At 59.2% G+C, this 203,077-nt stretch overlaps 2 protein-coding genes and 1 pseudogene across 13 annotated transcripts; 2 read left to right on the top strand and 1 right to left on the bottom strand.

Moving 5' to 3' along the window:
* The first annotated feature begins 5,327 nt into the window (after positions 1-5,327).
* SREBF1 (sterol regulatory element binding transcription factor 1) lies at positions 5,328-26,094 on the top strand. Of its 8 annotated transcripts, XM_087440292.1 has the most exons (20): positions 5,679-5,963; positions 18,262-18,443; positions 18,540-18,693; positions 19,124-19,311; positions 19,398-19,535; positions 19,617-19,838; positions 20,505-20,619; positions 20,834-21,048; positions 21,281-21,491; positions 21,617-21,795; positions 22,077-22,338; positions 22,414-22,580; positions 22,784-22,952; positions 23,462-23,570; positions 23,864-23,973; positions 24,088-24,220; positions 24,395-24,560; positions 24,984-25,184; positions 25,282-25,393; positions 25,777-26,093. In XM_087440292.1, exons 1-20 carry the CDS (start codon positions 5,873-5,875, stop codon positions 26,004-26,006), a joined length of 3,354 nt encoding a protein of 1,117 aa, XP_087296418.1. In that variant the 5' UTR covers positions 5,679-5,872; the 3' UTR covers positions 26,007-26,093. The 8 variants fall into 8 exon arrangements, with proteins under 8 accessions (XP_087296416.1, XP_087296413.1, XP_087296415.1 ...); XM_087440290.1 differs by lacking the exon at positions 5,679-5,963 and adding an exon at positions 5,328-5,347 and having other exon boundaries at positions 18,262-18,693; XM_087440287.1 differs by having other exon boundaries at positions 5,677-5,963; positions 18,262-18,693; positions 19,124-19,305; positions 25,777-26,094.
* Positions 26,095-28,135: 2,041 nt separating this feature from the next.
* Positions 28,136-148,125, bottom strand: RAI1 (retinoic acid induced 1). Of its 5 annotated transcripts, none has more exons than XM_087440282.1 (7): positions 147,672-148,125; positions 118,114-118,352; positions 107,999-108,137; positions 37,951-43,480; positions 33,365-33,458; positions 28,993-29,042; positions 28,136-28,591 (listed from the first exon to the last, which is right to left on the bottom strand). In XM_087440282.1, the coding sequence occupies exons 4-7, from the start codon at positions 43,462-43,464 to the stop codon at positions 28,577-28,579; spliced, it is 5,673 nt and encodes a 1,890-aa protein (XP_087296408.1). In that variant the 5' UTR covers positions 43,465-43,480; positions 107,999-108,137; positions 118,114-118,352; positions 147,672-148,125; the 3' UTR covers positions 28,136-28,576. The 5 variants fall into 5 exon arrangements, with proteins under 5 accessions (XP_087296408.1, XP_087296410.1, XP_014645272.2 ...); XM_087440284.1 differs by lacking the exon at positions 118,114-118,352 and adding an exon at positions 80,149-80,310; XM_014789786.2 differs by lacking the exon at positions 118,114-118,352.
* Positions 108,619-112,151, top strand: LOC147914856 (uncharacterized; annotated as a pseudogene).
* Positions 148,126-203,077: the final 54,952 nt, after the last annotated feature.

Below are 203,077 nucleotides of genomic sequence, written 5' to 3'. Positions count from 1 at the left end.
GCCTCTGAAGTGTGGGAGACCCCCAACCCCCAGTCCCTGTGAATAGAAAACGTGGACCCTGAGCCCATTCCATGCCCCCAGCCCTGTGTGAGGCACTCTGGGTGCCGAAAGAGGCCTGAACTCCGTTCCTACCCTGGGGACCGTGGGTTGACCCTGAGACACCACCATGGACTTGCCAGGACAGCTGGTCCACTGTGCTGTCAGTCCCTGTTCATGAGAGTGTGCTGTGAGCCAGGTTGGTGCCGGAGGGGAGGGGCTTCTGGGGTCCTGCCCTCGGGGAGCTCAAAGCCTGGGTCAGTTCCCAGAATCAAGGACACTGCAGCCAGGGAGCACTGGAGCCCTCTTCCGGAGCCTGCAGTGTGGGGTGGCTCTGGGGGAGCAGCCAAGGCCTAGAGTACTCAAGCTGCAAGCCAGCCACAGGGGAAGGGGAGGGTAGTCACAAAACTCTGACCCAACTGACCAACCTCCTGGGAGGGACCTTGAGATCCCTGGTGGGCACTTGCCAAGATGTATTTCCCCAATACATTAACAGGTATTCCTAAAAAGGATGGGTTCTGTGGATAAAGAAGTTTGGGAAATGGTGGAGTAAAATTAAGCAATGTCAGGACCTCTTTGTCTGAGATAAGGGTAGTTTGTGGCCCAAACTCCTCATTTAGAGATGGCATATTAGAACTTTTTTGATTGTGGCGGAAAGAGGTTTGATTCAATCAAAAGAGGAATTTCTTGGCTTATGTAACTGAAAGATTCAGGTAGTTCACCTTCAGGCATAGCTGGATCCAGGTGCTTAGGGATTTAGTCAGGAATCTGCCTCTCTCTATGTCTTGGCTCTCCTTCCCCTAGGTTGGCTCTTCCACATGGCTGACTGAAAGCTGCCTGTAGCTCTAGGCTGACATCCTGCTAGCAGAGAGAGGGTGCCTCTTCCCCAGTAGTTCCAGCAGAAGTCCCAGAACCCACCCTGAAAAACCAGACTGTTAGCAGAGGGAGGATGAAATCTGAGGAGGCACAAACAACAGAGGGTCACTGCAGTGTGGATGGAGAGGGCCAGAAATGGGAGTGACACACCTAGGGGCACAGACTTGGGCAGAGACAACCTTCTGGACTCCTCTTTCAGTGCTCCCTCCTCAGCCCTCGGCTGCCTCCCTTCATTGGAGCCCTGAGAAGAGCTGCTTTCCAGCTGTAGTTTCCCTCCCCAGAGATCTGAGAGGGGGCAGTGTGGGAGCACTGTGGGTCCTGCCATGGCTGCTGGTCCCCCCGCCTGCTAGTCCCCCACCGAAGTACCTGAGGAGGAGACAGTCTTTCCAACCCACCTCTTTTCCAAGAAAAGGGTCTCTTTTGGGTCCTGAGCATCCAAGGGTGGGCAAAACCAGAGGTCTTAAATAGGCATGAGTCACCCAGTAATTCCAGTTTTTTTCAGAGGAGCCCCTGCCAGTTCTTGCTGGGTGACCCTCAGCATCTCAGGAAGCAACATCTCTGCTCAGCTCTAGAGAGTCAGTGGGACGCTTCCAGACTGAGTGGACTCCTCCCTCTGTGCCGTCTCCTCCCACCCCATGCCTGCCCGAAGAGCACCCTACCCCAGGGTGCAGGCTTCACCGCAGGTCCCTGACAAGTCACTGCAGCTCTGGTCTTGACTCTCCTGATTTGTAAGATGGGGTCACGAGTGGTAACCCCTGTGCCCACAGGGCCTTTTTATTACCCTCATTGATGAGTGACAAGGTCCAGGGGTGGTGCACAGGGGCTGATGGAGCCTGGGGCAGCTCACAGCCCCGGCTCCAGGGGCCTCAGTTGTTGAGTCCAGTGTTGCTCGACAGTTCCATTTTTCAAGAGAAGCCAGAACTCCAGCCTTCAGGTGAAACCTTCTACATTTGACAATTAATTCAAAATCAGAACCCACGTAGAGTTGGATTTAGCCTGTGGGGGCCAGATGATGCCTGGGGTCCCCATTCACTCTCCCTGCCACCAACTCAACCCCCCCATTCTGTGACTCCCCTTCGATCTACACTTGGCCTCACCCCAGTAGCCGGTTACCCCCAGGGGACAAATGCTCCCCTGTGAGCCTCACCCTCACTGTGCAACAGACTTTGGGGTTGAACTAGCTTTTTGTGGAGGGTCTGTTAGTGACTCATGATGACCCTGGAAGTGTCCACCGTGAGTGAGCCTCCCGTAGCAAAGTGGACCCAGAGAGGCTCAGAGAGGGCTAGAAATAACTTGCCCAGCACACAGCAGAGGCCAACCTGGAATATACAGGGTCATCTAGGACCAGAAGCATCCACATCAATGGCTGTCTAGTTCCATTACGTCCAGATGGAGAAATGGGGTGGGGAGGGGAACCCAAGGCTCCCAGCCAGCTCTGTGCTGCCTAGGCCGCTCAGCCATAACCTGGGCAGGTCCCAGCTGAGCTACTGCAGAAATGAAGGATAAACGGGGGCAGGCAGGGGGGCGGGGGTGGGCCTGGGGTCAAGCCCAGCCTTCTTGCCCAGTGCCGGCAGCCCTGGCAACTTTCGTGCCCGCCCCTCCACCCACCCCTGAGCTGGGCATAGAGGACATGGCACAACGAGCGGCCTTGGCAGAGGCCCTGCCCGCGCTGGACACCTGCCCCAAACGGCTCGGAACCCACAGAAGATGCCTCTCAGTCTCTAGGACGCCCAGGGAAGGAAGAGGGGCAGACGCGAACCCCTATCTCACAGTTGGCAAAACCGAGATCGGCAGAGGCTGGTCTGGGCGACCTGGGCCGAGCCCCGGCGCTGGCGCTGGCGCATCTCGGTCCCGACAGCCGGGGCGCCGGGGGCGCGGGCGGGGGCGGGGCCGTCCCGGGTCAGCCGCGCCCGGGTGTCCGGGACGCACACCTGGCGGCAGTCCCAGCCAGGTGTCTGGCCTGGAGGCCCGGCGGAGAGAGCAGGCCCAACTGGCCGCAGGGGCCCGGACCCTGCCAGCCCGCACGCGGCCCCTCCCCGCCCCCACGCCGGGCGAGCGGGCGCGGCGCCCGTGACCCGGGGCCCGGCTCCCGGGAGCTTCGCGCTGACGCCGCGTCACCCCACTCGCGGCCCGGCGCCCATTGGCTGCGCCCCGGCCCGCGGGGGCGGGGCCCGTCTGGCTCGGCGCCCCAACTCCCCCGGGTGCCCGGCCGCTGCCCGGCAGGCGGGCTGGGGGGCCAGCCCCGCTCCTCAGGCTGCCCGACCCTGACAGGACCAGGAGCGAGTCGCTTCACCCCCCCGTGCCTCGGTTTCCTCATCTGTCAAGTGGGAACGACAACAGGCGGTCCTCCCAGGACTGTTGGGAGGGACAAATGGTTAATGCGGGTGAGCGCTCAGTGGCTGTAGCCAGCGCGGACACAGGCGGCAGCATCGCTCTCGGCCGCTGGGACTCCCGCCCCTTCTAGGCACCCCAGGACAGAGGGCCACCACCACGGCCTGTGCCCCCAGCTCAGATCTCCCCAGCCAAGAGGGGCCTGAGGGGCTTGTTTGGGGGTCTCGGGATCTTTGAGGGGGAGGAGCCAAGAGAAACAGGTTTCCGTGAAGAACCATGGCCCCCAGCCTGGCTTTCCCCACCCTCGCCTTGAGGATTGCCCTGGGAATCTCAGACTGTGGAGCAAAGTTTTGTCTCTGGTGGCAAAGATTTAAAGCACCCTCACCCCCGACAATGCCCCATGGGGGCCTTCAGCCAGGCTGGAGTTCCAGCTGGCCTTTCCAGTTTGGACTACAGGTCTCCTGTTGACCTTGCCATACCCTCATTCCCCTAATCCCTGCAGTTATGGAGTGCATATTTATTGAGCCATGCTCTTTATATATGTGTAAATCATTTAAAGAACAGTGAGGCAGGTCTGCTGTGACAATGACTTCAACATACCTCACCTGCCTCTGCAGAGTGACCACAGGAAGGGTTATTCCCATTTAACAGATCCAATAGCTGAGACTGAGAACGGTGAAGTAAGTGGTTCCATGTCACAGAGCAAGTAGGAGGAAAAGCAAGACCAGCTTCCTGACTTGGCAGAAAGTGGACCTGAGGGTTCACTCAGCTCCCGGCCTCCCCTCACTCCTCTCCCTCGGAAGGGCTGCCGGAATGTTTGGAGAAGTCACCAGATTCCCAAGGCCTCCTGGGTGCCTGGCTACTACTTGGGCTGGTGGGCCTGGGGAGGGGGTGCAGGATGGAGGGGGCTGAGAAGCCAGACCCCTCTGTGTTCCCCAGCAGAAGTTCATCTGGAGGGGCCAGGCCCTGGGTAGATCCCTGAGAGGGCCACTTCACGGGGAGATGTGGTTTGGAGACCCCCACAGCTTCCGGCTGCCCTGTTCTGGGTAATTTTCCACAGCAGCTACCTCCAGGAGGGGAACAAAGAGAGCTGCGTGTCCAGGCTGAGCCCCAGGGACTTGGGCTTCCAAGGCCTCTCTTGGCCCGGGCACCCCCCTTCTAAAGTGCGCCACTAATTTTACTCCCTCAGAGGGCGTGGCCAGACAGGCTATATCTGCAGTCCCAGCAAGGCATATTCCGGATGGCCTGACTCACTGAGGCTGGGGGCTAGGAGGGCCTGGCGGTCCAGACCTGTGATAAGTCTCCTTGGCTGCCTTCCACCAAGGGTGACTTCCTCTGCCTGCATACCTCCAGGGACAGGGAGCTCACTGCCTTACCGCTTTCGGATACCTGTATGTTAGTTCTGGTTTATCTCAATCTACCTCATTCGGACCCCTCCCCTGCCACCTAGCTTTGTCCCCAATCCACAGGTCCCGGGGTTTGGTCTCCAGCAGTCTCCCCAGCCAAGCTGCCTCCTCTGACCCGACCCCAGCCTGTCATGATCCAGGGCAACCTGGCTCAGGTCTAAAGCACAGTCCGCCTCTTCGTGCCCCCACCCCACTGCTCCAGGGACAGCACCAGGCTTGGAGTCAGAGAGCCCGGGGCCCACCCATGTGGCTGTCCCTGAGGTGCTGTGCGAGCTTGGACAGGCTTCTCCAGGTCTTCCTGTCCTCCTGGGTACTGAGGCCAGCCTACCTCCAGGGACTGGACTGGCCCACTGGCCCCCAAGTCCCTCTGCCGTCCCCACAGCTGGATCTGGGAGGAAACCAGATTAAGTCTGGACGGGAAATTCCAGCCTCTGCCAGGCTGCCCTCGGACACCTCCTCCTCAGGAGGCCAGTCTGATCTGAGGAGACTGAGCAGGGGCGGGCTGATCTCACAGCCCAGCCTCCTTCCATGTCATCACTACCGTCCTAGCCAGGCTGACAGGCATCCTGAAGCCCCAGTTACAGCGAGGTAACTGAGGCCGAGTGGCGATGCAATTGGCCCGAAGCCACACAGCAGGTCTTAGAGCTGTAACTTGGACGGATCTGTCCTGTTCTGAAGAGCCAGATCCAGGAAGTGAGGTTTGTCGGGACACCTCCGCCCCAAGTCCGGAGACCTCGGGGACGGGCTCAGTCCTGGGGCTTCCACTCAGCCCCCTTGCTTGGTGCGGGGGAAACCGAGGCCCAGGGAGGGGCCGTGGCTGCCCGAGCTCCCGCAGCAGTCGGCCACAGGCTGCCCTGCTAGGGGCCGGATCAAATGAACGACTGGAGGGCACTCTGCTGGGGTTGGGTTTGCGGGGCAGACCCGCGAGCGGTCCCAGCTCTCTCCAGGTGGGGCGGGCCGTCCCCCGGGGGCGGGGCCTCCCGCGCCGTGCCCCGCCCCGCCCCGCCCCGCCGGCCCTGCGGAGCCGCCGCCGGGGAACCCAGTTTCCGAGCAACTTTTCGTGGGCGCCGGGCCATCAGTGAGGCCAGGGCGGGCCTCGAGCGCGCGGAGCGGCGGCGGCAGCGGGCCGGGGCGGGGGCCCACGGAGCAGCGCTCCCTGCGAAAGTCTGTGCGCGGCGGCGGGCCGGCGGGCCGGCGGGCCGCCCGGAGGAGGCGACTGCGCCATGGACGAGCCGCCCTTCAGCGAGGCGGCCCTGGAGCAGGCGCTGGCCGAGCCGTGCGAGCTGGACGCGGCGCTGCTGACCGACATCGAAGGTGCGTCGGGGTCGGCGGGGCTCCGCACGAGGGGGCACACGGGCGGCGCGGGCCTTTGTCTCCCGGGCGGGCGTGCGGGGCGCGGGCTCCGTGCCGTGTGCCGTGCGCCCCGGGCCGTGTGCGGGGCGTCCCCGCGCCTCGGGGCAGCGCGCTGCGGACCTCGCTGTCCAGTCCGCGGCGCCCCGCCGTCTCGGGCCGCGCGGCGCGCCGGCTCCCGGGGGTCTCGGGCTGGGGCACGTGCGCCTCTGGGCGTCCCGGGCTCCGCGCGGCCACCGAGTCCTCAGCCCGGCGGCGGCCGTGGCGGGAGCTGGGGACCCGGGCGTCGCCGAGGCCCCGCCCCTGCTCCGCCGTGACGTCAGCGCGGGGTTACTCGCGGTCGTTCCCTCCGGCCCCAGAGTTCAGCTCGACGCAGGAGCTCTGGCGCATGCGCGCGACGAGTCCTCTCGCTGCTGGCCCCGGGGTCCGGTTCTCCCAGTCGGAGAAGAGCTTCGCTTCGGCTCACGTTTATTGAGCATCTGCCGAACATCAGGCCTCGTCCTGGGCGCTGGGGTTCACAGTCCGGCCCGAGCTCCCCCTTTTCTTGGGAGCACAAAGATCACCAAGGAAACCCACAGACGGATATTAGTTGCACCTTGGGATGGAGCAGGGGTGGGGCGAGACCTCTGCGCAGACTTGTGGGCTGAGAACTGAGTTAGCCCGACCAGCAGGGAAGGATATTCTTCCAGGCCGAGGGCACGGCGCGGGCAAAGACCCTGAGTTGGAGGAGTTAGAGGGGCGCACAGGAGGTGAGGTTGGGAAGGTGGGCCAAGAGAGGACCCCTGGTTGGCCGGGAAGAGGACTGGAGCGGGGCCGCGGCTCGGGCTCGCTCACATTTTTGAAGCATCACTCTGGTTGTTATACAGAGAGGGGGTTTGGGGACGATGGTGCGGCAGGGACCAGTTAGGAGGCTGTTGCCCCACTTTGTAGACAGGGCAAATCGAAGCCCCCCAGCAAATTGCCCTCCATGGGTGCTATGCAGTTTCAGAAACACTGGCTGAGTTGCACTTGATGGGAAAACTGAGGCCAAGAGCACAGAACTCAAACTTCACACAACCTGAATGGATATGTCCATGGAGCCTGTGGCCACCCTGGGTTAGGCAAAACAGGCACATCGTAGCCACCCCCTCCTGCCCTACTGCAGCCTTGCAGAGTAGCCCAGCTGGCTGCCAGCCCGGGCCTTATCAGCTCACCTTCCCCTGGGGCCGAGCTAGGGGAGGGCTCGAGAGGAGAGATTCTGATTGTGGGGCTTTTCCAAAACAGCCTTCCCCATCACTGCACTCTGGAGTGATGACCCCCAAAACCCCAGGCCCTGGGGAGGTCCCAGCCTGACTCAACAAAGGGTTCTGCAAGCACTGGGCCCAGTGGGTGCAGCCCGAGAGGTGCCAGGACCAAGCAATGAGGAGATGGGCTTTGAGTCAGGACTTGACTCTGGAGACTGTGCTCACCCTCTGAGCCTCAGTTTCCCCCTCTGGATGCAAATGCTTCCCTTCCCCGGGGAACTGGGACAGTCACATCAGAGTAGGTGTATCCGGGCCACGGGTCTGGCACAGCGCTGTCTCATGGACTCCTTTATAGAAACATTACCTCCCGAGGCCCAGAGGCCAGGCTTGGGCAGCCCTTGGGGATGGGGGCACTTGGAGAGCAGACCTGGCCCCAGCTCTGGTCTGTGAGGGAAAGGGGACGACAGGGGCGTCTCGCTGGGGTGGGCATGAAGTTTGCCCACTGCAGCAGAGGATTTCTCAGTTTTTATCCAGACTTTCTGTTCTTTTCCCCAATTACACAACTAATCTCTTTACATTGTAGAAAAATTAGAAAGTGCAAGTGAGGAAAAAGAAGAAAATAAAATCTTCCTTAAACCCACCGCCCAGAGATCGGCTCTGTTAACTATGGGGGGATTATTTCCTGTGTGTGTGTATGTACATTTTTTTTGGAATGGTTGCACACTCTGCATCCACTTTTTAAATAAAACTTGTTGAGGTGTAATTTACCCACCATAAGGTGTATAATTCAATGCGTTTTAGGAAAATTACCAAGTCATGTGACGATCACCAGTTGTCGAGCATTTTCATCACCCCGATAAGATCCCCCATGCCTGTGTACAGCTGTTCCCTGGCCACCGCAGCCCCAGGCCACTTCTCCATATGTCTATAAATTAGAACAGGGTCTGTTGGCGCATGGCGGATTGCAGCCTGTTCTGTTCTGTGTCCACAGCCAGACAGCACTCAGGTTCCCTGGTTTATCCTCTCGGTCTCCATGGACTGCCATCTAGGTTGTTTGTGCTCAGAGACTGTGTGCAATGGACACCCCGGAGCCAATCTTGGCCTGGACGGAGCCTCGTTTAGCTCCATGAATGGAGGCTCTGGGAGGGGAACTGCTGGTCAGAGGCCAGGCCTGCTTTTGAGGCATCATCTTGCCCGTGGAGCTGGGCAGGTTCTGGAAGTTCGAGAGAGAGGTTACTGGGAGGTAGGAAGGGCAGGGCCCCTGAAAGGAGTGAGGGTTGAGAGGTGGGCCGGGCAGGCTGTGAGTGTCAGGCTGGGGAGCTGGGGGCTGTGGGGAGTCTGGGGGGTCAGAGCAGGGCTGTGCCATGCTGGGGTTGTGTGTCAGGAGTTCCCGCTGACAGCCATGGTGGAGGGTCATAGCACGAATAGGGAACACTGAGCACTTACTGTATGCCAGGCACTGTGCTGACCACTGAGTCCTCCCAACAACCCCGAGTGGGGAGACTTATGATCTTCATCTTACAGATGAGTGCCTTAAGGCACAGAGAGGTTAAGTGACTTGTGCAAGGTCACACAGGCAGAACATGGCTGAGCCAGGATTCAAACCAAGGCTGTGGGCTCCAGAGCCCATGCTCTTAACTGCTTGGCTCCTAAGAGTGGGGGTGGGGCAAGGGGCAATGGAGCAGGGAACCCAGGAGGCTGCTCCATGTGGGGCTACGCTGGGTGTCTGGGAGTGGGTCATAGAGAGGTCAGAGGCCATGTGGCCTCCTCCCCCTCCCAGCCCAGAGCAGCCTTTGAGTCATGAGACTGAGGACTGGCACCAGGGAGCCAGCCCAGGGCCTGGAGCCCCACCCGGCCCTGCCGCCCGCCTCAGCCAAACCCTCTGTCATGTGAACAGCTGGCTTTTGGGGGGAGCTGCCCCCATGAGTCCCTGGTTCTGTGGGTGAAGGCATTCCCTGGCTGCCGTGCGCTGTGACCTCTAACGAACTCCATCCCCCCCGGGCCTCCTTGTCTTGCTCTGTGCTCTGGGGCCCCCGGCAGCTGTGGGCTGAGGGGCCGTGAACACAGTCCTATACATGGGTTGGGATTATTGTTAAGCTCACGCGGTCTTCACTTCCCCTCTGGTTAATTCATCAGTTCTTGCACATGCTTTTAAGTGCAGGAGGGGCGAATGGAGAAGGAGTTTGGTCGGGGCCTCCACATCTCGCAGCGGGGGCGGGCCTGGCTGAGTGGCCGCCCTGGGCTCTGGAGGCACAGCTGTCCCCCTCTACCTGGATACCTGCGGGTTCGCTCTCCGTCTGTCATACCCCAGGTGTCTGCTGAGCTGGGGCAGCCTTCCTGACTCTCGCCTCCCCTCTCCTCACCCCACCTCACCCTGGGCACTGCTTTCTTGGTGCTCTCCCAGCCCTGGGGTCCCTCCCAAGGTGCCTAAATCAACCATGGGGGGCCTTGCCTCCTGAGTTCTGTGCGCTTGGCTGTTTTCTGGGTCCAGGCCTGGAGGAGAGGACACATTGGGGGCCACTCTGCCACCCCGCTCCTCTCCCCACGGTATCTCATGCCCGGCTCTCTCCCTGCTCCCACCAAGCGCAGGCCCTCCTTAGGAAACACAGCTTGAGACTGCTTCCTGCCCAGCTCCCAGCGCATAGCTCTTCAGTTCCCAAGCCACCGTGGCTCCCCAGTGCCCCTGGTCTCTGCATGGCATTCCAGACCTGCAAGGTTTGCCAAACCTCCCCTCCTGTGATGTTTCCCCCTCAGGCACCTCCATGCCCCGGACACACTCTGCCCTGGGTGGTGTCCCTCCTCTCTCCCTCCCGTGTCCAGAGCCCCTCGGGGTAGAGCCTGAGAGTCCTCTCGCATCGGTCGTGTTCCCCTTCCCATCCCTTTTTCTGCCTCTTGGTATCCAGCGTGCCCAACCTAGGGCAGCAGAAAGCAGAGTGTCCTCCCAGTGTGGCCGTGAATTGCTGTTTTTCCTAGGGAAGGTACCTTGCCCTCTCTGAACTTCAGGGGCCTCCCCTGGAAAGCAGGAGATGGAGACTGTAAGATTTGCTGCCCTGGAGCCCCCATGGGTTCCAGCCCTAATGCCTCTGAGGGGACAGGGTTAGGGGGATGGAGAGCAGTGTGCTGGGAGTGGGTCCAGGGAGGCAGGCAGGCAGGCGGCTGGGAGTTACCTCCTGCCCGATGGTCACCTCACTGGGCACAAACATGCCGAGTGACCAGGTCAGCCCCAGGCAGGGGTCACTGCCAGACAGAGGCCTGGGATCTAGACTTTGCCCCAACGACAGGTGCAGCCCAAGTGGGAATGGCTGCACTGGCTGGAGAAGTCTCTGGCCTTGTCTCCTGCCTCCTGTGGATGTGCCCTTTGACCCTGGGCCTGACTGGGACCGCTCACTTGTGAGACCCACGGCCCACGCAGCGCCACAGAGAGGGTTGTGTCAGGGCAGGGGGGAGCCTTAGAAACGGACTGGGGGCCTCCTGGGAAGGGGGGGGGGGTCTCTGAGGCTGGCTGCAGGTGTATGGTTCCGCTGCTGGGTGTGGGACGTGGTGAGAGGCGGGGCAGGTTTGGGGTCCATCCCGCCTGGGAGAGTTTGTGGCCTGGAGAGGCCCACCCTGACCTGGAGCCCTGCTCAAGCCCCGCCCCAAGATGACCTGCCTGCGATCTCCCATGGAGCCTGTCCCCCCATCACACCCCGGGCTGCCCCTCCATTCTCCCTGCAGCTGGAAGGCCGAGCCCAGGGGTCTTCAGATTCAGCCCTTGTTGTGTGACCATGGACATGCGGCTTAGCCTCATGCGTGTCCTGGGAGTAGTCACAGAACCAGCTTCCTGGCATCGTGGGCATCAGATGAGCTCCTTTAGGTCAAGGGCTGAAGCAGTACATGGCACATAGCAGGCCCTCGACCAGTGCCAGTTAGTATCATCGTTTACCTGACACCTAGTATGTTTAGCTAAACAAATGTTAGCAGCAATTACATAAGGAGCCTGTGTTGAAAGTTTCTAGGATGTTCTAGGCTCTGGTTCCAATTCTGAGCGTCCACCATGTGGTGATTCTGGGTCTCTGCATGGGAGACGAGGTGGGGCTGGGCAAGGCCAATGGGGAGCCCCTCGGCCCTGCCCCCACTTCTCCCCTGGGGAGCAAGCACCCTGTCCTTAGCTACCAAAGAGATAAAGAGACTGGGGCTGGAGGGAACCTTAGAAATGCCATGGCACCTCCTCGCCCCGTGTGCAGATGAGGAGCGGAGGCCTCGAGACCCTGTCTCACCGCAGCCCCCTGTGGCCCAGCCTGTGTCGTCCTGGCCCAGTGCAGCTGAGGAGGGTTGAGGAGCTGGGGGCCTGTGGGGCGCAGGTGGGGGGCAGGCCCAGCAGGGCTTGCTTCCCAGGCAGAACCTGCTGAAGAAGCGCAGTTTCCAGCTGTGGAGGAGGGCCAGGGAGCAGCAGTGTTCCTGAGCCTCTGGTGACAGTCGATGCTTCACTGCACGGAAGACCTCAAGGCAGCCTCGTAGATGCAGAGGAAAGCCCCTGTGAGGTTCCCGTCACACAGCTCTGGGGACTAAGGAAAGCAACCGAAAGTAAATAAAAACAATGAACCCAGTGCTGGTGACGCTATGAGGAAATGGGACACACGGCTGGGAGGTTATAAGGGGTTTACCTTTTCCAGAGAGCACCCTGGCGGCTCTAAAACAGCACGCTGCCTTTGAACCAACACACTTACTTCAGGTTTAAAACAGGCTGCAGGGAAGCAACCCCAAAGGGGGTGATAGATGTGATTTCTATAAAGAAATGCACAGCACTTCTATTTAGACTGGGAACAATGCTCAGCAGCAGGGTCTATGCCCCAGATTGCCATGTATCAGGCCCATGGGTTGTTCTTCAGCTGCAGAATGATAAGTGTTAGCCCGAGCCCACACCCAGGACAAGATGTCTGAACTGGGGCTGACCAGCAGCTGGTTTAATGTCCATCTTACAGGTCATGTTCAGCGTCACTCAGTCCATGTAATTGGAAGCTGGCATGTGGAGTGGCACAGATGAGGGAAGAATCTGAGAAGGTGACACCAGAGCAAGTTTTGAAGGAGGAATAGGAGTTTGCCAGGTGGACAAAAGAAAGTGGGAAGGGCATTCCTGGCTGAGGGAACAGCCTGGGCAAATGCCTGGTAGCCTTAAATAGCTAAAGAGTGATGTGTTCAGAAGGCAGACAAGGAAACTAGGCATGGCGAGGGCTCAGGCAGTGGGACTCAGACGGCTGGAGACTGGGACTGGGTGGTGGCTGGCCGTCCATACACCCTGACCTGGTCCCGTCTGTGCTCGGCCCCGTGCTGAGTGATGCTGCCGTCGCAGAGCTGGTCCAGGCCTTGGCCCTGCCTTGAGGGGCTCCTAGCTGAGGCCTGGCCTCTAAGGGTGGTTAGGAAGGCTTCTGAGCGGAGGCAGTGCTGGAGCGGAGCCTTGCAGAGCTCGTGCGGCCTCCTCTCCATTCCTGCGCTCTATGCTCACTTCCCGACCAGCACGCGGGGGCAGAGCCAGGCGTGAGTGCGGGCGCTCTCCCGTCCCTGGGAGGCCGCGCTGATGAGTGTGGGCTCTGGTTGGCGTCCCAGATTCTCCAGTTGGCAGCTGTGGGACCTCGGGCACGTGGCCTCCCTCTGAGCCTGAGTTTCCTCATCTGTCTAGAGGGCCCATGTGCAGGTGCACCTGGGGCTCCAGCCACGGGCCCATCCTGTTCCAGGAAGAGCCGGCACACACCTGCACCCTTGGGCAGCCCCGCGTGCACAAAGGGCAGCCTGTCCCCTATTGCATACATGACTGGCTGAGGACACGAACCTGCCGACCTGAGTCCTGGGAAGGATGGAGGAGGCGCTGGTGGGGCAGCAGCTGGGTGAGCCCCCTGTCCCGCCCTGCGCCCTCCATCGAGCAGGCAGAGGTGGAATGCTCCAGGGGTCCCGTGAGCCAGATTCCACATCCTCCTGTGTGGTGGCGCTGCTTTACGTCATTGACTGTTCTCACAATCGTGCAGCCTTTGTGATCTGCATTGCCTGGGACAGTTTGCAGGTCTGTTTCCTGCCCATTCCCTGGAGAATTGGTGTCCTTGGCTCGGGTGGCAGACAAACCTGGGTTGGAATCCCAGCTCCTTGGTTGTCTCCCTGCCCTCCATCCCCCCTTTCCTCCCTCTGCTGCAGCCACACTGGCCTCCTCGCTGTCTCAACGTCACACCAAGCTCGCTCCCACCTCAGGGCCTTTGCACTTGCTGTTCCTTCTGCCCAGGATGTTCTTCCTTCTTCCTGGCCCACTCCTTCATTTCATTCAGGCCTCTACTCAGATGTCACCTCCTCAGAGAATCCTGCCCTGACCACCTCACCTGCAGTGGCCCCTCACACTCTCTTTACACTGCCTCAGTTTCTTCATGGTGCTCACCACCTCCTGCACCCACATTCCTCCACGTATTTGCAAACCGTTGGTCTCCCTCACTGGAACATAAGCTCCATGAGGGAAGGTCTTTGTGCTGTGTCCCTGTACCCCGCCGTGCCTGGCACCAGCCTGACACACAGTAGGCACTTAGGAAAGGGCAATAGATATTGTCAGAGAAGCAGATCTGGGCTTCATGGACCAGGCCTTGTGGGGGAGGTGGTGAGCTCCCTGTCCTGGGATACATGCAAACAGAGTTTGTTTGGCGTTCAAGGCCTCACGCAGGTTGGATGGGCTGTAGGCTCTGTGATGGTCAGCGCTGGGCCCTGCAAGTTTGTGGTGTAGGGTCCTCCCAGGATTTCCATCACGGCCTCACAGAGGAAACAGGCCGGAGAATAAGAGGCTGCCCCACATCTGCCTTCAGAGGGAGGTTTGAAGGTAGAGCCAGAGAGGTGGGGGGAGGGAGTCAGGTTTCCTGTTGGATCCTGATAGAATGGGGGGGGGGAGGAAGAGGAGGCAGCTAGGCTGGGAGTGGGGGCGGGGAGGGTGACAGATGCAGGGCTGGGAGATGGGCCCACCGACGCCTGGAGTCTGCACACTCTTCCTCCTGTGTGCAGAGTGCGCGCAGGAGCCACAGCGCCCTGAGTCTGCCTTCGTGCTCGCTCGAGGATGGCCCATGACTTGGGAGCCGCGGCCAGCCTTTGGGACCTGCCGTCCTGCTCCCAGGGCCGGGGCTGGAGTGGGGCAGGAGGGGAGCTTCCTTGAATTGTGCACCCTGGAGGCCTCTCTGGCCTCACCCGAGTCCCTGCCCTGTTAACTCTCTGTAGAAACAGTCTCCATCAAATGGTTATGGAGCTCAACGCGCTACCTGGTGTTCCAGTTCTCGACCATCCCAGTTGCTGCAGAGGGAACAAGGTTTGCTGAGACCTTGCTGAGTGGGGGGTGCTTCCCACGCCTGCTCTCCCAGAATCCCTCCCTCTGGACACCAGGGGTAGAGGCTCAGAGAGGGGGAGTGACCGGCTAGGGACTGCACAGCAAGTGGGGGGCAGAGGGAAGGTCCGTCCGCTTGGCCATATCTCTTGGGTGGCTGCGGGGCTGGCTCCAGAATTCCCACCCCCAGGCTTAGCCCTGGCACCCAGCCTCTGCGGAAATCGCCGGCGGATCCTGCCCCCCAGGGGAGAGAGATGGGAGGCTGGGCAGGCCATGAGTTCAGGGGATGGCTGGCCGGGTGCCCCTGGGTGCCGCGTGGCCCTCAGGCCCTCTTTCTCTCCAAGGCCAGCCCTCCCCTCGGAAGCCTTTCCTGACCCCTGCTAACCATCAGGGGGTCAGTGAGTGACTGTCCTCTCCCTCTTACTCCTCAGTCTGGATGGGATGGGGGCAGGGCACAAAGACATGAGAAATGGAGAAAGAGGCAAGAAAATACAGGGAAGGAGAGAAGAATGGGGCACGAAGGGGAGGGCCCAGGCTCGACCCCTCGGGGGTGGCTGGCCTGGCCCCTGTCAGCCCTGCCGCATCCTGGGCTCAGGGCCAGGGGCACAGCAAAGACGGAACGGAGCTGTGATGGTCTGCTTCTGCAAGACGTCCTGGAACCCAGGGCTCAGTGTCCTCCCTGTCTTGAGTTACTCAGGTGACGTCAGGACCTTCCCAACTGCAATGTGTCGTTTTGTTTTTTAGGGGTAAGGGAGAGTGAGCACCCACAGGCTGAGAAGCGAGGGAGGTGGAGGTGCGAGAGGAGAATGCTGTTGCCCTTGGCACCCCCACAGGGCCGTGGACAGACCTGGTAACAGGGGAACTGGATGTGAGTCAGGGAGATGAGGCCGAGTCTACTGGTTTAGACTCCTGGAGAGGGAGAGCGATAGGGGCCAGGAGGGACTCCAGCCCCCAACACTGCTCAGTCGCCCTGCCTGCCTGCCCAGGTTTGGCCCCCCGCCAAGGCTGCAGGAGACTGGGAGCAGGAGGAGGGGGCTGATGCCACAGGTGGAGGCTGGGTTGGGCCTTGCTGGTGGTCGGTCTGCTTAGCCACAAAAGCCTGAGCTGGCAACCTGGGCTGCTGGCCAGGCTCTGTTCATCTGTGTGTGTCCAACTTGGACCTTACACAGAAGGGGAGAGAGGCCTAGGCACCCCCTCAAAAGACCCCAGAGCCTGTCACCCTAGGGCTGACACCCTTGCCTTCCTGACCTCTGTCCCAAGGATGGGGTGGCATCTTGGCCTTCCAGGAGCCTACAGTGAATATGTGAGTCAGGCTTCACCTGCTGACTGCTGGGAGGCTGAGAGACCTCGGGGGGCAGGGCAGATTTCACTGACCCCCCTCCTGCCCTCATCTCTGCCCAGGCCCCTCTGCAAAGGGACATCTGTGCTGGGAGTCAGGTATTACCTGGATGTGTCATTTGGGGTAGGGGTTTCCCTTCCTCCTCTGGGCCTCCGTTTCCTGGCAGTGACCTGTTATCAGGGGTCCACGGAGTGGGGGGTGGCCCCATGCTGGGGCTGCCCCAGGAGGAGGAGCTCCCCGCACGCACCACCAGGCAGCCCTTGGCCTTAATTAGACGCTTCTTGGTACCGAGCGCCGCACCCGTTATCTCCTTTACTTCTTCCATTCGATGCGAGGGAGACGTGACTGACCCGTTTTCTAGAGGAGTAAACTGAGGCTTAGCGGGGTCGAGACCTGTCAGGGTGTCAGCGAGCCAGTGGTTTCCAACTCAGAGCTCCGGGGTGCTGGGGCATCCCTACCCCGGTCCTTGCCGGAAGGGTGACGGAGGTGGGGGAGCGGCATGTGACCGCCAGTAACCCCGGCGGAGGTCGGCGCCCAGCGGGTTCCCGCCGGCGCCCGCGAGTAACCCCAGCCCCGTTCAGCGCCGCGGGGGAAACCCGAGCCCGCGCCGCCGTCGGGGGCGGGGCCGGGGCGGGGCGCTGGAGGCGGCGGCGCGGCCGCTGATTGGCCGCGCGCGCTCACCCCATGCCCGTCCGCGGCCAGGGGGCGGGGCGGGGGCGGGGCCTCGGGCGGGGCCTCGGGCGGGGCGGGGCGGGCGGCCGCGGGCTTTAAAGCGCGGCCGGGGCCGGACAGGTGGAGTCGGCGCGGAGACCGGCGGGCCGGCTGGCGGGTCCCGGGGGGCGGCGGGCGCGGAGCCATGGATTGCACGTTCGAAGGTACTTTTTGGAGGACCCCGCCCTTTTATTACAGAGCCTCCATCTCCGCGGCGGGTCGTCGTCCCCGTCCCCTCCGAGGGAGGGTGTGTGCGGCGGCTGCGGAACCCCCATGGGAAAGAGCCAGTTCCCCAGGAGACGCGCGCCGGTTCCCGGCTCTCGGGGCGCCGGGGGACCACCCCCAGCCCCGTTAGTCCCCCCACCCCAGCGTTTGCAGGGAGAGGGTGGCTTTCCCCGTCCTCTGCTCCCCTCCGGGCAGCGCAGGAGGAAGCAGGGGGCGGGGGACCTGCCGTGGAAACCCGGGCTGCAGTCCCGGAGTCAGTCGTGTTCCTCTCAGGGTCTTAGTTTCGCCGTCTGTCAAAGGGGCTCATGAGGACGAGCGTGAGATAGGAGATCCTGCACGTGACCGTACTTTCTGCCTTTTGATCTGCATAAACCTGGAGGCCACAAAACCTTCGCCTCTGAGGACCCAGGGAGGCTGCACCTGGTGCCCCGTCTTGCTCTCTGGGAGGCTGTAGGCAGGTCCCCTCCCGCAGTCACTTCCTGCCTGGCACCTGGCAGTAGGAAGGAGTCGGGCAATATTGAGTTCCCACTCTGCCAGCTGCCTGCCCAGCAAAGCCTCGAGGCAGCCCTGCCCAAACGGGTTGAATCTGTTTTGTTGTACAGATGAGGAAACTGAGGCCCAGTAAGAGAAAGGGGGCTATTGGCCCAGCGCCCCACCTCAGTCCGTGGTGGGCAGGGCTGGGAGCTCAGGCTGGAGGTCTTGGGGCCACTCGGGGCTCCCAGGGTTGTGCTCATGGGTCCTGCAGAGCACTTTGACCCAGTGGGTGTTGCCAGTGGGTTAGAGGGCCCAGGCTGACCCCGCCAGGCTGCTAGTTGCCAGCTGGGGGAGAGGGCCTGTGGCCAGGCTGGGGCTCCAGTGAGGAGTGTGAGCCGGTCTGTACAGGGAGGAAGGAGCAGGGCAGACAGCAGGGGTTTTTATAGAGGGGAAACTGAAGCCCTGAGAGGCCAGGTCCCAAGGTGGCTTGGCTGCAGACAGGGTCTGGGCTTATACCCAGGACATGCAGACACTGGTTGGCACACACGTGGCCAGCAGCTGGCCCAACATGTGGCTCTGTCCCAAGCCTTGGTATGTTCCACGGAGGAATGGGTTGGTGATGGCAGCTCTGAGGTTGGCAGTCTTGGGCCCAAGGCCCAGTTCTGCTTCAGCCTAGGTGTGGGGTGGGTTCATGGGCCTCGTGGAGCCCTGGCCCACGTGGCACCGACCTTGTCCAGTCGTTGCAGGGGCTGATTGATGTATGTGAAGCACCAGGCCTTGCTCCAGATGTCACAGGTGCCCAAAAAGTGGCTGTGTGTCCAGGAGCATGGGCTCACGTGGTGGCTTTCTGTTTCCATAGCATTGCTCACACGTGGACTGTTGTGTGGATGAGGGGCGTGCAAATGTGTGATGCCCTGTACGGGGCCAGCCCATGTCTGACTGTCGCTCACACGGCCTCTTCTCCTTCCCTAGACATGCTTCAGCTCATCAACAACCAGGACAGCGACTTCCCAGGCCTGTTTGACCCCCCCTATGCCGGGGGCAGAGGAGGAGGCACAGACCCTGCCAGTCCCGATGTCAGCTCCCCGGGCAGCGTGTCCCCACCTCCTGCCACGATGAGCTCCCCACTTGAAGGCTTCCTGGGGGGGCCCAAGGTGACACCCCCACCCTTGTCCCCTGCCCCGCCTGCACCCACCCCATTGAAGATGTACCCATCTATGCCTGCCTTCTCCCCCGGGCCTGGTATCAAGGAGGAGCCAGTGCCGCTGACTGTCCTACAGCCCGCCACTCCGCAGCCCCTGCCAGCGGGCCTCCTGCCCCAGAGCTTTCCAGCCCCGGCCCCACCACAGTTCAGCTCTGCCCCTGTGCTGAGCTATCGCAGCCCCTCTGGAGGCTTCTCTACAGGTAAGGGGGCTTGTGGAGGGAGGGGGACAGCAGGAGCACAGGGAGAAGGGTCTCCTGTAGTCTAGCACAGGGAGAAGGGTCTCCTGTAGTCTTAGGAGAGGAATTCGCAGGCTTTAGAAGTCGAGTCTCCGCTCTGCTGCCGGAGACGCCTCCAGTACTCCAGTACTTGCGTTCTTGTTGTTCTGGGGCTGTGCATTGCCACCCGCTCTGCCGGGGCGTGCACATCAGTGCTGCCCTTCCGGAGACACATGCCTGCCTGGAAGGCTCGCACATTTGCATCAGGGCCCCGGGTGGCGCCTGTCGAGAGGGGAAACTGAGGCTACAAGAGGTAGTGACTCATCCAAGGTCACAGGGTGATAGGGACCTGAGGGGTGAGTTGAAAGTGGGTTAGGGCAGCCTGTGCCCGCAGCCGCAGCCTTTATCTCTGCAGGGACTCCTCCAGGGAGCACCCCACAGCCGCTGCCTGGCCTGCCGCTGGCTTCCCTGCCAGGGGTCGCGCCCGTCTCCTTGCAAACCCAGGTCCAGAGTGCGGCTCCCCAGCAGCTGTTGACGGCCACAGCCACCCCCACGGTGGCCCCTGGAACAACCACTGTGACCTCGCAGATCCAGCAGGTCCCGGTGAGGGGGTCTGGTCAGGCGTCAGGGAGGTGGCAGCCCCTGGCCCAGACTCAGAGCTCATGGCCGAGACCTCTCCCCCACCCCAGGTCCTGCTGCAGCCCCACTTCATCAAGGCGGACTCCCTGCTCCTCACCACCATGAAAACCGACTTGGGGGCCACCGTGAAGGCGGCGGGTCTCAGCTCACTGGCCCCTGGCACAGCCGTGCAGACAGGGCCCTTGCAGGTGAGTGGCATGGGCAGGGTGGAAGGGTGTGGGGGCTGCACATATGCATGACTGCCTGGTAACCCGCGTCTGGCCCTGCAGACCCTGGTGAGTGGTGGAACCATCCTGGCGACAGTGCCGCTAGTAGTGGACCCTGACAAGCTGCCCATCAACCGGCTGGCGGCCTGTGGCAAGGCCCCTGGCTTGGCCCAGAGCCGTGGTGAGAAGCGCACAGCCCACAATGCCATCGAGAAGCGCTACCGCTCCTCCATCAACGACAAGATCGTTGAGCTCAAGGACCTGGTGGTGGGCACCGAGGCGAAGGTGCGGGCAAAGGCATGGACTGGGTGACCCTGCAGAGGGAGGCAACTGGAAGGAAGAGAAAGATTGGGGCTGAGCCTGGCCAGACAGGCCCTTGGGCTGCAGCCGACCTGGCCCTGACCAGTGTCGTTTATTCTGCTCAAGTTCATCATAGCTGAACTTTTATTCTGCTCAGCTGTGTGCCGGGGCTCTTCTCGGCACTGGGGAGACTGCAGTGACAGACAAAATCCTGGAGCTGACGTTCTAGTGGGGGGACAGTAAGCAGGATAAATAAGTGTTGGACTACGCCAGATGGTGATGAGTGCCACGGAGGAAAATAAGGCAGGAAGAGGGATGGTGAGAGTTGCAAATCTGAGTCAGGTGGCCAGGGAAAGCCTCACAAAGGTGATATACACAAGCAAAGACCTGAAGGAGGGAGGGAGTGAGGCACAAAGCGGGTAATAATAATAGCAGTTAGGGAGACTCCATTGTATGCATTTTACATATTAATCCTTATGCCCTGCTGGGAGGTAGGTTCTACTAGGGGAGGAGCATTCCATGTAGAAGGAACAGCAAGTGCAAAGGCCCTGAGGCAGCTGTGTTGCAAAGTAGCCCTGCCCGCCTTGCTTAGGTGCCCACTTGCCAGGCCTGACCAGCCACCTGCGCTGTCTCCCTCCTACCCCCCCGCAGCTGAATAAATCTGCTGTCTTGCGCAAGGCCATCGACTACATCCGCTTCCTACAACAGAGCAACCAGAAACTCAAGCAGGAGAACTTGAGTCTGCGCACTGCTGCCCACAAAAGCAGTGAGTTCTGGCTCCTAGTGCCCAGGGTTCTGACCCGGCCTCCAGCCCTGCTTAAACTTTGACCCTACAAGCGCCCTTAGCCCCTCCTTTGGCCCTAACCTGGCCCTCAGAGGCTAGGTGAACCCCCACTTCCCCATCCCCCAGGGCCCTAAGCTGTTCTGGGTGGATGGGGTTTCTAGCCTTCAGCCCAGCCCTGCTCCTTTCCGGCCGACAGAATCCCTGAAGGACCTGGTGTCAGCCTGTGGCAGTGGAGGAAACACGGACACGCCCGGGGAGGGCATGAAGCCTGAGGTGGTGGACACGCTCAGCCCGCCACCCTCAGATGCCGGCTCGCCCTCCCAGAGCAGCCCCTTGTCTCTTGGCAGCAGGAGCAGTGGCGGCAGCGGCAGTGACTCGGAGCCCGACAGCCCAGGCTTCGAGGATGGCCAGGTTGGGCCCTGCAGTGTTGCCCCCTTCCTGTCGCCTGGTGATGCCCTCTGAGCCCCAGGCTGGGTTAGGAAGAGGCCCTAGTATAGCCTACCTCCCACTTTATAGACAGGAAAACTGAGGCCTGGAGCCTGTGGGGTCCCATGGTGAGGTGGGCAGAGTGCTGATCTCTCCTTCCCTGAGCCGTGCTCCCTGGGTCACCCGCTCTGTCCTCACCCCCTGCCCACCCCACCAGGTGAAGCCAGAGCAGCTGCCGTCCCCCCACAGCCGGGCCATGCTGGACCGCTCCCGCCTGGCCCTCTGCGCACTCGTCTTTCTCTGCCTCTCCTGTAACCCCTTGGCCTCTCTGCTGGGCAGCTGGGGTCTCCCTGGCACCTCCGATGCCACCAGCATCAACCATGGTCCTGGGCGCAACATGTTGGGCACTGAGGGCAGAGGTAGGACAGGTCAGCATGGGCATCTTTGGGAGAGAGGTGGGAAGGGGGACACTTGGGTGTAGACCCTAGGCCTGTGGGCTTGCGGCTCTGGATTTCCCGGGAGCCGTGCCCCCAGCCCTTCTCTCTGCCCCCAGATGGCCCTGGCTGGGCCCCGTGGCTGCTGCCCCCCCTGATCTGGCTGACAAACGGGCTGCTGGTGTTAGCCTCCTTAGCGCTGCTCTTCGTCTACGGAGAACCTGTCACGCGGCCCCACTCAGGCCCCGCCGTGCGCTTCTGGAGGCATCGCAAGCAGGCCGACCTGGACCTGGCCCGGGTGAGGGACCGGACCCTGGGGGTTGGGGCAGCGGGCAGGGCAGGGACCCGGGCAGCAGCCCTCTTCCCTGCCCCTGGGCACAACGTCAGTCTGCCCTGTCCTCCCCACTCTTGTTTACCCCTCAGACCCCTGCTGACCCCTGGGGGCCCAGCCCAGCACTGCTGAGAGACACTGAGGGCATGGTGGGGAGCCCGAGGTGAAGGGATCTTCAGAGCCAGAGGGTGTTGTGTGTTAGGGATGCTCTGACCCCACTTTTTCACTCGGCAAACCCTCATCCCCAGGGGGACTTTGCCCAGGCTACCCAGCAGCTGTGGCTGGCCCTGCGGGCGCTGGGCCGGCCCCTGCCCACCTCCCACCTGGACCTGGCCTGTAGCCTGCTCTGGAACTTCATCCGCCACCTGCTGCAGCGTCTCTGGGTGGGCCGCTGGCTGGCGGGCCGGGCAGGGGGCCTACAAGGGGACTGCGCTCTGCAGGCAGACGCCCGCGCCAGCGCCCGGGAGGCAGCCCTGGTCTACCACAGGCTGCACCAGCTGCACACCATGGGTATGTCGGCGAGGGCGGGCCCGAGGGGCTCCCGCTGTCCCGCTCCGCCGCAGCCTCACGCCGCCTGTCTTCCAGGGAAGTACCCCGGCGGGCACCTCACTGCCGCCAACCTGGCGCTGAGTGCCCTGAACCTGGTGGAGTGCGCGGGGGACACCGTGTCCGTGGCCACGCTGGCTGAGATCTATGTGGCCGCCGCTCTGAGGGTCAAGACCAGTCTCCCGCGGGCCTTGCATTTTCTGACAGTGAGTGGGCAGTGGGCTGGTGGGAGCAGGGCTGGGGGCTTGTCTTTGCAGCTCTGCCCAATGGCTCCCTGGACGAGGGGCTGCACAGGAGGCGGCGGCTGGTCATGGGGTGGGCTCCGGGCCCAGCTGGGGGCTCAGCCCAGGGGCTGGGTTTGCCCCCTTGCCTGGGTCCAGTGTGACAGCCCAGCTCCGCTCCCCCACAGCGCTTCTTCCTGAGCAGTGCCCGCCAGGCCTGCCTGGCACAGAGCGGCTCAGTGCCTCCTGCCATGCAGTGGCTCTGCCACCCTGTGGGCCACCGTTTCTTCGTGGATGGGGACTGGGCCGTGTGCAGTGCCCCGCGGGAGAGCCTGTACAGCTTGACCGGGAACCCAGGTGCTCTCTCCCCTCTGTGCCCGTCCCCTGTCCCCAGCCTCATTCTTCGTCCCCCATTCCCATTCCTCATCCTCTTTCCTATCCCGTGTCTTGCTTCTGCGTCTCTGGATGTCCCTGCGCGCCCTGGTCTGTTCCCTGTCGTCTGTTGTTGCTGTGGGGCTGCAGGAACAGGAAGGCCTGGCTGGGTCTCTGTCTCAGGTGGGGCTCTTCAGAAGCAAACAGAGACGGACTTGGGGGCAGGTGGTGGATTTGGGAGGTGACTCCAGGCAGCATCATTGTGCAGTGAGGAGGTCAGACAGGGAAAGGACAGAGCTGAGAAGGGTGTGTTCCCGAGTAGATGACACTGTCCAAGGTAGGTTATCCTCTCCAAGGGCATTTAGGGTGTCTGTCCACCAACTTTCACCTGTCCCAAAAACAAGCCCACCTGTGTGCCCAGCAGAGAGCCCTTGGTGTGGAGAGGAGGAGTGGGGCCCCTTCTCGCCACTCCACTCACTCGCCCCTCCCCACAGTGGACCCCCTGGCCCAGGTGACACAGTTATTCCGCGAACATCTCTTGGAGCGAGCGCTGAATTGTGTGGCCCAGCCCAGCCCCAGCCCTGGATCAGCTGATGGGGACAGGTGAGTGCCCCACGAGGCAGGAGCCCTCCACAGTGGAGTCTGGAAATCACTGTGTCCAGGGACCTGTGTGGGACCCAGGCCAGAGCCGGGCTACTGTCAGCTGGCTGTGTGGCCTCAGGTGCATCTGATACTCTCTGGTCTCAGTTTCCCACCAGCCTGGCAGGAGCAGACAGTGGTCCTTTGTAGAGCCGAGGTCAGGCTGTGCTCTGGTGGGGGGGTGAGGAGGGCCGGTGCCCCCATGACTTTCGGGGCCCCTGCCACCTGTCCTGACAGCCAGTCCTCTCCTGCCACAGGGAATTCTCAGACGCCCTCGGGTATCTGCAGCTGCTGAACAGCTGTTCTGATGCTGCCGGGGCTCCAGCCTGCAGCTTCTCCATCAGCTCCAGCATGGCCGCCACCACTGGTGAGCCCCGAGGCCCCCCGTGACTCCCTGCTCAGCCCCAGCTCCGCATCAGCTCAGCCTCAAGTGCAGTGCAGCTGAGTTTCAGGGAGCACCCCCCCCCCCCCCACCTTGCAGGCATAGACCCGGTGGCCAAATGGTGGGCCTCGCTGACGGCCGTGGTGACCCACTGGCTGCGGCAGGATGAGGAGGCGGCTGCACGCCTGTACCCACTGGTGGAGCACCTGCCCCGTGCCCTGCAGGAGTCTGAGTGAGTGCGAGCCAGGTTCTCCAGCCCCAGCACCCCGCTGACTCCCGGTCTTTGTTCCGTGCAGTTGGGGTTGCCGCCCTTTCTTCCCTGTGCAGCCAGAACCGGGGCAGTGGGGAGGTTGGTGAGGGCCTGTGGCCTGCTCTGACCATCACTCCTCTGCCCTGGTCCCAACAGGAGACCCCTGCCCAGGGCAGCTCTGCACTCCTTCAAGGCTGCCAGGGCCCTGCTGGGCCGTGGGAAGGCAGACTCTGGCCCGGCCAGCCTGGCCCTCTGTGAGAAGGCCAGTGGGTACCTGCAGGACAGCCTGGCTGCCACACCAGCAGGCAACTCCATTGACAAGGTGAGGGGGGGGCCAGGGGCCTGGCAGGTCTGGGGGTCACAGCCGTTCCACTCCCTGGATGTTCCCCCTTGGGCCGTGGAACACTGTGGAGTTAGCCCGACAGCAGAGGACTGGGGCCCAGCCGGCCTTGCTTTCTGGCAGAGGCTTGGGTCCAGGGGAGAATGGCTGATCCCTCCGGCCTCAGGAGGAGGGGTGGGTGAGCAGTGTTGCAGGGCCCTCTGGAGGCTGCTCTGGTGGCAGGTGGCAGGTGTGGGGGCCTGGAGAGGCGGGCGGCCCCGCGGTGCATTGCTGTTGCATTGCACGTGTGTGAGGCGGGTGCAGTGCCTCGGCAGTGCAGCCCGGAGCCGGCCCCTGGCACCACGGGCCCCCACCCTTCCTCTGCCACAGCTGGAGCCCCCCATGACCCCTGCCCACCATCTCCAGGCTATGCAGCTGCTCCTGTGTGACCTGCTCCTTGTGGCACGCACGAGCCTGTGGCGCCGGCAGCAGCCGCCTGCACCAGCCCAGGCCTCGCAGGGCCCAGGCAGTGGGGCCCAGGCCTCTGCCCTCGAGCTGCATGGTTTCCAACGGGACCTGAGTGGCCTGAGGCGTCTGGCGCAGAGCTTCCGGCCTGCCATGCGGAGGGTGAGTACCCACCAGCCCCTCACCTCTCGATGGGGACAGGAGGCAGCAGGTGCAAGGAGAGAGTGGGGGCCTGGCCTGAACGCCCGCTCTTGCCCAGGTGTTCCTCCATGAAGCCACTGCCCGGCTGATGGCAGGGGCCAGCCCCACGCGGACACACCAGCTCCTGGACCGCAGTCTGAGGAGGAGGGCAGGCCCCTGCGGCAAAGGAGGTGAGAGGGGGCTGCCCTTGTAGGGGGCGGTGGCTGGCCCATCCTCCTCCCGCGGGTGGGAAGGGCCCAGACAGGGCGTGAGAGATGCTGAGGGCCACTGTGTGTGTGAGCAACAGGCCGGGGGGCTTGGGGTTGTTACCTGATGGAGAGACTTTACCTGAGAAACGCGCGGGGGGCCACTGTCCTTTGTGGGATGGGCGACTGCACCCGCGGGACCCCCGGTCTGTGTGCTAAGGCACAGGCCCTGGGGAGGGCTCCGAGGCCCCACGTGCGCTGGAGCCTGGAGGCGGGCAGGACCGGCCCCAGCTCCGCCCCGCGCCACCCCCCTGCCCCCGCAATCTACCCCCCACCCCGCACGCCCCCCTGACTCGGCGTGTGCGCAGGCGCGGCGGCGGAGCTGGAGCCCCGGCCCACGCGGCGCGAGCACGCCGAGGCCCTGCTGCTGGCGTCCTGCTACCTGCCGCCCGGCTTCCTGTCGGCGCCCGGGCAGCGCGTGGGCATGCTGGCCGAGGCGGCGCGCACGCTCGAGAAGCTCGGCGACCGCCGGCTGCTGCACGACTGCCAGCAGATGCTCCTGCGCCTGGGCGGCGGGACCACCGTCACCTCCAGCTAGACCCCGGTGCCGTCCGGCCTGGGGCTCGGCTGGAGCCTCGACGGCCGAAGGCCGCGTCGGAGCTCCCGGTGTGCCCGGGTTACCCGCGGACTCCACTGCCTCGGGGGCGTGGGGGGCGGTGGGAGACCCTCGGGGACTTTGCCTCTTGACCTGGGAGGCGGGAAGGGGCGCGGTCCCACCGCCCGCGGAGCGGCGGCCAGGATGGTGCTGACCTCTGGTGGCCGCTCGGGGGGGTTGCAGGGGCCGGGCCCTGCTCCGCCGGCGCCCCTGGCTTTTTGCCTCTCCTGTCCAGAGGGAAGAGAGGGGTCCATTTCACTGAGCTGAGGGGGCCCGACTTGGCTTTCCCGGCCGGCAAGGGGGCCATGCCCCAAAGCGCCTCTCTCCCTTCTGGGGAGATCTGTGCATAGTGTAGATCAGAGTGTGCCAGCCTCCTGCCCTCCGAGGCTCAAGTGTTACTTTACCTTTTGCAAACTTTATTTTCATAGTTTGAGAAGTTTTTGTACAGAGAATAAAAAATAAAATTATTTATAATCTGGGTTCTGTTCCTTTGGAGAGGAGGGTGGGCGCTTCAGCTGAAGTGTATCCCTCCCGGAGGAGGGCCTTTGGGCTTGTCTCCCTCACCCGCCATAAGCGATGAAACTCCCCCTTCCGATGTCATGGGAGGCCTAGGGATCTCGACCTGACCTGGAGCCCACTGACCTCTGGGCCACTCGTTTGAGCTATATCAACCCCTAACTCATTATGGTCTCAGCTGTCCTTTCTTGCCTCGCGGCTTCTATGCCTATCAGGTCCCAGGATGACATGGCAGGACAAATCAGTGTCCTCAAGGATCTGCTGTGACAGGAGGGGCTACAACCTGGAGTCCCTTCACATCTGGAGTGTCTGTCTCCATCTATCCTCCTCTGAGAAAGCCTGTACCCCCCTACCCCCCATCAGCCCTGAGACCGCGGTGTGTGTGTGTGTGTGTGTGTGTGTGTGTGTGGATGGAGCAGCAGGGGCTTGCTCCCTGTTCTGCAGTAATGGCCAGAAGCCCTGACTGACTCCCCATTTGTGTCCCCCTCCATCCCTACCCCTCACCTCAAGCCTGGCCCCCTCTCGGCAGAATCGGGTCAGAACCCACAGGCTGCAGACTTCCAAAACAATCGTCGTCTCTTTATTGACTTTTTTTCTGAATGCAATGACTGTTTTTACTCTTAAGGAAAATAAACATCTTTTAGAAACAGCTCGATACACACAATCTTCAGTGTGAAGCAATATACTAATAAGAACACTAGTCGTCTTAACATTTACAGTCTTCATATATATTATATATATGTATCTGTATACATATATATACACTATGTAACCAGGCCAGATATAATACACACGTTTACCATTTTACAGTCATATGTACAGGAAGTTGCTACGGCGGCCCCGTTCTGGGGGCTGCGTCAGGCCTATCGAAGCGTGGACAGAGCTGAGGACACGGACGGACAGGCAGACGGACGGGCGGGGACTGGCCTGGGCCGGTGGTGGCCGCGTGGGGCAGGGGCATCACCATAGCCCCATTCCCAGAAAGGGCCCCGTGCTGAGGGGCGCACGGCGGCGACACACGGGAGAAGCGAGCATGTTCCCAACATATATACATTCTATGTAACATATATATAGAGGGGTACACAGGTTTGTACAGGAATCTAGCGCTGTCTCTGCTCCCGTGCCAAGTGGGCACTGCAGTCCCTGGAGACGGGCGGTCGTGCAGAGGGACGATCACGCGTCCGCTGGAGGTGCCCTCTGGTCGCGACTCCTTTCCTTTTGCGCTCCTAGGCTGGGTCCCAGGGGTGGCTGGAGGACTGAAAACCGGACGGACAGAAGCCAAAGGAGGGGGGGGCATTCCGCCCACACCCGGGGCGCCCGCATCCCCTGAGCATGGGCCCCGGACTCCCCCAACCGCACGCAAGTTTTGGCAAAGGCTGGGTGGGAAGGGCGCTTGGACGCGTTCCCAACGGCCTGTTCCCAAGCCCCCAGCCCCTCCCCCGTCGGCCTAGCCCTCTGCAGAAGGGCTTCGGCTCCCTGCACCCCCACCCCCCGCTTCGTTCAAGGAGCCGGGAGCCGCCCCCGGCCTCTTCCAGGGCTCTTCGGACCCACCCCCCCTCCCGGGCGCCCAGCTGCTTGCCACGACCGTCAGGGCCGCGGCAGCACCCAGGCGGAATGTGTGCCACGTCGTCCTGGAACTTCCAGGGGAGACGCGTGTCCCTGGCCAGGCTAAAGGTGTCTCCCGCGCCCGCTGGAGCCTGAGCGCCCCAAGGAGTCTGGCGGCTCCGCGGGCCCCCTCCCCAAGCCTGGCCCGGGGGATGCGAGCAAGAGCGCCCCGTGTCGTCCGGTTCCGGGAGCAAGCGGCTCCGGAATGTGTTTTCTTCTCAACCCGGGACCGCAAGTTTCAGGCCCAGGCGGCCAGATCCAAGATCCGGGTTCCGGATCAAGGATCGGCTCTGGACCCGCGCGGGCAGCAGCTCAAAGGCCCGGGGGCTGAGCAGGCGGCTCCCCTCCTTCGGCGGCGGGCGGGCAGGCGACTTCTCCGGCCTCGGGGTGGATTACAACGGCAGCCTCTGCAGAAGCGAGAGCGCCCGCGGGTGACGGACGGTCGCGGACGAGGGCGCGGGCCGCTCCTCCCCACCCCGGGCCCTCCCCGCGGCGCCGCGCGAGCTGGGGGCTCTGCGAGAGGCGGCCGGCCCGTGGCTTTTCCTTCTTTTAGCCCCCCGCCGGCCTCCCTCTGCCCCCTCCCCGGGATGGCCTCCCTCCGGAGCTGCCCGGTTCAGACTGCGGGCTTTAGACGGGCTGTGCCGGCCCCCCGCGCCCGCCGAGCCAACGGGCCAGGCCGCGCGATGGGCGGGTGGGAGCCGGCGGCCCTGGGGCGCGCTGCGGGGGTCGGCGGGGCGCGGCAGGGCGTAGCGAGAGAGGGCCCCTCCCCAGCCCGGACGCCCTCCAGGGAAGGCTTAGGGTCACCTACCTTATGTTTGGGACATTTCAAAGAAAAGTTTTCTTCGATGAATACACAACCTGTGACCAAAAATAAGTTGGGGTGATTAGGACAGCTGCTGGAGTCTTCTAGGGGCCAGAGGGGTGGGGCCCCACTGCCCACCAGGCCGAGGCTGCAGGGGTCTCTTTCAAAGTCAGTCAGACCCTGCTGGAAATCCTCCAGAACTGAAACGCCGTCCTGGTTGACCTGGCCCTCCGCCTCCATGCGCCCTCCAGCCTGGCTGGCCTGTCCCCACTGTTCTCATGTCACCTCCTCGCCTGGAACTCCTGGTCACTCGGAGGCTTTCCCTGGCTCCCTGGCTGTAGCAGACCCCGCACTCCCCAGCCTCTCTCCCTTCCCCTGCCTGGCCACACTGGTCACCACCTCGCAGTGGTCAAGATGTGGACTACTTGCTCACGGTCTCTGGCCCCCTGGAAGGTGAGCTTGGGGCACAGCCTCGCCTCCTTCCCTGGCAAAGCCCCTAGAAGAAGGGCCTGACACCCCACAGGTGCTCAGTGAACGCACGCTGGCAGACTGGGCGCTGCAGTCACAGGGCTGCATTCAAGCCTCAGCGACTCCTCTGAGCCTCAGTCTCCACATCCGTAGAACGGGCACGATGCTGCCTGCTGTGTGTCATCGTGGGGATGAAGGAGCGTGTCTATAAACCACGCGCGCAGCGTGCACTCAGGACACAGGGCTTGTTCCCCTGGGGGCCTAGAGTGGGAGGCAGATCCCAGCGCAGGGCCGGGGGCGGAAGGGACTGAGATCCCGGGTCTAAGCAAATCCCCTCTGAGTGCCCCGGGCACCGCCCCGCTGGAGGAGCAGAGATGGCCGAGCATGACCAGTTCTTGATGCCCCAGGGCCCAGGGTGTGCTGACGTCTCCGAGAGTCACCACTCCCCTGCCCACCACCACCTAGGGAGACCCTGATTTGCTCCCCCCCGCCCCGGAATCCCCACCCCCAGCCCCTGGTGCCCTTCTGGGCTCATCCTCCTCCCTCTCATGCCTCACCGGCCACTGTGCTGAACAAACCCCAAACCCACAGACAAGGGGGCCTCTCTTCCCCGCACCCCCCTCCTGCTCACGCCGTGGCCGCCACTGGTGGCTCTGTGCTGTGGCACCATGACAGCATGGCGGCTGGCAGGCAGGGCAGGAGGTGGGGACAGATCTTCAGCCCCGAAAGCAGGGCAGGGAAGGCTCCCGGCCTCTCTGAGGCTGTCTCCTCTTTTTTCTGCCCAAACCCGGCCGGAAGCTGCAGGGCCTCAGACCTGACAACTCCCACGAGTTCCCACACTTCAGGGCCAGAGGGGCTTCAGTAGTTTCCCCCCTTTCCTACGCTCAGCAAGCAGGCCACGGTTCCGGGACTGCGCTTACACTTTCCAAAGGGCACTGGGCTAAATCCCCAGGCCTGCTGCACACGTGGTGCCCCCACCCCACCCCACTGCAGGCCCCACAGTCAAGGGCTTGGGTCTCCAGAAGCAAAGGATAGGAAGTCGCCACTTCCAAAACCAGCTCGCTCAGTAACCCACCAGCATGCACACTGGGCAGGGGAACCACCCGGAAGAGCCGGGTCATCAATTCTGGCCCCTCTCTCGGTGTCTGCACCTGGGCAACCTGGGACCCTCGCTGACAAGGTGGCCCTGGGGCCTGAGCGTGGAAGGGCTCTGACAGGATGCCATGGTGTGCTGGCCTCTGCCAGCCTTTCCGAGTCACTGCTTAGCCCCACCTTGGTGCTCCTTAATGGGCTGAGTGGAGGGCAGGGTCAGTGGGCCAGGGCGACAGGGAAGGGCAGAGGAGGGCAGCCCTGCTGTCCTGTGGTCTGAGAGCGTGACCCAGACACGTGGAGAGCCCCACAGACCCGCCCTGTGGCAGACCTGGGGATCAGACAGGTGCAAGGTGCTGACAGAGGCCCCCAGCTCGTGCCCTCAGTTCCCTCTCACTCCCAGCCCTCCTGGCTGGCCGGGGGCTGGACGCGGGCCTTGCCTTGGCCAGCAGGATGCAGCAGAAGGGGTGGTGCGGTCCTGAGCTTCGCCTACTGGAGGAGAGACCACACGGAGCAGAGAGGCACTGGCCCACCTGGGGCCCTAGCTCACCCTGCCTCAGGGGACCCAAGTGCTGACCACAGCCGCCTGGGTGGGCTCCGCAGAGACCAGCCACGCGCAGCCGGATCAGCAGACCCTGCTGGTCGACCTGTGTCCTCGTGAGGAAGAAGGAAGGACTGGTGTTTCGGCCACGACGCTGGGCCGGGAGGGGCCGTTAGCTAAGCAGCAGCAGCTCACACACTACGGCACAGCCCCGCTCTGCCTCAGACCTGCCCCCACGGGGAAGCTGGCCCGTCAGGCTCCACGCCGCCCCTCCCTCACCCCCCACACCAGGGCCCGGCCTTCCTGCGCCAGCAGTCTCCACATACACGGCTCTCTGCCCCAGCAGCCCTCCTCTCCTGCCTGGACGACTGCGGTGTTGTGTCAGCTCTGATGGTGTCAGGGTCTCCTCTTTCCAGCCTCCAGCCCACTTCCTGTCGTAATCCCTGGGTCTCTACAGAGATCCCTCTTATATGGGGACTCCTTCAAAGACTTCATTTGAAACAAAAGTTCTATTGCTCCAAGCCTGGTATATATATCCCACTACTAACCAGCGGCTGCCGGCCTCCCCTGACCTTTTGAGGCCTGGCTCCAGCTCCAATGTCACCTCCTCCTGGAAGTCCTCCTGTACTCCCTCCCAGCTCAGACAGCATGAATCTCTCCCACAGCACACCCTCTCTCCTTCTTGTCTGGTCCCCATAACTTTGGGCAAGGACCACAGCTTTCCCGTCTGTCCCACTCAAATGGGAGCCCCCCCGCGCCCCGGGAGGCAGGACAGCACTGGGGTGGGAGAGAGGGCACAGGGCGTGGAGCAAGACAGGCAGGGAGTCCCGCCCTGGTTCTGTCGGCCCGTGCTGTGGCCATGGGTAAGGCAGCCTCTCTCTGTTAAGATGCACAGGAGCCCGATGCAGGGCCGGCCCGGAGCGGTGCTCCCTCACTGTGGAAGGGAGCTGCGACTCGCGGTGGCTATCACTGGGACGAAGGCCATGTGTCTGGTGAAGCGCCTGAGTCCACGTCACATTCTGGGTCACACTGCTCACAGAGAACCCCACGTCCCCCTCCAGCCAGCCCCTCCTTGCAGGGTGCTGGTGCCTCGGCCCTCTCCAGGGACCTGTTCTCACTCAGAGTCCTGTGTGTGCCCCTGGGCAGCCTGGGTGGGACTGGCGCTGGCCCGGGACCAGGCAGGCAGGCGGGCACAGGGAGGGGTCCCCTCTGCCCAGGGTAGCGCCAGTAGGCCTGCAGGTGGGGAGGAGGGGCAGCGGGTCCCCAGGCGGTGGGAGTGTCCCGCCAGGAGATGCCTCTGCCCTGTCATCTGTGACACAGGGTCATAACCTCACCCTCTCCTGGGCCAGAGGAGGGAGCATAAGGGGAGCAGAGGAGGGGACAGAGTTACGGCGGTGGGCCCCAAAACAGGACTGGGGTTGCACTTCCAGGACAGTGTTCAGTATTTCACTCCCTGCTCCAAACAGCTGCAGAAAGAGGGATTATCATAATCGCCATTTTATCAACAGGGAAACCGAGGGCAGACATCAAGGGACTTGCCCAAGTCCACACATTAAAGATGCCACCAGGGTTTGAATCCAGGCCAAAGCCGCCTCTAAACTCCCTAAAATATTGCCCTCATCAATGACTAAAATTCCACCATCAACAATATCTTTCTTTGGCTGAAATAAGGGAAGTCCTTGAGCCTCAGTTTCCCTGCCTGGCTGATGAGGTTTGGGGCTCCCGGCTTTCTCTGGCCTGTGCAATCTGTCATTCTCTGTGCCTGGTGATGAATAAATGCTCACGGGACAAATGAATGAGTGAGCATCGCTCTGCTTAAGACCTTCTACAGCTATTCCCTGGCACCAACAGGAGTCTGTTTTGAACTTCATCTCCTCCCATCTCATTTGTTTTTTTGTTGTTGAAGTATATCCTTTCCCTTTTTCTCTGCCCAGTAAACTCCTATTCAGCCTTCAAAGGCCCAGCCCCAGTATCCCTTCCCCTGAGGCCTGAAATGCCCCCACCCCTTGGCACCCCTTGGCAATGACAGCTCCTCAAACAGCTCTCCATCTTGTAATTTATGCCTCTAGGCATTCCTCAGGTGGGTGGCTAGGGACTGACTCATCTCCATGCACAGGTTCCAGTGGAGAGAGAGAGATGAAGACAGGAAGAATTGCTGGAGCAGGAGAGGAGGGAAGCCGAGGGTTAAATGGGGCGGGGTTTGAGAAGCTGTGCCCGGGTCCCCCTAGACTGCCTGGATGGGCCTCCAGGGCCTTCCTGTCCCCGCGGGCTGGCTCTTACCCGCATCACTGGCACACGGGTAATGGTAGGTGTGGATGCATCCTTTGTGGCAGCACCCAATGGTGGCCCCGGCTTCCTGGCAGCTGGAACAAGTCTGGGAGGAGAGAGGGAAGACAGGTGAGTCTGTGGCCTCGGGGCTGGCACCTGGCTTTACAGACAGGCCCCCACAGTCCCTGCCTCCTTCCTCTGAAATGGTCCCTGAAAATCAGTCAGGAGGGAGCTCAGTGGGGGGAAAACGCCCACAGGGTAGAGTCTGCAGCAGCTCCTGGCCTAGCGCATTGGCTGCGGGGACCTCCTCGGCCTGGGGGAACGACTAGCTTGTGGATGAGCATATGGGTCTTGGATTCACACAGACTTGGGTTTGAATCCCAGCTCTGCCACTCTGCCCCACGGGCCCTCGGCTGAGCCCTGCACACTCCCTGGGCCTCATCTGTGCAGAGGGGACGGTCTCCCACAGGATGGTCGTGAAGAATCAACGAGCAACGCCGTGTGCCCGGCGGATGACGGGGACTCGTGAGGCCAGTCACCACTATGGCTCTGGCCACCCGCTGGCGTGCGCTGGGGTCTCCAGGGCAGCGCACCCTATGTGTCGTCACCGCTGGCTCCTCCCAACAGCCCTCCAGGCAGGTACCTTTCATGAACCCCACTTTACAGTGAGACGGAGGTCCCTACTCCCCGCGAGAGCGAAGACAATAAGCGTCGTTTGCACCCTTTCCGCAGCAGAACAAGCACTGACCCAGAATCATCCCTGGATGCGCCAAATCACCCAGAGGACCCAGGAGGAGACAACACAGCCAGTCCTCTGAATGCTGAGTTATGTGAATCTTACGCCCTCCAGCATGGCCCCTGGCCCCCTCCGGCTCTCAGAAATGCGGTCTGCTGAGCTCAGCGGCTGCCCCGTGCCTGGCCCAGCTGCCTGGAGGGGGACGTGGCCAGGACAGGATAGCGAGGGCAGAAAGGCCTTTGGAAGAGTGAAGTGAAACCTGAGGCCGGGGGAGGGAGGGGCTGGGCCCCCAATCATGCAGAGCCCAGAACCACAGCCCTCACTGCACAGGGGCGGGGCGACTGAGGTGCAGGAAGGAGGTGGGGAGGGTGGCAGGCCTGTGCGCAGATGCCAAGCCATGGAAACAAGTAACTGTAGCTTATGAGGTGCCAGGCAGGCTCGAAGCTGCCTCCTCATAACCTGTGACACCAGTGAGAGCTCAGAGAGGCTGAATAATTTGCCCAAGGACACACAGCTCATAAGTAGCTGGGCTGGGCTCTGAGCCCAGTAGCCCGGCTGGAGCACAGGCTGGCACTCACCACTCCATACTGCTTGGGGCAGGGGCGGGCTCATCCCAGGCCCCAGGACTGAGGGAGACTCACCCCCAGCAGCTGGGAGAGGCCAGGGATGAGAAAGCCTTCTCCCAGCCTGCCCAGGCCTAGGGCCTAGCCTGAGAAACGCCTGGGGATGCTCCCTCTGGCACCGAGCTGCGTGTGGGGAGGTGCAGGGTGGGGGGCTGGGGTCCAACCTGGAACATCAGGTTTCCACACAAGCCCTCTGGATGGGCAGTTGCCCTCTGGTCAGGACTGAGACCTTCCAGAGCTCTGGGGCCCACAAAGGGCTATGAAGCAGGACTGGGGGGTCCAGACCAGACCCAAGTGTCCCACCCACCAGCGGCCCTCGGCTGTTTTGATGGTTAAAGGGTGACAGCCAGAGGGGGCTCCTCGCTGCCTCGCCTGCACGGAGGCCCCCCACCCCCGGGGGCAGGCGTTCCAGACGCAAAGAGACCGAGGTACAGAGATGGAGGCCTCGGGCCCTTCTGATGCGGGCACCAGCAGGGGTGTGGCCTGTGAACCTGCCAAAGGGTCCCAGGCCGGCGGAAGGGCCCAACCCGGGGCCCAAGCAGACACTCTGACCTCCTAACAACTGCCGGTCGCAGGCACAGCCCCACATCCTCCACACCACGCCAGGCCTCACCAAGAGGCGGGGTCCACAGAGGTTCTGGCAGACTGGGAAACCGAGGGCCCGCGGGCTGGGTGTGGTAGGCGTCAGGGACAGCAGGTTGTGTGGGGGTTCCCAAGAGGGCACAGAAAGAAGGGGGGTCCCTGTGAGCCCACACGGAAGTTCTGTTCCCCCAGAGAGCAAAAGTGAGGCCAAAGCACCGACAGGCGTGAGGGGGCCGGGGAACGGGCTGCACAGAGCCCCCACTGCCTGGCCTGCAGCCGTGCCGCCCCGCTCACGGGGCAGCCCTCTGACACTCCCAGGGGGCGGTGACTTGCTGGGGTGGAAGAGCTGGGGTCTGCTCGACTTCAAGGATGCGTGCTGCCGTTGGCGGATTCCGGTGGCCTTGAGTGGCCTGGGCTGTCAGAGGGGAGGGGGCCCAACTATGACCCCGGGAAGCCCGAAGGCCTGCCCGTCTCTCCAGGGTGTTCTGTAGGTGCAGCCTCCACCTCCAGGGGGGATGCTGCTTTAATGAGCCCCTCTGAGGCCGCCTGGGACCACCTCTCTGGTATGGAGGCCCCACAGATGCTGCTGGAGCCACCTGGTGAGAGGCAGGGGGATGCGGGCGGGGACCCGCAAATGCCGGTTCTGACGTTCCAGGGATGTCTCCAGCATGGGAGGCCGCCAGAGCGTCTTGGAGTCTGGCCCAGCAGGCAGGGATGGGCCGGCCAGGCAGATCCCAGCTCCGCACCTAACAGCTGGGTGACGCCAGGAGAGCCCAGCGCTGCTCTGAGCCTGGCTTTGTCCCCAATCCAGCAGGACTTCAGTGCAAGTCGGTCGGTGAGACCAAACTGCCTGGAACAGCCTGGGGCAGCAAGTGGCTGACCCGTGCCTGTTGCTGTCTCCTCCTCGCCCAGGCCAATACTGGGGGCGGGGGTTCAGGGCAGATGGGGTTCCGGCCCTGCATGCAGAGAAAGGGGGGAAGCAGTGCAGCCCGGCCCGGGCCGCGGAGGCGGGGAAGGCCCTGGACGTGGGGTCTGGGGTGTGTGGGAAGGGCTCTCGGAGAACGCACAGGCCTGAGGACGCAGGCTCGGGAGCCGGGCATGAATGGCATGGGAGCAGCCCACTGGGGCTGGTGATCTGGGGGTTAGTATTATTTTTTAATGACAGGAGAGACTTGAACCTATTTCAGGGCAGCGGGAAGAATCCAGTGACTGAGAGAGAGGAGAGACAGAGAAGCACAGATAGCAAGAGCCAGGAGAGAAGAGAGGAGGGGAGCACTTCAGGGACGGCTGGGGTGTGGGAGGGGGGCCGGGAAGTGGCAGGTGTCCGGTTGGGGCTGGGGTTTCCTCCATCAGGCTGGAGGCCAACGGGCAGACATCTGGCCGTGTAGAGGTCTCCGACCACGCCCAGGACAGTGGAAGGTCAGCTGCGGGACACACAGGGCGTCGAGGGCAGCCGCCCATCCACAGTGGCCCCCACAGCCGACGGCCAGCACAGGAGCTGGTCAGCGGCTGGGGGTGCCGAGAAGGAGCGAGTGCGCAAGCAGTGCATGGGGGCGGGCCCTGGGGGAGAACAGAGGTTGGAGGCTGAGGGCTGGGGCCATGCTGCACAGTGCCAGGGAGCATCACTTCACAGGAGCCTGGTGGGCGACACGGTGGCCCTGTGTGTGGGGGCAGGAGCAGGGGCCCCAGGGACAGAAGCTGACCCCACCACCCCATTCCAGACACCTTCTGCTGACAGCCACCAGACAGGTCTGAGGGCTCAGCGGGGCCCCCCGGCTGCTCGCTCCCTGCCGCCCTCTGCACCCCTCGCTCCTGAGGAGCCAGATCCGTGGTACTTAGATGGCAGTGACACTGCCAATGACGGGGCTCCTGCCGAGGTTCTGGATGTCAACAGCACACCCTCACAGAGCACCTGGGCCAGGCACAGCTCTAACAGCTTTATGGGCATGAACTCATCCAGTCCTATCCTGCCCACTTGAGAGACGAGGAAACAGAAGCACAGAGAGGTTAAGTCTCATGCCCAGGGTCACACAGCGAGCGAGGGGCAGAGCTGGGACCTGAACCGAGAAGCCAGCCCAGTTCTTGCTCACAGACCTGTGACTAAAGTCCCTCAAGGGGCATTTTAGGACCACTTGTGATGGCTCCCAGGCCACCCTGCACCAAGAGGGCCGTGTGATCCTGGGGGCCTCCTGCTGGAGGAGACACATTCAAACCACGTGCTGTTTGAGGGGTTCCTCCTCTAAGCTCCGAGCTCCATCTCAGAGACCAAGGAGGCAGGTACCGGAGCGGGGCCAACCCGTACTGCAGGCCCTGACGTGCAATTCGGGAAGGCCCCACGTCCTCTGGGGCCCCAGCATCTCAGCGGAGAAGGTGGAGCCAGGTGGGCTCTGGGGGGACAGGGGCTGGAAGGCACCAGGTGAGTGTGTGGTGGGCACTGGGCTGGGCAGGCAGCAAGGGGCTGCAGGGGGAGTCTGGAACAGGGCAGGTGTGTCCTGCCTCAGCCTGGGGTGGGCTTCAACTTCCTCCCACCCTCCCCAGATCCTAATTTGTGATTGTGGGCACGTCTGGCCTGAACCACAGCACTGGAGAGATGGACCTCCCGCTGCCTACCTGCCTGCGGACCCCGAGGTCCCCACCCTGGTGGGCTGGCGTCTTACCATGTCCACGGCCACTTTCATGGCCTCCTGCAGCCCAAAGAGCTTCCCGGCCACTAGGTAGACCCCGCCCGTCCACACGGCGCAGGCCTCATGCACCCAGTGCTCCTGGGTGTCCCCGCCAGGCTCTGCCGGCAGCTCCTTGCTGCACTCGTGCTTGCGGCTCTTGTCGGCTGGGGCCACCTCCTCGCCACCGTCCCCCCGACCGTCACAGCAGTAGCAGCTCTGCAGCCGCCGGGACAGGCCCCGGGCACTGGTGCGCACTGAGCCCTGCTTGGCCAGGTCGGCCGGGCCGTCAGGCCTGGGGGGCTTCCCGGTGGCAGTGGCGGCAGCTGCACACTCGAGGCCTTTGAGTGTTCTCTCGAGGGGCAGCGAGGTCTCCTCGCAGGTGCCCTCCAGCCGCACCTTCTCCTTGAGTTTTGGCTTCTTTTTGGGGAGGCAGTGTTCAGGGTAGTAGGGCCCACAGAGGTCCCCGAGGTCCTTGAAGTTGGCCGGGTTTTGGCAGAGGCAGCAAACAAGGCAAGAGGTACTCAGGGCCTTAGAAACCACGGGCCCCAGGTGCATGGTGGAGGAGAGGGGCAGGGAGGGCCGCGGCTGCAGGACGGAGCCTCCGGGGAGCGTGGCCAGGGAGGCCCCGGCCATGTCCAGGGAGAACGAGCACGAGGATGAGGAAGAAGAGGCGGAGGAGGAAGGCTTCCTGTGGAGCTTGGGCTCCTCCCCAGGGGAGTTGACGACAGTGCACACGGTGGTGAATGCGTCTCGCTTCTCCACCCGCACAAAGGGCGAGAAGGCCGGGGTGCGGCTGTCTGCCCGCAGCCGCTTGCATGAGGAAATGTACTTGAGGCGGATTTCAGGCTCTGCGGGATCTAGGGGCAGTACCTGCTGCTGCCGCCGCCGCTTGGCACGCCCCTTGCAGGGTGAGGAGGTGGTGTTCTTGGCCCGGCCCCGTGTGAGGCGCTTCCGCTTGGAATAGCTGCTGTAGTTGGCATGACCCGGCTGCTTCTGAGCCCTCGTCTGGGGCTGGCAGGGTCGGCCCTCAGGGGGCTGGGAGGCTAGGCCCAACTCCTCTGTCTTTGGCTTCTTGCCTCCTCCACCAGAGCCATCCTCCCCACCCCGCTGCGTGCCGTTGGCCCTGTCTCGGGGAGTCAGGGGCAGAGCCGGGCCAAGATGGGGCCGCTTCTCCAGGGTGCCTTTGGGGAGTCCGAGGACTCCAGCCCTGCCTTTCCGGCTTCTCTTCTTAGGTGCCAGGGCGGATCCCCCCGGCAGCAGGGCCTCTGGGGAAGTGAAGGCCTCGGTTTTGAAACAGTCAGTCGAGGACAGTTTCTTGCTGTTCATGAGTTTGCCTTTGAAGGACCTGTTGGTGGGGTTTCTGCATAATGGGTCAGCCCCTGAAGCTCCTGGGAGTTTCTGCCCCACGCCCACGTTTAAGAGACCTTCTTCTGTCCCCAGGGGGCTGCCCCCAACACTCTTGAGCCCACGGTCCTTCTCCGGGAGGGACGGGCTCAGAGGGTTCCCGGGCAGGGCCCCTGGCACTTTGCATGCGAACTTCTTCAGGCTGGGCGAGGTGATCTTCTGCACGATAGCCTCCAGCTTCAGGCCCCGGCCTTTCCGGGGTGGCAGCACCTTGGTCTTCATGGCCCCCGGGAAAGCCGTCCGCGAGGCGAGCTTCAGGCAGGCGTCAGGGGTCTCGGGGGGCAGGGGCTTCGAGGTGGGCTCCCCGCTGCCCTTGGCGGGCTTGGCCTTCTTGGGAGAAGATATCCTCTTGAAGAGGGTGGGAGGGCCCTCGGACGGCTCCTCCTTTACTGCCCCCTCGAGGCTGCAGGCACTGCTGCCGCCGCCGCTCCGCAGGACCAGGCTCCGCTTCTTGGTGGGGACGGGCGCCAGGAAGGCCGACTTCCTCTTGAGCGCATGGAGAGGCCGATCAGAGAGCTTGCTGCCTGCACCGGGCTTGGGGACCCTTGCCCGCTGGCTGGCCCTGCCCTCCTTCTGGGGGCTGCCGGAGACCTTGAACGTGGTGGGCAGATGGTTGTTGGCAAGGAGTTTCTTGGCGGCACGGCAGTTGGGCAGCCGACTCTCCGAGGGCCGCCGCCGCTTGGCGTGGAAGACCTCCTGGGTTTTGGTGCGAGACCGGAGGATCATGGAGCGCTGGTCTTTGCCTGGCGTGCCAGGGGAATCCGTCTCCTTGGTCTTGGAGCCCATGGGGCTGCTGTCAGAGGCCACAGGCAGGGCCGCGGGGTTACTGGGGCTGGACGCGGCCTTGGGCGAAGGCTTCCCCACCCGCTTGCCTGACTTGAAGGCGGCTCGCTGCTTGCCCCCTAGTTTGTCTGCGGGGGCAGGGGTGGTGGTCAGGCCTGGGGGTCCAGGCGTGCGGGGCTCGCTCAGGGCCGTGAAGGAGCGGGTGCACATCCTGGGGAGCCCTTCCGAGGCCCCCCGGCCTGGGGCCCCCGCCCCCTCCATCTGCCCCTGGGGGGGCCCCGTGCAGGATTCGGGGAGCAGAAGATCTTTGGGCAGTGCTGGTGCCCTGCACGGGGAGTCCTCGGCCTCGGGCAGCCCCCGGTGCACCCGCCGGCTCCGTAAACTTTTGCCGCGAGGCACGGGCTCTTTCTTAGCAATGGGAGCCTCCGGCACTGCAGGCTTGTTCGGCTTCTGAGCCAGGGAGGCGTCTGGGCCCAGGGTGGTGGAATCCCCAGGAGCCAGCGCCCCATCGGGCCCCTCTTCGCCTGGCTTCATGTGGGACAGGGAGGCCTCAAACCAGCTCTGGACCTTCGACTCGGCGCCCACGGTGGGACCCAGCAAGATGACGGACTCCCCAGAGAGGTGGCACGGGGAGCCCCAGCCGGCCTTGGGGTCTAGCACCTCCTCCACCTCCTCCTTGGTGCACATGAGCGGCGCCTTTGGCGACAGTGGGTCCTGCATGCTGGGCCTCTGCTCAGGGCTGCCCAGGAGCTCGCAGAGAGAGGAATACTCCTCCTCCGCCTCTAGGTCCTCCTTCCTGCCGGTGGGCGGCAGCAGCGGGAGGTCCCCGAAGTCGGCGGAGCAACAGTGCCGGCTGTCCTCCAGCCACCGGTCAGCCTTGCCCACCTCGGGGCACTGCAGCAGCCCGCCCGCCTCCTCCTTCACCCCACCCGCCTCCTCCTGCTTCGAGGCCCCGGGCACGGCCGCCTCCTCCCCAGGGGGCTCCTCCTCCTGGAAGCCCAGGCAAGCCGAAGCCTCGTGGGCGTTCTCCTTGCTGACGCAGTCCGAGGCCTTCCCGTCCTGCTCGAGGCCCTTGGTGAGCTCCCCAGGGTGCAGCCCCCACCGGGGACAAGCATCCCCCAAGTTCTCCTCAGGCCAGGCGAAGGGGTTGGTGCTGTCCGCTGAGCTGGCGGTGGTCGTGTCCGGGAAGCAGTCAAAAGCTGCCGTGGCGGGGTCCGCAGTAGCCACCCCAAGGGTGGGCTTGGTGCCAAAGGAGAGGGGACCCGTTGTCTTCTTGGGGTCGGGGGTGGCGAAGCCCACGGAAGGGTCTCCGAACAGCCCCGCGCTGAAGTCCTTGGTGTTGCCGCCCTTGTCCAGCTGCAAGGACTGGGGCAGGGCCTCGGGCTCCCCTGGCCGGGGCCACGCGTTCTTGGCCATGGCGTCCAGGCAGGCGTTGTGGTTCTCCAGCGAGAAGGGCGGCTTGCTGGCGTCCTTGATCAGGCCGGGCGCCTCCGCCCAGGCCTTGTCGGCCTTTTCGCCGATGGCCTCCTGCAGCCCCAGGATCTCGGAGGCCAGGTCCTCCTGCGCCAGGGCGCTGAGCAGCAGCCGCGGGCAGTCCCGCTCGCCCGCCACAAACTTGGAGAAGCTGTCGAGCGGCAGGCTGCTGTGCAGGCTCTGGAAGGAGTCATCGGACTTGGTGGACATGTCGTCGGGCGAGGTCACGGAACAGGTGGACACGGACTCGGGCTTGGCTTTCGAGTTGCTGTTGACCCTGGCGGGGCTGCCGCGGGCCTGGCTGCAGTAGAGGAAGCTGCGCTCCAGTGGGTCCTCGGAGCCGCTCAGGTAGTCGGCCTCCGGCGGCTCGGCGTGGCTGGACTGCGGCGTGCTGCTCAGCGGCTCTGACAGTGGCGTGCCCGCCGGCTCAGCCGAGTAGCCACTGCCCTCAGGGCTGCAGTGCTGGCTTTTGTGCTGCTCTGGCGTCCTGGACAGCAGGGTCTTGACACCCTTCTTCTGGGGCACGGCAGCCTTGGAGAGCAGCAGCTGCTGGACTGTGTTGGAGATGTTCTCCACCTGCGAAGTCAGGGCCGTGAGGCTCTGCAGGCTGAGATCCGACAGCAGGTTCTCAGGGAGCTTGTCCCTCTGCAGTGGCTTGCAGTTGCCGGCCTGGGTGTCCACGGAGCTGGTAGCGTCCGTCGGCGAGGGGTTGAGCAGGGGCATGAAGTGGCTGTGGTCAGTGGCGCCGCTGGGGAAGGCCCCGGCGCTGAGCGGCTGCTGGCTGTAGGGGAAGTTCTCCAGGTTGGGCATCAGTGGCGACGGAGTGGAGCTGTAGGAAGGCGAGCGGCCCACGGAGCGGGCCGGCGAGTGGCCGGAGCTGGGGCTGAAGGTCTGGTAGTACTGCTCCGGCGTCCTGACGGCCGTGTCCGGCTGGCAGTAGCCCGGGCCTTGCTGCCCGTAGTGTTGGTACTTGGCGAGGTTTTGGTAATGGAGGGTTTCCTGGGCGTGGTGCCGGCTCTGAAGGGCCTGCTTCTGCTGGTCATAGCTGAGGCGGCCAGACTGGTAGGCATGAAGGCCCTGAACCCGCTGCCCCGGGGCCAGGCTGGCGTTGGCAGCCAGCGGCCTGTCAAGGGACTGGGCAGACGGGGCCGTGCAACTCTTATACGAATGGGCCCCCTGCCCGGCGGCCTGGCCGGTGGCGGCGGAGTAGGTGGAGGCGGCGGGGAAGGACTGCGAGGGCTGGGGAAAGTGGCCGCCCTGGGGAAAGGGCAGAGGCGAGGCCATGTCGTTCTGCAGTTTCTGCCTCTGGAGCTTGGGGTACACCAGGGGCGGCTGGGGCTGTGGCAGCTGCTGCGGGACGTGCAGGGAGCGAGTCCGGAAGGGCAGCTGGACGCCCTGCTCTGGGTACTGCCTGCTAGGGGGCACCGCCGTCTTTTTCATCAAGTTCTCGTCATATTTGCCCACCCCCGCTGGCAGGGGCTGCGGCTGGGGGGGTGGCGGCTGGGGGGCGCCCCAGGCCTGCAGGCTCTCCTCGCCCGAGTAGCGGCCCGGGTAGGGGCTGCTGTCCTGGACGCCGTAGCCCGAGAACGCCGGCCTCCCCTGCAGGGCCTGCTGGGAGGGCAGGCCTTTGCTGCCGCGCGCCGTGCTGGCGGGCGTGCCCGCGCCGCCCTCGTAGCCCGGGTAGGGCTGCGGGCCGTAATAGTCCTTGGCCAGCAGCCGCTGCCGGTCGCAGCTCAGCCCGGCCTGGCTCGGCTGCCTATAATTCTCCAGGCGAGAGGTCTCCTGTGAGGTCTGCTGGTAGTCCTGCTGTTTGCCATGGAAACCACACCTTTCTCGAAAAGACTGCATGACTCGGGCTGGGTATCTGTGAAAAGAGAAAGGGAGAGAGGGAGGGCGGGGAGGGGAGGGGCAGAGGGACAGCGATTCAGACGGGCCATTTCCTTTCACCTCAGAAAGCCTGCCTCCCAGCCCTCTCCCCGCCCTGCCCTCTCCCCGCAGCTCTTAATAGTCTCTCCTTTGCCCGCGCCTCCTCACCAGCTGTGCACATATTGACAACTTCTGTGTCAGGGAGGTGCGCTCTGTAATTCCCGCTCTGACATCGCCCGCAGCTGAGCCTGGCCAAGGACGGCCACCGCGGTGGGAGGGAGACGTACGCGGGCTACCCAGCACCAGGTCGCGGGGAGCGGCCACCCACCCTCCTCCTGGCCGGCTCCTCCCCCCCATCCCCCAGCGCTCCCCTCCCAGCCCTTCCATGACAGCTCAAAATCATTTAGCAGAGCAATTCCTGTTCCCCCGTCCCCTGGGGCCGCTGGATCCTGTAATCTAGTCCCAGCGTGGCAGTGTTCAAACGTGACCCAGCCCTGCCGGGGACCGGGGAAGGTTTGCCCCTGCCCCAAGAAGGTGCTCACCAAGGCCTGCCTCGGGCGCACACACACACACACGCACCCCTCCCTCCAACACTGCCGTGCCATCTGGAATCTGTCTGTTCCTTCTAGCAGACGTCGATTAGAGGCCACCAAGCCACGGTAGGCATAAAGCGTCCCCTTCTCTGACTCCCAGGAACGCAGGACGGCAGCAGCTGCCTCCTGTTTTTGATATCATAGGTGCGTAAACAGCTTACGTGGCCCGGAGTGAGGGAGTGCGTGCTAATGGGGGACAGAGCCACACTCCCTTCCTGTGTGAAGAGACCCTCCTGGCCAGCCCCTCCCCGTCTCCTCCGCAGGGTCAGGGCCAGGGCACACCAGGCTGAGAGCCCATCTGTTGATGATTTTAGGGGCTGGGGCCCAGGCGGGGTCTAACCTACCCCAAAGCAGGATCCTGGGTCAGAAGATGACCCTGGGGTGGGGGCAGCGAGCCTTTCAGGGCAGAGCAACTGGATTCACAAAACAGGCCAGCCCTCAGGGTCCAGGCTGTAGGTGCCCCTAACTGACTGGGGGCCTGGTCACCCCAGAAGACCCTCCAAGGAGGGAAGGAGAAGCAAGGAACACTCCAGGCTCGGGAGGAATCACGGCAAGGGGCTGGCAGTCAGCCCTGAGTCCCAGGGGCCTTGGGATTTACCCACAACCGTGCCGGCTGGCGTGGGGGTGGGCTGAGAGGCAGGAAGAACTCGCCTCTGCCTACACGGCCCAGGCCCCCAGGAGAGGATGGGGGACTTTCCAGTTCCATTCCCAACGCCCAAAGAGGAAGGAGTGGCCTGCCTTGGGCAACAGAGATTCCAGGGTTATAGGAGGGACCAGAATGGAATGAAGAGGCACAGAGACGAGAGACACACACAGATGTAAGAAGGGGAGAGACAGAGAGAGGGATGCGGAGCAGGGGGGACAGTAGGGGGCTTCCCCCAGGAGGTCCAGCTCACCCCTCTTCTTCACCTGGATCCCACCTAGACGCTTCCTCATTCAGTGTCGGGAACTGGTCAGGGACGGGGACAGGGGAGGGGCTCCACCCAGCTGAGCAGGGCAAGCCCAGGGCAGCAGACAGCCCCCAGGAGCCCCGTTAGCACAGCAGGGCCCACCTCCCCTGCCCTCAGCAGGTAGCTGGCCCTGACTCAGAGATGGAAGCGCCACGGCTGCAGAGAGGGAACCAGTGTCCTATGAGGCAAGCCCCTGCCCACTGGGCTTCTCAAAGCCAGCAGGCTCCATGCCGACAGCAGCCAGCGGCCTCCCCTCCGCCTCTCCCTGGATTTATCACAGGCATCCCCAATAAAGAGAAATGCGCCCGCCCTTCTGACCCACTTCAATCCCGGCCCTGGCGTCTTGGATCAAACATTACAGAAGGTGCCTGCTGCCACACGCCGGCCCAGAGGAGCTGGAGGCCGCACTCGGTTCTGGCCTGGTGGCTCCCGCCAGGTGGGCAGCCCCGTACCTCCTGACCTGACCTCCACAGAGAAGGGTGCTGGCCAGACCGCCCCAGAGCTGCCCAGGGGGGTGGCTCCCTTCTGCTCAGGGGCAGGCCTGAGTGGCACCTCCCCATGCTGCTCGCGTCCCCCTGGCAGGTGGAGGCCACCTCTGCTCAGGGTGTCCCCAGCCAGCAGGCAGGGTTAGCAGCAGCCCCTGGTGAGGAAGGCCTGCTCCAGGGCCGAGGACACCGCGCCCGGGTCTGCCCTCCCTGGCCATGTTTATGAGCCCAGAATGCACAAACCCAGGCCCGCTCTGGAAGCTGTGCCTCGTATATCTGCACAAATTACATTTCGGCTTTTATTAGTCCCAGATCGCTCTCATTTCCTGCTGAGTGTCCTGTGGATATCATTAACATTTCTACAGCTTTTTTATTTTTTATTTTTTTTCACATTCTCCAAAATGCATTACCAGAAACATTATTTAAAAAGAGAGAGCGCTATGACCAGTGTCCCCTCCTTAATCAGCCCAGCTGCTGCGTCTTTTAATTTAGCCAAGCTGTATTACAGGCGGGTTTCCCAATACACATGAGCAGCTGGATGTGGTAAAAGCATCTATCTCTAAGAAAAGACAGTTCAATTAAAAACGAGAAGCCCAGTGCCTGATGGAGAACGCAGGCAAAAATGCTCACCCCAACGCCACCCTCCAACCCCAGGCGGCGGGGGGAGAGGGACGCAGGAACAAAGGCATGGCATCAAAGGCCGCCTCTCAGAGCCCACGAGGTCCGCCAGCTCTGCTGGGAGAAAATGGGGCTCTGCCTCTTTAAGAGCCGCCTCAGGCCTGCCACGGGCTCTGTTGTTATTAATTATTATGATTATGATTACTTTTCAAGAGCACTAGGAAAGGACAAGGAGGGAGAGGGGGCAGGCAGCAGGCAGGATGGGCCGCATCAGGAGAAGGGGGCAGGAAAGAGGCCCCCTTGGCAGAGAGATGGTGACCTTTGAACCTGGGAAGGGGAGGAGGGGGCAGAGAGGTGCAGACCGGGCATTTGGCCTTGTGGGTTCAGCTGGAGGGAGAAGGGCTGGGGGTCAGGGGAGGGCACCCTAACACATCCTCACAGAGCTCCTCTGGTCCAGCCCAGCCTCCCTATCCCACCCGCCACCTGTCTCTTCTCCCAGACCCTTGGTCAAGGCCTTGTCTCTGAAGTTCTTGCCAAACCCGGAAGAAAGGAAGGAAGGAAAAAGAGAAGGAAGGGAGGGAGGAAGCCAGTCTTGAGTGTCCCCTGAGCCAGAATGTTTGCTCTCCTCCTATGACAACTCCTGGAGGCGGTCTTCCCTGGCCACTGGAGGGGGGCACGCCAGGCTCAGGGAGACACGTGCTCAAGGCCACCCCACAAAGCTGGTGCAGGGCCCAGCCCTCGTATCCAACGCCCAGGACTCCCCTCAGCGCAGCGACGGGTCTCACTGTGGCCCCAGCCGTCTACACAACCAGGAAACGGGGGAGATCAGAGAGCAAACGGGGGCATAATGAGACCCCAGACCCCCCACAGTGCGGTGCCAGCAGGCCTCAAAATCACCAAAAGCAGGTGATCCAGGGCCCAGGCCTTCTTTCAGGCAAAGACCCCAGCACTCTGCCCTCTGCCCAAAGGAACCACAGGCCGGAGTGGGGACACCCTGGCTGTGCGTGCCTCCTCCGCATAGGTGCGCTCACTTACTGCTTTGATGGTTCTGCATTTTTAGAGAGAGGTGAGGTTCAGAGAGGCAAAAGGCCTGCGTGTGAGCCCAGGGCAGAGCCCCCCAGTGAAGCTCCTTTCGCTGGACGCCTGCAGCAGCAGCAACAAGACCAAGGATGGATGCCCCTCACCTGAACCTGAAGCCCACACCAAGAATGCCCACGTTAGAGGAAGGCATCGTGCAGCATGACAGCAAGGAGGTGCTGCGAGGGGAGGCGAGGGGCTGCTGGCAGCTCACCTCTCCCGAGTCCCCTCTGCAGCCTCAGTTTTATTCAAGGGGCCAGACCCACCTTAGGGAGGTCCACTATGGGCAATGGTGGTCACTGGCTGCCTGCTGTCACCATGGTAAATACCGTACCCCGGGCAGCCTCAGAGAGAGCTCACTGGGCCCACAGCCTCTCCAGTCCCCAGGGCCAGGCCCCGGTCAGGGAATGGGCACAGTTATGGGGGACCCTGGTGGGCCCAGCTGGAAGCTGTGGTGGACGTTCTTCCTGAGGCAGGGGTGGGAGAGGGAGAGTGACCGAGATGGGGAGAGGGAGAAAGGGAGGCAGAGAAGGAGAAAGCGAGAGAGAGGGAGAGAAGGAAGCTTTCCGTTCCCGTGGCAGCTCTGAGGCCACTGGTTCCATCCCACCCACTTACCCAAGGTTGTTTTATGACCCAGTTTCCTGATTTGTAGCTGCAGGGAAAAAAATGTAAAAACCCAACCCACTGGAGGCCTGGGAACCAGGAAGAAGGGGAAAGTCACTTGGGTCAGGAGGCGGGGGGGCGGTGGTGTCCAGGATGAGTGGAGAAGGCAGCACCACCTCCGTTCTCCTCATCTGTGGGGGGGGAGGACACTAAGGATGAGACGTGACTGAAATGTAAACCGGCATTAGCCACACTGACTGCTGTTTCACGGGGTCCATTCTGAGTCCCAGGGGCCTGGCTTGAACGGGGGAAGGGCTGAGCTTCCCAGGAGTCCGCAGGACAAACAGCTGGGTGCCTGGGGGACTCAGGGCCAGGTTAGGGTCCCAGGGCCAGGGGCTAGTGGAGAAGCAGGGACCTGAGCCAGCTGGGAGGGGCCGCTTGGGGCTGGGGGGACCAACTTGAGTCATAAGAAATCCCAGAGAACAAGGCAGCCCACACTCCCAAGCATGACCTCTCAGGATGACCCTGTGGGAGTAACACACCTGGTATGCACCCCTCCTCATTCACGGGCACCCACACATGCTCATGGGAGAACCCCATGGGGGTCAGCACACCCCGTCAGTAGGGCCTGGCTGGGCGGGCCTGGGGGCTGGGGTCCTGAATATGGAGACACAAGCGGTGGGGTGAGCAGGGCTAGCAGCAGGACGACCCTCTCCAGCTGTCGGGCCCCCAGCCAGGCTCCTTCGCTGAGGCGGGGGACCTCAGGTGAGACTGGGGTCTGAGGGCTCTTTGAAGAATGTCTGCACAGGGAGCAGAGGCTTCTGGACTCTCCAGGTGTTTGGAAAGCCTTCCCCTGAAGCCCACCAACGCTGTTTCCTCCAAGGACCCAACTGCAGAGGCAGCCGAGACCCACAAAGCCCCCGGAATGAGGGCCTCCTTTCAGGGTCCAAGCCACCCAGTGCTGCTCACCGGGGTGGGAGTGGGTGCGGGGTGGGAGGTTGGTGCTGTGCTAGTCCCCTGAAGCACCCTGCCTGGTTAGGACGCCCCCACCCCATTTCCGGGAGGAGCAGAGTACCCACAGCACAGCTGAGATCTCAACTTAGGTCTCTGACCTCTAAGGCTGTGCGCCGCTCTTCACGGCCCCGTGGTCAACAGGCCCCGAGCCCTGGGCTGGAGGGGCCCACCGTCCAGGAGGAGGGGCAGATGGCCAGCCAGCCCCCTGCCCCTGTGAGGGGTGGGGCAGCGAGAAGGGACCCGCCGCGGCTGTGCCATGGGCCCTGACGAGCCCTCCTGGGGGAGGCCACGGGAGAGCTCACTGTGATCAGCCCCACACTCATCAGTCTCTCGTGGACAACAACTGTTTTGGGGTCATTGTATTCACCTCTCAACAAGAAGCGTCACCACCTCTCCCCATCTCCATCAAAACGAGGAAAAGAAACGGGAGGGACTGACAGCTGGGATGCAGACAGCTAAGAGGGCTGGGGTCTGGGCCCACATTCAGGGCCCCGGGCAAGCAAGATCAAGGGGTTGGCCCAGAGGCTGGCATGGGAATCTGAGGGATGAATGGAGGGCTCTCAGTGAGTTCTGTTCTCCCCCCACAAGCCCTTAGAAGTCTTGGCCTTGCTGATGACTGCGCAATATGGCTGAGATAGGATCTGTGTGTCTGCTGGCTTTGAGGGGAGGCAAAGAACGAAATGAAAGAGCCCAACCTCTCACCCCAGCCTTGTCCTCGCCACCCCACGTGACCAGAGGGACCATGACTTCCCTGGGGAAGTGGAAGCACCAAAGCACCAAGCTGGTGGTTTGTCTGGCTGCTGACTCTGTGGCCTTGGGCGTGCATTTTCACCTCCCTGAGCCTCAGGGCCTTTGCACTGGCTGTTTCCTCTGCTGGGAATACCATCCTCAGATACCTGCAGGGCTGCGCTCACAGTCTTTTTGCTCAAGTCACCTTCTCAGGCAGCTTCCCTGACCACTGTGTTTGAACTGGCATCCCTTGCACTCCCCTCCTCTACTTCTTCTCCAAAGCGCCCACCCCCTTGTCATAAGCCCTATGCTAGCTGGCTGGCTTTACTGGTGGTCTCTCCTCTTTAGAAGGAAAAGTTCCATGAGAGCAGGGATTTTTCCCTGTTGTGTTCACAGCTATAGCCCCATTTCCCGGAACAAGAAATATTCATGCAATGAATGATGTGTAAAACGGCCCAGTAAAGTATGAAAAGTACACAAGTATCCAGAAACAGCAGTCAGGTGCAGGTGTGGGCACATCTGGGTGGGCATGGGGGGCTTGTGTCCACAGCTCCTCCTCATTCATTCGACAAAGTACAATCTCCCTCAGGCCCAGCAGGACACGCACCTGAGTGAAGTGGGCAGGTGGGGATGGAGCAACCTGGGGACCTGGTCCCAGATACAGTGACGGGGAGCCCCGCTCAGCCCAGTGGCCCGCTGCCTGCTGGGAATGAGGGCCCAGGCTGCCAGAGCTTCTGAGGTTTTTTTCCTTTAAAAAGCCAGAATTCAGGATTTTATATAAAGGGAAATCTCTCATTTTCAAAAATGTTACCAACCAAGTAGAAAGCTCAACACTCCAGAGATCCAGAACACCGTCCACGCGCTGCTCTCAGTCACAGGCTCCCAGGGTCAAAGACTGGCATAGCTGATGCACGCGAAGCCTTGCAGGGGCAAAGGCAGAGCCTCAGCAGGTGGGGAGCTGGGGCACCGATGGGCGCTCAGTGAGATGGAATGAGAGCAGAGGAGCACCTAGAGCTCCCTGACCCCCGGGAGAAGCCCTGAGACCAGCACGAACCAGTTCAGCCGGGCACTGGGGCAGAAGGGTGAGCACGGAGGGCTCGGAGGAGGCAGGGCTGGCCTGTGCAGCCGTGGCTCCGAGAGAGGGAGGGAGGGGCTCTGCAGCCTGGGAAGGAGGTGCAGAGAGCGGGGAGGCCTGGGGCCCAGAGATGTGGTGATAACCTCCTAGCATTCCACCCAGGCAACGGATGAGGCCCTGCTGCCCCCCACTTTGCTGGGTCCCTTCAGGGCTCCTTGGTGGCATTCTTCACAGCGGTAACGGCATAGTTAATGGTATAATGAGCTGTTTCACGTGTGTCTCCTTCACTAGAATGTAGCCTGATGACAGTAAGGCCTTCAACTGTTTGGTCCTAAGCTCTAAGCCCCGAAATTGACCGGAGCAGGTGCCTATCAAATACTCGCTAGATGGACTGACAGACGAGATGAGTGAGAGGTCAGCTCTGGGTTTGGTGCATTACTACACCCTCACCACAGCCCTAAGGGATGCCACCCAGAGAGAGGGTTGATGATGACAGCCCCAGAGGCCAGGACACGTGCAATAGCCAATCAGGAAGGAAAGACGAAGCTTATGCTCTGCCCTCCACAGCCCCCTGAGTCACAGCCTCTCCTGTGCCTGAGCCCACTCGTCAGGACCACTTCTGTTCAGCTTACAGTCTGAACCGGGGAACAAGCTGGGTGCTGAGAACATGGAGGAAAAAGCAGGATGGCCCCTGCCCTCCTGAGACAGACAGACACACAAAAACCGCCAGGGTGTGACTCCCAGGAGGCTGCAGGTTTGGGGAGAGGAGATGGTTAGGGGAGGTGGAAGGAGGAGGACTTAGCCACGGGAGGAGGGAGAGGGTCCACCAGACAGGAGGTGTGGCCTCAGTGAGGCTGGGAGGCAGGATAGGGCAAGCGGGGCCACTGCAGTTCTCTCTCCCCACTGCCACCTCAGGCGCCCGGGCTGCTGCAGCCGATGGTCAGATGCCCTGTGTCCTCCTGGTGCCAATCCCCGGCAAACCTGCAGAGTCACCCCCATTTGTGAGCTGCCTGCATCACTGCTGCCTGGGGAGCCACCCTTCTGGGTGCCTTTGGGGCCCACGGTGTAGGGCCCAAGCTGGAGTGGGGTCTCTGGCTGGTTTCTGACATGGTGCTACCCCATCCCTCTCTCTCCCCCCAGCAAGGCCCACTGCCGAGAGCAGTGAGCCACCAGAAGCCACTCTCTGCAAAGCATATTCTAGGCCAAACCTCTCTCTCAGTTTGCAGAGGGATTAATGGAAGCCCAGAGAGAGACAGTGACTTATCCAAGAGGCCCAGCAGGGCTGAGATCCCTCTACAGACCCGTGCCCCACAGTGCCCGCCTGTCAACCAGAAAACGAACTCAGAGCTGGAGGCCAAAGAGAGGGGGCAAGGTCCTCCTCCTGGACACCCCAGCTTCCTGGAGGAGTCACGGAATGTTCTGCCTTCCCCAGCCTGGGTGGGAACCACGCCTAGCTTCCCCGCCTTGACACCCTCTCTCTGCAACATCCTGACAGCCGGGGAGGCACAGCACGCCAGCCCCCGCCAGCCCTGTTCCACCTGGGGGAACAGGGGAATTGGCGCCCCCTTCCTCCCCCCAAGCCCCCAGGGGAGGAAGCCGCCTGTCAGGACGCCACGGCGTGTCAAATCCTCTTGCTGCCTAATTGTGAGACGGCGGCGTTTAAAGAAACGCTTTTCTGGCCGCCTGCCACACCGCAAACTGCTTGGTATAATTTTATTATTAAGGAGAGAGAAAAAGAGGGAGGGGGATTGGAAGAGAGAGAGAGAAAGGAAGAGAGAGGAGGAAATTGCTTGGTCCAAGTCAGCTGGTGGAGTATTCTGCTCAATGTGAAAGCGGGGACGGCTTTCCAGTTGGCAAGCTGACTTCGTTAATTGCGCATTCAGTCTCTACTTAGGGTAATTGAAACGAAGCGGGCCCAGGTCCGACAATTAGGGTCTGCGACCAGGCCATTAACCCTTCCCGCAACCGCCCCCCGCCTCCCATCGATAGCGCGGCACCTTTTGAAAGTGGGGGTGGCCCAGTCGGCGCCCCGAGGAGACCCATTCTGGGGCCGGGGACAGGGAGCCCCGCACCGAGGCGCGTACTGCGGCAGGAGGCTGCCGGGCGCGCGCCCAGCGCGAGCAGGGTTAACGCGGCGCCGGAGTCCGGGAGCCTGGCTAGTGCCAAGCTGGGGTCTGGGGAGCCGCGCAGGGTGTGTGGGGGTTGTTTGCGGCCTCACCGCCCCTCTGCAACAGATGTTTCAGCCGTGTAAGACAAAGGCAGAGCGCCTGCTGCTGCCGGGAGAAAATCCGCAGGACTCCCTCAGGGGCAGGTAAAATTTCACCTTCTGTTTGGCCCCCCACACCCCCGCCCTGTTTCCCGGCCTCTGCGCCAATCCGGCAAGCGCCACCAAAGACGCCGCGCTGCCTCCTCCGCGGCCCAACCCGCTGACCCCAGCAAGGTCACGGCGACCTCGGGCTCAGCCAGCAGTGCGCCCGCCGGTCCTCCGCCGGCGAGGGGCGCCTCTCCGCGCCCAGCCCCCTCCTGGGGCGCCCCCGTCCGCGATCCACGGTAATTGGAGGCGCTGGGAGAGAGAGGAAGGAGCGCTGCACTCGCCACGAGGCGGAGGCGGCGCTGGACGCTCCGCGCCTCCCTCCTGCCTGCGCTGGGACCCCGGGGGGCTGCGCCCCCCCAGCCCCCATCATTCATCTCCTTGATTCCCGCTACAGCCGCCCTCGGAAGTCAGCCGAGTGAAGCAGCTGTTCCTTGCACACTCCACTTGACCAAAGATGATGATAAATGAGGCCCGGGCCGCGTCGGGGACGCGGCGATGGCCGCGGGGGCCGCACAGGGCGGGGCGTACGGCCCGCAGCCCTCTCCCCGCGCCTCCTGAAGGGCGAGGACGCGGAGGACAGAGGCCCAGAGGCAACATCAAAGGCCCGCACCTCCCACCTGGAGCCGTGCGCAGCCCCAGCAGCGGGCGGTGACAAGGGACCGGACGGAGGTGCGCCCCGAACGCCCGGGCCGAGGTGGAGACCTCTTTCTCGCGGCGCGCGCCGCAGCCCCGCCCCCCTTCGCCCCCACCCCTTCCCCTAATGCCTAGGTCTCCACAGCGCCCTTGTCCCCCCCCGTGCCTCAAACCTATTAACGCTCGTAAATAATGAATAATGGAGCACTACCCTCCAGCCGCGCAAGGCTGCGGGCGGGGGCCGCTGCCAGCTGCGTCCGGTCCTGGGGAGGGGGCGCCCCCTGGCCGGGTGCAGGGGGCTCGGGCGCGCGGCCCCACACACGTGCAGCCGCGGCGCGCAGGCGGGCACCCCGCCCCGCGGAGGAGGGGGAATCCCGCTCTGCCCTCCCCAACGCCACCTCCCCTGGAGTCCTCTGGCACCGAACGAGGCGAGAGTGCGCGCGAGCTTCCCAGCCGGAGAGGGTTATTTTTAACCTGCCCCCCTTTCTATATCTGCCTCTCGGGTTTGCGCGCCCGCCCGCCCGCTCCACCAGCCGAGGACGCGGGCTCCTCACCTCGCTTGGCGGCTCCGGACTCAGCGCCTCCCCCGGCCCGCGGCCCCCGCCCCCGCGCGGGCATCGCGCAGCTAAATCTCAGCCTGGAAAGGACCGATTAGGAGCCGCGTGCCTTTCTGCGAAATATTGGAACCGGCTGGGGTGGGGGCGGGGAGCCGGCGCTCTCGTCCCCTCGCCTCCCTCCCCGCGCGCAGAGTGGCTGCGAGAGGCGGCTCCGGCTCTCCCTCCGCAAGCAGGGGGCGGCCGGCCCGGGGCGCCGAGCCCCTCTTTGGTTTTCGGCCGGCTCTCTTCAGTGCCCACCCTTCTTCAGTCATAACCAAGCTGGAGCTTTGAACACACGGACCCTCCGGCAGCGGCGGCGGCGCCAAGAGGGGCGCTGCCTCCCCCATCTCCAGCCTCCTCCCTGAGCCACTCCAAACAAACACGCCATTTAAACAGCAGCGGGTTCGCACACCAACAACTTCAAGGCAGACCCCACCCGTGCCCAGGCCGTGCCAGGGGCGCGCAGAGGGGGGTGGGGGAGGCTCTTTCCTCAGCTCCCTCCCCCTCCTCGGGCTCACCCCCGCCCCTCCCTCCCAGCCCCTTCCCCATCAGGCCCAGCAGCTCCGACCCCCAACCCCCTTCCTCAGGCGAATGAGGCAGCAAGAAGTTCGTGTTCACTCCCATTACCCTATTCTCCGAAAGGCCACCCACCCAAACCCCAGCCTGTCCTTCTCCCCAAAGGAGGGGGGCGGTAGAGGAGCTGGCTGAGCCCAGAAACCCCCTGGAGGCTTTGACTGGGTCAGTCACTTGACATTTTCCAGACTCTGCTCAGTGCCCAATCCTGGAGACCCACAGGCACAGGGCCCTGAGCGCCTCCCTCCTGCATGAGGTGGGGGTAAGAGAGAATCCTGCAAAACAGAAGGGAAAACTGGAGGACGTGGTGGGCAGAGGAGAAAGGAAAAGGGCATTCCAGCCGCAAGCAGCTGCCTGGCTTAGTGGCAGGAGAGAACAGAGCCTATTTGGGAACCTGAGCAGATTTCTCTCCCCAGCTTAACTGGGGGGGGGGGGGGCGGGCCCCCACCCCAAGGGAGCAGCCTCTGGCCTGGATTACCAGAGAGAGGTAAGAAGCCCAGCAGGCTGGGGGCGGGGGGGGGGGGGGAATGCATGTGGAATACAGATGTGAGGACGGCAGCCGCCACTGGACTTGTCTGATGACACCCTTGGGACGGTGGCTGGAGCTGGGGTGCCCTGCCTACCCTGGAAGAGAGAGAGGGCCCCCCAGCACATAAGGGCCTGGCAGGGCAGAGTGCGGGTTCTCAAGGGGCTTCTCCCCCCAGCCAGCCTGGACACGGGGCCTGGGGCCTCCCTCAGACCTAGCAAGTTCCCAGTAACCCTCAGACTGAAGGAGCAGGTGTGAGAGCAGACAGCCCTCCTAGGGCAAAGGGGCTTTGAGAGACGTGACTTCTAAGCCTCCACCTGCCCTCTAGGAGGTGACATCACCTCTCATTTCACAGACCTGGAAAGTGAGCTGGAGCGGGAAGGGGCTGTTCTGGGGGCCCTCCCCATCCCCCTGCCCTGGACCTGTGGGGAGGGCCCCAAGCTTGTGTGCTCTGCTTTGCGGCAGCTTGGTGTGAGGGAGGTGCCCTGGGGCTCAAGATACAGATGGATGACAATGAGGTCCTAGTTTATGCCTTTGGAAATTTCAAAACCTGGTTTTCTTGAGAGAAAAAAAGGGCCGGAGGTGGTGTGGTAGGGAGCTGAAGAAAAGTCACACTGCCCGCCACCGCCAGTGCCCCCTCCTGCAGACCAGCCACAGGGGAGCCAGGCCCCCTGGGGAGAGTTCCGAGTGGGGTGGCTCCTGGGGCTGCAGTTACTGTAGTGAGGCCTGGCGTCCACATGGGCCTCGTTTATTCAGCTGTAGCCCAAATATAAATCCCACCCAGCCATGCAGAGCTGCTCCCCAAAAGCGTGTAGCTATTGTTGTGATGAATGAATTACAAACTCATTTAGGGCCTAGCTGCTTTGGGTGGTTACAGCCCCCTCCCACCAACAACAGACTAACAAGACAGCTCCTATTTTGATATTAAAGGGATCTCCGTCTCAAGACTGCTTCTGGGCGGGGGACCTCTGTTAGAGGAACAGCTGGGACCACCTTGTCCTCCTGGCCTCCCCCAAAGCCCCCACTGCTGGAAACGGAACTTCCATCTCCAGGCATGGCTTGGCTGGGTGGCCCAAGCCCCCAGCTCTCCCTGGGTGGGGGTGGGTCCTGGCCAGCCCCCCAGACACACGGTCTGGTGACCAAAAGCACTGACCTCCGAGGAGAGCCAACCACCAGCCACCGCTCCAGAGGCTGGTCTGGAGGCGGACTGGGACCGCTTTCCTCAGGACGGAAAATATTTGCCTTTGGTTTTCGGCTGCCGCCCCATCCTGGCTGATTTTCCTCTCTTCCGCAGCACCATGAAATGTGGAGGTGCTTAAGGGTAAAAACGGGGCGAGGGCAGCTGTCTGAGTCCAGCATCCGGCCCTTCTGAGCAGCACGCTCTCTCCCAGGTGAACAGAATGCCTTCTGCCCATATTCTGTGCGCTGGTTTTCTGTGCCCACGGCTAAAGGCGTGTTCCTTCCTACCAGGCTCAGGCCCAGCCCCTGGGGCCTCCCCTCCATGTGCAGCAGACCCTTCCAGAACTCCCGCCCCTCTGGCCTGGGTCACTCAGCGTCTGGGGGAGAGTGTCTCTTCCAGCTGTACACAGCTAACTTGGCGCTCGACCCCAGAGCCGCCTTGTTCTGGAAAGTTGCAGCAGAGTCCCTCCTGGCTGGTTCTGCCTGCCGGTGGGGGAACAGCCTGGAGAGTGGCAAGCATCTTCTGCTCCCGAGGGGGGCTCTAGAGAGATGTCATTCACAACGGCCAGGCCGGCCAACTGTGAGGAGTCACAGGCAGCTGGCTGTGTGGCTTTGGGGTGTGGGGGGCATCATCTGTCCCCACCCCAACCCTGACAATAAATGCCTGAGGCCCCAGGCCACACAGCCTCTGGGTTCAAATCCCAGCTTTGCACGCTATTTGCTGGGTGGCCTTGGGCAATTCACTTAACCTCTCTGAGTTTCACGTTCCTTAGCTGAAACTTGCTCTGATTAATGGCACACTTACAGGGTTATCATGAGACTGAATGAGATAACGGTGCTTGGCATCTGGTGGAAGTTCAATGAAGGGTGGCAACTTCCAGCGCCTCGGCACTGTCCACGGGGCAAGGGCCAAGTCTTGTAGTGTCTGTGTGTCCCGGGGAGCTGCGTATGTCTGCGACAGAGCAGGTCTTCAAGAAAGGCTTATGAGGGACAACGCCCCAAAGCTGGGGAGGGCTGCTGGGACTGAGGATTAAGGTCAGGACACAGACGTGTCCTGTCCCCCACAGCAGGTGGGTTATCTTCCTGCTGGCGGCGCAGTGTTTCTCACACACTGCCGTGCACTTTTTTGTAAGTTGCACGTTCATACTCCAGGGGTTTGCCTGGGATTCTGCAATCTAACAGGCTCCCAGGCGAGGCCACACTGCCAGCTGTGGACCACACTGGGCAGCAAGATCGCAACCCTTGGGGACTCCAGGTCCCACTGAGTCGTGGAGGCCAGGCTCTGCGAGGGGCTGGAGGTCCTGTCCTGTCCTGTCCGAGGAGGGCCCTCCACGACCCAGGAGCAGGCTCCGGCCCTGCGTGCCTGAGCCCTGTGTCTCAGCTGGGTCCCTGTAGTGGCCTGGGCAACCCCCCGGACTGCTCCCTGGCAGCAACACACGGGTAAAAGGCAGTTTCACACTGCTAAGCTCGAAGTCACTTCAGATGCAAGCCTCGTGGGCCTCAGTGTCCCCATCGGGACAGCTGGGATAAACTGATCCCACCCTCACCCGGGGTGGCTCCCTGCACCTTCTTCCCTTCCTTGAGCCCTTCCCGAGGTACCACAGACCTGAGACCCAAGCGTCAACCCCAGGGGCCAGGCGCCCCCCTGGGGCTGCATCCTGGGATCCGTGGCTCACCCAGACTAACGGTGACGAGCAGCCAGTTCTTGCTTGCTCGCTGCCTTGTGTGCCGGGCGCAGTCCGCGTGAGCACTGTGCACCTGCACACTTCCTCCTCAGCAAGGCCCACGGGGTGGGGACATTATCGCCCTTGTTTTTCAGAGGAGGACACGGAGGCCCGCTGCCCGAGGTGGCACCGTTGGTAGGGGCTGCAGGGCCTGCAGGGGCTGGCCTCCGGTTCTTCTTGGCCTGGCCGCCAGACGTGCCAGCATTTGAGGATTTCCTCCCGGAAACAACCCGTCTGACTTCCTTGGCACGGAGCAGGTGCAGACATGGTGCATGCATCCGCCTGACTGGTGAGGGCCCGGCAAAGAGATGCCCATGTCTAGTCGGGGACATGGGGTACACCGTACAGTCTCTTTGGAGAGCCTTTTGGCAATATGGACCCAAATAAAACTGCGTGTGCCTCTGACCAGCAGTCCTGCTCCCAGCAGGCCCAGGGTTGTCTGCACAGGCCTAAAGTGCAGCGTTTGCAGCAACAAGAGACTGGAGACCCCCGAAATGTCCATCCGAGGGGGTGAGGGACATACGCGGGGGGATTCCATATAGGGGAGCACAGAGAGAGTGAGGAGGGGCTTCGTCGGGGAACGGGGCCTGTCTTCACGTTGGCAGAGAGAGCACTGTGTGGAGAGTATGTGGAGAGGCCCCGCTGTACAAGAGAGGAGGGCGTGTCTGATTGCTTTTTCCTTTACCTGGAGCACGTGACACCTACTAAAGATTCTAACCCGTACTGCAGGGACAGACACCCACCTTCGGGCCCTGCGAGATGACTGAAGAGGGAGCTGGTCTGAGGCGGCCACATGCCAGCCGTTTGACTGCAGGCCAGGGGTTGACCTCGGTTTTCTCATCAGCGGGATGGGACAAGGCCTGGCTGCCAAAGGAGTCAGCCCCCTGTGTCCTGCTGTGGGCAATGAGCAGGACAGGGATCATTCCCCCATTTTCCCCAGTTTATGAGGAAACTGAGGCCCCAAGTGGGGAGGGGGAACCAGACCTGAATCCCGAGCGGTCCATATCCTCACTTCTGGGGCACAGCCATGCAGGACACATGAGCCAGGCCTGGCTGGAGCCCCAGCTGTATAGGCAGCCAGTGCCACCAGGGCCACTGAGAAGCCACAGGCCTAGTGCTTGCAGGGACCACCCCTGGTCTTATGTGTCACCTTACTCTCTATTTCTGCCATATGCTTTCCTCTGATCATCAGAACGAAGGCCTCACATGTTACAAGACTTAACATTCCAGGCTCCCGTGGGCCCAAGACTCTGGGCCGTGAGGATATGGCTGACAGGCAGAGGTCCAGGAATGTCTGGGGCCATATCCCGCTAGGACACTCCTGAGCTGTGGGGCCTGGGCAGGCGACTGCAGCGCCCGTGCCTCAGTTTCCTCATCTGTGAGACAGGAGTGAGAGCCTGTCCCTCAGAGGGTGGTATGAAGATTAAATGAGATGACAGACAGAGTTCTCCGAGCAATGCCTGGCAGAGGAGGGCCTAATAAGTGAGCTGTTATTTCTACAAGGTAAATATTTATATAATTTTTTATAACAGAGGGAAAGTTCAGGAAAATCCCTGACTGGTCCTAGCTGGCTGTGGAGGGGGGCCCAGGAAGGCAGGAACTCCTTGGAGTGACAGGAGCCTGGGTCTGTACTCCAGAGCAGCTGGTCCCTGCTTGGGTGGGTGGACATGCTGTCCTGGCGCAGAGGCCCGGCGGGCAGCAGCCAGAGCAGGGCCCAGCCGTCTGTGTTCCCTAGCTGGCACGTCAGATGGAACAGACTTGGCCGGCTGGCTGGAGGGCCCTGCAGCCCCAGGCCCAGGGAAAGAGGGCTCAGAAAGGCCCCTGTGTTTCTCCCTGCTCCAGGGCTGGCTTTTTCCAGACCAGAGCCTCATGAGTCTTTGGAAAAAACATCAAGTACCTGAGGCCTTGCTGCTGACTTGCTCTGTGACCTCAGGTGAGTCACCCAACTGCTCTGGGCCTCCGTTTCCTCACCCTTAAGATGGGGATAATGATAAGTATCCTCCCCATGGGGTTGAGCAAAGAATCAATGAGAAAATGGACATAAAAGTGCTTTGTCATCATTGCCCTCACAGCTAATTCTCACACAGTGCTCACATGTGCAGGGCCCTGTTCTAAGAAGCAGGCTACATATTTTAACTCATCTTATAGATGAGGCAATAGAGGCACAGAGAGGTTAGGCCACTTGTCCAAAGTCACACAGCCTGTAAGGGGCCACAGGCATTATACCAAGTAGATAATGTGAGGCCTGATATTATTGTTATAATTATGGCTGTGAGGCCTAGGATTTGCCAGCTTCAAGCTCAGTTGCTGGAGGCGGCTTTGGCCAGAGTAGAAAGGCCCAGGACGGAGCACTGTTGTGGTTAGGTGTGACCCTTGTGGCAGGTGCTGGGGCAGAAGGCACTCTCTCAGGCATTGGAATTTCAAGTCCCATATTTCCTGGGTGCCCCCCGTGTGCTGGGCATCCAGAGAAGTGCCTTCTTCCTTGTCACATCATTTTAATCCCCAGAGGAACTGTGCAAGGCATACAGGAGCATCCGCATTTTACAGAGAGCAAAATTAAGGCCTGGAGGCAAATGGAGTTTCTTGGTGAGCAGCAACATCTGAACTCAGCCCATCTGGCTTCAAGTCTCCTCCTCAGGGCAAGGATCCTGGGCACAAGCAAGAACGGTGGGCGTCAGAGTTCCCCGGAGAATTTTGGGAAATGCAAGGACTCTGTCCCACGCACTATCCTTGGAGCACATGAACTGCTTCCTCCAGGCCTCCGCCTTCACTCCAGCTCACCCTGAGTCTCCTCACTAGCCACAGGAGCTGGGTGGACCATTTTACAGACAGGGAAATTGAGGCCAACTGAGGAGCAGGGACTGGCCCAAGGCTCAGAATCCCACTTCCTGGTGCCTATGGGCTCCCTTCACAGACCATATGGCCCCTTTATCCACCCTCACACATACCCCACCCACCCATCCATCCATCTATCCATCCATCTACCCCACCCTTCCATCCATCCATCCACCCATCCATCTATCTACCCATCCACCCAGCCACCCACCCATCCATCATCCATCTATCCATCCATCCTCACACCCATCCATCCACGCATCCACCCGCCCATCCACCCATCCATCCCTAACTCCCTCTGAGAAGTAGTTACTAAGTACCTACTGTGTGCCACAAAAGTGCTAGAGATTGAGCAGCCAGAGACAGTCATGGACTTCTTGGAAAAGGCAGATAAGTGCCGAAGCACAGGGATGGGCCCCAGATCATGCCTGAGTGGGAACAGGGGATCACAGGGGACTTCCCAGAGGAAAGCCCTCACCTGACAGCTGAGAGATGTGCAGGAATTAGTGAGGGAATGAGGAAAGGCCCCGGAAGGCAGGAGACAGTGAGAGTGAGGGTAAGGAAAAGGTGGCCATGGCTTGCAAGTTGAACATGAGGGGCAAGAGATGAGAAATGGGCAGGGTCCACATGGTAGGCGGCCACTGTGACGATCACGGACTTTGTGCTGAGGGCAATGGGGAGCCACAGAGGGTAAGCAAGGGAGTGAGTGACACTGTCAGACACATGTGTTATAAAGTTCCCAGTGCTGCAGCGATGGAGAATGGATTGGTGAAGAGGGCAAGAGTGGAGGCCAGGAGGCCAGTGACGAGGAGGCTGGGACAGTTTCCGAGAGAGCAGTAAGAGGAGCCAGATAAAGTGCTGGCAGAGGGGTGGAAAGGAGGGCTGAGGTTCTAGAAATGTCAGGAACAGAGCATCGGCAGGACTCAACAGCCAATTCTAAATACTGGTGGGAGAGAAGGGGAGACGACCCTCGGAGTTCCAGAGCCCATGCTCCCAACCATTAGGCAATACCGCCCTCCTGGGGTCAGAGGTGCTGCCTCTCCCTGCTCCCTTCAGAGCAGCCTTACCCAGGCTTCCAGGATGTATCCAACACCGTGAACCTGGCTCACAACTCCCGGGCAGGGTCAATGCCCTTAGATGGCAGATCCCACGCATGAGGCCTGGCAAGGGGGCCACGCAGCACAGTGGCTCAGAGCCTACTCCCCCTAGTCCACGTCTCCAGCCTCCTCTCTCCCTGTCTCACTGTGGGGACAGTGTGACATCTGAGGCCTGTGGAGCGGTGGCCTCCCTCTGATCGAGGCCTGCCCGGCACTGCTGTCTGGGTGTGGGGGGGACACAGCTCCCAGCACAGTGATGAGAGCCTAGGGCTGGGGACATGGAAGGGAACAAGATTCCCATGGGAAAGGGGTGGCTCTGCGCACCAGCCCCTATAGGCCAGCTTTGATGGCAGATGAGTCCCAGCAGCTCCTCGGGCACCTGCCCCTCGCTGGGAGACAAAGGCGGAGGGCGGTGACCATGGACCCGTGCAAACATCAGTGGGGAAGCCCCCAGCAGCCCGACCCTGCGTTTCTTCTGCCGTGGCTCCGTCTTTATTCCCGTCTCCTCCTTTTCAGGCCAACACATCCCTCACTGACTGGGTGGGCCAACAGGTCCCCTCGCCCCTCCCACCCGCCCTCCTTTGTCACTTCCCCTCCTGCCCTCAGAGCCACCACTGGAAAGATTTCTGTCTCCCAAACAAACCGTCTTTAGAGATCACCCACTTGTTTTCTCTCACAGGGCTCAAGAGAACGGCTCCTCAGGGCCTTTGATGGATGTGAGCAAAGTAGGGGCTCCCAGGCCACGTGTTTGTCGAATGAATGAGTGGATGGATGGATGGATGGATGGATGGATGGATGGATGGATGGATGGATGGATGGAATTCCAGCCTCCAGCAAAGCCACTGCTATTTTTGTTAGCCTGAGCAAAATACGATTTTCCTAAGGCTTTTAAGAACATGGCAGGTAATTCCTGGGGTCCCACAGGTCCCTTCTGCAGCTGCCCTTCATGACACCTGGGCCGGGGAACTCAGAGGGGCAGAAGGAGGGGGCACTGTACCCTGGGCTCCTGCCTCCCCATGCTGTGTCATCCCAGGGCCTCCAAAGCTCTGCCAGAAGCACCCTTTCCGGACCCCTGCCCACCTCGGGGCTCCCAGAGAGCCCTGGGAATCCCCCTGACCTGTAAGTGTCCCCAGGCCCTGGGTCCCCAGGAGCCTCTCATTGGGGGCCAGAAGGGCATATGAGGAGGGAGGGGTGCCTGCCTGTCGAGCCAGCCCAGCAGCTTTGCAGAGCCAGAGAGAGCAGGGTGTTTGTCATCTGCTGAGGACAGTGGGGATGGTTTAAGGTGAAATTTAAGCCCCTTAGTGCTTGGCTAATGACATCAGCAGCAACAGTGAAAATGAAGATGGCAGGGTGTGTGAGCTCCCATAAATTGTCAGGGCTGGCGCTGCCTCTGTCCTTGGGCCTGGCTCCCCGGCCCCTCCGCCAGCCTGGGCCCTGAGTGACCCCCTCCCCCCACCCCCCAACACACACTGACCCCTGCATTGCTGGCAGGCCCTGCCTCTGCCCCTGCCCCAGCCAGGCCATGCAGGCCCAGCCCCAGGGTCAGCGTGTGGCTGGGGCCTCAGCTGGGGCGTGAGAAAAGAATCGGCCAGGGAGCCCAAGCGTGGAGGCAGCATCTTCTTAATCTCCCTCCTTTTATAACTTCTGTCTTTTTTATGCACACACAAGGATCCCGGCGCAGCCGCCGGCTCTCTTCCCGGGCTGAGCCATCTTCCTGCAGCTAATGCCTGACAGCTCTGTTTATGTCTCCCCATAATTCTCCAGTTTTATGTTTTTTTTCGGGGCCATTAAGCTCCCAGCCACAAGCTCCTTTCCCTGCCCCCGCCTGCCTTCGTCCTTGAGGCCTGGCAGCCCTCCCGCCCTTTGAGAGACCGGCTGTCCTCCCCCAGCAGGTGGACAAGACCTCGGCTGGAGGCCTCGCTCAGGACGGCCCTGTGGGTGAGGACTTCTGATCCCCAGGCCCTCCTGACACCAACTCCCTCGGCCTCCCATCACCCCCATCACAGGTCTCGTCCTGCCTGTCCCCAGGGGAGACACCCGTCCACACCTGGGTCCTGGCGGGCCTAGCAAAGCCCTCTGGCCTTGGGCCATGCCTGCCTCCCCAGTCCCATCCTTTGGCCTCTCTTCCTGGGTGACTTTTTCTCCTCCCAGAGCCCCAGCTACCTCCTGAGAGCAAAGCCACCCCATCTTCCCTCATCCCAACCCCTCTCTACAGCTCCAGAGCCCCAGACCCAGAACATCCACGGCGTCCTGTCCCCCTCCACTCCACAGAACTTGCCCTCTGCCACAGTCCTCCTGTGGCCTGTCTCTGAGGAGGCCCCCAAGTCCTCAGGTCCCCCCACCCAAGGTTCCCTCATCAGACCCCTCCTTGCTGTCCTCACAGCCACAGAGTCTGGCCACGTTACCGCCCGGGGGAATTCTACGACCACTTCCAAGCTGGGTTTCCCAGCCCTGCTCAGGGTGCTCCCTTGCTATAAAACCTTCAGTGGCTCCCCATTACTTTCCCCTACCTGAGTCCCCACCCTCAGCGTGGTGCTCAGACCTCTCCAGCCCCAGCGCCTCGGGCAGAGCTGGCTCCCACTGCCCTGCACTCTTCAGTCTGAGATCAGGCCTCAGCTGTCCCCAACAGGGGCTGTCCCATCACCATACCCGTTCACGCCTCCTGGGGTGCCCCTCCCCATCTCTGCAGGTCCAAATCCAAGGGAGCAGGGGCCCCCCAAGGCCTTTCCTGATTTCCTCAGCCAGAAGCAATTCTTCCCTTTCCTCTGGGTCCTGCAGTCCCCTTCTATGGCTCCTATGGCTTGTGGAGTCCCTGACTCCCCCTGACTGCGTGCCGCTGGCTTCTGCGTGCCTGGAGACGAATCAGTGTGGCTCTCAGGGCCTCAGTTTCCCCACCTGTGGCGTGGGGCAATCAGCAGTGCTGCAGGCAGGGGATGGGGACAGGGCCCACCCTAGGACAGTCACCCCACAAAGGCTGACACGGGACGTTTACAGGCAGAGTCTCTCCTTGACTCCCTTTTCTCTCTGGGGACACCGCCTGCCCATCCCCACCCCGGGGCCCAGCCCCTCCCAGGGGTGACCCAGCCAGGAGGCAGCGGGCTTCCTTCTCTACGCGGGCCCCTCCCGGGAGCCCTGCGTGCCTCGCGCAGGCACAAGAGTTGTTCCTTCTCTGTCTTTTTTTAATTTCCTCTTTCCCTTTCTGCTGAGCTGTCTTTGTCAGCCAGAGATCCCTGGCCCCGCCGGCCGTCCGCCCACGTCCTGGATGCCCGTTCCCTGCACGTGCAGGTGGCCCAAGTCCCCACTGTCCTGTGGATGCTGCTCTGGCCCTGGTGATGCCCTTTGCTGCGCCCTCCTCTGCCCGCCAAGCCCCTGGCACTGTCACCCTGGCCCTCTCCTCTCTACCCATGGAGGGGTGCTGGGGGATGTCCAGGCCTGCCTCCCCGAGGACAGAGGGAGGGAAGCAGACAGCCACAGCGTCTGGATGCCGGGCGCTGCCGCCCGCTCCTCTTCACACGCGCTCAGCTTCAGTCGATTCTAACCTGAGTTGTCCCGTGTCTCCCTGGCTGTGTCTAGCCACAGCTCGGCAGACCCCACGCTGCCCTGCCCGCCCGCTGGCATCCCCCAGACGACTTCCTGTCCTTGGCAGGTTCCCCACTGCACTGGCAGCCCTGGTGCGACGGCTGGAGCACCGCTTGGCGCCTGCCTCCGCGTGCGCCCCGGGCACCACACCTGACCCCACGGGGCAGCGCTCGCCCGGCCCCGCCTCTACGTCACAAATAGCCTGCGAGCACAGACGACACGGGCGTGCCGCCGGGCGATCCTATGGACGGTTGTGAGGAATCCTATTGTTAAAAGCAGGGCAAGCTTCGCAATATGTGGGGCCCAGTGCAAAACGAAAACTCGGGGCACTGCTCAACAAGCATTCATCTCAAGACAGTGACGGCAGAGCGTCAGACAGAGCGCCGGCCCTGTGGGGCCACACAGGCCGCACCTGGCTGGGAGAAGGTCCCAGACCAGCTGCCACACCCTGGCAGTGGTCCGCAGGTCCCAGCACTGCGCTGAAGGCTGCAGGAGGATCACGACCGAATCCACAGGGCACACCTGAGAGGGCACACAACAGCAGTCAGACAGTGCCAAGAGCTCCTGTCTGCCCGGCACTGACTGTGCGCCAAGTGCTTTGCACATATTAAGTCAACAAATGATCACAGCTGCCCAGCTCCACAGCATGTGAGACGGGGGTCAGGGAGGCGATGGCCCGTGCCCAGGATCACGCGGTGGGAAAGTGCTCGAGTAGAGGCCGGAGTGAGCCCAGGCTGCCCCGACTCCAGGGGCTGGCTCCCAACTGAACCACAGGCCCAGCATGAGGGCCAGCCCCGGGCCCACCCTGCTGCAAACATCACAGGCTCTCCCCCAGGATCGAGGCAGAACAAAAAGGCCCGTGCAGCAGGAAAAACTGAGACCCCCAATGCTGCCTCTGAATGGAGCCTGAGAAACCACCCTCATCTTCTCCCTGTAGAGATGCAGGAGCTGAGGCTCAGAGAGGGTGACCAACTCCTGCAAGATCACACAGCACAGCAGGACCCCCACATCCCAGCCCGCAACAGCCCTGTTTCCAAAAACCCTTTTCTGCCCCTGGGCAAATGCTTATGATCTGACGCACAATGAAAAAAGCAAGATGCAAAATCACATGTTCAACATGATCCCAGTTTTGTTAAACAAACTGGGTAGAAAAGCACAAAAATGCTAACAGGAGTGTCTTCTCATCAGAGGGGTTAGAGGGGTCTCCTGTTCTCTTCTTTATACTCTTTGGTATTTTCTATATTTTCTCCAGTGAGATAAGATTTTTAAAAAGACCAACAGCTCTGAGTTTTTAGAATGAATGGGAAATGGGAGTTTGTGGAACCGAGTTCTGGGTAACAGGGAGTTGCCATAGATACCAATCTGGGATTTACACACACCGGGAGAACCAGAGCACGGCAGACGAGTTTTGGGCCCACGCTGGTCTGGGCCTCTCTTCTCTTCACTGTTGAGGGTTCAGAAGGCTCCTCAGGACCTGGGGGGCCTGGGGTCATCCCTGGGACGTCCCTGCCTGGCTCTCAGGGGAAGTCTGAGTGCTCTGGACGGTGTGGGCCCCAGGCAGAGCTGTGCCGGCCTCCAGGAGCTGGGAGTCTTGGTGTCCCCCTGGCAGGTTAGGAGGCGGGTCCCAGTGTGTGCTGGTGACCAGTGGCAGTGCTGTCCTCCTGCCCGGACCCCCACTCCAGCCTCCCCGCATCCCCCAGGCCTCTCTCAAACTTGCACCACCCCACCCTCTCCTGCTCACAGCCCATCAGATCCCCATGGCCCCCAGGATCCACAAGACCAGACTCTTGCCCCCTCCCCCTCAGCTGGCCCGACACCCTTTCTGGCCTCATCCCAACGCCCTCAATGTTCTCCGGCCCCTCAGAGACCATGGCTCGTTCCCTGGACGGTCCTGTCTCCACACCTTGGAAGTCCTGCACCCACCCCACCCAGAGCAGGCAGCCGTGCCCCCCATACCCCCAGTTCCCTGCCATATTGTGCTGTAGTGTGGTGATCAGAACCATGGCAAAGAGGGCCCGTCCGCATGCTTGTCACTCCCGGCAACCCCACGGGGCTCATCCACGTCCCCGGCCCCTAGGCCTAGCGCAGTGCCCAGGGAATCCATCCCTAGTCCCCTGTGCCCCTTGGAAGTGGAACCGGGTTGAGGCCCCCGCACACCCCACGCTGACGCCGAGCCTTCCACAGACAGCTCTGAGCCACCTCCTGCCCAGAGAGCCCCCTGGGTCTCTGGCCTGAGAAGAGCTGACAGCTCCTTAATAAAAGCGGGCCACAGACGGGCCTGAGTGACACCGCGCCCGGCTGAGGAGGCGGCTCGCATCAAAGCTTCATTTTTCTTCTGCCTGTTAGGACCGCGACAATTTACATGAAAAGCCCCACATGTGTCTGTGACAAAGATGCATTTCTTCTCATGACTGGCCAGCGTCCCCCGCAGCTTCCAGATGCCCCCATCGGCACATGGCTCACTTCCAGGAGTGGGGGTCTCAGGGACCATCCTGCGCCTGGGTCACCCAGCCACGGGGCCAGGGGAGGCCAGCCAAAAGAACCGGTGTGCCACATATTTGTTAAAGCAAACACGGAAACTGACCACCCCTGAAGGGCTTGGGGGTGGGGCACGCACCCAAGCAGACGGTCGAAGGAGCTCAGCGGAGCCTCATTCTGACCTCGGAGGAGTCCAGGGGTTCTGGCAGGACCGGGTCTGGCTGCACACGGTGGCAGCCTGTGTAAGGTCACCTGTGGGGCAGCCCCACTGAGCAAGTCACCTGTTCAGCATCGCAGCCCAGGCCTGGCAGCCAGGCCCCCGGCGATGAGAACCAAGTTCACAGCCACCAGCGGCAGCGCCATCACCTCTTCTCGTGAACCAGGCGCCGGCCAGGCCAAGAGGCCTGTGGGCTCCAGCTAAAGCTCCCAAACACTCCTAGTCTTCCAATGGCAGAAGACTGAAACCCCCTGTTCTCCTGCCTTCATTTTGGGCGAGGAGTTACCCTCTCTTGGCCCCTCTATTAAGAAATACCACCCCAAGAGGTAATGGCAAGTCTCGCCACCCGTGAGCCCGGCCCTTTGTCCTGCATGCCCAGGAACGGGGAGCAGAGTGGGGCTCAGCCAGCCCGGCTGCCCCAGGGGTCCCCTCTGCGGACTCAGTGGATGGCCTCCGTCTGCCCGCGGGCCAGATGGGTGAGGGGTGTGACTGGGTGACCTTGGGGGCGCTCCTCACACACGCTCCTGGCAGATGTAAGTTCTGTGCATTATGATGCCTATGATGACAACTGTTCCTGCTTGCGTACTAGAACATGCTGTGTCACTGCCTGACTCACACAGTGAGGCCTAGGTGTTACTGTGTGAGGCTGAACCCACAGCCCCATGTGTCTGGGCCTCACCTCATGGGATTCTGGGGAGTACTGATCATATGAGAGTTTCATCCTCCAGGCCCCATGGAAGAGGAGACTGCACTGGGGTCGCTTCTGGATTCTGAGGCCGAGGGGGCCAAGCGCCTGGCTCGCCCTCCGCCCCCCACCCCACTCCGGCCTGGGTCCCTGCCTTGGTCTCTCCTCTGTCCAGTGTGCCTTCAACGCCATGAGGCCATGGCAATTCCAGTTCCAGGCATGCAGCCAAGGGGAATGCTACACGCTGGCACCAAACCACGTGTTCCAGAATGTTCATGGCAGGTTTACTCACGAGATCCTCAGACTGTAAACTATCCAAATGTTCATCAAAGGCAGAAGGGACAAACAAACTGTGGTACGTGCACACAATGGAATACCACACAGCTATGAAAAATAACAAATGGCTGCTGCACGCAGCACGGTGAGTCTCAGAAACAGCACACTGCGTAGAAGCTGGACACGTGAGACAGCACGTGGACGAAACTCAAAAGCAGACGAATGGATCCTGGGTGGCAGTGCCCGGTGGAGGCACAGGGGACTTGGGGGCTGGTGATGCTCTTTCTCCTGATCTGAATGCTGGTTATACAGGAGCGCATTCAGTTTGCAGCAATTCACAGGCTGTTCACTTAGGATTCCTGCCCTTCTCTGCGCGCAAGTCAATAAAGACTTACAAAGTAAAACAAACCAGACCTCGGCCTCCTCTGCTCAATGCCTCCCCAGGCCTCAGGGTGAAGTATAGAACCCACCAAACCTCTTTCTCTCCTCTGCCAAAGGGAGTGTGTGTGTCCCCCAGGTGGCCCACTTTGGTCAATGAAATTCGAGTGAAAGTGACACGTGCTGCTTTCCGGAAGAAGCTCCACAAACCCACATGCTTCTCTTTCCCTCTGGGACATGTAAGTGCTCCAAAGGCTGCGCCCCATCTGCTTGGTCCCCGAGTGACACGGCGCACGGCCCCTCCGCTGGGTCCCCGAGTGACACGGCGCACGGCCCCTCCGCTGGGTCCCCGAGTGACACGGCACACGGCCCCTCTGCTGGGTCCCCGAGTGACACGGCGCACGGTCCCTCTGCTGGGTCCCCAAGTGACACGGTGCACGGTCCCCCTGCTGGGTGGGTCCCCGAGCAACACGGTGCACGGTCCCTTCACTGGGTCCCCAAGTAAAACAGTACACAGTCCCTCCACTGGGTCCCCGAGTGACATGGTACACAGTCCCTCCACTGGGTCCCCAAGTAACACAGTACACAGTCCCTCTGCTGGGTCCCCAAGTGACACAGTGCATGGTCCCTCCACTGTCTGGTCACAGACACAGCACCAGGGAGGGACAAACCCTGTCTGATGGTATGCACCTTTCGGGGATGTTTGTTATGCAGCACACCCAGCCTGTCCTGACCAGTGTGCCAGGCATTCAGGGCTCCCTGTGGCCTGGTTCCTGACAGACTTGCTGGGTCTGTGAGGTAGAAACATTCTGGCTGTGAGCCCCGTGAAGTCCATGCTCTGGACACACTGGGATCTCAGCTGTTCAAACACACCCAGTTCTTTCACATCACAGGCTCTCAGGGGCCCAGCACCCCCTCCCTACCCTGCCTCCCAGGCAGGCTGCCGATTGCTCCCTGAGCGCTCAGGCAGAGGTGGCTGCTCCCTCTCCTGGGTCCCCACAGCCCCAGCCCAGAGCCCCCCCTTTTGCTGCTGTCAGCAGCTTCCCGAGGGCAGGCATGCAGTTGGTGGGCAATCGTGATTTCCCACAGAAGCAGGCGAGGAGGGGAGTCAAGACACACAAGCCTGACCTCAGCTCCTCGGGAGGGCCTTGGAAGGCCGCCCCTGCCCTTGATCACAAAGCCAGGTGCAGCCCGGGAGGCTGCGGACGCCCCGGCCAGTCTCCAGGACCCCTCCTGGCGGCCTCCATAGCTCTGCCGTCAACTCCTGCAGCTCTGAATGCGGCTTGTCTTCCACCTATCCTCCCTTCGCACACTAGGCTGCCACCCCCACCCGAGGCCTCCTACTGGCTAGGGAAAGCTGGGGGGTGCAAGGAAGAATCTGGGGGTGCTTGAGGGAAACAGTGCTGCCAAGTAACCTTAGACAATACAGATTGGAATCCCAGAGAAAGAACATTTTTTCCTTTAGGAAGGCCTCTGTTTGAGGCTGTGTGATAAATGATCCCGGCTCAGCTCTGGCCTGAGTCCCAGCTACAAATGCCACTGCGGAGCCTCCCGGAGCTGCAGGGTCTCAGAGTGGCCAGTCAGCAGGTGGCCCCAGGGGAGCCTGGGCTGCGTCTGGCTTCCAGCCCTGGTGAGAGGAGAGGCTGAACGGGGGCGGTGTGGGCAGGAGTCTGGGGGTGCATCAAGGAACGAAGCGGCCACGGAAGCATAGCCCTCTGTGTCATCTCCACTTGCCCCCCCAAGTCCCTCACCACAGAGCAGGAGTGGGTGGGAGCAAACCCCTGGCCAGTCACGGCTCGCAGGGCTCTGAGCAAGCACCTCGCCTACCTCTGCGTTGCCACAGGAGAACTCAGAAGCTCAGAGAGGGTGGGTGACTTGCTCAAGGTCACACAGGAAGGCAGTGGGGGTATGACCTTGCCCTCAGCTCAGCCTGCACTGTCCTATGTGAGGGGTCCTCTACAGCTTCATCTCGCACTCTTTTCCCCACACGTTCTCCAGCCACACTGGCTCCTGTGGGCTCCTCCTACATACCAGGCCTTGACCCCGAGGCCTTTGCACATGCTGTTCCCTCTGCCTGGGCCACCTTCTCATTGCCCAGAAGCTGCCTCCTCCCGGAGGCCCTCCCTGACTGCCCCCCACCTCCAGAGCTCTTACCACTCTCTGAAATCACCTCCTTCGTGTATTTGTTGACTGGCGTCTTGTCTGTCTACCCCAAGGATGGTAAGCTCTACGAGGGCAGGGTCCTGTCTGTCTTGTCCAGGCACACGCTGGGCACATGCCTGCTGAATGGACGCTGGGTGTCGGCACTCCCACGCCTGAGCTAGGTGCAGGGCCCGGGGCTGGGAGCGAGCCTGCGGCTGTTTCCAGGTTCAGGCCATCCTCCCACCCAGGAATTCCCAGTTCAGCCCACAGGCCTCTGGGTGCTGGAGTCGTCCTCCTCTCCCTCTGCCCCTGCTGGCCCACCTCCTGCGCCCTCTCCACCTCTCCTGCCCCGCCCTCCCTCCTCAGGCTCCACTGTCTTTCTCTCACCCATCTCTGCCCTGTACTCAGACCCCTCCTGGCCCCCGTCACCCCGGAGACAATGTCCCTGCCTCCCCAGCCTGGCATTCAGGGATGACCCCTGCCCACCTTCCCAGCTCCCAAACCCCACGCCCCAGCAACACTAAGCCAAGAAGAGCTACCTGCACCCACCAGCTCTTCCACACCCCCAATCTTCACACGGGCCGGGCACGCTCCCGGGGTATGCCTCCCCTCCCCGTTCACCTGGCTAGACGCTGGTAGGCCTCCTAACCTCCGCTCAGGATCACCTCCTCAGCTCTCACCATAATTTCCAACAGACGGGCTGTCCTGGGTTCCCTCCCTGCCCCCATCCACCTGGTCCTGGGTTCCCTCCCCACCGCCCTCCACCTGTCCTGGCTTCCTTCCCTGCCCCCCATCACCTGTCCTGGCTTCCCTCCCCGCCTGCCGGTCCCACCCCCATCTACCTGTCCTGGCTTCCCTCCCTGCCCCCATCTACCTGTCCTGGCTTCCTTCCCTGCTCCCCCTCACCTGTCCTGGCTTCCTTCCCTGCTCCCCCTCACCTGTCCTGGCTTCCCTCCCCACCCCAGTCCACATGTCCTGGCTTCCCTCCCCACCCCCATCTACCTGTCCTGGCTTCCTTCCCTGCCCCCCATCACCTGTCCTGGCTTCCCTTCCCACCTGGCTTCCTTCCCACCCCGTCTACCTGTCCTGGCTTCCCTCCCGCCCCGTCTACCTGTCCTGGCTTCCTTCCCTGCCCCCATCACCTGTCCTGGCTTCCCTCCCAGCCTGCCGGTCCCACCCCCATCTACCTGTCCTGGCTTCCCTCCCTGCCCCCCACCCCATCTACCTGTCCTGGCTTCCTTCCCTGCTCCCCCTCACCTGTCCTGGCTTCCTCCCCACCCCAGTCCACATGTCCTGGCTTCCCTCCCCACCCCCATCTACCTGTCCTGGCTTCCCTCCCGCCCCGTCTACCTGTCCTGGCTTCCTTCCCTGACCCCCATCACCTGTCCTGGCTTCCCTCCCCACCCCCCACCTGTCCTGGGTTCCCTCCCGCCCCGTCTACCTGTCCTGGGTTCCCTCCCCACCCCGTCTACCTGTCCTGGGTTCCCTCCCGCCCCGTCTACCTGTCCTGGGTTCCCTCCCCGCCCCGTCCACCTGTCCTGGGTTCCCTCCCGCCCCAGTCCACCTGTCCTGGGTTCCCTCCCCGCCCCAGTCCACCTGTCCTGGGTTCCCTCCCCGCCCCGTCCACCTGTCCTGGGTTCCTCCCCACCCCGTCCACCTGTCCCGGGTTCCCTCCCCACCCCCCCACCTGTCCTGGGTTCCCTCTCCACCCCCATCTACCTGTCCTGGCCGTCCACTGTGGCATCAGTCACCTGACCCATCGGGATCTGCAGCTGTCTGCCTCCCAGTCTGCAGCTTCCAGTTCCACCCCAGTGCCCCCAGCGCCTGGCACACGGGGGCTCAGAGAAAGCCAGTGATGTGGGCTGGTGAATGGACTGGCGCTGTGCAATTCCAGAGGCTGAAACTGGTGGCTGGACATGAGCCAGGGACCCAAGAGACTGGTCCCTGGGCACTAGGAAAAATGACAACAGCAGCTTTCCTCTGCTTACTAGCACCAAGCACTATGCTGAGGCAACTCACATATGGATCGCCTCTTCCAATCCTCATGATGACACCAGTGTTGTTATAATCCTCAATGTAGAGATGAAGATGCTGAGCACAGAGAGGATAAAGAACTAGCCCAAGGTCACACAGCCAGAAAGTGGAGAAGCTGGGACTTGAATCCAGGCCTGTCTGACTCCAAAACATATGCCCTTCAACTGTGATGAGCCGGTCACAAGGGCCTGCAGTTCCAGGAGGCTCCAGGGGCTCTGGCAAGGGGGCAGTCTGTCAGGTGTCCCTCCCGAGCTCCCCCACTGCCATCCATCTGCAGCCACACCTTGTTGCCAAACTGCCCCCTCCCATAAGTCAACCCCCAAATCCAGGGAGGTGGGGGCTTCTCCCAGGAGCTTTCTCAGTGGAGCTCTGGGTGGCCAGGGCTATCCGGGGTGGGCACAGCAGGCTCTGCCACCATTGACAACTGAGGACATCGAGGTTCAAAGAGGTTCAGGGATTTGCCCCAGGTCACACAGCTGGATTCCAACTCTGGGTCTGCCTCTGAGAAGCTGTGTGTGGGGGCTGGTGCCCATCTTGGTAGGGGACTCTGGGAGTAGGCACTGGGCTGCAGGGGCCCATCTCCAAGGTGGGGGAACCCAGGGCCAGGGCACCAACTGAGCTGCCATCAACCCCCAGCATCCAGGAGCGTCCAGAAGGCTGAGGGACACTGGAGTGAGCCAAACTTCTGGGAAGAGTCCCTGGGACTCTGGTCCTGATCCCAAACCCATTCTGGGTCTGCAGCTCCCAAGGCTTCCTCAGGGTCACCGGCCCCTCGCTGGCTACCTTCCTACCATCATAGTGTGGGACACACCCCCACACGTCCCGGGTACGTGTCTGTCTCGCCCCAAGCCTGGCAGCACTGTGGGGGCAGAACCCTGTCTGGGTACCCAGCCCTGCGCACACAGGGCTCTGACCAGGAGGGAGCCCTTAGCAGATCTGTTAGATGAGTGAATAGACCGTTACTTGTTACTTCCTTCCTCCTCCAGGAAGCCCTCCCTGAACACCCTACTCCCTCTACCCTGATCATCTAGAGGCCCCAGGAAGCACAGATCTCACCGCAAGACTCAGTTTAGCCCCAGATCCAAATCGCAGCTCCCTTGGGCTCCACCGGCTTTTGCTCGCTCCCCTTTGCGGATGCAGCACTCACTTCTTTCTACAACTCTTCACTCAGCACCTAGTGAGTGCCAGCCTCTGGGCTGGGTGCCACGTGCACCAGCAGCACAGCCACGGCCTCCGCCATGAAAACAAGCACTGGACATTCTAGGTCAGCCAGGTCCCCTCCGGGCAGCTCGGCTCTTAGCAAACTTCACCCCTGGATATGCGCGGACAGGGGGAACTATTCCCAACGCATTAAGTGAGAAAAGCAGGTCACCAAAGGGATGCAGAAAGAACAGCATGCCACTTCCGTTCTACAAAAGCTATAACCGTGCCTGGCTCTGGAGCAACCGGGCCCACATGTGACCCAGCATTGGTGGGTGGTGAGACCCTAGGGAGCCTTATTTTCTTGGGACTTGGGTCTGGTTGCTGAATTTCACACATGAACATACATCATTCATCACTAGGGGGGAAAGCCTGCCAATCGACTGGGCCCGGCTGGAGTCCGTGTCCGGTTTGTGTCCTGCTGTCTGGAGTGGCAGAGCCAGCGAGGCGACTCTCCATGGGAAGGTGCCCACAGGCCCCCTGCCCGGAGCCTCGCTCAGACCCTCGGGCCCAGGAGCAGCAGCCTCACACCCTGCCCATGCTGCTGTCCCCTTGTGGGGTCTGTACTGGCCTGGCCCCCCATTGTGATGGCAAGTTCCTCGGGCAGGGACCACAGGCTCAACATGGGGCTGGGCAAACAGCAAGTGCATAACAACAGCTTTCGCAGCAAGTGGCCAGCCTCTCCTGCTTGCCACCTGGGCAAGTGTTCTCACCTCCCCAGGCCGATGAGGGTGCTCATAACAGCACCGGTAGATGTGAGCTTTCCCTCCATCCCAGGATCCCTAACCACTGCAACCAGAGAGATGACGTCTAGGGCTCTCCCACAAACCCAAATCTGACTTTGTTCCTCCCAGTTTAAAACCTTCCATGGTTCCGTGGCTCGAGATAAAACCCCCTGAGCTTTGCATCCAAGCTCTTACACTCTCTGACCCCTGCTCCCTCCTCCAGGTCCCCTCCTCCACCAAGACAGGTCAGGCTATAACCTACCTGCCAACAGGGCTGCTTCATGCCCCTGGGCCTTTGCACATGCTAGTCTCTGTCCAGAACAGGCAGACCCACCCCATTCATCCTTCAAAACCCTGCCCAGGCGCCTGTGAAGAGGCCTTCCTGATCCTTTCCCCTCCCCAGACCCTGCTATCTGCCCTCCCCTGCCTGAGTCTGCTCCTTGTACACATATTGATTATCGCGCTCAACGCAATTAGGGGTTGACGCGTCTGTCTCCTACCAAACCGGACGCGACAGGGACTGGGCCTTTTGTCTTTGTCTTAAATCCCTGGTGCCCAGATACTGCCTGCAGACAAACAGGCACTCAGGAACGTCTAGCTGACAGGTGGGTGAGTCGGTAAACAACATCTGCACAGCCCTTTACAGTTTACGAAGCCTTTTCCTGTCCTCCGTCTCGCTGGGGCAGCGGGGAGGGGAGGCTCCCAGATCCCACCCCGACCAGATCCCTTTGGGCGCTGCCTCCGAAGGACCTGGGGGCCCCTTTTCTCGCCCTGGGCAGGAGCTGAGGTCTGTAGGGTGCCTCCGGCAGGCTCACCAAGAGCGACTTGGACCCCCTTTCAGCAGGAAGCCAACCGTTTCTCCTGCCAAGGGCTCCCTCCCACCCACCCCCAGGGAGAGGCTGGCGGGTGCCCAGGTGGCGGCCCGGCCGGGTGCAGGCTTGGCGATGGCCGCCATCGCGCCCGGAGCTGTGGGACGCAGCGGGCTGGAGCGGCTGCTCCACCAGCGAGTCTTGGTAACAGTTGCTATGTAAAACGCTCGGAGGGGGAATTTACTGTCAGCGTTAATAATAGATGAAGGTTTCAGAATTTTTGATGCCTTACGTTCTAAGCCGTTTGATTTATAATGTCTCTGGAAAGAGAGAGGCAAGAGTGGGGGTGAGGGAGGAGGCCCAGAGGCACGAGCTTGGAGCTCATCCCCCTGCCACCTCTGACAGCCGGGAAACCGCGGCCCAAGGGGCGAAGCGCCAGAGCCACGTGACTCCAGAAGGCCAGGACCCGAGGGGACTTCAGAGGCCCGATGCTGCCCTGGTCAGCGGGAGGAGAAACTAAGTCTGGGCCCCTCCCCCCCGCGCCGGGCGTTGTTTTGATGGATTACTGCTTCTCCTTTTAGTGCGAGCAGGTGTATCTCAAGTAGTCTCCGGAAGCGGCCCTGATGGGCGCCTGTGGCGGGGGCTGTGTGGGGCTGATTACATGCAAGTCCCAACTTCCCTTCTGCTTTGCTGCAAGTGGCGGCTGGTGTGCGTCGACGGCGAGCGGGCGGGGTGGCTGCGCAGGAAGCAGGGCTGTTGGCCGGGCTCCTGCAGGCCCTGAGAAAGCCAGAGCCCAAGGGGCTGGAGGAGGAAGAGCGGGGGCAAGGGCCCGGGCGCTGCCCTGGACTCGGAGCCCCGCGGGAGAGAGCCACGTCATCCCCCCTCCGCACGCCCGGACACAAGCCCCCAACCCTGCAGGCCGGGCCCCGCCCCGCGCAGGTGGCGCCCCGGGGAGCTGGCCTCAAGGTGGCTGCGTCCCCTTGGATGTTCCCACCCCCGCCATCCTCTGCGCAGGGGCCTCTGCTGACCTCTTCACCTGCAGTTCGCTCCTGAGGCCTCCTCCAACCCTCCCTGGCCTCTCACCCCAGGCCAGGGAATCTTTCTGACTCCGCAGCTGGCTGGGCTCTCTCCTCCCTGGAACCCCAAGACCCCAGTCTTTGGGCCAGAGAAATGGGCCCGGGACTGGGCACCCCAACACTCAGACCACATCCCCTCACCTTGACAGCTCTGTCCCCAAAAGTCACAGCATCTCCCGTTCACAAATGGGGATGTGTCTGGACGCAGGTTCCCCCCGCCTCATTCCTCAGGCCCTGAACACCCCAGGAGCCCTGGCCCACCCCCGCTCCAAGCATGTGGGAGAACCCTGTCCCTCCTGGGACCCATCTCCCCCCACAGGGATAAGGCGAAGTTTACACAGGGCCACGCTGCCCAGCGTTCAGCACGGGCCTGGGTGGACCCACAAGCAGCCATGGGGCCAGCAGGAGGAGAGCAGCCCCCTGCCAACCCCCTCTGGGGCGGCACGTGAGGGCCCACAAACTTTGGACGTCTGTGGGCATGCTATTAATAACAGACAATAGCTACGACCAGAACGCCATTCTCCCGGGGGAGCAGAGAGGCCTGCTCCGCCCCTCTCTACAGCAGCCCCTCCCAGCCCCACCCCACCTCCCTGCTTCCCAACTGACCGGCCCATTCGCTTCTGCAGTGCCCCCAGCCCAGCATCAGCTTCCCAAGCAAGGACTTCCGCCTGTCTGAATCACGCTGTGCCCTCAGCACCCAGGACAGCAGGGCACACAGTCGGTACTCAGGCGTTTGTTGACAGCTGAGTGGATAAAGGAACGAGGGAGTGAACGCCGCCCGGTGGGTGGGTGCCAGGCCCTTCCCGAGCCCTCCCCTGACCCAGGGCCGCTGGGGTCACATAGTCTGTAGTGGGGTGGAAGGGCATGGGCAGAAGCCTGGGCTCGCCTCCCTTCCCCCACCTCCATCACTCATTCCCCCGCTCACTCATTGCCTCGTGCTGGGCTCAGGCATGCCCAGGCCCCTACACCAGGCCCTGTGCTGGGCACTAAGTGTCCCAGGCCTCAGAGTGCCCACAGATGGGGACCCCGGAGCTCCCATCCCCGGGGAATCCGGCATACACAGACCCACCACCAGGCTCACGAGTAACCACCCATGCCCAGATGGAGGGCCGCCCTGACCCTCTTGGGCGGCTGGGACTCACGCAAGGATTGGGGGGCATTGAGGGCTGCACAGGGGGCCCGGGCCACCCTGCTCCCCTGGGGCCTGGAGAGCCCCCGCCTGTGCCGACAGGGCCGCCGGGCGCTCTGCATCAAGGCAGAGGCCTCTCCTGGGAGTAAGATTCCACCTGCCTGGGAGAGAAGTACCGCCTTGCCAGAACCCCCCACCTCGTGCCGTGTTCTTCCAGGAGTTCAGGCCCTGCAGGAAGACGGGTGTCACCCATTCATTCATTCATTCACCAAACACTCCCTAAGGCCCTGCTCTGAGCCAGGCCCTGTGGGGGACATGCTGGGGACACTGGGGAATCGGATGTGGTCCCCACCTGGGGGCACTGCAGGAGACACGCTGACTATTACCTGTGTGAGAGGGTGCGGAGCAGGACTTCCTTCAGAGAGCCCCCGGGTGACTCAGTCCTCTGAGGGGCAGCGGCTGAGAGAGCCCGGCTAGGCCCAGGCTGGGAGGGATGAGCAGGGAATGAGGGATCGGGGGGGGGATGCCCCCTTTCCTGGCTCAGGGAAGCACCCCTGTTAGTGGGGACCCTGATGGCAACTGAGAGTGCTGCCAAAGGAGGAGCTTGAAAGCATTGTGGACCCCTGATATCTTCAGGGCCCTCAGTCCCCAGAGGGCAGGGGTCCCTGAGGAGGCTGCTCAGCCTGCAGGTGGGAAGGACACAGCTCCTTTGAGGGTCTGAGGCGTCCGGGAGAGAGATCCCACTGGGAGAGCTCTGTCCAGTGCCCGGCCGCCTCTGCCCCTCCAGAACTTGGCCGTCCGGGCCCTGCTGCCCTTCAGCCAAGCTGAGCTGGGATGAGACGTCAGTGAGGGGCCGCGGGGCCTTGGCTATCAGGAAATGCCAACCCATCCTTCAAGTCGGCTCCATTGCCCAACGCTGCCCTTGGCTCTTTGTCCAACCCCAGGCCCACGCCTCTCCTTTCTGCTCCAGCCCCCCCCACGCCTCCCAGCCCTCCTGCCCTCACCGAGCCCGCCTGTCAGGTCTGCGCCTGTCGTGCTCTAGGAGCAAAGCCGCCAGGAGACTAGAGCCCACGTAACCAGGCCCTTGTCACTCATTCACGCGACAGTGCTGTACTTCACACCACGTGCCCGGCCCCCCGTCCAGGGCTCACATCCAGCACCGCGGTGCTGCCAGGCCGCTGGGGAGACGGGGCATCGACAGGCCTGCCAGACCAGGGTGGCAGCACCGTGACAGGAAAGCCCAGGCCATGCGAGTCCAGAGGAGGCCTCTGACCAGCCCACACGTCAGGGCAGGCGTCCAGGAGAGGGGTCACTCACGCGGCCTGAGGTGTCGTAGGGTCCGGCTGTGGCTCCCTCCTTTCCCCCTCCTTGGCCTCCTCCCGGTCCCACTCCAAAGCTTTTGTTCAGCGAGTCTCCCCAGATCGGCGGGCCTTCTCCACTCCAAACTGCCAGCCCTCTCAGAGCCTCAGTGTTCCTGATCTATAAAATGGACCCAATGAATCACTCATGTCAACTGGGTATTTACACAGTAGGTGCTCCCCTCCCCACTCTCTGCTGAGACAGCCCCAGCTGCCTCGACCACCCTCCTATCCCAAGTGAGGCCTGTGGGCAGCCCCCCAACCACTGCCCAATAAAAGCCCAGGACTCTGGGAGCACCAGGAACCAAGCATTAGCGGGTGAGGGCTGCTGGGTCGTTCGTCACAGCTTTAATAATGGAGTTTAAGGAAGGTCAGCTAGTCAGTGATAATGCGCATAATTTCTGTAACTTCATTAGTGCCGCTAACCTAAGTTGCCATGGGAGGAGGAGGGCAAGTGAAGACGGAGGTTGGGGGCATGCTATATGACACCTTTACAAAAATAGGAAAAGATGCCCCAGGCACCAGTCTGTACAGTTCGGCCAAAGGAATGTAGGCTGGATTTCTGCCAGGAACCCTTGTGCAGTGCACAACCTACACAACTATACACTTTGGCCCTAGGTTCAGGTGAGTGTCAGCATGGAGGCCTTTCCCCAAACAGGTCTCCAATGCCTTTCAGACCACTCAGCCCAGCTATGAGAACTCCCTGAAATCAAATGCGAAGTTTGTGTGTGTGCACAAGCACATTTTTCTGGAGAGGGTGCAGAGCATTTTTCCAGTTTCCAAAGGGTACAGAGTCCCTGTAGTTTAGACTTGGATCTGGGCCAGGGGTCTGGGATGGGGAATGGTAAAGGGGTCCTGCTAGAGCCCAGAAAGGGGTTCAAATGTGTTCAGGGACACAAACATTTGTTGTTACATTTCTCGAAAATCAGACTTAAGATTCGAAGCATCAAAACCACACAGGCTTGAACAAGGGCAGATTCTTGGACCCCATCCCTTGAGATCTGTGATTTGGGGGTGGCCTGGGCCCAGGAATTTGCCACTGGTACAAACTCCGCGGTGGCTTATAAAACCTGCCAGAGCTCCCGAAGCTCTGGTGTAACGTCCTTATCAGCTGCGCCGTATGCCTCATTTTCTCTCTTGGCGCTGGGGGGAACGAAGCGCGTACCCCACAGCCCATCAGAGCCTGAACGGGCCTATCCATGTATGACTGTGAGACTGATTTCATGACTTGAGCTCCTGTTCTGCGGTGGGAGTGCCAGGTGGGCAGGGGCCGTGGAGGTTCTGTCACATCCCCCACCCCCACCCCCCACAGGGAAGGGCACAGTGAGGGCTCTGCCATCCAGGAGTCAGATGGCTGGCCCTCCCAGGGGTCTCCGGCCCCAGCGTGCTGAGCAGCCCTCCGCAGCCCATTTCTGCACCATCCTGCTTCCCTGGGCAGAACCAGCCCCGGGCTCCAGTCTGCCTGCACAGTGGGCCATTCACCAAGGGCGCACATCAAACCAGGCTCCTGTGGCCTGGGGTCCAGGCCAGACACTCACCCCATGGCCTGGCCTTGGACACAAGCTCTTCTGTGTTGGAGTGAAGGGGCATCTGTCTCCCTTTCTCCCAAGTCCCAGTGTCCAGCACTGGGCCTGCCAAGGAGGCCTTGGGGGCAGTGGGATGAATGGATCCATTCAACAATATAAATTGAGCACCTACTGTGTGCCAGACCACAGGCAGGACCCCACCCTGATGGCACTGAGTCTGTGTGGGAGGAGGAAGCACAAATAGAGGTACAACTGCAAGGGAGACAAGTGCTGAGCAGAGCAAGGCAAGGGGCCTGTGCGGAAAGGGGACTCAGAGCGTCCAGGAACAAAGAATGCTGTGCAAAGGCCCCGTGGTTGGAAGGAAGGGGAGAGGTCAGCGTGGTAAGCACGGCGGTCGGCCCCTGGGGACAGGTCAGCCCCTAGGGACAGGGTGGCAGGCCCGGACCACCAAGCGCGGGGTGACGATTAGGGGCGCTGGAGCAGTGGAGCCTCTCACCGTCAGACCTCGGGGGGCCAGAAAAGACTACAAGAGACGGAGCCCGACCGCGAGGCGTCCTTTGTTCGGGGGCCGCCATCCCCGCGCTCACCGCCCCCACCACGCCAGGGGGCTGTCCCGGAAGCCCCGCCCCCCCCGCCGCGCGCCCGCGCCGGCCCGTCCACCGCGGCCACGCGCGCCGGGGGCCCCGCCCACCGCCCGCAGCTGCCGGCCAATCAGGCGGCGGGCGGGCCGGGCCGGGCGAGCACAAAGGCGGGGGCCGCGGGCGCCGCGCCGTGGCCGTGGCACCTGCGCCCCGCGGGCCGGGAGGCTGCAGGGGTCCGCGGCCTCGCCTCCCCCGCCGCGTCTCTCAAGCGGGGGCACACACTGCCCAGCGCGGAATGCGCTCGTGACTTCCACGTTTACTGAGCGCCTACTGCGCTCAGGGCTGGAGAGCCACCACCGACGGAGACCGACTGAAAACGAAATCCTGCCTTCCGGTGGCTTCCATGGGGGGTGCGGAAGGGAGGCAGCCAAGAGGCGAAAACATAAACAAACTGTACAGGCCGTTAGAGGGACTAAGTGCTTCGGGGAAACACAGACTGGAGTAAGGAGAATGGGAAATGTGCGGGACGTGGTTTGTGGTTTTAAACAGGGTGAGCTGGGAGGCCTCATCTGACACTGGAGGGAAGACTAGAGGGGCGAGGGAATAGCTATGTGACTATCTTCAGTAAGAGCACTGGAGGCAGAGGGAACAGCCAGTGCAAAGGCCCTGAGGCATCCGTGTGCATGAAGGAGAGCAAGGAGGCCACTGTGTCTGCAGCTTGGTGAACAAGGGGAGAAGAGACAAGGCCTGAGAGGTGACAACAAGATCCAGGCCCCTTTGGGGCCTCAGCAGGTACTCAGCCCAGTTAGTATCTGTGCATTTCCCCTCCTTAGAGTCTTCCTTTCTTCATCCTCCCATGCCTCCTTTCCTCCTCCACAGACCAGGAGACATTCCTTCTTCATCAAAGGCTGGAAGGACCTGGGCCACTGGTCTGGGCAACAGACTTGGCTTTCGAGGCTGGGGTAGAGACAGGGGCCGGCAGCCAGGCTCTCAGCCCTGGCACAGCTGTTCCTCGGCCTAGCATGCCCTTCCCATCTCTCAGTCTGACAGACTCCTGCCTTACCCTCCCAGGCCCAGCAGGTATCAGCTCCTCCAGGAAGCCCGGGCTACCTGGCTTGGGGAGGCGTCCGCTCCCCTCCCTCTCTCCCAGAGCCTGTCGCAGCACTGCCACGCCCCCCCGGCTTTCCCACCAGGGCACTCCTCCTTCCTTTGTGGGGGATGAGAGGCAGGGGCAGACAGGCCAGTGGAGGAGCACTTTTCAATCCCAAGGGCCCGGGAACACAAAACCCGGAGTCGCCGGCCCACGTTAGGAGCCACGTATGCGTCTTCCCCTGTGTGGGAGGGTGAGGCAGGACTCACCCCACCACTCACACGTGCCGGGCTCAGGCCCAGAGCTGGTGAGGCGGAAAGGAAAAGAAGCCCTCCAAAAATGGACAGGCGCGGGGGCCAGCCCCGTGGCCGAGTGGTTGTTCTGCATGCTCCACTTCAGTGGCCCAGGTTCGTGGGTTCAGCTCCTGGGCGCAGACCTACACCACTCGTTAGCCATGCTGTGGTGGCATCCCACATGTAAACTAGAGAAAGATGGGCACGGATGTTAGCCCAGGGCCAGTCTTCCTCAGCAAAAAGAGGAGGATTGCCAACAGATGTTAGCTCAGGGCCAATTTTCCTCACCAAAAAAAACATAAAAAAATGGACCGCTGACACGACGAAGAGTGCTGAGCCTCAGAGGGATGTAGCCCCGCCCCGGGCGAGGGCAAAGCCCTCCAAAGACCAGGAAAACGGGAGGCCAGCCACTTTGGCTCAGCCTGCACACAGTTCACTTCTCTGGACACTGGCCTGCCGATTTAAAGACCCACGGTGTTTGGTGTGTGGAGTCGGGGGTGACAGTCTCAGCTGGACACCAGTGCGTGTTTCTAGGGAGCGCTTGGACAGGTGGACTTTAGGAAGCAGAGCAGGCAGCACCTGACAACACGGACCTCGAGGCGGCCCTGGCCCTTAACAGGTCATTCTTGCCTCAGCCTCCTCATTTGTGAATGGGGTTAACGGTAAGACCCACCTTGCAGGGTGGTTGTGAGAACTAAATGGGCCATTGTGAGAAAGTGCTTAGAACCGTGGTAAGGACTCGGCAGAAGCCGGCCCTGGTGATTACAGTCACTGCGATGGGAGGCTTGGGAGTCAACAAAACCTGTGTTGGCTCCTTGGAACCACAGCTGGACTACATTTCCCAGCCTCCCTTGCAGTTGGGCATGGTCACATGACTGAGTCCTAGCCAATGGGACACAAGTGGAAGTGACGCACCCCCCCCCCCCTTCCAGGCATGAGGACCATGCCCAGCCACAGGGCAAGGCAGAACCCCATCAATGCATGGCGGAAGCGGTCCACCAACCAGAAACTCACTACCCTCCCAAGTGAAGGATAAACTTCTAGAAATGTTAGAGTCTCTCTGTTACTGCAGCTAGCCTTACCCTAACTAGCCGAGATTCACTTACCCATTCACTCATTTACTCATTCAGCAAATGTTCACGAGGGCTTATGGGCTCCATATGCCCCATGCTGGGTCCTGGGGATACAGAGGGTGTGAGTTCTGCCCTTGTGGAGCTTACAGTGTGGCAAGAAAGGCATCCTTAGTAAATAAATAACTAAGGGCAGGGTACTGGGGCAGGAAGGCTTCACTAAGATGAGATCTAAAAGAAAGAAGACAGGAGGAGAGGACTCCAGGCAGACCAGCAGCGGTAAAGGGCCTGCAATGTGAGGAATCAGGTCGGCTTCCTAGAACCAAGGGGGGAAAGATGAGGCCAGCACAGTGGGTCTGCATTTCGTCTCCTTTCTGAGCCTCGGTTTTTCATCTTTAAAATGGAGGTGACACTAATAATGCCTCTCACAGGGCATCTCTGGATCACAGAGGAGAAAATACCACTTGCACAGTGCTTCTGGAGGATGCTTGTTCATCCCCGACATTACTGCAAGTGGGCAGAAAAGCCTCTGCCTCAGGTGTGAGGTGTGTGAGGGAGGGAGGACACCAGCGGGGCCGTCTCTGGGGCTCAGGAGGCAGAAGCAGGGAGGGAGAGCTGCTGCTCCTAAGGCCCCTGCCATGCAGGCTACATATCAAGGATCGGCTCCAGCCGGGAGAGCTATTAGGCAGCAGCGGAAGTGCTGGCTCTCTGGGGAGGCGGGCAGGACTGCCCCTGGAGGCCGCTCTGCCAGCTGGTGCTAAGAGCGGGAACTCTCTGCTGACGGGCAGATGCTGGCCGCCATTCAATTTCTTCCTGGACAGGGAGAGTGGAGAGGGGCACTGCAAGATTTGAGGAGAGGTCCAGGAGGCCTCTGGGGGCAGATGTGTTGGGCATTTCCCTGATGCTCCATGCCGGGCTGCCTGCTGTCTCCTGAGGTTGCGAGCAGGAAAAGAGGCATCAAATCTGGGAGGTGTGCTTGCTTTGAGGCACCTAAAAGGGCACAGGCAGGCAGGGGGTGCTGGCACAGGTCTACCTAGAAGCTGGAGCCCCTGGGGACTTGCAGTGGGACCATATCACTCCCTCAGCTCACGGACCTGCGGTGGCTCCCTAGCTCTCCGCTGCCAGCATTCAAGGCTCACCACGACCTGAGCCCGGCTCTGCTCACTCCACACTGCAGACCGCCACGCCATGGCTGCTCCCACCGCCATGCTGTTGCATTCGCTGTTTCTTCTGCCAGGTGTGCCAGATTCACCTCTCATCTCCTTACATCTTTTCTGTCATCTTTTAAGAAGTGCTTGGAGTTCTAATCCAGGCTGAGTGAGCTGGCCAAGCAACCTCTCCTCTGATCCCTAGCTTACTCATTGAGAACATGCGGAAGCTATTTCCTGCCTCACAGGATTGTTGGTGCAAATTAAACACGACAATGTATGTGAAAAGCATCTAATGGCATATGACACAAAGTAGTTATTTAAAGGCAGACCCTCTCACCACCCCCCCCCCAAAAAAAGCCAACCTTCTTGCAGCAGCACCTCCTCTAGGAAGCCTTCCCTGGTCACACCCCTGGTTTTGGTTAGGTGCCTTCTGGTTGGTCCCTAGCTCCCTGGGCAACCCTTGGCGTGACACCACACGGGACAGCAATGATTTGTTTGGGCATCTGTGCCCTTCCCCACTAGACTGTGAACACCTTGAGGGCAGGGCATTCCTGGTGTGTGCTGGGCCGTGTGGTCAGCGTTGGAAGAGTAAATAAAGAAGGGGCGGATGGCACAGGTCCCACCTCAGCCTCCTCATCTGTCCCAAGAGCTAAAAACACAGCCTGCCTTGCTCCTGGAAGGCGAGAGGACAAGCAACTCAAATGCCCCTGGATCCCTAGATTCTTGGCTCAGGACTAGCTTGCCAGGACAGTCCTCTGTCAGCTGCCCTCCAGCTCTGCCCAGAACAGTCCTGACCTCAGCCCAGGTCCTCCAGTCTCCTCCCTCCTCTCTAGGCCCACTCCATCTCCCTCATCCTCCACCAAGCCACCGGTGAGCCAGTGGCTAAGTGCCAAGTACCCAGCCTGAGCTCAGGGCTGGCTGGAGAGAGGGTGATAAAACACCCCAGGTGGCCCAGAGGCTTGGGACAACAATGTGTGGGGATCCACAAGCTGTCTCCATTTCTTCCAGAAACCTCAGGAGTACTGTGCATTTACCCTAAAGCGGCCACACTGACACAAATCCAGCAGTGCCCCTGCTCTGGGCCGGAATGCTGTCAGCTCAAAGCCCCACTGGCTATCTCCCCCGACCCCAAGCTCAGATAGGCAGTTATGGATGTCTTTGATTAATAAGAAATGGGGCAATGAATTGATCATTATGTAATAAATGCAGTTTGGCAGCTGTATCTTTCACAAACATGGCTTGTGTGTGTGGGAAATAAGGAAGGGTCCCCCAATAAACACACAGGGCACGCTGGGGGAGGCTACGGTTTTTGCCCCAGGAGTCCCCGCCTTCGGGGGAGGTAGTGACAGCCACAGGCATCCTGAAGGAGTCGGGGAGCATCTGACCAGGAGGCCCCTTGGACCGAGGCAGGCACGCAGGCAGGCCGCGCAGCAGCGGGATGGGTGGAAATCGGGCAGAGGATGGTGGTAGCTTGTCTTACACCCCTCAGGACAGGGGCTCTGGGCCCAGCCCACCTTCTCCACCTCCTGCCCAGCGCCAGGGACGGCCAAGCTCCCCCGTCCTGGGTCTGCTGCCCGCCGCTCCGAAAGGAGAGGCGCGAACAGATGTTTCCTCGAATCAGGAAAATAACGTGGCTCCCAGATGGGCTGGGCGCGGAAGCGCGTCCTCTCCCTCCGCCCTTTGCGACAAGCCCTTTCTTTCTGGGGAACAGCTGGGCGTGAGAGGTGGCGGGCGGGGGCAGCGGCTCCGCGGGGCATCTGCCAGCTCGGTCACACCCGCGTCCCCGAAGGAGGGCTGGGGACACAAAGGCTCCGCCCGCGGCTCTGCCAGCGCGGGTGCCAGGCGCGGTGGAGGGCGTCCTGCCGGGCGGGGCGCGGGCCGAGCGCGGACGGCCGCCCCGCCCCCGCCCCCGGGCTCCCCCGCCCCCCGCCCGGGCCGCGGAGGGACCGTCCCCTAACCACACCCCGCCCGGGGGCCTGCCCCATCCACAGCCGGCAGTGGCTCCCGCCACAGGAGGACGCACCGCGGCGCCCCGCCCGGCTCTCACGCGGGCCTCGCACAGGGGCCCCAAGTCCGCGGTCCCAAACCACCTCGCTCTCCCCCGTGCTCTCCCATGCTTCCCTCTTCTTTTGGCGACCTAGAAACTTCCAGGCGTCTGCGAAGGCCCAGTTCAAACCCCACGGCCGGTCCAGCCCTTCGACTCCCCACCGACCCTGCCGCCCACCGTTAGCCCGTCCCTTTGCGCACCCCCTGCCTCATCACTTACAGCCGGCTCCCCAGCAAAGGATCATTGCTCAGCTCCCCAGTCGGTCTCCCCAGCAGGACTGTGAGCGCCACCTAAAGGCAGGGTCCGAGTCATTTCTACATGCCGCGGATTCCACACACAGGGTCTCCGGAAAGAGTCCAGTGTGTGGGTGCAGTGCACCAAAAGAACTGTCAAATGGCCCACATTAAACTAGTAAAAATAGCCACGTCCAGGACAGCCTCGAGAGGGACTCGGACCTATTATTTGTGTACCTCCATAGTTCTTTCCTGTTCTATGCACAACCATTTCTTTCCTTTTGTAACTAAATGATTTTGAGTGGAAAACGCACCAAGGCCACTCCCAAGAAATCGCCTGCTATGGACCCAGTTCTGTGCAGCGGCCTTGCCTCCCTGGACATGCCAGGACAGCCTGGCCCACCTTACAGAACAGCCAGAGGAGGCTCAGAGCAGGGAAGAGTTTCCCAAGGCAGATATGCGGCATCTGAACCCCAGGGGCATCGGAACCACACTACCCAGGAGGGCTACTGGGTCTCCCCAGCCAAGCTGGGTGTCCACGAGAAAGTCCCGCAGGGCCTCCAGAGTCAGCATATGCCCAGGTGCCACCATTCACAGTCACTCCTGTCTGTATGCAAAGTCTTTAAGCACCCGCTATGTGCCCGAGAAGATGCAGGCGTCAGGGGGTGACTGGTCTCTCCAGCCAAACCAGAACCTTGGGAAACAACACCTCCCACTGGTCCCCCACCTGCTCTCACTTCCATCTCCCCTCCCCACCCCGAGCCCCTCGGCTCTCCCACTAGGAGAGGGGGAGAGGGGGCTGCAGAGAGGACTAGGCCCTGCCCAGCCTAAAAGATGTCCCTGATCCCACTATGCCTCATGCTGGTTCCCAGTCCTGGCCGGCATCGGCAGCACCTGAGGGGCTTGCTACAGTTTCAATTCCCTGGCCACCGCCAGGGACTGTGATTCAGACAGGCCCAAGGTCGGGGCACTTCTGTGCGTATTCTCCAAGTGCCTGACCACACAAGCCCCAGGCTGCTTCCACGTCTGCTGCTGAAGCACGGCTGCCTGGCGCCTGGGACCCGGACACAGGGCAGGAGCAGGGAGCTGCCTCCACACCAGGGCTGGGGTCAGGGGGGAGCCCCAGAGAGAATGCTGCGTGTGAGATCTGCCGCCCCACATGCCCTGGCATTTCCGGTGGCATAAGCCAGTCTGATGGTGCCTGGATGCCAGCAGTGATGAGCTGCTGGAAGGGAGGGTAGGGGCAGCTGGGCTCCTGGATGCTGCTGCTCAGGGGCCTCCTCACCCCTCTGTGACCGTGGGTCCCAAGGCCTACGGGGCCTCGCACACAGTAGCTTGGAACTGAGTACAGATTCCTTCTAAATCACAAAGGTTACCATTTATCAAGTGCCTGCCTGTGGGAAGTGTTCTGCCCACATGAGCTTGTTTAAAACTGGGCCTGGAATGAAGATATTTGTAACAGCAAAAAACCTATCCACGTGTCCACCCTGCAGAGACAGGGCACTTACATAAGTACCTACTGTGTGCTTCCTGTGCCCCAGGCTAGAGAGTGGGCAGGGGGATGGCTGAGGAGCCCCTCAGGGCTGCAGAACAGCGTGTGTGGCAGGTCCCATGGAGTAAACCCCAAACCCGGTGAGGAACAGAATTCCCAGTGATGGGAGGAAGAGCTAAAGGGTGGGCCCCACCTGTGCCTCCAGGGGACTCAGGCGCAGAGCTGTGAGAACATAAACTGCCAACTTCACATACAAAGAAACAAGGAACGCATGTTATTATTTTTTTTTTTTTAAAAAGATGATTTTTGGCAAAGTTTCCAATGAATTCAGTGCCAGGGGTTTGGGAGGGTGCAGGGTTGGTAAGTTCTTCCAGACAGGTGACTTCAGACTCTGGAAAGCAGGCATTCATTCATTCAACAAAGATCCGACCCTCCGGGCAGCTTGCCAGCTACCCCAGGCCTCAGCAGTAAGAATTCATTCATTCGTTCACACCACAACTATTTATTAGTATCTGCTGTGAGTCCCGGGGCATCGGCAGTAAGCCTGGAACTGTGGCTTGAGGCTGGGCTGGGGTGCAGGGGCCAGGGCGGGATGAGCAGGGCAAAGCCAAATGGCACCGCCTGCCATCTGCCTCATGCCCCAACGTCCCTGCCCCTTGGCCCCTGTTCAGCATCACCTGTGGCCACAGGAACCCACCCCCCCACCCTGGAGCCGGCAGGCACCCAAGATGGGAATTATGGTCTTTACAAGAGACACTGACATGAAGCTGGTTACTGCCTCTTCAGCAACATAATTCCTTTTTATTAGAAAATTAAAGGGTAGGACCAGCTTGCCAAAAGACAGAAGCGCTGAAATGTGCTTTCCTGAGATATGCAGCGTCTGATAAGACGGATTTGCTTGTCTCCCTCCTTTTCCGTGGGCATCCCTCCTCGGCCAGGCTTTCCTCCATTCACGCCCCTTCGCAGGCACCAAAGCAATGGCCGTGAGCTTGGCTGAGGTGGGCAGGCCCAGCACCCGGATGCGAATGCAGCCCGTGTGCCTTCGTTTCCCGGCACAGGACAGGAACCGGGGGCTCTGCGCTGGACCCCACTCCTCAGGTTTAAGCCTTTTTAGAATTACCTCGAGGATTCTCTTGCTTTCCTGAGATGCAAAGGCTGCCCGTGGCCTTTGCTAAGCTGAGGGTGTCAGGAGGGAAAGGCCGGAACAATAAAGGATTGGGCTCCGGAAAAACAAGCTCATCCATCTGGAGACCCTGGAGCAGGCGGCTCCATGGCGGAGGGAGGCGGGCAGGGCACAGCGCCGAGGAGAGGACGAGTCCCTCACTGCCACACAAAAAGCAACTATTCAAAACCACCCAGGGAGTTCTCTCTTATTGAAAAGTCCTTGATTCTTCCCTTTCTGCCACAGAACTCATGAACAAGGGCCCCGTCTTATAATGGGGTGATGGAGGGGCCCGGGAGGGAGGGTCCTCCTACGCAGGAAGGTGGCCGAGCCCGCCCTGAGAGTCATTAGAGCTGGTAACTAAGGTAACTCCAGAATCGGATTTTCTTCCCACTAATCTTTTTCTCTTTCCTTTTTTTCTCTGCTGGTCAGATGCTACCTTCCAGTTTCAGAGGGGACCTCAGAGGGTGGTGGGGGAAGAGGGGAGTGACGTGTGAGTGTGCATGTGTGATACGTGTGTACGAGTGTGTGTGTGTGTACTGAATACTAAAATGGTGACCAGGCTCTTGCTCTCGCGGGGGTGGAGTGTCTCCCCTCAGGTATGCCTGCCCCTGCCCTCTCCACGTTCCCACCCCCTCCTCGCTTCCTCTCTCCCTCTTCAAGGGCACATCCATTCCCTTCGCTCCTCCGTGAGTAACAAAAGGCGAGATGGAGTCCCCTTCCACCTGCTGATTGAAGCCTCCCCTCCAGCACGTCTAGCAGAGGCTGCTTTGTTCTGGGGAAAACCAAGATGGGGGTCTGTCCCAGGGCCTGCTGGGGTGGGTAATGGGGTGGGGGTCAGAAATAAATACAAAAAATAGCATTGTCCCACAGGCCCGTGCTGCCTGGACCTCTCTCCCTGGGAGCTGTGGTCTGGAGAGGCCTGTTCAAATCCTAGTGGGGCCACTGATGACCACGTGGTCTGGGGCACATTCTTTCACTCTCTGAGCCTGGCTTTGCTGCCTTACGCGACAACCTGTAGGAAGCCCCTGACACAATGTCAGGTCTCTCCCTGACCTGGCCATCTCCAGGGCTTAGAGGGGATGACCCACTTTTCCATCACGCTGGGGGAGGGAGCAACAGGAGGGACGGTGACCCTAATTCTCCAGGGGCGGCTGCGTTTTAGGGTTCAGAGCCTCCAGGAGGTGTTTCAGAGGAAGAGAGCACCTACTTGCCCCTGGGACCCAGGGTTCCTCTGGATGGAGAAGATGCTGGGGCCCCCTGGCCAGAGTCCTCCCCAAAGGGAGGCCATGGGAGCAGCTGGGGGCAGGCAGGAGCACTGACTCGGAACTCCACAGGTCTACATCCTGTGTGTCTGCACAGCCCTTTCCCCCGCCAAGGGTCTACCAAGGCTCTAAATGGACACCAAGCCCAGCGCCCGAAGCAGGTGGCCTGGCCCTTGTAGGGGAGTGAGCCCCACCCTCTGGGATGCTGATGTCTGGATCCCTGGCTGTCCCCTTGGGAAGGGGTCCCGCCGGGCCTGTGATTCCCCTGCGGAGTGGGGGTGTTTGTAGCATCAGGAGCCTCCCCCTGCCCCCTCAGTAGGGAGAGGGAGTTGTCTGTACCACGAGTGAGGTGAGTCATGTCAGCTCCACCGGCTCTGTGTGCTCGGGGGAGGGGCCGTCCTCTGTCTGAGCCCAAGGTGAGGAGGTCAGCTCAGCAACGACAGGCAGGCTGGGCTGGCGCCTGGGACCCACCTCAGGCGGCTTCTGGGGCTCCAGTCCCCTGCGCCCCCCACTGCATGGAGGACCGAGCCCAGATCAGGGCGGGTGGTGGATTAAGACCTCAAAATCCCCAAGCAGTGGGTCAGGGGAGGCCAGTGGGGGCAGCCAGAGGTCAGGGGGAAGGGGGCAGCTGTTGGACTGTGTCTGGAGCTGAGACAGAGCAGAGCTCCCCAAGCTCTGCAGGCAGAGGGGCCATAGCCCAGGCACGTGGCAGCCTTCCCGAGCTGAGGCAAGTCCGGGCTCCACGGCCTGTGCCACAGGCCGTGACCCTTCGCTGCCAGACTCGCTCTCTGCATCCTCATCCCTCCCCCTCTCTCCCTGTGGCTGCCCTCCTCCTCTCCCTCTAAGCAAATGGACTGCAAATGGGATAGTTCATTTTCATCTGCACCCGCCTTCTTCACTTTCCCAGCTCCTGGGGCTGACTTGACCCTTCCCATCTCTGCCCCCTCCAGTGTGGAGGGCAGCCACAGCCTGCCCCCACCGAAGACCACACCGAAGACGCCTGTGAGCTTCTGGAGCCAGGGGTCAGTCAGGCTGCAGTGACGCGGCCTTGCTGAGCATGGCTCTCATCTTAATGGTTTTTCCAGAGAGCACTTAATGGATGTGTGACTGCCCAGTGTGTGTGTGTGTGAGCCGGTGTGTAAGGAGGAGGCAGATCCCTCCCCTACTCCTTCCTCATTCCAAATGGCCTCAGTCTCCCTCGTGACACAACCTGCCCGCCCAGGGAAGGGGGGGGCCAGGCCACTGCCTGGGCAGGGAGCGCCCACCCACAGGCATTTCTGGGTGTGAGAAAACACCACCTCAATAATAACGTGAGGACAGCTGCTGCCGCTCCCCCAAGCTCCTACCACGCACATGCAGGGTACAGGGCTGGGCCTGCTCAGGCCTGGGCACATTTATTAACAATAACAGTGAGGAGGACAACCCATGATTACAGCACTGAGCACTGTGCAGGTATTTTAGCCCTGAAGACGCCCCAGGCTGACCACAATCCCATTTCCCAGATGGGGAAGACTGAGACCCCAGGGGCCACAAGCAGGCTTTCTGTCCCCCTGTAAGCACCAGGGGCCAGAGTTGACCACAGTCGCTCCTTTGCAATGGAGCCTAGGTTTGCCTGAGTCTGGACAAATGTGGGTGGAAACTGGCAGCCTCAACATTTAGCCCCAGCACCTCAGAGCCATCCCCAGAAGCTCAAGAAGGGACGGGCCCCTACCGTCTGGAGCCCAGGGCTTCTCCTGTTTCCCCTGGAGTCCTCTGCCCCCACCAGCAGACAGGCTCAAGGCCCTGTGGGGTGGCAGGGACCACCCAGGTGGAGGGGGGGAGGGGAGGGGAGGGAGAGAGAGAGAGAGTGTATGTGTGTGTGCGCGCGCGCGCGCACGTGTGTGTGCCCGGCCTGTGGTGACCCAGCTCCCAGCCCGGATGCTCCGCCCAGCCCGACCGCAGCTGGGAAAACAGGCTCCTCAGCTGCACCCCCAGCCACAGCCCCCCCTACCCCACCAGGCCGGCGACCTCACCCAGCCCTGAACCAGGAACAGGGCCGGCTCGGCCTGAGTCACAGCCCCCAGCCCACCCCCTCAGATCCCGTCAGACCTGAGAGGAGGTAGCAGTGCTCCTGGGAGCCCACGCCCGCCCTCATGCTACCCTGGCTCAGGAGCCCCCACAGACTGTAATCCCACACCTGCCTCAGACCAGAGCCCCTCTCGCTCCCAACCTTACCCCAAACGGTCAAGGGTGAAAGGCTCGGCCTTTTAACTGCAGTTTGCCGTGACTGCCCAAACCAAAGGCAACCCTGGTTCTGTCTCCCTGAGCTGCAGCCCTCCTCCCCATGCCCACCAGCAGTGTTAGGGCCTGGAGGCTGGCACTGCCTCCCTCCTTCTGGGGACAGGGGAGGGGGCCCCCTACCTTCCGCCACCCCGGCCAGGCGCAGGGTCTCTGTGCCTGCCTCACTTCGAAGGCAGGATCGCTGAGGCTGAAATTTCAATTAAGTAAGAGAAATAATTACCCCGGGGCTCCAGGCCAGCTCAAGTGGTGACAAGCCTCAATATCTGCTTCCCTGGAGTGGGGGGAGGTGGCTGGGCACCCCCGAGGTCAGCCTGGACCTGAGCAGGAACCTGGGACTTGCCCACGTTCAGCCTTGTAGCCCCTCCGCCATCCTTCTACTGAAAAAGGGCCAACCTCGGGCTGCTCCAAGGTAGGGGGACACTGGGGGACTCGAGAAAGGGTTGAGGGGGCTGGGGAGTAAGCCTCAGATGGCTCCACGAAATTGAATTAAATTAAATGTAACCATTCAGTCACTGCCTGAGGCTACCAGGGCCCCATGAGGGTGGCGTGGGAACCCCAAGAGCAGGACTGAGAGGGCTGTGGCCTCCAGAGGGGGGGGTTCCAGCACAGGCCCGGAGGCGGGGTGGCTCTGGAAAGGTCCCCACAAGGCCTGCCCTGCCACTCACAGGAGGAGTGGGCCTGGGCAGGGGCTTCCGCTCTGGGCCTCGGGTGCATCTCCTTAAAGACAAGGGTCACAAGCAGGGGGCGTTCCGGAGCCCCCATTTACTCCTCAAGAGGCCTCCAAACAGCCAGCTTTAGCTATGTCCCTCATCTCCAGAAAACACCGTCTCCAAAAATGTCCCATCCTCAGTCCAAAAATGTCCTTTCTCTAAGAATGACCCATTTCCTCTCCAGAGGTGCTTCATTTGAATCCAGAAATTCTCAGCTCCAGAATGTTCCATCTTATCTCCAGAAATGCCAGTGCTCTCTATAAAGGCTCCATCTTAGCTCCAAGAATGTTTTACTTCCATAAATATCACATCCCTTCTCCAGAGATGTTCCATTTCAGCTCTAAAAATACCTCAAATCCAGAAGTGCCCTATTTTATTTCCAGAAATACTCCAGCATCATCTTCAAAAACACTCCACTTCCAGAGGTACTACAGTTTATCTCTAGAAATATTCCATTTCCAGAAATGTTTCATCTCTAGTAATGTTTGGAATCCAGAAAAGCTTCCTCTTTACTCCAGAAGATGCCCTGTCCTACCTCCAGAAATGTTATTTCATCTGCAAAAATGCCCTTCCTCCAGAAATGCTTTCCATCTCGTCTCTAGAAACATCTTCATCCTGTCTCCAGAATGCATGTCTCATTTCTAAATACATTCCACCTCTGGCAATGTTCCAGCTCATGTCTAGAATGCCCATGGTATCTTCAGGAAGGTCTCCTGTCTGGACTAGATGCTGCAGAAATTCAGAAACCCACTTCCTTTAGGACCTCCTAGGGAGAGGCTGAGCAGTGACCAGGTGGCCTCCTCCCCTTCTTCCTTGTCCCTACGGTCCCCTGGGATCTCTCGGCCACCTGCTGGGCCTGCTCTTGTGCCAGGAGCAAGGATGAAGTCAAGTGCTTGGCTGGCAGGTGTCAAGGTCCCTGGAAGTGGGGAGCAGGAACAATCAGGGTTTGGGGTGGGAGCCTCCGAAGTCTGACCTGGGGGCAGGGGCAGTGAGAGGAACCTGGGGTGGGGAGGAATGGACCAGGAAGAAGTTGGCGGGGGGGCTCAGCACAGCCCCCCCACAGACACACCCTTGCCACAAACATGCCCATCAGCCTAAGTGCACACACTCACACTTCAAGGTCAATACTTACACAGTGCACAGAAATGCCCACCCCCACCCCACCTCCCACCCCTCAGAGCCACACACAATACACACTCACAACCTGGAAACCCACACTCAACACGTGCAGCCCCATCTACACAAGTGCACAGAACATACACAAATGCATACACACAATACAGATACACATACAAATCCACTGTCACACACCACACACACACGACCATCCTCACCCACATTCCCTGGATCTCTCTGGGACAAGTCCTGGGTACACCAAGGGGCAGAGGCCCTCTGTCAGTCCCTCCATACAGTTTGGGTTGGCAAGAGGGGGCAGCCTCAGTAACTGCTGTGTGCCAACTGGGGAAATTCACAGCCCCAGGACTTTGGGCTTAGAAGAGCCCACAAAACAGAGGAAGGTGCATATTCCCCATCTGCTTGCACACCTACTAAGATGGGGCACTCACTCCCTCCTGGAGCAGCCCAGGCCACTTCTGGGTCACTTCTAAATGACAGAAAGTTCCTCTTTGGGTGGAATTGAAACCCAGGGATGCCACGTCTGTCCACACAGCCAGGGACTGCTCTCCGGCCCCTCAACATGGGCATTGCAAAGCCCATGTTGTGCTGAGATTTCAATGGAGATTCTCTCTTCCCTTTCCCTTGACAGGTGGGAGAGGTAAGGGGGACAGCTGTTCTGAGGGAAGGGGGACTGGAGGCAGCTGAGTGGAGGGTGGGCAAGTACCAACACTCACACACACACACACACACACAAACAGGCACACAGATGCAGCCCCGTGCGTGTCCAAGGACCTCCCGTGCAGACACACAGGCAGGCATGTAATACACCTCCATGCCCTGAACCCACATACAAGGAAGGAGGAGGCAGTCTGTACCAGCTCTGTCCCTGACACCTCTGCAGGTGGAAATTCTCAGAGCCTCCAGGTAGGGGGAGGGGGAAGGGGCTCTGACCCCTGATCTCTGCTGCCACCAGCACTGGTTAGCTCTGGTCTGCTCCCAGGGAAGGATAATTACCATTTATTAAGCCTCCCAATTTAGAACCAGCCTCAATTAACTGGAACCTCCCAAGTCCCCTTTTCTGATCCTTTGGGGCCAAGGGCAGACACAAACAGACCTTGAACATGCCCTTCAATCTGCCCTCGGCGTGGGCCCCATTCTCTGCCACCCCCCAACTGGCCAGCTCTTGCCTAGAAAGGGAGCTTCCACATCCGTCCCACACCCACCCTCTGCTCCCAACCCCTCTGGCTCCTGGAGACTCCTTTTCTCTCTACCTAGACCTTCTCTAGGAACTAAGGACCACTCAAAATGTGAGAGCAAAAAAGAAAGGCAAAGAGTCAAACGTGAGTCTGAATGAACACATGGTCCCGGGGTCCAAGATGGGAGGGAGCTCGGGCCAGGCCTTGGCAGGGGGCACGGCGAGAGGGGGCCCCAGGTCTCCCAGCTCGCGGGCGCAGCCGGGCTTCTGGAGAGGCTTCTGCATTGGTATGCTCTGCCCCTCACAGCCCAAATTACACTGGCTCTCCTGGGACCCTTTATCGCACGTTGTCGCTTCAGCAAAAGGTTATGTACGAGAAGATCGACATCCCTCCCGCATATTAACTGAAAGAGCGTTTTTTAAAATGCACAGGAAAAAGCAGCTCACCTAAGAGCCAATTTTTACAGTATCTTAGATCAGAATGAGCACTGGACTGGGAGTCAAGAAAAGGGGTCCTTGTCGGAGTCCTGCCCTTGCTGGGACCCAGGGCATGTCACCTGCCCTCTGTGCACTCCACTTTTCTCATCCACTGAAAGTGGGAATAAAAGCCCCACAATGGTGTTCTGTCAGGGAGGCTGTGAGGGGCAGATGAGTGATGGGAATGAATGAATCATGCTACGGAACCAGCAGAACCCAGCTGGCGTTCATGGTCAGCTTCTGCCAGGCACGTTGTAAGGGGCGAGGAGAGCTGGTACACTCCCTGAGCACTCTGTGCCCCCTGCACCTCCTTGTCTTTCCCCAGCCAGTCCCTCACCTGGGGCACTGTCTCCTTTTTTTTATTCTGCCTGAAGAATTTCTGGAAAACACCTTCAAGACCCAGTTTGGAATTAGTTCCTCAGTTCTGACATTTTATACATGAGTTTCAAAGATAGGATCTGCCTGGGGCCAGCGCTGATGGCCTAGTGGTTAAAGTTCGGTGTGCTCCGCTTCAGCAGCCCAGGTTTGTTTTCGGTTGTGGAACCACACCACTCATCTGTCAGTTGCCATGCTGTGGCGGCAGCTCACAGAGAAGAACTAGAAGGACTTAGAACTAGAATATACAACCATGCACTGGGGCTTTGGGGAGGGGAAAAAAAAATTAAAAAAGAGAGGAAGACTGGCAACAGATGTTAGCTCAGAGCGAATCTATCTCAGCAAAAAAAAAAAAGAGAAAAAAAAGATATGATCTGCCCAAGGTCATGGAAAGCCGGGGTGCAAGGATGGGAATCCAGGTCTCAGCAGGGCAGACTCGATGGAGTGGGCGGAGAGAACCGGGCAGCCGAGCCCTGTCAGGCAGTCTGAGCGGGCAGTCTCCGCTCAGCTCTCCTGCAGGGTCCTGTGGGCGTGTGGGCCAAGCTGTGACCTGTCAGTTTCTTTAAGAGAAACAGAAAGTCAGATTTTCGCAGAGGCAAAGGCTGGCAACAGGACTGAGGAAGAGTGGTGTACCTGCCAGGAGCTGGCCAGGCAGCAGTGATCTCTTTGGGCCTCAGTGTGCTCTTCTGTCACACAGGGGTGATAACAGTGCCCATAGTCGGAGCCCCTGACAGTGAGCACGGGCTCAGGAGCGCTGGCAGCATCAATGAGGGAGGGAGGGAGGAAGGAGCAGGATTCTCAAAGGTTAGCTCCCTTCACTGTTAGGGCTTGCTCTCCTTGGCCCAGCCCACTGTTGGGGCTACAAGCAACCCCGAGATAATCCGAGCCCTGTACAGATGCGAGCCCTGTACAGATGCGGAAGTGCCCAGAGAGGGGCGGCTCTTGCTTTGCATCACACAGCAGGTGAGTAAGCAAACAGCAGGGTCGGACAGAGGCCCTGGATGGCTGACGTCCTCCAGCCACCATAGTGTGAGCCATGATGCCAGCTCCCCCTGCCCCCGCCCCCAGACAGAAGACCCCACACGTGAGGGGTGTCATGAGACGTGCGGGGAGGTCCGCCCTGCCTGGACTCCACCGTTAGGACAAGCCTCCCTGGGGTTAAGCTGTGCCAGGCCCCTCACAAATACCCAGCAAGGAGGGCGACGCCAGAACGCAGACCTGGGTTCCTTAGCCTAGTTTCTTCCTATCCCACAGGGCCCCGAACCAGAGTTGCCTGAATTCTCCAAACCTTGGTTTCTTGGTCTGTAAAATGGGGATGGCAGGAACCCTTCCCTGGGAGAAAGGGGAGGGGTTGAAGACTGTAAATAACCAAGTGCTGGGGGGGGGGGGGGCCAGCACCAGGAGGCCTGGCAGAGAGGACTGGCTGAACAATGGGATTCCAGATATCATTCCTACCCCCAGGCTGCCCTCCCCCCCAGCGCTCCTCCTCCTGCCTCCTCCGTTCCTCTCTCTCCTGCCCAGCCTTCTTTTAGGGAATTACAATCTGCTGGGCTTTAATTACTGGTCCCTGAGGACCGCCACCTCCATCCCCAGCCGAGACTTAATAATCCCCCCTGGGGCTCGGGGACCGGCTGCAGGGCTGGGCTGAGCTGCTCCAGGCTCAGGTCCCCGCTTCCCTCTGGAGAGGGCCCCAGTCCTGCCCAACGGCTCCATGGGGAGTGGGCCGCGAGGGAGGATGCAAGGAAGGAGGAAGCTCTTGTCCAGTCCAGGCCCCACCAGTTAGAGAATTCGGGAGTTCCGGGGAAGGAAACCGAGGCCCTGAAGGGAGAACCACCCGAGGCCCACCCCGGTCCTTTTCTGATCGCCCTGCTTCTCTCCTCAGGGGTCCCACGAGGTCCCACCTTGGAGCCTTTGCTCCTGCTGGGCTCCCTGCCTGCGCCGTCCTTTTCCCACTGCCTTCGGGACAAACCCCTTCACCCCTTGACGGTAGTCAAGTCCTTGGACTCCTTTTCAGCCTCCACTCCTGCCTCTGCCTCCCCCACTCCCACCGTCTGAACTTCGAGAGCTCTCCTGGCCCTTTCACGTCTCCGGGCCTCTGGGCATGCTGTGTGGTACCGCCAATGCCCTTCCTCCTGCAGTCAAATGCTTCCCCCTTCCAGACCCAGTGCCCCTGTCCCCTCCTCCGGGAGGCCCACCCTGACTCGCCTTGGGCAGGGTCTGGATGTGCCTCCTCTGGGCCAGACCCATGGGGCTGTCAGCGAACGTCTGCTGGGTGCTGAATGAAGGACTGAAGGAAACAAACCTCAACCTGTGAACCAGGCGCACACCAGATGCCCACCAACACCGGTCCCCACTGCGCCTGGGGGAGCAGCTGTGGGCACTTGGTTGTGCATGCAGGAGGACGGGATGAGGCTGCGGCAAGCCGCGCGGACAGGGTCAGGCTGACCCGTTCCTTCGGGTCCTGGTACCACTGGACCCACGGCCTCTGCTCCCACACCATCACCTCTAAGACGGCTAACAAGGCCCGGGGCGAGTGTGGGATGTGCGAGAGGCTGGCATCGCACACTGTTCTCAGGGCTCCACAGACCGAGGGCGGTTATAGTGACTGCTGCGCAACAGCTAGGAAGCCGAGGCTGCAAAGTGGCGGCCCGGGGTCCAAGTCTGGCTACAAGCAGGTTGCTAGATTGGGTAACAACACACACAAACTAGGAGATGTCATGTAAATCTCTGAATCCTGGTTCCTGAGAAGGTGGGTGACGGGCACCCCGGGCTACATCCTCAGATGCCCTCCTGGCAGAGCTGAGCTGCGGCACCCCATGAGGGCCAGGCGGCTCCCACTCCCTCATTAGCATTGCCCACTGGCCTCGCGGGGCCTAGAGGTTGGCGGCCCCTGTATTATGCAAACATGAGTTCACCTTCTGATCACTTCATTTGCATTTTAAGCAGGGCCTAGATGCTCTGACCCTGCGCAGTGATGAAAGGAGGCATTTCAGGCCCTGGGAGAGGCAAGAGGGGGAGATTTTGCAGGAAGGTAGATTCCATATAGGTCGAGGTGCTCCTGGAAGGTAGCACCTTGCAGGGGTGACCTGGGGCAGGCAGAACGTGTCTGCCTGCCTCAGTGCGAATGGCTCTTTACGGGATGAGCCAACATCTGCCTGCCTCTCTCCCAGTTCTGCCCTTGGGAACAGGGGATGCTGACTTTTCTGGTCCATTCTGCCCCTCTAATTTCTCAAGACATCATTTCTGGCTCCAGCGCCCACCCCCTGGTCAGGCTCCCCCTAAGAATGTGGGACCTGGTGCAGGAGGAGCATCCCCTCCCTTTTCCCAGACACTCTACCTTTGATAATGTAGCTTCAGGTGGGTCCAACGAACTTCTTAGCCCCCTGGAGGCTCCTACTGAAATGACAGTCACCTCAACCCCAGACTGTCTCCTAGAAAGCAGTGAAGGAGAAACAGCGGGTCTCCCTCCCCAGAAGCCAGCCAACCCAACTCCCCTGCTGTGGCAACACACAGGTGCCCTGAACGGACAGATGCACAAATGAATACTTAATGAGCCCCTCTGTGCGTCCCCATGCCGCCAGGCACTTGAACAAATTTGACCTGGTTTTCCTTACTTTCCCAACAGTCCTGTCAGGAAAAAGCTCTGATCCCCATTGCACAAAGAAGAAACCGAGGCTCAAAAAAGGAAAGCAAGCCCTTGCTTGTGGTCAGTGCTCTCATGGGCTTCTGGGTGTGGCTGACCTCAAGGCAGGTCTCCTCCTCTCAGAGAAGCTGGGCTCAGCACACAGGCCCATAACAAGTGTGCGGACGGGAAGGGGTAGAGCGACGAGCCACCCTTCTGGACAGCCAGGGCCCCACAAATGCCCAGGTGAACCGGCTCACTCGAGCACCTACCACTCTTACGAACCACAACACCACCTGATGCTGGAGTGTAGGCTGAGTGGTCACCTGGTTTGTTATTATGACTACTTTTTCTGCCACTGCAGTCCTCACAGGGCTGACAGGGGACCAGAGAAGCACGCGAAGCAGAGCACGACGAGGCCCAGACTTTTTCCAGAAAGGTCTTGGCATATATTCAGGAGTGTGGGTACGCGGGGGCCCTCCAGCCCTGAGGGGCACGTGTGGCTAGGCTGCTGCAGAATCCTCAGCCACTTTAGGGGGACAGTGGGAGGGAGGGGTAGCAGGCCCTGCCCAGGCTGCAAAGGTGACACGAGTCAGACCAGAGCTGCCCAGGGCCGGCGAGACATCTGGCTCTCCACACGAATGGACATCACAGCCCTCCACTCCATGCAGCTTGGACCTCAGAAAGGAACAATCTCAGAGGTGCCATAGAGCATGACAGGGCCTGTCCTTGGGCACCCCAGCTCCCCAGCAGTCCTGTAGAGAGGCGGTCCCTCACCGTGGAAGTCTGAGGCAGCTCGGAGCTAGGAAGGGGATCTGGGCCTTGGGGTCAGAGGACTGGGTCCAGCCTGGGGTCCCCAACTTCTGGCTCTGTGACCTCAAGCACATCACTTCTGTGTAAAACTGGAACCACAAAGGCTGACTCAGGATCTGTGCAAACGACAGGCGGAGTGCCCAGCACAGGAGTGGGGATCCATGCGGCCTGGTGGCTGCCACCCGGCTCCTGGGACCTCAGAGAACACCACCTGGAGGGGTTGTTTTTAAAATTTAAAGGAGAAGGTCAAATCTGCCCCAGGCACATACCCTCAACAGCTTGCCATGGACCCCCGCCAAGGTCTGCTCCCCTCCATGGGCTGGGGCGCGAGCTGCCTGTGCCCCGCAGCTGGACCCTGCCCCATTCTGCATCCTCCCGTCTCAGCTTCCTCCTCTCCCTGGCTGAGGGATGCGAGCAGGAATGGCTCAATCAGGATATAATCGTTTTTAATTAACGTGTGGATCATTTCACAGGCTGATCTCCTTGGAGACCAGAGGGAAGACGGTCTTTTAAGATTTTCTTTTGCCTCCCCCCACCCACCCCTCCCAGTAGAAGGCCGCCCCCCTTCACCCACCCAGCCGCAACCTTGAAAGCAGCACAAAAGCCTGCTGCCTGGATCCCTCCTGGGGCCATTAGGAGGAAAGTGTGTGCTCACACACAGACAAACACGCACGTGCCCAAGCTCGGGGGCACGCTCTCCCCCAGGAAATGCACAAATGGGATCAGAGACTCACAGACACGTGCACACACCCACAGACACAGCACACACAGGGACACACACAGATTTGCACACACACACAGGCATGCATGCACGCACACGTGCCCAAGCTGGAAGGCAAAGAGCCCCTCGAGAAATATACAGACAGGATCTGAGGCACACAGACACGGCCACACACACCCAGGCTGGCAGGCACATCAACCCCCAAGAATACACAAACAGGATCAGACACACACGGATGCGCACGCGCCTTCGGGGACGCTTCCAAGCACAGAGACACCCCACGGAAATGCCCAAATGCCCACACGTCTGGGCATGGGAGGGCTCCTTCTAACCTGACGGCCTGCCAGTGTGCTGACACGGGAGCAACAGAAGGTCCCTGTCCTGCAACGGGAAGTCAGAGCCACAATCACCTTGTCTCTACAAGCACCCCTGCCCCCGACCTGGGGGTGCCCTGCCACCTGCCCCTGGTGGAACTGACAAACAGAGAAGCCACCACCGAGGTATGCCTCCCTGCCACCCACCTGGTCTGGATCCTTCTGGCCCCCCCCACTCAGCGCTGACAGAGCCCACCCCGATGTCCAGCCTTTCCTGGCCACCCAGCACCGGGCAGTCCCAACACCTGCACGGGCACCCTCTGGGTGCCCAGTGAGGCTGGGGGAGAGGACTTTCTCTATTCTTTATTTTAAATAGGTCCTTTCCTTCCCCTATTTTCTTCCTTCCCAACCTCCTCTCCCTCTGTTCTAATCCCTTTCTGTCTCCCACCTTCTTCACTTCTAGTCTTCCTCTTCTCTCTCTCTTCCTTCTCACCCTCCATCTTTCCCCTTCCTCCCCAGAAGGCCTCCCGGGGTCAATCTAAGACCAGAGGGAGACAGGTCTAAGACTAAGATGGAACTGGTCCTTCCCCGCTCCCCCACGGGGATATCTCTGCCAACACCTGCCCCCAGCTCCTGAACAGACTCGGAGCTGGGTCTTTGGACAACTAAACTGAGGCACGGGGGCAGGGCACACCACGGGGGTCCTCTGACCTCTGTAGTCCCTCCACTCTCACTCCACCTGCTCCGGACCCTTGGCTTTCCCTGCTGGAAAACGGGATGGCAAAGAGGAAGGAGGAGTTGTGATGAGAGGCAACAGGGAGCACACGGCTGGCCAACCACAGGCTAGCAACTTGGGTGGCCCCAGATCCTGTGGACACGGCCAGTGTGCATGACACAGAAGGGCTTAGAAGCCTGTCTGGTGCTCCAGCTAGCGACACCAGGGACAACCTAGGTGGTTCTCCTCTCTTGGGGTCTCAGTGCCTACATCTGTGAAATGGGCAAGGTCAGCCTAAAGGACCCCTAGGGACTCTTGCCTGCCAGGTGTAGAAACCAAAATGACAGATCAGTAGTCGGTTCTTGGCTGCTGCAAAGCCCAGCAACTGCTGTGCGACCTTGGGACTCACTTCCCCTCTCTGGGCTCCCGTTTCCTCCTCTGTCAAAGGAGCGGGGTCAGACAGGTGATTCACTGCCAAGGCTCTTTTCAGTTCTGACAGAAGGTTCTAGATTGTGGGGAAGGGAGGAGAACAGTGTCCCACTTCTCCGGGAAAAACGAGAAGCCCATTTCTTCCACCGCAGGCACATAGCAGCCTTGGGCGTCAGCAGCGTCATTTTGAGGAAATCATCTTCAACAGCAAAAAAAGCTCTCTACACAAAATATATCCACTACCATCTCATTCATCAGGAGCGTCCAGGATGTTGAACAAAAAGGGAATATTAAGTAAATGGTGGTACATCTACCCCATTGGAAAAGCCTGAAGACATTAACCAGGTGTTTATGAAGAGTTGAATGGTGGTACATCTACCCCATTGGAAAAGCCTGAAGACATTAACCAGGTGTTTATGAAGAGTTGGTTACAAAACAGGAAAAGGCTCCTGTGAGCGCCAACGAAGAAAGCAGGATATACATCTGAATACAGAGAATGACAAGTCTTTAAAAAACAAACCATCCGCCAACTCCAAAAAGACTGAGAAGAATGCATCAAAATATTAACATTGTCACAGCCTGCTAAGACCATCAGGAACCTTTGGTTTCTTTTTCCCTATTTTTTCAGATTTTCTATGAACCACGTTTTTAAATGTATATACCTAAAAGGTTTTTTTTTTTTTTTTTTTTTAAATGACTAAATGCCTCCAATTGAGAAACTTTCCCCTTCCATTCATTTATTCATTCATTCATTACTGATCCATTCACTCTGTGCTTGTCCACTCAAAGCTGAGTGCCCATGGTGGCCAGGCCTTTGGCTCTGAGCTCCCCCAGGAGGGGCTCTCCCCTGCAGAAAACAGGGACTCTGGTCGGGGAGGGAAGACAGCCCGGAATAACTACACCCCGGGGCTTGTGCCATAACGGGCCTCCAGGGAGCAGAATCAGTCCTGCCAGCTTGGCACTGCCTCCCTGGCCCCGCAGAGGCCTCCCTCAGCCGCTGGGGTCTCACAGCCTACCCTCACCCCTAACAGCCAGGCCGCCAACTGTGCCTAGTGAGTGTGGGGGTGGGGACTGGGGCAAAGTGTTCAAGGGGCCTCCCCCTTCCCGGCCCACCCAGCTCCCATGGCAATTCCCTTTCCAGTTCCCATGGGCCTGGCATGGTAACCCCTTTTCCCTCGGGGCCACAAGGCCGCTGCCTGGCTGCGGCGCCCTCTCTGGATTTGATTTCCGCTTCCCCCAGGCCCCTGAACGAGGCACCACCCAGCCAGGTCCTGTCTGGCTGCGGCTGCTGTGAAGGGGAGCACAGGGTATGGAATCTGCTAGCTCTTGTCAGCCAGTGTCACGCTGTTAGCACGTCAAAAGGTCCGACACCGTGTCCCCGCTGTGTGGGGGCTGAGAGATTTCTGGGGAGGGTTAACTCTTTCTATTCCTGGACCAAGCCACAGAACAGCCTGAAGACAGTCTGTCCCCCTACCCCCACCCCAGGATTCCCCTCTTTAAGTAGGGAGGATCTCCTTTACCTGCCTCAGTCGCCAGCTTGGGGTCCCTGGCTTCGGTTCCTGGCCCTGGCTCCCCACCTCAGGACAAGAGAGGGGAGGAGCCCTCTTTAGCCCCCTCGCTTCCCCTGGGAATCCAATTAAGGCAGATTTCCACTGACTCTCCTCCGCCCCCACTCCCGTTCCAACTAGCCCTTCATCCCGACCCCCCAAAGCAGCAAAGGATCTGGGAGCTTTGAGTGCTGAGGAGCCTCTGATCCTGCGGCCCCCACTTTGAATTGAGCCCCCAGCTCAAGACTGTGGTCCCCAGAAATGCTCTGGGCTAGCACTGCCTTCCCATGGCCCCACTGGGAAAAAGAGAAGTTCCCACTACTCCCCTCCCCCTTCTTCCCCTCCCCCAGCCCCTGAGGGAGGGGGCGAGGCGTCCGGATCTCCGGGTCACCAGAGCAGCGTCTGCTCTGGATGGCAGGAGACAAACACTTCGTCACACACACACACATCACCCTCGGGATCACCTCTGCAGCCCGCATTGTACCGGAGGGGAGGAGGCCGAGTTGGGGGGAGGAGGCTGGGGTTAGAAGGGGCCCTGGACGTGCCTGAAGTCACCAGCCAATCACCAAGCCCAAGGGGGGCTAGGATCCACGACCCCCGGCCACGAACCCAAGCCTCGGGCCTCCACGGTGCACTCGCCCCCTCCCCCTCCCGGCAGGGCGCCATCCGACGTCACCGTCTCTAACCCAAACAAGTCCCTCCTCCTCCCCCTGCCCGGGGTCAGCAGTCCCTGGAGAGACCGGGCTACGACCCCCCACCCCCGCCGCCCACCGACGATAGAGGCGCGAGATTTCATTGTCAGCCTGGCCACTCGGCGCGCGTGAGGCGGGGGTGCAGGGCAGGGGGGCCACCGGGCAGGCTCTAGAGCGGGGAGTGGGGAGGGGTCTCCAGGGGAAGTGTTTGAAGCTGCTCCTCCAGCTCTGTCCAGATCCGGAAGCCGCCGGGGGAGGGAGGAAGGCGGGGGTGGGGAGAGCGCGACCTTAAGCACTCGCGGGCGGCAAGGAGGGGCCGCGGCGGCCGGAGGAAGCGCCTGGAGGCGTCGGGGGCGCCGAGTCCCCCGGGAGGCTGCGCTCTCGGGAAGTTTCCCACCGGTTGCCTGGAGCAGAACAGGGCGCGCAGACGGCCCTCCCCGGCCAGACCAGCTCCAGGGCGCAGACTGCGAACTTGAGCAAAACTCCTTCCTTCTCCGGCATCCCTCACCTCCCCGTCGGCGGCCACCAGCCCCGCCCTCTCAGCCCCCTGCCTTCCGCCAGTGCCACTGTCGCCAAGACCTCTCACCAATGTATTGTGGAGGAAGGGGAGGGGGGAATCCCCAGCACAACCAAACTGCGGCCAAAAAAAAGGAAAGAAATTCCTTCTCCAGAGACCGATTCCCTCAATCGGCATGGAAAACCCCAAAGCAGGCAAATCTGCAACGCCAGCCAAGATCTCGGCTCGGCGGAGGGGTGCCCGCGGCAGGAGGCGACCCCCGCCAGCAGCCCCGGGTTTGGGGCAGGTCTGAGCGCGGCGGCAGGCCAGGGGCTCCGGGAGCCCTCGCGCCCCGGAACGGTCCCCCGAAGACACAAAGCTCTGCCGCCAACAATACCTGCGGGCTCCTCCTGGGTCTCCCGGGCGCCAGCACTGCGCGTCTCGCCGTCTCCCTTTCCCCGCGCCGTCTCTCTCCGCCTCCTCTAGCGCGCGCTCTCCCCCTCGCCTCTTCCAGAACGCGGCGGCCAGATGAGATCCTTGGGAGAAAAAAATGTGAGCGCTCGCACGATTCCTTTCTCTCCGCCCGCCGCTCGCGGCGGCCCAGGGCTCGCTCCTTTCTCCCCCGCGCTCCCGCGCGCGCCGCGCCTCTCGCGCCCCGCGTTTCCTCCTCAGCAGCCCCTGCGAGCGCCCTCAGTAGCCATTATTCACCGGCCGCCGGGGGACAAGAGGTAATTAGAGACCGCCCCGTGGCCGCATCCACTCGGCAAGCGCGATGCGGGCGCGCGACGAGGGGGCTTGGCTGCGCGCAGCCCGCGCCCCAGACGCGGGGGAGGGGAGGGGTTGGGGGGAGGGAGGGAGCGAGGAGGCGAGGGGAGGAGTGGTGAGCTCAGGAAAGGGAGCAGGAGGAGGGGGCGCCAGGGAGACGCTCTCTCGGCTCTCACCGCGGGGGCTCGGGGTCACCGGCTAGGAGGCTCCAAGGCGCTTAGAGACTGGGGGTGGGGGTGAGTGTCTCCGTGTGTGTGTGTATGCGCGCGCGCGCGTGTCAGAGATAGAAGGGGAAGGAGCGAACGCTTTAATATTTTCCCAGTGACTTACGAGCCCGTGGGTGAGCTCTTGGCTGTGCGTTTAGGTCCGTGTGTGTATCAATGTGGCTGTATATTTCTGGTTTGTCCTACGTGTGAATGTCACGGGGTTTGGAGGTCTGGCTACGAGCTTGTGAATGTGTTTCTGGGTCTCGGAGGAACTAAATGATGCGGTGCCTGTGTGGGATTGTGTTTGTGTGTGATTGTTTATGGTGGGGGGGGTTGTGTGACTGCGTGGGTGAGACTGTGCCTGTGTGGGGCTGTGTGTGTCCGAGGGGCTGTGTCTGTGTGAGGTTGCGTGTGTATGAGATTGTGTCTGCGTGGGCCCAAGTATGTCTGAGGAGTGTTGTGTATCCGTGTGGGCTTGTTTGCGAGTGGGATTGCGGTTGTTGGGGCTGTGGGTCTGAGCGTGTAGGGGGCAGTGCGCCTGTGCAGGGCTGTGGTTCGAAGGGAGGCTGTGATGTGTGTCTGCAGGCGGTCTGTGTGTGGCTGTATTCTGCGGAAGGGTCTGAGCCCGGGCGGGAGGGGAGGGGGGGGCCGCGTGGCATCGGGGATCGCACCGCCGCAGAAGAGCCGCTTAAGGCGCGAACAGGCTGCGCTGGGGTCGGGGCGCAGCGCGACGAATAGTGGCGGAGGAGGAGGGGGAGAGAAGGCAGAGATATGGGGGGGCCTTCCTCCCGCGCCGCCCCCAGCCCCCGAGACGCAGCTTAGAGATCCTGACACTTGACGGCCCCGCGGTCCTAGAGGTACTGGGTTTGATGGACCCTGCTGGGCCTGGGAGACACCTATGGGCTGGGAGCAGAGGGGACTGAGACTAGGAGATCCGGGAACAGCCCAGAAGCGCGAGGCGAGGGCTGCCTGAAGAGGCGGGTCGCGGCCCGGAGACAGCAGAGGACAAGGCCGAGACAAAGAAGAGCGGCGCCGGGAGCCTCGAGGCACGACCGCACCTCCAGGTTCGCCCCGCGGCCGAGGGGCGGCCCTGCCCGCGCTCTCAAGGCCACCGGGAGCAGACCAGAGCCCCGGGGGCACGGAATTACGCGCCCCGGGCGGGGCCTGGGTAGGGGGGTGGGAGTTGCGAGCGTAGTGGGCGGGCGCCGCGCCCCAGGGCTGTGATTGAGCGCTCGCTGGCCCGCCCCTCGCCAGGCTGCTCTCGGCCCGCGCAGCCGTTCATTCATCCATCCGTCTCTCCATCCACCCACCCTTCTATCCATACACGTGTCCGACCCATCGTCCGTCCACCCGATGATCGCACCGGGGATCACAGACGTGTCAGACCTGGCTCTCTCCACCTCCTCCGTCGCTTCCCCACTCAGGCCCCTCTCAGTTCTGGCAAGAGGGGACGAGCGCACCCCAAGGCCTCTATCACACTTAGGTTCTGCTGTTCGGTGATCGCTGACTTCTCTCCCCATCTACTAAGCCCCCACCCGCCCCTGATTAAGAGCCAGCTGGGTGCGGGAGGCGCCTCCCCCGCGGCCTGGCCGCCCTGAGGCCTGGTGGCTCCTTAGCGAGGCCAGCGGCAGGCAGCACATTTTTGCGCACTGCTTGAGCACCTCCCTCAGCCCAGCCCCCCGGGGTGAGCAAGCAGTGGCTGCATGAAAGGACTGCTGTGCCTCCAGGTCCTTGGCTGAAGGCTGTGCAGAGCCTGGTAGCACAGAGGCCACTAGTACCCCAGTGGCCTGAACAGTCACTCCCAAACCTACCAGTGGTACAGTGCCAACTGGAAATAAAAAACAGATTCCTGGGCTCCAGCCCAGACCTACTCAATCCAAGTGCGCAGAGGCTCTGCACATGATGTACTCCTGCCTAGGAATCAACATCTTACAGCCAGGCTTGGGAACCACCGGCCTGGAGCATCTTACAGCCCACCCAGACTCTTGGGTGCGGCCACCCAGGGGCAAAGAGCAGGCCTTCCTCCCAGAAATGGACCCTAAATGTGCCCTCTGGGCTGACCCCTGGCTCACCTGGTAAGGATGCAGCAAGAACAAAGAGGCTGACTGCGGGCACCCACTCCCAGCCAGCAGGCCCGGGCAGCCCAGCGCGTCTTTGGGCTCTGGTCTCCCCATCTTTCAAACGTGGGCTGCTTGGTCTCTATTTTCAATTATCTGGTCTGGGAACCAGGGTCACTCAGTCCTGAGGCTGCCAGGTGAGCCAGGAGAGGCCCACTGTGTGCACCATTAGACAAAAGTGCCCAAACCCCTGCCAGGGACCCCCAGCCCAGCCACAGACTGACCCGCAACCCCTATCACAGTGCCCTGACATTCCACCTTAACTGCCCCTATCACATCCTGACTCAGCCACCTCCTCCAGGCAGCCACCCACAAGGTCAAGGTCAAAACCCGAAGGTGGGAGCATGAGGTTGGTGGTGTGTGCTCCCTTCCCCTGGGAGGCAGGAGCAGGCTCCCCTCCTCTCCCTGGTTTCAGAGTGAAGAAGAAAAAAGTCCTCACAGTGGCTGAGGAGAGCCCACACAATCAGGCCCCCACCGTCTCTGACCTCATGGCCGTCCCCCTATCCTTCCTCACCGTGACCTTGTCAACTCCCTGTTCCTTGAATTCACCAGGCATACTCTCACCTCAGGGCCTTTGCACTTGCTGGTGTCTCTGCCTGGAATGCTCTTCCTCACCTTCTAATGTACCATATAATTTACTTATTTATGTATTTTGTAGTTATTTTTGTCTGTTTGCTCGCTGCTGTATCCTCTGTACCTGGAATAGTGCCTGGCACACGTTCAATAAATATTTGTTGAATGAATGAATGAGTGAAGGAATGAATGAGACTGACCCAAGCCCTCCTCCTGTGAGCCAGACCCAGCCCAGGGCTTTCTCTTCTTTGAACCAACAGCCCCTTTGGAGAACAATGGGAGGGTGGGGATGGAGAACATCAGGGCAAGGACAGGTCACGTGACTCATCAGGGGTCAATCAGTGAGTGCCCGTCATGGATTCTGGATTCTGGGCAGAGGTCCTAGGGATTTGGAGGAGTGAGTGGTGGTGGGATGGCTTATCCCAAAGGAGGGCAGAGCCCTTCATCTGTTCCCGGGGCAGTGTGGCCGAGGGGTCCAGGTTCACATCTGCCAAAGGGAGACAGACACCCCCACCCCCACCCCCACCTAGTCAGTGCCCTTTCACAAGCGTTATCACAGAGGGTCATCAGGACAGACCCCAAGCAGGGATCTGCCCATCTCTGAGAGAAGAAACCCAGGCTCAGAGCCATCAAAGGACTCGTCAAGAACACAGCAAGACAATCTGATCCACACCTGACTAGAAGTTTCTAGAGAGATCTTGCTCACCTCTGCTTGGCAGAGAGCAGGTGCTTGATATGTGTTTTGCAAATGAATGAATGAAGTGATAGCGCCAAGATTCAAACGTAGGTCTGCACGGACCCCAAACCCCTGCTTGTCCATCAGACCATCATGACAGGATCCCAGGGGACCGGGCAGCAGCACCCAGCACATAGCAGGCACTCCATAAATGCTGAGGGAATGACCAGCAGGGGAGGCTTCCTGCCCCAGCCAGGGGTCTGACTCTACCACCCACCATGTGAGTCCCGCCCCAGGCTCAGGGGGAGAAGGGATCCCCCCTTGCTTGGCTGGCAGCAGAGTTCTGTGGACCAGGGTAGGGGTGTTCACAGGTCTCGAAGGGCCTGACGCTTCCTGGGGAGGTGAGGCTGTGTTCAGGAGAGCCTGGGCCTGGACAGGTTGCCCTTTTGTTCACCGAGCGCTATCTGAATAGCAGCCTTCCTGCAAAGTGTGTGTCCAAACGCCATTCCAGGGTTAAATAATAAACAGGAGCCAGGCAGAGACCTGGGGAGTGCAGGCCATGGCGTCAGCGGGCTGCCAGGTGTTGGGCTCACTGAGGCCACCAGGGACAGGGGTTAGGCCAGGGGCCACCCTGATGGGCACAAGAGGCAGAGGAGAGGGGCCTGGACTCCACCCACCAGGCCAGGCAGGTGCCACTGAGACCCAGAAGTCCAGTTCGAGCTCAGCCCTCGTCTGGTAACCCCCAGGCCCTCATGGTCTCAGGGGGCCGTGGCTCTCCAAGGAGAGGACAGGGGAGCACGTGTGCAGGCCCAGGGTCAGAGGTGAGCCAGGCAGGTTTCAACGTCTACTCCACTCACGTTTGCACTGCAAATCTCTATCTTTCCCTCAGATGAGTCACCCTCCCCATTTCAGAGACCAGGTCACTGAGGTCCAGACAGCTGACTTGCCCAAGGTCACAGCACTCGAGTGTGGCAGAAGGACTCATCCATTTGCTCGACAGATATTTACTGAGAACCTACCATGTTCCAGGCAGTAGTCTATATGTTGAGGATGCAGAGCACAAAACGAGACAAGGCTTCCCTTCTTTCTAGTCGTGAGACAGAGAAGAAACAGAATGAACGAGCAAATTATGTGTATGTTACATTTAGGTGATGTGTGCTATGAAAAATAAAGCCAGGGAAGGGGGCTGGGAGCATCTAAGAAGGGCTGTGTTTTCACACTGGGGTGTTCAGGGAACTCTTACTTGAAAACATTTGAGAACAGGCGTGAAAGACTAAGGGAGTGAGGCATGCAGCTCTCTGGGGGGAACGAGGACAGCAGGTGCAAAGGCCCTGAAGCAACAGCAGGTTGGGGGTTTTCAAGGAATGGCAAAAGCTGGTGTGGCTAGAGCGGAGGGAGCACTGGGGTGAGTGGAAAGGGATGGGGACAGAGAGGCGATGGCGGCCACACCATAGGACCTTGTACACCTTGGTAAGAACTCTGGCTTTTACAGGGATTGAGATGAGGAGCCTCTGCAGTGTTATGAGCAGAGGAGGGACGTGATCCCCCTCAGGTCCTCTTGATATCCCCTGGCTGCTGTGAAGAGGACAGACATGGGGCCAGGGCAGGAGCGGGGAGGCCAGCGAGGGGCCCCTCACGAGTCCAGGAGGACAACGACAGGGCCTGGCCAGGGTGGGGGCCGTGGAGAGCTGAGAAGGCGTCAGACCCTGGATTTATTTTGGAGGCAGGGCTGACGGGATTAGCTGACGCATTTGGCCTGAACAACTACAAGGATGGAGCTGCTGTGATCAGCCAGTGCTGCCAGGCGGGTGGTCTGGGGCAGGCTCCCGTGGCTGGTCCGAGGGCAAGTCCTCAGGAAGGAGCCCCCCACCTCCTCGGACAGGTTAATGACCTGCATGCCAATCTGTGAGCTTGGACAGCTGCTGAACAGGGCCCATTTTCAGTGGATGTACCAGGAGCCGTGCCCTGACTGGGTCAGCACCGAGTGACCTGCCAAGTCACTTTCCCACTCCAAGCCTCAGTTTCCCCTTTTTATGAGCACGTCAGTCCAGGCCAGGGGCCAAGGGCCCCGTGTGCCTTCCCTCCCCGTGGCTCCTGTGGTTCTCCCGGACCCTGAGTGAATCCATTCCACGATCTTTCCTTCAGGGAAGGTTTATGGAGCGCCCACCAGTGCCAGGTGCAGTCGGGGCGCCAGGGGACGGCAATGAACAGGGAAGCCTCCTGCCTGCATGGGCTGGCGTGATCACTGCGCAATCCCAGCCCTGTCCCTTTTTATCCTACACCAAAACCCTCTCACACTCAGCACTTCCCGAGAGCTGGACCGCCACGTGAGACTGAGCACAAAACACTCGAGAAAATGTATTTCTTTGAAAGCAAAGAACTTGATGTTTTAGCTGGGGGCGGGGGGAGGTCTAAATTATAAATATCCAAGTTCCCTTAAGTTTTCAGAACATTTTCAAACAGCTGGCGTGTCCCCCCGATCCCAGGGGATGGCAGTGGAGGTCGGAGGAGGATCTGGGATCTCTTTATTTAGGCTCTGGCCAGAGTCAGGGCGGGAGAAAGGCTGCCTGGCGTCCACCTCTCCCAGCTGGGGCGTGGGGGCACATCACAATCTCTGCTCTGGGCTGGCCCACAGCCCTACAGGGGCTGGGCTGGGGTCTGCCCACCCATGCCTGCCCAGACGGAGACTAAGACCAGGTCTCTTTCTGCCTGGCTTTGATCTGCACAACCTTTGATCTCTGCTGTCTGTGGCTTTCTCTGCCATCAGTCTGTCTGTCCATCCTTCTTTACTAGACTGTGACAGACTCACAGACTCAGATAGGGCAGACCTACCCGCTACGGGACCCTCTTCACGGGGCGTGGGCTCCAGAGGAGGAACCTGGCCAGAGGTCTGTAACCTCTCACCCCTGTAGCCCCCACAGCCTCCAGCTCCTGGGCGATCCAGGCCAATGCAGCTTGAAACCCCCTGCACGCCCCCCCCCCTCCCCCCCCGGCATTCACCTTCCTTTCTCAGCATCTGAGTGCACTGGAAGATGCTGACTTGTGTCCCTGAGCTTGGAGGAGGTCAGGCCCAGATTCAGAGAGTGGGGGTGCTGCAGGCAGGGCTCAGAGCGGGAAGGAGTGGGGAAAAGAGGAGGGCTGGGCAGCTGGAGAGGAAGACAGACAGCAGGGGAAGTGGAGAGGAAGGACAGAGGGAAGGGAGGAGGATGAGAGAGGTGAGAGAAGAAGGGAGGAGAAAGGAGCAAATGAAGGGGAGGGGAGAGGACCGACAGAGCAACAGGGGTGAGGGGGGAGGCGCCAGAGGAACCGGAGGAGAGCACCAGGAGGGGGCGGGCACAGGTCCCCCAGCCCCTGCTCAGCATGGGGAGGTGCTGCCCCTGCTCCGCATTCTCTGGCTCTGTCCCGGGGCCAGAGGGCACCCCTTGGTTCCCGGTTATGACCCAGGCCACCCACTCCTGGCACATCTGGCCTGGCTGGGATCCTGTCACGGCTGTGGGAGCTGCTCACGGCAGCCATATGACTGTGTGGGGCCCACAGGGCTATACATGCCTTCTAGCCCCGGGGCCCTACCTCTCAAGCAGCTGCAGCCCGGGGCTCGACACTGCCCCCTTGGCCAGGGAGCCACCAAAGGGCTGGGGGCAGCAGCGTGGCCGAGGCCTATCCTGTCCTCTGCACCAGTACAGATGGATCCCTGACCGACCCTCAGTCACAGCCACAGCCACATTCCGACCCCTGACCCCAGGCACAGTGTGAGCCCCTCTCCCTGACCCCAGCCGTAGACTGACCCCCACCCTCTGCCATGAATGGACTTCTGACCCCAGCCATAGTCCCTAACCACAGCCCAACATCTGGCCCCTGCTCCAGACTGATCTCTGACCACAGCCCCAGCCTGAGACTGAACCCCGATGCTGGCAGGGGTGCACTGTGGTGACTATCCCGTCGACACATTCCACTAGGCCACCAGGGACCACATGGGAAGGACGGAAGGGGCCCAGCTCAGAGCCATCGCACCCCCAAGGTAAGACACACCATCAACCCGGCACAGGACACACACCGAGGCCTCAGGGCCATGCAGTGACCAAGGAGAGCCTGAGGCCACGGACACTTCTCTGAGCAGAGTCCAGGAGCCCCATGCAGGAGGCCTCCTGGGCCAGGGTGAGCAGGCCGGACGCACACACACACTCAGAGTCAGACTGACACACAGTCAGACCCATGGGCCCAGCCCCCGAGACCCTCACACACAGACACACATGCAAAGACACACACGGGTCAAGGCTCACAGGCACCAGCGCACACATACAGTCCAAAGACACACAAGCAGACATGCACATGTGCACAGAGACTGTCCCCACCCTCTGTCCCTCCCACAGCCCCTTGAGCCCAGGCCCGTGGTTCCCCAGCTTGAGAATGGGAATGACCACAGCTGCCTCCTCTTCCTCCCCTTCTGAGAGGCTGCAGAACCCTCGTGGCCCTTCACGGGCCCCAGTGGCTTCCTCTGCCTGCCTCGAAGGAAACCCAGCGAGAGGGCGTGCATCACTCCCTCCCCCAAAGTCAGGGCAGCCGCTAACTTACAGCAAGAGCCCGCCCCATGTCACACAGCAGATCGGGGCGGTCAGGACATGCATAAACACACACACTCCCCTCCGTGGGAATACACGGCACACCATCTGTGTGTACACACACTCCCAAAATCAGAGACACACATGCACTTACATGTACACAAGATGTGTGACACAGACGCACATGTAAGAACACACAGGTCTCATTCCTCTAGGTAAGAGTGCACCCATGCACTGCACACACCTGGGTGGCAGCCACCTGCCTCCACGCATTTGTTCCCTCACCCCAGGCGGCCCCAGTTTGGGGACCCCAGAGCTCATGGGTATCTCTGAGTGGCTCAACCACTCAAGCGACCCCTCCAGCCCTTCCCCAGCTCAGCTCAGCTCTGTGGGCCTCTGCCCTCCCTTGACTTGGTGGCACAGGGGATGCTGCCCCAGGGCTTCTCCTGGCCCCCAGCCCTCAGCCCCAGCCAAGTGAGGACCCCTAAAGTCCTCCTGACTTGTCCCGTGTGACAGCTGCAGCTCCCGGCTGGACCTGGGCCGGCTTGGACATGCCCTTGGTCTTTGGCACGACTTGGCCCACTCCCTCCCTCCTAAGGGAGACCCAGTCCCCGCCCCAGTCTGTCACTGCAGAATGGGATGAGAGAGACCTGGGCCCAGCTTCTCCTGGGGCAGGTGGGTACCAGGGAACATTAGAATGGGAAGCCCTTTTCAGGGGTGCCTGAAGCTGCAGAGATGGCCTCTGGAAGGATGGAGGAGAAACTGCTGATCAAAGAGGAGGGTGGGGGTGGGAGGGACGTTTATTGTGCTGTGTGAATTTTTTACCACATGAGTTTATGAGGAAGGGGAGGGGAGGAGGGGAAGGAGGCAAGGATCTGGGTGAGAGGAGAGCAGGGAGAGGGGAGGGAGGGGGGAGGAGGGCAAGATTATTGTTCTTGTGCTTTTCCTCCTGGTTTGGCTTCATCCCAAAACTCCCCGGTGGAACCCAGATGACTGTACCACGGGCAGGGGGTGGAGATGGAGACGGTGCTAACTCTGCCAAGCGTTCCCCAGGGAATGCTCCCAGCAATCCTTTGAGGTACGTGTCTGTAGCCCATTTTAGAGACGTGGAAACTAAGGCTCAGAGAGTAGAAGAGAGAGGCCCGAGGCCCAAGTGACTCTGGGTCGAGCCCGAACCACTGCCCTGTCCCCTGAGCTACTCAGGGAGCCGTTCTCGTTCAGCCATCACACCCAGGGCCCCTCGGGCAGTCCAGCTCGGCTCACGTGTGGAGGAAGGAAGAAGCCCTTGCTGCCCACGCCTGGGCTCTGCAGGAGAGTGACGGGTGAGGAGGTCAGTTCCCATGCTCCCCACACTCCCTCAACCAGGAGAGGTGCTGCCGCCGCCCGCCCCCAGTGTGAGTCCAGCTCTGCCGCAGCCTGGCTGTGTGTCCCTGGGCAGCTCCACAGCCTCTCTGGGCCCAGTTTCCACAACTGAGAAGAGGGATAATGCTTCTGTTCCTGCTTCCCTCGCGGCGGGGAGGTGACACGGGCTGGGAAGCAGGCTTCTAAGCCGTCATCTGTCTCCCTCAGAAAAAAGCTCACGGTCAGAGACCAGGACAACCCTCCAAACCCAGCACCTGAGACAAGGCAGCCACAGGAGCAGATACGAAGATCCTTTCCTCGACAGACTGACGGGGCCGAGAGCCCAGTCCAACCAACCCCAGGTGGATGTCCTTCCAGTCTCGTTTCCGTACACTTCTGCGGGGGGAGCTTGGCCGATGGTCAGCTTTCCTGTCCAGTGCACACCACTCCCAAACTGCGACGAGACTCACACCCAGCTGCTTCACATCACGTTTCTGAGCCTCGGTTCTTCCACCTTTAAAACGGGAGAACAGCGGGGCCCGGGTTGTGTTGAGTATTAATGGAAATTAGTACATGATAGCCACTATGGGGTTTGCCACATCATGAGCCCTCGATAAATGTTAGCTCTGATGATGATTATTCCCTCCAGCTCTATGGAGGGATTTGAGTTTTCAATCTCTGGGATAAGTATCAAATTCCAATTTCATGGTGACGGTCTGAACATTTAAGTTGGAACTCCTACTTGGTTGTGCTGATGGGGCAAAAGCCCCCACACTTTGTCCCCAGTACCGAATAACCACCAACACGTGCTCTGAGCTACTAGTTCCTAAATCCCTTCACAACCTCCCAACAGCCAAGTGAGGGGGCAGGGAGGGGCCAGGAGCCCCAGGCTACAGACCCAGAAACTGGGGCTCAGAGAGGGAGCTGAGGAGGGGTAGAAGCAACAGGAAGACAGATTTCACCTCCATATAAGGAAGAGCTTGCCAACAGGCAGAGCTGCCCAGAAATGGAATGAGCAAGCTGCCTTGGGAGGTGGTGAGCAACCTGTGGCTAAAGGCGTGCAAGCAGAAAAAGGTGGTCTCTTGGTGGAGACGGCGTGCAGGTGGCTCAGACACTGGACGGGGGGATCGCTGGGACCTCTGGTCCTGTGACTTGACCAAGGCCATGTGAGCAGGAATGGAATTCCAGGTCAGAGCCGGGGGCGGGAGTCAGCACTCCTGCTCCAAACCTGCCACGGGGAAGTCCAGCAGACAGACAGAGCTCAGCGGCTGCAGCGGGAGGCCTGCCCCGCAGATCAACTCCCTGTCCACCCCGCCAGGACACAAAGCATTTAGTTTTTAGAGAGAAATACCTACTTTTAATTTTACAAGTTGGAAAGTATACAAAAGTAGAAAGGAAAAAAAAATCTAGGGTCTCCCTCATCCTGTGACAACATTTCCTTCCAATCTTCTCTATGCCCATCAATTTCAGTTAGAAATCCTGGCGTGCTCTAGATTTTTTTTTTTTTTTTTTTAAAGATTTTATTTATTCAGTTTTTTCCCCCCAAAGCCCCAGTAGACAGTTGTATGTCATAAGTTCACATCCTTCTAGTTGCCGTACGTGGGACTCGGCCTCACGTTGGACGGAGAAGCGGTGCCTCGGGGCGCCCCCGGGATCCGAACCCGGGCCGCCAGCATCAGAGCGCGCGCACTCAACCGCCAAGCCACGGAGCCGGCCCATCTAGATTTTTTTAATTGAGATGCTATACAATTCACATACAGTCATGCACCGCATAACGACGTCTCGGTCAATGATGGACCACATGTACGACGGTGGTCCCGTAAGATGAGTACCTTGTAGCCTAGATGTGTAGGAGGCTATACCATCTAGGTTTGTGTAAGTGCACGCTGTGATGTTCGCACAACGATGAAATCACCTAACAACGCATTTCTCAGAATGTGTCCCCGTCATTAAGCAACTCGAGACTGTACTATAAAATTCACCCTTTTAAAGCGGTTTTCAGTATATGCACAGATTTGTGCAACTATCATCACTATCTAATTTCAGAACATTTTCATCCCCCCAAAAAGAAACTGGTACCCGTTAGCAGTCACTCCCCATTCTCCCCCACACCACAGGCCTGTCAACCACCAATCCACTCTGTCTTTATTGACCAGTGCAGTCGCCTCTTCCCGGCCTCCCTGCGCTCACCCCTGCCCCCTTCAGCCCTTATGGCAGCCAGGGGGAGCCCACTAAAGCTCAAGTCAGACCACACCCTCCCTCACTCAGAACCTGCAAGAGTGCCGCCTCACGCAAGAGTTACAACCAAACTTACACCACACTGACCTGACCTCTGCTACCTTTGACCTCATCTCCTCCCTCCCTCCCCCTCGCTCCCTCTGCTCCAGCCATGCTGGCCCCCTCAAACACATGAAGCATGGTCCTGCCTCAGGGCCTTTGCACTGGCTGTTCCTTCCGCCTAGAACACACTTCTTCAGTTGTCTGCTCAGCCTTCCCCACCACTCTCTCTTTCTGTAGCCTTGCTTCCTTTCTCTTCATAACACTTACCACCTGACATGGCTGTCTTTCTGTCCACTGTCTTCTCCTCCACTAAAATGGCAGCTCGATCACTTGCTGTCTTGTTCACACCTAGCATGGAGTTGCAGCTCAGTGAATTTTTGGGCTGCTTCCAATAAAACAAGCAATGTAAAAGCAGCAGAAGCAAAACCCACGCGCCCCACAGAGCAGGCGTTATGAACCGGCGGCCTCTGCCCGTGGACGTGTGTGGTTTAAACCACACTGTGCCTTTGTTAATTGAGCCAGGAGAGTTCACATAAAAATCCAAATGCCAGCTTCTCTTGAAAACACAGATCTGGTCATCCAGAGCCGCATACCCACATGACAGCCGTCAGCAGGCACTGAGAGGCTGGGCATGGGGGCACTGGGGTCCTGGCTCTGGGGCCTGGGGCCACCTCTGCCAGGCAGGGCCTCCCCAAGCGCAAGGCCTCCAGGTCCTGGGAGGTGAATGCCTTGTAGCCCCCCAGGGACCCCTCAGAGGTGACTCACAGGAGGACACAACCTCTGCAGCTACTCCCTGGTGTCGGCCCTGACTGGCCCCAGCCTCGTCTCCCACCCACCTTCAGCTCCGCACCTTCCCAGGCTCCCGAGCTCTCCCTGCACCCCTCGCAGCGGCTGTGCCCTGTGCCTGCTCTTGACTTCATCCCCATGTCTTCTAAGGGGCTCTGCTTCATCTGCCCCCCAGGGCCCGTCGCGGCCCAACACACAACTCCCCATCTGTCTGTGAGCTGGGGGAGGGGGGGAGGCACCCGCTTCAGCCCCGGCCTCCCTCGCCCCTGGCAGTGCCCAGTGCGTAGGAGGCCCTCGGGCAGTCTCGTTACAGGACTGAACGAACGAACAGCACCCCATCAGGGCTAACACATGCACCTAGAAGGGTCCACTGTGGTCACGCTCAGCGCCAGCACACACTGGTTAGTCACCTACTGTGTGTCAGTGCGCAGGGGCACAAAGACGGGACCTGGGGCAGGCCTGCGGTGGGGAGACCGACCCAGGGAGAAGACAGGGGGACTGCAGCCCAGGCGCGCTGCTGCAGTTGGGCCTGTGTGTGCGCGTGCGCGCGTGTGTGTGTGATCACGTTGATGGAGGAGGGCTCCACAGCAGGCAGTGTCTGGGGTTCTCCTAGGGCCTCAGTCTCCCTACCTGCACACAGGGCTCCCTGACCACCAGCCTCTCTGGCCCCGCGGCTCCAGCCCGCCTCCCCACCCTGGAAAGGCTTTCCGGGTACTGCGGTCCTGCCTTCCCATCCATCAGGATTTTGCTGCATTCCTGTGAGTCATTCTCCAAACAAACCCATGCGAGGGAGAGAAGGGAGCAGGGGAGGGGGAGAGGGGAGGCTCGGGTCCTGCCTCCTCCCTCTGCCGGCTCCCCCTCAACACCCCCCGCCCCATGCACACATGGGGCCCCCACCAGGAGAGCTCTGGAGTAAGAGTCTGGTCAGCTTGTGCCATGGACTTGCTATGTGACCTTGGGCAAAACCCTTGCCCTCTGTGGGCCTCTGGAGAGTGACCCTGAAGTTCCCCACCTACAGGATGCATGGGCTTCTGAGGGGACTGTCTGTCCCCTCTCAAATGAGGCAGGGCGTGGGGGAAGGTGTGCCCTGAGTGTCCTTGAAGCAGCCTCTGCCCCCTTCTTTGTCTCGGTTTCCCCACCTCTGAAATCAGGAGAGGGCAAGTCTTTGGTAGGCACAGGGGACAGGGTGCACATCTGCCAGGCGCAGCCGGGCAGGGGACTGAGGCACGGGCAGAGCAGCTTGTGCCAATCACAGGCCAGCCACCAGCCCCAACGCTGGGCCAGCAGGCCTCCTACCCAAAGTCCCGATCTCCTGCACTGAGGCTGGCACTGTGCAGCCATTTCTCCGGGGAGCAGGGAGCACCAGGGGCCTCTGACTCACAGAGCCAGGGGCTAGGCGGTGAAGGGGGTCTCTGGGCAGACCCCAGCTCTGAAAAAAGGAGGGAAAAACCCCACACCAGCAGCAGGAAGGGAACCTCTAGCTGTGGCTGTGTGCCCGTGTGTGTGTGCATGCATGTGTTCATGACACAGGTGCCCCAGAAGTCGGTGGCTCTGTTTCTCTGTGGAAAGCTGGCTTCTGAGTCACCCTCACTGCGGCCACCACCTCTGATCAGTGGGTATATGCAACAGCTTGAGTCCCTCGTATGAGCGTCTCTCGTGTCTCCAGAACCCTGAAGCAAGTGTGTACGCGGTCATGTGGCCAAGGGCCGGCAAGCGGCAGAGGGCACATCTGTGTGTGTGACACAGATTTTTGGAGGGTGTGAGAAGGGGGTGTGAGTGTCCATGAATGTGACCACAAGTGGCAGGGGTGTGGGTGTGTCTGTGTCTCAGAGTGTGTATCTTCTGCCACAGGGGGCTGGCATCTAGGAATGAGTGTGCACGCAGGCAGATTTCCTCCTTGGAACTGCCCCCTCTGGGCTCTCATTCTCTCTGGCTCCATGACAAGCTGGTTTCCAAGTCCCTGGGAGCTGCACCCACACGTGCACACGCCCAGGCACAGGGCTCTTATCTGTGGGCCCCTTAAGATTCAGAGCAAAGCTCTAGGCCTCCTGCCCAGACAAACGTCCTGATACACATCACTTTGGACCTGGAATTTGGGTTCATGGAACCCGGGCTGGGGCCCCACCTCCCCAAGGCCCAACAGGTCCCGGGTCAGGCCCTGAGGCCACAGCCCAGCCCAGAGGAGGGAGATCAGGGCCTGAGTGAGGCCAACGGCCTGGAAGGGTATGGGGGGAAGGCCAGGGCTGTGCAGGAAGATGTCGGGGAGCAGCCCGGGGATGCCTGGCGGCTGCTCCAGGCTGGGACTAGAACACCCCCGTGGCCTGCACGTCGGGGCAGCCGCGGGCAGGGTCAGCTTACAGGCGCCATGAACAGTGGTAACCAGAGCGGGAGGCCAGGAGCAGGGCAGGGCCTCTGGAGACGCGGGTGATGAGAAGGAAGTCGGGCTGTGGGTGCGCCTAGGGGTGGGAAGGGGCGTTTCTGAGTGTGTGGGAGAGACCAAAACAGAGGGAGAGGCCGAGAGGAGCCCTCCGGAGCTGACACGGCAAACTGTGGCAAACAGTCCTGGCTCTGCCTCTCACCCGGCGAGCTGCCTGCCCAGCCCCGGCGCCTCCTCGGCTGGAACCTGGACCCTGTCCTCCTCACAGGATGAAGCGAGGGGCCGGCACAGTCAGAGGTCACTGTTGTTACAGCGATGGCTCCCGGGCTGCCTCTGGAGCACGTGGGAAGAACCCCAGGCTGTGGGCTCCTCTCTTTTTTTTTTGTTTTTTTTTTTGTGTGTGTGTGTGTGTGAGGAAGATCAGCCCTGAGCTAACATCCGTGCTAATCCTCCTCTTTTTGCTGAGGAAGACCGGCTCTGAACTAACATCTATTGCCAATCCTCCTCCTTTTTTTTTTTTTCCCCAAAGCCCCACTAGACAGTTGTATGTCATAGTTGCACATCCTGCTAGTTGCTGTATGTGGGACGCTGCCTCAGCATGGCCGGAGAAGCGGTGCGTCGGTGTGCGCCTGGGATCCAAACCTGGGCCGCCAGTAGCGGAGCGCGCACACTTAACCGCTAAGCCACGGGGCCGGCCCTGTGGGCTCCTCTCTCGATGTAAGTCCCTTCTGCTCACTGGGGCTCAGTCTTCCTGCCTGTAAAATGGGGCGCCCCAGCCCACTCTGCACCTGAGGGGTGAAAGGCCCCTGGAGGACTTGAAGACAAAGGGCTCCCTTTGTGCCTGGAGTGGGGACAGCAGGGCACCCCAGCACAGGGTTCCACTCCACGCCCCAGCAGCTGTAAAGCTGCAGCGTTCTGGGAGTTCCCACACGGGCTTAAGCATTTGAGCGCAGAGAGAGGATGGGCTCCAGTCAGTTAGCTGATGCCCAGCCTAGGACAAGGACCTGGTCTCCAGACTCCGGGCATTGCTCTGTGCCCCTCCCCTCGTCTGGAACCTCTTGGTTGTTAGAAGCGGAGTGTGGATAAAAGATGGCCACCAGTGAGGGACGGGGACACGGGACACAGAGCATCCCTGAGCCTCAAACGTGACAAGTGATGCTGGGGATCACATAGGGTGTGCAAGGAAGTGTGGGAGACAGTGACCCATTCACCCACCGATCCAGACCCCGCTCCAGGAACACTGAGATTTGATGATTCTATCATGGCGAGGGGGGTCTTTCCACCTGGTCCCCCCGCCTCACCCACGAGCGCAGCCCAGAGGGGAGGACGGGAGGATGTGAAAGCCCATTCCTTCCTTGTTCGTACAATCTAGGCCGATGAGCACCTGTGTTAGAGAAAACAAGGGCTTGCTAAGCAACGGGCTCCCCAGACTTCACCAAGGGGTCTCCTCCTGGACAAGAGGCCAGCCTCCACCCCTGCTGCCACCTGTAGGTCAGTATACACGTGGAGAGGCCCGAACAAACCCGCGAGCTGAGGAGTGGTTAGAGGGAGGCGGGTGGGCAGCCAAAGGAGCAGAGGGGCGGGTGCAGGGCAGGGCAGCAGCTGGAGGACGAGGGAGACAAGGAGGCAGGAGGGAGGCCTGAGAGGTAAGGGGGCGGTCAGCTCGGCCCACATGGCTCTGTCAGCGGCCTGAGGACTCCAGGAACCTTCTCCTGCTCTCCATGCTCTGTCTCACCCCCTCCAGGTCCCAGGGAGCCTGTGAGTTTCTAAATCTGCTCAGGATGCATCTCCCATGGCCTCCACCTCACCCAGAAGGAAGCTGAAGTCCCGGCCATGTCTGGAGCCCTTTCGTGAACCCTCTACCCGTCACTCTGCCCCAGTCACACTGGCCCCTTTGCTGTTTTTGCAATATACAAAGCACGTTCCTACCTCAGGGCCTTTGCACAGCCATTCCCTCTGCCTGCCCTCCTCCCAGATATGCACAAGGCTCACCAACCTCCCTCAGGTCTTTGCTCACAGGTCACCTGCTCAGTGAGGCTTTTCCTGACTCCTCAATTTTAAACTGCAAACATCTCCCCAACTCCTGAGCCCCTTCCCTGCTCTATGTTTTTTCTCATTGTATTTATTGCCTCCTAATATCCTCTATAGTACCGTCTCCCACTAGAACAGAGCGAGGATCTCTGCTTTGTCACTGATGTGCACCCAGGACAGTGCCCGGCACACAGCAGGGCTCAGTAAACACATGTGGAGTGGGTACAACACCCTGTCATTCAAGACAGGAACGCCTCTCTATTCGAATGGTGAATCTTTAAACATGATCCCCTGCAGGAGTTTCAATTCGTTCCCTCCCGAGAGCGCACAAGGAAGAAGAAACGTGGGCAGCCCCTCCCAGCTTAGGCCCCACCCCAAATCAACGGTGTGCTCCGGGGCCCGAGCGGTGGTTCTCATCTTCCTTCAATGTTCAGTCCACTAGCTAACCCGCAGCCTGGACATCTCCCCTGGACGTCGCTCAGGCACTGACTCTGCATCGAACCCCCCAAACCTTCCCCATCGCTGTGCAGGGTGCCCCCATCCGCCCTCTGCTCCCCCAGGCTGCCAGTGCTGCCCACGACCGATGGCCATGCGGCCCCGTGCCTGCGCTGCCTTCTCAGACTCTTGTCCAGCCCTTCCCCACCTGGATCCTTGGCCCAGCCTCCTACCTGGTCTCCCTCCTCCAACTGTGGGCCTTTCGTTTTACCCACGATTAGTCCTCATCTTTCAGCGCAGAACACTGAGCCGAAGGCCACAGTCTCCCTCCAGCCTGGCGGCTACCTGGCCCCATCCCTGCTGGGCGGACCCACTGCCCAGGCCCCTTGCCACTTCTCGACCTTTGCTCCCACAGGACCACTGGCCTGAATGCTGTTCCTTCCCTCTGCCTGGCTCTGCAAGTCTGATGCCCACACCATCCCTTCAGCATCCCCCACCTCTGAGCCCGACGGGGGAGGCCGGCCCTGTGCCCTCTGGGCCAGCACTGCCGCTCTGCAGAACGTCCACGGTCCATCTCCCCAGCGTCCTGTGGGCTCCCTAGGGGCTATGAAACAAGAGCTCAAGAGACATTGGCTGAATGAATGAATGAACGATGCAAACAAAACAGCGAGAAGGTGAATAAATGAGTGAGAGTCTGAGTGGAACAATTCTAGAAGTAGGTCGGCAATAAAGTTCTATTTTTTGCCAGGTCCCCTCCACCACTCACTGTTCTCCTGTACGGCCTCCTGGTGGGGGTCACACCTGAGTAACAGTGACGCTGACGACAGTCAGGAAGTCAGTCAGGGTGGGCGAGGCTGTGTTGCTATCACAAAACCCCCACATCCCAAGAGCTTAGAATCATAAAGGTGTATCTCTCACTCACGTCACACATCCAGCAGGGCGGCAGGGAGGCTCCAGCTCACGCATAGTCACCTCTTGGGTGCGGTGGGAAAGAGACTCTGGCATCTCACGCAGCAGTGGAACGCTCAGCCTGGGAGGGACACGCATCTCACTGGCCAGAGCTGGTCACATGACGCCACCAAACCACGAGCTGTCAGGGAGCACCATGCCCCCGGGCCTCAGAGGAGGAGGCACTGGAAATTTTGGCCAAAAGCTCTAATGACACCTCTAATAACACCGACAACAATAGGAACAGCAGAGGCCGCTGACTGCGTCCCTCCTGTGCCCTGGACGCCGGGCGGAGGACGTGAGGTGGACTGTCAGGACTCACGGCATGAGTCTGAGGCCGGTACTACGAACAGCCCCATTCTCCAGAAGAGACAACTGAAGTCCACACAGCGAGGCGACTCACCAAGCTCACACGGCTCGTAAGCGGTAGCCAAGACGGGAACTCACGTCAGTGATTCCAGGCCCTCACGCCCCCCACTGCCTGGCACGGGCTCCCAGCCTCGTCGCCGAGGCTGGCCTGGGGCCGAGGACTGCCCTGGGCAGGTGAGGAGACCCCATGGCGGGGGCCATACTGACCCTCCCCACCAGAAGGAGCCTCCTGGCACTGCGACACCCCATCCCCAGGTCTCCAAGGCCAGAACCTGGGAGGGAGGAGGTCAGTCCCCCATTTTACGGAGAGAGAAACCGAGGCTCTGAGGGAGCAGCTGGGCCAAAGTCACACCGTCGGGCTGTGCGAGCCGACACGAGACTGCAAGTCTGTCCGCCGCGGTCTGAGTGTCCCCAGTGGCCTTGACAGCACTGGGTGCCCTGTGGCGTCCTCAGCCTCCGGGCCACCAAGAAGTGAGGGTGGTCCCGTGCACACCACTTTCCTGGCAGGCAGGTGCACTGAGGAGGTGTCCCCAGTTCCTGGCCCAGCAAGCCTGCAGCCCTGACAGCCTAGGCCGCCCTCTGAGGAGCTTGGCCAAGTGCTGGCACCTGGTGGCTCACTGCTCTCCAGGACAGCCCCCATCGGGGAGGCCAAAGAGGGATGGAGGGAGGTCAGTGTCTAATCCAAGTCCCACATGCAAGACTCCTGGAAACAAGGCCTTGGGGCCTTCAGAGACGCCACGTGGGGCGTCTGCGAGAGGGGCATTGAACAACAAAAAAGAGATCAGTGGAGTTGGAAAACAGACCCACCTGGAGGGAGATCCCAGCTCTGACTGTGACCTCAACCTCTCCAAGCCTCAGTTTTCTCATCCGTAAAGTGGGGTCATGATCAAGAGTACAGACGTTGTACCCAACGCTTGACACACAGTAGGTGTCTGACAAACGCTGTGGCTGTTATGATTGTTACTGGTACTTTTTTTGCCCACCAACCCCCCTCCCATCAACCTGAGCCCCAGACCACGATTAACATCCTTCCTGAGCCACAGGCAGCCCCCAAACCAGAAAGGTTGTGGGTGGAGACTCTCACTCTGCTCCCGCAAGCATGCGCTTCTCTCCCAGGTCCCTCCCAAAGGCTCTGTGCGCAGCAGCCTGGTCAGAAAGAACCCTCATGCTCCCCCAAACCCCGGCTCAGCATCCAGGCCCCCAGCAGTGCCACTGACTCTGTGTGGCCAGCTCCATCCCCCCAGCCTCCTCTGAGCCCACCCTCTGCCTGGAAGCCTGAGTCTCCGAGTCTCCTTACTCCCCAGCTCCCCAGCTCCTGAGGGTGGGGTGGAGAGGCAGAGTGAGGGGACTTCCCACCACCTAGGAGCCCTATGCACAGCTCACTGCCCCAACCACCCGTCCACAAGCATTTATTGAGCACCTACCACATGCAAAGCACCGTGCCAACCGTCACGAGAAAGACAGAGTTGAAAAGGGCATGGCCCCGCCTCCCCGTGAGCCCCCAGTCCAGCAGAAACACAGTATGCATCATGGACGCAGCATGGTCCAGCAAATACAAACAAGCTCTGAAGGTGCACAGACCTGCGTTCCAGGCCCAAGGCCGCCACCTCCCAGCTGAGGGACTCTGGGCACACTGCTTTCCCCCCACTAGCCTCAGTGTCTCCATCTGCAGAATGGGATAGTAACAGAAGCCACCTCAGGGTAGTGACAAGCTACTGAGTACCAAGAGCTTCACGCAGAGCCTGGCACAGAGTAGGTGTTCAACCCCTATGAGCCTCACTCCTCGCCTTGACCGGGCAAGGGCAGAGCCCGGAGGCACGCCAGCAGAGACCTCCCTCCAGCCTCCCACTGCCTCATTAATCAGGGAGGACTGTCCGCCCGGCTGGGATGCCACCTGATGCCCTTGGCAGCCTGCCCATTCACCGCCATCCTGTCTGCAAGGACATCTGGGGACAGGGATGGAGTGTGCCAAGTTCCGGCTGAGGCCAGGCATGCTGGGACCCCAGCAAACAAGAGCAGGCCCACCCAGCAGGCCCCACTGCCTCATTCTCAACACCCCCGCCCCACACACACACACAGTCAGCCCACAGTAAACATCCAAGGGGTGGGCTGGGGAAGGGACCAGGCTGAGGCCAGGCCTGAGATGAGGGAGGCAGCATGAGCTTGCCACCAGACGGACTGAATGTGAGCCTCTTGGCAGCAGGGAGTCACTGAAGGTGCTAGGTGGCAAAGGGACCTCTGCCCTCTCCAGTCTCACCCGCCCGACCCTCTATGAGCTCAGGCCTCTGTGGGCGTCCTGTAGTCCTCACCACCCACCACATCAGGCAGTGTTCTGCCCCAGGCCTTTGCCCCACCTGTCCCCCCGCCCGGAAACCTGTGCCCAGCCCCTCCTATTAGCTCATGCTTATCCTTCCTCCAGGCCTCTCCTGACCTTCCCAGTCTGGGCTCAAAGTCCATTCTCGGCTTCCTCTAAACTGGTCCTTTTTACGTTAGAGTACAAGTATTCCTTTCTAAGGCCACCTCGCTCAGACAAGGGTCCTTGGAGGGCAGAGCCCCACGATGACTCGCCCTGTGCCCCAGCATTGCCCCACATGGGCAGGGCCAGGGCCGGTGGCCTCCGCACGGTCATCTCGTTATGCTTTGGGGCTCTGTCTCTGAGATGGCACAGACGGAGGATGCAGGAGTCCACTGGGGACGCTGATGTGGTTGGTGCAGACCAGAGGGGAGGAGGGACTGGAGGGGGCAGAAAGGAGAGGCTGGGGTGCAAAGGGAGTGGAGAGGAGGGGAAGGAGAAGGGGGCCATCTTGGAGAAACCACATGACCAGTTCGCCTATGCCCTCTTCCCTTTTCTCCTTCCCTCTATGGAAAAAGAGGAGGGGGGTGAGGGGGAGGGACTGAGGGAGAAGGAAGGGCATACAGGCCCCCCTGGGCCTGAGGCTCCCGTCATTCCCCACTGCCCCCAGAGCCCCAGTCTGGACAGAAGGCTCAGGGCAGCACTGCAGCCCCCAAGCCCTGTGCCATCCCCAGGGGCATGCAGGGACGGGGCAGGCAGACCAGACTGGCCTCAAGGAACTGTGGGTCTAGGGGGGCAGGACATACTCCAACAGCCTGCACCCTAGGCTACCCAGCCCCCAACAGAGGGACCAGACCCAGATGGGTCCCAGGAGGACAGAGGCTCGACTTGGAGGGCAGGGATGGATTTCAGGGAGGGTGGGGGGGGGGGGGCCTTTGTTCCAGGCAGCAGAACAGCTCTGCAAGGCCAGGAGGTAAGGCAGAGAGAGAGGCTTGGGCTCTGGGAGGTCACACGGGACGCCCTCCAGGGCGCCTGGCACAGAGCGCGTGACCACCACTGTTGGTGCAGAGCAGGGTGGCACCGGGTCAGTGGATGGCAACCGGTCCCGCAGGGCCTTGAATGCCAAGACAAAGATGGCCCAGCCCAGGAGGCCGGCGGCTGTGCACAGAGGCGGCCCTGGGCAGCGGCCGTGGCCGGAGAGAGCGCCAAGGCCGCAGGCAGAGCAGGGCGATAAATGAATTCGATGACCCTGCCACACCGGCCTCTCCCACCGCACGGCGCCCGGAAGAGGAGTGGGGGGCCATGCTCCAGGTTATTGGGCCTCGCGTGCAGCTGCTCCCGCGGCCGCCTCCCTGGTCAGGTGCAATCAAACACCGGCGCGTTTGCGGCCATTAAGCACTAATGCAGCTCATTAGCATACGAATGAGAAGATGCTTTGATGGCGGCAACCCCCGTGGGGGCAGCAGCGAGCGGAGCGGCGAGGGCAGCGGGGCAGGCCAGCCTGGGGGTCCCAGGGATAGGAAGCTGGGCAGTGGTTCCTTTATCCAACAGCATCAGTAAGAGCAGCCAACAAGCAGTTCTGAGCACCTAGCAGAAATTCTCTCACTTAATCCCAACCCCCAGCAACCCCAGGAGCTATTGGGTACTTACTATTGTGATGCCCATTTTACAGAGCAGCAAACTGAGGCTTGGAGAGGGACTCTGATTTACCTGAGGTCCCATGGCTGGTAAAAAGCCCACAACAAGATTTGAACCTGGGCAGGCTGGCTCCTCAGGCTGGGCTCATAACCAGGAAACCACACTACCACGTGTGACATGGCCAGGAGGGGTTACCAGGGAGGGGTGGAGACTGTGGCTAGGTGGAGGCTGTGCCATCCCACCTCGACTGGGTGTCAGACTGCACCCCGTGCCAGAAGTCACGGCCTGGGAGAAGCAGGCTGTAATAATCAGGATGAACTGTAACCTGGGAATTGGGGGTGGAATCGCCCAAGGATTACTCACTGGCAACTCATTTGATTTTTTTTTTCCTTCAAAAATGGGGCTGTGGGCAGGATGTGGCAGGAGGACAACCAGTTTGCAACCTCGGTCTAACACTGGCAGTTAACAGGTGTTCAAGAAACACTCGGTGAGGGGCCGGCCCCGTGGCTTAGCGGTTAAGTGCGCGCGCTCCGCTGCTGGCGGCCCGGGTTCGGATCCTGGGCGTGCACCGACACACTGCTTGTCAGGCCATGCTGTGGCGGCGTCCCATATAAAGTAGAGGAAGATGGGCACAGATGTTAGCCCAGGGCCAATCTTCCTCAGCAAAAAGAGGAGGATTGGCAGGTGTTAGCTCAGGGCCGATCTTACACACACACACACACACACACACAAAACACTTGGTGAGCAAATGAACACGAATCCTGCAAAAGAACGCCTCCCTCCACAATTTAGGGGAACGGAGATGATTTGCAGATTTCGCCTCTTCCAGGCTTCCTTCGGCCCTGGGGTTGGCTCTGTGAGAGAAAAGGGCCAAGACGAAATAGCAGGTGGGGTGAGGCAGCCTGCTGTGCGAGGCTCCCAGCGTCCCCTGGGGCAGTGCCTCAGGCACTCCAGAGTCAAGGCTGTTGTCGGCAGATGTCTCGAGGGCCCTGGCGGGGAGAGCAAAGAGCACTGGAAGAGGAGACACAGACTGCCTGAGTTCCACTCAGAGGGGACGGAGAAGGACATTTCTAGCCCCTGAGGAGCCCAGAGAAGGTGGGCAGGTGCCTGGGGCCACACAGCAAGAATCGGGGTCTCCTGACTCATTCAGGTCTCCTGACTCATTCAGTCCTAGATGAGCCTTTAGCGGGTGCCTGGAGCAGTCCCCAGCCTAGGCACTGGACACCTCTGTCCTTAGAGGAGCTCGGCGCGCATTCTCCACGCCCGTCCTGGCCGTGAAGAACGAGCATTCCCACACAGGAATGTATGATGACGCAAGTAACTCGATTATTTGATTACTGTCCTTCCCCCTTGGTCACACCACCCCGAGAGCAGAGGTTATGAACACCCAGATCACAGCTGGTTTCAGTCTTGGCACTCAGTAGGCCTGCAAACTTATCCGTCAACCAGATGAAGTATTATTACTACAAACAGTCACAGTGCGAGAGAAAATGCTTGCTGGTGTGGGCCTTCCTGCTTCCCCAAGCCCTCCGGCACCCCCTCCCCCCACACAGGTGGCTCAGGAGCCTGGATGGGCCTCGATGCCCTCCCAGGCAGGAGAGGGGCTCGGCCCCCCTCTTCCCAACCTGACCCTAAGGCCAGCCCACCCCCTCAGCTGCCGGCTGGCCTGCGAAGGTATCTGTCCCAAGGGGGCCCTCTGCAGCCTCATTAGGAAAGTAGTGACAGACGCATTAGCTGCTACAGTGGGGAGGCGGCGGGTGCTGAGGGCTGTCATGAGGCTGAGGAAAACCAAATGCCTGCCACTTCCCAGGCCACTGGGCCCCATCTGGGCACGGGGCTGCAGCTGCGGAAGGCAGAGAGACAACACCCCAAGTGCAGAGCTGCCCCCAGAGCTGGGACTCAGTGCCCAGAGCAGGGATCTTCCCATCATTCCTTGCTGTTTTTGCTGCCTGCCTCCGGGCTGGACTCAGCTCGCTGAGGGATCCTGGACAAACCCTGCCTCCCCTGTGCCGTGGCCATTACAGTTCTGGTGCTCCACGCCAGAGGAGCACAGGGACCTGGGAGCCCACCCTCGTGCAGTGGAAGAGAAACTGAGGCCCAGGGAGGGCTGCCCCAGAGCAGAGTCCTGCATTAGGGTCCTGGCTGGGCCACTAACAGGCTGTGTGCCCTCTGGACCTCAGTTTCCCCATCTGTGAAATGGGGGCCTGGACCACCTTGACCAGAAAGTTCTCTGTGGTCTCTGAGCCACAGGGCAGGGAAGGCCCAGTTCTGCTGGAAGAGAGTCAGGGATTGTCAGAGTCCCTTCAGTCCCCAAAGCCAGTCCTTCCTGGAGCCTAAGGCTCAGCCACGCAGGGGTCACAGAGCTCAGGTTTGCCAGGCATTGAGTTCCTCCCAGGGCCCAGGCCCGGGGGGCAGCGGGGGGAAGGAGATGCCCAGCAACACAGCCAGTGGCCACTGCCTCCACCATGGATAAACAGTCCTATGCCACACTCCACACACACACACGAACAGGCCTCACACTACAGGACACACACACAAACACAAAGACAGACACTCTGCCACACACACAGGTCCCCCACCCACAAACGCAGACAGAAAAACCACACACACACATACAGAGAGGAGTACATGCCCCCCTGCACCATGGATCCCACCACACGTATGAGCACCTAGGACATGCTCAGGCAAACCCATCCCCTCAGCTCATTTCCCCAACCCAGCACACACACAACCACACACTGGTCCCAGTCACAAACACAGAAACCCCCTCTATACACACATATCACACACACAGGCACACACTCAGCAATCCAACACAGAGAGACTCACGTGTGCCTGGGTGCAGCAACCATGCAAGAACCATCACCCCCTCCACGTACAGAACCCCCCAAAAAACAGACACAGACACACGCTGCACACACACAGGCCCGCAAGTCCGGGAACACACAACGACACACACCATCTTGCCACTTGGTTAAATCCCACACGGCAGGCTGCTCCCAGCCTAGAAGAACAAATCCAGATAAATAAATCATGTTCAGAGCATCAACCTTGGCCCCAACCTGGCTGCCTCCCTGCTACAGGTAAAGTGAAACGGGTCTTCAATATTTTATAAATGAATAAGCCTGTTAAGAGAATATAATTTAGAGGGCCGTTGGCTGTAGGCTCATAACATCCCTCCCGCATCCTTCCATTTCGGAAAGCACACAGTGGTGGTGGCAGGCGGTGGCCAGTGGGGCATGGTGTCTGGTGCCCCACCCGCCACCCTGCTGCCAGGGGTGTTATTCCCGGGAAAGGGACATTCTGTGGTTTTCCATCCGCTGAATCCAGCTGCTGCTCAGGCACAGGGCCCTGCCTTCTCTTGTCTCTTTGGCTTTTTCCCTCAAGCCTTGGATGCTTTTAAATGCCAATCCATCGCTGGCAATTGTGAGTTCGCAAGGCCTGTTTCACACAGGGCTTGGATGTGTGAGAATCGAACTGTTCAGGAATGGGGGAGAACAGAAGCCCTGGTGGCAGGGATGGGCGGGTGCAAGGGCACCCTGTAGCTAGGCCTTCAGGGCGGCTGGGCAGAGAGAGCTGTGCCTGGTGCCAGGCCTGCACACCCCCAGGGAGAGGCTTTGGAGCCCAAGGCCGTAGAAATCGGCCCTTAGGATGTAGAGAGGGAGGAGAAGGTGAGTCACATGACCAGCACAGGGTCTTAAGAGTCTGAGCATTGCTGGGCAAAGAAGGGCCTGGATGAGGCTGAAGTCTGAGGCCTCACTGCAGCCTTGAACATCTGGGGCCCATTACAGTCCCTCCTGTTGGAGCCTGGATCTCAGCTGGGGCCACGTCCAGGCTCAGGGTCCTTGTCCAGGCTGGGTGGCCCCCTGGCCCAGACTGCTTATCAGAGTTAGTGGCAATGGGGAAGAGCTCCTGGGGGTCTGAAGATGGGGAGAGCACGAACAAAGTGAGAAAGCAAACACCCAGGGGCCCACCCGGTGGTGTAGTGGTTGTTTGCACAATCTGCTTCAGCGGCCCGGGGTTCACAGGTTCAGATCCCAGGCGCGGCCGACGCACTGCTCATCAAGCAATGCTGCAGTGGCGTCCCAAATACAAAATAAAGGAAGACAGGCATGGATGTTAGTTTAGAGCTAATCTTCCTCACAAAAAAAAAAGAAAGAAAGAAAAGAAAGCAACCATCCAGTCTGGCTCTTTTCTGAAGCTCTCCCCAGAATGTGGTTCCAGGTCTCTCCAGAGACTCATGAAAAAGGAGCATGTTATACCACTTCAAGTGCGAAAAGCAGGATATCCAACAGCATACACAGGAGGAGTGACGGCATACTTAAACAAACCCAAATCCCAAGAACAGGGGCAAAGAAAAGTCAAATGTGGCTGCATTTGGAGACTGGGAGTATGGGTGAATTGTTTTTCTTTTAACTTGTCATATTTTCCAAAAGTCTCTAATAAGCCTGTCCTCCTTTTATAGTGAGAAAAAAAGCTATTAAAACCACCAAATGCTTTATAAAATATATAGCATGACTCTGTATATTTATCATATATTGTTTATCTTATGTCCAGAGAAAAAATGTTGACAGTGGTTATGTCCTAAGAGTGGAATCAAAACAGATTTTTACTCATTTGTTTTCCTGTATTTTTGGGTTTTTCTAAAATCAACATATTATTACTTTCATTAAAAACAAAATGCTTAGGACTAGGAAGTTCTTTTCCATACCAAGCCTGAGTCCCTCCTGCTACAACCAAAGCCCCTTCTCACTCTCCTTGTGCGTGTGCCCTGGGTGAGGCTCAAGAAAGGCCAAAGGACAGCTGCTCAACAGGCACACAGCCTCCCTTCCAAGACCCCAAGGTTAGCATTACATTTAGCTGCCCCTCCAGTCCAGGTAGGAGGGGCAGAGGTCAGCTGAGTGGGTGCTCAGAAGCGACTGGAGGAAAGAAGGCGGCCCTGGAGCGACGGGTCGGGAACTTAGGCACGAGAGACGGGCGTGCGGTGGGGCAGCGTGGTTGGCAGCAGAGTTCCGGAGGAGGCTGCCCCCAGGGCAGGCGGGGCGCCCGGGCGCAGGAGTAGGAATGTGCCTCCCGGCCAGACCGTCCACGGCTGCCAACCAGGGAGGCCCGAGCTCCTGGGCTGGCGGGAGGCGGCCGGCGGCAGGGTCCCGGGCGGGCCAGGCGGCGTTGGGGGGCGCCCTCCCGCGCCTCCTCGCTCCGGCCCTGGGGTAGAGGCAGCGCGGGAGGCCCAGAGCCTGCGGGTCCGGGGCAGCGCGGCCCGGAGCCCGGCGCTTCCTCTCCACGGCCCCCTGCAGCGGGCGCGGGGGTGCCTCCCCCTCTCCCTCCCCCTCCCCCTGCCCCTGCCCCAGAAAGCGTCCTCCCACTGCCCCTAACGCGGGGCTCCCGGGCTCGGGCAGCACCGCAGGGCTGCACGGAGGCCCCGCCCACCGCCCCAGGTTCCCGGAAAGACAGGCTCGGCAGTGGGCGGGGCCTCGGCAGCCCCGCCCCGCGACGCCGCGGAGCACGCCGGGACGAGCGCTGCCATGGCAACGGGAGCGGCCCGCCCCGCCCCCGCCCGCGGCCCCGGCCCCCCCGCGCGGCCGCCGGCCCGGGCTTGTCTGGTCGCCCGGCGCGGAGGAGGCCCCCGCGGCCGAGATGGTGGGCGCCGCGGGAGGGAGCGGGGGCAGGAAGCGCGGGCGTGTGCCCTCTCGCCGCCCCCGCTCGAGGTCGGGGAGCGGAGAGGAAATGAACCCGGAGGCGATAATCGAGCTGCCTGCGTGTCTGGCCTGACACTCCTCCCGAACCTTTTCCTGAGGCCCGGCCGGCCCCGCCCGCATCCAGAATTCGACCCGGCCCCGAAGACGGCCCCTCAGCTCCCCACAAGAAGGCCGTCTTCCTGGCCCTGGCCCTTCCCCAACACGGTGCGCCCCGCCCCACGGAGGGGTCGAGAAGCTCGGGTCCCAGGCCGGCCGGAGATGCTAGCCTCTCCCCGCCTACACCCTAGGCGTCCCTCGCTGGGCGGTGCGACCCGATTCCCCTCCGCATGGCTGCGTCCAAGCCCCCAAGTGACCGCAGCTCTGCAGCCATCCCTGCCCGGCCCGGGTCTCCCAGCGAAGCTGGCAGCTCCCCAGGGAGACGCTGCGCCCCTCGCACCCTGAGTCCTCCCAGCAACGGGGGGCCAGAGGAGGATGGGCGCTCACACTGACCAGGCCGGGCCAGTCGGGCCAGATGCCTGTCTTCCCGAGACCTACATGTGAGTGACTGCCCTGGCTCGGTGGGCAAACAAGCCCGGATCTGTCAAGGAGTGAAGTGGCAGAGCTGGGACTCCGCCAGGCTGGGACTCCAGACGCCTGTCCACACACAGTGGCACTCCCTGCTCCCTGGCCGCTCAGCCTGGGCTGGTCCAGCCGCCTATCTCTGGCTCAGAGCAACGGCCTGGCCTCCCATCCCTGGCTCCCCTTCCCCCTCCCGCAGGCCTGGCTTCCCTTCAGAGACAGCAATCTGCAGCCACACAAAGCCCTGTTTGTTTGCTTTCTCTGCTGCTCCCCCTGGATCCCATGTCTTTCTCTGCTACCTGCCGGCCTGGCTTCCTCTCCAAGCTGCTTTCCCAGCCAGCTGAAGGGAAGGAGGGGGCGGCCATTCCAGCAAGCCCTGCCTCCCGGCCACCCTGTGGTTCCTCGAATCCGCCTCTCCAGTGCCGGCGCGCCTAGCTGGGGCGGCCTGACCCACAATGGCTTTGCAGCCCCCTGGCTGCCTCTCAGGATGTAGGGTGCCAGCTGGGTGGAGCAGGAGCAAAGCTGGCAGCCAGGGGCTGCGGCAGGGGCAGGGGAGCCAGAGAAGCCCAGCCCACCTCCCCTCTCCTTTTGTGAGCAAGCCTTGTTTTGCTTGTCAGTCAGGAAGGCTGCCCCTGACTTCCCAGCCTCCCACCGGAGGCCAGGAGATAAGGAGATGAATGGGACCCGGGGAGGCCAAACTGAAGGAGGTGGAGGGACGCCCGGGTTTCATGTCCCTCCCACCCTCACTCTTTCTGGGGGTTCCCAGGTATCCCAGGCTCTGGGATGAGGGCTTACAGGCTGCACTGGGGGCCTCACTTGGTAGGTGCCCTCTCAGGGCCCACCCTGGGCAGATCCCTCTGCATGGTGGGCACCCTCTGCAGTGTCTTAGGAAGCTCTATCAGCCTGAGCTGAAACAGGGCTTTCACAGGCAAAGAAAAATAAACAGCCACATTCCACACCACCTTCCCTACCTGCAGAGTGGGGGCTGCCCTCTCTCCTCGTTCAAATAAAGAAACCCAACACTGATACTGCACAGAGATACCACAATCTCGACAGGTTCCCTCTACCCACGGCTCTTTTATTGCGCCCTGCCACACTGGGTGGCCCAGGGCAGGTCCTAACCTCCCTGGGCCTCCCTCTTCCCCTTCCTGTCCCCTTCCGTGCAGAGTTTAACCCTTACAGCAACTCCAGGACAAAGGCATGATTATGCCCACTTGACAGATGACAGGAGGCTCCAAGAGAGACAGCCACGGACACAAACTGCCCGGTCAGAATTCAAGCTCGCTTCTTTCTGACTCCAAGCCCTAAAAACTTCCTACTAGGTGGCAGTACTATTTCACAGTCAGTGATGATCTGTCCAATGGATGAGTGACCACCATGAGGTGAGTGAGGAGCAGGCAGGCTCTGGTTTCGGAGCCCAGTAGATGTGGTCTCCAGTCTAAGCTCTGCCACTTGAGTGCTGTGTGACCTCAAGCAGGTCACTTAACCTCTCTGAGCTTGTTTCCTTGATAATCTGTATAGGGCAGTTAATAAGGCTTAGAGAGGACCACCCAATGCCAAGAACAATAGCAGGCACTCCTTAAATGATGGCTTTTCTCCACCATCCCTTTCAGCATCCAAAGAGACAAGCTCCCTTATTAAAGGAACCAAGTCTCTCCCACCCCTGCTTTCACCCACCTGGCACGGCTGCCAGGCATCCCCCAGTCACCATCTCCAGCCCTCTGGAATGCTCAGGCTGAGGCCAAGAGCAGCCAAGCTGAGCTCTCGAGGCTCCTCTCCTGCCCGGGAGACCAGGGCCTCTCTGTTTAATTAGCTAGGGCGGGGGCCCCAGGGGACAATGTCACCCTAAGGGAACAAAGCCAGCTCCATCCACATCCTGCTGGACTCAAGAAGTGAGAGCCCTCAGTTAAGTCTGATTTGGCAAAACGTCTGTTTTTCGTGCTATTTCGGGCCACAGTGGGGATTTTCTGTGCTTGTCTCAAAGGTATCCTAAACCAGATTCCGTCCACCTCCCCCACCACTATCTGTGTTTGAAATGAAAATATTGTTCTTCCTCTTCTCTCTCTCTTTTTTCCTGCTTCTCTTTCCCACCTATCAGAGGGATGCAAATGAGACAAGGGCAGACGCTGGGCCCCCAGGGAGGGCAGCACTCCCTCCCACCCACGAGGCCCCAGGCAGGTCCCTCAGCTCAGCCCCCAGAGCACAGCACGCTGGGAGTTGCAGTTCCCTCAAACCAGGCAAAGGGGAGAGCTCCTCTGGGCCTTTATCTTCTCCCCGCTCTGGAAGCCCCTGAGGCCGGGTCATTTTCTGCTGTCTCCCCAGACACAGGCCTTTTGACGTTCTGCCTCTGAGCCACTGCTTGGGCTGTGCCCTCTGCCTGGAACGACCTCCCCCAAGGCCTCCCCTCCATGGAACAGGCAGCCTCTCCCCGCCCCTCCTGCACTCTACCTTCTTAGCTCGAAACACAATTACAATTAAATCCACATCTATGCAATTATTTCCTTAATGCCTGCTCACCTACCAGGCTGTAAGCTTCAAAGGGGCAGTGTCCACCTGGTCACCACGGTTTCTCCAGGGCAAAGTTTCTTAACCCCTCAGCACTGTTGACATTTGAGGCCAGGTAATTTGTTATGGGGCTGTCCTGTGCATTGTAGGATGTTTAACAGCATCTCTGGCCTCCACCCACTAGATGCCAGCAGCTCTTCAGTTGAAACAACCAAAAATGTCTCCAGACTTGACCCAAGTGTCCCCTGAGGGACAAAATCATCCCCAATTGAGAATCACGGCTCTAAGGCCTGGCAGAGTGCCCCCCTCAAATGAATGAATGTGTGACTCTTTCCTCTTCTCCCCCCAATAGAACAGGTGATCTTTATTTTACCTCTTATCACAATCATGTACAAATTTCATTTTCCCTATCAGACCAGAAGCTTTCAGAAGACAGGCCCATGTCGGGCCGGCCCTGTGGCTTGGTGGTTAAGTGCGCGCGCTGCGATGCTAGCAGCCCGGGTTCGGATCCCGGGTGCGCATTGAGGCACCACTTCTCTGTCCATCCTGGGGCCGAGTCCCACATACAGCAACTAGAAGGGTGTGCAGCTATGACATACAACTATCTACTGGGGCTTTGGGGGCAAAAAATAAAATAAATAAAATCTTTAAAAAAAAAAAAGACAGGCCCATGTGACCTCAGCTGTATATCAATGCTTATCGCCTGTAACTATTTGCTGAAGGAGTAACTATCAAAGCATCAGAGAGCACTGGACTAAAACCCAGTTCTGGTTCCTGCTTCCCCACCCGGCCCTGGATTACTGTGTGACTTTGCTACAGTAGCTAAGCTTCTCTGGGCCTCAGTGTCTCTCCAGTCATTGTAACACTTCTTTGTCCTATTGGGCTAGTGGAAGGTTTACAGCTTTACATCTCTAATTTACATCTCTAAGGAGCTGCAGCCCCCAAGAAGAAATCTTTCAGGTGGTTTTCAATTTACATTTATGTTTTCTGAGAATTTGTATTATTACTAACAGGTGACATTTATCAAGCACTTTGCTATGTGCCAAGTACAGCTAAGTGTTTTAGAAGCAGCATCTCAGTTAATACTCTTAGAAACAAAACCATAAGGTAGGTACTGTTATTCTCAGTATTTGATAAATGAGGAAACAGAGGCTCAGAGAGCTGGAGGGATCTGCCCGAGGACACCCAGATAGGTCTGGCGGTCTCTGGCAACGTGGGACATCAGTCAGAACACACTTTCAGCTTCGATACTTGATACTGAAATTCTGTCTTCAAGTCTGAAGCCCGCCTGGCGCCAGGCAGAGTGAGACCTTTCTGGGTAAGCAAGGCCCTCGCGGGGCCTCCCCCCATCAGGCCTCACCCACGGCGCTCCTGCTGCAGAGAACCAGCTCCAGTGACCACAGAAGGGTCCCAGAAGGCCAGGAGGCGACGAGTGCTGATTCCAGAAGTGGGCCTGCCCAGGAGGGGGCTGGAGGGCCGCCACTCCCTTCTGGGGTGTCACCCCTCTCAGGAAAGCCCTGACTGGAACTGACCTCCCGCAGCACCGAGCTGGTCCGTGAGATTCTTCAGGGCAGGAATGAGGAAGAAGAGGAGGAACCATTCTCTAGCCCTTTCTATGTACCAGGGACTGCTTTAAGTATTTTATCTGCATTAACTCACTAATTCCCCCAACAACCCTAGGAGATAGGTGCTATCATTTCCCCATTTTACAGATGAAGAGACTGAGTAGAAGGAATAAGTCACTTGTCCAGGTTAGTAAGTGGCAGAGCCCGGATCTAAACCCAGGCAGCCAACCCCCAGATCCGCGTGCTCACCCGCTACACTGTATTAGAAACGCAGTGCGCTTGCGGCTGTTTCCAGCACCCCGGGGTGCGACAGGCCCTCAACACGCAATTCACGAATGAACGAACTAACACGTGAAGGAGTTTCTGGCTATCCTGCCACATTCACTGCCACCGGAGCCACAAGCTGCAGGATGTTTTCTCCAGGTCCCCACAGCAATGGGGCAAAGCCTCTTTGGAAACAGAGACTCTGGCCAGAAAACTGTAATTCTCACTTGCCCCACTGTGTAACAAAGACCCACTCGATCCATCTGCCTCACCTCGGCTGGAAAAGAACACCCTCCAAACTCCCTGTTTCGGCCAATGTTAGCCCAGGGAAGGCTTAGAGGCAACCTTGCATGAATAGGAAGGGGAGAATAACAGCAATCTCTTCCACGTGCAAAGTCCTTTAGCAGTAAGAGTAACAGCCACATCTGCTCAGTACTACGTGCCAGCAACCTGGAGGGGCCTGTGATTATGCCCATTTTAAAGGTGGGGATACGGAGCCTTGGAGGGGACAGCTCGTACCGGGATTTGAGGCCAGGCTGACCTAACCCAAAGCCTGTGTTTATGACCCCAAGCTCAGGGCCTCCATGCCTTCCAGATCACAACGCACGCCCACACTGCCGTGGCATTTAAGGCTTGCAGCAGTTAACGCTCCTGTTTCTGACAGGAGAGGAAACTGATGCTCAGACAGGGAAGTGAGCTGTCTAAAGCAGCAGCTGGACCCAGACCGCGTCCTGGTTCTGAAGCCCGGGCTGCTCCCACTCCCTCACCACACTGCCCTACGCACAGGCACGGGCGCCAAGACGGGCACTGCAGGAAACGGGCCCAAGCTCCGCACGAGTCTGCCCCGCCTTCCTCGAGACCCCCGGCCTAGGGCGCAGGGACACTCTGAGCAAGCCCCCTGCCCCTGTCCTGTCAGCCCTCTCCCCTGGCTCCCTACGTTCTCAGCCTTAGCAGTCGACCCTCTCCCAATTCACAGCAGAGACTGAGGCCCAGGGGAGAGGGGAGGTGTCCCCACAACTCCCAACAACTGGCTCCCCAGCCCCGGCCCGCCGGCCCCGCTGTGTCTGTTTCCCTCCTCACGGGACTCACTCCGGCCCCTTCACGGCATCCGGCTCCTTCTCCCCTGAGCCGGCTCACTTTGTGCAGAAAGTGCATGTTCACCGTCCACCCGGCCCCCAGACCTGGAGGGCCTGGAAGGCCAGACCACAGCACGCTCATCTCCGGGGCCCCGTGCGAGCACAGGCTGCGGGAACGTGTGCTGAATGAAGTCGCAGATGAACAAGTGTCCGGTGTCACAGGAACCCTCGTACTCCTGAGTCTTTCCTTCCTGAAGTGAAGCGTTCTGTTCAGCAACAAGAACATCTCCCTCCCTCTTCCCCACATCTCCCTGTCTCCCTCTCCTCCTACCCCGTCTCCCTCTCTCTCTGCACGCCCCCCATGTCCCCCCACCACACACACACCATTCACACGGATTCAAGAACCAGTAGAGCAAAGTCTGCTTTGCCAGCCAAGCCCCAGTCTGCGCCTCCAGCTCCCGGCACCCACCCTCCGCGCCCCCTCCCTGGTGTCACATTCCAGCCTCAGATCCTCAGTGACCCACCCAGCACAGGGCACAGCGCTGCCTCAAACCTCCTCTTCATTCCCCGGGGAAACAGGATGAGCCAGTTTCTCCCCAGCCCCCTCAGGGAACAGCCTGGGGGGGCTGGGCCCCCCTCTGGCCTCACTTGTCTCCTCTCAAGTCTGTCCAACCAGAATCCCCTGACCAGCACCCCGAGAATCCACAAAGACCCCACAGGGGACCAGAGAAACAAAGTCAGGGCTCTCCCTCGCCCCACCTCACCTGGCCCTCACCGCCAGGAAGCATTTCTGAGCGTCTCCGTGTTCCAGGCCTCGCCCTTGGAGCTGGGGCTGCTGAGAGGAGGGAGGCGTGCTTTCGGGCCTAGAAGCTCCAGCCTCGTGGGGAGGACAGACGCTGACAGAATTACCGATAATTCCGTGATAAACACCGAGCCACGGGTATAGACAAAGGGAGATGACTCATGCTGCCTCGGAGGTCAGAGGAGGAGGAGGCAGGACGTCTGTTTTGGTCTTGGGAGGCAGGGAGGAAAGTGAAGGGCATCCTAGGTGGAAGGAACAGCTCAGGCAAACACACAGAGGCAAGAATGTAAGTGGCTGAACCCTGGGAAGGAGGCCTCTGCTGTGACAGGAGGGGAAGGGGTTAAATGGGGGCAGAGCAGGCGGAAGACTCCAGAAAGGGTCCCTGCAGCATGGGAAGGACTATGGACTGGACCTTTATTCAGAGGGCAGCAGGAGCCCCTGGAAGTATCTGCTATGGTTGAGAAAGATCACTCTGCAGTGTGGCCCACACTGGGAGGGGGCAGGATGGAGGCAGGGAGGCCAGAGAGGAGCCCTGGCAACAGCCCAGCCTCTTCCGCCACCATTCTCTCTGAGCCAGTTCCTCCCCTCTTGGCCACAGCACACAGGCCACGTCCGTTCCAGCCTCCAAAGACTTGCTGGTGTGTTCCCTCTGCCAGGAACGCCCCCTCTCACCTACCTGTGCTTGAAGCACCTGCTCCAAGCCCCCTCTTCCATGAAGCCCCCGCCTCCACAAAGAACCCCAACTCTGGCCAAGTGTGGGCACACTAGTCCCTGAATCCTAAAGCTCACGTGATCCGTCCCACCCGTCTCAGAACTGGATGAGACACCAGCTCCCTCTGCTCTTCTTTGCGTGGGCAAGTCTTGCCAAAGACGCTCCCATCCGCTCTCCCCCATGGTCTGCCGTAACACTCACAGGGTGCTTCCACAGGAGGACCTGCTTTGTGCCCGAGACCCGGCACGTGCTCCCACTGACCCCTCGGGTATTATCTGGGTCTCCGTCACCCACCGGGCTGTGACCTTCTTGGAGGCAGGTGCATTAAGCACAGAAACTTTGAAAATGGAGGGTCCTTGGGAAATACTTGTTCCTTTGGGGCCAGTGAGCCCAGATGCCTCTGCAAAAGAAACGCAGCCCAGTGTCCACCGCTATGTGCACAGGCGTCTACCTTGTCCCTGCCTGCAGAGCCACATGTCAGAAATCGGGGAAGACACAGCCACAGGAGGCTATTAAAAGCAACGAGGTGCAAACATGGACTGCCATGGAAATAGAATAGTAATAATAATGATGACAGTGGCACCTGGCATTTATTAGGACAAGTGCTGTTCTAAATTTTACATGTTTATATGGATTAACTCATTAAATCTTCACTGCAGTCCCCTGAGGCCCGTATGCTATCATCCCTATTGTACAGATAGGGACACTGAGCACAGAGAGGCAAATCACTCCTTCAGCATGTGGTGGAGCCAGGAGTCAACCCAGAGCCTTGCCCTAAAGCACCTCACCCTCCGACCTCGCCAAGACAGACTGAAGGGAAAACGGAAGCTGAATAAGAGCCTGAGGTGTGTTCTCATTTGGGGGAAAAGAAAACGACATATTTGCATATCTGATACATGTATACAGACATGAGTAAGGATGCGCTGTCATCCTGTTACCTGGGGTTACCTGTGGGGAGGGTGGGGTGCAGAGGGCACTTTTACTTTTCCTCTATATAGTTCTGGGTCATCTGCATTTTACACAATGGGAACACATCCCTGTGTTACTTGAGTAATTAAAAAAAAGAGAACTGTTAGGGCCTCAATTAATGTTTGTTGAATGAATAGAAGCCAGATTCATTTTCTAGGTTTGTTTTTTCAAACTCTGGGTATGACCCATTAGTGGATTGTGAAATCAATTTAGTAGGATGCAACCAGCAATTTAAAAAAAAAAACCAAATAGACTAGAACAGAAAGTATCAGGTCAGCAGCCATAATAGAGGAAAGAGTTACTTCACTAAACTTCTGTTTCAGTTATACATAGTGGGTGTGAACGGAATTGTGACCTAAAATGTATTTCTTACTATAAGTCACAGGGAAGAGTTTGAAAGCCAGCGGTCTACACCTGGGAGTCCCTAGGGGAATAAGACAAGGGCCCTGCCTGCAAGAGCCTCTTGGTCCACAGGGAAAGAAAGATGGTTCCGGAGCAGGTGAGCTCCCTGTGTTTAGGAAGCCAGAGGGGCACCTGGCTATTGGGAAGGGTCCTATTTTGCCCACCCCACAGTTGGCTTCTGGAGCCTGGGTCACCCCTTGATGCACTTTCCTTCTCTCCAAGGCTTGTGCCTGTAAGAGCCTTTGCTAGAATTTTGGGGCTGAGCCTCTCCAAGACTAGAATGTTCGGGTCCACTCCTCTGTGTCACCCAAAAGGCCACTTCCCCTTGCTCCTAAGGATTCCCTCCTGGATGTTCCCGGGGCCCTATAGACCCCCTTGTTGTCAAGGGGGATGGGTGGAAAACTAGAAGATTCCTTTCCAGCTTCCAGATCCCGAGGGCCACGTCCCAGGGAAGCTTCTGGAAACGCAGCTGTGTGGTCAGTCGGGAGGGGCCTGCACCCAGTCTGCAGCAAGGGCTGCCCGCATCCAGGGTAAGCCTGACCCTAGGCAGAGCCAGGTCTCCACGGAGGATGCAGTAGGGGGAGGGAAGCAGAGCCCCCAGCCTGGGGCTCCCAAGGCGCTGGCGCCTCGACATCAGAGCTCGCCTAACCCACCCCGCCGCCCCTCCCAGGGCAGCAGACAACTAAAAAAAGATAAAATAAAAAGAAGTAATTCCCCTGCTCTGACGTCAGCGCGAGGTCTTAACAGCCCAGCAGCGCCATGAAACTGGATTGCAACCAGATGTAATGCCCTTGAATCCTCAACACACCGCTGCGTTGGAAGAGACATAAGTGGCGGGGGGGGGGGCACTTTGGGTGGAAGGGAACCGTGCGGGTCCCGCGTGGGTCCTTGAATCAGAGCCTGCTGACACCATGGGACAGGCGCTGCGCGAGGGGGTGTTGCGAGCGGGGAGGCTCCGGGCCGGGGTCCGCCATTCCGGCGCGCGGCCTCCCCTCCCCCAGCCCCCCAATAGCGCATTGTTACGCTCGGTTTTATCCATTCAGAACCGAAGCCCTGCGCTCCCCGCGACCGAGGGCTCCAAAGGGGAGGGCAAGGCTCGGCCGCACCCGGTCCCTGGCGCGGATTTGAGGAGGACAACAGCCCCAAGAAGGCAAACCGCTCGCTGGGAAGACGGGCGCCCCAGGAAGCTGGGGCCTCAGCAGCCTCCGGCCTGGCTGGTGTTTCGCTTCCCCTCCGCCCCTCCTCGGCGGCCCCCGGCGCGACCAAGGCTCCAAATGTCACCCCCCCCCCGTCCCGCCACCCCCTCGCCCCTGCCGCGCTCGGCGACGCCGCTTTGCGCCCAACCCCCGCCCCCTCCCCGTCCTCCTCCCGGTGCCCTGCCCCCAAGGCGCCGGGGCCGTGAACCTGGCCGGCGCGCCGCTGCCCGGGGACACCGGGCTCGCGTGTCCGGTGCCCCGACCGTGACGTCACCCCACGATGGGCCCGCGCGCCCGGGGCCTGGCCGCGTCCGAGCTCCCGGGACTCTGCGGCCGCTTCCTGCCCGGTCGCGGGGCCTTCGCGCAGGCTCGGGCGCCGCTGCCCGCGTGGGGGCACCGCGGGGAGCCCCGCGCGCCCCATCTCCCCACGCACGGCCTTCGCTGCCCTTGCGGCCCTGGCTCCCACGCGGTGGCCCACTCCAGGCCCCAAGTCCCACACGAAGAAGTCAGCTCCCCGCCCCCCCACTCCCGCCTCCGGCGCCCTGCGAATGCCCCCACGTCCCCACCCCACGATCGGCAAACACTCCGCACATGGCGCACGCAGAGCCCCCAGCCACACTCGACCCTCGCTTCTCGCGCCCCTACGCCACGAACCGACCCCAGCCGGCCGCACGAACCTTCCTGAAGATCCCCATCCACGGCACAGGGCGCCCCCACCCTGCAGCTCCCCAGATGGCCACCCGGTGACCTCGTGCACCCCCCACACCACACAAAGCAATGATCCAGGACCCCCACCTCCCGGCCCAACGCGCGCTCGGCCCCGCACGCGCCTCCATTCCTCACCCTGCCTCGGACCCTACGCCTCGCGCCGCCCCCGCCCCGCGGCAGTGCCCCCTGCGCCCCCCGCGCCCTGGCGCTCGGTGCTCACCTCGGCGCTCACTCGGAGACCCTGGGTCTGGCGCTGCGACTTCGCGGCCCGGAGGCCCGGGCGGCCATGGGGGTCAGGGTGCGGCGGCCCGGCCGGCCCGCGGCCAGGCAGGAAGGAGGGTGGGCCGCGGCGCCCCCTCCTCGCGCCGGCGCTCGGGCGGCGGGCAGGGCGGCCTGCTTGGCTCGCCTCTCGCCCTCGCCGCCGCCTCGCTCTCCAACTCGACTCTCCGAGCCCAGCCGCGGGCGGGCGGGGGCGGCGCCCGGGGGCGCGGGGAGCCGGCGGCGCGGGGACCGGGCCCTGGCCGCGCAGCCGGGCGGTCCTGCCTAGTGTCCGCTGCTGCCGCGGGGAAATGCGATCCCCTCCGCACAGGAAGAGCGGGCGGGCGGGCGGGCGGGCGACGCGCGGGGGGAGAAGGAGAGCGAGAACGGGAGGAAAAGTTCCCGGGCGGCCTGGCTGCGCTCGCTCGCGGCCCCGGCGCCAGGTGGGTCGTGCGCGCCCCAACAACACCCCCTGGCGGTCCGCGCGCCCCACTGCGCGTCCCCCCGCCGCCTGGGGGAGGGGGCTTTGCTGTGGGATCCGGGTGGAACCCTCAAGGACCCTCACACCCCGCCTCCGGCCTGGGGACGCCGCGGGACGGGGTCGGGGTAGGGGCTGGAAGCTCGGGCCGAGGATTGGACCGGCATCCGGTCCTCAGGTCTTCCAGTCTCTGGCATGGTCCCCAGGCGGGGCTCCCACGCTCACCCCACCAGGAGCCCTCCCGCGACCTCCTCTTTAGAGTTTGGGAAATATTTTCGATCTCTAAACTCAATAGTCCGAACATAAATTTGTTAACTTACTGGGCACCTGGCACCTTGCTGGGTGCTGGGGAGTCAACAGACTAGTGTTACGTGCTGTCACGGAGCTGGCATCCTGATGGGGAGAGACAGACAGCAAACAAACGCTTGCTTACATAAAGGAGATAATTGCAGGGAGTAATATGTCCTAGGAAGAAAATTAGCAGGTGAAGTGATGGATAGGGGCTACTTAGCTGGGTGTGAGAGACGGAGGCCTATCTGGGTAGGGAACTGAAGAGTAAGAAGGAACCTGCCATGGGCAGAGCACGGGAAGAACCTTCCTGGCAAAGAGAAGAGCAAGTGGAAAGACCCTGAGGCAGAAGAGAACTTGGTGCATAACAAGCAAGGGGACAAGTAGGGGGCACATTGAAGGCAGAGTCAAATGGAGGACTAGTGCCTTCAGGGCTACTGAGGGCCTGGTGAGGGATTTGGATGCAATTCTAGTGCTATGGGAAGGAAGCCATTGGCAGATTTTAAGCAGAGGAATGTTGAATGAGTGAGTGAGTGAATGAACCTATTAATCTATAGAGTTCCTGACAACTGCTGCTCCAAGTCTTCCACTCACCACAGAAGCCACCTGCTCCAGAAGCCCCCCCACCCTGCAACCTCTGGGGTCTGTTGGTCCTATGAGGGGGGAGGGGTGTCAAGGCATCAGACCCCCAGGTGACCTGGGACTAGTGAGTTCCCGTGTCAAACCTGAGCTTCCTTGTCTGTAAAATAAGGCACTGTGGTATGTACAATGTGATGCCCTTGCTCTGTACCGGCTGACTGTTCACTTTTCTGTACATTGTGTCGTTTGATCCTGGCAGCCCCGCTGTGAGGCAGGCTCATCATGTTTTGTTCATGATGAAACCGAGGCACAGGGTGGTGAAGTCACCTGTCCAGGTTCTCAAGCTAGAGTGACAGACCCAAGATCTGCACCCAGAGCCCTTCCCACCGAGCTCAGCCACCCATCTCCCAGGACCAATGTTAAGAGCAAGACAGAATTGGGATCAAAATGTGAGCTGTGTTGTTTTAAGCACAGGTTCTAGGGGAGAAAGACCTGGTTTCTGAATCTGGCTCCTCTGTGCCCAGCTGGGTGGCTTTGGGAAAACCACTTAACTTGCTGAGTCAGTTTCCTGCTCTGTAAAATGGGGCTAAGAGTAGTAGCACTTCCTGGGGTTGTTGAGAGGATTCAACGTGGAAATACATGTGAGGCATTTAGCCCAGAGTCCTATGTGCGGTGAATGCTCCTACCATTCTAGGTCAGATGCTAGAGGAGTGGGATGGTCCCTTTTACCCTGCCAGGGGCTTCCTAGCCCCTATCACAGTCTCCTGCCCTCCCTGCCTTTTCGGACCCTGGGGAGAACCTAGGGGAGGGCCTGGACCCAGGGGCCTCAGTCGGCTGCAGGAAGAGGAGGCATCCCTGAGGAAGGAGATCCTGTGGGATCCACACACCAACAGCTGCCATTTCTGAGCCCCTACTGTGTCCAGATGCCTCCCATGTGTGTTCGTTTCCTAGGGCTGCTGTAACAAACGAGCACACACTTAGCAGCTTGGAACAACACAGGTTTGCTCTTTACAGTTCTAGAGGTCAGATGTCCAAAATCAGTTTCACTGGCTAAAGTCAAGGTGTCCACAGGGCTGGCTCCTTCTGGAGGTTCTAGGGGAGACTCTGTTTCCTGCCTCTTCTAGCTTCTGGAGGCCACCTGCTTTTCATGGCTCATGACCCTATGGTGACCTCCAGAAGCTAGAAAAGGCAAGGAAATAATTGCTTCTGTTGTCACATCTCCTGCTTCCTCCCTTGACCTTCTTGCCTCCTCTTATAAGGATCCTCCTGATTACATCAGGGCCACCTGGATAATCCAGGGCACTCTCCCCATCTCAAGACCTTTAATTCGATCATATCTACCAGGACGACCCCCGCCCCTCTTTCTGCCATATAAGGGAACATTCACAGGTTCCAGGGACTAGGCCCTGGATGTCTTTGTGAGCCATTATTCAGCCTCACACTCGATGCATTCTCTGAATGCTCCCTCATCACAACTCGTTTCTGAGACTCAGAGAGGTAATGTCACTCGTCCAAGGTCACAGAGCAGGTGAGTTTATCTGCCTAGCCCATGCACATTTGTTGAGTTCGCACTGTGGGTCAGACATTGGGTTAGGCTCTGGGTTGCAATGTAAAAGTTACTTGTGAAAAGCATGCTGTGGAGCATACGCATGAAGTGTAATGACCTGGTCCTATCCAGGAATTCAGGGAAGGCTTCCTGGAGGTGGTGACCTGTGAGCTGGGATCTGAAGAGTGATCTGTAGCCCTCTTCAGATGGCTGCTTAGCCTGATTTAGCCAGGGGAGCCTTCTGAGTAAGATAGTACCCAGTCAGCTGTGGGCACAGGCGTCTCAAAGAGGAGACCGGCAACTATCAGGGGTCATTGTCAGCAGAGCCAGCCCCCAGGACATTGCTGCTGAGATCCTGCTTGTCAACCTTACCTGGATGTGGGTAGGAAGGCAAGAAGCGACGGCCCGCTGTGCAGCACAGACACCTGGTAGAGATGGTGTTGGTACAGAGGTCTCAAACCTGCAGCTCCAGGGTGGAGCTCGGGCTGCTGGGTTTGTTTGGATTGGAGACCAGAGCAAAGTGTTTAAAAATTTTGGAGTTGAAATACCTTTAAGGAACCTAAATTCTTGGGGACCTACCACTATCTACTGCCTTACATTTAAGTCACCTGACTGACCCCAGAGGCAGGGGAGTTTGAGACATCCTCCCCCGTCCCCAGGGGTCATAAGATCCAGTTCTGCATCTGTGTGGCCTTGGCCTAGAACCCCGCCTGGGCTTTCTCACAGGTCAAAAGGAAAGGAGACAATGGCTCCTGCCTGGGGGAGAGCTCCCAGAGGGCCAGGGGACAGGGAAAGGGGAGGGGTCTGTCTCAAGAGAGAGTCCTGTCCGGGGATGGAACAGGCTTAACATTTGCTGGCTGGAGAGAATGCGAGAGAGAGTATTACACCACCACTTCATTAGGTGGACATCCCCATTGCAACATCCCCCTTGCTCACACGGGGAAACTGAGGCACAGGGAGGTGAAGTACCGACAGCAGGAAGTGCAGAGCGGGATTCAGGAGTGCCCCACCTGCGCTCACCCACACTGCCAGCCTGCCTCCTTGAGGACGAAAGCTCCCGGGGCTCCGAGCCCTTACGCAGCACCAGAGTGTGCAGGGCGCAGCAGGCTCCCATTGGCGGGTACAGAGCCAGCATTTATAGAGCATTTACTGTGTGCCAGGCCCCGTGAGGAGAGACTCTCACCTCCATCTTGCAGAAGAGAAAATAGAGGCCCAGAGAGGGGAGGAAACGCTTAGTCAGTAACCAGAGGAGCGAGATGGAAAAGCAGAGGGGACCGCTCTTCCCACCTCTGCCCCTTGCCCACAGCATGACCTTGGGCGATTCCCATACCCTGTCTGAGCTTCTCATTTCTACAGGGGAGCACAGCAACGCCCACCTGACTGGCTTCTGGTGAGAGATTGAACACCCTTCAGTACTGCGGGGCTCTGTATGGCCGCTGCTCTCCCCACTGCCCCTGTGAATGGGCCCATCCAGCTGCACCACCCCTACCCCGAAGGCGAAGGCGAATGAGCCATCTCTTGCAAAGGTCTTACTGGTGCTCAGAGCCCTGTGGCAGGAAGGCAGGCCAGGGGCAAGGGGAGGGGCGGCACATATCAGACTGTGGGGGGCGGTCAGTGATGGGTGGGGCAGAGTGGGGAGAGACTCTTGGGCTTCCCGCAAGGCCTCTGACCTCTGGCAGAGAGAAGGTGACAGCCCTGCAGGTTGGGGGGATATATCCAGTTCCAGGGGTGCCCCTTAAGGGGTCCCAGACCAGCTGGGCCAGTGCCAGACAGGCATCACCAGGATCCTCCATTTAATCACTCATTCGTTTATTCAATACACATTAATTGAGGCGAGCCCGTTCTAGACTCCCTCTCCAGGAACAAGTGATGCAGGGCCCCCCAAAGCACCCATGGCCTGGCCAGCGAAGACAGACGTTGAACCCATTCTGGAGGCCTCATTATCCCAAGAAAAAGGCCACTTTGACCGTAAATCCCCTGGCAGCTGGGAATCAACATTTCTCAGTAATTGGGAGAAAAAGTTTAATGGGAATTTTATTTTGAAAAAATGAAATTAAAGCTATGAAAATACCTACATTTTATCTTCCATGCAAAAAAATTTAGGTTAATGTGCTAATACTTAGAGTGCAAAAAAATTAGTTTGAGGAGGCATGGTTTTTCCCACAGAATTGCCTGGTGGTCTTTCCTAGGCCCTTCAGGGCACTAACCACTCAGAAGCTTCATGACGTCTTCCTGCGTTCCTCGAGCCACTGAGTTCTGTGACATTCAGATCACTTTCTTCTGAAGCACGGCGTCGTGGTTCTTCACGGTGGGGTTTTCATGGTTTAGACAGGGCTGACCCGGCCAGACAGGGCCCGGATGTGCCAGCCACCACGTCCGGGACCCCAGGGGTCCTCCAACACCTCTCTCATCAACTTCCTGCAATTCTACAACTTGGGCAAGATGTGAAGATGTCCTCTGCCATCCACTTGCCTAAGTGAGCCCGACAGAAAAGAGCTGACGAGAGGGACAGGGAGAGATGCTGGGGCAAGCAGGGCCAGTGTCTGATAGGACTAAGCTTGTGAGCGGTCAGGACAGTAACAAATATGGTCATGTTCTAACAACTTTTACTTCCAACGTAGATAACAGATGCTCAGCTGCCGGGAACCCCCGTCATCAGGACTAGCCAGATCAGCCCGGGACTGGTTGCATCTGGAGTTACGTTAGGGAGGTATAAAATTCCATCTTGTTTCAGCCATTGTGGATCTGTTACAGAGCCTTTGACCTACCTAATACACCTTGTCTTTTGGTGGTAATAACACCTTGATTTTCCTGGGGGGAGAAATTCCTTCCCACTTGCAGCCCGTGTAGTTCAGCCTGGGCTGACTACGTCTGGGATGTGGAGATGTTTATATGACTCAGGTTTAGCCAATCAAAGTGCCCCATTCACCTGGCCACAGTGATTGGTTCACGGTGGCCACATCGCCTAAGCCCTCTGGGAGTTTTGCTAGAAGCATTGAGCATTGCTGGAACATACAGGAGTGGGTAAGCTGGTTGGCTGTGGGCCTGAGAATAAAGCCAATATGGAGAAAAGTAGTGTTGAGATACATATGGAGATACCATCTGGGCACCTGGATCCAGCTATGCCTGAAGCTTGGAAACCCCTGGACTTCCAATTGCACACAAACCAATAAATTCACCTGAGTGTATAAACCAGTTTGAGTTGGTTTCCTGTCACTTGTCTCAAAGAAAACTGAGTCTGCTTTACCTGGAGAAGAAAAATTAGGGTGAGGAGAGCAGAAGCATGAGAACTGTCTTCAAAGATCAGAAGGGCTGCCCCAGCCTTGCGCACTAACGCTCAGACTGTGTGGCTCCAGAGGGTGGAAGGAGCTGGAGGAGCATTTTGACGCTTTATAAGGAAGAACTTTCCCCAAATGAGAGCTGTTCAAAGAGAGCCACGCCCCACCTTGAGAGAGAATAAGTTTCCCTTCTCTGGGAGTGTGCAAACAGAGGCAGGATGTGATGGAGGGGACTCGGGCCGGCTAGAAGGACCATGACCCTGTAATAGAGTGAATACGACTTGGTACCTCAGACCAGCTTTAGTGGACAGCTGGAGAATACCTGTGACTCCCGATTTTTAACTGTAAAATATTCAGTATAGTCAAGAAGATACGAAAATCTTCAGTGATCACCCTGTACCCACTGATGCCAGCTCAAACAATAAACTATCACTAATACAGCCGAGCTCCTGATCACGGACCCCCGCGGCCCCCACTGTCACCTTGCTGGACTTCAAGCCCTTACGACATATGCACCATCCTAAGGGGTGTGTAGTTCCAGGCTGTTCTTAAATAGAGGGGTTAGAATTACCATACTTTCGGGCCCTGCAGATTTTTTGTTATTACCAGTGGTGAAAATAAAAGCGCTTAGCTACTGATAAAACATGTATTTTCCTTCTTTTTAATGATAGAAAAGTATTAGAAAAGCAATCCCCAAGCAGTTTCTCATCTTGTTTATATAAAAGCAATTCCTTGACCTCCCCTCCCCTCCTCCCACGCCCCAGCCTCCTCCGCCTCCCCCAGTGTCGCCTGTGGAGAAAATCACCATCAGGGCTGTGGGGACTGAGATGAGACAAGGCGCATCACGACTTGGCACACGCCCCGGTGTGTCGTCCGTGCTCAGTTACAGCCCTGGTTATGATTGCTGTCATCCAGGGGACTTGCCCCCGCCCCCCCCGCCCCCCCGCCACTCATGGCCCTCCTCCCTCTGCTCACTCACCTCGCCCAGGTGGTCAGGAAATCCTACCGGCTGTGCCCTTTGCTCCATCCGGATCACAGCCTCTGTAACTGGTCTCCTTGCCTTCAGATTCACCGCCCCCACCCTCTTCGCAGTGGCCCCAGCAACCGTTCCCTTCTCATGTGTCGCTCGCTAGCTTGCCATCCCCACATACGTTCCCAAGGCTGGCCTGGCCGTACACATCCTTCCCTGCTCTACCCCTGCAGGAGCTCCCTCAACTGCCTCTTCCTTTACTCCTCTGAGCATCCCCTCACGCTGCTCTCTCTGCCTAAAACACTCTTTCCTCTTTGCCCTGTCTGGCTGCTCCCCCTACACCCTTCCAGGCTCACTTAAGAGTGGGCTCCTCCAGGATGCCCTCCCGGAGCTCCTGGGGTCAAATCAGGCCCTCGCTCCCTGAGCCCTGCCCTCAGACACTACCGTCCTGTGACATTCTTGGTGATCCCAGTTCTTCAGGAGTCTCTCTTGTTCCAGGTGGCGAGTTTCTCGAGGGCAAGAGTGCTGCCTTCTTCGGGGCTTGGCAAATAGTTTTTGCACACCAATTTTTTAAAATGGTACCACTTACTTTTCTAAGGTCTTTGCAACTACAGGCTCATTTAGGCCTCACAAGAGCCCAGGGAGGGACGTACCGTGTCAGCCTTTCTTACAGACGAGGACGAGGCACCAGGGCCACATATGTCCTGGGGCTGCTGTAACAAGTTGCCACCAACCTACTGGCTTAAAACAGCACAGATTTGTTCTCTTACAGTCCTGGAGATCAGGAGTCCAAAATCGTTCTCACTGTGCTAAAGTCATGGTGCCAGCAGAGCTGGCTTCTTCTGGAGGCTCCGGGGGCATTTTTTGGATGCCAGGGGCCGTCTGCATTCCTCAGCTTGTGGCCCCTTCCTCACATCACTACCACCCCCTGCTTCCGTCGTCACATCTCCTTCTCCTCTTCTGTGTCCATCTCCCTCTGCCTCCCTCTCATGAGGATACTGTGATGATGTTTAGGGCCCACTTGGGTAAGCCAGGATCATCTCCTCATCTCAGCATCCTTACCTTAATCACACCTGCATAGTCCCTCTTGCCTTCTAAGTGAACCTTCACAGGTTCCGGGGATTGGTATGTGGATATCTTTGGGGCTGTTATTCAGCTGCCGTGGAAGTGTCCCCACGCGGCGAGCGGAGACCCAGACCCAGGAGGTCCAGCTGCAATTCTCCGAGCCATAGAGCCTCCCGTCCTGGAGGCTCGCTGACTGGCTGGCCATGTGGGGTGGGGCACTGGAGGCAGAAGGAAGAGTGTGAGCCCCGGCCTGCTGGCAGGGAGGCAGAGCAGGACGGGAGGAACTCCACACGGCTCTGTGGGGTGGAGGGAGGGCACAGGTCACTTGGACCCGGATGAGACATCACTGCCCACTGGAGGCCGTGGCCAGGGAGCCTCTGCGGGGGAGGGCACGCCTCTCCCTCCCACCGGCTCCCCCGCCACACGCACACACTCCCCGGTGGTCAGCAGGGCCTGGATGATGGGCCCTCCTGGGGACGCAGTGTTTAGAATGTGCCAAGCAGAGGCCACACTGTTTTTCTGTCTCTCCTTGAGTCTTTATGACCGCAGTCCCTCACACACCCATTCTGTGACTGTGCAGATGGAGGCTCGTCAACAACGCTGGTGTTTCTTGAGCGTCAGCGGCGGCCGCGCCCTGTGCCCCCTTTATAGGTTGGCGCTCACAGCAGCCGTGGGGCGGTGCCCGTTAGCCCTCTGACTGCACAGAGGGGGACCCAGCTTACCGGCGCAGTGGGTGGTCACTGGACACTGAGGATGGCGCTTGGCATAGGGAGTGGGCCCAAGCTGGGTCCAGAGCTGCAGTTTGGCGTGGAGGTGGGGGGCCACAAGGTCGGGTTTGGGTGGGCCCGAGGAGCCCCCGGCTACTCCCTCTCAGGCCCCCGAAGTGGCCATGCTGCAGCCAGGAGGTGTCCAGGCTCTGTCCAGCCACCAGGCAGAGGGGGGGCGCGAACGCTGGTCCTGGGCTGTGGGATGGGGGCGCAGGGAGTGGGGGGAGCGGGGAGGGGAGGGGAGGGAAAGGAGTGGGGGTGAGCAGTGGGGGAGGGAAGAGTGGGGAGGGAGTAGGGGTGGGCAGTGGGGAGATGAGGAGGGAGAGGGGTGGGGAGGAAGGGGAAGGGAGTCAGGGAGGTCCAGGAGGGTCGCCATAGTAACGGGAGCCTACTCTGCTCTGAGGCGGAGCTGCCCCTGGGGAAGGAGATAAAACGTTTTCCATCGATTTCTGTTGGGAAAGTCATCGGTGATAAGCTCCTCCAGCCGAGACGGGACTGGAGGGGCCCGGCCGGTGGGAGTGTGCATGACAACTACACACTTTTTTCTGTGCCCACGGTATCCAGGGTGCCCACTGGAGCTGGGGTCAGATTGGGAGGTGACCAGGGTAGGGCTAGGGGGGAGCCACATCAGTCTGCCTTGACCTCCCGCCTCAGTCTCCCCTTCTGCTCAGTGGGGCAGTTGCACCCGCTGCCTCCCTCACTTCTCGGGGCTGTGAGGAGGAGAGGGGCTGGGGGCGTGGCTGGCGTGGTGGAGACCGTGATGCTGTTTTCTGCACCTGGAGGTGTGGCTGCAGGAACTTGTCCTTTCTCCTCCAGGGCACTGGCCAGATTAACCAGGGCCTACCTGGGGCATCGGCAGCCACAGCCAGGGAAGGGCTGGGTGGCGTTGGGTGGGGACAAACACTCCAGCTGCCAACGCTGCTGGGGCCAGGCCCACTGTCCAGGGCCTCATTGGACCAAGGGCAGCTTCAGCTCAGGGCCCATCTCTGTGCACGCCTGTGCACACATGTGCGGTTGTGCGTGTGGGCTATGCGTGTGTGTGCAGGCACGCACGGGTCACCTGTCCCTGCCAGTCTCCGTGAGTGTCCACCTGGGTCTGCACCTATGTGTTCCCTTCACTCCACAGGTGCTGTTAGCACCTGCTGTGCGCCAGGTGCTGGGCTGGGCAGCGGCACAACCGTGACCAAAGCAGACACAAATCCACGTCCTCATGGAGCCGACATCCCAGGGGGCGGGGGGAGTCAGACAGACAAAATAGATAAGTAAATATACAGGCGATGTCATGGGGAAGTGCTTGCTTGGCCGAGGGAACAGCAAGTGCAAAGGCCCTGAGGCAGGAGTGTGCTGGGCTGGTGAGGAGGCCTGTGGGGCTGTAGTGGGTGCCTGAGGCAGAGATGATGGCCATGGAGAGACTTCTGGCTTTGACTCAGAGAGGGGGGGCATGGGGAGGGGCATGATCTTCCTCAAGTCCTCACAGCACCCCCTGGCTGCTGTGAAGAGAGCAAGCCTGGGACAGGGAGGCCAGCCAGGCCGCTGCACGAGTCTGGAGGGGCATGGACAGGGCCTGGCTGGGGTGCGAGCCGTGGGGTGTGACAAGTTTCCAGTCCCAAATACATCTTGAAGGTAAAACGGGCAGGATTTGCTGGCGCGGGGTGGGGAAGAGAGGAGGCCAGGAGCTCCAGCCTGTGCCTGCCTGAGGCGAGGGGCCCACGACTCCTGGCGGCTGTCTGCTGTTCACAAGCCCCGCCTTGGAGGGCAGGTGTCCAGTGGGTGTGGGCGCGTGCATGTCCGTGTGTGCCCTCAGAGTGCGAGGCCGGGGTCTCTGGTCAGCAGGCTGGAGCCCTCCCCTGGTCCAACAGTGGCCAGCTCCCAGCCGCTCACTCCCCAGGCCTTCCTTGGCCCCTCCTGCTGTCCCAGGTGACGTTTGAGAGTGCTCTCAGCCCAGCAATCTGCCTGTCTCACCCCTGCACCCCTCCTCCCCCACCTCGGGGCTGGTAGGCTGGGAGCTGGTGACAGGGAGAGGGAACAAGGCAGGGAGGGCCCTGAGCGACGGGCCCTCGAGAAGCCTTCACGGAGTGAATGTGGGCTCTTTAGGTCTCCTCCCTCCTGGGGACCGCCTGTTGTTGGGGATGCTGTCGTTGGGTCCTCCTGGGTCCTCCTGGGGCGCTGATAACAGAGACACTGGGCCCTGCCCCCAGGTCTCCTCTTTCCGGATAGCAGGAAGAATCCCACCAGTCCACGCAGCTCTCGGAATCCATCCACCCTCCTCTACGTCTCCAAATCCTGTCCATCCTCCAAGACCAGCTCAAACCCTGGCTTCAGAGAGCCTGACGAGATGTCAAGAACGTGGGTACTTGAGTGAGCCAGAGGGGCCACCTGTTGCTGTGTGACCTGGGGCAAGTCACTTCCCCTCTCTGAGCCAATACTTCCTCCCTCTGTAACGTGGAGCACCTGTTCTGTGGGGTTGTTCAGCCATAACCTCTGCTGGCCTCAGTTTACTGATCTGTTCAGAGGGGCTGTGGGAAGGTGAAATGAGACACTGCCTGTGGAGGCCCCTGGGGACCCGGCGCCTGGGCCCTGGTATGCCTTCCTCCCACATTCATTCCTTTCTCCCCCTGGAACCCAGCCCTGTCTCCCCATCTCCCCACTCTGCTTCTCTGAGAGCCCCCTCCCCCCTTCTGGGGAGCTCTCACAGGACCAGGAGGCCCACGACATCAGTCCCAGACGGGGTCTCCAAGATCTGTCGCTGTGCATGGCCCCACTCAGCCACCTGGCTGGTAAAAGCCAGAGCTGGCTTTGGGAGCTGGCCACGGACTGTCGGGGTTCCAGCTCAGATCCCTCATGGCTCACTGTGGCAGGCTCAAAATGGCCCCCCAAAGACGTCCACATCCTAACCCCTGGAACCTGTAGATGTCCCTTAGACGGCAAAAAGGGGTCTTTGCAGATGTGATCGAGTTAAGGCTCTTGAGATGGGGTGATTGTTCTGGATTACCCCGGGGGCCCTAAATACCATCACAAATGCCCCCATAAAAGAGAAGCAGAGGGAGATGTGACACACACAGGGGCAGAGGCCATGTCACCGCAGAGGCAGGGACTAGAGTGATGCGGCCACGAGCCAAGGCAGGCTGCAGCCACCAGAAGCTGGAAGAGGCGGGAACACCTCCAGGTGTCTCCCCTGGAGCCTAAGGTGGGGGGTTTGGGGGGGTGGGGGAGGAGAGGGGGGTGGGGCGCGGCCCTGCCGACACCTTGATTTCAGCCCAGTGATGCTGGTGTTGCACTTCTGGCCTGCAGAGCCGGGAGAGAATGAATGTCTGTTGTTTTAAGCCACCAGGTTTGTGGTAATTTGTTGCAATGGCCACAGAAAACTACTGCACTCACATTTTAGGATCTCTTGGCTACCACCCTGGGCCCCCTCCCCGCCCACTGCTCACCCAGAGCTGGGACGTGAATGGGTAGGGTGAGTGGGTGGTCATTTACTCCTGCGGGTCAGGAGATAGTGGGTGACAGCGCAGGTAGAGGGGAAGGAGGTGGCTGGGGCCCAGGAGTGAGACACGTTAGTGTGCTGTGAGCTGCAGGACCCTCAGCTCAGTCCGGGGCTCCCTGGGGCTGCCAGGAGCAGTGGCTGGGCTGGGCTGCCTGGCCTGGCTCTGTCTGGTCTGCCCACAGTTCCTTTGTGGGTTGGCGTAGAGCCGAGATCTATCCTGGAGAAGGCCGCAGGTTCCATTCAGAGCTCAGGCCAGAGGGCAGGGAAGGTCGTTACCTGCTGGGAGCTGGGGAGGAGGAAGCCCTCAGCGCAGGCGTGGCTGCCTGCAGTCCACACGCGCCCGTGTGGGGGAGCGGGTTTGGTGCCCCTGCACGTGCCGGATCATGAGGCACAGATGTGCGGCACCGCCGCACTGGTAGGTGCACCTGGCGTGGACCCAGCTGAAAACCCAGGTGGGCCAGAAACAACCCGCTGCCTTATTTTCTTTAGATTAGCTTAAATCCTATTCTTGCTGGCTGGTGGGGAACTGCATCTCAGCCATGACTGGGGCTCCCTTTGCCCTGGGCCTGACACGGGTCAGGACAGGCTGATGGCCTCTTCCCGCTGGGGGAGAGGCCAGCAAAACTCCCGTGGCAGGAAATGCAAGGGGCTGGCCTGCCTGGAATTGGAGTGTGGGGTAGGGGTGGATAAAAAATAGATGGAACAAACCAAAATGGAAATGGGTATTCATCTAGGACCTTCAAGTTGCACTTAATATGGGTGTCAATAGCCACGTGTGGCTATTTGACTTTCAATCAATGAAAATGAAATAAAATTTTAAAATTTAGTTCCTTGGTCACACTAGCCACATTTCAAGCTATCAACAGCCACGTGTGACTACCTTGTGGGACATTACGGAAAGTTCTACCACTAACACAAATACTGCACGTTTGAATGGAGTAAGCTGCCCATTTTACAGATGGGAACACTGGGACCAGACACAGAGTGACGCACCCCAGTCGCAGCAGCTGGAAACTTCGCGCTCTGTGGGGCAGCAGTGGTGTCTGGCTTGGTAGTAGCCCCAGGGCTGCCTGGCAGGGTGGGCGCTGGTCCACTGCAGCTGTTGAGTGCGCATGCGTGCGGTCCTCTGCACCCGAGGGGGAGGCCAGTGTGGGAGAACAGTCCGGCCTCGTGCAGAAGTGGAGCTTCCTGAACTCGGCTTCCCAAGGGCCATGTGGCTCCAGCCCTGCCTCAGGCGTGACGCTTCACGTTTTTGTGTGTGTGAGGAAGATCAGCCCTGAGCTAACATCTGCCAATCCTCTCTCTCTCTCTCTCTCTCTCTTTTTTTTTTTTTGCTGAGGAAGACTGGCCCTGGGCTAACATCCATGCCCATCTTCCTCCACTTTATATGGGACGCCGCCACAGCATGGCCTGACAAGTGGTGTGTTGGTGCGCGCCCAGGATCCGAACCGGTGAACCCCAGGCCGCCACAGCTGAGTGCGCGCACTTAACCGCTTGCGCCACTGGGCCGGCCCCAGACACTTCACTTCTTTGTGATCAGTTTTGCCGTCTGTGAGATGGAGTGTGTGACAGCCCCGTAGGGCTGCCATGTGATTTCCATGAGTTAATGTGTGTAGTGCCCAGGACGCAGCCCTGCGCATAGGCAATGCCACGTCCATTATCTGGCGTTTCAGAGGAGTGAGCGCTGTGCTGCAGCGGAATGATCACTGATGCTTGGGCTCCTCTCCCAGAGCTGGGGGTTGGGATTTACTTAGACTTACACCCCAACCTTATTCTTGCTTATGGCATTCACTTGACAAACATTAATTGGGCTTGCTTTGGGGCCGTCAAGCTTGTATGATGTAAACCTGGAGGGTGGGGGCCACCCTGGGCCAGGGAAAGCTGATCGGAGAGTCAAGTGGGCCCAGAGGGAAGTTCCTGATGGCATCTGAGAGCTGGATCCAGCTGTTCCTGAAGCTAGCAACTTTCTAGTTGTGTTCGCCAATAATTTTTTTTTTTTTTTGTCATTTGCAACTCAAAGACTAATGCGAGGCTATCTCATCCAATCTCTTTTCCCCCCGATGCCTGGCACTTCTCCACAGCAGCTCTGACAGGCTCTGCTTGAACACCACTCACAATGGGGCTCTCACTACCTCCTAAGGGGGTCCCATAAGAGCAGAACCAACGCTGGCACTAGTGAGAGCTGATAGATGATTGCTCTTATCTGGAAAGGGTGTGTGCAGAGAGATGAGATGAGGGGAGGGCCGGGCTGCTCCTGAAGAAGCCCTCCTGGCTCAGATGTAGCACAGGGCAGTGGAAAGAAGACCCTTCACGAATCAGCAGACCTGGCTTCAAATTTCAGCTCTGCTGGCGACCTGCTGTGTGGCTATGAGCAATAGATTTACTTTTTCTGAGCCTCAGTTTCACCACCTGCAAAAGGGGTTCCCTGGTGGCACTCATCCGGCGAGGGCGTTGTGAAGATCGGGGGAGAAAATGTGTGAAGCGCTGGCTGCCCGCCCGGCACACAGCAGACGCTCAGGGGTGGAAGCCACATGCCTCGTGTGGATGATGACGGGGCGTGTTCCACACATCTGAGTGGGTCTGCTCTGTGCCCGTGAGGGGGTGGCCCTGGGGGTCTTCAAGGAGTCCCGGGATGCTCCTGCTCGGGGAAGCATCCACCACAGCTATGATGCACACCCTGGTTGAACCCTGGCCACTGTGCACTGCCTGAGATGAGGGAGCCCTCTGTTGTCATGGCGACAGAGGCCGATTGGCGTCCTGGGCCTGTCAGTCACCTCAGCCTGCGGCTGTGGGTGTGTCAGCATGCGGGTGTGGGGTGCAGAGTGCATGTGGTTTGTGCACCTGTGTGTGCATGGAATTCCTGGGTTTGCAAGGCCGTGTGCCCAGGTGTGCGTACGTGGAATCTTGAGCGTGCAAGTCTGTGGTCCTGTGTGTGGGTGCGTGAACAGAATTCCTGAGTGTGCAAGGCCATGTGCCTGTGTGCCTATGGAATTCCTGAGCATGTAAGGCGTGTGTGGGTGAGGGAACAGGATTTGTGTGTGTGAGGCGGGGTGTGTCTACTATGGGTGACTCTGCGTGTAGGTGGCTTCTCAGTCGCGTGTGCTCTGTGTGTTCCTGGGGTGTGTGTATCGCATGTCTCTGTGACGCTGGCCCTGAGGCAGGGCGGGCAGGAGAGTGGCTCAGGGGGTGGGGTGTGGACTCGGGTGTCTGTTGCTCTGACCATGTGGCCCTGGGGGGGCCACTGCACCTTTCTGAGCCTCAGTTTCGTCCTCCGTAAACACACAGGTCGTGAAAGGCAATCACACTCGATATTTCCTGTGATCCTTGTATGAGCCCTGTGACAGCACGTGTTTGTTGAGGACTGGCTGTGTGCCAAGCCCTGGGGACAAAGCATGGTCAAAGTTCCTTCCTTGGGAATGTCTGGTGGGAGACAGACAATGCAGAAGTAAACACAACAGTGACAGCAGGTATGTGTTGTGAGAAAGAGCAACAAGATGAGGGCACAGAGTGATGGGCAGTGAATGTGGAAGACGAGGTGGTCAGGGAGGTGACTTTGGGCAGAGGCCTGAAGGAAGGAGGGACAAAGTCAAGGGAAAACCATTGGAAGCAGAGGGAACAGCAAGTGCAAAGGCCCTGAGGCGGGGCCAAGGTTCAGGCGTCGATGTGCAGTAGAAGGCAGTGTGCTGGTGAGGCGTGGACGGGATGGGTGAGGCTGCACATTTTGCAGACGAGGCAGTAAGCACACAAGTAACAGGTGGGGATGGGAGGGAGAAGGTGAGGAGAGAGAAGAGAGACTGGAACTGTCCACAGGCACCAGGGGGGCCAGGGACCTGGATGCTGGGCCTGGGGAAGGGCTTTAAGGGCGAGACAGCCTGGACAGCCCTTCACAGTGGGAAGGCCCAGTAAGCCTGGGGACTGGTGTGGAAGATGCACGGTGCGCAGGGGCTCGAGAGGTGGGTAGGTGTTAGTGGCAGCCAACGCCCCTCCCCTCTTTATGGAGTGATTCTGCTTGGTCCCCGCTGCACGCTCTGCTTGGTGAAACAAACCTAGAACTCTCACAACTTGACGACATGAAGACAAACAACCCAATCAAAGTGAGTGAAAGATCTGAACAGACACTTCCCCAAAGGAGGTGGACTGAGGGTTGGTGAGCACGTGAACAGATGCCCAAAGTCGTTAGCTGTCAGGGAAATCAAGTCAAAACCACAGTGAGATACCACTACACTCCCACTAGGATGGCTACAATGTGCAAAAAGGGGTAACATCAAGTACTGGCGAGGACATGGGACAACGGGGGCTCTCATACGTGCTGTGAGGGTGTAAGCTGACACAGTCAGCTTGGAAAACAGTCTGGCAGTTTCTTTCCTTTTTTTTTTTTTTTTTGTGAGGAAGATCAGCCCTGAGCTAACATCCATGCCAATCCTCCCCTTTTTTATTGCTGAGGAAGACCGGCTCTGAGCTAACATCTGTTGCCAATCCTCCTCCTTTTTTTCCCCCCAAAGCCCCAGTAGATAGTTGTATGTCATAGCTGCACATCCTTCTAGTTGCTGTACGTGGGACGTGGCCTCAGCATGGCCAGAGAAGCGGTGCGTCGGTGCGCGCCCGGGATCCGAACCCGGGCCGCCAGTAGCGGAGCGTGCGCACTTAACCGCTAAGCCACCAGGCCGGCCCTCTGGCAGTTTCTTATACAGTTAAATATACACTTACCATACGATCCAGCCTTTCCACTCCTAGGTGTTTGCCCGAGAGAAATGAAAACACATGTCCACACACATGCTCATGGCAAATTTGTTCATAACTGACCCAAACTGAAGACAACCTAAGTGTTCATCCCCTGATGAATGGACGAGCAAAATGTGCCCCATCCACACAGTGAAATATTACTCAGCAATGAAAAGGAATGAATGACCAGTATATCCAAAACCACCAGTGCATCTCAAGTGCATTATGCTGAGTGACACAAGCCAGATCAAAGGCTACGCGCCGTAAGGTTCTGTTATGTGACATTCTGGGTGTGTCAACATTACAGGGACAGAAAACAGATCAGTGGTTGCCGGGGGCTGGGGTGGGGGAGAGGCTGACTGTAAGGGAGAACGAAGGAACTTTTGGGGGGTGATGGAAATGTTCCATGTCGCGATAGCGGTGGTGGTTACATGATCTTACACATTTGTCAAAACCTATAGAACGGTACACTAGAAACTGGTGAATTAAGTTATGTGTAAATTATACTTCATTTTGTCTGGACACAAACCAACAAACCAAACCCCACCAATCTTGGAGCTGAGCGATCCTCCCACCCTCTCTAGAGCCCGCATGGAGGAAGTTCTGGAAATGCACATTCTCTGTCTCTTTTGGTTTCAACTGCCTCGTTTTTAACCCGGCTCTGCGGACATAGAGTAGTTTCTCAATAAGTATTTGATTGGCTGAATTGGGAATGATTCCCTCCCAATATTGAGGGCCCTTGTTCTCAACAGGTGAGGAATAACAGGGCAAGAATGTCAGGGGCTTGCTGAAGAGGTGTGTGTGGGGGGGAGGGGCAAGGTTCCGTGTAGACCACCTGGGTGCTTCAAGCAGAAGAGGGCAGGCATAGTGCTCCGGTTCTCCTCGCTGCACCGGGCATGGTAGACCGCACTCCCCGCTGGCTTTGAAGTCAGGAGTGGCAGGTGACTTACTCTGGCCAATGAAATGTGAGCAAAAGTGAGGACGCCACTTCCAGGAAGCAGCTTCAAGAGCTGGCTTGCAATTCTTCACTTTCTCTTTTCCCTGACCTGCCGAGCCCCCACCAAGACAGCCTCGGTAGCCTGGACCCCAGAGTGACTCTGACATGTAGTATCTTCCTGCTCCCCTGGGTCAGATAAGCAGCAGGAGTGAGAAATAGACTTTGTTTCCTTCCTCCCTCCCTCACACCCTCCCTCCCTCCCTCCCTTCCTTCCTTCCTTCCAGACTATTTTTTACAGCAGTTTTAGATTCACAGAAAATTTGAGTGGAAAGTACAGAAATTTCCCATAGACCCCTCTCCCCAGCCTCCCCCAGTATCAGCATCCCACCACGGTGGGACATATGTTACAACTGGTGAACCTGCATTGACACATGACGATCACCCCGAGTCCGTAGTTCACATCAGGGGTCACTCTTGGTGCTGTACGTTCTATGGGTTTGGACAGATGTGTAATGACCTATATTCACCACTATCGTAACATGCAGAGTATTCTCACTGCCCTAAAAATCCTCTGTGCTCTGCCTGTTCATCTCTCCCTCCTTGCTAATTTCAGGCAACCACTAGTATTTTTCTATATCTATAGTTTTGGTTTTTCCAGAATGTCATATAGTTGGAATTGTACAGTAAGTAGCCTTTACAGATTGGCTCCTTTCACTTAGTAATATGCATTTAAGGTTCCTCCACGTCTTTTCATGGATTGATAGCTCATTTCTTTTTAGTGCTGAATAATATTCCATTTCTGGATGTACCACAGTTTATCCATTCACCTACTGAAGGACCTCTCGGTTGTTTCCAAATTTAGGCAACCATGAATAAAGCTCCTGAAAACATCTGTGTGCATGTTTTTGTGTGGACATAAGTTTCAACTCATTTGGTGAATACCAAGGAGCATGATTGCTGGATTGTGTGGTAAAATTATGTCTAGTTTAGTAAGAAACTGCCTGTCTTAGTCAGCTAAGGCTGCCTTAACAAAATACCACAGGCTGGGTGGCTTAAACAAGAGAAATTCATTTTTCACAGTTCTGGAGGCTGAGAAGTCCCCGATCCAGGAGCAGCAAGGTAGATTTCAATCTGAGGCCTCTTCTCTCGGCCTGTAGATGACTACCTTCTCACAGTGGGGAGAGAGAGCTCTTTGGTGTCTCTTCTCATAAGAATACGAATCTCTCAGGTAAGGGCGCTACCTTTACGACTTCATTTAACCTTGGTTACCTCCATAAAGGCCCTGTCTCCTAATACCGTCACATGGGGGGTTGGGGCTTCAATATATGAATTTGGGGGGGACGCAAATATTCAGTCCATAACACTGCCCAACTGTCTTGCAAAGTGGCTGTGCCGTTCTGCATCCCCACCAGCAGTGAATGAGAGTTCCCGTTGCTCCACAGCCTCACCAGCATTTGATGTTGCATTTTAGCCGTTCTAATGGGTGTGTAGTGGGATCTCACTGCTGTTTTAATTTGCAATTCCCTAACGATGTATGATGTGGAGCATCTTTTCACATGCTTATTTGCCATCTGCACATTTTTGGTGAGGTGTCTGTTCAGATCTTTTGGCCATTTTTCAATTGGGTCATTTTCTTTTTTTTTTTTTTTTAAAGATTTTATTTATTCATTTTTTTCCCCCCAAAGCCCCAGTAGATAGTTGTATGTCATAGGTTCACATTCTTCTAGTTGCTGTACGTGGGACTCGGCCTCAGGTTGGACGGAGAAGTGGTGCCTTGGGGCGTGCCCGGGATCCGAACCCGGGCTGCCAGCATCAGAGCGCCCGCACTTAACCGCTAAGCCACGGAGCCGGCCCTGGGTCATTTTCTTATTGTTGAGTTTTAAGAGTTCTTTCTAGGGCTGGCCCCGTGGCTTAGCAGTTAAGTGCGCACGCTCCGCTACTGGCGGCCCGGGTTCAGATCCTGGGCACACACCGACACACCGCTTCTCCGGCCATGCTGAGGCCGTGTCCCACATACAGCAACTAGAAGGATGTGCAACTATGACATACAACTATCTACTGGGGCTTTGGGGGAAAAAAAGGAGGAGGATTGGCAATAGATGTTAGCTCAGAGCCGGTCTTCCTCAGCAAAAAGAGGAGGATTAGCGTGGATGTTAGCTCAGGGCTGATCTTCCTCACAAAAAAAAAAAAGAGTTCTTTCTATATTTTTGATAATAGTCCTTTATCAAATATGTCTGCTGCAAATATTTTCTCCCAGTCTGTGGATTTCTTCTCATTCTTTTGACAGTGTCTTTCATAGAGCAGAAGTTTTAAATTTTAATGAGGTCCAACTTATCAATTCTTTCCTTGATGCATCGTGCCTTTGGTGTTGTATCTAAAATGTCATCACTGAACCTTTGTTCTTTTTTTTTTTTTTTTAAAGATTTTATTTATTTTATTTTTTCCCCCCAAAGCCCCAGCAGATAGTTGTATGTCATAGCTGCACATCCTTCTAGTTGCTGTATGTGGGACTCGGCCTCAGGATGGATGGAGAAGTGGTGCCTCGATGCGCACCCGGGATCCGAACCCGGGCCACCAGCATTGCAGCGTGCGCACTTAACCACCAAGCCACAGGGCCGGCCCTGAACCTTTGTTCTTTTAAGGCTTAAAAGCCACTGAGATATTGGGGCTGCTTCCTACCATAGCACAACCTCGCTTGTCCTGACTAATGCAGCAATTAGCAACGAGTTGTTGCTCGGCTGCAGAATCAGGCTCCAGAACTGACCCTCCGGGAGAGCCGTTGCTCTGCTAGTACCCAGACAGTGGAGAGTCAGGAGCCCCACACGGCCAGGCCAGGATGTTGTTACCACCACAGCACCCTCACGATACCCACAAAGCTGGAGCCTGGAGCCCGAGCAGCTGCAGCAGTAACGCACCGTCCAAGCAGGAGGAGCCCCTTCCTCGATTCCTCCTTCCTGGTCTCTAGAGTCAGGGCATGGAATGGTCAGAGCCAATTTCGAATCCAGAACCTAGCTGCAAGGGATCCAGGAATGTGGTGTCAGCTTTCCAGCCTCACCGTCCAGGGAGGCATAGGAGGAGGAGGTGGGGATGGGTCAGAGGGCCACTTGACCGTGGTCAACGTGTGGTGCGTGGGAAGGAGGGGCACCATGCAGAGCAAGAAGAGGCAGAGACCAAGGCCGAGGGGGAGGAGGCTCAGGGTGGGCAGAGGGCAGAAGGAAGAGGGTGCTGAGGGGAAGGGCAGGCGAATGCTGGCACTGGAGAGAGAGAGAAGATTGAGGAGGGGCGAGAGAGGGAGGGGATGTGGATTGTAGTTTGATCCTGGCTGTAGAGGGTTAAATAGCATTCCTCAAAATTCATGTCCACATGGCCCCTCAGAATCTGACCTTATTTGGAAAGAGGGTCTTTGCAGATGTAATTCATTAAGGATCTGAAGGTGAAATCATTCTTGTTTTAGGGTGAGCCCTAAGCCCAATGACTGGTGTCCTTATAAGAAGAGAGGACGCAGAGACGCATGGAAGGGGCCATGTGAAGAGGGGTGGAGATTAGAGGGACTCGTCCACAGGCCAAGGAACTCCAGGAGCCTCCACGAGCTGGAAGAGCCGAGGAGGGAGCCGTCCATGGAGCCTCCAGAGCGAGCTTGGCCCTGCCAACACCTCGATTTCAGACTTCTGGCCCCCAGAGCTGAGAGAGTACGATTCTGTCGTAAACCATCCAGTTTGTGTCCCTTTGTTACGGCAGCACAGGAAACGAATACACCAGCTCATCATCTGCTTCTTTACCCAGGAGGCTGGGGGAACGGAGGTCCCGCGGGAGCAGAGCAGGACAGCCTGGGGAGGAGCGGGGATGTGGGGGACACCCCGGGGGAGGTCGTGTGGCTCATCAGAGTGTCCCATTGGCCCCTGGGGGCAGAGAGCCTCGACAGAGCCAGGGGTCTCAGGACCCGCCAGGGTGATGGGTTTGAGTGTGGGGCTGGGTCACCTTGCTGCTGGTGGCAGGAGGGCAGTTAGAAGTGGAGGCAGGGCTGCCTCCCACCCCCAGCCTTCAGCCTTGCCCCTTTCTGGGATTCTACCTCTCAACACCGTCAGCTTTTCCCAATTTGCTGTGTGACCTTGGAGATGTCACAGCACCCATTGGCCACCAGGAAGACCCAGTAAGATGGGGCTGGACAGATTTTTACAAGTCTTGAGGGTACGACAAGGCTGAGGGCCTGAGATCACCATCATTCCTGGGGAAGGACTGGGGAACACAGCCAGGTCGGTGGCCCAGGTGAGCAGCGACCCCCTGCCAGCATGGCAGAATCTAGGAGAAACGGAGGAATTTGTCCAGAGTCCTGGCTTCCAAGGCCTGGGAATTCTTATAAGGGAACAGAACATTTCTTTCCCAAATTGAGGGTTAAGTAGGGTGACCATTTAATTCAGGTGTCGGGAAACTATGGCCCGCTGTCCAAATTCAGCCTGCCACCTCTTTCTGGGAATACAGCTTCATCGGCCACAGCCACACCCGCTCTGTGTCCCATCTGTGGTGGCCTCAGTGCCACACGGCGGGCCCAGCAGTTGCAGCGGGCATGGTGCGGGCTGCAGGGCCGGGAGTATTTGCTCTCTGCTCTTTACAGAAGTCTGCGGCCCCTCATATACTGACCATTCCCACGGGGACACTCCTGACGAGAAAGGAGAACATCGGGCGTCAGCTGGGCTGTCCCGGGAAAGATGAGGCATGTGGCCGCCCTGGGCCACTCGGCCTCCATCTCATCGGTGACATTCGTGGCTCTGGCTGCCAGCACTGAGATGGGGCATGGAGGTTGCGTGGGACCCACTGGTCAAAGGCGCTGCAGGGCTCAGCAGGCCTGCCCAGACCGGGACTGGGGCCTGGGGACCTGGGGGATGGCCATGTCTAGGGAAAGCCCAGGAAGCCTGGTCAGGAGGAAGAAGAGGAAACTGAGCCCACAGTGTCTGTGGGCCTGGTGGGCAGGGCCTGGGCACAGGCCTGGGGGGGTGGGGGGTCCTGGGGCAATGGTGTCTCTGTGATGTTTCTCACGGCCTCCCTGGTGCCACATTCAGTCCTTCAGGGTCTGCTGACTCTGCCTGCAAAAGAGGGTCCTAACCTGTCACTATCCCCTGCCCACTGCCATCACCAGCCACGCCCCAATATTGCGGAGCTTCTGTCTTCCCCCAAAAGTGCACACAGCAGCCAGTCATCATTTAAAAATTGGAACAGGCCATGCCACTCCCCTACTCAAACCCCCACACTGCCCCACCTCATTTCCCATCTTCCTTAAAGTAAAATCCACATTCTTCCTGTGACCCCGTCCCCATCTACTCTCTGACCTCTCCCACCACCTTCCCCCTTTCTTCACTAAGTTCATTGCTGGTTGTCTAACTTGCCAAGCCCGCTCCTGCCTCAGGCCATTTGCACAGACTATTCCCTCTGCCTTCCCCTAGGCGGGCTCCTTCTCAGCCTTCAGGTCTCAGCTCAAAGGCCACCTCCTCAGAGTGGTTTTCCTGACGGACTTAGCTAAAGCTCCGGGCGCGCTTAACCAAAGTCCTGCTCTGACGATTTTTAATTCAATTTTGATTATGAAATTATGCATACCTGTAGTTTAAGGAGTCCAATAGTTCTAAAGGTTTATTAGGAACAATGGCAGTCTCTCTTTCCTTCCCCCAAGTGCCTCCTTCCCCAGAGGAAGCCGCTCCCAGAACCTGTCAGCTGGTTCATCTCTGCAGCCCTCACCTCACTGCTTCTTGTTTTTCCAGCCTTGGGTATTATCTATCGACTCCCCATTCCAGAAGATGGAGATCTAGCGCTCTACCCTCCCCCCACATACCCACACGGGCCCTCCCGAGCCCCCACCCCCGTAGGCTTATGTTGGGGGGTGATGAGATCAGAGCGCCAGCGTGGGGATGTGCCTGCCGATCGCCCTTGAGAAAGAACGTGTCCAGACGTGGGAGCATGGGGAGGCAGGGACTCTGCTGTGGCGCCTTTGGGATTGGGAGCAGCATCTGAGCTGAGGCAACCCCCTCCCAGGGCAGCCCAGCCAGTGCCTGAGCGCTGCGGGCCCTGGAGCCAGTCCTGCCCACCGTGGGACTCCTGACGGGGGCGCCCTTGGCCCTGGAGCTCCCGACGGGGGTGGCCGGGACCTCGTGCTCCCCTGCCCAGCTCTGCTTTCTCCCCTTTTCTCTCTCTCAGGCATTCCTCACCAGGAAACACCATGAAACGTCCGCATCCTGGAGGACTGAGCTGACACGGCGATTCCTGGTGTGTGCATGGTAATGCCCCAGTAATGCTGCTCGGCCGAGCACGCGGGGTGCTGGGGTGATTCGCACTCTCCCGCCTGGCTCGCCCTTCTCCCTGTATGTACTTATCTCAAATCCAACCCCCAGCCTCCAACACTTATCTAAATCGGCTTTTACTTCTCCCATGCACTTCGTGTGTTCTGTCAGCTTCACCTTCTGAGGGAAATCTCTCCAGGGCCTTCTCCCGCCCCAACCTGGCCTGGCTGCCCTTCCTACCCAGTGCAGCTTAGATCAGCCTTGCATCACGCCTCATCTCTCCCTGCGTGGATTTCCTGTTTCCCGTGTCCGTGACTTCCTCTTTCTTGGTTGTCTCTCTTATTTCGGTAGAGCATGTCTTCCATCCTTCCAGAGAAAGATGATGGGGGAGGTAAATTTACTGAGACGTTTCATGTCTGAAGCCTTTAGTCTATTTCCTACTTGGTTTTAGTTTGGCTGGGTATAAAATTGAAGGTTGGAAGTAGTTTGTCTTCAACTATTTCAAGGGCACCATTCCATCACTTTCTGGTTTCCAGCATTGCTATTGAGAAGTCTGAAGTCAGTCTGATTTCTGACCCTTTGTACGAGACCCCCTCCCCGCTTTTCTTCCCTTTGGAAGTTGTAGGATCTTCCCTTTGTCCCTAATCTTCACGACAACGTGCTTTGATGTGACTCTGTTTTAATCCATTGTCTGGGTTCCTGGTGAGCCCTTTCAATCTGCAAACGGCAGAAAAAGCCCTTTTAATGTGGGAAATTTTCTTAAATTATATGGTTGATGATTTCTTCCCCTCCATTTTTTCTGTTCATACTTTCTAGAACAGAAGTTAGATGTTGACCCTCCTGTATGGATCGCCTACGTTATCTTACCTTTTCTCTTCTATTTTCCATGTCAGCACCTCACTGCTCTTGGAGATTTCTTTGATTTTGTCTTCTAACCTTACATTGAGGTTTTAATTTCTGTAAGTATGTATGTCTGTGTATACACACAAATGTCTATAAAAATAACATATAATATACATTATGAATATATTATGTCAATAACATAATGTACAATATTAACATAATATAGAGATATAGACGTAATGTCCTGGGCTCTTTCCCATTCTCTGACTATTCCTTTCTCATTGCATCCTGTTCTTGTTTCATGGTTGCAGTTCTCTCATCTCTCTGAGGATATGAATGAGGTTGTTACTAATTTTTTTTTTTTGTGAGGAAGATCAGCCCTGAGCTAACATCCGTGCTAATCCTCCTCTTTTTGCTGAGGAAGACCAGCTCTGAGATAACATCTATTGCCAATCCTCCTCCTCTTTTTTTTTTACCCCCAAAGCCCTAGTAGATAGTTGTATGTCATAGTTGCACATCCTTCTAGTTGCTGCATGTGAGACGTGGCCTCAGCATGGCCAGAGAAGAGGTGCATTGGTGCGCACTGGGATCTGAACCCGGGCCACCAGTAGCAGAGCGCGCGCACTTAACCGCTAAGCCATGGGGCCGGCCCAGGTTGTTACTAATTTCTGAAGTTTTCTTCTTTCCATAGAGTCCCTGTTTCTTCTAAGTTGCTTTTCTATGTTTGTTGATTTTGATCCTTTTCTTTCTCCCGGAGGCTTCCCCAGATTTACAGTGATCTCTGGAATCTTTAGAAGCATTGCAGACTCCCCTCCTGTGTGAGTTGCTCGGGCCACCGTAACAAGGTACCACAGACTGGGTGACTTAAACGTCAGAAATGTATTTTCTCACAGTTTGGGAGGCTGGAAGTCTGAGAGCAGAGTGTCGGCAGGGCTGGTTCCTTCCGAGGCCTCTCTCCTCGGCTTGAGATGGCCATCTTCTTACTGTGTCTTCACATCGTCTCCCCTCTGCACATGTTTGTCCAAATTTCCTCTTGTAAGGCCACCAGTCAGATTGGATTAGAATGGATTCCAATGGCCTCATTTTACCTCAGTCACCTCTTTGAAGATCTTACCTCCAAATACAGTCACTTTCGGAAGCTCTGGGGATTAGGAGCTCAGCACATGAATTTTGGGGGATGCAACTCATCCCACCACATCTCCCATGCTCCGGGACCCCCAGCTCTCTGATCCAGTTCCCTCCACTTCATGGAAACAGCCCTTCCCAAAGTTGCCAGCTATCATCTTGTTGTCAAGTCCACTGGACAGAGGCTGTTCTGTCCTCACCTAGCTTTGTACAATATATGACTTTTTGTGACTGCTTCTTTCGCTTAGGAAAACGTTAAGACAACAGCATATGAATTTTGGGACACAATTCAACCCGTAACAAACTTCCAGATTAACCACTTGCCCTCAGATCCTCGTTTCAGGGTCAGCTTCTTGGGGGCCCCTGGAGCACTGCTGCGCTCCCAGTCTTGGTGAGGATCAAGTGAGCAGATGCAGTGCTTTTGGGCCATCCGCTGTGGGCCGGCTCCTGTGCCGAGGGCCCTGGGCTCAGCACCCAGCACAGCGGACAAAATCCTTGCCCTTATGGAGCTCGTGGTCTGGGATGGGTGGAGGCGGGGTGGACCACAAATATGCAGTGTCATTTAGATAGCAAGAGGTCTCTGAAGAGTACCAGGCAGGGAGATGGCAGAGGGTGTGCCTGGAGAGGCTGAAAAGCCTGGGCTGGTCAGGGAAGGCCTCACTGAGAAGATTCCAGCCATGGCAGGTGTTGGGGGAAGAGCCAGCCAGTTAAAGGAAACAGCGAAACAGTGCTGACCCTGCCCTTCACTTCCTGCCCCAGACACCAGCACTTGACCGGACGACAGCAACCTCGGGGAGAAGAGCCAGACTCAGGTCCCAGGAGCGATGATGGAGGAAGCTTAGCCTGGAGGAGAAAAGCAAAGCTTCTTTTGAACTCCTGAGGGGCTGTCAGAGAGGAAGAGGGTTAGACGAGCTCTTTGTGGAGGGAAGAGGAGGAGCAGAGTGGGTGTCACGAGGAGGGAGGAGGAGGAACTTTGTAAAGAAGGCATGCAGAGAGTAAGCTCCCATTCCTGGAGGTGTGTAGCCCAGGCTGGATGCTCTCTCGGCAGGATGCTGTGGAGGGACTCAAGCATTGCACTGGATGCTTGAGTGCCCCGGAAGTCTGGGCTCACTGTTAGAAGCACCCAGGTGGGATGATCCCTCTGATTTTCAGCTGTGATAACGCAAAGAAGCGTCTCTCCTACTCCTGTTATGAATTCAAAGTGAGCAACTCTGCCCGTAGCCCTGAATCTCACAGGCACCTGGGACCACAGCCCACGGCACACGTAGTGCCTGGAGTGCCCCTGTCTTCCGCCAGGTGGCGCTGTTTGCCTGGTGTTGGGGCCAAATTGACATCCTTACACATTTTTTTACAGCACTGTCACAAACAGGGCCATCCCGGGGTCCCAGGTCTTAAGAATGGCGGGATGAAGCACTGCCAGTGTGGAAAATCCTTGCAGACCATCCAGCCGTGTGCTCGGATGTGAGTGGGCACGGTGGCCTCGCGAGAAGGGTCAGAGCAGACCTGAAGGCCCTCTCAGCTCTGCCACCTTCTAGCCATGTGATGTTGAGCAAGTCACCTCTGGGAGTCTCAGTCTCCTCCCCCATCAATCAGGAACTGGCACCGTCTTGAAGTTTTGCTGAGAGGGTGAAGACGGGTCCACAGTGCCTGGCACACAGCAGTGGTCGGGGAAACAGACGGCCCGTCCACTGTCAGGTCTGCTCCATGCTCGCCGGAGCCCAGTTTGCAGCGTCCACATGGCTCCCGAGAGCCTTTGGCGGCGCCTCTCTTTCTGAGTCCCTTAGTCCTGCGGAGGGGCCTTCGATGGCCTCCGGAGGCCGGGCAGTGTTCCCAGGCCAGTGGCTCTGCTGCAGCGCCACGTTCCTCCTTTCAGCCCCGACCCCTCTCAGGCAGGCTCTCCCCGGCCCCAACTCCACAGCACATCGGTCTTTTGGAAAAGATGGGGTTCCGTTCCTCACACGGCTTGTCTTTCTTATCTGTTTTGTTGATAAAATAGATAGAGGCTCTTAAACCCCTCAAAAGTGTTCCCTGCAGGGTGTGATGTCTTCTGTAGTTCCCTCCCCGGTGGTAAGCACTGGTAGGAATTTGGTGTGGATTCCCCTGGGGACCTTTTCTAAGCATGTACCTAAACCCACATTTATATAAAAATTATGATTACTTTTGAGAAGTGAAAACACACTGGTGCATTCATTCACTCATTCATTCGTGCACTCCTTCTGTGCTGGGCACTGCCAGCCCTCACGTACAGTGAAAAACGAGGCACTTAAAAATCCTGCCCTGCAGAGCTGATGTTCTAGTCAGGAAGGAGAGACGATAAATGAATAACAGCATACGATGGCAGCTGGTAATGCAGAGTAAGAGGTTAGAGAGTATATTTGTTCCTGCAGTAACACATTGCCACAAACAACAGAAATGCACTTTCCCCCAGCTCTGGAGGCCAGAAGTCTGAAATCAGCATCACTGGGCCCGAATCAAGGTGTGGGCAGGGCCGCGCTCCCCCGAGGCTCCAGGGGAGAGTCCCGTCTGCCTCCTGCAGCTTCCGGTGCCGTGGCCTTCATTGGCTCACGGCCACATCCCTCCCGGCTTCAAAGCCAGCATCCTCACACCTCCCTCTGCCTCCCTCTTGGAAGGATACATGTGCCTGCATTTAGGGCTCACCCCGACCATCCAGGACAATCTCTCTATCTCAGGATCCTGAACTTAGTCACACCTGGAAAGCACTCCTTTTTTTGCCATATAAGGGGACATTCACAGGTTCCAGAGAGTAGGACACGGACGTCTTTGGGGGCCACTTTTCAGCCTGCCACAGAAAGTGTCTGGGAGGGAGGGGTGCTGTTTCAGGTATGGGGCAGTTGAAGCAGAGGCCTGAAGGAGGCGACGACCCTTGGTGGGTGGGCGCAGCTGACCAGCACATCATTCAATCAGTGAGTGAGGAAAAAGGCTGCTGGCGGTCTGTTTCTGAGAACACACGTGCACGCCGCAGGGGGTGGCTGAATACTGCCCAACACCCCGGATGGCGGGGCACAGACGGCGAGGGCTTGCTGCTGCCTCTATTTTCCCGGCCAAAGCTGGGCATGTGACTGGGCCCATCCACAGCTGGGCGCAGAGGCTGGTGTTCGCCAACGCTTCTACCTGCTGCTGTCCACAGCCCCAGCGTTAATCCTACAAGGTCACCAGCACATGCAGGTGACCCCTGGCAGGAGTGTGGTGGCCAGGGCAAGAATGAGGGACCTAGTGCTGGCAGAGCCTGGCTTCTGTCCTTGCTGTGTGGCACAGCCACGCCTCTTCCCCCCTGGTCACTAAGTGCCACCCCTCCCAGGCCAGGGTCTCAGCGGCTCCATGCGGGAGCCCATTCTCCCTGTCTGCAGCCCCGATGCCTGATTCCTTGATGCTCTGTGAGGCTGCCTGCTTTCTGGATGCTGGCGGGGAGGGCGTGGGGTCGTGCTGGGAGACAGACAGCCGGGGGGCCGGTGGGCCAGTCCAGCCTCTGACCCGTGTTTCCTGGCCCACTTGCCTGGAGCCTGGTGCCGATTGGACCTCAGAGGCTCTGCGCTGGAGATGCATTTCTCCGCCACCCTCCAGCCCATCTTGCAGGTCCTGCGGGCCCCTGGGACCACAGCCGACACTTGCCACGGTTCCCCTGGGAATCGTACCAAATGGGCTGTATTGATGAGAGAGACGTTCACTGAGCACTTCCCGCGGGCCTGCGTGTCCCAAGCATTGCGCCCTCACTGCTGCTCTACGAGCCCTGAGCTCATCTTCAAGGAGAGGAAACACTGAGAGTTTCGATGACAATCCAACGGCCAGGAAGCAACAGTCAGGAATTGGGTTGGGCCCGCCTGGATCCAGAGCTGTCGCGCGTGCCCTGGCCCTCATATTCCCTGGGGCTCTCTCAGCCCTTGGTGGGGAGACAGGTGCCCCGGCGCCCCCAGAGGTAAGGAGCTTCGCCCACGCTCCCCTCAATGGCTCCTCCCTCCCCACCTCACTGCCTCACTTCCTACCAGCGCTTCTGGGGGTGGGGGGGGTCATCCCCCAAATAAATCACCCCTCTGGAATCCTTGTCTCAGTGTTTGCTTCTGAGGGACCCGGCCTGAGACACACCGAGCCCCACACGGGCCAGGCCCGGTGCTGGCCTCTCGCATGCGTTGTCTCCTTCGCTCCTCCAACAGCCCCATCCTACTGTTGAGAAACCGAGCGTAGGCTGCCTGAGCTCGCTGGCTGGAGGTCAGCCCCCTCCTGCACGGCTGCAGAGAGCTAAGCCCCACATGTGTCGTCTCCCGGCTGCACCGACAGTCCTGGGACTGGATTTCCCAGGATGCACCCAGGACGTGTGGGCTCAGCGGGACAAGTCCTCTGGGCGGGATGGGCAGGGGACCACAGGGATCCTGGCCTCTACTGAGGGCCAGGCCTGGCAGGACGAGGTGCCCCAGGGCACCAAGGGGAGAGGAGCCTGCTGTTCTGAGCCTGGGAACCACTCCTCCCAGAAGTGGCTCTTCTTTTTTTTTTTGTGAGGAAGATCAGCCCTGAGCTAACATCTGCCAATCCTCTTCTTTTTCTGCTGAGGAAGACTGGCCCTGGGCTAACATATGGGCCCATCTTCCTCCACTTTATATGGGACGCTGCCACAGCATGGCTTGCCAAGCGGTGTGTCAGTGCGCGCCTGGGATCTGAACCGGCGAACCCTGGGCTGCCGCAGCGGAGCGTGCAAACCCAACCACTATACAACCGGGCCAGCCCCAGAAGCAGCTCTTCTTGACAGCGCTGGGGCCAGGGGCTGCCCAGGCTATTCTAAGGAGGATGGGACCCCCACTGCGGAGACCCCATTGGAGGTCCAGCTGAGACCCTCCATGGCTCTCCCTGCCAGCCAGTGCTCCATCCCAGAGAGTGCTGGCCTCGGGGCTCAGCTGGAGCAACGCTGAAACACGCTGTCCTCAGGGCCCCGCTGCCTGCTCAGCCACTCGGGCAAAACTCAAGGCCAGACCCGAGAGGCCGCTCTGCTGCGCCCCCACCCTCTTCACCGTGCAAGCCACCCGTCTCTGTGACCCTGGTCATCAGAGCCCCGTGGATGAGGGCGGGCCACAGAGCGGGGAGGGCAAACCCCAACCGCGTGGAGCCCACCGAGTCTCCAGGCGTGGTGTGGGTGGTTATTCTCAGTGAAGCAGGGAGAAATACGGGCATAGTTAGACAGTTCTTTTTATACGTATTAGAAAAAATATGTATCCAGCATCAAGTGTGATGGCATGGATGTTATAGCTTGGGAGGATGCCAAATTTTAATAAGTGAATCAAATGAGAGAAAAATATTAAGTGACTGATCCTATAGGACCATTTTCTATGTACTGGATTGGAAAAAATTAAGAAGTCTGATGGGGCCCAGTGCTGGTGGGAATGCTCATCCACTCCTGGTGGGGTGCAAATTGGTGCAGCCACTTGGGGAGACAATTTGGCCTTCTTTAGTCAAGTCAAAGATGTGCACTCCCAGAGCAGAGCTTCTGGAACTGTCCCGTGCACACGCACCACCTGGAGACTCTTGTTAGAAGGCAGATTCAGCCTCAGGAGGTCGGGTGAGCCCAGACAGCCCGCCTGCCTGTCTGAGCAGCTGCGGACTTCTGCGCATGGGCTCCGGAATGTTCTCAGCCGCACAGTTGGCGGTAGCACCAGCTAGAAGCAGCCTACATGGCCCTGTCGGGGCCTGGATTTCCCTGGATAGGGAAATCGAGATACAGCTGCGGAGGGAGTACTATACAGCTCAGAGGGGGCTGGACCTGCCCCAGGACCTCGGAAGGGTCAGAGTGGAGCCAGGATTTGGGCTGGGTCTCCTGCCCCAGGGCTGGAACCTTCACGGAGCCCCAGGTGGAGGTGATGGAGGTGGGACGCCCAGGCCTTGCCAGCCAGGCTCCTGGTAACATTGGAATTCGGAAGATTGCAGTTCCCGAATGGAGAGAGCTTGTGGTTGCTGGCTGGAGGCTGACCGTGAGGTCTCCCAGGCCCCAGCCAGAGCACTGGGAATCCTCCCTGAGGGACTGTGGTTCAAATCCCAGCTCTGCCCTGTGACCTGCTGAAAATGGAAGTGCTCACTGCTCTCTACCTGGTTTCCGCTGAGTGTTGGCTCACGTGCTGACCTGCTTGCCTCGTCTGCTGGTGAATGCCCAGTGCTGGGCACACAGTAGCGCTCAAACAACGCGTGGGAGGACGAGAAGACCGAGTGAGAGAGAGGCAGAGCCAGAGAACTGTCACACACCAGGTGGGAGGAGAATGGAGGGGAGCCGCACATCTGAATTCACAATAAGTATGGACAAGCAGGGGCAGAGGAGGGTGCCTGGGCAGGCGCTGGGGCGGGCTGCGCCTCAGAGGTCCCAGGCCTCCTGCAGGGAGAATGTCAGGCTGAAGCTCTGGACCTCCTTACAGACGCTCAGGAAGGCAAGGGGTGGCTATGTCATCGCTCGGCCCATCTCGGGGCCAGGGCCAAGCCTGGGCAATGGGCCAGAGTGGCCAGAGGGAATCGTAGTGACGGGCCAAGGGCTCCCGGTCCAAGCTGGCTGCACAGGGCAGTTCTGGGGCAGCCTGCAGGGAAAGACCCAGGCTGGGGAGGGAGGTGTCTTTCCAGGCCGGCTCTCCCTTCTCTGGCCTCCATTTCAACATCTGTGAAACAGTCGGCTCTCTAAGGGTCCCTCCTGGGCTGTAAAAAGGATCTTCTGGAGTGCTTTCCTAGGGGCAATTTGAGCCTGGGCCCCCTGACTGCCCGGGGGCGCAGCCCTCGTCCGCCTCCTGCCGCTGGAGAACCCTCTCTGTCGGGCACTCAGGGCCTTCAGACTCTGGCCTCGGGCCCTCTGGAGCACCTCCTGCTGACCGGCCGTCCTGTCCCGTCCTGGTCCTGTGTATTTCTTGGGCTGCAGTGCAGAAGTCCAGTCTCGGCACAGTATCGTCACGGGCCCGTGGAGACCACCTCTCCTTTCGTTGTATCGTGAGACATGTTCCCTGTGCCTCTATCCCCGCTCCTGTCCCCAAGCCAAGGCTCCCACCTGACAGACTGATATTGGGTCCTCAGCTGCCCATCGAACTGCGTAGAAAATACTCAGTGTGGTTTCCAGCCAGTGCCGGCGCCGCCCCTTATGCTGTTCCTCATCCTTCGCTGCGCCTCGTGCTCCCCCCCGGTGCTGTCGGCGCTCCAGTTCTGCTCTTCACGGGGACCTCTAGAGCACCTGTGCTGTTTCCCTTTCCATTCCCCTCAGGCTGGGCAGCTGGGTGGGTCACAGAGGGGGCAGGACAGTGTGGTGAGGGGGGCGAGGGGTCAGTCTGTGGGACCAGGGGTGGGTCCCCCCACACCCCACACCGGAGCGCAGGAGGGCCAGTGAACGGAAGACCCACCTCTGAAAGGGAGGGACCGAGAATAGAAATAAATACTGGCCAATATCTTTGTGACCACAGGGTGGGGAAGCTGTCTCAATCGAGCCCTCAGATGTCCCAAATATAAGAGAGAGAGGGACATGTGTGCAGAGGAGAGAGCGCAGGGTTTGACTACGTGAAAACGAAGGCTGTGCACTCCCTGACAGATACACACAAAAATGTTAACAGACAAGTGACAGACTGGAGGAAAGGGTTTCCTGGACAACGATGTAGAAAAGACTGCGTGCCTGGCTTGGATGTGGCAGCTACTTGCGACCGTTTGGTGTCCTGGCTTCCCTACTCGGCTTTCGGGGTGCCAGGAAGGTCCCACAGCCCTGCTCCTCCTCCAGGAAAGGGGAGCAGAAACCAATAGGATTCTGTCCTCCTGGGTGGCATCAGCCACAGAGCCTCCCTACACCCTCCTGGCTCCCTGGTGCCAACCCAGGGGCGAACTTCAGACTGGCCAAGACCCTCTATAGTTGGGGCTGGAGGGAACACTCAGAGGCTGCTTGGAACAGCCGCCCGCATTTTACAGACGGAGAGACCAAGGCCCAGACAGGCCCCCAGGACGTGACGTCAGAACCAGGGTCTCGTTTGGCTGTGCAGGGGCCTCCCGTTACCCAAGTACCCAGGAGGCATCTCACCTCGGGGGTCCATCAGGCCTCCACCCCTACCCGATGGTCCCCCCAGTGTTGCAGCACCTCTGGACAGGACTCTTGGCTGCCCACCCCCAGGACGAGAGCTGCAGCTTAGAGGAGCCCGTGCTGTCGCTGCAGCCGCAGAACAAGACTTCTCGTGGATTCAGGGACAGAGGGCCCGAGGCTCTAATGGTGGACATTCAGGCACAGGGCAAGACCCCCTGCAAGGCGTATCTGCCTGGGCAGCCTTCAGACCACGGCAGGGGGGACAGAAGGGGAGGCGGTGATGTGAGGACCCACAGGGAGCAGTCTCCTCTCGGTACCTCCATGACGCTGTCTGCCAGTCCCCGTCTTCCCGTCCAGGATGACCAGGAGGGCTGCTCCTTCTGCTTCCTGCAACCCACAGACCCCCAAGTCCTCATCTAGCCCACAGGGCCCCCGGGTAAGCTGAGGCAGGAGACAGGTGCAGCAGGAGGGCACCGTCTCTGGCCAAGTGTGTTCTCACCATCAGGGGCTGCCTGCCTGGCAGCTGGACTTCTCTGGTGATAGAAATCTGGCTGTTTATTATTTCCATTTTTCTCTTTTTTAGGTATTTTTCTTACAAAGGAAGAACAAAAGAGTCAGTAAGACTTGCTGGCCCAGGATGGGTATTTAGAGGAGGATTGTGAAGCCTGGTTAGGATTTCTGTGACTAGGGGAGTGTGGGAGTGGGTGTATATGTCTCCCCTCGTCTCCCCAGGAGTGGGGACGGGCATCACGACACGGGCTATCATAAGCCAGCGCCAGGATCGCCCGGGGCCCCTCCACACACCACTCTGTCCCGTCCCGCAGCCACAACAGGTTGGTCTCTTAGTTCCCACTTTTCAGAGGAAGAAATTGAGGCTCAGAGAAGTGAAGTGATTTGCCCAAAGTCCCACAGCCGGCCAGCGGCAGAGCTGGGGTTCGAATCCAAGTTGCAGCTCTCCTGATCTGCACCCCGAAGCTGCTGAGGGCAGTCATGTTTGCACAAGTCCAGGGGGAGCTGTGCCCCCTGAAGGTCCCTGGTGTGCGGAGCACAGCTCGCACGGCCCAGCGTGGCAGCCCCTGGAGGTTCTGTCCACTGCCCCGAGGCCTGGGCCTGCCTGACCTGGGAGGACCCAGGTCCTGTGTGCATGCCCAGGGGAGCCTCTCACTGCCCCAGAGAACGTGGGACACAGCACAGCGCATCCGTGGTTGGCATGTGCGAGCCAGCAACGTGTACCTGGAGTTGACATTTCCTCGGCCCAGCTTTTCGTCTTAGAAAGAAAACACAGGATGCAGGGCTGCTCCAGCAGCTGTGTTTAAAATGCCAGAGAGTTCATTTGACCTTCAGAAGCAGAGAAACTGTCATGTTTCTCACAAACATTCCCTTCTCTTCTCAAGGGAGCCCTTTTACTTACAAACACAGCAGTTTCACAGCGACCATGACTGCCAGGCACCCTGTGCAGGTGGTGTACTGCCTGACTCTAGGGAGGATGCGTCACGTCCACGCCTGTGTAAATGCACCCCTGTTGGGTTGCACAGTGCCCAACCTGTGCAGCTGTGTATGGTGACCCTGAGCCCCAGAGACATTTCCACTAGGTAGACAGGTGAGTGGGTCCCTGAAGCTTTGAGTGGGTAGGTGTCCTTACCTTCTTGTTGATATACATCCCACTGAGCAGGAGAAACTGACCAGTTGTTCCCATAAAAAGGACCTGGAGGTGGACAGCCCGCCCTCCTTGATGAGCACTGTGCAGGTCCTCGGCACAATGTCTTCTTGCCTCCTGGCCCCACTCTGACGCTCACACTCCAGGGGGCCAGGCTTGGCTTGTGTGAAAAGTTCCTGCCGCAGCCCCTCCGCCTGGACTTGGCTCTTAAATTCTTGAATGGACTTGTAACTTACCTGCCGCTGTGTCTTTCGTCCCCTCTCCCATCTCCTCCATCTCACTCTGGCACCGCCGTTGTCCCACTCTGGCACCGCTGTTGTCCCACCATTGGCTCAGGCCCAAACCCTGAGTCCTCCCTCATCCACCACAGCCCAGGCCCAGCACATCCTGATGGTGCTGCCCCCAGGATCCTCTGGACCCCTCCTCTCTCCCACCCACCCCCACCTGTCCCTGCCATAGCGCCCCTTGCCTGATGGTGGCTCCGGCCTCCTCCGGCCTCCCTGCCTCAGCCATGCCCCACCATGGACCCTTCTCCTCCTGGCGCAGCCTGAGGGGCCTTTGCAAAATTAAATCAGAGGAAGCCAGACGCGGAAGGCCACCTGCTGTAGGACTGCGTTTCTGTGGGGTCTGGAGCAGGAGGTTCCACGGGGCAGACAGCAGGCTGGCTGCCGGGGGCTGGGCGAGGGGAGGTGATGACTGAACGGGTTTGGGGTTTCCTTTAGTGGTGGTGAGGATGCTCTGAACTAGGTAGCGGGACCCCGCGCACGTACTAAATGCCACTGAATTGTACACTTTGAAATGGTCACCATGGTGAATTTTATGTCATCTGTATTTTACCACAATAAAAACAAACTAAGTTAACTCAGCCCACATCTGAATAAAACCCTCCACTGGCTCCCCAGTGCCCTTACATCAACTCCAAATTCCTGAGCGGGCCTCAGGCCCAGCACACCTGCCCCTGGTGGGCTCTGCCCTCGTCTCCCTGCCCCGCCGTCCCTCTGTCCTTTGCATGTCACCCTGGGGTCCCTCCTCCAGGCCTTTGCACAGGCTGTTCCCGCCCCTTTCCAGACCTCCTGGTGCTGCCTCTTCCCCACCTTGGAGCCTGCACTCCTGTCTCCTCCTCAGAGAGGACCTCGACCTCCTGTCCACTTCCCTTTCCCGGGCCCTATTTTGTTCTGAGCCATCTGCACTACTTGAAGTGATCATGTTCATTTGTAACTTGACTTGCTGGTTCTCGTTCTCCCGCCGGAAGGCACGTCTGCGAGGGGCAGGGGTTTCCTTTGCCAGCTCTGCTGCGGACCCCCGAGTGCCCGGGACACTGTGGGGGCCTGTCCCTGCTGGAGGAACAGAACACGCCAGCTGAGTGGCTGCTCCCGGGATGCAGCTTCCAGCCACTGCGCGGGGTCCTGCGGTGGGTCAGCCCTTGTCCCCCCGCGGGTCCGCCAGGGCTGAGCCCTGAGCACAGCCTCCCCAGGGGCCCCGGCTTCCTCCTCGCCCCTCGGAATTGGTTTTTGCTCAAGAGTCACCCCGTCTGCACGAGAAGTCCTGCTTTCTGCCTCCCCACTTTCCGCTTCTGGAAACGTCTGGGCGTCTGTGAGTGCTTCTGACATCCTCGGGCTTTGGGGAGAGGTTGTTCAGAGAACAAGAACCAGACCCAAACATGGTACATGCAGCCTGCACGGCTGAGAAAGGAATGAGCCAGCTGACTGCTAATGCTGTGGGTTGGGATGGGCAGCACTGGAGCTTGTTCTGGAATGTTCCTTCATGTGTACCTATGACGATTCCTAAGTTGAAGGTCAGGAGTGCCTGTACCTTGTCGGCTGCTGTGGCTGCCTCGATATGCCCTCAGGACTTCACCCCGAAGTCACCTTCTCAGGGAGGGGGCCTCCCTACGCAAGGTCGCCCCCGCCCCTGCCCTCCCTGCCTTTTTCTTCAGAGCACTCATCGCCACCTGTTGCCCCCGACGTTTTAACCCTTCATCTCTTTAGTGTGTGTCAGCCCTGCAGAGGCGGGAGTCTCGTGTCCCCTCAGCCCCTTGCTTGCAGCAGCGCCTGCTCCATCCCGTCCAGGGTGTGGTCTGGCCGCCTCGTCCTTCCTCTCCAGGACCACTGCCCCAGCCCCCGCCCGGCCCCTTGCTCTGGCTCCCTGCCTCCAGACCTCCTGGGCAGGGCTGCCCTACAGCAGAGCTGGCCGCACCCGCTCCCCCGCTCAGCACCCACTAGGGGCTTCTCCCCCTCGCACCACTGACATCTGGGGGATGGTCCTTTGTTGTGGGGCCATCCTGAGCGTTGTAGGATGTTCAGCAGCGGCCCAGGCCTCTACCCAGGAGATGCCTGCGGCCCCCCCGTTACGACAACTAAAGTGTCTCCAAGTGTCCCCAAACATGCCCTGGGGGGCAGAACTGCCCCTGGTTGAGACCCCCTGTGCCAGAGTGATGCCTTCGTGGTCTGGCCCCATCTCCTGACCAACCTCATCTCAAGGGAGCTGCTTCCAGTTCTCAGAGGACCCAGGATCCCTCGTTCCCACCTGCCTCTGCACATGCTGTTCCCTCCCCCTGGAACGCCCTCCACCTGCCCCTTCCCAGTCTGTTTACCAGCCTCTGCTTGGCTTTCACCCCCTCCAGAGACTTCCCTGACCCCAGGCTGGAAAGGGTCCTCCTCAGGCCTCCCACAGCCCCCGTGTCCCCCATCAGAACGCCGAGCTCACTGATTGAGCATTCACGGTCCCTGGAGGACAGGCGAGCAGTCTCTGTGTGTTCGCTGAAAGCGTCCATGACTGAGTGAGGACCGCCTGTCACTTCCTCACCCACTTTTCTCTTATGGATCATTCCACGCAGATACACATGGGAGAGAACAGAGTGGACGGCCCCGGAGCCGACCCAGCTGCACAGCTGTCAACGCTTGGTCCGTCTTCGTCCCTGCACCACCCAGCCCCTCTCGCTTATCACTTGGAGGCAAGTCCCAGACATCGTGTTAGTTTATCTGTAAATATTTTAACATTTATCTCTAAAAGACAAAGACACTTCTTTTATCAAAATAACTATAGCATCATTATAACACTTAAAGAAAAAGTAATGACCGTTCCTTAAAATCATCAGACAGCCCCTCGGCAATCACGTTTCTCCAAACAGTGCAGGTGCGCCCACACCTTGTTTCATTGCCCAAGGTTTGTTTGAATGGGGGTCCGAGCAGGGCCCGCGTTGTAGTCAGTTGATGTTGGTATGTCTCTTCTAGTCCGGGGGCTCCTGGTCCAGGTCTCTCTGATCCACGGCAGTTTACTTGTTGGAGAACGCAGCCGTTGACGCCGTGGCGTCTCCACAGTCCGGGCGTTTCCTGACGGCGTGCCTGCGGGGTGCCCTGTGTGTTCCTCTGTCTCCCCTCTTTCTTGAGGTCCTGGTTGGGTCCAGCGCTTGTGCAGATGCGGGTTCGCCTGTTGTTGGTGAGCACGGTTCAGAGGCAACGCTGTGTTCTTCTCTCAGGAGGCGGTCTCCCTGTCTGTGCGTGAGCAGCTGCCCACCTTCATTCCTGCGGGGCTCTGACCCCGGCTGCCCTGCTCCTCTCCTGCCCTGGCTTGTCGCGGGACCTGGCTGCTTCGGGCCTCTGGTGCGGTGGGGAGGGGCGGGTGCTCAGCGGTTGTGCCTGCTCTCCCCGACACTGGGTTCCCGAGATGGGGGCAGCCCGGTGCCTTGAGACTGCACTGTGGGCCACAGGAGGGGCTTCTCACAGCCTGGAGAGGAGGGGTCTCAGCTGCATCATCGACGTATTGTGTCTGCTGGTGGTCGTGCTGCAGTTTTGAAGCTGAAGGCCTCTGGGTGGGCTGGATGGGGGGCTCTGCTGCTCTCTTTGTCGTGAAGTGCCCGAGCGCATCTGAGTTTGAGCCCCCCGCTATTGTGGGAGACCACACACCCGTAAGGGCCATCTGCGTGCTGTGAGGCCAGAGAATAGGGGAGGCTCTGCTGGGCGGGGTCTCCCCGGGGAGGACCTCTCAGAGGGGGTGCCATTTGACCTGCTCCCTGAAGGACAGCCCTCCTCAGGGCACGAGGGCCGTGGGCACTGGGGCCAGCACTAGAGAAGTGCTTAAACGCATGTCCAAGGCGGTCAGCCCAGAGCTGGGCCTTGACATCCGGGAGCGGTTTGGCGGGGTCAGGGAAGAGGAAGGCCCCTGCGGGCGGGCGCGGGCGGCAGCCTAAGCAGAAGTGCGGAGGGGGGCGGGAGCTGGCAAGTCAGGGCTCCTCAAGCCAGCTGCCGGCTGTGCGCTCAGCACGCCACACGGATTACCTTGTCACAGCCGCCCTAGGAGGATGGAAGTATTGTCGCTACTTAGCAGACGAGGAAACTGACGCTCAGAGTGAGCAAGTGGTTGGCTTCAGTCACATAGCTCATCAGTGCTAGAGGCATAATTCACACCCAGTTCCGGGTGGTTCTAAAGGTGACACTCGTAAGATAGACATTGTAACTGGCGGTTAGTAAGAGATATCTGACTGTAGTTCCTTAAACGAATTAGAGATTTATTTTCACATGAAAGATGGTGGTAGGGTCTAGGGCTGGCTTGGCAGCTCCACAAAGTCATGAGACCCAGGTTCCAGCATCCTCACTTTATGGCTTCCATCCTTAAAGTCACCTCACAGTCCAAGATGGCTGCTGGAGTTCCAGCCATCTCACCTATTGTATAGGCAAGAAGAAGAAAGGAGGAGGAGCAAAAAGACCTGACTTCTAGTTTAGTTGGCTCTTTGAAGAGGGTCTCTATTAGTCCCACTCAAAGACTTCCGTCTTCCAGATTATTGGCCACCACAGCTACAAAGGAGGCTGGGAAATGCAGTCTTTTAGTTGGGCACGTTGTCTCTATGAGTGAGGAAGAGGAGGATTATGTTACAGGGCCTCCCTCCCCAGTCCATGCCCCAGAGAAGCCCTGTCCCATGCCTTCCAGATTGTTCTAGACCAATGTGTTCCTGGATGCATGTAATCTAGACTCACTGATGGGAGTGACTCGAGGCTTTGAAAGTCGCTCAGCCACTCTCTCCTGGACTGCTTTGCTGGGGGACACAGGCTCAGAGGACCACTCCATGGGGCGTGCGCTGCAAAAAGGTGTCACGGCCTCACTGCCCCTTGTGGGCTTTGCTGTACTCTCCCGAGGGGACGCACCACACTGCCTGGTGCGTGTGGGACCTGTCCTCCCATCTGTTAGCCAGTGGCCTGTGCTCAGGGTCATCAGGCTGACTGGTGGGGGTTTAGAGTGTGGGCGCCGGAGTCAGAGAGCCCCTGCTTTGAGCCCCGGCTCCAGCTTGTATGGGCCACGTGACAATGGGCAAATGCATGACTGTCTGTGAATTTCCGTCCCCTCATCTATAAAATGGGCATCAGAAGACATGCACACGTGCACCCGGGGCCTGTCTTGCTCCGGGCCGTGTTCTGAGTACTTTACATGTATTAAAATGTCAAGTTTCCCCAGTGGGCCTATGGAGTGGTACTACCGTTGCTCCTACCCTACTGACGAGGGAGCTCAAGTACAGTAGGGATGACCAAGTGGAGAAGAGCCCGGAGCTGACCACGGAGCTCACGTGAGATGCCACTATGGGCGTTTGTTTCCCTGTGCGCCTTGGCTGCACTCTCTGGAATGGGGTGACCACGTGCTTCCTTGCCCAGCCGACTTGGGGATCCGAGAAGGCACTGACACCTGTTACGTGCTCCATTCAGGGCCTCGTGCACAGTAGGTGCTTGGCACGTGTTGGCTGTTGGTCCTGTTCCCAGTCCCTCCGACTCCTCGCTTTGTTTCTCGTATTTGGCTAAACGTTGTCTGCCTGGGAGCACGTCCTCCCTCCTCGGGCTATTTTGAGTTCCATTTCCTTGGAATTCTGGGTTCTATATGTGGATTTCGGTGGTTATTTGCAGCCCGTGTGGGAAGGCCAGGGCTGGGGAGACGTGACAGCTTCTCCAACGGGAGTCACTGGGAATGCTATCTTCATTCTGCAGAAACCACTGACCCAGCCACCTCTGCTGGGAGAGTGACTCACGGACTCTCCTTCCATCTCCTGGGGACACAGTGCAGCTTTGCCAGAGGGGCTGGGCTGGTCTCTGCTGGAGGAGGCCATAGGTTTCCTGAGAAGCAGCAGCAGGACAGAGCAGCAGGTGGACGTGGGCGGCTGGGTGAGAACCCTGAGCTCTCCGGCCACTCTATCCTCGCAGAGCCTCAGGCAGGGGAGATCAGGCGTGGGGGTCCTCTTGGCCCTAGCAGAAGGGACTTTCTGGCTGCAGCCCCAGAAACAGGGCTGGAAATCGAGACAGACATCGTTGGCCTGTTTCCTAATTCTTGTTCCCTTTGTATTAACAAAACATTGATTAGTCTAAGCTAATCATGACCATTTAGCGACCAAATTTCCCAGCATCTCATGTGGTCATGTGACCCAGTTCTGGCAAATCAGTCCTAAAGGGGAAGTGGGCTGGGGCGTTGCTGGGAAATCTTTTGTGCTCCTGATGAAAAGAGACAGTGCAGCTGGTGTGGCCCTCGATCTTCCCCTCACCTTCAGCTTGTCCTTAACCCAGGTGTGATGACTAGAACTGTAGCAGCCATCTTGTGACTATGAGTCCAAAGCCTGAGGACGAAGGGTCAATTATGCTAGGGATGGTGGAGTCAGGGTCCCTCATGCTAGCAACTGCTTGCCTTTAGTTGGGTTATATGAAAAAAAGAAACTCCCGTCTATTTGGTCAAGCCTCTGTTGGTTGGATTTTGTCTTTTTCAGACAAATGTATTCCTAACTGATACGACACGAAGGCAGAGGGTGGGCCAGGGCAGTCAGGGACATTGCCTGCTCAGGGACTTCCCCAGCAGTTCCTCGGGACTGCTGCATATGGACTCCCTGCTGGGCCTTGGTGACACCCGGTGCATCAGGCCCAGACCCTCCCCTCAAGAGGGTCACAGTCCACCAGAAACAATGACGTAAATTGTGTAACTGGTACAAACTGTTGCACAACTCTCAGGGTGCAAGAAATCTCTTTACTTTAAAAATCGGATTAAACCTGACTTGAGGGCCCATGTGACAAGGTTGACAACAACTACGAGAGTGTAATGGGGGAGGGGGGACCTGCTCACGATCACCCGGGATCTCGGGATCAGCCCTGACGAATTGAAGGGGACCTTTGTCTTCCACCTCTGATGTTCTGCTGCCCGGGTCTGGTTTTAGTTCAATAAGGTTAGCTGCTATAACAAGCAAACACTGAAGTCTCAGGCTGCAACATGGTGAAGATTTATTTTGTGCTCATGCTGTAGTCCCACGTGGTTTGGTGGGGGTCGGGGTGCGGTTGGGGTCTGTCTTGTGCAGTCATTCAAGGACCTGGGTCCCTTCCACCTTGGGGCTCCGCCTCCCTCTAGATCTTCAGAGTCCACTCCCTTAGGGGGGAGATGGGAAAAGAGAGGAGAGTGCGTGGGGGGGTCTTACAGGCCAGGCCTCGAAGTGGTGACCTCACTTCCTCTCATGTTCCATTGGCTGGAACTCAGCCGCATCTAATTGCAAGGAGGGCTAAGAAATGGCGTCTCGTTTGTGCCCAGAAGAAGAGAGAGCATAGACACCGTGGACCCTGTTGGCCCTCAGAGGCGGTAGACAGCAGCCTCCCTTCCTGGTCTCTCCAAGCCCTTATCTGCACCTCCTCCCAGACCAGCCAGCCAATGACCTCGAGGCACCTGGATCTTCCCAACGTAAAAATCTGAGCATGGGCTGTCTCCAAGAAGCCCACCTGACCCAGGGAGTGCCCTTGTATCCTGAAACACACACATATCTGTATTTCATCCTAGGGTTAGCACAGTGTTTCTCAACCTTGGCACTGCTATATTTTGGGCTGGATAATTCTTGGTTGTGGGGCTGTCCTGCACATTGTAGGCTGTTGGGCAGCATCCCTGGCCTCTGCCCACTGGATGTCCACAGCGCCTCCCAGCTGTGGCAACCAAAAATGTCTCCAGACATTGCCCAGTGTCCCTGGGGGGTTGTCGGTGGTAGAATCACCCCCCACCCCGCCCCACATTGAGAACACTGGATTGGCAGAAGTCAGAACATTCGGTAGAAAAGGCTGCCTTCTTCTTGGTGGAGGTTGAGGTGCAGAGAGAGAGAGAGGCACCCACCCTGTCCTGGTGTCTCTATTGCAGCAGAAAATAAAACCATGATGGCAATGCATTTCCCAGAGAATCATAGTTAAAATAATATCCGGGTGAGATCAACACTGTAATGAGGTCTCCGTGGAGCTCGGGGAGCGGTGATCAAAGGTGGGACTCGCGGGTCAACCCCGCATGGGGGGTGGAGGGGGCTTCCCAAAGGAGGAGACACCTCACCAGGTCGTGAAGGCTTGGAGGAGTTTGGCAAAAGGGCAAGGGGGGAGCGGTCTTTAGTGGGGGTGCAGAGGCCCAGAGGCACAAGACCGTACAGTGCGTTCTGGGAGCTGGAGCTGATCTGACTTGGCTGCAGCAGGAGGGGTACTGGGGAGCCACCCCCTCCAGGAGTCCCCCTTCAAGCTGGGTTTGGTCCCTGCCTCTCTGTCCCCATTGTCCTTCTGTAGGCCCATCGTACCGCAGTCACCCTGGAATGGTTTGCTTCCCTCGAAGCCTGTCTTTGGTTCCACTGTATCCCATCCCGTCTGCACAGTAGCTGCTCAGAAGCTTGACTGACTGAGGAAATCAATCAGTCAGGGAACTGATTCAAGGAGTGTCTCCCGTTCCAGCCTGGGAAGACCGGGCTTTGGTCTGGGCAGCAGGGAGCCGCTGCAGGGTTCTGAGCAGGGGCGTCCCCTGCTGTGGGGTGGAGGATGCTGTGGAAAGGGTGGAGGCTGGGAGGCCAGCTGTCCCGAGAGTCCGGGCAAGAGCTGATGAGGCCTGAGCAGAGCTGTTTCAGAGGGAGAGTTATGGAGGTGACAGCTGGCCAGGTGTCAGGAGGGAGCGGAGGAGTCAGAGTGGAGTTGGGGTGGGTGGACCTAGGGTCACGGACTGGGGCTTGGAGGGGGCTGGGGGCGAGGTGCCTGGAAGACCCCCGTGGGGAGGAGTCCAGCAGGCGGAAGGAGCCTGGAGCCTGGAGAAGTCCGACGAGAAATGGAGCATTAGGGGCCCTCCTGTGTAGTGACGGGAAGAAACGGCACAGAATCAGTTTTTCAGAAGCTGGCGGCAGCTGTGTCTGTGCACACAAGGCGGCAGCAGCACTGGCAGCAGCTCTTGTCTGGGAAAATCCTTTAAGAGCCCTCGATCAGGCGAGAGGCCTTGGGCCTGCCTGGAAGCAGCCTCACAGGGGAAGGAGCACTCTGTTTTCCCCAGAGACAGGGCGGCGAGGACGCCGAGGGTGGAGCGGCCGCACGACGGGAGCCTCCACCCGCGACAGAGCTGACCACTCGGAGAAGCTGAGACGTCCAACATTCCATTTTAAATGACTCCCGATGTGTAGTTACCCTTTATTGTAGAACTCAATGATAAAAAGGCAAATAACCCAATTAAAAATGGGCAAAGGATCTGGACAGACATGTCTCCAAAGGAGATATAAAGACGGCCAATGGCACATGAACAGATGCTCAGCATCATTAGCCATCAGGGGAATGCAAAGCAAACCACAGTGAGATACCACCTCACACCTCACGTGAGCACGGCTATCATCAAAAGACAGAAAACGACCACTGTTGTTGAGGATGTGGGAAAATTGGGACCCTCGTGCACTGCTGGTGGGAATGTAAAATGGGGCAGCCGCCGCGGAAAACAGTCTGGAAGTTCCTCAGAAGGCTAAATATAGAGTTACCATATGACTCAGCAATTTCTCTGCTAGAGAACGCCCAAGAGAAATGAAAATGTGCATCCATTAAAAAAAAACAACCTGTCCACGAACCGTCCATTGCAGCGTTACTCACAACGGCCAAAAGGTGGCAACAACCCAAACGCCCAAGAGAAGATGAATGGATGAACAAAACATGGTATGACCATACAGCGGAATATTATTCAGTCATAAAAAGGAATGAAGTGCTGACACACTGCAATGTGGATGAACCTCCTTTTAAGGGAAAGGAGTCAGGCACAAAGGTCATATATCGTATGATTCTGTTTATGTGAAACTCCCAGAATAGGCAAATCCATAGAGACAGAAAGTAGATTAGTGGTTGCCCGGGGCTGGGGAGGGGTGGGGAGTGACAGCTAATGGGTACCGGGTTTCTATGTGGGGTGGTGGAAATGTTCTGGAATTAGATCATGATGATGGTCACACAATTTACAGATGTTCTAAAAACCACTGACCTGTACACTTTAAAATGGCTAAAATGTTGAATTTTATCTCAATACAAAATTTTTTTTTAAGTATATGGGAAGTCTCTGTACTTTCTGCTCAATTTCTCTGTAAACCTAAAGGTACTCTAGAAAATAAAGTCTCTTAATTAACAGAACAAAACGAAAGACGAAGTGGCCATGAGGAGAGTTCAGCCTGTGGCTCCAGGACCCGTGGTGCCACCTGCAGGCCTCTGGGCGTGGGGACCTCCCTTGTGCACTCTCAGCCGTCACCACCAGCCCCTCCAGGGCTCACCCTTCCTCTTTCTGAGTGGGCTTCCCGCAGGAGCCAGGCAAGAGTCTTGCTGCCTCTGACCCTCAGAACAAGCCCAGGAGGAAAGGAGGGCTCAGGGAGGTCAGGATGCTTGCCGGTGACCTCAGGCGGTGGGTAAGGGGCAGAGGCGGGACGGGCCTCCAGGTGGTCTGGCCCCAGTGTGGGCAGGAGAGGGGTGTTGGGGCAGCCTCTGGACAGCGGTGCTCCGAGTCTGAGACACACACTGCCGATACCCAGAAACACAGATGCACACTTGCACATACTGAAACAGGGACACACACGCCCCACACACAGATCACACACACACCCCCACTGGCACTGAGATGCAGGCAAACACACTCACAGACACACCTTCACACTGAAACACAGTCACACCCATTTATACACACAGAAAACCAAACACACACTCCCATAGATGCTAAAGCACAGCTCCCACACCCCAACGCGCACACACACACACACACACACACACACACTAAAACAGACACACACACTGAAATGCACCTTGAAACAGACACACGTACACACCCAGTGAAACACAGACACAAACAACTCGCATGGACACACACACAAGGCAACACAGACCCGAACGCTCACAGTCACACCCGGGCGGGGCTGCCGCCGGGCTCCGCCTGTAGTTGAGAGCACTGGGGACGAAAGTCCTGGGCTGCAGCGGGGAAGCCCGTCGGGAGGGCGCTGGCTCTGGGTTTCCTGTGGCCTGTGGGTCATGCCGACCTGGCCGGGCCTCACCACCAGGCACTTGGCCATCTGGTGTCCAGGCGGCCGGCTCCGAGGATCACTGGGTCAGGGGAGGGGTGACTGTGGGACCAAGGCAGGGTGCTCCTGGGGCCGACCCCCCTGACCTGGGGCTAACTGTCCTTCCAATTCAATGACGTCAGACAGTGGGAGTCCTTCAGAGTGGAGGTTAGGGCTCTTGACTGGATCCTGAGGGTCACAGCTTGTGGTAACAGAGCTGGTAACAGGGTAACAGATGGTAACATGGTATCCATGTCACATAGGAACAGTGGTAGCAGTGTGATAGGCGATAGTCCTCATGAATAACAACCTCCGTGCCAGGCACTGTGCTGAGAGCATCGCCACCTTCCATCCTCACAGCAAGCCTACGACGTCAGTACTGTTGTTGTACCGTGATACAAAGGGGGACACAAAGATCTTCTGCGGCAGAACAACCTGCCCGAGCTGCTCCTAGAACCCACGCTGTATCCGTCAGCTGTGCTGCCACAATGCTGCGTCGCACACCAGCCGGCACTCGGGCTGACAGCACAAGTATTCATGCCCACGCCTGGGCTCTGCAGGGGGAGTGTGGGTTCGCTCTCTGGTCTGGGCTCGGCTGGGCAGCTCCGCTTCAGTCTGCTGGCCGGCAGACTGGCCTGCGCTCAGGTGTCCCCCGCAGGTGTGTGTTCTGGGGTCCAGGCTCACAGGGCGGCAGTGGCCCAGGATATGCGCTTCTCACGGTAGGTCCCTGGGGCGTGAGGAGCCAAAGTAAACCACACGAGCACGTTTACAGCCTCTGCTTATGTCATGCCCGTTCTCGTGCCACCAGTCACAGCAAGCCACACCATCAGGCCCAAAGTCCAGGGCGCGGGAAGTCTGCTCCGCCCACCATGAGAGGGGAGCAATAATGCAGTCTCTCACTCAGGTCAACTCAGAAACCTGGGTCAGAGCCAGTGCGTGGCACTGCCTCTGGTGGGCACAGCATGAATGCTCCGGGACGGAGGAGTCGGGACCCTGGGTCTGAGGCCTGGCGCCAACACCCCCTGTGGTTGCTCACCCGCCCTGGGCCTCACTCTTCTCCTCTGGAAAGCGGAGTCTTCTGAGGTACGAACAGGACAATGTGTGTCGAGTGCTTGGCAGGAGGCCAGCGCACAGGGCGTCCTCAGCATGAGGACTGACAGTGTCAGCTGTGATCTAGCTGTTCTCAACTGAGGCACAACCCCCTCCTTGGAGCCGTTGGAAAAGTCTGTGGGGTGTTTCGGGTTGGGGGTGTATTTCAAGGGCGAGGGGCAGGGACACTCAATGTTTGCAAGACCCGCCCACAGCACACAGAATTGTCCCACTCGGAGGTGCATCGCCCTCCTCAAGAAACCCGAACAGCTTGGAAGCCAGGCACTTCCTGTTACAGCTGGAGAGAGCGTGGCCTGGGGAGGGCGGAGGCAGGACCAGGAGACGGCCCAGGGCAGATCTGCCCTAGATGGAGCTCCAGCCCTGCCCCAGAGGCTCCTTTGGGTTGTCCCCTGGGGTCTTCCAAAAATCCACGGGTCTGTTTGCGCTGGGCTGTCGGCTCCTCCCTTCAATTTCCCCTTCAGTCTCAGAGCACATGGCTCCTCTCCTGCCTGGCAGCACGAGGGAGGCAGGGATGTCAGCATTAACAAGGACACAAGGGGCAGCTGGCAGGGGGCTGGGACGACAGCCTGGACACCAGGGGACCTGGCTGTGTCTGAGCTGCCCTCCTGAGCTGGACTATAAACCCTGGAAGTCTTACAAATCAGTAAGAACAACACGCCAGCGGGCGGCCACAGACCAGGTAATTCAGAGGAAAGAAAATAGCTGAACCCCACAAGCCTCTTTGGAGGAGAGACCTGAGCTCACAGGGACCGGGGCTCACGCACTGACACCGGGACGGGCACAACCTCAGGCGCTGGGGACGCAGCCGCACTTAGGTGACATTCGGCCTGAGATGCACAGCCGGCAGCAAATCTTGAGGGGCTTCAGACAACACTCACCCGAGGGGCAGTCTGCAGAATACCTGGCCTGTGCTCTCCCTAAATGCCGGTGTCATGACTGACAAAGACAGACCAAGGAATGTTCCAGATCAAAACTGGCTAAAGGCAATTCGTGATCCTGCACTGGAGCCTGGCTGAGAAAAAACACGCCAGGAGGGACAGTATCAGACACTCTGGGGAAATGTGAATGTGGCCTATTTGTTAGACACGCTCTTGTATCACGACAAACTTCCTGATGTTGGTCGTTGTCCTGGGGTTTCTTTTTTTTTTTTTTTTTTTTTTTTTTTTTAAGATTTTATTTATTTATTTTTCCCCCCAAAGCCCCAGCAGATAGTTGTATGTCATAGCTGCACAACCTTCTAGTTGCTGTATGTGGGACGCGGCCTCAACATGGCCGGAGAGGCAGTGCGTCGGTGCGCGCCCGGGACCCGAACCCGGGTCGCCAGCAGCAGAGTGCGCGCACTTAACCGCTAAGCCACGGGGCCGGCCCCTGTCCTGGGGTTTCTTAGCAGAACATCTTTGTTCTTAGGAGACAGCCACGGAGGCATTTCGGGGTGAAGAGTCTGCAACTTACTCTCAAATAGTCCATAAAAAATAACTGCACGTAAACAGATGAAGCGAATGCTGAGAACTGGTAATAGGGGAATCCAGGTGGAGCATACGAGGGTGTTTATCGTATAATTCTTGCAATGTTTTGGTGGGTTGGAAAATTTTCAAGGTAAAATATTTTTTAATCATTTAAAAGTTACAACAGCTCGATTCATTTGATGAATACGTTCGAGAGATTGCTCAGGCGAAGGCTCACGAGGCTCTGGAAGAAGGCACAGGACGTGCACCGGCAAATACTGCAAATGAATCACTGCTCTTGTCAAAAAGAAAAGCACGTGGGAAAATGGCCAACATCACAAATAATAGGAAAAAAAGCCAAATTAAATAAGGTACAATTATTCAACTATTAAATTAATATAAATATGCTTGGAGTAGTAATACTCTCGGCTGGTGGCTATGCAGCGAAGTGGGAGCTTCACTCTTCTGCAGGGGCCCAAACCTTTAGAAAGCAGTGCAGCCCTCTGTCTCCTCTGAGCCTCTGCTGTCAATCCTGAGGAAATAATCCTACGCAAGGCCCCGCACGCCAAGCTGACCCGTGTGCCACAGGAGGAGCGTCTCTGCTGAGGCCCACTGTCCTCGGCTCTACGCATTGTTGCAGCTCTTGCAGTCTGTGCACGTCCCGCGCGCAGTTCTTGCTCTATCGTAACGGCCGGCTTGTGCTCTCGCCACCTTTGAGCTTTGGGGACGAGGACTGCTTGTTATTGCACAGCCCCCTGGGGGGCCCTGCGCTCAGTCCCCCACCCCCAGTCCTCCACTCCCGGCACCATGTGGTTAAATGGGAAATGGCCGCCAGTGCTTGACTAGGGTCGGTACCTGACCCACCCCAGCCAGGTAGAGCACCCACACCTTCAGCCGCCCTTTTTGGTCCATGGATGGACACCTGACCCAGGCAGGACCAACTGGACCTTGTCTCTGGGGTTTAGAAAAAATGTATACTTTCCAAACATTGGAAGATATTTACATCATCTTGTCTTCTAGCCTAATCCCGTTGTGTTTAGGAGAATAAATGATGTGGTCTCGATCTTTTGAAATCTGTTGAGATTTGCTTTCTGCCTCAGCGTATGGTCGATTTTGGCAAGTGTTCCTTGTGGCTGTGAAAAGAATGTATGTTCTGCAGCCGGGAGGGAGTTCTGCGGAGATCAATGAGGTAGGGTTGGTTCATCACGTTGTTCAAATCTATAGCCCTACGGGGTCTTTCCTGCCTTTTCTCTCAGTTACCAAGATAAATATTTTCACCCCCACAGGAAATTTTTCCTGTTATGAACATCTAATATTCACCTCGACTCCCCTGCGTATGCACTTCCTCCAGCGCTCTGCATTCCTGCCCGCATTCCTGCCTTCAGACCGGTTCGTTTTCCTCCTGCCTGAAGAACCCCCTGGTGTTTCTTTTCAGGTTGGACCTGCTGGCGATGAATTCTCTTAGCCTTTTGTTTGTCTGAAAATATCTTTATTTTGTCTCCATTTTTTAGGGATAATTTCACTGGACTAAAATTCAGTTTTGGCCTTCATTCCTTTATTTATTCGTTTTTTCAGTAAATGTTTGATGAGTGCCTGATAGGTGCTGGGTGTGTGCCAGGTGCAGGAGACATGGTGTGGACAAAGCAGGAAATGTCTTTGCTCTCCAAGAAGAGATGGGAAGAGCATGGCTGGCAGAGGGGATGGGAGATGCAAAGGCCCTGTGGCTGGAAACAACCGAGAAGAGGCCAGTGTGGCTAGACTACAGAGAGTAAGATGAACTGGAAAGGCAGGTGGCACCTGGGCCCTAGAGGACCTTGGGGGCCATGGTGAGGAATCATGCTTTGCCTTTGCCGTTACAGGAGCAGTCAGGCTTCCCAGAGAAGACAAAGCCCTAACTGGACCTCAAGTGTGGGTGTGATGAGAAGCAGCAGAGGAGGGGGCAGAAGCATGCTGGGTTTTGAGCCCTGAATATGTGGTAAGTGCTGTATCCTGCACTGGTCCTGTGGCGGGCTTTTCCGTCATTCCCTCCGTTCCAGGGAGGCACCACTGAGTGGTGGTCAAGGGCCAGGCTTGGCTTGCAGCCGGCAGGTTTCACTAACTCAGCTGTGTGAGGCGGGCCAGTCCCTTCCACACGAGTCAGTTTCCTCTCCTGGAAAGCCAGAACATTCCTTGCCTCACAGGGCTGTTACAAGGCTTAAAGGAAACAGTGGTGAGCACTGGGCCTGCAGCACTGCCAGAGCTCAACCATCTTAGCTATGGTTTTTATGGTTAGGATTTTCTCTTCCACTGAGAGTCAGAGAGGGTAAGTCACTTACCCCAGGCCACACAGTCAGGAAGTGGTGGGCAGGGACTTGGTTTCATTTCCTATTCACAGATCCTACCGCCCTCCCCTTCCAGACAGGGTCACTGAGGCCTAGGGAGGTGGCTTGCCCAAGGTCTCTCAATTGAGAGTGGCAGAACTATGCACTCATTGTTGATGAAGTGCCTGCTTCGTGCCAGGCGTGATCCAGGTGCTACGGAGAGAGTTGTGTATAAACAGAAAAAAATCCCTGCCCTTGTGCAGCTCACGTTTTCCTGGGGAGACTGACACTGCACAGAATAAATAGGTGCACTCAATAAGTCTGTTCGATGGCGATAAGGGCCATGGAGAGAAGTAAAGGTGGGAAAGGGCTGGAAGGTGCGGAGGAGGCTGACGTGTTCAGTAGAGTGGAGTGATAGTGGACCTGCAGGAGGGAGAGAAGGAGCTGTGAGGCCATTTGGAGGAAAAGCATTCCAGGCAGAGGGCACAGCGTGTGCAAAGGCCCTGAGGGTGTGCCTGGGGTGTTCCGGGAATAGCAAAGAGGCCAGCAGGAAGGCAGGGCCTGTCTGCACTGTGGACGCCGAGGGGCAGGGAGGCCCCTCCAGCACCGTCTTGCTGGTGTCTCCCAGGCCGGCTGAGCTGTGGACGGCTGGATGCAGGTAAGTCCACTCCTGAGCCCTCTCCCCAGCGGCAGGAGGTCACTGGGGCAGGGGATCCCTCCTCGGACAGGGCGGAAGGGAGTGCTGCCTGCCCCAGCTCCCACCCCAGCTCTCTGGCTCCTGGACCCTCCATGGGCAGGGTGGGCACAACCAGGCCTGAATCTAGCAGGGGGCATTGGGCATCACGGCCACGGCCCTTCACCATCCTCCTGGTTTTAAAGAACTTTGGATGACATGGTTTCCGGCGACCCGCAGTGAGCCCTGGCCCAGCCTGGCCCTGCTCCCTGTCCCCCACAAGAAGCTGTCTGGAGAGCAGCCCTGGCTGCCCAGCCTGGCTCCCTCTCACCCATGTCCTCCTGGGAACCCGGAGGCCCTGAGCTGCCACCCCCCCTCTCCTGGGCCCCAGTGCTGGCCCAGTCCTAGACCCCAGCATGTCCATGAGTGTCATGAGGGTGATCTTTTTTTTGTGTGAGGAACATCAGCCCGGAGCTAACATCCGTGCTAATCCTCCTCTTTTTGCTGAGGAAGACCAGCGCTGAGCTAACATTTATTGCCAGTCCTTCTCCTTTTTTTTTCCCCCAAAGCCCCAGTAGATAGTTGTATGTCATAGCTGCATATCCTTCTAGTTGCTGTATGTGGGACGTGGCCTCAGCATGGCTGGAGAAGCGGTGCGTTGGTGCGCGCCCGGGATCCGAACCCGGGTGGCCAGTAGTGGAGTGCGCGCACTTAACCGCTAAGCCACGGAGCCGGCCCCATGAGGGTGATCTTAACAGCCGAGTCCCTGTGACATAGAAAGGAGGGAGACAAGCATTTCTGGAGGACCCACTATGTGCCGGGCACTTGTGGGCCCATTATTACTTCTAATCTTCACAACAGCCTCGCTCAAGAGATATCATTAGACCTATTTGCTGAACAGAAAATAGGCTCAGAGTAGCGAAAAGTTTAGGTTTTACCTGAAGCCACCCAATAAGCAAATGTTAATTTTAGTGATAAAAGCCCCTTTCGGTGACTGCTGTGAGTTATGGAGTTGTGCAGCCAGATCCAGTGCCCCTGGGTGGGTGGGGCGGGGCGGGGGGGTGCGGGGAGGAGGAAGGCAACGAAGAAATGAAGAAATGGCTTTTAGCTTTGATTCCGTTGTAACAAGGGTCAAACTCCTGGCCAGAGGGGTCATCTGGAGATGCTTGCCTGGAGCCAACTGGGAGATGTTCCTGATACACGCGGTTTCCCAAATCTGAAGAGCTATCAAGGGGCAAAGAGAGATAACCCCCAGGGTAGAAAGGAGCTCTGTTTGTTCAAGCCTCAGGAAGGGTGACTGGGTCTGTATCATGAATCAACACCCTGTCCAACCGTGGAAGAGGTGGTTAACCTCCCACCACCTGAGGCACGTAAGCAGAAGGGACTCTTCCATTTGCCAGGGTTGCCAGAAAAGGCATATTCCAGTGAAAGAGGTTGGCCTGGATGATTTGCCTGCAGGATCTCAGACCTGGGAGTTTTGAAAGGGCCAGGGAAAGACTTCCTCCCAAAAATATGTTCGGCAGGTTTTTGATCTGAACAACCCTATGGCATTGAAGCTGCAGCCTGGCTTCAGCATGCCTGGGTGTTTTCTGTTCAGAGGGCAAGTGGCAGGGGTGGGTTAGGGACAGAGGAGTGGATTCCTCTAGTTGCGTCAGCTCTGGTGTGACCTCTGACATTTACCTTTCTTCGTTCCCAGATAAACCAAACACACAAAAACTTATTTTCCTGGCTTAAAACAACAAGAGAGGCCAGGTAGGTCAGGAGAGAACTGGGGCTTAAGTGAAGCAGACACGTGGTGGGGGGTGGGGGTGCTCTCTGGAGCCCTCCCCCTCGGTCACCTTCCCAGCCCCGGCTCTGGTTCCAGCATTCCAGCAGGCCCCCAGCATTCCAGCAGGCCCCGCTGGGATGCCCTGAGCAGGGAGTGCTCCTGACCCTCTGAGCAACAGCGGTCAGGAGGCAAAGCAGCCCTTGAGACCTGTCATGTACCCTGCCCTAGCGCAGCCAGTGGGTATCAGGCACTTCCCACGGGGCAGGTCCCGTGTGCTGAGTTTCACCAACACGTATTTATTTCCCTTTTACTTTTGAGGAAACTGAAAGCAGCCCACAGTCACAGAGTGAGCGCATGCTCCAAAGCCAGCGCCCCTCCTGTCTCGTGGGTGGGCCTGTCCCATCCTAAGGATGTTGTGAAGGCTGGGCCTATCTGTAAAGCAGTCAGCACAGGGGCGGCCAGGCAGGGGCTGCTCAGCACAGGGTCAAGACTGGTAGGTGCTGAGGCCCAAGGAGCAGAGTAGTGGGCCGCCTGAATCGGGAAGCCGCTGGCCTTGCAGAAGTCCTGCCTGGGCTCCCGGCTGGCTGGGGGATTGTGCAAATCTGGGAGTCTCCAAGTCTATTTCCCCACATATGTAACACCTGGCTACAAAAGGGGCTCTCCTGGGACTCAGCCATCTAACACCCCACCTACTTTCCTAAACTCCTCTCCCGCCGCCCCCCCCCCCCACTGCCCC

Source organism: Ceratotherium simum, chromosome 16, assembly GCF_057802395.1.
Source record: "Ceratotherium simum simum isolate JZ-2026a chromosome 16, ASM5780239v1, whole genome shotgun sequence".
NCBI classification, from domain to species: Eukaryota; Metazoa; Chordata; class Mammalia; order Perissodactyla; family Rhinocerotidae; genus Ceratotherium; species Ceratotherium simum.
This window is presented reverse-complemented; position numbering and strand designations above follow the sequence as displayed.

What these genes read in the sequence shown, in the direction of transcription:
- SREBF1 (XM_087440286.1), top strand. Translation starts at nt 5,873, where the DNA reads ATGGACGAGCCGCCCTTCAGCGAGGCGGCCCTGGAGCAGGCGCTGGCC. An exon ending in CACTGCTGCCCACAAAAGCA is followed by an intron (nt 20,620 to 20,833) that starts GTGAGTTCTGGC and finishes TCCGGCCGACAG; the next exon opens with AATCCCTGAAGGACCTGGTG. An exon ending in GGGCCTTGCATTTTCTGACA is followed by an intron (nt 22,581 to 22,783) that starts GTGAGTGGGCAG and finishes GCTCCCCCACAG; the next exon opens with CGCTTCTTCCTGAGCAGTGC.
- RAI1 (XM_087440282.1), bottom strand. Translation starts at nt 43,464, where the DNA reads ATGCAGTCTTTTCGAGAAAGGTGTGGTTTCCATGGCAAACAGCAGGAC. An exon ending in TGAAAGTGGCCGTGGACATG is followed by an intron (nt 33,459 to 37,950) that starts GTAAGACGCCAG and finishes CTCTCCTCCCAG; the next exon opens with ACTTGTTCCAGCTGCCAGGA. An exon ending in CCCGTGTGCCAGTGATGCGG is followed by an intron (nt 29,043 to 33,364) that starts GTAAGAGCCAGC and finishes TTTTGGTCACAG; the next exon opens with GTTGTGTATTCATCGAAGAA.